The 288,358-nt window shown below is 32.4% G+C and overlaps 4 protein-coding genes and 2 long non-coding RNA genes across 9 annotated transcripts; 3 read left to right on the forward strand and 3 right to left on the reverse strand.

Moving 5' to 3' along the window:
- Window positions 1-34,869: 34,869 nt before the first annotated feature.
- On the forward strand, window positions 34,870-65,611 carry LOC143239894 (uncharacterized). Of its 2 annotated transcripts, none has more exons than XM_076481515.1 (4): window positions 34,870-34,998; window positions 61,204-61,340; window positions 63,602-64,388; window positions 65,141-65,611. In XM_076481515.1, the coding sequence occupies exons 2-4, from the start codon at window positions 61,218-61,220 to the stop codon at window positions 65,176-65,178; spliced, it is 948 nt and encodes a 315-aa protein (XP_076337630.1). In that variant the 5' UTR covers window positions 34,870-34,998; window positions 61,204-61,217; the 3' UTR covers window positions 65,179-65,611. The 2 variants fall into 2 exon arrangements, with proteins under 2 accessions (XP_076337630.1, XP_076337631.1); XM_076481516.1 differs by having other exon boundaries at window positions 63,602-64,372.
- A 5,150-nt stretch (window positions 65,612-70,761) lies between these two features.
- On the reverse strand, window positions 70,762-153,354 carry LOC143236486 (uncharacterized). Its single transcript, XM_076474772.1, has 20 exons — window positions 153,349-153,354; window positions 147,990-148,095; window positions 140,912-140,941; window positions 133,833-133,862; window positions 126,967-126,996; window positions 118,069-118,194; window positions 114,569-114,634; window positions 113,310-113,447; window positions 109,605-109,718; window positions 102,080-102,217; window positions 97,422-97,558; window positions 90,472-90,521; window positions 87,457-87,626; window positions 86,306-86,470; window positions 82,879-83,013; window positions 78,165-78,234; window positions 74,932-74,987; window positions 74,347-74,434; window positions 73,813-73,882; window positions 70,762-71,222 (listed from the first exon to the last, which is right to left on the reverse strand). The coding sequence occupies exons 1-20, from the start codon at window positions 153,352-153,354 to the stop codon at window positions 71,172-71,174; spliced, it is 1,776 nt and encodes a 591-aa protein (XP_076330887.1). The 3' UTR covers window positions 70,762-71,171.
- A 3,955-nt stretch (window positions 153,355-157,309) lies between these two features.
- Window positions 157,310-193,748, forward strand: LOC143238965 (uncharacterized). The gene is made up of 3 exons (XR_013020863.1): window positions 157,310-159,437; window positions 164,215-164,343; window positions 193,526-193,748. It is a non-coding gene; the product is annotated as an uncharacterized LOC143238965 (long non-coding RNA).
- On the reverse strand, window positions 167,030-195,503 carry LOC143238966 (uncharacterized). Its single transcript, XR_013020864.1, has 3 exons — window positions 193,755-195,503; window positions 192,286-192,543; window positions 167,030-167,536 (listed from the first exon to the last, which is right to left on the reverse strand). It is a non-coding gene; the product is annotated as an uncharacterized LOC143238966 (long non-coding RNA).
- Window positions 195,504-202,347: 6,844 nt separating this feature from the next.
- Window positions 202,348-214,627, forward strand: LOC143238967 (uncharacterized). 2 transcript variants are annotated; one of them, XM_076479643.1, is made up of 5 exons: window positions 202,348-202,683; window positions 203,382-203,460; window positions 206,994-207,077; window positions 209,694-209,882; window positions 213,994-214,627. In XM_076479643.1, exons 1-5 carry the CDS (start codon window positions 202,447-202,449, stop codon window positions 214,308-214,310), a joined length of 906 nt encoding a protein of 301 aa, XP_076335758.1. In that variant the 5' UTR covers window positions 202,348-202,446; the 3' UTR covers window positions 214,311-214,627. The 2 variants fall into 2 exon arrangements, with proteins under 2 accessions (XP_076335758.1, XP_076335759.1); XM_076479644.1 differs by lacking the exon at window positions 206,994-207,077.
- Window positions 214,628-221,378: 6,751 nt separating this feature from the next.
- LOC143238968 (uncharacterized) lies at window positions 221,379-284,916 on the reverse strand. Of its 2 annotated transcripts, none has more exons than XM_076479645.1 (17): window positions 284,651-284,916; window positions 276,075-276,241; window positions 274,483-274,663; window positions 272,298-272,464; window positions 271,003-271,183; window positions 267,212-267,353; window positions 259,105-260,768; window positions 252,837-252,924; window positions 249,596-249,771; window positions 248,288-248,347; window positions 240,472-240,576; window positions 232,629-233,067; window positions 231,878-232,004; window positions 229,405-229,510; window positions 226,939-227,053; window positions 224,205-224,359; window positions 221,379-222,156 (listed from the first exon to the last, which is right to left on the reverse strand). In XM_076479645.1, exons 1-17 carry the CDS (start codon window positions 284,726-284,728, stop codon window positions 221,848-221,850), a joined length of 4,260 nt encoding a protein of 1,419 aa, XP_076335760.1. In that variant the 5' UTR covers window positions 284,729-284,916; the 3' UTR covers window positions 221,379-221,847. The 2 variants fall into 2 exon arrangements, with proteins under 2 accessions (XP_076335760.1, XP_076335761.1); XM_076479646.1 differs by having other exon boundaries at window positions 284,657-284,907.
- Between the last annotated feature and the right edge of the window lie 3,442 nt (window positions 284,917-288,358).

The following is a 288,358-nucleotide window of genomic DNA, read 5'->3' on the forward strand; positions in this document are numbered from 1 at the left end:
CCAATTTTCGTTGGTAAAAGAGCAGTCTAAGAGTTGGCGATGAGTGGTGCTGACTAGCAGCTGCCTTCCCTCTAGTCTTACACTACTAAATTAAGGACGACTAGCGCAGATAGCCCTCGTGTAGCTTTGTGCGAAAATTCAAAACCAAATAAACAATTATTTACAATAGATGTCAGTAAGTCCATTCGTAGGCAATTTACTATCAACCGAATATTATGAGAATTTTTTACAACATAAATTAAACTGTTTAATGGCTTAGATTGCTTTGAATTTCTCGCAACGCTACCCGAGGGATATCTGCGCTAGACGTCCCTAATTGAGGGAGTATAAGGCTAGAGAAAATGCAGCTAGCCAACTTTTGGGTTACTCTTTTTGACCGTCACATTATAATCCCCCACACACACGGCTGAAAGGGCGAGCATGTTTGGTACGACGGGGATTCGAACCCGCGACCCTCAGATTACAAGTCGAGTTCCTTAATCACCTGGCTATGCAGGGCCTTAATGGGTTAGTTTGGTTACGAATTAATTTTGTTTAAAAACTTGATAACGTTATGTTGCTTGCTTTGAATGATAGACAATATTATCCTTTTTTTATTTTATGTCCTCCAAACACAAAATTCTGATGATTATGATCTAGCTTAGTAGGATATCATATTGAAATGTTTCTTGTAAAGTTTGTAATAGAGATGTTTAACTGTTTTTACAAATTATGTTTAAATAGGTTATCATTTTTATCCTATTCTGGCAGTGGTGGATTTATGTTGTGTAGGCCTTACAACTCATGTAATGTTACAAATAACAAAATTATCAATGGGTCCACATTAAACCTGTGGGCATTTGGGCTGAGCCCTTTCTAGCCCCTATCTAAATACGCCACTGGTTGTTGGAAATGAAACAACGACATTATTTCTTTCCATCTCACATTCGAACGTAAGTGCATTATAATTGTAAATCATAAAACCACCATTTAACTATAATATAGATTTTTTTTCGATAGTTTCATAATAATTATCTTATCCTCAGCTCTTATTAAACGTTTAAGCTTACAACGATTTACTGGAACAGTGTGGCAGAGATGAAATGTATGCTGTACGCTTAAATGACCTGGAACTATGCTTTCCAATGTGACAGAGATGAAATGTATGTGTAAGCTTAAATGATCTGGCAATATGCTTACCAATGTGGCGGAGATTAAATGTACGTGTACTTTTAAATGATCTCCAGTATTGATCTCCAATGTGGCAGAGCTGAAATGTATGTGTACGTTTAAATGACCTCCAGTAGTGTTTTCCAATGTGGCAGAGATGAAATGTATGCTATACACTTAACTAACCAGGAACAATGCTTTCCAACGTAGCGGAAATAAAATGTATATTATACACGTAATTGACCTGGAACATACATGTTCTTCTGAACAAAGGAGATTAAATATTTTGTAAATTGTCAAGGAGAAGCCTATTTATAAACAATGTAGAAGACTTCAACGCTGTAACATAATGTTTAGTCCAAGAAATATCTTCTATTACGCAGTGAAGTCGTGCTTATTAATATACATCCTTTATAGAATAAGATACTTCTTAATAAAATATTAGTATTCTTCAGTTGTTCACGAAGTGTGTAGGATTCTTTTGCGTTGATACAATTAACACGTCAAAAGAAACCTTAAAAAATAATATCTCAAGCTATGTCAATTGCATAAAACTGTAGAAGATGTAACATGGATAATTACAACAAAAACAAAGTTGGAATATCTTACTTTATCAGTTTCACCACATATTCAGTAAAATGATAAGATCCAGGTTCTTTTACCCACAATGTTTCGAAATCTATTACCATTTAGCATCATCGCCAAATGTAGGCTTTGTAATAACCATCGTCAGAAGGAAGTAGTTGTATATATAGGAAAAGATGAAACAAAATGAGCACAACATAAAATTGCCCTATATAAAACATTTGTAAAGTCGTCTACTCATAACTTTGCAACACAAAGTTGAGTACTGTCTTCGCAGTGATTTGATTATGGACAGATGTATGAGTATATTATAAATATGCACACATACACACAAATTCTAATGTCTTAATTTCTGTATCTGTCATAATAAGTGCCAGAACCGTGTTTTCTATCACAATTTTTCTTCACACTCTTATTCTTCTGCTTCTTAGAGTGAGGGGGGGTGGAGTTTTTCTAGAAGTCCTGGACCTCAGTGATGTGTATTTTGTGTTTCTTGGTTCGAGTTTTCGGTCTTTCGTTCTCTTAGTGAAAATTATGAAACAAACAATTTGAAGTGCCATATATATATATAGTACACACACATGCATAAGGGTTAATTACGTTATGTTAAAACGATTGTGAAAGTGCAAGATCAGCAAATCACGTGACAAACACATCAGATATAAAGTCTCCGTGAGAAAAAATGTATCAAAATTACATTCCGACATTATTTCGTAGGTGATGTGATGAGTCATCGAACCCTGATGAGTTTGGGAAAGGAATATCCCTTTTAATTAATGGTATTGGAAAAACAAATTATTAAGGAACCCTTTAAGTAATCAGGACCGTTCTCACACTCTAGATCAGGGGTGGGTAATTTATTTTTCATAGTGGCCACAACTGTGGCTAATGAAAACAACATTGGCCACACTATTAAAAAAATTGAAAGATGTTAGTTTAATAAAAATAATTGCATTTCAACTAACCTTCAATGTGAAAATTGATGGGGTTTTCATCAACAAGTTTCGTGAAATTTGGCTCAATATCTATGCTCAATGAGCATCTTAGCTCTGCCTCTAAATTTATGTAAGTAAGCCGAGATCTGTACCTAGACTTGAGAAAATCTAGCAAAGAAAGTGTTGACTCACACACCCATGTGGATCCAAACACGAAAAATAATTATAATTTTGAAATTGCTATCTTTAAATTTGGAAGACTCTCATTTATCAGAATAGTGAGCCACATCTATCTGATAAAACATTTACCTCTTATGTGTTCTACACTTTACAGAGTAAGCAACTCGTCTTCAAATCCACACTTGTCCAAAGAAAACAAAGATGTAATCTCCTTACTGAAATTTCGTAAATCAAATTTAAATGGATCATGTAAAAATTCAAATATCAATTTCAAATTTTTAAATTCGGAGAAACGTGATTCACATTTTTTAGATAGATTTTTGATCCAGTTTACATAGAGATCATCTTTAGCATCAGAGAAATCATAGTCCTTATTATTTTCTAGAAAACTATTCAACTTTAAAAATGTGTCAAATAATTCTTTCGTAGCTGTTCCGCAAAGAAGTTTAGCTTTAATTGAAATTCATGAATAGACTGTGATTGCTCGCTTATTATTTACTTCTTCCCTGAAGCTTCGTATTCAAATTATTCAAGTGAGCCATCATGTCTCACAAAAAATGCAAATCACACTGCCATGATTATTTTAGGAATTAAGAAAGTAAATCGATCCAAGACTTTTCCTCTATTTAACTATCTTACATTTGCAAAATAAGTAAGATCATCAAAAGTACAGTCACTGATTTTCTTCAAAGACTCAACAAACTGTCGAGGGATGAGTGAGCTTCCACTTCTGATATAGTTCACAATTTTTACAACAATGTCCATCAAAATTTTTAATTCATCACTTTTAGACATATGAGCACATAAATTTTTCTGTTGCAAAATGCAATGGAAAGATGTCATCGTGGACTTTACATTAATTTCAATTAAAAAAGAAACAAATCCTAATTTAGCCCCAGTCATGGCAGAAGTACCGGCTGTTGTGACAGAAACCAGTTTTTTTAAAATCCAGATTTAATTTTTTTAACACTTCAAGAAATTTTTCAAAGATATTAGTTCGATCTCGTAGTCCACAAAGGCGAAGCATTTCTTCCCTCACGTGAAGATCTGAAGCTACATATCAAACCCAAAATATCAACTGTGCAGTGTCACTAACATTTGTTAAGTCATCTAGTGCTAATGAAAAACACAAACAGTCTTTTAGTTGTTCAATAAACTGATTTTCTATGTCCGTCGCTAACTTTAGCATTCTGGGGACAATTGTTCTTCGACTTAATTGCAAATTATTTACCTTTAGAAGAATATCATCTTTTATTTTTGAACCATAATTCTCTAACAGAATTTAAATGACCACAATATTTCTTTTACTAGTTCGGCATCAGAAAATGATTTATTTTTTAAGCTAGAATCCAAACTATTTTATATTTAGCTAATGTAACTAGTTCTGTCGACGATAAAAATCTTTTTAGGCTTTCTTTTTGTTCATGAAGTTGTGCTTTCAGACGGCTAATTTCACTCATACGATCTTTGCTATCAACTGAAAATTTTACATCAAATTCGTTGTGAAAATTGTTAAAGTGTTGCTTAAGGTTATATACTTCATTATTCCTATAAACTTTGTCACACAAAAATACACTGGCTTATTATTTGCTTCAATCACTACAAATTTCAACTCCAAACTTTCATTAAATTATCGTTTCACGTTTTTCCAGTCACGCGCTATTCTCTTTTCGTCAGTAATGCCAGAATCAATTAAATTGTCTTTATTTTCTAAGTGTTCACCATCATCTGGATTCTTTCATTTTCGAATTATCCACTTATTCATATTATAAGATTAAAAACAAAATATATTTAAACACTTGAAAGTTGCACAATAAAAATATGTTTGCAAGCGCATGCAAAACAACGCACACTTGACAACAAACATCTAAATCAGACTGACGTTACAAAATGGGCGAAGTCTGTAGCAGTGATAAAGCGCGCGACATTGGCGATGACGTGAGGCAGTGAAGTTGCTGATTACCAAATTTGCGATAAAAATAAGTGATGGAAAAAGTTGATTCCTAAACTCGAGCTGGTCACAATTATACTATCCACTGACCATGCTCACCCCTGCTCTAGATAGGTTACAGAAAGTGTTCAGGAAGCAATGGTTTGCTTTTGACACGATAACTTTAGGTCGGAGGATTTCTCAATGGATATTCATATAGCGTGTCCAATCTCTGTAGACGTGTAAGCCAAATACATTTGATCATGCTATGAGTTTAATACTGTCTTCATGGTGATTTTATTTTTATTTTGGGAAAATGTATATAATATTTATGCTACAGGTTTAAAATTTTAACAGATAATAATTTATAAATTGTTAATTCTCAACCATGAGGGAATAAATCCCACATACAAAAATCTAATACAAAATACATTAGTGGTTGTATATGTTAGGCAACACAAGATACGGTTCCTCAGATTTATAAAACTGTCTTCTCCGCGGTTTTCGTGAGTTCTATCAATAAAGATTGGCAAGGAAGGTATAAAAACCTTACGGGAAGTTGTAAAGTTGCTAGTTTATGTATCCTCAGGAACATGAATAGTTTTACTGTTTTATGCAAGAACACAGTTTCACCAATTTCTAATTTTCGCATATTCATGATGTGTCAGTATTGAGATATGAGTTCTTTAGGCAGTAAAGTTTGTTTTCTTAAATTAATATATCGAGTCCTTTATCGGAGTACATGTTTTTGATTTTAACTTAAGTACTAGAAGCTGCAGAACCCTTCTGTAGCTCACTAAATCCTCTATGTCATTGACTCGCAAACTGAGCGCTAAAAAGCTACTTATATAAAACTATTAAAACAGTAGCTTGACGACTGATGGCTTATGATAAAATATTATCTTACAACGTTCCCGTTAATAGAGAATCAGCATATATAGAAAAGGAAACTGGGAAATAAATTGTGATAATAACCAAATGTTTCTAATGAAAAATAGTAAAACTTAGGATTATGTTTGTCTCGTCTAACATTTGATGGATAACATTTTATCCAATGATTTTTATTATCATAATTGAGTAGCTAATTTGTATACTTAATATAAAGTCTACATCCTATAATGTAATAATCGTGCTAAGTTAATAATTGGTGAAACAATAAAATATTTTACAGTAAGAAATAGTGAAGGGTGTAATGTAGAAATGTGTTAAGGTAATGACATAAAAGGGACAATGAAATTAAATAAAGGTCAGTAGATTATTCAAGTAGAACACTGGTTTATAGTGTTTATATTAATATACGCGCACATAATAGTATATATATTTCGATAGCTTGATTTTGTTTCATTAGAATTTTGCGCAAAGATACATGAGTGCTATGTGCACTAACCGACCCTATTTTAGAAGTGAGCATTCAACATCATTTACTTCCATCTCTTGGGCTATTTTTGTACCAACAAATACCGGAATTGACCATTACGTTACAATGCACTCGAGGAGGTTTGGTGACAAAATTCGAACCCTCGACCCACAGATTGCTAATCGAGTCCCATAACCGGGTCCATTTAGATTGATGAACATATGTATAAATAACCTGAAAAATACTAATGTGTTTTATTTTTAACTTATTTCTGTATAAGCTTTTCCTCCCTCTCGTGAGCTTTCTTAATCATCCTCTGTATAAATTTATTTCACTTTTCTGCTGGGTTGAGTTTTGTTATCAGTTGCATAACGTAGATATGTATATATATATTTAAGCTAATTTCGTACGTTTAGTTACTTTTTGTGGTTTTACTAAGTGAGGTTATCAGTTTCTGGACTTTAATGATGGATGAATCTTAGTCTACAAAAATCGGTATAACGTAAAAGAAAACTTAATCTAAAGGCATTTGAGTAGTTAGATAGAGAGAGAAATCTAAAAGTTATTTTCAACGTAACATAGTTTTAATTTACTAATTGAAAGAGAACTTTTTATTAACGAATATTATGTTAATGTTTTAGTTAATAAAAATAGTTTCGAGATAATAAAATTTTCTTTTAATAAATGGCACAATCTGTTAAAGCCTATCGATATGTGAAAATTGTTCGAAATCCTTGATGACGAGAAACCCACTTGAAATAGAAATGTATCTCAGTACGGCTGGTATGGGTATTAACACTTTTACTGATAAGGAGAATATAGGTAACCTGAAGATGACCTAGGAAGGTCGGAACGTTGTACTCTCCTTATCAGTAAATGTGTTAATTCCCATACCAGCCGTTCTGAATACATTGTTCAAAATCGTTTGTCTATAGAACAGCAGTTGATTTCTTCTTTAAATATGAAGTTATCATGGACTCTGCGTTTAGCGTTTATTCTTCACTTCAGTTCTAGATATTTGAAAAAAAAGTTGTAAAATTATCTAGCAATTAGCTGGAAGATAATCCATTTTAAGACTACTAAAAACATATCAAGTGCTAACATAAACCAGAAGCTGTTGGTGAGTCAGGGGAATTCTGCCTGGCAACTATAGTATGCGTTCCTTGTAGCTTAGAGACAATATTATACGTTGCGTATTTCATATTCTGATAGGGAAGACAATTCCCATTATCCTTTACTGTTTTCTGTGGAAGATGTTCCAAGATTTATTATGTATCCAGTGGTACTTTTTATCATACGACATGGCTAGTTCCCTATTGTAATTCAAAACAGAACTTGCCAGCGATCCGCGTACACGATTATTCCATTGTTGTGGTGACGTTTCGAGACTCTGGTGAATACCAATCAGGAGAGTTCTTGAAAGTACTGCAACGTTTTATGCTGTGTATAACCACGTATTGGTGCTGTAGGAGTTTTAAAATTATAAAACGCTATTTACATTTAATCCATTAAATTTTGCTTTCTATCTGAAACATGTAAAATATTCACTTTCTGATTTGTTTAGTATACTTTATTTTCACTTATAAAGCAATGAGACATGTAATTATATATGTATACTTTATGATTATACCAGAACTATGTACAATATATTTATTTTAGAAATATGACACCACCTTTTTAATATACCTTTAGAACCATATGTGTACGTGAGAGGAATGTCAATAAATAGATCATTGTAAAAATTCGCACAAACAAATATGATAAAATATAGAAAAAGTAAACTGTGGTAGCCTGTGGGTGGACTAAAAAATATTAGGGAAAATATTACTAAAAAACTAACTTTCTTATCTTCTGTACAAACAAATAACATATTGACACTGAAATTACCGACATGTTTACACACACTTCATTTTAGGTGAGCCCAAACACTGCATCATACTGAGCAACTAGAATTACGACTGCTGCAGTTTACAGTATCTCAGCGGTCAACCATCCGACACTGTAAATATTTACCAAAAACATTTTTAGGCTAAATAACCATTTTCTATGTAAATCATAGAAGTGATTAGAGCAACTAATTTCTGTTGATGGTATTCTTTCTTAAATCTTTGTACGTGTCTTTTACGTTATTAGAGATCCTGTAACCAACAGACTCGTAGACTTTAAAACAATCTATTTTCATAAATAGTTAAGCAAAGTGTGTTTAAGATATCGAAAGAGTCCATCGGTTAATTCTAAAGTTGATGGTTAACTCGTTGTTTTTTTTTAAGTGCATGTAAGAAGTTTAATAACGGCCCGGCATGGCCAGGTGGGTTAAGGCGTTCGACTCGTAATCTTAGGGTCGCGGGTTCCAATCCCCGTCGCACCAAACACGCTCACCCTTTCAGCCGTGAGGGTGTTATAATGTTACAGTCAATCCCATTATTCGTTGGTAAAAGAGTAGCCCAAGAGTTGGCGATGGGTTGTGATGACTAGCTTCCTTCCCTCTAGCCTTACATTACTAAATTAAGGACAACTAGTGCAGATAGCCCTTGAGTAGCTTTGCGCGAAATTAAAAAAGAAACAAAACAAAAATTTAATAACATTTCATTCCATATTATGCGTATGATTTCAATTCTGAAACTATTTTACGCTGTAATCTAGACTGTTAATCTGTATTAAGATATCACGTAAAGTAACAAAATAAAGCCGAATTATTTAGTTTCCGCGACGTTTTGATCGTATTACAATAAGCATAAAATAAATTTCGCTAAATGCACATAGAACAAACATAAAGATAAAAATAATCGAGCCTTAGATATGAACAAACAAATTATACGACAGGTCAGTAAGCATCTTGTTTGTCTTTAGCTTCCTTATATGAAATATAATGAAGATATTAGTACTGATTCAGACAACTTGTTATAATTATTATTCAACAATTTACCAAGACAGAACTACCACAGCTCTCACTTTGTTATAATTATTATTCAACAATTTACCAAGACAGATTTTGGTTTTCAGTGATGACGAGAAACCCACTTGTTGAGAAATTTATATGCAAAAACGGCTCGTTTGGGCTGAGAAAACACTTTACATAGAAGAGCGAACAACGTTTCGACCTTCTTCGGTCATCGTCAGGTTCACAAAGAAAGAGGTAACTGACCGGAAGCTGACCACATGTTTGAAAGGGGTTGTGTAACTGTGTGTCGAAATGTAGAGGGCGGTATTAGATGTTTGAATATATAATTTTATTTATTATATTAATATAGGTATAAAGGCGTTCCTTTATATTGGTTTATTTTGGGTTTAAGTTGTTGTATAAGTAAGGCTTCTTTAATTTTACGTTTGTTTATGTTTGTTTCTTTATTTAGTATTTGAGTGTTTTCTACGGTTATGTTGTGTTTATTTGACTTGCAGTGTTCGAAAACGTGTGAAGGTGACTTTTATGTTCTTTGAATCTGGTTTCCATTTTTCTACTTGTTTCTCAATATAGAAGTCGTGGCAGTTTTCACATTGTATTTTATAAATAATGTTGGTGTGGTGTTTGTCAGTGTAGTTTTTACATAGTATAGACCTCAGTTTTGTGCCGGGTTTTTGAATAAATTTGGTATTAATAGGAATGTCATATTTTGTTACTAATTTTGCCAAATGTTGGTTATTTGTTTGCTGATGTCGGGAATATATGGTATACAGCAGTATATGGTTTCGTGGTTTTTTGATTCGTGAGCTGTATTTACTTTAGTTGGTTGATTTTGCTTTCTGTCTAGGTGTGTGCGTATAATGTTTTCTACGGTTTGTGGAGGAAACTTATTGATGTTGGTGAAGTATTGTTTTATTTTGTCTAATTCATCGTTAATTTTATCTGGTGAGCATAGTTTTATGGCTGTGTTTATTTGGTTTCTTAGTATGTTGAGTTTTTGTTTTGTTGTATGTGCTGAGTCCCAAGGAATGTATAGTCCAGTATGGGTGATTTTTCGGTGGATTTCTGTTTGAAATTGTGTATCAGTTCTTGTAATTTTGAGGTTAAGAAATGATATTTGATTGTTTTCTTCCTGTTCACATGTGAAGTTGATGTTGGGATGTATAGAGTTAATGTGATTGAAAAAATTAAGTATGTGTTCTGTAGATTTGAATCCCGCAACCGTGTCATCTACATATCTATACCAGTATAGTGGTGGATGTAATGCTGTGTTAATTGCTTGTGTTTCAACTTGTGTCATAAAATATTGGCTAGAACTGGTGATACTGGGTTGCCCATGCTTAGGCCGTTTGTTTGTATATAGTTTTGGTTGTTGAACATGAAGTTTGTCTTTATCGTGGTGAATTCTATGAGAGTTGCTAACTGGTTACTGGGAATTTCTGTAGTTGGGTTAGGGTCTCGGATATAGAGTTCTAAGGCTATCTTGCAGGCTTCAGTGGTTGGAACTTCTGTAAAGAGGGATATAACATCGAAACTGGCCATTAAGGCTTTATGATTAAGTTGATTTAGATTAGACTTGAAATTAAAAGAGTCTTTGATAAATGAGCTGGCTGATGTTACATATTTGGAGAATGCCCATGCTATGTATTTACCAAGGTTGTAATTAAACGATTCATATGTGGACATTATTGGTCGTAATGGACAATCTGGTTTATGAGGTTTGGGGATGCCGTATATTTGTGGTGTGCGTGAATCGGTTTTACGTAGGTAGGAATAAAGTGTTTGTGAAATTGTGTTGGCTTTTTTCATTTGTAGTAGTAATTTGTTCAGTTGCGTCTCGTGTGTCTTTGTTGGATTTGTGTGTATTGGTTTAAATTTGTTCGTGTCTGATAGGATGTTATTCATTTTTGGATGTATTCATTCGTGTTCATTATGACTATAGCGTTACCTTTATCTGCTTTTAGAATTTTTATGTTTTTGTCTTGTTTTAGGTTTTTTTATGCAATTAATGTCTATTTTTGTAAGGTTGTTTTTCAGTTTTCTGTTTTGTGAAATTATGTTGATGGTTTTGTGAGAAAATTCTTTGAAAAAATTGTTTAAGATGTTGTTTTTAGGTGTTTCTGGAAAATATAAATTTGTAATTTTACCTGGGAAGGTTGGCTGTTGGATGTCAATAAAATTATCTAAGTTGTCTTCTTTCTGTTGGTTGTTTTTGGTTGTTTCCTTGTTTTTGTTCTCTGTAGAAAGTATCACAAGTCTCCTGGCTAGGTCTTCTAAGCATGTTTTGATTTCTATGGTTGGAATGTACCTAGGTGCTATAGCGAAGTTGAGTCCTTTGTTAAGTAGATGTATCTCGTCTGTGTTTAATTGACGGTCGAATCTGTTAATTATGAGGTTAGTCAACGGTTTGTCGTTTTGGTGTCTTTTCTGTTGTTTGCATCTTAGTTTTCTAGTTTTTTGTTGTGGCAGATCTTTTGTCTCTGTCGTTTTAGTATTGATTTGGTTTATGTTTCGTTGTATAAGTCCGTAAATCTCTGGTTTAATGCAGCATGCCAGTTGATGGTCTAGATTCATTTTTTTGTTTTTGTAAGTCATGTAGTTCTTTGTATTTTGTGTTCAACATGGCTTTCAGTAGTTTTTTCTGTAAATTTTGGATAATGTTTGTGTATGTATTAAATTTTTTTTTTTTAATATAATAAATAAAATTATATATTCAAACATCTAATACCGCCCTCTACATTTCGACACACAGTTACACAACCCCTTTCAAACATGTGGTCAGCTTCCAGTCAGTTACCTCTTTCTTTGTGAACCTGACGATGACCGAAGAAGGTCGAAACGTTGTTCGCTCTTCTATGTAAAGTGTTTTCTCAGCCCAAACGAGCCGTTTTTGCATATAGATTTTGGTTTTGTTTGGGAATTTCGCACAAAGCTACTCGAGGGCTATCTGTGCTAGCCGTCCCTAATTTAGCAGTGTAAGACTAGAGGGAAGGCAGCTAGTCATCACCACCCACCGCCAACTCTTGGGCTACTCTTTTACCAACGAATAGTGGGATTGACCGTCACGTTATACACCCCCACGGCTGGGAGGGCGAGCATGTTTAGCGCGACGCGGGCGCGAACCCGCGACCCTCGGATTACGAGTCGCACGCCTTACGCGCTAGGCCATGCCGGGCCGAACCAAGACAGAACTACCACAGCTCTTACTTTGTTATAATTATTATTCAACAATTTACCAAGACAGAACTACCACAGCTCTCACTTTGTCATACTAATTGTTCAATAATTTACCAAGACAGAACTACCACAGCTCTCACTTTTTCATAATTATTGTTCAACAATTTATTAGGACAGAACTACCACAACTCTCACCTTGTCATAATTATTGTTCAACAATTTACCAAGACAGAACTACCACAGCTCTCACTTTGTTATAATTATTATTCAACAATTTACCAAGACAGAACTACCAAAGCTCTCACTTTGTCATACTAATTGTTCAATAATTTACCAAGAGAGAACTACCACAGCTCTCACTTTGTTATAATTATTATTCAACAATTTACCAAGACAGAACTACAACAGCTCTCACTTTGTCATAATTATTGTTCAATAATTTACCAAGACAGAACTACCACAGCTTTCACTTTGTTATAATTATTATTCAACAATTTACCAAGACAGAACTACCACAGCTCTCACTTTGTCATAATTATTGTTCAACAATTTATTAGGACAGAACTACCACAACTCTCACCTTGTCATAATTATTGTTCAACAATTTACCAAGACAGAACTACCACAGCTCTCACTTTGTTATAATTATTATTCAACAATTTACCAAGACAGAACTACCACAGCTCTCACTTTGTCATAATTATTGTTCAACAATTTACTAGGACAGAACTACCACAACTCTCACCTTGTCATAATTATTGTTCAACAATTTACCAAGACAGAACTACCACAGCTCTTACTTTGTTATAATTATTGTTCAACAATTTACTAGGACAGAACTACCACAACTCTCACCTTGTCATAATTATTGTTCAACAATTTAACAAGGCAGAACTACCACAGCTCTCACTTTGTCATAATTATTGTTCAACAATTTACTAGGACAGAACTACCACAGCTCTCACTTTGTCATAATTATTGTTCAACAATTTACCAAGACAGAACTACCACAGCTCTCACCTTGTCATAATTATTATTCAACAATTTAACAAGGCAGAACTACCACAGCTCTCACTTTGTCATAATTATTGTTCAACAATTTACCAAGACAGAACTACTACAACTCTCACTTTGTCATAATTATTATTCAACAATTTACCAAGACAGAACTACCACAGCTCTCACTTTGTCATAATTATTGTTCAACAATTTACCAAAACAGAATTACTACAGCTCTCACTTTGTCATAATTATTATTTAACAATTTACCAAGACAGAACTACCACAACTCTCACTTTGTCATAATTATTGTTCAACAATTTACCAAGACAGAACTATCACAGCTCTCACTTTGTCATACTTATTGTTCAATAATTTACCAAGACAGAACTACCACAGCTCTCACTTTGTCATAATTATTGTTCAACAATTTACCAAAACAGAATTACTACAGCTCTCACTTTGTCATAATAATTATTTAACAATTTACCAAGACAGAACTACCACAGCTCTCACTTTGTTATAATTATTGTTCAATAATTTACCAAGACAGAACTACCACAGCTCTTACTTTGTCATAATTATTGTTCAACAATTTACTAGGACAGAACTTCCACAACTCTCACCTTGTCATAATTATTGTTCAACAATTTACCAAAACAGAACTACCACAGCTCTCACTTTGTCATAATTATTGTTCAACAATTTACCAAGACAGAACTACCACAGCTCTCACTTTGTCATAATTATTATTCAACAATTTACCATGACAGAACTACCACAGCTCTCACTTTGTCATAATTATTGATCAACAATTTACCAAAACAGAACTACTACAACTCTCACTTTGTCATAATTATTGTTCAACAATTTACCAAGACAGAACTACTACAACTCTCACTTTGTCATAATTATTATTCAACAATTTACCATGACAGAACTACCACAGCTCTCACTTTGTCATAATTATTGATCAACAATTTACCAAAACAGAACTACTACAACTCTCACTTTGTCATAATTATTATTCAACAATTTACCAAGACAGAACTACCACAGCTCTCACTTTGTTATAATTATTATTCAACAATTTACCAAGACAGAACTACCACAGCTCTCACCTTGTCATAATTATTGTTCAACAATTTACCAAAACAGAATTACTACAGCTCTCACTTTGTCATAATTATTATTTAACAATTTACCAAGGCAGAACTACCACAACTCTCACTTTGTCATAATTATTGTTCAACAATTTACCAAGACAGAACTACTACAACTCTCACTTTGTCATAATTATTATTCAACAATTTACCAAGACAGAACTACCACAGCTCTCACTTTGTTATAATTATTATTCAACAATTTACCAAAACAGAACTACCACAGCTCTCACCTTGTCATAATTATTATTCAACAATTTAACAAGGCAGAACTACCACAGCTCTCACTTTGTCATAATTATTGTTCAACAATTTACCAAGACAGAACTACTACAACTCTCACTTTGTCATAATTATTATTCAACAATTTACCAAGACAGAACTACCACAGCTCTCACTTTGTCATAATTATTGTTCAACAATTTACCAAAACAGAATTACTACAGCTCTCACTTTGTCATAATTATTGTTCAACAATTTACCAAAACAGAATTACTACAGCTCTCACTTTGTTATAATTATTATTTAACAATTTACCAAGACAGAACTACCACAGCTCTCACTTTGTTATAATTATTATTTAACAATTTACCAAGACAGAACTACCACAGCTCTCACTTTGTCATAATTATTGTTCAACAATTTACCAAAACAGAATTACTACAGCTCTCACTTTGTCATAATTATTGTTCAACAATTTACCAAAACAGAATTACTACAGCTCTCACTTTGTCATAATTATTGTTCAACAATTTACCAAAACAGAACTACCACAGCTCTCACTTTGTTATAATTATTATTTAACAATTTACCAAGACAGAACTATCACAGCTCTCACATGCTTGCAAGTTATTCTGGAAAATGTACTTTTGTTTATGTAGAAAACAAGCACGTTAACAGTATATATTGTTTCGATGAAAATATTAAAGTAAAATAAACAAATCAAAACTTTAAAATTGTAAAAAAACATTATCTTTGCAAGGTTTCACCAGCTTGTTCAAAATGAAGTGCGACTAATGATGAATACTTAGAAAGTGTTTCTTTGTTTTGTTTTTATTCAACACTTTAACAGCATTTCATAACTAGTTTAATTAGAGCAAGACACATAATATAAAAAATGTGATTTGAAATAAGATCAGATATAATATAAATTTTATCGAAAGCTTTCAGGTCTCTCTTTGTAGGAAGTTACATATTACACTTTAATGTGACTTTATCATTCATATATATTTTATATTTATACCAAATCTCAAGTCCATCTGTACCCGCGAATGTTAAGTAACTAAAATCCTTTCATGTAATATGATCTTTTTAGGAAGTTAAAATGATTAAATGTAGGAGTGCGACCAGTACCTGACTTTATACCTGTGATTCAAGAAATGTTTCTTTAATGGAACCAAATTTTTAAAATATTAAAAATTGTTAAATACAGGAGTTTGACTGGCATCTATTTTAACACCTATGAGTGAAGAAATGTTTCTTTAATAAAGTCAACTTTTTGAAATGTTTTAATGTTCCACGTGAGAATATCCAAAAAGAAAATTATCACAAAATAGTGTTAAAATAATAAACCTCAAATCACTATTTAGCGTTCAGGAGAATTTTCTCGGTTGTTATAGAAACACATTCTCTCCTGAAAGAATGTGAATTTTCCAAAGAAAATACACGTTCTGTCAATTATGTCCAACTGCTACTTGTTTTACTGCTTATTAACGAATAAAAAAGGTAAAGTAACTCTATATCAGTGGTTCTAAACCTGGGTTTAATCGAACCCCAAGGGTTCGGTGAGTCAGTCTCAGGGGTTCTGCAGAGGTGAAGACGCACACACTGTGTGTGTGTGTCTGTTCCGTTCACCCCACTCGTATGATTCGTGACGTCATGCTCCACTTGGCCATGATTGGTTGTTGCTGATCACGTCACATCACTTGGCCTTAATATCTGTGCTGCAGGGAACTTCGTGCGCTTAGCAGTCGACTTGTAATTGTAGTAATCGGGCGTTATTTGTGATTTTTCCTAATCTTTCAATCTCTTCATATTAACTATGTCGAGCAAAAACAGAAAGTGGTCGGACGAATACGTACAATATGGATTCACGTGTATAACGGAACATGATGGGAGTCAGCGTCCTAAATGCATTATTTGCAATGCCAAGTTGAGCAATTCTAGTCTAGCACCGGCAAAACTAAGAGAACACTCCCTAAAGTTGCATAGAAATGAGAAATACAAGAACACAACGCTTGCTGAATTCAAGGTAAAGAGAGCCAGGTTTGATGAAAAGGTTACTTTGCCTGTTCTCGGCTTTGTACCCATCGACAAAGCGATCCTCACAGCATCGTACAAAGTTGCATTCTTGATCGCAAAGCAGGGCAAACCACACACCATTGGTGAAGCACTCGTAAAACCATCTGCGTTGAAGATGGCGAATATCATGCTGGGAAAAGCTGCTGAAAATAAATTATCCCAAATTCCTCTTTCAAATGACAACATCAGCAACAGAATAGTTGACATGAGCGATGACATTTTGGCTCAAGTAGCTGCAGATCTGATTTCAAGCCCAGCAAAATTCAGCCTTCAACTCGACGAAACCGTAGACGTTTCCAATCTAAGCCAGCTTGTTGTATTCGTGCGCTATGTGAAGAACGACGAGATAAAAGAAGATTTTTTTTTTATTTTGTAAGCCTCTTACAACAACAACTAAGGCAGCCAACGTGAAGAAACTTGTGGATGACTTCTTCAGAGACAACGATTTTTTGTAGGATATGGTTTCTGCAGTTTGTTCAGACGGAGCTCCAGTCGTTTTGGAACGAAACTCTGGTTTTGGTGCGCTGGTGAAAGTCGATACACCACACATCATTGTAACGCACTGTGTTCTGCACAGGCATGCGTTGGCAACAAAAACCTTGCCTTCAAAACTGACAGAAGTATTAAAAATTGTAGTGGAATGTGTGAACCTTGTGCGAAATAGTGCCCTGAAGCACCGCATCTTCAAAGAGCTGTGTAATGAAATGGGCTGTGAATTCGAGGTACTTCTGTACCATTCGGTGGTTATCCTGGGAAAAGGTGCTGAATCGTGTTTTTGCCATACGTGTGGAATTAGCCTCGTTTTTGCGAGAGCACCAACATTGTCATACAGATTGCTTCAAAAAATCTGAGTTCATTCTCATTTTGAGATACATGGCCGATATCTTGAATGCTCTCAATCATCTCAATCAAGAGATGCAGAGCGGTGGAGTCAACATCATCGAAGCGTAAGAAAACCTGAAGGCTTTTCAAAAAAGCTACCGTTATGGAAACGACGAACAGAGAATGATATCTTTGCTAACTTTCCCCTGATGGACGACTGTGTAAGTAAGATGGAAGATGTGTCTGAAATAGACATTTCTGTACCCGGGAAACTGAAGCAAGCAATTACCATGCATTTAGATGAGCTCGCAAAGTCTCTCGACGGATACTTTGCCACCAGAGAGTCAAATCCAGCATGGGTGAGACAGCCGTTCACGTTGCAACAGCAGATGTCAATGATGAATACCTCGACGAAATCATTAAACTTCAGCAGAGCCAGATTCAACAGCAACTTTTCAGAACAACAATGCTCTCAACATTTTGGTGTCACCAAATCGTAACATATTCTCTTATTGCTAAGAAAGCCCTTGAGATACTCATACCGTTTGTTACAACGTATCTTAGCGAGCAATCCTTTTCGAGGATGGTAGACATAAAAACGAAGAAAAGGAACAGACTTTGTTGCGAAAATGATACGAGAGTGGAACTTGCCAAGGTGAAGCTGCGCATTTCTAAACTTGTCTCTGAAAGGCAACAGCAAAAGTCACATTGATTTGCAGTAAATATTCATCGAGTTATGTTTTTGTGTGAAATTCATGTTTTGCTGGTTTTGTTCTTTGAACACAGTGATACTGTGGGCAACTAAAGCATGGTTCATTTTGTGCACTAATAAAATATTTACTTATGTTTTGAATTTGAAAAAAATTATATTTTATTTTTCCATTTACGAAGGGTTCAGTAAATGCAAGTACGGAACTTCCGGGGTTCAGTACCTCCAATAGGGTTAAGAACCATTGCTCTATTCGTTATATCCGCTGTTAAGAAGCAATGATGATGTTTCACTATTTATTAGCTATTAAGAATTTCAAAGAAAATCTCTTACTGTTTGCTGAAATCTAATTACTTTTCACATTCGCTGCTGTACAGAAAAAGAAATAATTGCATTACACTTACGTATATAATTATCGCCCTTGACTTAAGACGGTAAACTAATTAAAGGAGTTTGATGGAAAATGTCTGCAGAGAAAGATAATTTTAAGTTATTTTATTGGGCCTAAAAATTCCTATCGCTTCGTCATTTTAAGCGCTTGCAATAAGCATTTGTGTAGTGAATTTGTTAAGTAGTATTTTATTTGTAGTGATTTAAGGAAACACAAAAATAGGCCTGAATTACAGATTAAATAGAATAAAGGAAAGAAGTATATGACATTTATCTCAGGGACATAGAAATGTCGCTTTCGGAATGTATTATATAATTAAGTAGTGTAAGGAGAGCTATAAAAGAAAGATATATACCACGTAAGACCACATAAATATTAATTGCACGTTCGTTACAGTCAATAAACTGATGACGATCTTGTCACTTATCTCTAAATATCAAGTTACACACGTTAATTTTAAATATTTACGCTCTAACTTTGTATTTATGTTGTGATCAAAATGACACAACTGTTGTAATTAGATAAAAAAAACAAAATACTCCGACAACTTATGGTTTTTAGAAAGATTCATTTTCTCCAACGTTATCGTAAGCACGTGATTCAGCTCTTCAAATCTATTTAACTTTCTTGTGTCAAAGAAAACAATGTACAAATTTTTACCCGTGATGAGGAGAAAACCCACTTGTAGAGAAAATAAACACTGCTGGCCAAAATCTTAAAGCCAGTGAAAATAAAAAAAATATATACATTTTGCGTTGTTAGACTCAACCACTTATTTGAGTAGAGCTTCATAAGAAAAGTGAAAATAAAAATAAAAACCTTTTTAGCATTTAATTTGGAAAATGTAAACACTATGAAATTTGCCTAAATATTAGCTGGTCAAAAGTTTATGATCATACTGAAACGAAGCGTTAATCGGTAAACACGTAACGAAATTTAGCCATTTATGTTCAAACATTAGCGTTGTCAACATCTTCCACTGACATCTCCTGTGTTACATTGAGTAAAAACATGGTAAAGGCTAAAACGTTGACAGTTTGAACATGGCAGGATTGTGGAGCTGCAAAAGCAAGGTCTCTCTTGACGTGCCATCGCTGGTGAAATTGGGCGTAGTAAAACTGCTGTTGTAAATTTCTTAAAAGACCCTGAAGGATACGGAACGAGAATTTCAAGTAGTCGGCCCAAGAAAATTTCTCCGGCGTTGAGTAGGAGAATTCGACGGGTTGTCCGGCAAGACACCAGCCGATCGTCAAACCAGATTAAAGCCCTTACGGACGCAAAATGCAGCTCAAGTACAATAAAACGGCATCTATGAGAGAAAGGCTTTAAAAACAGTAAACGTCTTCAAAGGCCACGCCTCCTTCCACACCACGAAACAGTTCAGTTAAACTTTGCTGAGAAGCACCAAACATGGGACGTAGAAAAGTGGACAAAGATTTTGTTCTCCGATGACAAAAAAATTAACCTGGATGTTCCAGATGGCTTCCAAAGATAAGGATATCCCACCGGAAACATTTTCTACACGATACAGTGGAGAAGGTTCCATTGTGATCTGGGGTGCTTTCTCCTTCCATGGAACAATGGAGTTTCAGGTTATACAGGGGCGTCAAACAACAACTGGCTACATTGGCATTTTGGAGAGAGCATCCTTATTGACTGAAGGCCCACGCTTGTGTGGAAATGACTGGATCTTTCAGCAGGACAACGCTGCAATCCACAATGCCCACAGGGCAAAGGACTTTTTCATGGCGAATAACGTGATTCTTTTGGACCATCTAGGGTGTTCGCCCGAACTGAACCCCTTTGAAGATGTTTGGGGGTGGATGGCAAGGGAAGTCTATAGAAATGGACGGCAATTCTAAACAGTGCATGATCTTCGTGAAGCCATCTTCACCACTTGGAATAACATTCCAGCCAGCCTTCTGCAAATGCTTATATCGACCATGCCAAAGCGAATGTTTGAAATTATTCGCAATGACGGCCGTGCAAGTCACTTCTGAGACCTCTTGTAGGACATTTCATACCCTGTTTAGGTATGGTCTTAAACTTTTGACCAGCTAGTATTTAGGCTAATTTCATAATGTTCACATTTTCCCTGTTAAATGTTAAAAAAAGTTTTTTTTTTTATTTTCCCCTTTCTTATTTTCATCTTTCGAAGCTCTACAAATAAGTGGTTGAGTCTAACAACGCAAAATGTATATTTTTTTCTTTATGTTCATTAGCTTCAAGATTTTGGCCAGCGGTGTATATGTAAAAACGGCTGGTATGGGTTGAGAGAAACTTTTATGTAGAGGAGCGAACAAGTCGAAGTTGAAGTATTTGTTTGTTTTAGAGTAAAGTCTCATTAATCCGGATTTAGAGTTGTGATTTCCGTAAACTTACTGGGGAACCTGACAATGACCGAAAAAGGTCGAAACGTTGTTCGCTCATCTACATAAAAAATTTTCTCAACTCATACCAGCCGTTTTTGCATACATAATGTACAAATTATAAATTATTTCATAGACGATAATTTATTTCATGTATTCCTTGATAAAGAGATTGGAAGACAGTTATAAATAATCATGTTAACATTTGTTTGTTTTTTAATTAGAGGTTAGGTAAAATAAACGTTTACAATATGAGATGAAGAGCTTTAAATCCGGGTGCCAAGCGTGTTAAGGCGTGCGACTCGTAATCTGAGGGTCGCATCCCCGTCGCGTCAAACATGCTCGCCCTTTCAGCCGTGGGGGCGTTATAATGTGACGGTCAATCCCACTATTCGTTGGTAAAAGAGTAGCCCAAGAGTTGGCGGTGGGTGGTGATGACTAGCTGCCTTCCCTCTAGTCTTACACTACTAAATTAGAGAGGGCTAGCACAGATAACCCTTGAGTAGCTTTGTGCGAAATTAAAAAACCAAACAAACAAACAAGAAAGAGTTGATTTTAAAATAATATATTTAAGAAAAAACTTACCCGAGTGATGGTGTTAAGTGTTGCAGCTCGTGCACTACCTCTGTTTTTGCCACTTATAATTAATTTTGTTGATGGCAGGCGTACGTGGAAAATCATTTCCGGGACAAATTAAAGTATGTAAGAAATAAAAGCCAAAAACAGCATATTTAGTACTCAAGAAACTAAGAGTTATCCAGAAAAAGAGTTAATTGTCAGTTGGATAAGCCATGGGCGTAGTTCGGCATTACCTATAAAAGAAAAACACAAGTTGAAGTTAAAGCGTTTGTTTGTTTTGGAGTAAAGTCACATTAACCCGGGTTTAAAGTTGTGATTTCCGTAAACTTACTGGGGAACCACGCAAAACAAAAACAGCTAGATCAGTGAACGTAAGTCCAAGTTAGCCAAACTAAAGCAAGGCCAGGTATGACCAGGTGGTTAAGGCGCTCAACTTGTAATCTGATTGTCGCGAGATCAAATTCCCGCCACACCAAACATGCTCGCCCTCTCAGCCGTGGGGGCATTATAATGTAACGGTCAATCCCACTATTCGTTGGTAAAAGAGTAACCCAAGAGTTGGCGGTGAGTGATGATGAGTAGCTGCCTTCCATCTGGTCTTACACTGTTAAATTAGGGATGGCTAGCTCAGATAACCCTCGTGTAGCTTTGCGCTGAATTCACAAACAAGCTCAAGTATTTTAGTTAAATCTACCATAATGGGTAACTAAAACCACGATGAAAAACTGTTATTACATAACAGTGCTAATAACAAATTTCTATTAGTACATTTCTAATACGAGTTATTATAGTATAGACTTAAGTATAAATATTTTCTAGTAAACGAAAATAAGCTCAAATAAAAATAAAAAACACTGCAAAAATAAAAAGGATCTCCGAGGTGCAGGCTATAATGTTGGATACTTTGGAGAGCAGTCACCTTCCCACAATTATCTGCAGGCAGTGAAAGGTGATATAGATGTGGGTCGTTGTGGGCTTGAGTGTCCACATCTCACTATCTTAATTTCAGTTTCTTTTGACTATTTCATTATTATTATTTATTTTTATGAATTTCCTCATGTGAGAATGGCGAACAAAAGTTAAGTCTAATATAAAGTGTACTCCCATTGCAATGTGGGTCCTACTTTACATCTACGTCCAAAGCCAAAGATACATTTTATATCTCACATTATAACCTATGTTCTGCGGACTCTTTTGATTTGTGCAGAGTTTTTAAAATTTTTGTTCGGGCTTGATTTTGCTTGTTAGAAAATATCATTAGTTAGAGGTTTGGATTTGCTGTTTTTAACGCAGTCCTTCCCTTTGATTTTGTTTTTAACTAGACAGTTGTATATTAATTTTCCATATGTATGTATAAATATATATATATATTCACACTCACACACTTATATTCTTAACTGTCAAAAGTCTTTATTCTGATTCTGTTTTCAAATTTTCAAATTCCACAAATTAAAAATACAAAATCATAATTAATAGATCCAAATATTAGTAAAATGAAAGTCAATAAGAATATAAATTATAAAAACGTGGTACTTACAATAACAGATAAATAACCTTTAAAACCAGCTTAAAAATTCGCAATATATGTATTTTTAATCATAAAAAGTACTTGAAAGCTTCATAGCATTTAGTCAATTTTTCCTATTGCAAACTTATAGAATAGAAATGAAAATTAAGGCTGCAATTGCTGTATGGCTTTTTACATATGTATTGAAGATTTCAGTTGTTTTTCAATTGGGTCGAATGTTGACTAATGTCAGCTGAAGTGTTCACATTTCCTGTTCCATTACCACAAAATGCATCCCGCACTTGTGAGTGTGTTATAAGAAAAACGGTCAAGTTTCTTAATTCAATTGTAGTAGCCTAAGAGTTGGCGTTTAGCGCTTCTGACGTCTTACTTTCTCAACAGTTTTGAAGTTCCTATTAGAGATGGCTACCATAGAAAGACTTTGTCTATATTTGTGCAAATATCCAAAATAACCAACTGGCTAATTTTTTTCAAAAGAAATATTAAGAGAATATTTTAAATGTTACATGAATAAATTATCGAAGAAACATCTCCAACCTTTAACACTTAAAGAACCCAAGTACGTTTTCTTACGTTGTACAAGTCTTATTCATTTTATTTATTTCTAAACATTATATATTGTTCAAAATGATTAAAGAATGACCACAGTTTCCTATATTGATGCTTTGGCAAGACACAAATACTGTCATTAAATAGTAACATTAACATTCCCGAGTTCATATTTAAGCAGATAATTGTCAGGTTGGCAGTTTTATCATATGATATGCATGTTTCATTTCTACAGAAAATAACATACAATATACAACAGCAATTTTAAAGCCTAAGTTCGTTGATGCAGTCCATATGCTACCTTCAGGCATGTTTTGTAGAACCACCACGAGTACCGACAATAGCTCTGTAGCCTAGTTTCTGTTAAAATAGGCTTCGTCGTAAGGCAGACATGCCCAAAGCGCACAACACCCCTGTTCTGACTTTCCATAATCCATTTCATGTACGAGTCCGATCGCAGAAAAGCTCATAGATACTGGTCAGGCAACTTCAAAGCTATTGCTTATCGTACGGCACAGCATAAATACTTGTTTCATTCTCAATCTGTTCGAGGTATGCCATGGTTCAACGGGAGACGTGATAGAAATCTTTGTCTTCATGAACCCATACTCTGTTATCCTCGTTTACAGTCTGAAATACGTACTGTTTTCTGATGCAAGAGAACGAATTTTGTTCTGTTTGGTTTGTTTTGAATTTCGAGCAAAGCTGTACGAGTGCTATCTGCGCTAGCCGTCCCTAATTTAGCAGTGTAAGATTAGAGGGAAGGCAGCTATTCGTCATCACCCACCGCCAACTTCAGGGCTACTCTTTTACCAACGAATAGTTGGATTGACTGTCACATTATAACGCCCCACAGTCAAAAGGGCGAGCATGTTTGGTGTGATGGGGATTGGAACCCCCAATTACAAGTCGAGTGCCTTAACTACCTGGCCATGCCGGGTCTCACGAGTTTTGTTATTGGAAATTGTTTCGATGGATGTTCATATATTACAAGCATTACGTTTTGCTCACCGTACTAATTGTTGCAGATCTTTTTCTAGGTGTTTCTGATTCTCAAAAGGGATCCATACTCATGTATTTGCAAATATCAATAGGATTAAGGAATATCTACTTCTTTGAAACTCTAAATTTCCCATCTAATCACCTCTTTTAATTATATGAATGTATGAATATTTTGCATCAAAAGGATTGTTGCGCACCGTTACCCAAAACGATCAGTTTTCGAATGGAATCGCCACACCTATTAAAAGTGAAAATAAACAATGTCAAACATAGTTCTCTTACATCCCGTTCTACAGCAACTTTACATGGTTGTCACATGGCATGTTGATTAGGTTATTCAAAATAGGTTTTATATAATGTTTCTAAAACTGTTATTTTTATTTATTTCAGAGTAAAGCTATGTCCCGTGCTATGTCCAACACGGGAACGCGAACCACATAATTTAGCTTTTGAATTCAGTAAACTTTCCACTATCCTATTGGGGGGACATATAAAACTGAAAGAGACGTAGTGTGTTGTCAGTTTGAGTGACGGCAGAGTGTGTAAAGAGAACCAGATCTACAGTATTTACATGCCAGGATTCCAGAAAACATTTTACCGTTTTCATAATGTTGACTAGAAAGTCGTCAAAACATAACAAGTCGTTGCACACTAGCTATAGAGGCCCGGCATGGCCAAGCGTGTTAAGGCGTGCGACTCGTAATCTGAGGGTCGCGGGTTTACATCCCCGTCGCGCCAAACATGCTCGCCCTTTCAGCCGTGGGGGCGTTATAATGTGACGGTCAATCTCACTATTCGTTGGTAAAAGAGTAGCCTCAGAGTTGGCGGTGGGTGGTGATGATTAGCTGCCTTCCCTCTAGTCTTACACTGCTAAATTAGGGACGGCTAGCACAGATAGCCCTCGAGTAGCTTTGTGCGAAATTCTAAAACAAACAAAGAAAACACTAGCTACAGATCTAACAACATGTTTTATCGGTCTATGAAATATGGACGATTAGAATTTGAGTAATATGTACTGTGTTATTAGAAGACTGGAGTATTGAAATATAATGGCCGTAGTACACGAACGATATTTTAGTTTGGCATCTACTTCATGCTGGAAATATTGAAATGACTACCAAACTCGATGCTTTAATTTGATTGGTAGTTTTCTAATTGATTTAAAGTCAATCTTTGGAGGGACCAATTGACCTCATTTACTGTATTTAAAAAAATTGGCTCAACCATTCATGACGTCAAAACATCAAAGAGATAAACAAATGTTTTTTTTTTGTATTAATAAATAATTTCGTTATATTTTCAAACCAACGAAATCAGTAAAAGTTAAAACCTCAGGTCTTGATCTGATATATTCACACATCTTTATCAAAGTGTTGCTTTACGTTTGTTTTTATATTAACCTCATGATTAACATAATTATTGTGCATTTATTATACACAGTATTTGCCTTTAGTTTAGTTACTGTTTTATTTTTACTTTTTATTTTTTAACATATATTTATGGCTATTAATAATACGGAAATAATGTAACAACCACAAATTGAATATGTTTGTGGCCAAAGGTTGCAAGCAAAAATTTCACAAAAAATATCCGGTATGATTCACCCATTTCTGGAGTATAATTCTTGTATATTAACGGCATACTACAGCTTAGTCTTTATGGACACGCAAAATGTGTATAATGCAAAGTAATAAAAGTTTATTTATTAAGTAACAATTTGAAACTTTTTATAGTTCATAGAATGTGTGTTTTTTGCAAAAAATTACAAATTTATTTGTTTCTAACGAGTGTTAATATGTAGTTTTAAACACATAAATGCTTGAAGCATTTTCTCCGAAAGTGTCTCATAGAACAATAGCTATGTGATTTATCTATTGAATAAAATATTTAACTCCAATGGCCAGGTGATTAAAGCATTCGACTCATAATCATAAGGTAGCGGATTGTAATCCCCGTCCCATCAAACATGCTTCCCCTTTCAAATGTATGGGAGTTACAATGTGACGGTTAATCTCTCTATTTGTTGGTAACAGAGTACCCCAAGAGTTCATAAGGAGTTGTGTTTACTAATTGCCTTCCCTTTAGCCTTGCACCACTAAATTACGGACGGCTAGCGCAAATAATCCTCGTGTAGCATTGCGCGAAATTCAAAACAAACAAACAATTTAAGTCCAAATTCGTTGCGAAAAGAAAAGAAAAATGTATGTATATCCAAATTAACCCTATAGTCTTTTGTACAGTGTTGAATTATATAACAAATGAAATAGATTCGGGTTTTAAAACGCACCTTGAAGTAGAACAGGCCAAACATGAATAATATAGGTTACACTTTAGTCCCAAGCTATCCTCCATTTTCTTCAGGATTGCATTAAAAATGTGAACCATTCTCATAATAGTCGTGCACGAAGAACACATTCGTGTTCCAATCTGAGCTCATGAGCTTGTTAATTGTATATTGCATGTTTTCATGTATCATTTCTTTTTAATGCTTTCCACGAAAATATCAAAATTTTACCCGAGATAATGAATGGCAAAATTAGTTTGTATTTCGTATTTCCTTCAAGCATATCTATTTTTGCGTATATGAAAGTCGATATCGTTATGTAAAACCTAATAACGTCCACATTTATTTTTTAGTAAAGTATTATATATTTATATTTTCTTAGAGACAAAAGTCATATTTATTCTTCAAAAATATTTAAACATACCATCTTCATTATATTTTGAAAAGTGGTCACAACTGTAATTCCGACATGATTTGATATAAAATTAAAAATGACTAAAGTTACATTCATTGTTTTATGAAGATCAAAACAGTAGCAACTTTTGCTCTAGGGACAAATCTTAGACCAGTTTAAAATCATTCAATGCACGTAACATTTGTTCAATATACGAGAGGGAAACAGAAAGATTTGAATACATTATGTTAAAACATTTTTCGAATATGTAAATCATCAAGTCACGTGACAGTCACAATCGATGTAAAATTGCTGTTGAACGACATCTGCCACAATTACATTTTGACACTGTTTGGTTATTCATTGGTAGTAGGATGCCAAGGAAAATAAATTACTTTGTGGAAGAGTATGTAAATCTTTTTCAACACAAGATATTCATGCATTTAGATCATAACAATGTGTTCAGACTAGAGTTTATAATTTACAAGGCAGGGATATCATGTGTTCTTAACAGCATTGGAAAACAAAGAAATATGAACCAACGTGGACCATTAAGAAGAAGATTTACAACAAGTTATATCCCAGGTGAGAATCCATGGGCACAAATGTCAGAAGGGAAAGCCATTCATAGACATTAGGCCAAGTAATGGAAAAGTGTCTACTCTGAAAAACTGGTAATTAAAGAATGAAACGGATATTCATGCTATTCAGTATAAGACATACCTGTAAATTTGTCGGATGCAATGCCCATGGATTTTTGTACGATCGGACTGTTGGAAAGGGCAGTGGGAAAACATCATTCTCATATATCATAATGCTTATAGAAAGAAAGCAAGACAGAGTGGTATGCTTTGGGTATAACAAAGTTACAACAGAGTATAAAGTAATATGATATAGTATAAGAAATTATAAAATACTTATATATCGCTATACATCCAATTTCATTTCAAGGCACGCAGCCTTATGCCAGTTGTTAAAAGCGACATATACATGCGCGCACAAAAGCACATTATATACCTATTTACAAATTACACAAATAAGTACAACATCAAACATAAATGTTATTAATACGATTTGGATAATTACACTTGACTGTTATTCCAAAACTTGAAATACCACAAGTTATATGCATGCTCAACGTGTCGTGTCGTGAGAACGTGCAGCTATCTCGTGCTACCAGCCAGATTTGCTCATTTAGTGATTTTATAACTAGAATTATTGTATAATTGCGTGACAGTGTTTCATGCTCGTGACAGCTTGTCTATACCATATACAGCTAAAAGGTCAAATGTAACAACAAGTGACCATTTTCTAAACAATATGACCATAAATAGTCCCTAGTCCAGTGTCTGCGGACTCATTCCTGACTTTGGGAAAACAACTGAAACTTTTATGAAAGGCCAACCTTTAAAGAACTGTTTCAAGCTTAAAATTTAAAACTGTACTTTAGTAACACAGGTGGCCATGTCTGTAGATCCAGAGAAGACTATAGTAGTCACTGCAGTATCACTGACAGTTATGATGTAGTAGTTTGAGTCGCTGAAAAGTGACTTACTATTAGTAATCAGGGGTTTGATCCTTTAACTAATTATTAGACAATTAAGCTTGACAAGTGAGGGTCGTGGCTTCGAATCCCCGTCACACCAAACATGCTCGCCATTTCAGCCCTGGGGCATTATAATGTTACGATCAATCCCACTATTCGTTAGTAAAAGAGTAGCCCAAAAGTTTGCGTTAGGTGGTGAAGACTAGTTGCCTTCCCTCTAGTCTTACACTGCTAAATTAGGAACGGCTAGCGCAGATAGCCCTTGAGTAGCTTTGCGCGAGATTCGAAACAAACAAACAAACCAAATTGACAAGTGAGAAATTTTCCACGGTCGATACCAAGCATGCGAAATACAAAACGTTAACTGCCACAAAGCGAGGCATCAGCTGAAGAAAAAAAAAGGGCAGATTTTCTGTTCGACAATAAACTGATGTAGTATTTGGTCGAATTGAATAACCTTTGGAGGCTATCGTCATCTGAGAATAATTTAAACCATAAATCTGAATGATATCATATAGAACCTTCTAGAACAACGTTTACTTAGTGCCTTAATAAGTCACGCTTTCTCAGAGAACTTGGCTTGTACTAATTGTCAACAACTAATTGGAAGGAATCAGAAATTTTTCAGAGGAGAAAAATAACCCTTACTACTCCTCTTTCACAAAAGTCTGATCCAGTAAATTCCTTAATCAGGATACTTTGAATCGTTAGGTATATAAATATCTTTCTTAGGTTGTAATCAAAAGCATAATTTCAATGAAACTGTTTATAATAAAATGAAACTATTTATATACACTTCAATTTCAACAATGCTCTTGAGTTAGTTGAATAAAAACGTAACTAAGTACGTAATTTAGTTGAAACTTTGTTTGCTCGTTTTGAATTTCGTCTAAAACTATACGAGGGCTATCTGCGCTAGCCGTCCCTAATTTAGCAGTGTAAGACTAGAGAGAAGGCAGCTAGTCATCACTACCCACCGCCAATTCTTGGGGTTTATTTTATCAAAGAATAGTGGGATTGACCGTTACATTATAAAGCCTCCACGTCTGAAAGGGAGAGCGTGTTTGGTGTAACGAAGATTCAAACTCGCGACACACATTTTACAGGTGTTACCCGTAGGCTCTCCATTGAGCTATTTCATATTCATTGCTTTTAAAAATGAATTTTTATTTGAGTATTTTTGGCATGTAACACTCTGAAATGTTAAATGTAAAACAATAATGTTCTCAACGTAATATGCGTTACAGAAGTTCGTTCATAACCTTACTATATGCAAATTTTACCACACTAATTACATGTGCTTACATTTTCTAATAACATTACTTGTCCGATGTGATAGCAGTAAATTTAGGAACTTATATTACTAAAACCCAAAATTCGATACTCCTTGGTGGATTGAGCGGAGAGTTATCATTTTGGCCCTCTTGTGGGTCAGAGATAAGTTTACGGACATACAATACGAAAGTCCGAGGTTTGTTCCCCCAGATGCACAAAGTGCAGACAGCTTATTGTGTATCTTCACGCTAAAACGACAGCAACAGTCTTGACAGTGTTCATTCAAAGGTTCTTAACATTTTAAATCCTAAAATTAATGTCGTTAGGTTTCTTCCTTTCGCACCAGTAACAAAGGGACTTCAGAAATCACATGCAAGTCGTCATATGTCCTACAAAACAAAACAAATATTTCTGATTCGTCACAACTAAACAGAAATATTAATTTAACTGACAAATGTAATAAATGGTAGTTAGAAATCACGATCTTTCTCAGCCTGAGGAAATTAAATACATTATTATAGTCACAGATTGTTTTAACTCGGTGAATAGTAAAGGCTAAACTCAATTAAAGTATAAATGGTCAGTCGGCTGTCTCTTACGTCGAATGCTTAACCATACGTGCAGTTACACGCTCCTGCCTCGATCTTATCAACAGATATCAGATACATGTTTCACATTCTTCTATATTTAGTCTACTCCACTTAATTATTTTTACAGAATGAACAACTGAAGCTTTTAGTGCAGTTTTAATTGTTATAGCTTGAATCGAAATTGTGATTAAATATAACCTTACGCAAGGTTATTTTTTATAAAAAAATACGTGTCAGAAATGAATAAACCTCTACTTTTCTCATGTGTATGATTCATAAATGTTTCTGTAAACAAGAAATGATTGACAAGGAAATTAAAGTTCAATATTGTCAATGTTTGTATTCGAACGAATACTCAATAAATTAATATTTTACTGGTGCCATTTTTACCATAACATCTACAGGTGTAAAACTTGCAATGAAAGTTCAAGTTGATGGTTTTTAACTCTTTTTTAGTAAATGTTACAGAAAGCTTTTTGCAGTAGATACGGACTCGATCTTTTACTTAACACGAAATTGCACCCACTAAACCATAAAATGTCATTCTATTCATGTTGACCCTCCTTTAACTCATTAGAAGTGTGATCATTTTGTTCTACTCCCGTTCTTTGTTCCTTCCATAAGGGTCTTCTGTAAGTGTCTTTCTATACAATAGGAAACTTCATTATACAGGAGGTTCTCTTTTTGTCTGAGTAAATCAAATAAAGTTCGTGGAAGGATTCAGGTTTAAGAATCTTTGAAGCTCACCCCTCAAAAAAATTATTTGAGGGCTTGAAAGACAACCTAGGGTGATCAGAAACGTACCAAGAGTAAAGCTGTTTTTAAATAGTACTTCGTTTAAATGTGGCAAACGTCACATTCACACTAAGTTGAATGTTGACTTTTGATATGAAGCAAAAAATTCTTCACCTGGAAAATATTGAAAATGTGAATAGCACTTACAAGTAAAATCCATGTAAATGTTGAAAATAAATACAAACTCGTATACTAAGCTTCACAACGTCTTATAGAATTAAGATTTTATTTCACAGCCTCCAAATTCACCAGCCAGATATAGTTCTATTGACTTCTCGTTTTATTATACTTCATTAAACGCTGTTTGTAAGCAATAAAACATATCGCGCTCACTAAATAATCTCCATCAGTCCATTAAGGATGTTATGATCGTCATAACACAAGATATGATGTTACACATGTTTTGGTGGAGGTATTATATCGTTATAAACTGTCCCTTGCACGACGTGACAAGCATAATAAGGTGAAAAAAAATGTTTCATTGAAAACAGGAGTGGCTTCAACTGCCTAACTTAAGCCGGAAATTAATAAATTAATTTGATCTTCAGTGGAACTTAAAGTTCAACCGCTGTCTTAAGTAGATAAATCGATTGATACTCCTAACAGTAGATAAATAATCTGATAAAAGAAAGTTACCCTAAATGAGGATAAAATAGAAGTACCACTATAAAGTAATATTTAATAAACTAAAGCATTTGTTACTTCTTGGAGTTTTTTATTACCAGTTACACTCGAGCCTACAAGAGGGCTTTCTGCGCTTAATCGTCCCTAATATTCAACTCGTAAACAAGAGATAAAACATTTAGCCTACAGCACTTGTTTCAGGGTTCTGGGATTCTCTTATCTCATTGGATAGTTCGTGTTTGATTATCACTTTTATAGAGGTCCCCACATCTCTAAAGTTCACATCACTTTTTTTTTTTTCAGCAATGGATACGAACACTCTCGGAGTCACAATCCAGGCACACTACCAAGCAACTCGCAGCTGACTCAGTGTTACATCTAACACACTATCAAGTAGCTCATGGCTGACTCAGTATTACATCTACACGTACTATCAAGTAACTCACAGTTGTCTCAGTATTACATATAAACGTGCTATCAAATAGCTCACGGCTAATTCAGTATTACGTCTAAACGTACTACCAAGTTGCTCACGGCTGACTCAGTATTACAACCAAGCACACTCTTAAGTAGCCGAAGGCTGGTTCACAGACACAATCCGAGCACACTCTCAAGTAACCTTGTGTTGGCTCGGTATAACTTCTAAGACAGGGTTATTAAGAAGAACACTAGACAAATGTGTTTGTTTCACTGTTTTATTGTGTTTATATCAGCACTCTTTGCTGTGATAATGAAATTTCTACATTACCACCAACGACCAAAAACAATATTACCTTTGCAAAATACGTCCTATTTATCCCAGAATTCGATCTACAAAATATTACTGTTTTTATACCAGTTTTTTATAATATAACTGCCTCTATCTCATCATGTTTAGCTATCTTTGCTTAATGTCTCTGCCATTAAAGGGCACACAAATAGAGCACACTTCCATTAGACATTTAGAAAACGATATATTTTACCTCAACACCTGAACAATACAGAGATACGTATGTATACTGGGCAAAATAGTAAATGGCATCAACATCATATTACCAACATAATTTTATACCGTTCACTACCTCGGGTCTTTACATACTTATGATACTAATTCCAAATGCTTGTTTCTTACAATGACCGATTTACTAAAAGCATTTACTGAAATCACTCCGTTTTTTATGCAAAATACACAGGGTACCCTAGAAGTTGATAGCATGTTTGCATGGTTGGTATTTTTACATGAATCATTTGTTAGTAAGGAATCCATAACCAACAATTCTGCATCAAAGTGCTTGCAAATTTATGAATGTGTATGTTATGGATTCCCTACTAACAAATGATTGATGTAAAAATGTCAACCATGCAAACATGCTATCGACTTTCAGGGTACCCTGTGTATTTTGCGTAGAAAACTGAGTGATTTCAGTAAATGCTTAACTTATTGTAGTTTTCACTATCTGACAAAGGTCGCCTGCTCGAAACTTTGCAAAAAATAAAGTAAAAAAATAATTATTCTAATTTATATAGACTTACGAGTTTATCCTCCATTATGTTTTACCGAGTTTAGCCACCAGGATTGTGCTTATTTCGTGCACATTTAACTGAATAAAAATTACTTTTGTGTGCTTACACTAAGCATGTACAGAAAGAGTGGGCAACTTCATGTAACCTCACATTCTATGATTGTATAAATTTCAGTTGATAGTTTTCGAACAAGAATAATCTTCACCATCATAGCAGTTATCGAACTGATACATTTTACTAAAAGCCCAACCTATCATCCAAGAAAATCTGACCCTCTGACCAAGATATGTAGTTAAAATGCAGAAATATCAAACAAAGATTGTAAAATTCTTACCAAAGTATTCACACAGTTATTGAGTATCTAAAGACCGATGCGTTTTATTTTGAGCCAAGGTACCTTTCTAGACTATTAATTAAACTGGAATACATTTTTTGTGTTTTATTCGAATACCCACCATAAGAATAGTCTCATAATTCACAGTCACAGTCGGTATTTCGTCAGGAAGCTAGAAAAAGTCATCGATGCCTTTTTATTTTTATTATATGAATTTGCTCATATCAATTACATTATTTCATGATAACGAGGAACCCACTTGAAACAACCTTTCGACAATCTTGGGTCTACATCAAGCTAAGAATGAGTTTATTACGTTGCTTACCAATCAAACTCATGTGAAACATTTTCAATATAATTTTTTCAGTTGTATCACGAATACTTATTTTATTATGTGATAAACGTGGAAGATACTTAAACAACAGCAATAACAGCCACACTGATTAAGTTCGTATCTTTAAATTTCGATCAAACTCATGACTTTGACACCTTCTCACTATTACGCAATCAACCCGTTAATGAACATACATAGCCAGTGAAAATACATCATATGTGCATTTGATTTCCATTTCGAGAGTTTTATTTATCTACATGTTCCTAAACAGAAACTCTCACCTGCCAAGCTCTTAATAATAAAAAGAAACTTTGAAAACGATTATTTTCACAGCAGAGTGTGTCAGACAAAGAAACATATCATTATTTACAAAATTCGACAAAAAATGTGAGAAGTGGTAAAGAAGACAAGCTCACGAAGTGTTCTGTATCGTCACTGCATGTTCTTTTTCTTTCACCACCGCGAACGTTTATTGGTCAGTGAGTGAGACAATCAGCGAGCGCTACGAGGACTTCGATCATGGTGGCGTCACCGTTACATTATGATAATAAATCGTGATATAATTATATAAGTTACAACTTGTTTCAAAGCGAGGGAGTCCTCAACTAATCACATATCTGATCTCTCGGTAAGAGGTCAAGTAACACTTTCCTCTCTAAAAGAGTACAAGTTGCAACTTTATTTTGGGGCTGGTGAGTAAATGTATTAGGAACCCTTTTGAGATTACTGACATTTTCAAATACTTGTTAAACTATTAAAATCATTGTTTTCATTTGTTGTTAAATTAGCATTTCTTTTCTTGACTTTCAATAAGTTTGTTCAGTTGAATTATAACAAAGATGACGTATTTTAATATGCAAGCAGATTAATATTTTAAATGAACTGTTAAAATAGTGTTCTTAGTCACTTAGTATGAATTTCAAACATATTTTTTCAATGTTGTTCAATATGTATTAATTATGAACAAAGATGGTTTTAGCTTATTCTAAGTACAAGTGCTTTGTTTGTTTTGTTTGTTTTTGAATTTCGCGCAAAGCTACTCGAGGGCTATTTGTGCTAGCGTCCCTAATTTAGCAGTGTAAGACTAGAGGGAAGACAGCTAGTTATCACCACCCACCGCCAATTCTTGGGCTACTCTTTTACCAACGAATAGTGGGATTGACCATCACTTATAACGCCCCCACGGCTGAAAGGGCGGGCATGTTTGGCGCGACTGGGATGCGAACCCGCGACCCTCAGATTACGAGTTGCACGCCTTAACACGCTTGGCCATGCCGGGCCCGGAAATAAAAGAAAGTCTAGTTTGGTTATATAATAAACTGTTGTATTTTTATTAATTGTAAATTTTTAATATCTAAAACTAAGAAAATCTAGTTTGGTTATATAATAAATTGTTGTATTTTTATTATTTTTAAGCTTTTACTACCTACAACTAAGAAAGTCTAGTATGGTTATATAATAAACTATTGTATTTTTATTATTTTTAAACTTTTACTACCTACAACTAAGAAAGTCTAGTTTGGTTGTATAATAAACTGTTGTATTTTTATTAATTTTAAATTTTTACTATTTACAACTAAGAAAAACTAGTTTGGTTATATAATAAACTTTTGTATTTTTATTATTTTTAAATTTTTATTATCTACAACTAAAAAAGTCTAGTTTGGTTATAGAGTAAACTGTTGTATTTTTATTAATTGTAAATGTTTACAATTTACAACTAAGAAAGTCTAGTTTGGTTATATAATAAATTGTTGTATTTTCATTATTTTTAAACTTTTACTACCTATAACTAAGAAAGTTTAGTTTGGTTATATAATAAACTGTTGTATTTTTATTAATTTTGAATTTTTACTATTTACAACTAAGAAAAGCTAGTTTGGTTATATAATAAACTTTTGTATTTTTATTATTTTTAAATTTTTATTATTTACAACTAAAAAAGTTTAGTTTGGTTATAGAGTAAACTGTTGTATTTTTATTATTTTTAAACTTTTACTACCTACAACTAATAAAGTCTAGTTTGGTTATATAATAAACTGTTGTATTTTTATTAATTTTAAATTTTTACTATTTACAACTAAGAAAATCTAGTTTGGTTATGTAATAAACTGTTGTATTTTTATTATTTTTAAATTTTTACTATCTAAACCTAAGAAAATCTAGTTTGGTTATATAATAAATTGTTGTATTTTTATTATTTTTAAACTTTTACTATCTACAACTTTTGTAGATAATAAAATATTTCCAATGAGTAATTGAAAATTTGTGCATCATTGCCGTATGAAACAAATTTTCAAATTTATGTGAGGTCAGTTGTTCATTAACAAACAACGATTGTGCTTACAAATATTTGTTAATTGACTATTGTACTAGTATAATATGCTTCCATAAACAAGTCTTTAAGTGAATGTATTAAAAACGTTGCTTATAAAATATCTTATTACTTCCGAACATAATGTCAAATCTCCAGATAACAGTATTAACAACTCGTTCAGTTTTAATAGCACTGGAAGGTCAAATTTTGGAAAACAGTCGTTCACTAATACTACCCGTTTCTACATGAACATAAAGTTCAGTGGTGTTGAGCGTACCTTCACGTGAGATAGTGCTTGACTAACGTGCCTTCTCAGCAAGTCGTGAGGGTAACGTTGGAAAGTTTCTTTTTGTAGTTCTTTCGTTGTTATTGTGTAAACCAAACCATGTTTGTAAAATATATTTAAAAAAGAGAGAGTTATTTTTGTCATGAGTAAAAAATATAATGTGATGTTGTTCTGTTATTAAAAACAACCGGATAATGATTATAAATCACTGATAAATTATAATGTACTAAATATGCTTTGAAAAACAATGCGATATACAGTGAATAAATATGGTAATAAATAATGTGATATACACTAAATACTTACTGTACGAATTTGGTACAGTATAAGTCCCCCGCTGTGTTAGCAGTGAGTCTTCGGATTCACAATGCCAAAATCAGGGGTTCGATTCCCCTCGGTGCACACAGCAGATAGCCTGATGTGGCTTTGTTATAAGAAAACACATACACACACTATCGTATAAATATAATCATTCATTAACTGCCGACAGTACTCCTAATACTTGGATAATCCATGTCCAGTTTGTACTCTGTTTTGCTACAAAAACACCTTTGTCGTTTATTTTTTACTATTTTTATATCTTTATTAAATACATTTTATTTTATTTGCTTAATATATTATTAACAGACTTACTACGAATTGTTTTTTTGTTTATGGCACAACTTACTTTTTTTCTTTTACTTTGAAGCGTAGAGCTGCACATTGAGCTATTTTTTCTATGTCTATCACAGGAATGAATTCCTAAACTGAGAATCGTAAGCCCTGAAGCTTACCGCTGAACCAGTGATGGGGCTTTATGGATTCGTAGCCGTTGAATAAACAACATAAAGTTGTTTGAGCACAAATACAAGTAATTTTAATTAATCAAGACGTATCAGGAGCGCTGTTAGAGAATAAGTTAATTATTTGCATTCGTAGGAAGAAAAACAAACAAACAATTAAAAAGATCTGTTCTCAAAGACCTGTATTAAAAGCTTTCTATGAAGGTTATATGCATAGTGATAAATTATACCAACTGTCTTTGTTTGTGTGTGTTGTCTTATAGCAAGGCCACATCGGACTATCTGCTATGCCCACCGAGGGGAATCGAACTCCTGATTTTAGCATTGTAAGTTTCAAGACTTACCTCTGTCCCACCGGAGGACAACTAGATTTTTAAGAATATAATTTAGCTTTTTATTAACAGCTTGAGTTAGTACGAAATGGTCAACTTTAGGCTACAGCACCAATTATATTAAAATTTATTTCATCGTAAACTGTTGTTCATGCATAGTCATTGTATTAACAGAAAATCACTTTTATTTAGACATAAAGCTAAAATTTGATAATTTCATATTAATAACATTACATTTACAATTATCCGACTTCGTATTTTGTAACGATTCTTGTAAAAATTGTGTATGCTACAGGAATTGTAATGCAATCTTATTTTAATACTAATCTCTTACTAGGCTACTTGTAACTTTCCTAGATTTGAAATATTTCTCAGCTATTTAAATACATTATTTCAATTAACATGAAGAAGTATCGATTTTCTTGACGACTGAAGTCTCGATTTTGATCCATTTTCGTTTTGTTTTAAACAGTTGCCACAAAATTTACCTTTGAAACTATTTTATAGTGAGCATAGAAATCATGCTGATAAGATATACAATATAAAGATAAATTACATAACTCGAATATCAAATTATTTTGCATTACAAACTAAATATTTTGACACATATTTAATATAGTTCATTATTATATGGAAAAGATAAAAAATACTCAGAACTGTGATTTGATAAACAAAAACTTTCAAACCATAACATTTTCGATATACATAGATAAACTTATTCAACAATATCCAAATCAGCTTTCTGCCCATCAGAAAATCTGTAAATCAATTCTAAACTAATAAGTAATTAATTACAGAATGACGTAAAGTTATTTAGCCAGTCATATGGCTTTCTACGTAACGAGCTCAAATTCACGCATTGCACAAAATGTCAACAACGTTAAAATAATTCAACCTAAGTATATGTAAATCGAAGCATAATGGCAGATTGACTACTGGTATTACCAATATTTTGATTTCATATTTACTGAATACTACTGATAACACCGACTTTTAATGAAGTTAAACATGCCATTAGCGGATGCTAATGATACTAACTTTATGTTAATATATTTTTACTGACTTGCATCAGTAGCAGCATCCAATATCTGCTCTGATTTACTTCTATCGAATACAATACCTTTATTTACCCACATTAATGTCACTTCCAGTGACCAAATAAAGCTATTACTAAGTTACACCAATGACACCATCAGTCTTAGTATGACCAAGAGCTGACGCTTTTATTACTTTGTCGAGCATTTAACATGATAGTTAACATGATGACCCCACAGAACAATAAGTGGTCTGTCGATCCATTTAGGTAGTCCATCTTCTCACAGCCAGTGATTAACAGTCAGATGTTTATCTAGTCCTCTCTTAAATTTTAATACTTGTACCTCATACCAAAGACCAACCACTCTATTACAAAAAAAACTTTCTTATCTAAAGATGACACTACCAAAATTTAAATTTGCGTCTCCTAGTCTTATAATTTTCACCATAAGGTATAATAAAGATAATACATCTACATTGTTAATTATATTAACAGTTTTAAGTTCTTAGTCCAAATTCCTTCTAACTCTCAATTTTTTTTCAAAGGAAAAACAACTTCAGGGCTCTTGCGTGATAACTCTTTTCAACTCAATGTTCTTTCACAGATAAGGAGTCCAATACTGAGCACAATATTCTAAACGTGACCTAAGTAGTGATCTATGTAATAAAATAGTGAAATTATAGCTTATTTAGACCTGTATTCAATGCTTTTGTAGACATAATCTAAAATCCTATTTATCCCACAACTAACAACAATATAATATGTTTATGGCTTAATAGCCTGACCAATCAGAGAGCCAAAACCGTTTTATTTAATATTTTGTTACCCCAAACCTACACTTCTGGTCAAAATTATGATAGCCTACATGCACCACCTTGAATTTGTTATTATTAAATTCCATTTGCCATTTATTCGCCAAATTTACCGAATAATCTAAATTGTTTTATCAAGCAATACGGCCAGTAATACCCAAGACTTTAATATCAACAATATATTTAAGTAATTCATTGGCCATTTCTTTATGTATATCATTAATTCAGTTCAGAAAGAGGAAATCTCTAAATATTGAGCCTTGAGTTACCCTACTTCTCACATTACCTAGTTTTAATTCAGAAAAAGAAAATGCTCAAACACTGAGCTCTAAGGTACCCCACTTGTAACATCAATCTAATGTTCATTTATAAAGAACAAAGGTCCAAACACTTATCCTTGAAGTACCACACTTGTGACGTTAATCTAGTATGATTGAACTTAATTTATCCCCCATACTATAGAGATCATTTCTTAACAAGTCTTTTATGTGACACCTTTCCAAATGTTTACAGAAAATCTGAGGTTAACTCAGTTTACAAGTTTACAATACATAATGCTTGTCGCATTTATTTTATATTAGTTTTTAATTATCATTATTTTTGGTCTCCATAAGCAGTAAAACATCAAATCAACTTAAGCGACTACCATTTGAACCCGAGTGGTGCTTTCAAGTTCCCTTAGCAATTGGTGAAAAAATGATCTTAAACATTTTATAACAAACTTTTTCCCTCGTAGTTTGACTCTAACATTTCTCAGTCTGTATGCTTGAAAGTAAAACTACTCATAATCGTAACCTTATTGGCAGTTGAAATCGTAGTCTCACAGTAGAGTTTCTCATTAATGTCACTGACAGTTTTCAAAAATGTTTCATACTACAAGATATTGCTTTTATATCACTTCAAGATAATAAATTTTGTCTCTTTAAAACACTCTAATATAATAAAACGACTTTAAAGATAGACATGTCAAGTTATTAAAAAACGTTTTTCATTAATGCATGTGTACTTGTTAATTTATTGTTTAAAATGTCAGTATTTCCATTTCTAACAACCACTAGAACTTTGTGTAGACTCTACATCACAACTAATATTTACATGGCCTTTTTTTCATATTATTTTAAAGATTTTAAAACTAGATAATGATTACTAATCATGGCCAGAGTCAATTACCAAAAATACCTTAGCCTAATAAGGATAAATTGTTTTCTGAACATAAAAAGTCACAATGTTGTAATGCTATTATATAGCAAATTTAAAAACACTGAAGTTAACCCGAGCCATAAAATGTTCTAATACTAACGAATATGAAAAACTAAGGATGAATGAATAACCTAAAAAGCTTATTAAACATTTCACGAGTTTTCTATAATGCAGTGATATTGTATATTAGTATATATTACTTAGTATTTGAAACTTCCTAAGTAGATGTATATATTTATTGAAATATTTGATTAATTATTTTCAAAATTTGGTGGATATAATTTACAATAATTGGGAAAATGAAACAACCTTATTCGTTTAAAAGATCTATAGTATACACAGTTTTTATCATTAATATACTTCGGGTTCATAATTGTAGAATGAAGATCCTGTGTAATGGGAAGAGTTTTTCCCAAGGTTCCTTTTATTTAGTTAATACTCGGCATTTTAAACAAGCATGTTGCTTGTTGATATACATATTTTTAATATGCACTGCAGTCGCTATTCTATGGCAACACTTAGAGCCGTTTTATAAAGTTTCTTAAAACCTTATATTTTCACACAGTATAAGGAAGCTTTAATTTCAAGAGTGAATTGTTCATAATTGTGCATGTAAATTAAAAGAAAACAGAGCGTGTTTGAATTCAGATTATTAACGGATTGAAGTACCTAAAAGCGAATGGTTTATTAACTACATGCATCACGCCGATCGTTGAGAGGAAATGGCAATCGTATTTTAAAGGCGTGTGTAACTTTTCCGTATTAATTTTCGCGGGAAGGAATTTTCATGCAAAAGTTCATACCAATTAAAATAATAAACTTTAAAATACATTGTAACTACACAGTATCACGCAACAGTAGCACATTAGAGAAACCCCATAAATTAAGTCCGGTTTGTGTCTGTATCGTTTGTTATATATGTAATTTATTATCTAGTTTGTTTTGTGTTTTGCCATTTGCTCAAACCAATGCAATGAGAAACATTCCTGTATTAAAATATAACAAACAGTTGATCTAATCTTGAATATAACACACAGATATTCTTTCTAGGGTGAGTTTTATTATACATAGGATATGAAGACTAGACCTCAGAATACGATTAATATGCTAATCCCCCACATTTAAAGTGTAATAAACATATTAAATAAGACCCAAGCCTAATCTATATGCATTGAGGTCAACAGCGGCTGTCATCAACTGATGCTGCTACCTACAATATCCCCGCTGTTTAAGAGTTAACAGAACGGTGTTAACGGTGTTAATTTGTGGCTCATCCCTGTGTAACGTTCCAACAATAACGTATTCAACTTATCACTAAAAATATACCAAAATTTTCACTTCCAAGTAACAGTCTGAATTTGGTGTTATACTAGGTTAGTACAAGAGTGACTTCGGTCGATTACTTCTAAAACCTTGCTTATTAATGAAGTCGGTCACAAATATATTTTGAAATCGACCAAACCGTCATTGTTAATTTGACCAAAAATACTCAAAAACCTGTTTACATGCATATTGTAATTAAATTAACTTTTCTGTGTGAACTACTGTTCTATGGATAGATCACAAAGACATGAATACGAGAAGCTTTTTGTTTGTTTGTTTTGGAATTTCGCACATAGCTACTCGAGGGCTATCTGTGCTATCCGTCCCTAATTTAGCAGTGTAAGACTAGAGGGAAGGCAGCTAGTCATCACCACCCACCGCCAACTCTTGGGCTACTCTTTTACCAACGAATAGTGGGATTGACCGTCACATTATAACGCCCCCACGGCTGGGAAGGCGAGCATGTTTAGCGCGACGCGGGCACGAACCCGCGACCCTCGGATTACGAGTCGCGCGCCTTACGCGCTTAGCCATGCCGGGACCAATACGAGAGGCTAGAAAGATTTTGTAAAAGTTTGTCCTTTCTTGGAAATTCTAAATACCCGAACTGAACACTTCTTTATGTTGCTGTTGTTTTGAATTAAACACAAAGCTACTCAATGGGCTATCTGTGCTCTGCCCACCACGGGTATCGAGAACCGGTTTTTAGCATCGTAAGTCCGCAAACATTCTGCTGAGCCACTGGGGTGCACTTCTTTATGATTTGAGCATATGAATATTTTGTGTTGGAAGAAAAAAAAAGTTTTTCCATACTATTCCCAAATGTCTTCAATTTTCGATAGCATACTACATATTAAATGTCAAATAATGTCAACTTGTTCCACTGCAATTGCATATCAGTTGTGATAGTCACGTGATTTGCTAGTGTGCATGTTCATTGTCATTTAAATGTAACATATTCAATTCTATATGTTTTACAATAAAAATAAACATATAGCACTATAGTTAGTTCAAAATACATGTGTTTATACAATATGTTTGTTTTCAACGTTGAGATAATTTTCGAGTTTCAGCATGGAAACCGGCATTTTTTTTCAATTTAGTCATATTATAAGCCTAGAGGTACACTATCAACACTGAATATATTTATATTTACGAAATTGCTACCACCAAATTGAGAAAAACTAAAAATGACATATCGAAACTGATAGTGGTTTGACTATATATATTTTCATATCTATTCTAATGACATTTTTGTAATTAACATTTTTAGGTGTGACAACATCTTACTCATTAGTAAGCTTAACGGTTAAGTCAGCGATCCCTAGGTTTTATGTATATTCGTCCTTAATTTTGACCAAAGAGATAGCTGCTAATCAGCAGATCCAGCCTTCACAACGACGGCCCGGCATGGCCAGGTGGTTAAGGCACTCCACTCCTAATCCGAGAGTTGCGGGTTCGAATTCCCGTCACATCAAACATGCTCGTTTTTTCAGCCGTGGAGGCGTTATAAGTTACAGTCAATCTTACTATTCGTTGGTAAAAGAGAAGGGTTAGCCCTCGTGTAGCATTGCTCGAAATTCAAAAACAAAAAACAATCCACAAAGGCACTGTTGGGCTTTTTAAACTGAATAAGGGAAGTGACTCTTACTTTTATAACTCACCCCACCATCGCATCTTGTATCCCGAATTCTAAATAAGCAACTTGACCCACCCTCTAAGTAACGGAATGCCTGCGGACATAAAACGCTAGAAACCGGTTTTTACATACCCCTGCATAGCTTTGTACTTAATTACAAACAAACGCACCCACATACGTTAATTATTAGGACATCATGATCCGAATTTTTCTTGATATAATTGGCTAAAGAGATGACTTTTGTTTGAATTATGATTTTATAAACCGGTGTGTAAATAAAATATTCGCCTCTGAATCACTTGAAAGTCAGGGACTTGGAAATATTGATAAGTAAAAATAGTAATAACCTTCCTTGCTACTCTGTCCATCATGTTTATCTGCACTTTTTTGCCGGAATTATAAATGGAAGAGATTAGAGATAACAAGAGATAACACTTACACTGTTTCATTTTGACGCTATAAACATTTTAAAAAATGCTTCTGATGCGGTAATGCAATTAATGTACCACAGTAGATCGTTAACAATAGAAAAACAGAATTGTTAAATGTACAAAGTTGAGAAAAAAAGTATCGATTAGAAACGTTAAAACAATTATACTTGAAATTTATGCCTGGTGGCAGATATGCGTTCGATTTACACAAGTGAATATTAAGTTTGAGTAAAATTATTATCACAAAAGCTGGATTTTGTCTTCTGTCTTCAGCGTATTTATAGAAAAATTTTAGTATAAAATTACGAACAAAATAAAGCTTAAACTAGATAATAAAAAATATATTTCTGGTAAAAACATCATTTCCTAACGAAAATCACAAAAAACTAATCGTTTCTGGCATCAGATTCGACGACTTCTATTTCAATCAGAATGTGTTTTTTTTTGTAAGAACCTCCAGCTAGTTTCGTACGTAGAAATGTAACAAAAGACACGAACATTGATAGGATTCTGGGATGTATCACAAGTTTATCAAGCAAGAAAATTTTGAAATAATAATAATATCCCGTTTGTTCCCAGCATCAGCCACTGGTTTGAAATCTGTCGTGTTAAATACCAGATCTCATATGGGGGGGGAAGTAAATATACTGCTGATTTGCTGTCATCGAGGCATGTTCATTAACAGCATTTATATCTAGGACTGTCAAGGTCGTTATCAGAAAAGACATGATTGCTACGGTGATCGTGACTTTGTGTCGAGTGATTTCCCTAATTTCAAAAGATTGTGACAGCGGGAGATCTGTATAAGACGACTAAGATAATTCAATGTGAAACGAATATTAGTGTACGTACTAGTAATATCGCTTTTCTATTAATTACAGATGTTCAATAATTACTGTATAATCTAGGCAACACATTGAAGAGCTGAAAAGAGGTGTTTATAAACATATCTATTTTAAGGACTTTTTTACGAGTTTTACAAATTTTATCATTCGAAGTTTTCAACGAGTAAGTTTTGAAACAGTTTATCAACAGAACGCAACAATTAAGTTAAGTTTGTTTATTTGTTTAGAATTAAGCACAAAGCTACACAATGGGCTATCTGTGCTCAGCCCACTATGGGTATTGAAACCCGGATTTTAGCGGTGTGAGTCTGAAGATATCCCGCTATGCCACTGTGTGTGTTTTCTTATAGCAAAGCCACATCGGGGTATCTGCTGTATCCACCGATGGGAATCGAAACCCTGATTTTAATGGTGTAAATCCGAAGACTTACCTCTGTCTCAGCGGAGGATCTGTGTTACTGGGGGACATTAAGTTAAAAAAAAACCGAGAGCTTCCTATTGTCCCATAACACGTGACGTATTTCTTAACGGTGTTCACTACCTCATAATTCAAGAACATTTTCAGTTAATGTTGTAAAATGCTTAAAAGTAAAGCTCAGAGTTGTCAAAAAGTATCTTACAACGATTAGACTTTTGAAACGGATCCGACGAGGGATATAATAATGTCTATCTAGCCTCGCATGCCTGAAATGCGTTGTTAGAAAACAAAAACTTTGTGAGATGCAGCCGATTTTCTTAGATTTTACGATTATACCTGAGCTCGGGTAAACTGATTTGTTAGCAGTACTTCAAAAACAAAAACAAAGTTTGCTTAAAACACTGAATATGTTAATGGGTTAATGGAAGAAGTTGTTTTTACACCAGAGTTATCACTGGCTTTGTGCCGTTCAATGCGAATTATTCAGTTTCACTTAAATATTAATGTTGTTAAGTGCTTGTTAGGAATCAAGTGATGAGTCATTTACAAATCTCTGTACCATTCGCTATTAATAAATAAGATGACGTACACCCGCTTCAAAACAAAAATATCTACAATAAAAATTGATGGCCTTTCCTTTGTTAATTGTTTAAAAAACTTAACTAAATGAAAAAGTTGCTTATTTCAGTTACATTTTATTTGTCTTATCTTCTGCCAAAGAGACTTCCATTTAATACTAGAGTTTCTTTTCAAGTAGTTGGTGATATACTTCTGCAGGTTTATTGTTTGTTTCTTTGTACTTTCAGCACTAAATTACCCAATGGGTTGTCTGTGCTTTTCCCACCACGGGTATCGAAACCCTCTTTATAGAATTGTAAATCCGCAAACATATCACGGTTCACGGGTTCGAATTTCCTTCGCACCAAACATGCTCACCCTTTCAGCCATGGGGGTGTTATAACGTTACGATCAATCCCACTATTCGTTGGTAAAAAAGTAGCTCAAGAGATGGCGGTGGGTGGTGATGACTAGCTTTGTACGAAATTCAAACCAAACCACGGGTTATTAAAATGAATTAAAATAAAATAAAACGAACAATAATTAAACTGTATGTTTAGTATAATTTCAAACACATGCAACATTTAAATTAAATACATTTACCTCTGTGGCAGATTATAGGTAATGAAAATAAAGTATGATGAAATTATATATATATATATTTATCAAATTATACTATATGACAACGTGTCAACAACCGTCCGAATTAAGTAATTGTAAAATAATATTTCACTATAACAAGTACACTGTTCTAATATGGGACAAGGTTTAAATTCCCTGTTTTCTGAACAACCAGTTAAATAATTTTGGCGCACGCTAACGCCAAAGTCTAGTGGACGTTTGTTTTTTGAATTTCGCGCAAAGCTACTTGAGGGCTATCTGCGCTTGTCGTCCCTAATTTGGGAGTGTAAAACTAGAAAGTTAAGGCAGCTAGTCATCACCACCCACAACAAACTCTTGGGCTACTCTTTTACCAACGAATAATGGGATTGACCATCACATTACAACGCTTCCACGGCGGATATGACAAGCGTGTTTGGTGTTACCAGGATTCGAACTCTCGACCCTCGGATTACGAGTCGAACGCCTTAACACGCTTGGCCACTAGTAGACGTTATAAACATCTAATGAAAAGTTTCTCAATGTGTTTCAGAGATACCGTTGAGCTCATGTTTGTTTGACAATATTATTTGTTTTTTTAATTGTTTTCATTATATAATGTACTGAAATTCAAGGATTAAAAGTGAAAGAAGCTCAGCTAATTTGGAAACCCAAAACAAATGTATTTTTCTGTTTAAATGACAAAAGTTTGTTTTAATTAGTTTTCTAATGCTCAACAAATTGCTCATTTGACTAATATATTTGAATAAACCCATAATAATCAGCCTTTCTATATGATTCAGAACTGAAGTCACAAAGTTTTTATTTACTAATTAACGTTACTTTATTTTACTATACTTGTCAATTGTATTAACAACGGAGGATATTAATCAAATCTCATCAACCTTAATTCTGCATAACATGTTATACTTAGTTACTCAAACTTCTGATTTTCTTAAACTACAACAGTTAGTTAAAATTTAAGATATGAGTTAAATTTGACAATTTTAAGGGAGGTAAAAATTCTGGTTCGCGAAAATGTCTCAAAATAATGGTTGATTACATCTCTGAATTTCTCTTTATTTCATGTAATAATAACTTGTAAAAACTGTGAAAATCACGTAGCAAACTTTCTTGATTAACTTAAACTTAGTAACAACCATTACCAGTATCGATAAATAATTGTCTGGCTAAAACACATTTGGAGATGAGTTAAACCATACTTATTAGTTTACCTGTGTTGTTTAGTAACTTTCTTAAGATATAATCAAACTATCAACACGCGAAGTGCAAACTTCTTTTTATTAATCTTAAGTTTCTCCAAATATGGAACACGTTTGTTGATTATAAACAGTATGTTCTTTCTTTTTTTGCGTTCTTACCAGAATTTTTCTGAGTAGTGAAGAATCAGACGATTTTTATACTGACATCAAAATGTAAAGAACTTCAAGTTTGGTAGTTCTGTCATGAGTGTTTTAAGTTCAGTACTTGAACAATGTTTACAACTTCTCGTTGCGGGTGTGCCTGAAACTTCTCATTTTGTTAAAACAGTTGTGGATTGCACTTTGCAAGTTAAAAACCAGTTTCAAGCGTTCATGAGAGCCAGATCGCTTATGGACAACACTATTATGGAAGGGTATCACGCACTTCTTTGGTAGAGACGCTGGTTTACTTTAATCTCAATTTACTCATGATGTTTCTTTATTGCATTTATATGGTCCTCACGCTCGTGTATCACTACAAGCCTCCCTGCACACCTAACTGTTTGGCATCTTAATCACGTGCTTCAGTTATGGTATTAGCTTACTTGAAAAGCTCTTTTTAGTGCATAAATTATTATAGCGTTCTGATAATTCAGTTTTCTGGAAGCAAATAAATTATTTGATGACACATAACACCTCTCATTAGCAATATTATATTTAACTAGATTAGTAATCCCACAATGAAACTTCATTTCTTTGAGTATTTGTTCCTATTAATATTTCCATTCCCTTAGAAACGTATAAGCAGTGATCGAAGTGGGAATTCTGAACTTGAAGTACGCTTAAGCATAGAATGGTGATGGCTTTTTTCATTGTTTGGAATTCCTAATTATGATGCACAAGTAAGAGACGAAAAATGTCAAATTTGAGAAATGGGGGGTACACGTACCCTCACATTATTCACCACTTCAAATACGGCGTAAAAAAACAGCGCCAAGAAGTTCTAGTAAAACAAGGGTATAAGTTATACAGCATCTAAACTACCATATATTTTTACCCTTCGTTTTAATTGCGTTGGCAATTAAATTTGAGTTCGTCTAGCTTCAAGGAATAAACAGATATGTTGTTTTTGAATTAAGCACAAAGCTACACAATAGGCAATCTGTGCTCTGCCCACCACGGGTATCGAAACCTGGTTTTTAGCGTTGGATGTCTGCAGACATACCGCTGAGCCCCTTGGGGGCTTAACAAATATCTTAAGAAATGTATTATGTATATATATTAAATATCTAAACACCTTAGTATTTAATAATGATTATCTTTGACTTATTAATTTCTACAAAATGTCATATCTGTAAACTGTTATTGTCAACCAGTTCACAGAGATATGTTTAAAATATATAAGTAAAAACACACTTACTATTTGAAATGTAAAAGAAACAAAGTCAATTTGTTGTAACTACAAAGAGACACTGTAGTAGGTGTGTCTCTAAGCTCTAAGAATATGTCCGTGTTTCTATTCACCTCTCGACTCATAACGTTAGCAATTTCCAGTTGACCATACACGACTCGAGTAATTTACAAGAGTTATTCTTTATAAGAAGCGTCAGTTGAATGACCACTTTGCAAACTTCTTAGAAAACTGAGAAAACTCTAAATAGCATCAGTTGAATGACCACTTTGCAAAGTTCTTACAAAACTCTACTCTTAATGACGCCATCCCTTATTACTTCAGATAATATTGCACGGTTTTTTGATTGTTTATATCAACTACAAGCTATTCAGTGTCAAACAAATTCTTACGAAACTTTAAGCAACTGGGCCTCCATACAGAGTCTACACACACATACATATATACGAGTTTTGCTCACTTTCTAACTGAATGCACTCTCACGAAGTTAATTACAAGATGCTAGTGGCAAAACTGTATTACTTAGAACAGGTTAATGATTTAATCTAAGTTTGTGCTCTATACTTCTTAAACTTCCTCTAAAAACAGTGAAAATTAACAGCTTCACTGAACGTATACAATAAAGCTACGTGACCGAAACGAAACACGTGTTTAAAAATTTTCTTTTGAGATCTCATATCCCATACTTTAGTTTCTCATTTGATGTTGAAGAAATGTCCTCATTTCCGTGATAAAAAGGCACAGAGCTATAAACTGAAGTTACATAGAACATGCTTTTTTATACAATTACATTTGTATTCAATCTCAACCGAACAATATATTTCTTTCGTCAGTTACATCTTAAAACAAACAATGTTCTGAACTGTAAAGTTTTTGCGTAAAACTTCTCTTTAATATAACTGCAAATATTATTAAAGAAAAATTTTCAAAAAATCAAATTATTACATTTCATGTTTTACGATTTTTTTTCTCACGAAAGTGAGGAGTTATAGCTATTTTCTTTTCTGTTTTGTATTTAATCACAAAGCTACACAAAGGGCTATCCATGTTCTGCCCACTACAGGTATCGAAACCTGGTTTATAGCAGTACAAGTCTGAAGACATACCGTTGTGCCGCTAGGGGGAATTTATTTTTTTAACTAGGTCAACAGAAAATGACTAATAGCGTCTCTACGTGTATAAAGGATGTCGGTGGTTTCATATCAGAATAAATCAAGTGACTGGAACATATTTCATACTGAAATATCTTTTCATGCAATAGTTAGTTTTTTAGATATACATAGAAAACTCAACTTTATAATCAACTTAAGGGACAGTTACGTGTTTCTTTTTAGACGCTGGGATTTGATGAAGCTTATTTCCCAAAATATTCTACTGCGACAAATGAAAGTCAGATAAGCTATTCATGACATTCTAATGCTTCTTCAAGGATTAGAACTGACATTCAATGTTTAAGATTCCGACATTTATTTTCCAGAGGACTTTACACATCACAATCTGAACTCAAAATTTCGCATTCAAAATTTCAATGGGATTTCGCTGAATACCTCTCCATCAAGTATAGAGGAAACAGATGTATAACGTTATGCATGATGGATTTTAATCAAATCAATTCAGGCTTACCGATGGATCTACAAACTTTTTGTTAAGTAACACTTTTTAAATTGTTAATACACAAGACTTAAAAACGAAGATGGAGAATACTATATTACAAATACTAGGAAAGTAATAATAACTAGTATTTAAAATCTGTATGTATGCCTGTTTGAAGGTCGGATGATATTTTCATTATATTATGTAACATTATAATAAACACAAAATTTATGTTGATCAACATAAATAATGCATTTTATACGATCAGAAAGCTTTAATGATGTAAATTGTGAAATGTTTTAATTTCACCTGCAGCTCTTTAATGTGTTAAACAAAATCTGTTTATCGTAACACAAATAGAAGCATTATAATAAATACAAATTAAAGCAAATATTTCGATAAAATAAGAGGCAGGTGATAAGAACAAAATATAGATACATATCAGAAGTTAGTTTCAGAACACAGTACGCAAATCAAAAGTTAGTTTCAGAACAATATATACAAATAAAAATTTAGTTTCAGAAAAATGTATACATATCAAAGCTAATTTCAAAATGATGTACAAATATCAAAAGGTAACTTCACAATGTGTTATAAAATAGCAGAAACTCTGAAAGGCTCAACAACTTTCAAATATTTTCTAAACATTAGTTTCAAATGCATCTGGGCTGAGAGTTGCTTACTGGTTAATATGGTGGGCTGCAACTTTAAAAATCCAAGTTTAGAACTGAGACACACTACATATTTTCAGTTGTGAGGACGTTATATGAGTAGCAGATAATATCAGTATTTAGTAGCAGTAGTTGTACAGGTACTAGGTGCTGTTGATTGGTCAACAGTTCTAAGTTAGAGATAACTATGCCCAAACTCTCGGTGTGTTAGTGGTAAGTTTAGAGACTTAGAAAGGCTAAAATTCAGGATTCCATTTCCCATGGTAGACAAAGTGCAAATAAACCATTGTGTAGCTATGCGCCAACAAGCAAATAAGTTCAAACCTAAGCGCTCTCCGGCCGGGTCATTTAGCTTATGCGTCGCATAGGCGCACCATTCATATTTAAAAAATATTAGTACTGAACATTAAATAAATATTTCGTATTAAAAAAGAAGTTTACTTTAATATAGCAAATAAATTAAATAGTCGAAGAAAACAGCTTTATTTCCTACAATATTAAGACCCGATAACGTATTTATTAACATTTTGAATAGATGAAAACCTTCTACAATATCACAAGTAACTTAATAGTTAATTCTAATCCGTTGATTTGCGGTATGTGTGAATGAGGAAGCACTTTTTAGTACGGTGTTCATTACACTGATTTAAATGGACTACTGTGTTACATTCTAATAGGACATGTTCATGTACACTCGACGTAGAGGAGACCCAAAACTTTTTTTTTCTTAATTTCGCACAAAGCTACTCGAGGGCTATCTGTGCTAGCCGTCCCTAATTTAGCAGTGTAAGGCTAGAGGGAAGGCAGCTAGTCATCAATACCCACCGCCACCTCTTGGGCTACTCTTTTACCAACGAATAGTGGATTGACTGTCACATTATAACGCCCCCACGGCTGGGAGGGCGAGCATGTTTGGCGCGACAGGGATGCGAACCCGCGACCCTCAGATTACGAGTCGCACGTCTTAACACGCTGGCTATGCCGGGCCCCAAAAACTTCAATGTACCTTTTGCACGAGTCTACAATATAATCTTACAGACAGCAGGAGGACATACATTTTCAAGCAACGTTTGATGCTTTTAAGTATAAAGTACAGTCCGTAAACCTAACAACAACAAAAATTTGTAGGTGACAGTTATACTTGCGGATATATCTTAATAAATTATCTTAAATAATATTGATAATCTCAATTGATTTAAATGACCAAAAAATATAAAACAAGGTACTAATAAAGAACATCCACTTCAAATGTGGATAATTTATGTCGTTTATTTAACAAAAATATCCACGAAATATTCTATAAATAACACAGATGAGAAAACCATTTTCACAAACGAATTATTTATGTAAAAGTTTATAAGTATTGATATCTTTATATGCATGATATAATAATATTCTAACAAAGTTTTCTTTGAAACTTATGCCCCCCAGTGACTCAGCTGTATGTCTGCGGACTTACCACGCTAAAAACCGGGTTTCGATACCCCTGATGGGCAAAGCACAGATAGCCCATTGTGGAGCTTTGTGCTTAATTCCAAAAACAACAACTTTGAAACATGCAAATTAACGTACAAATCAATAAATATTTTTATGCTATATTTCACATTGAGAGTGGCAAATACTATCAAATCTTATAAGCGTTGGATGTCTGCAGACATACCGCTGAGCCCCTGTGGGGCTCAACAATTACTTTTGACTCACAAAAGTGTCAAGAAATGTAAAATTGTTAAATACGAGTAATTCTACTAGTCTACAAAGACCCATAATTAAGGGAAAATACTGTACGTACGTATGTCAAATATAAGAAATAAATTCAATAAAATACCTTAGCACACACCATTGTTTGTCAGTTAGCGCAACCCACAAAGGCTCGGCATACCCAGATGGTTAGGGCACTCCTTGGAGGGCCGTGGGTTCGAATCCCCGTCCCAACACACATGCTCGCTCTTTCAGCAGTGGTTACGTTATGGGTGACGGTCAATCTCACTGTTCGTTGGTATAAGAGTACTCCAAGAGTTGACGGTAGGTAATGATGACTAGCTGCCTTTCACTTTAGTCTTATACTGCGAAATTCAAAATCAAACAAACAAGCAAGCCCTTCCCCAGTGGCACAGCAGTATATTTCCGGACTTACAACGTTAGAATCCGGATTTTGATACCTGTGATAAGTAGAGCACAGATAATTTATTGTGTTGCTTTGTGATAAACTTCGATAATATAATATAAGATATTATATTTTTTTAATATAAGATATTAATATTTCTTTAAGAAACACGTGTTTTATGACTACTGTTTGAAACAATTGAAACTTGTATGATAATAAAAATCATATACGGATTTAATACACTAAGATATCTAGTTTTAACGGAAACGTTTGTCTTAGTTCAGCTACTCTATGTATTTCCGAACAGGTAAACAGTGTTCATACGCAATCAAGTAAACTATCCCAGAGCTGATCTCGGTTTGTAATAAGTAACCCCTGTGTAAACAATAAGAATTGTGGCAAGCATGGTTTGCTGTCGATTAATTCACAGGGTAGTAATTTGTCTATTAGCCAAAACAATAATAAAAATTAAAATACGTTTAACACTTACCTAATTCTACAATAATGCTTCACGGACAAATCAATTGTACGTACCAAAAGTATGCTATTCTTTCTTCTTGTTATTATTGGTTACGATTCTAAGCACAAAGCACCTGGACTATCAGTGTCTATTTATTGCAACCTATTACTTTGTCATATCAAACACTTTCACATACTTTACTAGTCTACAAGTTTCTTACTTGATAATGTCGCATCGTAATAAAGAGTGGGTGGGTCATACCCAGCCGGGCCATTATCATGCTTATGACGTTTTACATAATTAGTATAAATGTAATACTTTGTAAAATGCTATCTTAAACTGTAAGTTACAAGAAAAAATATATAAGAATTATTTATAAAAAAATTATTGGGAAATTATTTTTTGGGAAGCTACTGAGATCATGGACTATCCAGAGGTTTGAAAACTCTATTTGCATAATTGCCGATATGAAAAGTTAAATGAAACAGGATAAAGATAAAATAATCCCGTACTTCTTTTCATTCATAAGGCAAGTAACATTAGGTTACCTTAAATTAATTTAATACTAATATTTCATGCGTAAAACAGTTTAAAAGCTTAATTAAAGCACGAAATAAGAAACAGACCACTATCAAATAATTGGCCCGGCATATGTTAAGACGTGCGACTCGTAATCTCAGGGTCGCGGGTTCGCGCCCGCGTCGCGCCAAACATGCTCGCCCTCCCAGCCGTGGGGGTGTTATAATGTTACGATCAATCCCACTATTCGTTGGTAAAAGAGTAGCCCAAGAGTTGGCGGTGGGTGGTGATGACTAGCTGCCTTCCCTCTAGTCTTACACTGCTAAATTAGGGACGGCTAGCACAGATAGCCCTCGAGTAGCTTTGTGCGAAATTCCAAAAAAACAAAACAAACTATCAAATATCAATTTATGCTTAGAAAGTAATGAAAAAACGAATTTAAAGTTATCAAATAAATGTAATTTAAAATGTATTATGGTGACAAAATAAAAAGATTTTTTAGCCTTCTACTCTTGTTGCTTTATATTAGGTAGTAAAACCAAATTTAAAATAATATATTATAGCTAATTTAGAGGATTTTTGTAAGCCTGATTTAAATAAAAACCTTTTGACCCAATCATATCTTTTTATAAGCTTAATATTTCCTTTTGCCAGCTCAGTAAAATTATTTTAAGAGGTTTTGATAGAAAAGTGTGCAGATAGACTCTTGTGATAGCTTAAACCTTTTGCGACATATTATAATAGCAAATAATATTTTTCAAATTAGGTATTTAACATAAGAAAGCTTTTATATATGTTAAACGTTTTTAGCGGCGGCATATCGGCTAATAAAATGGCTGTCTTAGTTTGTTGTTGTTTTTCGACTACAAACTTAAAGCTCATAGCACGGTCATCTCTTTATGAATTCGAGATCTAATTCCACTTTTGGGTTTGGGAGGTTAAACCTTTTCGATGATTTTAGCTTCTTCTTGGGATTAACAAATATAGAGAGATACGTTCAATTTATTTTTCCGTTGGAAAGTATTTTCCGATCAAATACGGGTTCGTGTACAGTCAGATTCGCATAGACATATTTAATACGCTATCAAACTTAAAGGATACCATCTAAAATACAGATACTAAAATTTTAGCAACACGAACAATCTTAATAATGTACTAAATTTAACACAATAAACATAGATATTTTATGTACTAATTTCTTTACCTTCTTTTTTTGGTAGGCGCTACTTTACTTTTAGATCGTTTGTTTGTTTTTTAATTTCGCGCAAAGGTACTCGAGGGTTATCTGCGCTAGCCGTCCCTAATTTAGCAGTGTAAGACTAGAGGGAAGGCAGCTAGTCATCACCACTCACCGCCGACTCTTCGGCTACTCTTTTACCAACGAATAGTGGGATTGACCGACACATTATAACGCCCCCACGGCTGGGAGGGCGAGCATGTTTGGTGCGACCGGGATTCGAACCCGCGACCCTCGTATTACGAGTCGAACGCCTTAACACGCTTGGCCATGCCGGGCCCTTACCTTTAGAAATGAGTATAACAGACAGTTAAGTTCTCTTTGTGTAGTTTGTAAAGTGGCCAACTCGTCGTCGGTCAATCCCACTATTCGTTGGTAAAAGAGTAGTCCAAGAGTTGGTGGTGGGTGGTGATGACTAGCTGCCTTCCCTCTAGTCTTACACTGCTAAATTAGGGACGGCTAGCACCGACAGCCCTCGAGTAGCTTTGTGCGAAATTCCAAAACAAACAAACAAACAGTTGGTTAGCTGCTATGTCGTCACTTGTATAGAATATTTATAATGGGGTTATCGCTTTTGTGCGCGAGAAAGATTGTGTTGGACAGTGGCAGGTTTATCAAATATGTAATTTCTTAACTGATTTACCATTTAATATTATCTTGAAGACTTTTAGATAAGCAGAGGACATTATACTTGTACTCTAATTTTTCATTATATTAAAGTATAAAAGCAGACTCACAGATTCTTGTGATCGTTGAAGCTATTTGCTCTATCCACTGCTTTATGGAATCCACGGGTTCTTATGATCTTTGGAGCTATTCTTTCAACTGATGCTCTATCCACTGCTTTAAGGAATTCTTTTAATACCATTTTTGTAAATCCAATTTTATAAATCATTATAAATTGTTTATTTAATGCCAGTTGTATAACAAAACGTTACTTTGAAAGTAAAAAGTTTTACTCTTAACTGATCTAATACGGGCTTTTCAACTTTTCTAATGTGTGCCATTCGTGATAGAATCTCATTCAATATCAAATGTTTGTTAATTTTTCGTTGCAACAACTAAAACATTAAACTTTTTATAAGAAAAGACTTTAGGCCAAAAGAAAAGTACGTTTTAATAACGTAAAAACTACCGATCTACAATCCTTCAATCCTAGTCAGGTTCCACCAGTTATACCATCATTTGTAATACAAATTCATATGTATTATTTGTTCATTACAAACTTCTTGATTTTAACATGGCTTCCCTTCCTTTTCTGTAATTTCAGTTATCTTAATTTGTAATCTTAGTGATTAACAGGTTGAAACTCGTCTTGTATTTCCAAATGTAGAAGACTCGTGTATTATTTATGAATATTTCCTTACTTTTATCTTTCTGCACGATATTTTTTTATTAATATTCGTCCTCGTTACTATGTCCTATTTTGCTAACTCGTCAAATTCGAAACTAAATTTCGATGTTATTATTTAAATCAAAACAGTGATAATTAATACCCTTTATATTTGAATATGGAAATTGCTGGTAAAAATTATGATTTTGTTTTGACTCATGTTGAAATTAGATACTAGTTTGACTGCTGTTTCTTTATTTTTCTGGCCAAATACGAAACTAATAAATATGTTACTGATGAATCTCAAATCTTATGATGACGAACTGAAAGTAATTTGGTTGTCTGTTCATTATTCATATGTAAGAAGAAAAGTTGGTCGAATTCACATTATACCTTGCCATTCAGTATGAAGACTAGAGAAGATAAATTATCTCAGCAAGTCAACCCTATATTGTGTTTTATTCAAACTCAAAATATCATGTTTTTAAATCCTTTTCATAAAACATAACCACCACCACCTCAGAACGAAATTTAGTATCTTTCTAAAATTGTAAACATCCTCTATCGCCGTATAAGTCCCCTACTGGTACAGCGATAAATCTATGGATTTCCAACGCTAAAATCAGGGGGTTCGATTCCTCTTGGTGGACTCAGCAGATGGCATGATATGGCTTTGTTATAAAAACACACAAAAACACGCATCACCCTATAACTACTAATATTATTAATTTTAATAAGTATTTTTTAATTACTAATAGCATAATTTAAAAGTTAAACTAGCCAAATTAGCTGCCAGTCACTTTCAAATCTTCTTTCACTAAATGGCACGGCATGGCCAGGTGGTTAAGGCACTCGACTTGTAATCTGAGGGTCGCGGGTTCAAATCCCCGTCCACCAAACATGCTCGCCCATTCAGCGTTGGGGACATTATAATATTATGGTCAATCCCACTATTAGTTAGTAAAAGAGTTGTCCAAGAATTGAGGGCTTTCACTAAATATATTTTCAATATAATAAATTTATCAAATCATAATTTTAAAACAATAACTAAAAACATCATCAGATTGTCATGTAGCTGTATTTAAAGAGCTTAAAAATATCCGCTGCCAACAATTTGAAATTGTATTTTAACGACCATTTAACAAATATTTGTTTACTTACTGTAATTCTAATGTATCCTCAAAAGGAAAACACAAAAACTTCGTAAATATAATTCAAATCTTAAAAAGGCATAGATTGTACTTAAAATGTCGCAAAATATAACGATGTCCACGTGCACACACTGATTGACTACTTTGTTAGGACTCCTATCAACATTTGACTAGACCTTAACTAACAGCTTGAAATCGGTGAACCGTGGGCTCACAAGATGCTGGAAGGTGCCTCGTTTGAATGTAACATAACATGTTTGATAAAAACTGTGGCTTTACATAATGAAAAGGATTATCATGGCAAATGCTATACATCTAAAGGTCAATCGCATTGAAACCCGGTAAACACATAGCTGTGTACAGGTCTAATTTTTAACTGATAATCGAGAGAAAAGGCAGCTAATCAAAAACACTCATTGGCAGTTTTTGGGCGATTCTAGTCGAATGGTGAGATTTGATCAATTCTCTTATAACACACCTAGGGGTTTAAAGCAGAGGGTGATTTTTTATTTATTTTTTTGCGGCAGTGAAATGTGATTCGTGGACCGCAGTGCAAAACGTTATTCATTGGGTCATGCCTGGCCTATGGTGTAGGGAAAATTACTTCAAGCTCTCTCGCACTTTTTAAATAACTTTTTTTGGCAGTTATGGCTTCGTATACTTTTATCATTCTTGTCTGTTATGATACAACTACGCTTTGGGTATTTCTTACCCTTCAGCTGTACTTTATCTCTTTCACAATAACTAGGGCAGCTTGCACTGTCGTAGCAACACAAATAGGTTTAAGTACATTCCTTGGCTATTTATATTCAAAGTTAAGTTCTGTGTAATGATGTCACACAAACATGTAGGCTCAAGAAGACTTGATACAAAGAGATAAATACCCTATAACCCAAGCTCTTTCGATTAGTGGACCATTCTCTTTCAAGTGGCAATCTGGGAATCATTTTGTCCCTGAAGAAAAAAAGGTCCATTTTTTGAAAGTGCTTATGTTATAGAGGTTTTATTATCTCATAATTTTCCGGTTCACGAATTAAACGTTTCTTGCTTGTGTTGCTGTCTTACATGCTAATCATGATCTGTGATCACTTTTCTCGAAGTGATGTCGAGAAAACCCACTTGTAGAGAAATATATATGACGATGACCGAAGAAGGTCAAAATGTTGCTCTTCGCTCTTCTACGTAAAAAATTTTCTCAACCCAAACGAGCCGTTTTTACATATATATTAATCACGATCTGGCTTCGTTTCTTACTCTACATGAATCAAACAGTAATGTAACACATCATGTGTTTGTTGTTTATTTGTTTTAATTTCGTGCAAAACAACACGAGGGCTATCTGCACTAGTCGTCCCTAATTTAGCAGTATAAGATTAGAGGTAGGGTAGCTAGTCCTCACCACCTATCGCCAACTGTTGGGCTACTCTTTTACAAACGAATAGTGAGATTGATCAAAACATTATAACGCCTTCATGGCTGAAAGGACGAGCATGTTTGATAGGACGGTGATTCGAACCCTCGACCCTCAGATTGCGAATCAATCGTCCTAACCACCTGACCATGCGGGGCCCATGTCATGTGATCAGCTTATAAGTGCAAATGAACACTTGTAGAGAGTGACTAATAAACTTACAGTCAACGTACAACATTTTACCAAGTAGTTTATTTCTGCGCAATGCTACACAATGGGCTGTCTGTGCTCTTTCCACCTCGAATAATCGAACCTTAGACATTAACGTTTCACAGTATAAAACTACTTAATAACTTGAAACGAGTTACATCATCCATCTTTAAATTTACGCTGAATATGAGCTTTCGAAAATCCCAATACATGAGTGAAAGATTCAAATAAATACATTTTATTTTGTTGGGGGCCTGGCATGGCCAAGCGCGTAAGGCGTGCGACTCGTAATCCGAGGGTCGCGGGTTCGCGCCCGCGTCGCGCTAAACATGCTCGCCCTCCCAGCCGTGGGGGCGTATAATGTGACGGTCAATCCCACTATTCGTTGGTAAAAAGAGTAGCCCAAGAGTTGGCGGTGGGTGGTGATGACTAGCTGCCTTCCCTCTAGTCTTACACTGCTAAATTAGGGACGGCTAGCACAGATAGCCCTCGTGTAGCTTTGTGCGAAATTCCAAAACAAACAAACAAACAATTTTGTTGGGAGTCCTGGGAACTTTATCTTATCACTTTATTTTATATTGGCTAATGTTGTAAAAAATAACAAAGCGCTTTTCCCCAAGCCTACCGAAAACGATATCAGTTATGTGAACTCGCTTAATAAGTGAACATGACCATCATATTCAATAAGTGCCAAAAATACCCTATATTAAATCCAGGTTTATTGATGAGGTTGAAATCTAGATAAATACGGAGGTAAAGTTAAGTATCCTAAGACTTGTCGCAGCTGTGCGTACAGTATCATTTTATTAATATGAATTTTAGTTAATAAAGTATGCTATTTTATTTACGCTTTAAATGGATCAGTTTTCATTAATTTCGATGTTATTCTGTTTCGTGTCTTATGAAATAGCATTACACACTTTCTAAAATCATTACACAGTCGTTATTTTTTACATATTCTGTTTATTGTACTTGAAAATAAATGTTCGTTATTTATTACTCACTTTTCTTTACAGATAACACAACAATTATGACTCTTTTGAAAAATCATGCCTCAGCTTTGGCTATTCTATTATACCTTACGTTTCTAGCAACAAATGAAGCGACACTCACTGATACGGTTTCTGATGGTGTCGAGAATGAACCCCTCGAGGTAGGTGGCTAGATGATACAAGAACAAAAATGTTTCATAGCTATTGTTGTCTTTCTGTGTAAGAATATCAATACTATTATGATGTATTATTAATCGGAAAATGAAATAGATGTGGTAGAAAATTCACCAATTATTCGAGTCATTATCTCATACCTCTGTAACAATCATCGTAAATTAGGCCCGAACCCAAAACACCATGTGAATGTTTTATAATATAAAATAAAGCGCTAATTTACTGGCAGTAGCCAAATGCAGATGTTTGTATAGTTCGAATTATCACATTCTTCCCCTGACACAAACAAGACCCATCCTCGTACTAATATCATCTCATTAATTGTAAGACGACGGACAGTTTGGCACCCGTTTTTTTTTAGTGGTAATATATTAATACTTATTTACTTATTTATTTTTGTGCATTGGATTTGAACTTGAAACTTCTCATGCACTGTTCTAAAGAAGAAAACCAATAGCCAATCCTATTAAGGTATTTTAAACAATAAAGCACCAGTCAACGCTACTAAAGTACTTTTAACAATTCTAATTACTGTTTGTCTTAAAGCAATGTAAAAATAAAATAATATCTGTTTGTTTGCTTTTGGTATTTCGAGCAAAGCCTATCTTGAGTTCTCTACGCTAGACGTTCGTAATTAAGAAACGATAGACTAAAAAGAAGACAGCTAGCTAAAACCGTCCGCCTCCAACTCTTGCGTTACTATTTTACCATAGGATACGGCATGGCCAGGTGGCTAAGGCAATCAACTCCTAATCTGAGGGTCGCGGGTTCGAATCCCATTCACACCAAACATGCTCGCCCTTTCAGCTATGGGGGCGTTATAATGTTATGGTGAATCCCACTATTCGTTAGTAAAAGAGTATCCCAAAATTTGGCGGTGGGTGGTTTGACTAGCTGCCTTTCCTCTAGTCTTACACTGTTAAATTAGGGACTGCTAGCGCAAATAGCCCTCGTGTAGCTTTGCGCGAAATTAAAAACAAACAAACACACAAGCTGTTTTACCAACAAAAAATTATATTAATTCGCGACCTATAGCGTACAAGTCAAGTACTCTACCTACAAGGTCAGGCCAGGACTTTTTAAATATCTGAGCTGATTTCTATACGGACAATTTCTCGAAGCATTCTCTATGCGACCATGAAATTTTCCTGGAAGTTTATTGTCTAACTTATTTGTAATCATCGTATATGGCACCATTGTATTCAAGCAAGTTCGTTGGTTTTACTTAAAGTAACTAAAATGAGCAATTGCTCTCAAACTACGTAAACCCAAAGTTGAAAGTGGGATCGTGACCTGTTTGTCAAGTTACATTAATAATATGAACGTTTCAGAAGAATAATAAATACTGCATTTGATTACACTATTTGCTGCTAGGATGTCTTATATATTTTGCATAGAAAATAAGTGATTTAAAAACATGGATTCATTAGCTTAATGATCATTCATTTCTACTTAGATAATGCAAAAAAAGGGATATGGTAGTATTAAACAAACTTAATTTCGTTTTCTTTTTATACGAAATGCAGACTTAACAACTCGTATTTTGGTTTTAGACTGATTTGGAACGAAACAACCTTATAAATAAAATGTTTATAATTAGTTACCCTCAGTTATGTAAGATTGTTTGTTTTGAATTTCACACAAAGCTACTCTAGGGCTATCTGTGCTAGCCATCCCTAATTGAGCAGTGTAAGACTAGAGGGAAGGCATCTCGTCATTACCACCCACCGCCAACTCTTGGACTACTCTTTTACCAACGAATAGTATATTGACCGTCACATTATAATGCCCCCACGGCTGAAAGGTCGAGCATGTTTGGCGCGATGGGGATGCGAACCTGCAACCCTCGGATTAGGAGTCGCACGCCTTAACACGCTTGGCCATGCCGGACCCAGTTATGTAAGAGTAGGACTTAAAAGATTCGTGAGAGAATACTAAACCTCTATTTTATTGTGTCTTTTAAAAATAAATTATAATATCATATTATTTGTCAGTTTATCACCCAGGTTTATCACGAACATGATGACGAATAATTAATTTCTACTTACTTATGTTAGATACATTATTAAAGAAAATTATATTTCACTTGGTAAACTGTATAATATATTTTACTGTAAATAAATGCTTTTTCTTATTCCAGGAAATTCTTTCAAAATATTTAAACTTTTAATGCATATTAAATGTTTCAAATGTTGACATGTTAAGTCTTTATTCTCACAACTTTCAAAGTATAATAATTTATTTTCAGAATCGAGAAGACCAGAAAGAAACAGATGAATACAAACGATCCATGTTGTTCCTTCCAATGAGAGGTCGCAAAGAAGAGGAAGAGAAGCAAGCAAGTTCATTTTTTGGCCTTCGTGGTAAAAAAGATTACACTAATGAAGATAAAAGAGCTATGTCTTTTTTCGGACTTCGTGGTAAAAAATATTACACTAATGAAGATAAAAGAGCTATGTCTTTTTTCGGACTTCGTGGTAAAAAAGATTACATCAACGAAGATAAAAGAGCTATGCCTTTTTTCGGACTTCGAGGTAAAAAAGATTTCGCTAATGAAGACAAAAGAGCTATGTCATTTTTTGGACTTCGCGGGAAAAAAAATTACAATGGTAAAGGAGCAAGCTTTTTCTTTGGCCTCAGAGGTAAAAAGGAAGGGATAGATGATAAACGAATAAATTCCTTCTTCAGATTGAAAGGAAAGGAAACTAATTCGGAAGATAAAAGAGGCATGTCATTTTTTGGACTTCGAGGTAAAAAGGATGGTGACTTAAGTCAAGCTAACCATTTTATGGATTTCCCTTCAAATGATTATAACGAGTACCATAATGATCAAGCAAACCAGGGAGATGTTGACAATTATATACGTTCCTTGGAAAAAGATTATTTCAGGAACCAGGACTTCAGCAGTGGTTCTCATCTGTATAAGTCACTGGAGAATCAAAAGAAACGAGTAGGTGCATTCTTTGGAATGAGGGGAAAGAGAAATGTAGAAAAAGATAGAAATATTGAAACCAAAGAGGTACGAATAGTTCCAGGTCGGTGTTGGTTGTTGGAAATAATGTGTAGTTAAAATCTAATAAACTGGTTGTTGAAATATATTGTAATGTTAAAATATAATAAACAATTCTTAATGTTTAAAAACTCTGAACATAATACAGCCAAAATATAAATATATAAATACAAAATTAAATATTCATTTCAATTTTAAACAAATGATTAATTTATTGATGACCAGATAAAATTTGATTGTTAGAAATAGACTTTGTTCACTACCTAAGATTATTAAGATTGATTTGTTCTAAGAAATGTTTCAGAAATGTCCATAATTGCTTCTATCAGAAAAACACTATTGAAATTGTTGAATATTAATTACAATTAACAATAAATAGTTTTAACTATAGGTAATATGCAATCCGCATTTACACAAATATCGTAAGTACAAACGCAACACATAAAGTTTCCAGGTTTGTATCCACTTGCTGATTTATAGAATAAAAAAGCGGTAATGTTGTAATTGCTTTAAATATCATATTGTTAAGTATACAATTTTCTATCTTACACCACAAAATAACATTATATACGTTGGACTTCTTTTAGAAAACTTTTTAGTGTTGTTTCAACTCTAATGAAGCGGGATATATAAAATATATTACTTTTTGTTTCTTCGTGATCTTCGATCCTATTAATGTAATGTCCGGTTGCAAATTTTAAGAAATATCCTTTATTTGTTTACATTCGGGCACCTTGAATGATACACGTATAAATAATTATATGCATATTTTTACAGGAATAAAGAGAGAGGAATTTTTTGCTTCCCGAGGATAAAACTGATAGAGGGAGTAACATCAACTGTCAGATTGATCACATACTGCTGCAAAATGTGAGTTACTAATCACATGTACAGGTTTTAAACGGTGTGGATAGACACACTATATAAATTAAGTACTCATGTTCTTAGGAAAAATTGTGTATGTTGTATGCTACCTTTAATGCATATACGTCACATTTCGTTCTTTGCATTGTATTGTAATACTTTTTGCTTTTTCCATTTAATGTTTACAGTGATACAATATGTAATCTTGTTAATAGGATGAGGTTTTTGTTTTAGTTCTTGAGTATATAGGTATAACTGTTCCACAGTTACTCTATCATAAAAGTAAACACAGTGTAAAGTTTCCGACTGTTTTCCTATGTGTTCATCTATTGTGTATTGGCGGAGCTAAGTATTCGCTCTTGGAGAATAAAGCTGTGAATAATGCTTAAGTCTTGTAATTACTACATAAACTAATTCGGTAAATCCGAATTAAAAGCTTTACAAACAACCTGTAACGTTGAATGGTAACACACAGTGTCCTAAAATGAATATTAACAAAAAAAGTTGACTAACTTTTCTTTTATATTTGAGATAGCAATAAAATTTGAAACATCTTCTGAAGGCTTGTATTGTTTATTTTGAGCTTAGCTTAGAATTACCTGAAGGCTATCTGCACTAAACAGATTAATTTAGCAGTATTATTTTGTTTGTTTGTTTTTTGAATTTCACACAAAGCTACAGGAGGGCTATTTGCGCTAGCCGTCCCTCATTTAGCAATGTAAGATTAAAGAAGGCAGATAGTCATCACTAACCAACGTCAACTCTTGGGTTACTCTTTTACCAACGAATACTGGGATTGACCGTGACATTATAACGCCGCCAAGGCTGAAAGGGGGAGCATGTTTAGTGTAACAGGGATTCGAACCCGAAACCCTCGGGAGTCGAGTGCCTTAACCACCTGGCCATGCCGTGCCGAAATTTAGCAGTATGAGACTAGACGAAATGCAGGTAGTCACCATCACCCACTGCTAACTCTCAAGCTTCTCTTTTACCTGCGACTTATAACGTCCTCACGGCTGAAAGGGCGAGCATGTTTCATGTAATGGAGATTTGAATTCGCAACCTTCAGATTGAGAGTCGAGTGCCCTAACCACTTGGCCGTGCCGGGTCCTAAAGGTTTGTAAGTTTTATTTAAGTTAATTATTATTTTTATTATTTAGCTTATTTATCATTATTATTTATGAATGTGTTTTGTTTCACAATTCAAAAGTGAAACTGTTTATAAGCAAAATTAAGATTCCCCCGATTTAACCTTTATTGATGTTTACCTTTGGAAATTTTTTAAAACAAAAGTTTGCCACAACATGCCAAGGGATTCTAAAGAACTAAAATTTTGTATACATATCCATCCCTAAAACTGTGTTGGAATATGTGTTCTCAGGATGTGAACATAGAATTTTGCTGGTTATAACTAATGATGGAAAGCACGTAAAAGTTTATTAGTTAAACACAACCTATAAGCTTGCAGAAGATATTTTATTAGAGATTTTGTTGTTATTTCAAATCGTTTGCTTGTTTATTGAAGTTCACACAAAGCTACATGAGGGTTATTTGCGCTAGCTGTCCCTCATTTCGCAATGTAAGATTAGACGGAAGGCAGATAGTCATCACTACCCACCGTCAACTCTTGAGCTACTCTTTTGCCAACATTATAACACCCCCATGGATGAAAGGGTAAACATGTTTGGTGCGACGAGGATTCGAACTCGCGAATCTCAGATTACGAGTCAAACGCCTTAACCCACCTGACCATGCCGGGCCCTATCTCAACTCGTAAAAATTTTATTCAATTTTCTTGTTGGTATGTGTATTTTGGAACACATTGTATTACCGTGGGTAAAAATAATAATAATTCGTAAAGTTTGCGAGAAATTACTCTGCTTGTATCTTCCAAACGTTTTTAAGAAGTTTATTGTCATGCTACACATAAACTTATCTAGTTGACTGTCCTGAAATAAAGATCTCTCAAGCAAAGAAAATATCTAATACATGAAGATATTATTTTCGAACAATATTCTTGAAACTGATTGCAGAACATTATGAAAAACTAGTGATTTATATTCAAGATTAAGAAAAACATCCTTAGTATCGGAAATTTTCAGTTAGTGTTTCTTCAAAATAAGTTGCCAAATTAGTCCGTAGTTTATTACATTTGAATGAGGTTTAAGACCGAGGTTATAAATATTTTCAAAACACAGTATTTATATTGTGTATTTCTATATTCGTTTGTTGTCTTCTAATTACGTTTATTTACACGGCCCGGCATGGCCAGGTGGGTTAAAGCGTGCGACTCGTAATCCGAGGATTGCTGGTTCAAATTCCCATCGCACCAAAGATGCTCGCCCATTCAGCCGCAGGGGCTTTATAACGTTTCGGTTAATCGCATTATTGGTTGGTGAAAGAGTAGCCCAAGAATTGGCGGTGGATGACGATAATTGACTACCTTTCCTTTAATGTTTGGTTTGTGTTTAGTTTTTTTTCCAGCAGATCAATGAAATAAACAATACTGGGGTGTTAAAAGTAGCATGTCGTCACCAGAAAATCCTGGTCGCACCAAACATGCTCGCCCTTTCAGTCGTGGAGGCGTTATAATGTTACGGCCAATCCCACTATTCTTTGGTAAAAGAGTAGCCTAAGGGTTGGTGGTGGGTGGTGATGACCAGCTGCATTCCATTTAGTTTTACACTGCTAAAGTGGGGACAGCTAGCGCAGATAGCCCTTGAGTAGCTTTGTGCGAAATTCAAACAAACAAGTTTATTTACTTGAAATATTCTTAACTTATAGCAGAGAGCTTTATTTATCCAAAGAACAAACTGTGATAGTTATCCGTATTCCAAAGGAGGTTAAATTTTCTATAAACATGAAAAGTTTGATAAAAATACATGAAACATAACTATAACTTCTTGTATTATGCAGATTATAAACTATTTTAAAATATTTATATTCACAATGACTGTGAAAACATTAATGCTTTGAACAAATTTACAAATATTGTTACAAAAATGTCTTTTGACAAATTACTTACAAATAAATGTATAGTTCCAGTTAAATTTTCCAACATAATTGTATGTGATATAATGTTGAAACTATGCCTACATAAATTACAGTTGCAAATAATCTTTGTTGGATTAGAAACTTAGGATTCAAATATTGATCAAAGAGTAGAAAACGATCAAGTCAGTATCATGTGTCTCCACAAGGACTCTGCATGGCTCTTTAAAACAAATAAAAAAAATTGACTGTTACTTTTCTAAGGTGTCCACTACTGAAAATGCAGAGTGTAGTCATTGAAATCTGGGACATTTTCAATAAACACAGAAAATTATTACATAATCCTCTATAAATTGAATCTACATTTTGATAAAGATCATATTCAGTAGTTTCAGTAGTTTCCATTGCTTCATCAAGTCATTTGTTGCTTATCATTAAAAATGCATTTTTAACAAGTACTGAAATATTAAATTTCTCTGTAGAATGCTAGTTACAACCCTTGTACTGAAAAAAGGAACAAAAACTTCAATTCATAATAGTCATATCATGTGGTAACATCCAAGTACAAATGTTTTGAATATCGTACTGGATTTTGTGATGTGAAACTACACTATGTAACAATTTTTTTTTTTTTTACTTTTTCTTGTTCTTGGGCAAAAAGTGTTATTTCTCAATTGTTTATGCCTAAAGTATATAGAAAAGACCTATCTTTCTCTTCAGACTTGCTTTTGTGGCCTAGATGATGAAATTTTCACATTTACCCATTTTCCAGAACAATTCATGTAGATTCAGTTCTGAGTAGCTGATAGACAATTTTCTTGAACTTACAAGAATTTTCAAGACCCTTTTAAAATTTTCTAGAACTTTCCATAGTAATATATATATATATATATACATGGGTTTACCACTCACCGCTTCAGTTCAGTTCTAACTGCCTAAATGAACACAGAGAACTGTCTGATTTTATCCGAGGTGGCATCAAAAAGCTGCAAGCATTCTCCAGATGCATTGTGCTATGTATGTGGCCAATTTATCAAAACAAGAGTGAAAAAGTACTCTGTGACAGCATATGCTAAAATGTGTGAAGCATACCCACTATTCTTTGGGAAAAGAGTAACCCAAGAGTGGGCAGTGGTTGGTGATGACTAGCTGCCTTCCCTCTAGTTTTACACTGCAAAATTAGGGACCTCTAGCACAGATAGCCCTCGTGTAGAATTTTTTAGGTGTATTCATAAGTCATGCTGTTCTTGGGCACACGTATTCTAGTTACGTTAAATTTGGTTATATTGTTCATGAATAATGATACAGAACAAGACAATTTAATCTCAAATTTTCTGACATTTTGCCAATAAATATTTACTAAAACATTTTGGACACATTTCTTTTTAATGTTTTACAAAATAAGAAAAATTAACAGTCATCATCTTGCTTGTGATGTTACAAATTACTAACATCAATGCTGACAACATAGGTCTGGTGGTTAAGGAACTCATCTCTAAGTTTGAGGGTTGTGAAATCAAGTTCCATCACCAAACATAATCTGACTCGCAAACCATTAGAAATATATAGTTTGTTCTGAATTTCGCACAAAGCTACATGAGGGCTATCTGCGCTAGACGTCCCTAATTTTGCAGTGTAAAACTAGAGGGAAGGCAGCTAGTCATCACCACCCACCGCCAACTCTTTGGTTACTCTTTTCCCAAAGAATAGTGGGTATTAACCGTCAAATTATAATGCCCCCACGGTTGAAAGGGCGAGCATGTTTGGTGTGACGGGGATCCAATCCCGCGACCATCAGATTACGAGTCAAACGTCTTAACCCACCTGGCCATGCCGGGGCACATTTGAAACGATGGCATGCACACAGTAAACAGCATGTTTCATATCTTCCCATGTGCTTTTAATGATTACCTGCTGATTTAAACTGATTAAAGAAATAAACAGGATGGAAGAAATAACAATACATTTATCTTTACAGCTCCAGTAAAGAATGTTGTGATAAAAAATCGTTACTGGTATTATTGTGACATATTGTAACATCACACAAACTTCCATCATACAGAGGATGTTTCAGGTGCCTTAAGTTACACACCAGTACATTTTCTGTTACTTCTTCAGTCCATTGTTTCACAAATAAATATAACTTTTTTATATGAAATGGCTCTCACGTCCATACTTAAGGTAGAAACAAAGGAAGGAAAATAAATTAAGGAATAATGTGACAGATTTCATAAAATATTTCTTCAAGAAGACATTTGAAGAAAATAAACATAAATCAGATGCTAAAAAATATGTTTATCTACTTATTTGTTAAGAGATATGAAAACACTGAATTATAGTTTCAATAACTTCATGTTGGTACAAAGTGAAATCTATACATGATGACAATTCCGTAAACATGTAAATGGAAACAAAAGTGTACTTCGAAGTGCAAAATTGTTGTGAATGGGAAGTACTTACTTTCACATGAGTTGATTTTTTTCAAAAGATTTTCTAATGAGACAAAAAAAATATAATAGTGTTTAAAGAAAACAAGAAAGATACAGAACTTTACAGATCATTTATTTAACAACAGTATGAAGTTTTCATTAACTCTACAAAATAGTTACCAAAATTGAACTTAATCACTACAATTTATTTTTCTTTGCATTTAAAAGTAGAAATGGTTGCAATTCAAACATTGAAAATATTCATCATGACCTGCTCTACTTGACTAGTATAGCTCTTAGTTTGTACAAATTAAAACAGCTTTCATCAAAATTGTGGCATTCAAAAGTTGTTTTTTTTCCAAACAGATTCAATATAAATATTAATGATGAACCAACTATAGCTTAAATGTGAGAAACTGTTGATTCATAGGCACTACATAAGTATCAAAAATTTAATTAATCACAATAATATATATGTCCTTGAATAATTCTTTCATCAAATTCAAAACTTATATTTACAGTATTTAATTTCTCTTCATAACAGGATTATCATAGGCAGCTCCTTCTTGAGACCTCTGTGAAAACAAAATTAAAAAAGCTAGTATTATGCGCAATAAAAGGTGCAAGTAATAAACTAGATGTTATACTAATACAGGTGCAAAATAAAAATAACAACAAACACAAAAAGTAAATAAGAAAAGCCAGTCTAATATGAAATCAAACTGATGAGAAGTCAATCACATATAAGGAAAAAGAAACTTTGTAATATCCAATGTTTTACAGATAATCAGTTCAGCAGTTGAAATTGGTAGAATTTGTCAAATTTCCTGATTGCACTTTATTCGTAACAACAATTTTTGGATTTGTAAGTATGCTTACAAACACGACTCCATATTTTCCCTTTTTCTTTCGACACAAAACAGTAAAATGCTATTCACCATAGAATAAAATATCATCATTTAAAACAGTCTTTGTTCTTCATTTATTTACATTTATTTATTTTATTAAGTTAATGAACTTAATAAAACAAAGTTTAAAAATGATGATCCACCATCACATCCATTTCTTTACAGACTGTACATTAGCAGTTAATACCAGCACCTTATGCACAGAGCTAATACAAACTGTGTTGGAGTAATTATATGGAAGCTCACTGAATGACAAACATTTGTGCCATGTGCTTGTTGAGTTTATTTATTATGATACATTGACAATCCTCAGGATACACCATATATGTGTAAGTCTGGTGTCCTCAGAATCACACTGAATTATGAACAAAAACTTTCAAACACTGTCACTTTATTTGACCCTTAGTTAAAATATTTAATTTGGTTTAGAAAGTGGTTAAGTTCTAAATGTGTAGAATGATAGGAAAACACTTCAAACATATGGTTGAAATGAATGCTGAATTTAGGCAATGAATTTCAACAATCTATCTTACATAACAATCACATGTACTTGCCACAAGGTCAATCTCCATTTTTATTTTCCACTTGTTCAGATAAAAAACTGGAAAAGGGATTGTGCTTTTTTCTTGCATAGAACATTTATTGATAACTTTAACCATTTACAGTTGTTACAATTTTTAAGGTAAAACTGTCAATGATACTACAAAATTGCATCGTCACTTACTGCACATAATTGGAATGGAGCTGATTGTGCACTATAATAATTGGCAATCGGTAATTTCCAACTATAACATGATTGGGAAAACAGTAGTAATATCAATGTATTCTAGAGACAGCCAGTATGTGTATTAAAACTTTAAGTAAAATAAAGTACAGAGTAACGTTGTGACCCTCTTAACCTAAAGATGACCTAAGAAGGTTGAAACATTGTTCTGTACTTTATTTTAATAAAAGTTTTAATACACATACTAGCTGTCTTGAGATATATTTTTACTTCAAGTGGGTTTCCTGTTATCATGGAGAATATCAGCATGAAGAAAAATTACCAAGACAAGAAGAATAAAGTTAATCACCTATAACAAGCTATTTATTTAAAAATGAAATTTTTACTTTTTAACAAATTTTCTTCAATAACAATAGTGGAGAAATGAAAAACCAAAAAGAAACCCAAAAGCTATACAATAATATACTGATATTTTGTATACAAATGCCTTGAATTACTATATAACATCAAGGAGACTGTTGTTTCACTGACAGAGAAGTAGGACAGAATTATTCAAAATATTGTATCTCTACTGATTAGAAGTTTTCTGTATAGCAATAGAGGTTGTATCTATGCCAGAGTCCAATACTCATTGTGGTGTATTTCATTTTGTCAAATGTGACCCATTCAGATAAGTTGAGTCACATTGTCTGATCTCACTTAGATTGGAAACAGTTTTGTTTCATGAGTTGTAACTAGTAACATAACTACTCATTCAGAGAAACAGAAGGAATTTGACAGTCTGATCACACTTAAATTGGAAATAGTTTGGTTGTAACTAATAATATAAGTACTCATTCAAACTGATTCTGAGGAACTGAAGGAGTGGGGCAGGTCTGATCACACTTACAATAGGAGTAGCTACATTTAATTGGTTGTAATTAGTAATGCAATATCCATGAAACTGATACTTTAAATTTAATGAATGAAGTTTTTCTAAAACAAAAACACTCTAAATCTTAAATGTAAAGTTGAATAATGGTTAAAAATATGTAAATATAATTTATAATATTACACAATATAAAATTACAACTATGGTACTGAAACTATATACTTACCAACAAAGAAAAATTAAATCATAGGATCCAAAAATTTAAAATAATGCAATTCATCTTCAAAAGATAAAAAGAGTAAAAACTTAATTTTAAAATAATCTTAAAGTTTTCAGATGCCAGGAGAAGAACTTAAGGTTTTGTTGCTAAAGAAACAAAGAAAATCTACATCCTAGAAGTTTTGTTTTTAACTTTCAAATACATTTATGTACCACAAATAATTCAAAATATTTCAGTAACTCTACGTTATGTTTAGTACACTAGAGATACAGTACTCAGGATAAGCTAACTTCTCTTTAGTTTAAAGGTACGTGATTTTTATATACTTTGTTGATATTCAGCATTTATTTCAAAAGGAAATCTATAGATTAACAGATTGAATTTTTTAACAAGAATAGATCAATTCATGATTTAAGGTATAGACAGTTTGGCAAGCTCTTACATCTCGTTTTCGAGAAGACATTTCTTCTAAACAATGTTCATCATTATGGACCTTCTTTTGATTTTTTAGCCTGTAAGAGAAAAAAATTTGGATTAAGGAACAGATTTAAGAAATACATAATCAAAATCTTATACACACAAGTCTAACCAATTGTAAATGTCACCCTTTCATGTGAACCCATATCTTAAACTATTAATATTGTACACCTTGTCAAGTGAACCCATAACTTAAATTACTAGTGCTGTACACAAGTTATATAAGCTATTGATAGAATCTTATAAAGTGAAGTAGACCAGCAAATAAATTAGTGTCATAGATACAAAACAATATAGCTATGTATTTACATTCTCAGCATAAAGTAGATAAAAAAACTAAAACAATACACTGTAGCTGCAAAAACTGTGTTCAGCATTCCCAAACCAACAACGTGAAAAAAAGTAAATGGTGACACAAATCAACATAGCTTTAGAAATCATAGTCCCATAATAACATAAATAAAAAAAAACAGGATAATAATGTGTATAATACACATACTTGCATATTGAAACTCCAGCAATAATAATAATAAGCAAGAGAATAGATCCAAGAATTGCACCTACAATAATGGTTTTCATTTTGGCATCTGAAATAATAATAAATAAGAATGATCAGAAACAAAATAATATTTAGTTTGTATGGCAGAAGAAACATTATATTGAAATAATTTGAAGGAAAATGAAATACTTGATCAAAGTTATTGATCAAAATAAACTAAGATTTAGTGAAAATCATATAGACAACATCCCCACCACTAATTTCCATCTGTTCTGTAAAGTTTATTCCACTTTCGTATTTTCAGATATTTTTTTTGTTAATTGCATTAGTTATTCTCGTTACAATATAAACAGTTTTATAATGGCCAAATTACTTTAGTTTTAAGAATAGTGATAAGATATATAATACATAAAAACTGTTATTTTCATTTCCAAAAATAAGAAGCAGTAATAGTAAATGCCCAGATGATATGAAATTTATTAGCTCAAGATACAGCATACAATTTTCCTTTTACTTAGTTAACTGAAGTTTAAATTACAGCTCCAAATACAGTGATACAGAAAATAACATTTAAAAAATCCTTACTTTTAAGAATCTCATCTTGTGTGTCACACAAACGCCCACTGTAACCTTCCTTACATCTGGAAAGAAAAAGATATAGTTATTTCTTCATGAAAACTATATGATTAAGTGAAGGAATTTTAGGAAAAAGCAAGTTTTGTAAGCATGATATTTATTGAAAAAAAGTTATTTTGAATTTTTCCCCCTGTGGCATGCAATATATCCATGGACTTTACCACTAGAAACTGGATTTTGATACCAGTGATGGGCAGAGCACAGACAGTCCTTTGTGTAGCTTTGTGTTTAATAAAATAAAACAACAAAAACTTTTGAAGTCACATTTCAAATGTTATTACAGTTTAACATACAACTATTACTTCTATCACTGTATTACATTTAAAAGATTTAAAGATATTCAGTGCAAATTATCAACTGAAAGAAGCTGTATTACAATACATTGTTATTAATCTATTAAATCCAAGATCTATTTAATTCATAAACTTAAAGACAAGAACAAGGTCTGTGGGTGAAGTGACATTTATCACTAACGAAAGCAATTATATAACAAATTAATTTTTATTTATTATATTAAGGCTTTAAGACGGTTTGTGGAAAAGATTTAAGAAATATTTATAGCTTATTTACAATTATATAGGAATTGCAGGGACAATGATGATTTTCTTACAGTATATTTTTTTTCAAACAAAAAGCAGTAAATTGACAAACTCACACACAATTTATTTTATTTGTCAACTCTTTTCCTCTGAATACTAGTTTTCAGCATTGATTATCATTGTATAATTCATACACGTTCATACTGTGTAATGAAATGTAAATATTTATGCTTGAAGTATGGTGATGATCAAGCTGGAAAAACTGGAGTGAAATAGAAACTACATAACCAATAGTTAGAAATCATTGATTAAAAATATACTTAAACAGAAATATTCAACAGTCTTTACTGTGTATAATCCAGCTTCTCAATAAGAGAGATGGAAAATTCAAAAATTTTAATAAAAGTAAAAAATATAGGAACTATAGGGATGTTTGAAAGTCTGTACATTTCACAGTTTAGTAGAATAGCTTTTTTTTTTGCTATCAGTTGTAATTCAGTAAGAGATTCTAATAGACAATGTATTAGATATATTTTGATTTAAAATACATTAAGTTACCAAAATAATTTATACAGTTAGGAAATATATACAAAATTGTTAATTCAAACATGTTTAACCTCTTTCTGATATGGTGTTGGCCAACCTTCAGCAAAAGTGCCAGCTCAGATCTTGTCACCAGTACTTTCTACTAAGTTTTGCTAGATATAAAGCATAATATTGCATCATTCCTTATTTATGGAACATGTCAATTTAGTAGTGGATCATGATCTGTTGCCTATGGCCCAAATGCAGCAATCAAGACATTTCAGAATGGTTTGATTGGATTTAAGTTAAGGGTCTGGGCTGGCCCCTATAGATTTTCAATTTTACTATCTTTGAACTGGTTTCTACCAGGCACAGCTGAGTGACAAGATGTGTTTTCCTGTTGGTAGAAATAATGATCTGTGATATTGCATCAAAGCTAGTAGTGCAGCATTGTCCAGAAATCTGAATATAAGGTAAGCCATTCACCTTCCCTTCTGTACAGTAAAAAAAATCCAGTCCATACAATGAAAAGTAGCTTTAATCATTATGCTTCCTCTACCATTTTTCAACATGTGAATAACACATCAGTGATGATGAGAAAACGCACCTGTAGAGAAAATTATATATTTAAAAACAGCTGGTATGGGTAAAGAAAGCACTAATAGAGGAACAAACAAGGTTGAAATGTTTTCGATTTTCTATTAGTGCTTTCTCTACCCATACCAGCCATTTTTAAATATATAATGTGAATAGCACAGTATCTTGCTGGTTAATGCCAAACCTGGATTTGTCCACCAGGTGTAAGCAATTACATCACTCCACGTGATGGTTTTCTGATATTAAATAAACCAATATAAACTTTCCATGAACTTCGTTATTTTATATACTTTTGTTACAACAAAAGTTCTATATATCTGCTGCATTCTCTTATGAAGTACATGTGGGAAAGGTCTGTCCAGGAGTTAATTTCAAGTTTGGGCTTACTGTTTCAATATTTAATGGTAATATCACATACTCCTAAATCAGGTTGATTTATTCAAACAATCATATGTATATCTAAATAAATTTTGAAATTATGCATATATTTTACAGGAGGTATAAAATACATATATATATATATATATATGTGTGTAGTTAAACATTTTATAGACTTAAATACAATGTATTAGATGCACAATTCTCTTCTAGCTTGTATAAAATCAAATTTTACAAGCAACATATAAGACATCAATAAAATAATAAGAATATGAAACAAAATAAAAACAAATAATCATCTTAGTAAGTATTAACAGAATATTAAATGGTAAAGACATATTTGAGCAACATATTAAGATTATCAATTTGAATTTGTTACTTATAGGTAGGATAATGCAAAAGTGAGAAAGGAAAATTATATTTTTAACATTTGCGTTTGGAAATTAATTAATCTAAGACTTTATCTTTCAAATTTGTTTTGACTGTGAAAACATTTAATTTTTATGAGAGTACCATACTTTATAATGCAGGAAAGGGGAATCTAAATTTAATTTAAAATGTAGCACAAACCCAATATAGAGTCTACATGTATAAGCTAAAAACTTAAAGAAAATAAAAAATTAACAAATTACAGCAGGTTCAAATTCTAATTAATAACGTCTGAACAAAATTCCCAATGTCTGCTCTCTACCAACTTTAATTTTAGATAAAATGCTGAATAACTAATTCTGTACATTTTATAGGTAAGTGTGTAATAGTGTAGCTTATATGAATTGTAGAAAATACTGAAAGACCTTACACTGGATGAAGAAGTAGAATATGATACACAAATGATATATACATACATTCCAATACAAATAACAGAGAAAGCTTGCCACTGTCATAGAATATAGACATTATAAGAGCTTCATACAATGATCTTAACATAAATGAAGTGGTGGAAAATAAACACCACTAATACTGATGTCTTAACAGACATTACAAATTCAAAAAAGTTAATTTCAGAACAAATGCACGTATCATTCTTACATATGATGACTAAATAGGTAATGAAATCTAAGGAAAGCATATTTTCAGAAAAAACACTTAAACCATGCTAGCATCTGACAAATAAACAGATAATAAAAACTAGGGAAAACTTACTTGCAGAAAAAATCATTTTTCAACAGCTCACATTCCCCTCGCCCTTCACATGGATTATCATCACACATTCCTGTGAAATGAAATGTTTAATTAGCACATATAAAGTGCAATATGAAACACTTTATAAAAATGTTTAAATGTATCTTGCTACAGTTAATTCTTGTTTTTGTATTTGAAATAAAACCATTGGTATATCAAACTAATTAAAATATTTTTCAGCCTATCAATGACTCCATACACCATACTTTCATAATTCTTTTAAAAATACTCAAAATATTAAAGTTAATCTTTAACATGAATAAGAAGTTTACAGTGTGAAATTTAATCACTGTTAAGTTATCAAATGGGACCACTATTTTCTTATAAACTGTAAATTGTAATATTTATATATTTTTACAAGAATAAAATTTGGAACATTTTTTGGGTTTCAAACACATTTACCAGACTGTTTTATCTTTGTACAAGGCAACTTCTTTATGACAAAAATACCAAATTAACAATGATAATAAGACATTTTAAAGCATGAAACAACAAGTTATATTTTGAAACAATAATTTCATTGCATATCATATATGGCAGTTTTGTATAAAATTTCTAATTATTTTGAAATTTAAGGTAATTACTTTATTGAAGTATTTTGGCATGACAAAACTGGTATAAATACAGCTGAATATATATATGTATTAATTCATAATCTATTAACTGGGATTATATGCAAAATGCAATAGTAACTATTTTAATCATTAATACTATTTGAAAAGAAAATTAATTTTAAAAATTTGGAGATGGCTTGAATGAATGATGAAGGAATTCAAGCCATCTTCAAATTTTATTTTCTAATAAAGTGAGTTTTCTCATTATCAAATTTACAAGTGTATGATGTTTGATAAATGATGAAATAATCCAAGTATAGAAAACAAAACAAAATATTTTTCAATGTGAGCTATTATTTTATAGTCTGTAATACAGAATATTAAGTTTATTTTTTCCAAATATTTATTCCCTATCACGTAATTAAAATCTTTGCTATGCAATAAAGTAAAGAAAACTAAAAACCAAGTGAAACTTAAAACTATAAGACAGAGTAGCATTGGTTATTTACCTCTAATTTATATTTAGTTAAATGAGGAACACACATACACAAAAGTATTTCTATAACTTTCTCATGTGACATGTTTTACTAGTTTATTCCATAAAGCCTCAAATGATTAATGTTTCAACATAAACATGCAGAAAAATCATCAATATGAATGTATTACAGGAGCAATACATTCTGGACTATGTTCCTTTGAAGATTAAAATTCAAGGAACTTATGTAAGTAGTTAAAATATATTAAAATACTCAAACAATCAACACTGTATAATGCACAATTAAATTTTTATTTAAAAATCCATCAGCAGTAGTGAAAGATACTGAATGTTTTGACCTCTTTTAATTAATCCAATATAATGTTGCTCTTTAATTTGTTCAACATCTTGTGGTATTGCTATCATGTATTTCTTGGTCAAAGGCTGTGAAACTGTTTAAAGTAATTTAAATGCACATTCGTGTTTTTGCATGAAGTCTATTCAAAATGCATAATCTTCCCAAATGTGGATTATCCATGTAACAAGTTGTATAAAGAAGCTTCCCACATTGAAGATCACTTCCAACTGTTTTCTTGCTTCATTTCTGGAGGCAACTGTCAGTTTTCATTACTAATTGAAGTTAAATAATGGTATTTGTACAATAGTGTTGACCAGGATACTTTAAATATTCCTGCCTATGAACTTGTTAACTAGTTCCTTTAAGTAATAAATAATTTATGGGAGACAAGATAAAGAGTGTAATCTCTTTCATTGGTTTATTATTTATTGCTGTTTCATTGGTTTATTATCACTGATTAATTCCTCACACTCTGAGATATACTGTCCATGTTCTCCACATTTATTACAGTTTCCTTATCCTGTCATAGTTTGGGAGCAGTTTTTATTTTCTGAAGTCTTTTGTCAGCAGTTCCTGGCAATATAGCCTTTCAGTTTGTAATTGATACACCCTCTATATTGTGGTTTTATTCTGCTGTTCTGAGTTAATAGTGGTCTTAATAATCCTTTTAACTAATAAAAGCATCAACCAGTGGAAGTTCATGTTTCTGCATTACTTGACCTGGCAATCCCATAAAACTTGTCTGGTGTCTTCAGTTGTTTACCTGCAATTTTAACTGATTCAGCTTTAATTACTATGTAAATAGCTTCCCTTATAGATTTACACCTTTTACTTTTTTTGTATTTAGTCTTTAGTCTAATTTGATTACCCTCATTCAACAAAACACCTATGAACTGATCAAGTGCCAATTAATTGATGCATTCACATGGCTCATTTGTTAAAAGAATTTGGCAATTATTTCCATGTTTTCATTAAGATAAACTAAAATTTCTTCTTTCTTACTTTGTTCCAATAATTTGCTTTATAACACTCTAAATCTCTGGAGAAGGCAGTCACTAATACTTGTTATAATTTCTATTGGAATATTGTCTAATGTTTGTTACTACTTTAAAGCAGAGTTGTAGAATGGGTTATCTGCAGTGTCTTCAGTATGGGGAGCTGGCTCCTGGATTTTAATCTTGTAAGTTCATACACCTATTGCTGAACCACTACGGAATTTGCAAATTATTAAATCTAGTCCTTTTTAATGTGTAACAAGATAAATAACTTGCTGCTCACTGCCATATCTTTTCTTTTTTTAAGATTACTTCAAATTGTGAGTAAAGCATCTCAAATGATATGTTTCTATCCTATTTTTTGGGTTTTTCAATTTGAATATGTTGTTGAACTGGACAGCTGCATTCTGTAACTTGGTGAGATAACTGAGTATAAGACATTACAATAGTAGTAACAAGTATACACAAAATGAGTTCTCCTATTACATATCACATAGTCATGGTATTGAAGGTTGAAATACATGAGAATATAGAGAGTGTGTGTGGCTGGCATGATCTTCGCAATATCAAATTCAGTTTCTAAATAATGTGTTCTGATCTTGAAATCATTCTCTAAATTTTCTGACTTCTCTGACCTTGTTATAATTCTACTTCATTTTTTCAGTTTTGTTATTAAATCCTTATAAATATCACTAATTAATTTTGCTGACTTTGTTGATATAAGCTGTTTATAAACCTTATTTCTTGTTGTCATAATCCATCTTTTTCTTCTCGATCTGATTTTAATTTTCTGTATCTTTTTTTCCCATTTTATGTTTCCGTGATATTTTTTATCTCTTTCTCTTTGATCTTCTTTCTACTGTTTCATAATTTTTATAAAAATTTCAATCTGGATTTATTATTTTTAATATGAGTTTGAATTTCAGTCTTTACTGAAAGGACCTCACTTTTGAGAATAGTGTTGTAATTGCTTCTATTTCTGGCTGGATTCTTCTGGATTATTTGGTAAAAAAAAAGTGCAAAGACTAGTAAACTAAAATGCTTTATTTATTCAGTTTCAATGGTCAGTGTAATCAGTGTTCACAGAATTTTAGGACACACTTTTCAAATAAATCACACTTACATGTTAATTTTACTTCTTTATTGAAATATGAACTCAAAATTAATTAAATAATTAACAGATACAATAACTAATTTAGAATAGCTTAACTCACTTTTTATGTATAGCTAAAATTCTTTCTCAAAATGTAGAGAATGTTCTAGGCAATTCACATATCACACTACACAAAATTTCTTTTTGTATGTCCAAACAACAACAATTTTTTCTCAATGAAAAAGGTAATAAACAATTAGTAGAATTTTTTAATAAGAGGTTGAAAATTTTCTTAATTTTTGCTAAACTAGTTATAAATTCTGTTTTAAATTAATGTAACATTAGCATTAAAGTAAAATATAAAAATATTCATATTTAAAAATTACTATTAAGTTGTAAATGCAAAAATATGCTTCACATATGTCCCCATTAGTTAATATATTTTCAATATAACATAGTTTACCAATTTTTACACCTATTTTAGTGTCACAAACTAATACTACTATGTTATGTAACAGAAGAAAAACAAGTAATGTCAGTTATAAAAAAGCCAACATGTTTGTGTTAAACTATTTAATATAATAATGTGATATGTTGAATCAGAATATTACAGTTAATAGTTTCATCTGTATCCTTCTTTATGGCTTTCCAATAAGAAGAGTGTATAACACTATTTCAACCATGCATTTTGCATGCTGTATGTTTCTGTAAATGAGGCTTTTCACTGAATATCAGAGCTCATCATTTATCTGCATAAACAAGATACAATGCTTCAATCAAAACATTAAGTCAGACATTTATGAGAAGCCAAACATTATTTGTATCATACCTAAGAAGGCAATATTTCAACTAAAGCTTTGAGTATTGCTGGCTAGCAGATGTGATGAGCTCTTGTTACTGAGTTGTTACTCTAAGCATAACACAAAATAGTGTGATTTTATGTTCTTGAAAGTAAGCTAATACAGATAAATGGACAAGAAACATGAAAATTTGCACTTGACTAACACGTTGTTGTAAAACTAACTTGTAATTAGTTTTTTATCTTTTAGAACATAAGAAATGTAGCTCTAGTAACACTCAAATGAAAAACTGTTTACCTCTAAGTAGATGCAGCATACACCAGCTTAATAATAACAGTAATGTAATTCAGTTAAGCTATAATGTAAGGTATATTAAAAATGTTTAAAAGTAAGAACTTACCAATGCATTCCTTATCATTATTCTTAAGAGGTTTGAAGTTTTCTTTACAATCACACTTATACTCTCCAGGAAGGTTTGTACATATGGTGTTGTCTCCACATTTATTCAGGTTTTTGTCTGTACATTCATTAACATCTAGAAAAGGCAAATCATATTTCGTTAAGATAATTTAAGTTAATTATGATCTGCTTGTTATCTACTACAATACATCATATGAATTAACAACAAAGTATGTTGCTATTCCAAACATATATTACATCTTCCATTATTTATAAAAATAGAAGATGAACCTTCAATGCTATTGTCCAGCAAGTACTGATGAATATTCTCAAACCCACACCAAACAAAAACACTTCATCAATTTCATGATGACAAGAAACCCATTTGAAGTAAAACAGTATCTCAAAACAGCTGGTATGGGTATTAGCACTTTTACCAAAATAAAGCAGAAAACAATGGTTTGTCCTTCTTAGGTCATCTTGAAGTTAACAAAGATGACCCAAGAAGGTCAAAATGTTGTTCTCTGCTTTATTTTGATAAAAGTGTTAATACTCATACCAGTTGTCCTGAGATTCATTTTTACTTCATCAATTTAACATTTACTACATTCATATTACCTACTTTTAAGAGAATATTAGTTTTATAATAATTTAATAATGTATGCATGGCTAACTTCTAAGCAGTTAATAAATGCACAAAATATTAGATAAACTACAAATAGCAACAAGGATAACTAATAACACTGTATTCTCACAAAAACATGAATAGCTAAAACTGCTTCTTAAAAAAAACATTAAGCTAATTCAATCACAACAGTTTTCCAAGCAATTTTTCATGCTGAAATTGTTTAAATAGATATAACATATAATAAATATGGATTTACAAACTGAACATTTTCATGCAAAACAAAAGTGGTGTCATCTAGAAACTTAATCTACTAGTAGCTGATATCTGTGATAGTTCTTAGAGGATAGCTTGTATTCATTCTAACGTATTATATAAGTAATGTGGTGTTCATGTTATAAATAAAAGTTATTTACACAATTACAGCTTTATGTAAACATGTACTTTATTTCAACCACACTGTAGCAATGCAAAATGTGTTTAAAAGGACCATTAACAAATGACTCAATGATGTTAGTAAAATAATATAACTCAAGGGACTAAAACAAATCCTAATCATAGTTCATTATCAATATATGTCTTCTTTTTTTCATATGGTTTTAAAGGTCTACATCACACCAACAAACAACTGTTTGTTTCCTAAGTGTACAGATATTTACTAGACTATTTACACTGTATCCAAGCCTGATTTTTAAGAATATAAGCCCTCAAACCAGTTACTGAGAAACAGGAAGGGGGGTAAACGTCCGTTTTCTAAATGTAAAAACTACATAACTTTAATATTATAAACTTTTAAACTTACTACAGTAAAACAGAAGACAGAATTTTGTTCATAATTATAAAGCCACACAGTGAGCTATCTGCATTGTGCCCATAATTAGTAACACTTTAACTCTTCAAGCTCACTAGGAGAAAAAAAAGAGAGAGAGGGTAACATTTTGGTTATAAATTACTAGCTATTTGAAACTTAATTTTTAATCCCTTAATCAGTGAATTATGAAACTTAAGTGCATTGTACAGTAATAATAGCATCAACCAAACAATTCTGTGGAAAATTAAAAGTCTCAATGAATGTTCAAGAAAATGTATAAAAAAACATTCTTCTTAGTTTGAATTTATTTACTGTAAAAGCAAAACGTTTGTAAATAGTTTTATTTCCTGATACTTTTTGTTCAACTAGTTCCATTAATTTGTACTTGATTAATCAATTAGCACAGTGTTCTTTAATTCATGGTATGTACAAGTAAAAAGAACACTGATTAAGCTTGTGAAAGTTTTTTTTATATATAGGAGCCAAGATTCTTTACAGTAGGTATCTGTGAATTCTTGGCAATAAATATCAACAATAAACAGACAGCACACAATCCACTTGTTTTAAAATTATATATATTTAAAACAAGTCAAATGTGTGCATAAAAACTTGTTAAACTATTGGTTATCACAGTTGTATTGGGAGCTATGAATGTCTCCTTTTCATCAAAGTCAAATTACTTTAGAACACTCTTTAACAATACAACTTTTTTATTTATCTCTGTTGTCATAATACCACTGTAAAACTCACTTTAAGTATTGCTAATTATAACTAAACTAACAATCATGCAACCTAACTTCACTTTCATTAACAAATTTTTCTAACTTCCCTTATCTTGCTGTATCTGCATGTACTTATAACATGCAATAGGAAAATATGAAACTATCTAGCCCACTAGTAGTAACAGTATTATATATAACAAGAAACACTTGGAAGTTTTGGACAATCTCAACAATATTAATAATGCCTAGTATAACAATTAAACTGTACATAAAATGTATCACTCATACAGAATTACATAATGAAACTTGTCACAACTATCACTTTTTTAAAAAAAAATCAATTTTTAACTCTTTTATTATAAATATTATCATTAAATATTAAATCATTAAATGAATTAAATTATAGCTCTTATACTAAAGTCTTGTACAGCCAAATAAGCTTTACTGACTTATGAAGCCTTATACTTTAATATTTATATAAATATGTTGTTATTGGATTTACACACTAAGTTCAATTTATAAAGCATAGCTTTTGGTTGGCATCCTTGTGTTCAAATTATATTTTAGAATTGATTTTAAAACTAAAACGAGAGTTCTCTATTATTGCTAATTTGTTTAATAACATATTTATGTGTGTGTATACATTTAAATATATGTACATTAAGGAGTCCCTTAATAAATGGCCCAGCATGGCCAGGTGGTCAAACCAAACATGCTCATTCTTTAAGCCATGGGAGTGTTATAAGGTGAGAGTCAAGCCCACTATTCGTTGGTAAAAGAGTAGCCCCAGAGTTGGCAATAGGTAATGATGACTAACTGCCTTACCCCTGGTATACACTGCTAAATTAGGGACAGCTACTGCAGATAGCCCCCAACTAGTTTTGTGTGAAATTAAAAACAAACAAACCTTTAATAATTTTTACAAAATCGTTGCCAACACAGCTTTAATAAAAGATATTCTGAAAGTAAATATAATATGGCTTGCCTAAAATTATTATTTATATGTTTTTACTAACACATCTCAAAGCATTAAATTAATGATCAAAATCACTTTTACAGTTACTACATCTTAGTAATTAATGGTGACAGTAATATAGATTCATGTTCCTGAACATAACAAATTTATTTTACATTCATAATTTAAAATTCACTGTAAAACAGGTTTTGGTGTTATATCGACCTATGTGATAAATGACAAACTGCACTGTGCCAATAGGTCTTAATGAAAAGTTCAGACTTATCAGTTAATGAGTATTTGTTTAGTACTCACCAACACAGATGTCTTCCTTTCCTACATTACTATAGTCCTTTACATGAACAGATAAATATCCTTTCTGGCACTTGCAATAAAATTTGTCATTTACTAATTCACAAATGTTTGGTGGAGTACAAAATGATCCATAGGAGCAATTATTAAAAATTTCTGAAAATTCAGCTATATAGAGAAAGAAATATCTAATATTATTTCATGTCTAATCCAAGCATTCAACAAAATTATGCTTAAAAACAATAGATCTTGACCAATTATCATAATGAACAATAGTTTATGAAAGAAAATTAATAAAATATGTACATACAAATATGTAATCAGAAACAGATCTATGAACATACACTAACACAGATCATTAAGATCCAGATATATCCCACTACAAAACTTAAAATATGAGCCCTTTGAAACTGTGGCTTTAAACAACACCTTAAAAAGTTGAAATAATACAATTAAATGTGCATCTTTGATTCCTTTCACAAGACTCTAAAAAGAAAGCAATAAATTAATAAAAATGCTTGATATTCATTCACTTTATTTTTAAATAATATTTGGTTATTAATACCACTATACCTCCCCAAAATTTCTGAATAGATTTAAATTTATTGTGATTTATGACATTTCAAAACAATTTTAATCAGAGCTTAGTCTACATACAAATATTTCAAACTTTGAAGCAAATTGCAGATATTGTGTGTTGACAGAAATATCTTACACCACAAGTTATATGCGTAGGTGACCACTGTGCTGTGTTTTTCATACAAATCATGTTGATAAGTAAAATTTTCAAGCAAAATAAACTGTGTGTATTTACAGTAAGCACATAAAAACATAAAAAAACTATTAATTATATCTAATAAATATATTTAATTTCTACTAAAAACCACTGATAGATCAAGTAACATTATTTACTTACAAAATGTAAACACACACATTCAAAAAATAAAATTAGTTTAAAAACAATGTTTAAAAATTACAAAATAAGCATTCTGGCAGCAGCTGCTATTATCCAAACAACTGTTAACATGGTTACTTCACAAGGGAATAGAATTACACAGTATTCTATAGTTGCTTTAATTAAACAGCATTAATAATAAAACACTTCACAAAAACATCATTTTAGATAATGACTGTATGATCTAATAAAAGCATACCATTCTGCAAGCTTTTCTTCTCCACAGCTAGTTTTGGTGGAATGAGACAAAATTCTTCACCATTAACATGAGGTGATAAACAGGTATGATTACTTTTTAAACGATCTGGATGTTGATCAGTTTGGAACATAAGTAAAATATTACAGACAATTTTTTCTCCATTAGAAATACTGTAAGAAAAATTAAAACATATCACTAATGAAAACTGCACCATGAAACATATTTAAATTACTTATACTTTACACCAGAAAATATATCATTGTAACTGAAATTATCAGAATCATGTGAATCTTCATAGTGTACAATAACTTGAAATATATTATTGTAACTGAAATTATCAGAATCATGTGAATCTTCATAATGTACAATAACTTGAAATATATCATTGTAACTGAAATTATCAGAATCATGTGAATCTTCATAATGTACAATAACTTGAAATATATCATTGTAACTGAAATTATCAGAATCATGTGAATCTTCATAATGTACAATAACTTGAAATCAATTCTTAAGATATTTCTCATAAGTTTAACTGGAAGACACATATTAACAAACTTTTCTGAATGAATGGGTTAATTACTAGCTACTAAAAGTTACATTTCATAATCTATATTTCTAATAGTGAGTCTCACAGAATCTGGGTTTCAGAATTGTTTCTTTACCAAAGGTTTTGCATTAACAAGTTTATTCTATACAGTAAGATATAAAAATAAAGGTGTACGTAACTTTAGATTGAGCTGTTTATAAACTGCTCTGGAATTGAGATTTAACTTCAAATACACTGCATGTATGTACATGAATAATATAGAAACTTTACACTTTTAATATTTACTGACAGTAATGCAAACATTTTTATAACAATGCCAATTAAAAATGAACCTTAAGAAGTATTTAATTACACTCAAGGCAGATTGTTACAATTATGCATAAAATATGGTAAAAAATGAAAATGCAATAATTTCAAAAGCCATATCTAGTAACAGACTGAATGAGATTTTTTACATGCAAATATAAATATTTCAGTATATAAACAAATCTTTGGCACATGTTTTGATCTATTTTCTTGATGTTAACATTTAGTGTTTTAACTTTCTATACACAATGTTTTGCTCTGTTACTATATATATGTAATTAACATTTATTAATTAACAATAATTTCAAAAGCCATATCTAGTAACAGACTGAATGAGATTTTTTACATGCAAATATAAATATTTCAGTATATAAACAAATCTTTGGCACATGTTTTGATCTATTTTCTTGATGTTAACATTTAGTGTTTTAACTTTCTATACACAATGTTTTGCTCTGTTACTATATATATGTAATTAACATTTTAATATTTAACTTTTATTTTCCTCCTATAAAACTTATTTTGTAATTAAATTCAGATATTTGTATGTACACATTTTACAGACTTATTTTGAATGATTTGACAAATTAATCATATAAAAAACACATAATATACACACAAGTACATATACAGTAGGGTTAGTTTCTATTTTTTTATTTACTAAAATTAAATTCACATTTTCTAACATTTTTTCAAGCTAACTATATATCAATCTTTCTGTAGTTACCCACATTAACTTAACCAGTAACATTTATTTCAATAACTTTGTAATTAAAGATGTTTTTATGTTTCTTCCATATTACAATTATTTTCACAATAAACTGATGCAAAAAATCTACTTATTAAACATTATTCAGTCCCATTTTACGTTTCTATTTGTATCTAGGTTTGTTTTGTTTTGCAGTCAAAAATATTTGTTCCTAATCTAAACAAATACTGTAAAGTGTGAGTACTTGTTAACACAGTTCATTTTCTTCATTAAAAGATATCCTTAAAACTTAAATTGTAAGATTATTAAGACTTGTGTATTAGGTGTTTGTCTCTGGTTATCATCATGTGTTTAGTTGAATAAAATTCTAAATAAAGTTGAATGGCTAAATGAAGGTAAAAAAATTAGTTTTATTTCGATTTTTTTAGAAGCTTACATGAAAATGTAGTTATATGCAAATGTATGTAGATATATACCAAACAAAGTTGTTCACTATACTTCAAAGTGTTTGTATCAAATTAGACATGATGCTAGTGATTTAATAAATGTATATTCTGAATTAAATTTATTTTGAGTTCCATAAATTAGGTGTTTTATGTAAAATATTTGTTATTTCAATGAAACATTTTTCAATATAAATATATATATTTCTAAATAACCTTATTTTTGTGAACTCATTTTACTAAATCACCAAGCTATAGGTTATTGCATTAGCACTGCATATTTGTTCGTACTGGCATAATCCTGTTTAGCAAGAAAGCAGGAAAGAAATTTAAATTTAATCAGAACATTGAGAAAATCAATCTATTTTAGAATTAGACAGTTAGGAATAATATGTAGTGTTTCACTGATGCATGTTATTTATCTTAATTATTCATAATTTTAAGGGAAAACTGGCATTTTTCAAAGCTAACCTGAATCACTCCTAAGCCACAAAACTAATTGTGATTTATATTAGGTAAGAAGAAAACGATAAAGTTTGTTTATTTTCTCAAAACTTCCTTCAGCATCAACTGTGCTAACTGTCTCTAACTGTAAATCGGTACACTAGAAGGAAGGCAAATAGTCAACACCACACATTGCCAACTCTTGTGCTACCATTTACCAGTTTAATAATCTGCAGCTAAAAGGATCAACATGTTCAGAGAATGGATCCTATCCTACAAACCTCTGATTGTGAGTAAAGTTCCTTAACCATCAGGTTATATCAGGCCAAAAAATAAGTAAAGGAAAGTGTCATAGTTTAAATACCATACATTTGGTAAAATGACTTAAATGAACTGAAAAGAAAAAAGGCTCATTAATGGTCAAGAAGAATGTAAAACAAACCTATGCATAAAACAAAACATTGAAGCTAATGAAACATACAAACTAAAGTATGTTACTAGTTTTTGAAGAAGCATAAAATAGCATATAGTTTCCTTTTTCAGGTTTTATTTTTAATACTTACCAATTCTCAATCAGTGCTCTCTTAAAATCCTTTCCATAAACACCAATTAACTAGAAAAATATATATATATATCATTACAACACATGTAGATGAAGCTGAGGTAAAAATTAAAATTTTAACAAAAAAGAGAATTCAATAAAAGCCATTTTCAAAAGTACAGTCACTCAAATTTTGTTACCTTTTAACTTTCTACAAATTTCTAATAGTGCAAATTGATCAATTTTTTTTCTGTACACATACTTTGATCAAAAGTGAAACATGAAATTTCAAACAAATCATAAACATTACAAAACTGTAATATGTAACTAGGTGGTAAACATCATACATGATTACACAACAAAACAGTTATCAATGCAAAAGAATACTAGATACTTAACACTGATAAAAGTAAGTAATTAGTTATATATTAATCTTTCTGTAGTTACCCACATTAACTTAACCAGTAACATTTATTTCAATAACAGCAACTTTGTAATTAAAGATGTTTTTATGTTTCTTCCATATTACAATTATTTTCACAATAAACTGATGCAAAAAATCTATAAATTTGAATTTATGCAATACATATGAGAGGAAATTTAAAAAGTCTATACTTAGTTTTATTTGCAAATTAGGACAATCACTTGGTAAGTGTGAAGAATTAGTCATAAAAAAATAAAATGCATTTTTACTGAATGATAAAAAAGAACTGTTTTAGTCATATAATTCATTAAGGCACTGGTGACATGAGTATGATTAACCTGGTAAATATGGCATTGAATTTAGACTAAACTTAGAGACAAATACATGTGCTTGAAATAAGATGGAAAATCTGCTGCAGATAATGAAACTATGGAAGAACAAGCATAAAAATAGCATTTAAATATAACCAAAAAAAGAACAAATTAAAATAAGAGCAGGAAGAAATGTACAGAAAATTAAAAGATCAAAAAGAAACAAAGTTAAAAATGAAATAGACATGTTAAAAGAAGATAAAAAATAACAGGCATGAGGGAAGTTAGAAGAAATAAATCTAAGACTTAAGGAAGAATCAGGAATAAAGTGAAGTTGAAGAAAAAACAGTGGCAGTGCCAGGATATTTTCATTGGGGGGGGACTGAAGTAAACTGTGGAGAGGCTTCCCAAAATACCATCAACATGAAGTATAGATGGTAAATTATAATAATGTAAATACCAAGGCACATTTCAGAAAGGTGTGCTGTTTTGAACTGCGTTTTCAATGCAGTTTTCATTGGAAACTCATAATCTGATTAATAATTCATTATTACAAATTAGAAATAATCTGTTTATGAAAATATGCATATATGTAAAAGATGAAGCTCACCTAAATTCCACCCAAGGTAATACATAATAATAAAGAAAATCAAGATTAGCTTAGATTGAGCATTTAATATACCATTAAGAGTAAAGCTACAAATCAAAAGAAATATAACATAAAGACATAGTTCACATAGCAGAAACCAATTATCCCATGTGAAGTTAATACACTCTGAGGAAAAGTAAGGTCACTATCAGGCTAACTATTTTTCATCAAGTTGTGTTTATAGTCAAATTACTTCAAACCAATGCACCTGTTCTGGTGATTGGCAGCAAATGTGTCTATAACAGTATCAATATTGAGTTGTTTTGCCCTCCTGGAGTTTACTGATATGACAACAAGGTTGCTGGTGTGGTTGTTACCACTGCTGTTGTGCAAGTATGTCTTGAGAAGCTTCAGACATGAGAAACTTCTCTCACAGATAAATAAAACTAATGAGTAACTACCTGTAAAACCTTTGATTTATCAAGTAAAATCCCTTATGATCTGTTGTAACTTGAAATCAACATGGTTGTCTAATCTTCGTCAAAGCTCAAGATAGAGTGACATTACACAGGGAGCGGCAATACAGCGCATGAGTTTCAGTGCATTCAGAGTAAGTTGCTATGGGATGCATGACTCATACTTCCATCTTAATGAAGTTGAGTTTTACAGATCTATGTCTCTTTGATGTTAATTGTTAAGCAATAATGACGATTGTGTTTTCCATATTTTATGAATATATGTAGGTAACAATATTAGGGGGGGGCTGAGGGGGCTTGGCTCGTTTCTTGGGGGCTCAAGCCCCCCAAGCACCCCCTTGGTGTCACCATTCAGAAAAAATCAAAGTTATTATAGAAATTGTGTGGAAGAATTATATTCAGAGGATGATAATATGAAAAAGACATTTGTGAAGCACAAAAAACTGTAATAAAACTGAAAAAGTACTAAAGATCATTAAAAAAAGAAAATACAAATGGAATATTAAAAGGCATTTTTAATAATAAAATAATATATATAGACAAAGTATGAAATACTGAATAGGAGAACCCATTCAGGCTAAATCTGTTACTGCTAATGATGTGCAGTATCTAACTACAGGACCTTCTTGGACTACTTCAGCACTATTATTACTTCATCATGGTTTAAAAATTTAGCAAACCAGTAATACAACATTTACCAATCAACAAAACAATAGTATATATCAGAAAAGTACAATTGGAAGTGTATCAGGCTCAATTAAAAAGTGAATGGAGGGAACAGTAAGTAACAAGCTGTCCTTCTTGCTGCTCATTTAAAAATATCAATTTTAACAACATAAAGCAATATTTATCAAGCACAATTGGAGTGAAAAACCAGAAGAAAGTTTCCATATCATAGTTAGGGACTAAAAAATAATGAGAAAAGATCTTAGCCAAACTTGCAAAAAAAAATGTGGAGAGGCTTATCCAGTTATCTTAGCTGAATGTTAAGTGCAACATGATTGGTTAACTTAAACATAAACAATTCATATACAGACTGAAGTAAATTAAGATATGAGAATTAGGTTAAAGTAAAGTAGCTGTACATTTTAAAAGGAAACATTCCATTTGGCAGATGAACTTTAACCAATTTATGTTACAGATAAACAACTAAAAGCAATTTGTAGGAATGTCCATTTTAATAGATTATGCAATGTGGAAACATTAATTTTCTCTCATGGAAGTCTAGAAACAAATCAAACATTTAATTAAACAACTGATCAATTGGAAAAGAAGTAAACTAGAGAACAGCAAGTATCATTTAAAAGGGCATGTTACAAAGAATTGCACACAAAAGCTTACAGGCTTTCAAATACTCTTAAAACAAAGTAATTGTTGTAAGCTTGAAAAGCATTAATATAACAGGCAGGACTGTGAGAAATTACTAGCTAACAGAAAATGATAAGCCAAGATGATATTCTAAGGATGAGTCCCAGATCTCAATCATATTAAAGGATCAATTAGGAGCTCACCAGATATCAGAAAACATGAATTAGCTGGACTTAAGGATTAAAATTCAGCTGAAAGAAAAAGTTCAATTCTTTAATAAATCAATCTAAAACTTCATGGATGCTCTAACAAAAAAAAACAACCTTCAAAGACATCAATCAACATTGTTTCTACATCTATAACTGTGCGATTCTGTTTGGTAATGACATGTTAGAAACTGTCTCTAGAGAATAAAAATGCAAATGGATCAATGCTATTGGTAAGTAGACAAACAATTATAAGAACAAAAGTTATCCTCATTATGGGAAATTTCCCTACATCACATGATATAGAGGAAGTGTGCATAAAAGAAATAGACTTTGTGGAGAAACATGAATGTAAGTTAGACTTGCTTCAAGTAGTTTCAACATATGAGCAGGACATTTTTGTGCACTACCTGACAATTATTCAACCAGAAGCAGACCTTCCAGTGACACATACTTACACAAAGACTTACTAGAAATGAAATAATAACATCTAATAACTGATGCTCAACAGAATAAAAAATCCAGCATGACCCAACAGATCTTTGACTGTAAAAACAACTTCTGCAGATCTACTGAATATGTAAACTGCTCAAAAAATTAAAGGAAGAAGTACATTTTCTTATATAATTTATCTCAGTGTTCCAAATGTGATAATATTTTTATTTTTTTAGGTAATATGCCTCATTTCAGTTCCATCTGTATCCATTTTTTAATGTGTGATGAACAGTAAAACATGGAGAAATAAAATTTTTAAAAATGACCATATCACTAAAACTGATATCCCATATGAAACAATACTTTAAGCAGTTTACATGCATTTATTTAAGCAATGTTTGAAACATTCAATATCTAGTGTGACCTCCACGAGCTGTGACACACTCCTGACACCAATTTGGCACACTTCAAATCAGTCTATCAATGTTATCTTGGGCTTGTAAGTTCCTGTACATTTTGAAAGGGTGCTGATATTCACTAACATGTCTTGATAACATATCCCAACAATGATCAATCGGATTTAAATCTGGATATCTAGTGGGGCACTCAAAAGTCTTTTTTCCTTCCTCATCAAGGAAGTCCATACAAAGTCTGGTGGCATGAGCTCATACGCTAACCTGCATGAGAATGAACCCATCACCAACAGCATTGGCAAAAGACCTCACAATGGGTTTCAGAATTTCATCTCTATATTGTAGTGCATTCAGAGCACACCTGTTGAGTATGAATAAGTCCATGTGGCCACCCAAGCATATGACTGCCCAGACCATTACAGAACCTCCTCCATAAGTGTTGACTTGCACAACGTTACAGATGAAAAATCACTCTCCTCGGCATCTCCACACTCTTGCATGTCCATTATCACGAGACACAGTGAATCTGCTTTCATCTGTCCATAACACGATGGCCCACTGATGAAGTTCCCAGTCCAGGTGCTGATGAGCAAACTTCAGCCTGGCTGCATGGTGTCGTGCTGTCAGAATAATACCTCTTGCAGATCATCTGGCTCTAAGGCGTCCTTTGTGCAGACGACTGTAAACTGTTTGGGTCAAAACACGGCTTCCAGTGGAATGCTGAAGGTCATTTCACAGTGACAGAGTCATAGCTAACCTATCCTGTAGAGTGGTAGTCACAATGTAGCAGTCCTCTCTGGCTGTTGTTCAGCGACGATGACCTTGACCTGGTCTCCTATCATAAGAGTTCATCTTCTGGTAGCATCACCAAAGTCGATTTATGATGCTTGGTGACACACCAACACGCTGTGCTACCCTCCTTTAGGTCTGGCAATCCTCCAGCATCTGGACCACCCTGGTCATCATGTTCTTTGTCAGATGACACTTAACTGCTTGAGAACACAAAATGAAGGTAAACACTGACAAAATGAGCCCAAGAGATCCATGTTGGTGTTTGTTTCAAGAATTAAAAGGAATGCATAGTTTCATGTAACAGCCTTATATAGGGTACCTTAAGTTGTATTCTCCTTGAGTGAGGTGAGTTTCATTTGAGTTGCTTCAAACTTCACTCCTAAGCTTAAAAAAGTACACTTGTACACCAACTGATATGTTTTTGATATATAAATTTTGCTATGACAAAAATATACTGAAATATGTACTTGTTCATTTAATTTTTTTGAGCAGTATATATCCACAAAAACACAACAGCCTAATCATGAAACTAAATTACATGTGGACTAACAGAAGACAGACAAAGTCAAAAAGAATGTTATGAACTGATTTTACTTTGGATGCTTCGTCCAAATCAAAATGACTTTCAAAAATTGGGTGTGAAGAGTAGATACTGAGAAGTAAAAGTTGATGAAGCAACTAAAAAAGAAAAACCTTTACAACAGTAAATGTGGCAATTTGTTGTGCTACTATTTGGACTACATAATCTATCTATTATATTTCAATTACTACAAGAATGTTTTCTATCTGGTGTACTATGGATTGACAAACTCATTTACTTGAAAACCCTTTGATGATTCTTATGAGAAACTAAGAAATGTAATGGATCAGTGAGAAAAAAGAGAGAATACTAAGTCCTAAAAAGGTAAATTGTTCCATCAGTAGGAGAGTTACAATTGATTCAAGTAAAACCGAAACTGTAAAGAACTTGTGCAAGATAAGAGGATTTTTTTAATCATGTCATTACTATGGTTGATCAATGAATATTACTTTTTCATTTGTAAATAATTACTTCAGTGTTAATTATGTGTTTCAGTTTAATATGTTTTTGTTTTATTTGAGTATTAGCATCATTCTATGTACAACAAAGTCAAGGAAGGGTACATTCTGCAAAATATATTTGTTTTAATTATTAGTTACTTAGTCAGTGAACTTACTAGCTAGTCAGTTAGTAAATCATCCAGTACTATATATTTATGAGTTTGTGCCATAGCTGTGAAAGGAATTTAACAAGCACATGATAGTTTAGTTTTATTTGTAAGTTAGGCATATCATCATCTGATAGCTTGTAGAACTTGAAGAAATAAAAACTTTAATTTTCATTAAATGAACTGGACTTTGCATAATTTTTAAAAGAATGATTATTACAATTTTACAGAAAATAACTTAAGGAGCTGTTAAGAAATTTTATATTTGACATGTCATCCTGAATATTTCACATAACTTTTTCAACAATGTGTAGATAAAACACAAGTAAAATTAATGATAAAGGTACAATTGACCTCTAATATGGAGTGATTGTGTTTTTCTTATAGCAAAGCCACATGAGACTATTTGCTGAGCCCACTGAGGGGAATCGAACCCTTGATTCTAGTATTGTAAATCCAGAGACTTACTGCTGTAGTAGCGGGGTGCAATATGGGGTGATTTTCTTGCATAAACAATTTGAGATAATGTCACATTTGCCACTTAAGTTACTTATAGGATCAAAAAATACTCTTTTTCTGAGAGTATATTAAATGTGTATTACATCACTAACTAATTTTATAACAACAAACACACATTGGTAGCATATAAAATAATTTTTGAATAATATCTCCCATAAACACCTGTTGCCAAACTACTAAGAGTTTGTCTAAAGATAACAGTGAACTCAAATATTCAGGTATAGAGTTTATAAATATTGCTTAAGAAAAATCCTATAAGAAAACATTTCATGCTGTTACAGAATAAAAGTTTTCAAAATGAAGTAAACTTACAGCATCTGTTATATCGTTCTGTAAGTATTTGTTTTGGGTGTTACTCAATGAATTAGAATGTTGCTTTAAAGACCTTAATGCTTTAGCACCAACATTATACTTGTTCAACAAGGTCAGGGTTGTGGTATAACTTTTACCTGTGAAAATCAAAATAAAATGAAATTTACAAAATAAAAAAAGAAAATTTAAATAAAACATTTACATGATTACAGAATAATACATGTGAAAAGTTCACGTTAAATGATACTGAAGCAAACCCACATAGAGAAGTAAAAATATAATTAGTTTCTGTATTGTACATTTTGTTTAAAAATGTAAAGCAATTCACTTCAAACATTTACACCACTTTTCATACACATGTGTATGAGCAACTGACAACTAATAATCAAGTTTCTTTAAATTAATTGCTTGGAAAATAAAAAGCATCTACAGTGTACTATTATTACATTTTTTATAAATTTTTACATGATAAATAATCAAATACACGTTTGATAATTTTGTAGGTGAATTGTAAGAAGAAGATATAAAAAACTACAGCAGGTGCACAACACTTTTTATGAGAATGTGTAACAAAAATTATGAAAAGTTCAGGTATTTATGAAACCCAATGCTAAATTAGGATCTGAGATCATATTTGAACACATCTCATCAAGTGCATTCTAAAAACATAATTTTTCATAATTTTCTGTTATCTAATAAAAGATATAACAAATTACCAACATTTTCAAGGAAGAGGCCACTTTTTATTTTGTCCACCCCCTGTATCTATCATATTAATTTATAGTTACAATAAAAAAATACACATTTACCAATACTTCTAATAATTCACATATTAGATATACTTTACCACAAGCTAGAAATTCATATATATCATTCATATTTCAAGCTAAGTCATAAATAATAAATCTACACATAAACTTTAAGTATGTGTGGCTCTCAATCTGGCTGTAGTTATATTAACCCTCTCAATATGAGTAGCCAAAAGTATACACACCAAAACCTTTAACAATTGTGTTGAGAATTTCATTAAATCACTTTATTATCAACATGCCTAAATAAACATGCCATCCAAATATAGTTAACAAACTAAATTCAGTATTACATAAGGTTTATTTTCTTAATTTTAAAAGGAAATACTTAAATAAATTCTCTACTTTCAATTCCATATTACATGACAATTGTCTGCTCTTACTTGCCCATTTTATATATCATTATCATTTCCATATGGTGTCCTAATTTTGACATAAATAAAGTTCACAGTAGTGATATTACTAAGGAAAATTCTCATCATATCACTTCCATCTTTTTTAGTTAATAGAGCTATAAACCACACAGTAAAAACCATTGATTATGTCCTCCTATTACATCTTGTCATTCACAAAATGTCAATAACTATTTTCAATGTTTGAATTTAGATTATTTATGACTTTATTTTTAAAATAAAGCCTGAAGATGGTATAAATAGGTAATGAACAAAATTTTATTATAAACGTACACAATTTTGACAAGATTATGTCATAATCTTGTTGAAACATTGTAATTTATAATAAAGTTTCATTCACTACCCATTCTAGCCACCTCCAAACACAGAAAGAAAAGTTTATGGCTAAGCTAATTCATCTTGAAACAGGGTTTGAATTATTCTGCCTTCATATTTACTGTTAATGTTGCCGAATTCTCATTAGCCAGGTAGGGAGAATATTTCAAGGTATTTATTCCTTGGTTAGAAAGTCATTTAAATTATAATACTTATGAAACATTGTATGATTTGCACATCTTATCATTTTATGGACTTAATTGCATTTATTAAATAATTAAAAACCATTTCATGTACTACTGGCATTGTTACTTAGAAACAAGAAATCATTTCATGTACTACTGGCATTGTTACTTAGAAACAAGAAATCATTTCATGTACTACTGGCATTGTTACTTAGAAACAAGAAATCATTTCATATACTACTGGCATTGTTACTTAGAAAAAAGAAATCATTTCATGTACTACTGGCATTGTTACTTAGAAACAAGAAATCATTTCATGTACTACTGGCATAGTTACTTAGAAATAAGAAATCATTTCATGTACTACTGGCATTGTTACTTAGAAACAAGAAACCATTTCATGTACTACTGGCATTGTTACTTAGAAACAAGAAATCATTTCATATACTACTGGCATTGTTACTTAGAAACAAGAATGTAAAAACTAAATTTCTTATTTTTCATGTATGTTTTTATTTATTGCTATAAGAGTAACTAAAATGCAAAAAAATTAGAAACATGTTGCATTAAGTCAGATAATATAAATGACAAACACTTCTCCAAAATATATGCCCTAAAGCAGTTTGTACTATATAAGCCAATACTGTGGCTTCAACTAAGTGTTCACTGTGTGATTTAAAACTTCTATAATAGGTTTAGAAGTCAGACATGGTTCAGAGAACAATAAAATTAAATACAAACAGAAATAAACAGCTACTAGCCATAAATATGTTTAGGGTAAACAACTGTAATTTTCTGTTACAATCTGCAGTATTCTAGAAAGAAAGTAATTTAGATTTATTTCATATTTTTGTAGTGTTACAAGGTTAGTTAAAGAACCAAATCTGCAAGTGGTATGGTAGAAAAAAATAGGTAAGACATAAAATATTACAGAAAAGACTTACTATTCATTTAAAAGGTTTTTTTTAAAAGCAAATGAAATTTGGAAACTGTAAGATAAAAATGTATTTCTGATGTTAACATGAAAATAATCTTACACTCAGACTAGCCAGAATTTGTTTCACAATCTGATTCCATAAATTCATGGACGAATCTTCAGTAAAAAAACTGTTGTCTTTTTTTGTAAGCAAATGAAAAACTTGTAATGTCTTATAAAAGCTGGTAAAGGTTTGAAGATATACATCCCACATTAAAGTTTACAGTATGTATACCTTTGTGGCTAACTGGTGGTTATGTGGTAGTTGCAAAGCTGATAAAATTGTCAAACTTGTGTAGAAAGAGTTATGTGAAGTACAAAATAGTCTACACATTTATTATGATCTAAGACAATAAAAGAAACTATCATGAATGAAGAAAATATAAGGAAAAATTGATCAATTCATAAAATTTCTGAAACTATGATACACGTTGGAAATGTATTAATTAAATGAAGCACAGATGTATATTATTTACTCCTAAAACAAAATTTTCAGCTTCAGAAAGTTTCAATCAAAGTAAATAACAACTGCATTATATACAAACAGACAACAAGTTTCTTTATATGAAAAAAGGAGTTTTTTAAAGAATACAAACTAAAATATAAAATTGACCTTTATACACGTAAATTATCTGTAAAAAGCTATTTTATTTATTAGATGGGAGTTTTACAATTTTAGATACACTATAAGACCATTGCTTTAGTTTTTCTTTAACGAATCCTGAAATAATGGCAGGACCAATAAAAGAAAGAAAGTGAACTAAACCTTATGTATTATAACTATCCAAATATTAGTAATAAAGAGAAATAAAGTTTAGAATCAATTACATAAAGATACAAGAAAAATTCTTCAGTAAAACTACTAAAATATGATTAAAGAGAAAATTGTTGATTCTAAATATGACCTGTATCTGTAAAAGGCCATTGATAAACTGCAAGTAAAGTATAGTCTCTACATCTCGAAATTTTCTTGATACTGGTAGCTAATCTATATATAAAATTAATGTGATTTACTGTGTTCTTTTAGTATGATTCTAACTACTCATCTGCTGCAGCAAGTTACCAATATTAACTCTAGTATCGAGTACATCTACTGTGACAACATTATTTCAGTAGAGTAGATTTGCTAAATGTGAACTTAAATCCATCTTACTTGTCCTATTCAGTGGGAAAAATTTACTTTAACATAAAAATTTCATCAAAGCTGTAAGAATTGGTAAAAACTTTGTATATTTCCCATGTTAGAGGACCAGCTATATACATATACACACACACAAACTTTCAACTTTATGGAAAATATGTGAAAGAAATAAAAATAAATTAACTTACAGACTAAAAGAAAACTGCAGAAACTGCTTTCACATTACTTTATAAATATGTAAACCACATTAAAATTATTTTTTCAAAAAATGACTGTAGTAAAATATTCCAAGCTGTATCTATAAATACAAAATGGTTTCTTATATTATACAACTGACATACTGTAAGTTTTTTATTATTATGAGAACTGTAACAATTTATTGAAGCAACTACATCAACTGTAAAAAAAGTTATATATACATGCACGCACACACACAAAGAAGCTTTCAAATTTATGGGAAATATGCGTGTAAGAAATATATATGTTTTAATGCAATTACATAAAAATAAACATCAGATGTAAAACCAATCATGATAAGAGAAGTTCTAAATGTACTATAAAATATAAAAACAGCAAGAATGAAACTATAATAGATAGAAAGACAAAAATAAAAGAAAAATATAAGCTAAAACTTCCTTGGTTATATTACTGTAGCAGATAAAAGACAACTTTCTTTTACTATCATGAAAAATGTACAAGAATCTATTCATTTGAGTTAATATAAATAACATTTATGAAAAACACAACAAAAAATAATAATATTAGGTTTAGTTTGAAACATACATAGCAATCACTTTATAATAAAAATGTTTTACTTACCAGATTCACATTTAGCATCATTATCATAATACAAAGGCTTACACTGGCAACTAGGCTTGGCTTCATCATTGTCATAAGTGTTAACACAATCAGCACCATTTGTATAGCATTTATCTTTCTCTTCTTGTGTACAAGGCTCTAAAAAAGTCACTTATATAATACTGTCTGTCAAAGACAAAACATTTATCATGATGTAGCACATGAAAAAGCTATACAATTTACTTGAATATTCAGATTTAAACAAGTTTCTATATGAACTTGTAAATAAACTAACATTAGTTTTTGAAGTAGATAAGAAATATTCATGCCTTTCAATTCAGCTTTTGTAAATCTAAACATTTTAGGTGTGTGTGTGTGTGTTCTTCATACAGCAAAGCCACAAAGAGTTATCTGCTCAGCCCACCGAGGGGAATCAAACCTCTGATTTTAGCGTTGTAAATCCAGAGACAACATTTTAGGAAGCATGTATATATTTACAATACATTTTTACCCATATATTATAAGAAATGCTGGTATAATTATAAAACTGAATAATATATTCACTCTTTTATAAGTTTCCTTCCAAGTCAACTTTACAAAGCATATTTTTCTCTATTTTATACACAGTTCAAAAAAATAAAATCAATATATTACAAATTCTATCATGTATGAGACAATTCAACATGATGTAGCAGAGTAAAAACTAAACAAAATTAATTTGTCTATTTCAATGAAAATTGTATTTGCAAAAAATCCAAAAGGTAAAGACCAAAATCTACTAATAAAGAAAAGTATGTTGAAAGAATGACAACTATTTTAGTTACATCTGTCCAACATTTTTCAACATAATTTAATAATAGACAAATCTGAAACAAATATACGTATGTATAGACACACACACATGTATATAAATAAGGCAAATTTCTGGTCATATGGCAAAACAACAAAGCTTAGAAAATACTGAGAAGGGGTAAAATGAGCATATACCACATATAAACCATACAGTAAACTGAGAAACAAACAAAACAATACAACTCGCAACAAAAGGGGAAAATTAAAGTGTTATAAGTTCAACAATACAATACTACCAACTAGAAGATTCATACTGAAACAAAACAGAAATTTTCCTAAAGATAGTGAAAATAAATAAAAATCAACGCAATTAGCTAAACAGTTGAATATTGGATCTCATACAACTGTATTTTGTCATTGTATGTGTTATTCCAATATAGGAGATTACAATTATCATAAGCAAAGGAGACTGACTACAATGCACTGATTGCAAAAATGTATGGGTTCCAATGCAACTGGTGCTACCTAAACAACAGAAAGCTCAGGTTTCTTAAGCAGCCATGGTTATGTTTTCTGCTAGAAGCTATCACTTGTCATTTTGGTGAATGGATGAAAATTACACAACCAAAGTGCTTACTTTTTGAAACCAATTTATCCAACATGGTAGAAAAAAAACTAAGTATGTGTAAAATACTGACAAGAAAAATATATGCATACACACACATAAAAAAACATATATATATATATATATATACTGAAACATGTTCTCTTTATGTGTTTCTCCATTCATACTCCTATTTTTAAAATATTTCTTTCAATCAGTTTACACAGTAAGTCCAATTTTTATTTGAAATTTTCTTACAAAATCAAACTTTTTTCTTTTTAATATATTCTTTTTCTAAAATTAAACATTCAGCAGACATCAAGGATGATGGATTGATGTTGATATCTGGATGAAAATTTAAGAATTACGAAAACATTTATAATTTTCCTGTAATGCACTCTTTAAAAGAAGCATTTTGATCTCTTTTTTTTCCTATTATTAACCTTTACGCAGATAAATAGCACAACAGACTGAGACACATTTGTCTATTTCATATACACACACACACAAAATTTAGAATATATGAATGGTGATGGTTGTTCTTATGTTCATAAATACAGTTTTGGATGGAAAGTAGTCTGTTGATTAGAAAAATCAGGGTGGTTCTTCACAATTAGACACCTTTCTTCCATGTTGATATTTCATCATTATAATTAATTCATTCTAAAAAGATCAAGAAATTTCTCCACTTCTAATAAAAGAGAATAAAGTAACTTATGAATGGCTTTCAAAGGTATTATACTGCATACATTAAAAACAACTTCCAATGTAGTACCTGCTCTCTTCTGACAAAATTGGTTATTCTTGTTCATTGTTGTTCTCCGTATATGAATGTTTTCTTTACCCATGCCACAAGCCTTCTGTTCCATTTCATTGGAATTGAAAGATTCCAACGTTTCTCTTATGCAACTCATCATGTGCCACTTCTCCACCAATAAGAGTATGACATGCTCACATGACTCGTGCAACTCTCTCTATACTCCTCTACCAAACTCTGACTTCAAAGTCTGGAAAAACATGTAAGCATTGGAGGAAAGTGGTGAGAAATGGTGGTCAATGAGAGAGAAGTAAGCACCTATTGGAAATACATTTTCAGGATAGAAAAATTATCTACTTTTTAAGGGTATGCACTAAAATTTTGAGGGTTTTTCATGGGTCAGCTTCTTTTTTATTACCTCCATGTTGATTCATTTGTCATCCTTGGCTCTTACCTTCCACATATAATTTCTCTGTTGCTGGGGTCTTTGGGGTCATGTTACATCATTATCACAGGTTCATTTGTCACCCATTTGTATGCGGGAATTAAATTTTTCCTCTTCTTTTCTTATGAGATATATCTTTGACCTTATCCTGAACAGTTTAGAATTATGAGTTAAATCCCTGTGTCAAGACTCTACCTTTTCTTCTCAGTTTGTTTGTTCATTGAAGACAAAGTAAACCATATCCCTGTTTTCTGTCTTAATCATTTCAGCCCCGATCATGGATTCATTTCTCATCTTCAAGTAGGCTTCTTCTTCAGATTTATGGACAAGCAATATGAACATAATGAATATTTTCTTTAAATATAATGATAACTCAAATGTCGTTTCCTCATCCTTAGTTTGTGTAGTCAGCTTTATATACTACCCTTGTGGCTTGCTCCAGAACTTTCTGTTTTTATCAGATGGTTCTACCCTTTGTTCAATTGAGATTTATGTTTTATGCTCTTACTGTTCTTTCATATAGTTAGTGGTTTTGTCATCTTAAGAGATGTGGTTTTCTAAGGATGCATTAATCCCCCTTAGATTGGACTTATATGTAAGTTTTTCGTGGGCTCTTTCTGACTAGTAGAATTTTGCATGGAATCTTTTGCATGCTCTTATAATTTAAACTCTGACCATAGTCACTTACAGAGCTTCCCATTGTTCATTCAGTTTTAAATTGTTTACTCCATATGCCTAGACAATATCTCTCATGATTCATCCTGACAAATTCACAATGGTTGCTTATCTCAATCACCAGGGTAGCACCCATTCTTTACCCTATGGTTTCACACACTGGATATTCTTTTCTGGACCCACTTGCAGGATATCCTCATTATGGCATGTATGGTTCCACATGCTTTCCATCCAAGTGGACTCTACCTGACAAAATGGTCCCTAGATCAAATGGTTATTCTATAGCCTTGCCTTCAGTGGGGTAATCCTCACCTCAATGCATTTGCCACATCCTTCAATCATAAACTCTCTTGGTTTTGGCCTCTGGTTACTCATTTGATTGCCCTGACTGTCGATGCTTTCAATAAAGACTGGACTGATAATTTCCTTTTACCCTTCTATCCAAATCCTTCAGGTGATTTTGATCATTCACTCTATGACATGTCAGGTTTCTCTAACTGTTCCTTATTAGTTTGCTCAAATGTGGTTTCCATGCTTTCTCCAGTTCCACCTTACTCCTCTGCTACCTCTTCCTCAGTCTCCCTCCCTGCTTTGGGCAACCTCATTCACTGGGACTTCATCCTGTTCTTCTTGTCCTCTATTTTCACACTTAGTTTTTTTCCTGTCCTTGGTAAGGAGACTAGGATTGTCCCAAAGTACAAATTCACTTATGGCCCATTTCATCCACTTTTTCTCCATGGAAGTTATTAGTGTCAAGGGAATGTTTTCCACTCTTGGTCTCTGGGTCAAAGATTTTTGACTGTTTAGCCTAGTGTTCCTAATATTATCGAATTGCTTACTTCACTTTTTGTTTGTGATCCCTTGGTCTCCTTCATTCCAGGTTCTCAAGTGGCTTTCTCTCACAAGTGCCAGAAAATGTCAAGTTTCTCTCTCCAATAATCTCCCTATTGATCTGTTCCTTCTGAATTAGTCATCCACTGTGGCAGACTGTCCTTCCAAACTGAGATGTTAAATGCAATCCTCCATTGCTTCACTTTACATCTGTTTGAACCACTTTCCCTGTCCTCCTTGTTTCACCTTTCCTTTCAATCTTATTTCCTTTTCCTATTGGCTGGCATTGTTAGCAATTGTTTTTTTTGGCAGAGATGTTTCAAGTACTCATTATCTTCCTAGGAATGCTTTCCTTTTCTGGATCAAACCTCAGCAGCAAGGTAGAGTACCTCCTCCTTTTCATTGATTTCCCTTCTTTCTGGATCAGGTGACATTTATTTTAGATATTTTTTGTTATAGCATTGTCACATAGCTTCCATCCATGGTGCCTGTTTTCTCCTCTTTGCTCCATGATTCATGTTCATGATCTTTATCCTTCCACCCTAACCATCTGGGTTAGGGTACTTTGTTCTAGGTGCTATCTCATCAAATCTAACACCTTATCTTTTCTATGGCATTTCATTTTTGTCGACAAATGAAAGAAATTCTATGATAGTGCATGTGGACTACACCACATGTTTGCATCCCATTATTTACACCATATTACGGCTTCTTCTTTGAATGATTCTCGTCTTCCAGCTGAAAATGTTCTTCAGGATTCCATACAAGTTTGACTGGATAAGCTTATATTTATGCTTTTCTTTTCCTTTTAGGGCCCTTTCATTGTTTACTTATTTTGTGTGTTCCATTCTGTAGTGAATTTGTGCCTGACCAGGTATTCTCCCACTTGAAATCTGCATCATACAGCCATGTTGACTTATGCTTGTAAATGAATAACTATGCAATATTGTCCTTCATAAATATGCACATCCTGAACTGTACCACCTATGGAATGTAAAGGTATAGCAGAAGGGGATAGCTGCCTATCCCTATCATGCCTGTAGGGAATAACTTGGAATGGTCTGCTTTTCAAAGCAGCATTGGTTTTGGACATAGTTGACTTATCAAGTAAGGTTCCTTTGTGCACTAGCCACTCTACACCTGAGGGCACATCCATTGTTTTACCCACTTTTATTTGCAAGATTGAGTTAGATATATATTTACATGGTTAGGATAATCATCCTGCTACAGTTCTCTCCCACTTGGATGTGCTCTTTTTCTTCGACACCCTTATCTTCTACACATCTTGCAGAGGGAGTAAAGAGTATACCTAGTTTTGAGTGGTGCAGTTTCCCTCATCTAATCTTCATATTTGCCTCTTTTATCTCCAGGGGTATCCTGCAGATGGGTTTTTTGTAGGAGGGTGACTTCTATCATTCCTTTGCACTGGCCCTTCCTCCTATTCAATGTGGGATTCTAGCTACTTTTGTGAGAGAAGGCAAGTACCATATTAGCAGTTATAATTTTACTATCCTCAAAATGTATTTCAAATAGATACTTATCTTCCTCACATTTCCCACCCTTCCTCCCCACTTTCCTCCAGTGCTTATATCTTCTGCCAGACTTTAAAGTGAGAGTTCAGTAGAGGAGTATAGAGAGAGTCACATGAAACATGTTAGAATGTCATTCTCCTATTGGTGGAGAAGTGAAACATGATGATTTGCATGAGAGAAATGTTGAAATTTTTCAATTCCAATAGGAGGAAGCAAAAGGCTTGTGATATGTGTAAAGAAAACGTTTGCATACAAAGGGCAACATTCAGCAAGAATAGCTAATTTTGTCAGATGTTACAAATACCTATCTGAAATACAATTACAGTATCAGAAATTATATCCTTGTCATTGGAGAGGAATGAAACATATTTGATGATTTTGTGCTTTGTGTGAAACTATATAGATCAAATTTAATGATTATTTTTTTGTGTTTTTAGAGCAAAGTTTCACAATGGACTGTTTGTGTTCTTTTGCCACAGAAAAACTAATATCAGATGCTAATTTGGTAATCTTATGAATTTACTCTTGGTCTGCCAGGGCACATAAATTTATTGATGAATAAATATACAATTAAGAGAACAGAGAGAGAGAGAAATAATAATATAAAGGAAAAATAAAATAAAACAGAAATAATTCAACAAATAATTACATAAAATATATTGAATTTGAATGTAAAAATAGTCTATATAAAACTCAAGATAAAACAAAAATAGTAATAATAGTGTTTTTCATATATATATGTATAGAAATATATATAGCATCCTGAGCAGTACAAAACAGACACTGAAATGTAACAAACACATATCTTTGAACACAGGCTCCCATAAGTGTTTTTTCAAGTATGCATACCAACAAATGTTCATCAATCATATATATCTTGATTAAAGTGCACACATTATCTTTACTGAACACCCTACATTATTATACATCAATAAAACCTTCATGAGGACTACTTGTCCTGGCTGTCCCTAATTTACAAGCAGTAAATTAAATGAACAGCACTAAGTCACTTCCACTCTCTGCCAACAGATTTGCTACTCTGACAACATAATGGTATTGACAATCACATTAAAATTCCCCCAATTGCTGAAAAGGTGAGCACATCAGGAAATGAGATAGAGACCATTGGCCCACAGATTACAATTTGTGTGTTTTAACCACAAGGTGTTAATTCGTTTAAAATCAAATAGATGAGAATAACAGAAAAAATTAAGTTTTACCCAGATGTAGCTTTATTAATATACAACTGGAGATATTAAAACGTTATGATGCACAAACTGAAATTTTCCTAATACCATCAGGTATGTAATTTCAACTAACCTTTTTTGCTCACCATAGTATATCACTGTTTTGCAGGTAATGACTAATATTACTTATTTTACTTGTAATTATACAGTCTTAAAACTAAACAAATCAAGTAAGTGTTTCTAAAACTAAGGTGTTCATTCCAAACAGTGATTAACTTTATGAAAATGACAAGTCAGAATTAGTAAAACAAAGAACACCTAACAGATATAGTTAGGTTTTGTATATTACTAAAAACAAGATTGCAAGATAAAATATAACATGCACAAATACAATGTTCTGAACACTGTAAAATAGTCACAGTAAAAAACAGTACATAATAACTTCTAAAGCATTTTAATACATTATTAGTGGGCTAATAATTTTACAACTGTCATGTAAAAACAAACAACTCAAATGCTTTGTATCTTCTCATTACAAACTCAGCTGATAAATACTAGAAACAGCATAATGTAACTACACAATGGAAAATCAATTACTGAAAATTATTATATATTTCATTTATACAGACAATGACACAAGTCACATGCAAGGTACAAAACCAAAATCTAAAATGCTTAGTATTTCTTAGCATTGCTTAAATATAAATGGAATATATCACTTACCAATACAACCAATGCCAGTATTGTTTGTGTAGCCTTCTTTACATACTGTGCCTACGTTTTTTTCACCATCGATAAAACAGTATGTAGTTTCAGCAATATTTTCTTCACATTTTGCTGTAAGAATATGATGAAAAAATTACCAAAAACTCCCTTAAAAAAGTAAATTATTTCTTTCAAAATTTTATTTCTACAACTTCTTCATGAACAATCTACTAATACTGTTTAGCTCTCATGCATAATATACTACACTTCTGAATTTCTTCTGTTGACCAGTGGAGAATATGGAACATGGGAAATACTGTTTACATTGAAACAAAGCAAAAATATACCTCAACAACGTCTAATGACACATATATATTGTGAAGGCAAAAGTTATGGTGAAAACCCTTGAACATTGACATAAAAAGAGATACATAACATAATGTTTGTCTGTAATGAAAAGGAAAAAAAAATATCTAAAGAATAAAGCAAACAAGAAAAATATATATTTACAATCATTATACCCATTTTGTATCAAAAATAATTTCCATTTGAAATATTGAAATATGCAAGGCTACTTTATATTTATGGATAAGAATATGATTAACTGCAGCAAGGATTTCTACTTGTAAAGGGAAACTAGATGTAGATTTTTCTTGACAAGTCATTTAAAGCTGATAACTTGCATTTAAGAAATCTATTGTGTAATGCATACATTTTTTAAGGTAAAATTCATTGCAAATTCACAATTTGCTTTATAAATAATTTTTCATTGTGCATTTCTCCTCTGGTCCTACATTATGGTGAAGTTTTTTTTTTTATCTTGCAAACATGTGGATTGTAGGCAAAAACACATGAATACTTATTTTCAGGTTCTGCCTGGATTTTGTATAAGTTTTACTTGTAACCATTACCTTTGTATCTTTGATTGTAAATCTTTTAATTCTGAAATAATGTATAAGGTATTTCAATTTGCAATTTTACAGTGTCATCCACTTTAAAATAAATAATAATCATAAAAATTCCCTAATTTATTTACTTTGAAACAGTTTAAAATTAATCAGAAACAAAACTGTCTGTGTAACCACTCAGTTTAAAGCATATTGTAGATTTATTAGTCATTTGTATTTGCTTTGTTTAGAATTATAAATTTGGTTTATCTTAATGACTTGTCCTGTAATTACTGCTTTTTTCACTTTAGTAGACTGATGCAAACCTAAGTACGAAAACTAATTTATATGAGGGTCTTTTGTATAAATATATATATTTATATATATATACATACACACACATGCGCTTCTTTTAAGTTTGCTTTGTAAATAATCAAAAACATCACCAAAACTTGAAGTTAGCATACACTTTTCTAAAACTCTCACAAACATTATAGGAAAAGGTGTATACCTTTTTTTTCTTCTCTTTTTAAGTATTTCTGTTGAACTTAAAATAAATATTAGTTGAAAGAAAATGAAGACATCATTCTACAAGTTCTAGGGCAGTACCAAATTATTTAGTTCAGTTTGATGTTTTCTATCAGTTAAGATTGCACCTGTATATTTGTGTTGCTAGATGTTAAAGTTGCTGTATATTTATGCTTTGTTTTAATTTAAACAGTATTATTCACTTGATGACCTTTTTCTATACTTTCTATTGGTCAACAGAACTAAGTCAAAAGTTTATAATCTGTGACACTGAGTCTAGCAGTGTAAGTAAGAGGTTATTTCTGAAGAAGTCGCAGAAATGACACATAAATACCAAGTGGAATACATATAACCTTCTTTTTTAATTTATTTTACTTTTTTTTCAATCAAATAAAATGTCTGAATTACTCTGATCAGCTCTTCATACCATGACTTTACACAAAATGAACATGTTTGCTTATAAATTATGATGCAAGATTAACACTTTTGTTACACAGACAGATTTATTTAGAAAGTGCTTAAAGTCTTAAATTAATATAAATATTAATAAATAAGTTCTTTAAATGGTCATTTTTATTAAAAAATACACACTTTTTTAGTATCTGGTAATGAAATGTTTTACAGTGATAATTTTCAGTAATTATAGAATCAGTCAATTTTGAAGTGAAAACTTCTACTTAAGAATTATGAACTTTTTAAATGACATAAAAATATTTTAGTTTAAAGTACAGCAAGAATTTTTTTTTCTTGCATTGGAAAGCTCTGCATCCATGGTAAGCAACTACATATATATGTATGACAATTTTTACTTTTCTCTGTGCTCATTGTTGTGTCTACATATAAAACAAAGTAACTAATAATAGCACTTGTGGCTTTACTTTAGTCACTTAAAAGTTATAAAATACACACAAGATTAACTTCTGTAATAATATAACCCAGAAAGGCCTCCAAGCTATTTTATACTAAGTTTAATATAAAGGTGCTTGTAATACATGAACCAATGATGTTTTGAGTTTACATACATTTAATGTGCCATATTCACATGGATTATTTGAGATCTACTTTGAAAATCTAAATGTCGTTGTATGATTATAACACTAAATTTATTAAGGTATAGTAACTGAAAAATTGTGTTAATACAATCCTATTCCTTCAAGTATCCCCCCAGTACCACAGTGGCATGCCTGGGAACTTACAATGTTAGAATCTAGGTTTAAATATCAATGGTGAGTAGAGCACAAATGGCTCATTGTGTAGCTTTGTGCTTATATACAAACATACAATCCATCACATAAATACAATTATTCATCCTTAGTAATACTTCTCATAGTTAACATGAAAAATAATACACTGCAAGGATATCCCATGATATTGCCACTTTGTTTCCTTAATTTTGATTTAAGGGGACACAGATTCCTTATATACAAAATTAGAAACAACGACTCAAGTTAATATGTATTCCTTTATTAAGTTTAAGAAAGTCTTCAAAAATGTTTAATCTGCAATAAATTCTAATGAAAAAAATGCCAAACATAAATTAAAGTATATTGGGTGAAATAAGTATGGGTATTAAACCAGAAACATCTATACCATGCTTAAAGAAAAGGTTCTAGAACATCTATGTCCAAAGTCAAATAGATTTTTTTAAATTTTAGTAAACCACATAAGACACAGTATGATTTGAAGTGAATTTGACAGTTTGGTTAGTAACAGATAGAAAATGAATATTTTAGACATTTTGTTTTTATTATTATTCAGGGTAATGGGTGCAAAACAAATTTTGTTTTGGAAAGGACTAGAAAGTTTATGGCTGGCTGATAAATAAAGAGAAAGCTATCACAAACACTGTGAATATTTTAAAAAATGCATGTTATCAGCACTGTTGATATTATGAATCTGCAATTATAAACTTCATTTCACACCCTTTTGTCTTTAGTATGTGAGCACAATATGTGAAAATTTTCTAAAAAATACCTTTCAGACACCCCAAATTATTCCAAACTATGTAATGCAGAACTTATGCTAAAGAAATATTTTCCACTAATGCTTCTTGCTTCTGTAACTATGTTTATAATGTCTAAATTCATGTTTGCAATAGAATCTACACAATGGACTCTTACTGCGTTTTTCTTAATCATGTACCATTTTTACAGACTACCAGTTAAGAACACAGAGAAACAGATTATTAATTGTTGTTCTAATGTATTATTAAAATATGCAATAAAGATTTAGAATAATTCTTAAATTAATTATTTTATATTTATGCACAGACTGTAAACAATCATTTTGTAATTACATCAGTACTTACTTTCCTCAAAACAATTTTCTTCAAATTTAATAAATCCTTCATTACAAGTACATTTAGGTATTTCTGGATTTTCATGGTTTTCTTCACATTTGCTGTTGTTGGTATGTTTACACGAATCTTCTTTGCAGTTATTTATTACTAGAGAAAAATATGACAGTAAAATTTGAAGCATTTTACTGTTGACTAATATGTAGGCTTAGTTATCATTAAAGCAATTTCATAAAATTTATTACTTCAAAACTACATTACTGTTGTTGTCTTTCCAAGGGTTTTTGTCATAAAATATGAGTTTACACAAAAGTACAAAATCACACAACTGAACAATTTGTATCAAGACAATTTCATAAAATTTATTACTTGAATTTGTTTCAAGGATAAAAACTAAAATTTATTGAATGGATACTCAAGTCATTTATATAAAACGAACTTTATTAATTTTTAAATATCAAAAATACAGAAATAAGCACATACTATTTGCTACACAAACAAAGAATTTTGAAGTGTATAAACAAAGCATTAATTTCTACCTTCTTATAATTTTACAAAATTATATTGAATTTATCATCTATTTCTGAGTATGTACTGCTTTTACATAACATGATTAAATAATTCAATTTATGTTATTCAACCTGCTATTTACATGACTACACAATATGCAGCATTGTAGCCATGTCTTTCATTGGCTTCTGTACAATAACAAAGAAGCCACAACTTTTATACCAATGGAATACATAGCCACAATGCTACATATTGTGCAATCATGTAAACAGCAGTGTTCTTTAATGGTAACTCATATGCTATATTAATGTTCTGGACTAACTTAGGCTTTTAGTAGAATTACCAGATTTGGCATTAGCTGCAACTATAGAAGCAATGAAATTTAACATTTTGTTAAATGATCTTGGGTAAGACCATTGAAATGAAAAATATTAAATTTTTGCACCTCCATAATTTCCCCAGCATTTCATTCCTGTCTCCCTTACTTTCTTATTAACATCATCTATGCCTGTGTATTGTAATATACACCTTGATAACCAAAACATAAAAAAAATATTTTAATGTTGTTCATGTTTCTACCTATAATACTATAGAATTTGTAAACTGAAATCTAGCTACATGACAGGACAGTTTCAGACTTTCCTTCAATATGGAAAATAACAAATATGCTCATATAAACAAACATTTTTTTAACATTTTTCACTTAAGTAGTTCCCACTACTTGGAAATAAATTAATACACTGTACTAACAAAATACTTACTTATACATTCCCCAGATTTACACTCTTCAGATTCTTTACAAAATATAAAAGTACAGTTGTCAAAATCTGCAATAAAAAAAAGTGGAAAAAAGTTAACCTTAAGTAGGAAATCAAATTACCATCCGATATATATTTTCATAAAGGTCTTCAAACAGTTATACTTTTAATTAAAACTGCTTTCTTGCTTTTAAAGTAGAAAACTAAGAAAAGCTCAAAACACCATCAACATGCCAGATTGCTATTCTGTGATATATATAATAGAAATATATCACATCTTTCATAATAAAAACATTAATCATAATAGAAGATTATAACCACAAATTATTTAATAAATAGCAACATATTCTTGAAAACACTTCTCTAGGAATTATCAATGAATATTACTAAATATGGAAAGTCCCTACTATGTTTACCTCAGCAAATGTTTACTAGAAAAACAAACAAGAATTTTACAAATTTAAAAATAGATTTGATTAATTCCACTATAAAAGAGGATATTTAAAACCAGTTTCTATGAAATACCACCAATGAAAAATTGACTGTCTCTAGCAATCAGGAGACAGATATGCTATAAATAATATAAAATATTCCATGAAAATAAGAGAAGCAGGAAAAACTAGTACTTTTATGAATGGAGAAAAACTTAAGACATATTCTGAAAACACTGAAAATGAATCAACAGAACTGGAAAGGAGGTAGATATAAAGTCTAAAAATGCATATGCAACACAGATTAAAAAAAAAGATTTTAAAATAGTTTAGCCTCTTGTTTGAATCAGAGGTGGTAAATTTGTCACGTACTGGTAAAAGTGAGGAAGCTCTCGAGACCCTTCCACTGGTATATGGAACTGACCAAACAGTAAATGTTGTTTATGGCAGTCTTCAGGGGGAGAATGAACAAAGAGAATAATAAAAACAAGTCAGCAGACTCTTGGACAATGAAAGGCTTGATCAAGAGTAGTACATGCAAAAAGGTATGATTTCAAACTCACACAAACATTTATCCACTCTGAATCTGTGCCAAATGGTTTTACAAGTGCATAAAGAAGTGATGACTGAGTTTACAAAGGTGTGTAAAATAGCTCTATGTATAGCTGGTTACAAGTGTTGAATACAAAAGGAGTTTTGGTGCTTCAAATATAATAAAAAAACAAATACAAATATTCACTGAAAGCAGAAATTCTAAACAGTCTTCTGAATATTCAAATAAGTGATATTCAGTCATTAAATTTTGATCCAGTTAGAGCAGTCAGGCTGTGGGTTACAAAACAGAAGAGAAATGAATAATTGTTTTAACCATATATGTCTAGGATTGAAAAGCCAAAGCAGTACTTCAGCTCCCATAGGAGTTGGTGAACAAGTACAATATATTAGTTTAACAAGTAAATTTGTGAAAGTCTTTGGAGTTAAACAGTTAGAGGTATTGGTAGTAATGCACAGGAAGTGCTGGAATATTTTAAATCTAGTCACAGTTCAAGGTATATTATTTAACAGAGGAAGAGATGTAAAAGATTTGGACATAAGAGGTGCAAATATACTAGTCAGTTATTCATATTCATTCAACTGTGATGTAAAGACTTAAGCTAATCAAATTGACACACCAATTCTGTAAAACAGGACTGCAGGGGAATACTTAAAGAAGGAATGACTTTTTTATAACTTTAGACAGAAGACTATCTTTATGTGGCAAAGCAATGTCAAAGTAATGGTTTGTACATGTACCTTTTCTTATCTCTAAGGTACAAATATTTACTATTATAAAACCTAAGCCTAATAATATTTAAGAAAAATCTGTAATTTAAGGAGAAAAAAATGGATAGTTTTAAACATTCATTGAAATTTTGCTTTTTAGCACTTAGTTGGATTTCAGGAAGTAAATAATTATTGTCCTAAAATCAAACCTAAAGTGCAGTCATGAAACTTCTATTAACAATTGTGTGCATTTGAGGAAGACCATTAGCTTCTTCAGAAATACTGGGTAGCTCCACAGAGTACTATATGATACTTGTGCACAAGCATTATAGTGAACCACAGACATTACATCAGCAAGTCTTAGTATTTTCATGGCACTTCCCTCACCAGTGACTTTTCCTTACACTACTATATTTCTGTATATGTGGTGTAATCATCTAAGATTGTGTAAATGGTGTCAAGAATAGCTCAAAATAATACCTTTGAACCTCTTGGTCACCAGGATAGATAAATAAAGTCCACTGCAGTAGTTATAGATTCAGAGTCAGTAGACTTTCTGTTGGATCTCACAATTTAAATTACTTTGATTTTTAGTTCCTTCTGCCATCTTTTTACGAGAATAACTGTTGATTTCAAAAACTGTGTCGTCAGAAGCATTATAAACTATATATTTGTGTTTTATCTTATTAGCATCATCAGGAGATGTGCCAACTTTATTTCAATGGGTTTTTGTGTTAGAGGATTCACTTTCTTAAACACAGCCTTCGACTTATTAACGAAAGGAATACTACAGATTGGAATGGAGCTTGATTTCAGAACAAGCTGTTGTGCAAGTTTTTCATTTCCATAAAAATATCTCAGGGATCCATTGTTCAGAATGTGATACCTTATTTCATTGTAATATCCTACATGGAAATTTCCTAAATATCGTCAATTTCATAAGTCTAACTGTGGCAGTAATAAAGTGTCAAATGTTGAAAGACTGATCATGAACCACTTATATAGGTGCTAAATGTGTACCAATGTCATCATAGCTCATATCTCAACAACATAAAACTTTACTGGCATAAACTAACTATAAATATAAAATGTGATTAGCCCTCAGTATATACAAGATTTTATTTTAAAAATTAAATATTTTGACTTAATATTCAGTTCTGCAACATTTTAAAGGATGGCACTGAGTGAAACTTATTGAGAAATTTATGATATTCTATAATATAAAATTAATGAAATACACTAAATACAGTGAAAAATAAGAAGTTGACTTTGGGAATAAAATACAACACAAATGAAGTATATGATATAAAATTAAGGAGTTATACATACACCTGTAGGTGTGGAGTGATGAACAAAATCTTCAGTCTCACTGTATAAGCACAAATACTAGTAACTGAGTTTTCAAATCACTGGAAGGAGAATGTACTGTACATGGTGAAGAGTTTTGTGCTTGATACTTGAGTTGGTAACAGCATTTGTTTTAATGCAATAGTTTTTGTTGAGGTTGCTAGTATAAAAAATACTGCTTTCCAAGTTAATACTTATCATTAAAATAGCACGTATTATTTGAATTTTGTTGAAGTTTCTTAATGGTGATGAAAAGTATACTTGATATGATTAACACACAATAACTGCAGACACAATACTTTAAAAAAAAAAATAAATCCTAACCTATCTAATTAGCTTAAAACTACTTCTATAGAAAATATACACAGCAATAAAAGACTTGAGATAATTATATCTTTCAATTTTTCAATGTAATAAAATGTAATTATAAGTTTTAATTTACCATTGTAGAAGTGTACTTACCCACTTCTTCACATGCATTAGAAGAGTAATTAAACCATTGGGTATTATCCTGACAACTACATATAAAAGTGTTTTCCAAAGGTTTACATATACTTTCTCCACAAGGATTTTCAAAACAAGGATTACCTATAAAGCAAAAATTAAGAAATGAGTTACAAGGAATGAAACTTAACTTGAGATTTGCAAATATTACTGAAATTATAGTTTTTATCATCACAGCTTGAAGTTAGAGAGAAACGTATGTGTAAACAACTAATATTTCAAAGTAAGAAGATACTTAAGTAAGCACAGATAACATGTACATAAAAATGTTAAAAATAATCAGATGCTCAAATTACATCTACAAGAAGTTACTCAACATAAAATTATTTCTTGGTTAACCAGTTTATTACACACAAAATTGTTAGTTCTCACAGTTTAAATGAACAAGGTAATGCACAAGTTAGGAAAGTTTGACATGATGTAATTTTCTGAATTCAAAATTGAAGATTATTATTTGACTCCAACTTAATCATTTTATACAATAATTATCACGTAATACTGTAATACCAATAAATGAACAGTAATTTGAATTTTTCCATATCAATATTTTTAAAATAATCATGAATACTTCTGACAGTAGAAAAAATGAAAACCTAAACTATGATGATGATCAAACTGTTATTATATTATTATTATGTATAAAGAAGATTTTTCTAATGAAGTTTCACAGGTAATAATAGTATTTTTCTTACAAAAAAAAAAGATGTGACTAACCTGTGAATATGAAAATAAACTGAGCAAGTATTAATAACAAAGTACCATTAACTATCTTTGAATATCTTTATGAGATGATTACAATTTGATGCTGATATTTTTCATAGTATAAATACAATTGTGTATAAAATCACAGCTGCCCATGAAATAAACATGTTTAAAACAATTGTTCATGTGTAAGTTAATTAGCAGATCTTTAAGTTTTATTATATTGTATTACCATTTTCAAAGAATGGTTAGATAGCATTTGTAATTTCAACTCCTTTACTTCTTCAAAAATAAATTGAAATAATCCCATAAATAGTTATTATGTAGACTCGGTGACAATTCTGTATTGAAGTATCACTTTGTTATACATTTATGTGGATACATCTATAATTCTGAAAATCAAAATGTATTCTAAGAATGACTGGTATGAGTATTAAAACTTAATTTTAATTAAAGCTTTAATACCCATATCAATCATCTTCAGAATACATTTTTACTTCAAGTGGGTTTTTCATCATTGGAAAGTATGTGTTTGCATAAAATGTGCTGAATTTACCATAGAAGAAAAGAAACCTTGCTATGTTACATTGTATTCTTGTGATTTAATCACTATTAAATGGTAAAGAAAGTCATTAAGCTTATATCATTCTTGCATCCTTTATTTTTTATCATTCTGTTGACAACATATCTATTCTGCTCATCAGAAACATGGCTGCAAAGTCATACATTGTGCAACAAGGTCAGTGGTACTTCAGGTTGCAGACTCCCCTCTAGCTAATGAGAATAACCAGAGATGTGAAGAGATGTAGCCACTCTGGCCAAATCTGACAGTAACAATGATGTAAGAAACACTTATTTTAAACAGCCTGATGATGACTTAAACACATGTGGTTGAAACACTTAGCAAAATATTTGTTTTTGCAATAATAAATAATTATGATGTAAAAGGTTGTTTATCACATTTATCAATCAAATTGTGAACAACAGATTTGTACATTTTATTAAAAGCTTTCCATGTAGTAAATTTAGAATTGCAGTCATTATATTATTCTTCCAAAGTAAAGTCAGAAAGAAAACTTCACTTATTTCTTTGTTCCATGATTCTTTTATGTATAAAAGGAAATACAGTTAACATTACATCTTAGTCACATAGTTAAGTTTGTAAGCTCAGTGAGTGTAGTGACTTCCATGCGATATACCAACACAATATAAATCATGGCATAACAAATGACTTACATAACCTTGTTAAAATGGACAACAGTTCAAATCTAACATAAGAAATCAAATATGTGGTTCACAGTTACAAAAAAGTATTGTTACCATAGAGTGTGTTTAAACAAATTTACCTTGCTGGACCAAGCACAGGTTATACATCATTGAGATACATCATTATTTGAAATACTATAAAAAGTAAAATGAATACAAGCTAAGAGCAAAACAAAGGTCACGAATTAGCTAAAAAACTTAAACAACATGAAAAAGCCAATGGTCTGCAAAAAGTTAAAATCACAATCAATCTGAACAGTTTCAACATAATCAATGACATTGACAAACATCAGGGGTAAATCCAAAAAAAACATGTCTAAAATGGTGCACTGCTTGTAACTATCAAACTATCGACTGTTTATAACTTGAATGTTAAAAAGGCCACACATTGATGGATCTGTTCCATTAAAAGAAAATGAAAAGTTTAAATTCAGTGGTCAAGATATAGTTTATATATTATAACTCCCTGCCTTCAAACTTTATGGAAACTGGATGGCCAAACAACATTAAATTTGAATTGAAAAAGTCTGTTACAAATTTACTTATCCCATTAATGAAACCAAAAGATCATATTTATTGGACATAAGCCTTTTGAATAACTCAATTATTGGCACCACCAAGTTATCATGAGCATGATACTCTGTAACCAATCAAAAACTCTCCCATAACAACAAGGGAAATGATCAAATACAAAACTGTTCTTCAGCAACCTTGACTAATTTACCAATACCATGCCAAACCAACCATAAAAGAAAATGTTTAATTTTAAGCAGAATGTAAAAATTCTAACCAATAGAGAAGTAGACATAGTGGATGTGGTGATACCCATCATACAATAATTTATGAGAAATTGAGCAAGAATAAGATAATTCCTCATAGTAATATAGGTACAGTGTAAAAGACTGAAGCAAACTACACACCACATAAATATAAAAATGTCAGAAAAAAATACAGATTGTTTTGTTAGGTTCATACTTAGAGTATGAAATTATGACTAAATAAATGAATGTCACAAAATAATTAACCAACCAATATTATGTTTCTATATCTGATTATTTCAAGTATCTAAACAATGAAAATATTTTGCTGTTATTGGAGGACATTCAAAATGATATATCTCAGTCTCTCTTAGGTTTAATCATAATAGTAATGAGGGTATATTTGATGTTTAGTATTAAGTAAGGAATATACGTTTTAAACAGTTTTACTGAAACTACCAAATTTCTGGCAGATAATCTTGAGCCAGTCAATTTGGTAAGAGACTAATTTCAATCCATTAAAAGAAGATCAATTATGTAAAACAAAATGGTATGCATATTACTGCATCTATGTAAGTAAATTGATGTCATGCAATACTCAACAACTATTTTCCTGTAATCTATGATACAAAATTAGATATAATATTATGCTACCAGTATGTCTTTATAAAAAACAAATATTTGTTTTAATTTACATTATACAGTTGTTACTTATGCCAAAAATTTATCTTCTACATGTGAAATATATCAATTCAGCAGAAAAAACTTGTTCTGTTTTCACAGATCATATAAAAATTAAAATGAGACACAAAAGTAATTAATGTCTTTAGATAAACAGTCTAAGTCCTCTTAATCTAAATAACAGCACTTTTATTTTTATACATTTTCTATTCAAAACATTTTTGATGAAATATGCGAGATAACATAATATTACTTATTTTGTTGAAGAAGTTATTTTTCATCAGTATCTACAAAATTGCTAGAACTGATAGAAATCAATTCTCTCAACTAGCAGTTTACTTTTATTCACATATTTGTTTGTTTTTGAATTTCACGTAAAGCTCCAAAAGGCTACTTGTGCTAGCTGTTCCTAATTTTGCAGTGTAATACTAGAGGGAAGGCAGCTAGTCATTACCACCCACCACCAACTCTTGGGCTACTCTACAAACAGTGGGATTGACTGTAATATTATAAAGCCCCCACTGCTGAAAAGGTGAGCATGTTTAGTGCAACATAGATTTGAACCCATGACCCTCAGATTACAAATCGAACACTTTAACCCATCTGGCCATGCTGGGCCGCTTTATTCACGTATAATTTAATATGGATTGATTGATTGATTTAGTGTTTTATGGCACAAAGCAGCTAGGCTATCTGTGCCAAACATTCGGTAAAAAGGTAAAAAAAACTAAATGTAGTAAAATACAGAAAAAGCATAAAACCAATGTTGACACCTAGTCTACAATGTTAAGAGAGACAGCAGAGTAAGAGAAGTTGTAAAGAACTTTCTCTAGCAAAATGGTAATGATCATAACGATCATAACCTGCCAGGAAGACCAACAGGTAAGTACAAGAACCACCGTCAGTCACCTGAAGTTGGCCTTTCCAGTCCTGGTTCCGGGTTGTGTCATAACAGCCATTATCAAAAGGTAAAATAATAAAAATTTTAAAAGACATATAGCAAAATCGTAATAATGATTAGCCAAACGTTCGATAAAAAGGTAAAAGTAATGTAAATGCAGTAAAATTTGTAAAAGGAAACGAAGGTAAAAACAAAACAGCAATTAAAAACAGAAAATGGCATAAAACCAATGTTGACATCCAGTCTACAAAGTTGTAAAGGACTTCCTGTAGCAGAATGGTAATGATCATAGCCCGCCAGGAAGACTAACAGGTAAGTACAAGAACCACTGTCAGTCATCTGAAGTTGGTCTTTCCAGTCCTGGTTCCAGGTTATGTGTCATTATGGCCAGTACCAAAAGGTAAAGTGTTACCTAAAGTGTAATAAAAGTGTTAAAAGACATGCAGCAAAATTGTAATAACAACTCGCCAGGACGACTAACGGATAGTTCAAATAGTAGGGTCAGTCACCTGAAGTTGGCCTTTCCAGTCCTGGTTAAGAGTAATTTAATGTTACGGCCAGTTTCCAATTTCAAATTGAACTAGAGAGATTGAGACTTTGAAAAGAGAACCACAATTAAAAAGGTATAATGAATAAATATCCAACACTGAAATGAGATTAACAAGAATAATGGCCATTAAAAAACTAAAAACTTTATCAAGGTGGACAGTGTCACCATCACCAACAACACTGTCCAATGTTACAGACAAACTCTGGGAAAACACATGTTTAAAACAGTGCCGTCGTTGAGAGTCGTAATAATGGCAAGAAAATAAAATGTGGCTTACAGTGATTTGAGTGTTACACAAACTACACACTGGTGTAACAGTTCCAGATAAAAGAAAACGATGAGTTAAAAAACTGTGACCAACGCATAGTCTAGTTAGAACAACTTCCTCCTTCCAAACCTTACAGAAGCTAGATGGCCAAAGCCCAATATAGGGTTTTATTTGAAAAAGCTTGTTGTCGCGTTGCTCACTCCAAGTGGACTGCCAGCTGGCATGGAGCCGAGCCTTGAATACAGGACCATAGTCCATGTATGGAATAGGCACAGTGGTGATAGTGCCAGAGCAGATAGATTTAGCTGCTGTGTCTGCTAGCTTGTTCCCGTGAATACCAACATGGCCTGGTATCCAGAAAAACTGGATAGAAGTAGATGTTAATAAGAAATGGGCCAATAGGTTTTGAATATCAGCGAGAACAGGGTGTAAGCCAACGTGAAGTGATTCCAGGGCCAGTAGAGAATTAAGCAAGTCAGTATAAATAGTGCAGCTGAAGTACTGCTCAGCTTCAATATGATCCAGGGCAAGAGATATGGCGTACAGTTCAGCAGTAAACACAGAAGCTGTAGAGGGGATTCTACGCGCAACTACCGAACCGCAGCAAACCATAGCAGAGCCCACTGAAATACCTGATTTCAAACCATCTGTATAAATGGGAACGGAATGATTGTTTGAAAGATTGTTTCATTAAATAAAAGACGGTACTTCCAATCAAGAGTATCTGCCTTTTTTCAGATGACTGAAAGAAAGGTCACATTTGGGGGCTGTAATAAGCCATGGTGGGATGGGCTGACCAGTGGATTCTGCAATGTTATCCAAGGACAGACCCAATTCATCCAATTGTGCCTGGATGCGAAGGCCAAAAGGAGCAATAGCAGATCGTCTGTTCTGAAAACGTATGGCCCACTGAGAAAGGAAAACACATCCCCCAGGTGGGATGCTTTGATAAGGAACGAAGTTGTGAAGAATATAGTAAGGAGTTGCAAATGGCAAAGGTGCAGAGAAGGTTCATGAGATTCTATATATAAGCTTTGAACTGGAGAGGTACGGAAAGCCCCAGTGCAGAGTCAAAGTCCTTGATGATGAATGGGGTCCAGCATCTTTAAGGCCAAGGGTCTGGAAGAGCCATAGACCATTGATCCATAGTCGAGTTTCGATTGAATAAGAGCACGATATATCTTTAACATAGAGCATCGATCCCCTCCCCAACTGGCGGTAGAGAGAATACGGAGAATGTTCAGTGCTTTTGTACATTTAACCAGCAGCTGCTTTAAGTGTGGTATAAAGGCCAGCTTACGGTCAAAGACAAGCCCCAAGAACTTGGTCTCAGAGACCCCTGGCAGCAAAACTTCACCGATACAGAGTTCAGGATCAGGGTGAATACCCCATTGGGGGCAAAAGTGCATGCAAACAGTTTTAGAGAGAAAAAAATTAAAACCGTTCGCTGTAGTCCACTTCAGTACACGATTGAGGGCAGTTTGTAGTTGCCGCTCAATATATCTCATGTTTCACGACTGATACGAAATGTGAAAGTCGTCAACATAGAGCCCATTCGCAACAGTGAAAGGGAGTTGTTCAGTGATGGCATTTATCTTTATACTGAAAACTGTGACATTCAAAACACAGCCCTGAGGGACCCCAAGTTCCTGTACAAAAGAACGGGAAAGTGTTGAACCCAAACGAACTTGGAGTCTCCTGTCCATTAAAAATTTTTTTATAAACGTGGGTAAATGGCCACGTAACCCTTATATATGGAGGTCTCGTAAAATGCCATACCTCCATGTTGTGTCATAAGTCTCTCAATGTCAAAGAATACTGATACAAGATGTTGGCGTTTGAGAAAGGCTTCTCTGATTGATGTTTCAAGACGAATTAGGTGGTCCGTGGTGAAGTGCTGTCGTCAGAACACACACTGGATGGGCGAGAGAAGGTTGTTTGATTCAAGGAACCAAACAAGAGAAGCATTAACCATCCTCTCTAGAGTCTTATAGAGACAGCTCGTCAAGGCAATTGGATGGTAGTTTGAAGGAATCTTGAGATCTTTCCCAGGCTAAGAAAAAGGTAAGATAATAGCCTGGTGCCAGGCATCAGGAAAAACATTCTCCTGCCAGATCCAGTTAAAGTCAATTAGAAGAACAGCAAGAGAAGCAGGAGAGAGATAGCCCAGCATATCATAGTGTACATCATCAGGTCCAACAGATGTACTGCCAGACCAATGAAAAACCATTTTCAGCTCCACCAGCGTAAAGGGACAATTATAGTCAAAGAGACAGTCAGTTTGAAAGGAAAGAGGTGAACGCTCTGCTCGAGTCTTGATGGCCAAGAAGGTGGAGGAACAAGCAGAAGTGCCAGATACCTGGCAAAAGCTATCACCAAGAATATCGGCGATGCTCCAGACATCAGTTACCTCTTGGCCATCAGAGAGTAAGATCGAGAGGGGAACAGAATTGTAGTGCCCACTGACCTTTCAAATCCTGTCCAATACGACCTTGGAACTGGTGGTAGAAGATATGCTAGTTGTGAACTTAATCCAAGATTCCTTCTGGCTTTGACCTCTTACCCACCTAGCATGTGCACGGGCCCGTTAGAAAGTGATGCAGTTTGAAAGTGTGGGATTTCTAAAGAAATTATCCCAGGCCCGTTTTTGAGCCTTCCGTGCCAAGTGGCAAGCAGGATTCCACCAGGATCCTCTCCTCCCCTTCACGAGTCGCCACGCACGGCAAACATGTGGGTAGATGTTTAGATCTCATATGGAAGAATAATTCAAATTATTAAAAAAATAATTAATAATTCAATGAAACAAAACCTACAACTTTTGTTATTTAAATTGTTTCCAAAGGTTTGATGTAAATTTTATTTCAAAATAGTTCTACAACTTAAAAAAATCAAACTCAATACAAATCAATTTTAAATTTTAATTTGGTCGACTCTTTTCTCTGGGCAGCTCCTTAAATTACTATAAACATTGAAAGAACATTTATGGACCAAAAGCTATTTATAGCACTGATGAATATTCATGATCAGTTTACAGCTGCATGCACATGCACATATTCCAAATATTAAGTCAGCAATTCTTATATCCTGGTGATGATTTCAATCCATCAAATGTCTTTTTTGTTGATCTTCAACAAAATTAGCATGGAACACACAATATATATTTAAACAGCTTGCTTATAAATAAACCACTGGCATATAAAAGAACACAACTGCTAACCTCATTTTTACTGTTAACATATTCAAGTCAATTAAGAGAGAAATAATTTTATATTCTTTGGCCACACTGAAATAAAAATGAATTACATTCACCTAGATACTGAATCAACCATATAATCTACGACTGTTGTATTCCATTTTATTAAGTATGTAAAGCCAAATATTGATATAATTCTTTTATTATGGTCTATTTTTGTGACACTGATTTTTGTTATGTGATAATTAAGTATAAAATATCCAATCATACCCACTTTTTCATACCTGGTAAAAATGATCACCTATTTAACTTACATGTTTTAAATTCTATTATGAGTAAATAAATTATTTTGTGGGTCAAATAAAAACTATTAGTAGTAACACTACATTCTGAACAAAATAATAAGACATAAACAGAGTTTTACAAACATAAATTTCCAGAAAAAGATTTTATCTTTCATGATATGTAGATCATTTTATTCATTTGTAATAGCAATTAAAATATATAAATTTTAAGACAACAATAATAATGCCTTACTTTCAGTTGTTACTTCTTCCACAGTTGTAACTGAAAGGATCACAAAATGTCTGTTATATTTAAAAAACTGTTATTTTGTGATAAAGAAATTACTCCCAAACATTTATACTAATGTTTTAAACAAAACATTATTTGATTAAATAGTTATACATTTTCAGATTTCTACTTCAACAATTCACATTTCTATCATATATCTCAATTCAGTCTAGAAAGAAAAAAACAGTTCTAAGAAGCAAAAAAATTACTCTTTAGTACAAGTCTACTAATTCTATTTTAATTATAAATTACAATATATAGATTTCATGATTAACAAATGCATGTACATGTGGGAAATTCCAATTTTCTGTAAAGTCTCTGTATTACTTTTACTGTAAAATATTAATAAAATAATAATATTAATAAGTAGCATCCCAAAACACTGAAGTAATGAAATATTTTTATCCATGACACTGGAAATCTACAAAAAAAATGTACTAACACCTTGTAATCCACAAATGTCTTTATCCAAAACAAATGTTTGATTTACAAATGATGCATAATTCCTACCATGGTTATTCTTAACGAACACTTAAATTCTTTATCCAGTGATAGAATTCTTGATGTAAAATGATCATATACTCCTTTTTTTTTTCAGACGTAATTGTAACAAACTGATAAAAACTGATGAAAAAGTTCTTTGTTTTATGGTGGCTCTCTTAAATATGGATAGTTTTTTTTATGATGCACTTGGTTTGATTGATTGATTGTTTGGAATTAAGCACAATGCTACACCATGGGCTATCTGTGCTCTGCCTACCAAAGGTATCGAAATTTGGTTTATAGCAGTGTGAGTCTAGAGACATACTGCTATGCCACTGGGTAGTATGTATTCGGTGATGTGTGGAACAGGGGCATAGATCCTGGGGGGATGGGGGTATATCGCCCCTTCATTTTAGATGGGAGGTATGGTGCATACAATCATCCCCCCTTACAGTTTGGTCTGTTGAATTGTTTTATTGCATCACATGCCTACAAATTGTGTGTTTGTTCTTGTGATTCTTGGGTTCTTACCAATCGAGTTACATAATTAGGCCTAGATGTAGGCTTTTTCTGTAGCTGAAATGTACATCTTTAACATAGGCGTGCTTCTAGACTTTTCGATCTCAGAGATAGGTCATAAGTATCAGTCAGTAGACCTAAGTATACATGCAAGGTTAGCGCAAGCACTATCACAGAATCTACCTACGTCTTGTACGTAGTGTAAGATTAAGTAAAATTTTCATCACAACAGATTGAACACAGCATGAAATTCGAAAATATTACTCCCAAGCATAAACTCCTGTGATCTAGATCTGGCAGGCCATTTGTAGCTTGTAGCTGCATCAATCTTTTGTGTATATTATGCGGTTTTCCTACACCATTTGTTCTTATGCATGTCTAGCTGGTTTTATTGTCGAACGCCTTACTCTCCTTAGCTGCCGAAGCCGCTGACCATAGTGTACATTTAGTGTACAGTTAACGACAGGTTTGGGCCGCTCGGATCCAGACGCGCCCTACAGTACCCCCCTCTGGTCCTTTTATTCTAAGCCTCGATTTTACAACAGGGCTCATTAGAATTGTGTTTATGGCCCTCATTAATTAAAGAAATTCAGATTATCACCACCCTCTAATAAAGTGCTGGTGCTTTATGGTAAAAGAATAATATATTCTCTTATTATAGATAGTAAAAATATTGTATTTTCTTGTATAATTAGAACAAAAAAGGAGCGATTTCAATGACCTGAAGCCTCTACTCGAATTGTATTGCTAGTTATTGTTTAGGTGTTTTTATTTAATAGACGTGCTTATAGACATTATATCACAACGTGTTTGCCTTTTGATGAGCTTTAACAGGAATATAATATATTTGTGATTTTTTAAGTATTTTTCGAGAAACTTTTAAATTGCTTGTGTTGTAACTAGCACAGATTATTGTCCCAGCTATGTCTCAGGCGGTCAGTCAGCTCGGTAGTCACTGTGAGGTTCGGGTGTTCGAGTTAAAAACATTGTACAGTTCAGTCATACTTCCATTCTGTTCTATCTTCCTTTGTTGTACGTTAGAGTTTTTCAATAAAGACTGTATTTTAGCCTGTTGAGTTATCTGGGAAACAGATTCCAAATATGACAAGCAAGAATCTGAAACTTTAAGATATTAGACAGTTCTGCAAGCCAGTTACTAGTACTACAAGTGACAATGCAGATGCAGATAATCCAACAACCTCAAGCATAGGAATAGAAACTTGCCATACAGAGGAAATACCATGTTCATCAGAGGACGAGTCTGAAAATGCTTGTGCAACTATTGCACATCATGAACCACCAGATAGTTGTGAAATAAGTTTGTGCAGTGATGAAAAATCTGACACTCCACAGATACAGTGTGGAAAGCCATATCATCCAGATGCACAACTAATACCACGACAGAAAGCAAAATCTCAAAATATCAACTTCTAGGGCAAGTGGTTTGATGAGTTCCCATGGCTGCACTTCGACAATCAGACTCTAAAAGTCATATGTTTTCATTGTGCCAAGGAGGAAAATAGAAGCCTTTTTGCAGGGAAATTGGAGAGGCCAGTGAAGTATACCTTCATATCCACCAGGTTTTGCAACTGGAAAAAAGGAAAACAAAAATTCAGTGAACACCAATATTTCTCTCACCACAGATTTGCTATATCTCCAGAAGGTTCACTTGATGTAACTCCAGTGACTGTCCAGCTACATGATGGAAAAAAGAAGCAGCAGGAAGAATGCAAAAGAAGTCTAGCTAAAATATTTAGAAGTTTACATTTCTTACTGAGTCAAGGTTTAGCATTACATGGACATACTGATACGGAGGGGAACTTCCTGCCGTTAATGAAGCTCCTGGAAGAGGAAGATCCTGAGTTGACAGCCTACTTGTCAAAGAAAACCATATTCACATCACCCCAGGCTCAGAATGAAATAATGGAGACGTTCAGCTATCAAATACTGAGGAACATAGTACATGAAGTGCAGCAAAGTAAAATCTTTGCATTAATGGTTAATGGCACTCAAGATGTTACAGGTGCCGAACAGGAAGCAATATGTGTACGATACATAGAATGAGAACCTTGACGTCCATGAGACATTTCTTGGTTTGTACAGTGTTTCCAATACAATTGGTGAAACAATATCCTCAACTAGACTCAATTTACCACTCTTAGGATTAAGAGAACAAACTTATGATGGAGCTGCTAACATGAGTGGTGTGTACAGTGGATGCCAGGCAAAAATAAAAGAGAAGCAACTGTTAGTTTTGTTTTTTCACTGCAGAGCACACAAGACTAATTTAATAATGCAACATGCAGTTGAAGCTTGTGAATGTGTTCGAGATTCTATCCAGTGGGTGCATGAACTTGGTGTCTTGCTTCAGAGGTCAGGCAAATACAAGATAATCTTTGAAAATACTGTATCATCAGACAGCCAAAATGGACCAGTTTAATACATATGCCAACTGTGTCCAACATGCTGGTTGTGCCACTTATCTACAATTACATGTAATAAAAGTACCATGTTTTGATATGTTTCTTGTCTTTAATAGATACTTGTGTCTACCAAGATACAATAACAAAGGGGTCAGACATGACTAGAGATTGTCTAAGAGGTTAGTTAAAGGTAACTTAGCTTCTTATGATGCTGGTTTATGTAAAATTGTGTTGTCAACATAACATGTCTTTGATTTTATTTTGGTTCTTTGTTTGAAAATAGTGTTTTTTAATAAATGTACTATTTTTTTTAAATCTGTAGTGGTTGTAAACATGGAAAGATATTATTATGTTCAGTGAATGTAGTTTCCACTTGTGGTTTCTCTAATGCAGAATTCTGAGCAGTTATTACACATTAACTTGTAAGAGACATTGGTATTGTTTGATTCTACATAACTTGGATTTAGTAAGGATTTTAGTTTAGGATCAAAATTTTGAATGGGGAATCAATAAATTGAAATGTTACTTTACTCTAAACCAGCACACTTGGATGCCAAAGTACATTTACTGAGCTGTTTTGTAATTTTTGGTGGGTGTTCTAAAGTATATGAACCTATCTGTGTGGACTTTGACAAAAATGAAGCAATTTTTAAAAGTTTAGAATATCCAAGGGTTAACGTAAGTAAATTATTCACTGATACTATTCTGATAAGAGAAGAGAAAAAAAATTTGTCTTAGGAATTAGATTCTAAAGCACTTGAATCAGCCTGTGTGGATTTTTGACAAGAAAAGATAAATATTTAGAATTTTAGAAAAACTGTGAGTTTCTATAGTGTAAACAAATTTTTAAAATACATTTAACTTGTTTCCAATACACACATATATATGTTATTTTAAAACTAGTGGATTGTGTGCTGTCCATTTACTTTCCAAATTTATCTCGAACAAGTTACAGGTACCTAACTGTTGAAGAATCCTCACTCAAAAATTTCTTGCAGTTCCAAAACTGTTTAAATACGTAATTTCTCAAAAAGAAAAGAAAATATGCTGAGGCGATTTTTAACATCAGACCTGCTGACCAGAACAAAAAAAAACCAATAAGCATATCCTACCACCTGTGCTCCTACTCTTAATAAGCATTACAATGCTCTGAGCAACAGAAAGTTCTGTTGTATATTACTGTTAAAACATTGGGTTTTCTATTCTTTTCCCACAACAATAGCATTAGGTAATGAATGCCTAATTTGTGTTCCAATGATAACTTCCTACTTTAAAAAGTCTGAATGCTGAGTTAGAAGTGAAAACAACGGTTAAATTTCAAACACTATTAACAACATATACTTCAATAATGTCACACAGGTGCCTTCAATATTAATAAAAAAAATAAATTATGTGTATTTTTCATTGTATTTTTTATACAAAGTGAAATTTCTGAAATTATTTTACATCTCACACAAACCATGATACTATAAACATGAACATTACACTACAAAGCACACCCCAGTAACTTAATGTGAGACTATCCTCACTGAAGTTGGGTGTCCATTTTATACTGCAAACTAGTTTAAGACAACAGTTCTTTACGTAAGTTACATGGCTATGAATAGAAAAACCTTTACAAGATCAATTATGTAAAACAAAGTGGTATGCATATCACTGCATCTGTATAAGTAAACTGATGTCATGCAATAGTCAACAACTGTTTTCCTGTAATCTATGACACAAAATTAGAAATAATATCATGCTACCAGGATGTCTTTAAAAAAAAACAAATATTTGTTTTAATTTACATAATACAGTTGTTATTTGTGACAAGAATTTATCTTTTACATGTGAAATATATCGATTCAGCAGAAAAAACTTGTTCTATTTTCACTAAACACATAAAAATGAAAATGAGACAAATAAATAATTAATACCTTTAGATATACGATCTAAGTGCTCTTAATCTAAATAACAACACTTTTCTTTTTTATACATTTACTATTCAAAACATTTTTGATGAAATATGCAAGATAACATAATATTACTTATTTTGTTGAAGAAGTTATTTTCATTAGTCTCTACAACATTTCTACAACTGATAAAAGCCAATCCTCTCCACTAGCTCTTTACTTTTATTCACATATTTGTTTTTTGAATTGCACGCAAAGCTACACGAATGCTATTTGCACTAGCTGTCCCTAATTTTGCAGTGTAAGACCACAGGGATGGAAACTAGTCATCACCACCCACTGCCAACTCTTGGGCTACTCTTTTATCAACAAATAGTGGGATTGACTGTGACAATATAAGGCCTCCACTGCTAAAAAGGCAAGATTATTTAGTGTGACATACATTCAAACCCATGATCCTCTGATTACAAGTCAAACACATTAACCCACCTGACCATGTCTGGCTGCTTTATCCACATATGATTTCAAATGGAAAAGTAATTCAAATTATTAAGAAATAATCAATATTTCAATGAAACAAATCCTACAATTTCTATGAATTAAATTGATTCCAAAGGTCTGATGTAATTTTTTTTAAGCAGTTCTACAACTTAGAAAAATCATACTCAATACAAATCAATTTTAAATCTTAATTTGGTTGACTATTTTTCTCTGGAGAGCTCCTTAAGTTACTATAAACATTGGAGGAACATTTATAGACCAATAGCTATTTACAGCACTGATGAATATATGAATATTCTTGATCAGTTTACAGCTGCATGCACATGCACAAATTATAAATATTAAGTCGGCATTTCTTAAAAGCTGGTAAAGATTTTGAAAAATCAGATGCCTTTTTGGTTGATCTGCAACAAAATTAGCATAGAACAAACAATATATATTTAAACAGCTTGCTTACAAATAAACCATTGGCATATGAAATAACACAACTGCTAACCTCATTTTACTGTTAACATATTCAAGTCAATTAAGAGAGAAATAATATTATATTATTATTAGGCCATAATGAAATAAAAACGAATTACAAACACCTAGATATTGAATCAACCATAAAATGTACGACAGTTGTATTGTATTTTATGAAGTATGTGTAACCAAATATTGAGTTAATTCCTTTATTATGGTCTATTTTAGTGATACTGATTTTTTGTTATGTGTAAATTAAGTATAAAATATCTAATCATACCCAGTTTCTCATACCTGGCGAAAATGATCACCGATTTAACTTACATTTTTTTCTATTATGAGTATATAAATATATTTTGTGGGTTAAATAAAAACTACTAGTAGTAACACTACATTCTCAACAAAACAATAAGACATGGACAGAGTATAACAAATGTAAATTTCAAGAGAAAGATTTTATCTTCCATTATATTAAGATCATTTTATTATTTTATAATAGCAATTGAAATATATAAATTTTGAGACAATAATAATAATGCCTCACCTTCAGTTGTTTGTTTTTCCACAATTGTATCTGAAAGGATCACAAAATATCTATTATTTTTGAAAAACTGTTGTTTCGTGATAAAAAAAGTACTCCAAACTTTTATACTAATGTTTTAAACAAAACATTATTTGATTAAAGTTATAAATTTTCAGATTTTTATTTCAACAATTCACATTTCTATCATATATCTCAATTCCTTATAGAAAGAGAAACACAAATCTAATAAGCAAAGAAAATTACTCCTTAGTACAAATCAACTAATTCTATTTTAATTATAAATTACAATATATAAATTTCATGATTAACAAATGCATGTACATATGGGAAATTCCAATTTCTCTATAATGTTTCTGTATTACTTATACTGTAAAATATTCATAAAAAATTATTATTAATAATTAGCATCCCAAAATCCTGAAGTAATGAAATATAACTTATTTTTATCCATGACACTGGAAATCTACAAAAAAACGTACTAACAGATTGTAATCCAGGAATGTCTTTATCCAAAACAAATGTTTGATTTACAAATGACGCATAATTCCTACCATGATTATTCTTAACGAAAACCTAAATTCTTTATCCAGTGATATAATTCTTGATGTAAAGTGATGCTATACTATTTTTTTTTCAGATGTTATTGTAACAAAAACAAATATAATAAATTCTGTACAACCATTGTTTGCATCAACTTGTGACAACAAATGATGTGCTAATTGAAATTATGATTAAATAAATGAATGTCACAAAATAATTAACCAATCAATATTATGTTTCTATATTTAATTCTTTCAAGTATCTAAATAATGAAAATATTTTGCTCTTACTGGAGGACATTCAAGATGATATATTTCAGTCTCCCTTAGGTTTAATCAAAATAGCAGTAATGTAGTTATCAATAGTCACTGAGAGTACATTTGATGTTTAGTATTAAGTACGGAATATACGTTTTAAACAGTTTTATTGAAACTACCAAATTTCTGGCAGATAATCTTGAGCCAGTCAATTTGGTAAGAGCCTAATTTCAATCCACTAAAAGCAACAGTCACTATGTGATAAAGTAAGTACAGATGGAAAATTATAAGTATTTGCTAAACAACAAATTGATTGCCTCATTAACTACATTTGAATAATCAATTAGTGCATACATAATAATCACCCCATAGCTGAAAAAACAAGCACGTTTCGTGAAATGGGTAGTTCAACCTGTGACCTGCAACTTGACAGTTGAGTGTTATAATCATCTGGCTATACGAGATGGTTACGACCACTGAGAGGCAGTATTCAATAATGCTTTAAACTGATCAATAAAATTCAAAATAACAAAGTATGGAAATATTTGAAATCTATGTTTTAAAACTTTATAAAAAGTTTGTTTGCTCTGACTTTCACTCAAAACTACACAAAGGCTATCTGTGCTAGCCTTCCCTAATTCAGCAGTATAAGACTAGAGGGAAGGCAACTTGTTATCACCACCCACTGGACTACTCTTTTACTAACGAATTGTGGAACTCACAATAATATTATAATGCCCCCACGGCTGAAAGAGTGAGCAGGTTTGGTGTGATGGAGATTCAAACCACGACCCTCAATTATGACTCGAGTGCTTTAACCACTTGGCCATGCCAGCCAAATTAATTATAAAGATTTGCAGAAATGTTTTTAAGTTTTTCACTGAATATCGAAAGCATAATGAAGATTTGAGATATTGCTAGACATCTCAATTAACTGGTAATATTGTCATTGCTGTTTTATTACTCCACAATAATTGTGCAGAATAAATAACTTGGAACAACGTTCTACATCGAATGAGAAAGGAAAACAATGAACGACAAATAAAAATGGAACAGAGTATGGTGATCTGTATGATTTATCTTTAGATACCATGGAAGTTTCTACAGTCTGAAATAAATAAAAAACTTTGTAGTAATAAGAGCAATCATTGCTAAAACATACTGAGAAACAAGTACATCCTAACCGAGTGGAAATTATAAATGTGTTAAGATTTAGACAGGAAATAAATAAAAATAAAATGCAAGTATATTTTAATCAGTACAATTTTGTAATGGATAATGAAATCGTAATGCAAAGAATAGCACGAGAGGAACTATGTACTAGAGCAAATAAAATGATGAAAACTGATGAAAAAGTTCTTTGTTTTATGGTGGCTCTCTTAAATATGGATAGTTTTTTTTCATGATGAACTTGATTTGATTGATTGATTGCTGGGAACTAAGCACAATGATACACCATGGGCTATCTGTGCTCTGCCCTCCAAAGGTATCGAAATTTGGTTTATAGCAATGTGAGTTTACAGACATACTGCTATGCCACTGGGTAGTATGTATTCGGTGATGTGTAGAAGCTAATAAGGTATAATACTTTACAACCTTTCTCTGCTCTCAGTTAAGACTGAGAAACAAAAATATCTCTGTGAATAATATCTAGAGTTATACCGAAGAGATTATTTCTCTTCCGACAGAGTGTGTTGAGATGACTCGGTTGTTTATAACAGATGCAAATATTATTGTGTAAACAGTCTACTGTAAAAAAGAATGGGTTTGTAGCAATTGGTACAAGTTACGTACGTGATTTCATGGGAAAACGTTTGTTGTGAGAGGGATTCAAACCCTCAACCCTTAGATTATGAGTTGAGCACCAAATCCACCTGGACATGCAATGCCATGTGTAAAAAGACTAACTGTATGGTTGAGACAGGATATATGAGTGAACAAGACTAATTTTTAACCTTTTGCCTTTGGCATGCTATAAACAAGTCTAATGATGTTTTCCATAAGGACAAATAATTTTTATTATATAAAGTGACAAAGTGAGATTATCAAAACATAATGAGCTGTAATTAAACACTTTTAGCACTTACATTAAATTATAAAGATAAGACTACTTCTGTTATAATATAATAGTACATAACACAATTATGTGTGGAAATTAATTTTTGGTAATTGCCTTAAAAATATTTTCACATTCTTTGAAGAGACTACTGCTCACTAGATAAGGGTAAAGGTGTAGATTGGTGCACCTCGAATAATTAGAAATCATCTGACTAGGTGCTATATGAAAGGCTTGTAAAAAAAATTGTTTCTGCAGTAGTAAAAAGAAAGTTAGATAATTGTCCAGAAAAGTGACTGGATGGAAGAAACCAAAAGGTTGTTATACATGAAGCCAAACTGTATTAATGTCACAAATAGAGTACCTCAGGACTTAGTCTTAAGATCTTTTCTCTTTTTTCATTTACATAAATAACATATATGTACAACAGTCAACAGATTATTAAAATTTGGTATTAAGCACCTGAGTGTTACTGACTGTGAGGAGGATGCTACTGCTTTACAAAATAAATTAGGTCATATAGTGATGTTAAGCAAAGAAATATAATAAATAATGCATGCGTGTTATCTTCATTTCAATTCTACTTATAATTTGGTGTAGATTAATTATAATAGCATTATGAAAGAAAAGGATTTTGGTGTATTTGGCTGATCAATCTCTGAAGCTAGTGCTAGGAATTTTCAGTTATATCTACAAAAATCCTGAATACAAGTCTGAAGAGATTATAAATTTCATTGTATAGGTCACTGGCTAGGCCATAAGTGAAGTACTGGGGTCAGTCTTAAGCCTTTATCTAAGGAAAAAAATGGAATTGTGTGAAATGGTTCAAAGAAGGATTAGTTGCATATTATCTGGAAGAGAAAGGTATTCATATCAGGAAACAGCAAGAATACTGAATTTATTCTGGAAAGAAGATTTAGAGAGAATCTGATTGAGGTGTTTAAAGAAGTTTTAAGAATTAACTGTGGACTTGCATCATATTTTTTCACATTTAATACTAAGAACGACAGGGTTGGAGCCCACAAATATAAATTTTTGTGGGGTATGAGTCATCTTCAGCTAATACAGTTTTATTTTTTAAATAAAAGTGTTTGGCCATTAAAATGCATTGCCTTCAGATGTTTGGAGCCAGTAAATTTCAGAGAAAGCGTGATAAATATGAAAATGATACTGGCTGGCTATGAGAGTGTTTTTAATAGTTTTAATTTATTTTAATGAACGAGGCAGCCGAGATGAACCAATAGTTTCCAGGTTTCCTAAATAGAGACAATTATTTAAAGCTGTGGTTACAAACTGTGGTAACTAGTTCAGTCAGAAAGAACAGAAAATGTGAAGTTAGAAAGCATGAGAGTGATATCTTAAAAATTAATGTTTCAGTTTAACAGATATAAGGGAAATAATGTATCTTGTCAAAGGGTGTTCTAAAGTATATGAACCTATCTGTGTGGACTTTGACAAAAATGAAGCAATTTTTAAAAGTTTAGAATATCCAAGGGTTAACGTAAGTAAATTATTCACTGATACTATTCTGATAAGAGAAGAGAAAAAAAATTTGTCTTAGGAATTAGATTCTAAAGCACTTGAATCAGCCTGTGTGGATTTTTGACAAGAAAAGATAAATATTTAGAATTTTAGAAAAACTGTGAGTTTCTATAGTGTAAACAAATTTTTAAAATACATTTAACTTGTTTCCAATACACACATATATATGTTATTTTAAAACTAGTGGATTGTGTGCTGTCCATTTACTTTCCAAATTTATCTCGAACAAGTTACAGGTACCTAACTGTTGAAGAATCCTCACTCAAAAATTTCTTGCAGTTCCAAAACTGTTTAAATACGTAATTTCTCAAAAAGAAAAGAAAATATGCTGAGGCGATTTTAACATCAGACCTGCTGACCAGAACAAAAAAAAACCAATAAGCATATCCTACCACCTGTGCTCCTACTCTTAATAAGCATTACAATGCTCTGAGCAACAGAAAGTTCTGTTGTATATTACTGTTAAAACATTGGGTTTTCTATTCTTTTCCCACAACAATAGCATTAGGTAATGAATGCCTAATTTGTTTTCCAATGATAACTTCCTACTTTAAAAAGTCTGAATGCTGAGTTAGAAGTGAAAACAACGGTTAAATTTCAAACACTATTAACAACATATACTTCAATAATGTCACACAGGTGCCTTCAATATTAATAAAAAAAATAAATTATGTGTATTTTTTCATTTCTTTTTTATACAAAGTGAAATTTCTGAAATTATTTTACATCTCACACAAACCATGATACTATAAACATGAACATTACACTACAAAGCACACCCCAGTAACTTAATGTGAGACTATCCTCACTGAAGTTGGGTGTCCATTTTATACTGCAAACTAGTTTAAGACAACAGTTCTTTACGTAAGTTACATGGCTATGAATAGAAAAACCTTTACAAGATCAATTATGTAAAACAAAGTGGTATGCATATCACTGCATCTGTATAAGTAAACTGATGTCATGCAATAGTCAACAACTGTTTTCCTGTAATCTATGACACAAAATTAGAAATAATATCATGCTACCAGGATGTCTTTAAAAAAAACAAATATTTGTTTTAATTTACATAATACAGTTGTTATTTGTGACAAGAATTTATCTTTTACATGTGAAATATATCGATTCAGCAGAAAAAACTTGTTCTATTTTCACTAAACACATAAAAATGAAAATGAGACAAATAAATAATTAATACCTTTAGATATACGATCTAAGTGCTCTTAATCTAAATAACAACACTTTTCTTTTTTATACATTTACTATTCAAAACATTTTTGATGAAATATGCAAGATAACATAATATTACTTATTTTGTTGAAGAAGTTATTTTTCATTAGTCTCTACAACATTTCTACAACTGATAAAAGCCAATCCTCTCCACTAGCTCTTTACTTTTATTCACATATTTGTTTTTGAATTGCACGCAAAGCTACACGAATGCTATTTGCACTAGCTGTCCCTAATTTTGCAGTGTAAGACCACAGGGATGGAAACTAGTCATCACCACCCACTGCCAACTCTTGGGCTACTCTTTTATCAACAAATAGTGGGATTGACTGTGACAATATAAGGCCTCCACTGCTAAAAAGGCAAGATTATTTAGTGTGACATACATTCAAACCCATGATCCTCTGATTACAAGTCAAACACATTAACCCACCTGACCATGTCTGGCTGCTTTATCCACATATGATTTCAAATGGAAAAGTAATTCAAATTATTAAGAAATAATCAATATTTCAATGAAACAAATCCTACAATTTCTATGAATTAAATTGATTCCAAAGGTCTGATGTAATTTTTTTTTAAGCAGTTCTACAACTTAGAAAAATCATACTCAATACAAATCAATTTTAAATCTTAATTTGGTTGACTATTTTTCTCTGGAGAGCTCCTTAAGTTACTATAAACATTGGAGGAACATTTATAGACCAATAGCTATTTACAGCACTGATGAATATATGAATATTCTTGATCAGTTTACAGCTGCATGCACATGCACAAATTATAAATATTAAGTCGGCATTTCTTAAAAGCTGGTAAAGATTTTGAAAAATCAGATGCCTTTTTGGTTGATCTGCAACAAAATTAGCATAGAACAAACAATATATATTTAAACAGCTTGCTTACAAATAAACCATTGGCATATGAAATAACACAACTGCTAACCTCATTTTACTGTTAACATATTCAAGTCAATTAAGAGAGAAATAATATTATATTATTATTAGGCCATAATGAAATAAAAACGAATTACAAACACCTAGATATTGAATCAACCATAAAATGTACGACAGTTGTATTGTATTTTATGAAGTATGTGTAACCAAATATTGAGTTAATTCCTTTATTATGGTCTATTTTAGTGATACTGATTTTTTGTTATGTGTAAATTAAGTATAAAATATCTAATCATACCCAGTTTCTCATACCTGGCGAAAATGATCACCGATTTAACTTACATTTTTTTCTATTATGAGTATATAAATATATTTTGTGGGTTAAATAAAAACTACTAGTAGTAACACTACATTCTGAACAAAAAATTAAACATGGACACAGTATAACAAAAGTAAATTTCAAGTAAAAGATTTTATCTTCCATTATATTAAGATCATTTTATTATTTTATAATAGCAATTGAAATATATAAATTTTGAGACAATAATAATAATGCCTCACCTTCAGTTGTTTGTTTTTCCACAATTGTATCTGAAAGGATCACAAAATATCTATTATTTTTGAAAAACTGTTGTTTCGTGATAAAAAAAGTACTCCAAACTTTTATACTAATGTTTTAAACAAAACATTATTTGATTAAAGTTATAAATTTTCAGATTTTTATTTCAACAATTCACATTTCTATCATATATCTCAATTCCTTATAGAAAGAGAAACACAAATCTAATAAGCAAAGAAAATTACTCCTTAGTACAAATCAACTAATTCTATTTTAATTATAAATTACAATATATAAATTTCATGATTAACAAATGCATGTACATATGGGAAATTCCAATTTCTCTATAATGTTTCTGTATTACTTATACTGTAAAATATTCATAAAAAATTATTATTAATAATTAGCATCCCAAAATCCTGAAGTAATGAAATATAACTTATTTTTATCCATGACACTGGAAATCTACAAAAAACGTACTAACAGATTGTAATCCAGGAATGTCTTTATCCAAAACAAATGTTTGATTTACAAATGACGATAATTCCTACCATGATTATTCTTAACGAAAACCTAAATTCTTTATCCAGTGATATAATTCTTGATGTAAAGTGATGCTATACTATTTTTTTTTCAGATGTTATTGTAACAAAAACAAATATAATAAATTCTGTACAACCATTGTTTGCATCAACTTGTGACAACAAATGATGTGCTAATTGAAATTATGATTAAATAAATGAATGTCACAAAATAATTAACCAATCAATATTATGTTTCTATATTTAATTCTTTCAAGTATCTAAATAATGAAAATATTTTGCTCTTACTGGAGGACATTCAAGATGATATATTTCAGTCTCCCTTAGGTTTAATCAAAATAGCAGTAATGTAGTTATCAATAGTCACTGAGAGTACATTTGATGTTTAGTATTAAGTACGGAATATACGTTTTAAACAGTTTTATTGAAACTACCAAATTTCTGGCAGATAATCTTGAGCCAGTCAATTTGGTAAGAGCCTAATTTCAATCCACTAAAAGCAACAGTCACTATGTGATAAAGTAAGTACAGATGGAAAATTATAAGTATTTGCTAAACAACAAATTGATTGCCTCATTAACTACATTTGAATAATCAATTAGTGCATACATAATAATCACCCCATAGCTGAAAAAACAAGCACGTTTCGTGAAATGGGTAGTTCAACCTGTGACCTGCAACTTGACAGTTGAGTGTTATAATCATCTGGCTATACGAGATGGTTACGACCACTGAGAGGCAGTATTCAATAATGCTTTAAACTGATCAATAAAATTCAAAATAACAAAGTATGGAAATATTTGAAATCTATGTTTTAAAACTTTATAAAAAAGTTTGTTTGCTCTGACTTTCACTCAAAACTACACAAAGGCTATCTGTGCTAGCCTTCCCTAATTCAGCAGTATAAGACTAGAGGGAAGGCAACTTGTTATCACCACCCACTGGACTACTCTTTTACTAACGAATTGTGGAACTCACAATAATATTATAATGCCCCCACGGCTGAAAGAGTGAGCAGGTTTGGTGTGATGGAGATTCGAAACCACGACCCTCAATTATGACTCGAGTGCTTTAACCACTTGGCCATGCCAGCCAAATTAATTATAAAGATTTGCAGAAATGTTTTTAAGTTTTTCACTGAATATCGAAAGCATAATGAAGATTTGAGATATTGCTAGACATCTCAATTAACTGGTAATATTGTCATTGCTGTTTTATTACTCCACAATAATTGTGCAGAATAAATAACTTGGAACAACGTTCTACATCGAATGAGAAAGGAAAACAATGAACGACAAATAAAAATGGAACAGAGTATGGTGATCTGTATGATTTATCTTTAGATACCATGGAAGTTTCTACAGTCTGAAATAAATAAAAAACTTTGTAGTAATAAGAGCAATCATTGCTAAAACATACTGAGAAACAAGTACATCCTAACCGAGTGGAAATTATAAATGTGTTAAGATTTAGACAGGAAATAAATAAAAATAAAATGCAAGTATATTTTAATCAGTACAATTTTGTAATGGATAATGAAATCGTAATGCAAAGAATAGCACGAGAGGAACTATGTACTAGAGCAAATAAAATGATGAAAACTGATGAAAAAGTTCTTTGTTTTATGGTGGCTCTCTTAAATATGGATAGTTTTTTTTCATGATGAACTTGTTTTGATTGATTGATTGCTGGGAACTAAGAACAATGATACACCATGGGCTATCTGTGCTCTGCCCACCAAAGGTATCGAAATTTGGTTTATAGCAATGTGAGTTTACAGACATACTGCTGTGCCACTGGGTAGTATGTATTCGGTGATGTGTAGAAGCTAATAAGGTATAATACTTTACAACCTTTCTCTGCTCTCAGTTAAGACTGAGAAACAAAAATATCTCTGTGAATAATATCTAGAGTTATACCGAAGAGATTATTTCTCTTCCGACAGAGTGTGTTGAGATGACTTGGTTGTTTATAACAGATGCAAATATTATTGTGTAAACAGTCTACTGTAAAAAAGAATGGGTTTGTAGCAATTGGTACAAGTTACGTACGTGATTTCATGGGAAAACGTTTGTTGTGAGAGGGATTCAAACCCTCAACCCTTAGATTATGAGTTGAGCACCCAAACCACCTGGACATGCAATGCCATGTGTAAAAAGACTAACTGTATGGTTGAGACAGGATATATGAGTGAACAAGACTAATTTTTAACCTTTTGCCTTTGGCATACTATAAACAAGTCTAATGATGTTTTCCATAAGGACAAATAATTTTTATTATATAAAGTGACAAAGTGAGATTATCAAAACATAATGAGCTGTAATTAAACACTTTTAGCACTTACATTAAATTATAAAGATAAGACTACTTCTGTTATAATATAATAGTACATAACACAATTATGTGTGGAAATTAATTTTTGGTAATTGCCTTAAAAATATTTTCACATTCTTTGAAGAGACTACTGCTCACTAGATAAGGGTAAAGGTGTAGATTGGTGCACCTCGAATAATTAGAAATCATCTGACTAGGTGCTATATGAAAGGCTTGTAAAAAAAATTGTTTCTGCAGTTGTAAGGAGAAAGTTAGATAATTGTCCAGAAAAGTGACTGGATGGAAGAAACCAAAAGGTTGTTATACATGAAGCCAAACTGTATTAATGTCACAAATAGAGTACCTCAGGACTTAGTCTTAAGATCTTTTCTCTTTTTCATTTACATAAATAACATATATGTACAACAGTCAACAGATTATTAAAATTTGGTATTAAGCACCTGAGTGTTACTGACTGTGAGGAGGATGCTACTGCTTTACAAAATAAATTAGGTCATATAGTGATGTTAAGCAAAGAAATATAATAAATAATGCATGCGTGTTATCTTCATTTCAATTCTACTTATAATTTGGTGTAGATTAATTATAATAGCATTATGAAAGAAAAGGATTTTGGTGTATTTGGCTGATCAATCTCTGAAGCTAGTGCTAGGAATTTTCAGTTATATCTACAAAAATCCTGAATACAAGTCTGAAGAGATTATAAATTTCATTGTATAGGTCACTGGCTAGGCCATAAGTGAAGTACTGGGGTCAGTCTTAAGCCTTTATCTAAGGAAAAAATGGAATTGTGTGAAATGGTTCAAAGAAGGATTAGTTGCATATTATCTGGAAGAGAAAGGTATTCATATCAGGAAACAGCAAGAATACTGAATTTATTCTGGAAAGAAGATTTAGACAGAATCTGATTGAGGTGTTTAAAGAAGTTTTAAGAATTAACTGTGGACTTGCATCATATTTTTTCACATTTAATACTAAGAACGACAGGGTTGGAGCCCACAAATATAAATTTTTGTGGGGTATGAGTCATCTTCAGCTAATACAGTTTTATTTTTTAAATAAAAGTGTTTGGCCATTAAAATGCATTGCCTTCAGATGTTTGGAGCCAGTAAATTTCAGAGAAAGCGTGATAAATATGAAAATGATACTGGCTGGCTATGAGAGTGTTTTTAATAGTTTTAATTTATTTTAATGAACGAGGCAGCCGAGATGAACCAATAGTTTCCAGGTTTCCTAAATAGAGACAATTATTTAAAGCTGTGGTTACAAACTGTGGTAACTAGTTCAGTCAGAAAGAACAGAAAATGTGAAGTTAGAAAGCATGAGAGTGATATCTTAAAAAGAGTTTTAAAGTTTAACAGATATAAGGGAAATAATGTATCTTGTCAAAGGGTGTTCTAAAGTATATGAACCTATCTGTGTGGACTTTGACAAAAATGAAGCAATTTTTAAAAGTTTAGAATATCCAAGGGTTAACGTAAGTAAATTATTCACTGATACTATTCTGATAAGAGAAGAGAAAAAAAATTTGTCTTAGGAATTAGATTCTAAAGCACTTGAATCAGCCTGTGTGGATTTTTGACAAGAAAAGATAAATATTTAGAATTTTAGAAAAACTGTGAGTTTCTATAGTGTAAACAAATTTTTAAAATACATTTAACTTGTTTCCAATACACACATATATATGTTATTTTAAAACTAGTGGATTGTGTGCTGTCCATTTACTTTCCAAATTTATCTCGAACAAGTTACAGGTACCTAACTGTTGAAGAATCCTCACTCAAAAATTTCTTGCAGTTCCAAAACTGTTTAAATACGTAATTTCTCAAAAAGAAAAGAAAATATGCTGAGGCGATTTTTAACATCAGACCTGCTGACCAGAACAAAAAAAAACCAATAAGCATATCCTACCACCTGTGCTCCTACTCTTAATAAGCATTACAATGCTCTGAGCAACAGAAAGTTCTGTTGTATATTACTGTTAAAACATTGGGTTTTCTATTCTTTTCCCACAACAATAGCATTAGGTAATGAATGCCTAATTTGTTTTCCAATGATAACTTCCTACTTTAAAAAGTCTGAATGCTGAGTTAGAAGTGAAAACAACGGTTAAATTTCAAACACTATTAACAACATATACTTCAATAATGTCACACAGGTGCCTTCAATATTAATAAAAAAAATAAATTATGTGTATTTTTTCATTTCTTTTTTATACAAAGTGAAATTTCTGAAATTATTTTACATCTCACACAAACCATGATACTATAAACATGAACATTACACTACAAAGCACACCCCAGTAACTTAATGTGAGACTATCCTCACTGAAGTTGGGTGTCCATTTTATACTGCAAACTAGTTTAAGACAACAGTTCTTTACGTAAGTTACATGGCTATGAATAGAAAAACCTTTACAAGATCAATTATGTAAAACAAAGTGGTATGCATATCACTGCATCTGTATAAGTAAACTGATGTCATGCAATAGTCAACAACTGTTTTCCTGTAATCTATGACACAAAATTAGAAATAATATCATGCTACCAGGATGTCTTTAAAAAAAACAAATATTTGTTTTAATTTACATAATACAGTTGTTATTTGTGACAAGAATTTATCTTTTACATGTGAAATATATCGATTCAGCAGAAAAAACTTGTTCTATTTTCACAAAACACATAAAAATGAAAATGAGACAAATAAATAATTAATACCTTTAGATATACGATCTAAGTGCTCTTAATCTAAATAACAACACTTTTCTTTTTTATACATTTACTATTCAAAACATTTTTGATGAAATATGCAAGATAACATAATATTACTTATTTTGTTGAAGAAGTTATTTTCATTAGTCTCTACAATATTTCTACAACTGATAAAAGCCAATCCTCTCCACTAGCTCTTTACTTTTATTCACATATTTGTTTTTGAATTGCATGCAAAGCTACACGAATGCTATTTGCACTAGCTGTCCCTAATTTTGCAGTGTAAGACCACAGGGATGGAAACTAGTCATCACCACCCACTGCCAACTCTTGGGCTACTCTTTTATCAACAAATAGTGGGATTGACTGTGACAATATAAGGCCTCCACTGCTAAAAAGGCAAGATTATTTAGTGTGACATACATTCAAACCCATGATCCTCTGATTACAAGTCAAACACATTAACCCACCTGACCATGTCTGGCTGCTTTATCCACATATGATTTCAAATGGAAAAGTAATTCAAATTATTAAGAAATAATCAATATTTCAATGAAACAAATCCTACAATTTCTATGAATTAAATTGATTCCAAAGGTCTGATGTAATTTTTTTTTAAGCAGTTCTACAACTTAGAAAAATCATACTCAATACAAATCAATTTTAAATCTTAATTTGGTTGACTATTTTTCTCTGGAGAGCTCCTTAAGTTACTATAAACATTGGAGGAACATTTATAGACCAATAGCTATTTACAGCACTGATGAATATATGAATATTCTTGATCAGTTTACAGCTGCATGCACATGCACAAATTATAAATATTAAGTCGGCATTTCTTAAAAGCTGGTAAAGATTTTGAAAAATCAGATGCCTTTTTGGTTGATCTGCAACAAAATTAGCATAGAACAAACAATATATATTTAAACAGCTTGCTTACAAATAAACCATTGGCATATGAAATAACACAACTGCTAACCTCATTTTTACTGTTAACATATTCAAGTCAATTAAGAGAGAAATAATATTATATTATTATTAGGCCATAATGAAATAAAAAACGAATTACAAACACCTAGATATTGAATCAACCATAAAATGTACGACAGTTGTATTGTATTTTATGAAGTATGTGTAACCAAATATTGAGTTAATTCCTTTATTATGGTCTATTTTAGTGATACTGATTTTTTGTTATGTGTAAATTAAGTATAAAATATCTAATCATACCCAGTTTCTCATACCTGGCGAAAATGATCACCGATTTAACTTACATTTTTTTCTATTATGAGTATATAAATATATTTTGTGGGTTAAATAAAAACTACTAGTAGTAACACTACATTCTGAACAAAAAATTAAACATGGACACAGTATAACAAAAGTAAATTTCAAGTAAAAGATTTTATCTTCCATTATATTAAGATCATTTTATTATTTTATAATAGCAATTGAAATATATAAATTTTGAGACAATAATAATAATGCCTCACCTTCAGTTGTTTGTTTTTCCACAATTGTATCTGAAAGGATCACAAAATATCTATTATTTTTGAAAAACTGTTGTTTCGTGATAAAAAAGTACTCCAAACTTTTATACTAATGTTTTAAACAAAACATTATTTGATTAAAGTTATAAATTTTCAGATTTTTATTTCAACAATTCACATTTCTATCATATATCTCAATTCCTTATAGAAAGAGAAACACAAATCTAATAAGCAAAGAAAATTACTCCTTAGTACAAATCAACTAATTCTATTTTAATTATAAATTACAATATATAAATTTCATGATTAACAAATGCATGTACATATGGGAAATTCCAATTTCTCTATAACGTCTCTGTATTACTTTTACTGTAAATTATTCATAAAAAATTATTATTAATAAGTAGCATCCCAAAACCCTGAAGTAATGAAATATAACTTATTTTTATCCATGACACTGGAAATCTACAAAAAAACGTACCAACAGCTTGTAATCCAGGAATGTCTTTATCCAAAACAAATGTTTGATTTACAAATGACGCATAATTCCTTCCATGGTTATTCTTAACGAACACTTAAATTCTTTATCCAGTGATATAATTCTTGATGTAAAGTGATGCAATACTCTTTTTTTTCTCAGATATAATTGTAACAAAAACAAATATAATAAATTCTGTACAAGCATTGTTTGCATCAACTTGTGACAACAAATGATGTGCTAATTGAAATTATGATTAAATAAATGAATGTCACAAAATAATTAACCAATCAATATTATGTTTCTATATTTGATTATTTCAAGTATCTAAATAATGAAAATATTTTGCTGTTACTGGAGGACATTCAAGATGTTATATTTCAGTCTCCCTTAGGTTTAATCAAAATAGCAGTTATGTAGTTATCACTAGTCACTGAATGTATATTTGATGTTTAGTATTAAGTAAGCAATATATGGGTTTAAACAGATTTATTGAAACTACCAAATTTCTGGCAAATAGTCTTGAGACAGTCAATTTGGTAAGAGACTAATTTCAATCCACTAAAAGCAACAGTCACTATGTGATAAAGTAAGTACAGTTGGAAAATTATAAGTATTTGCTAAACAACAAATTGATTGCCTCATTAACTACATTTGAATAATCAATTAGTGCATACATAATAATCACCCCATGGCTGAAAAAACAAGCACATTTCATGAGATGGGTAGTTCAACCTGTGACCTGCAACTTGACAGTTGAGTGTTATAATCATCTGGCTATACGAGATGGTTACGACCACTGAGAGGCAGTATTCAATAATGCTTTAAACTGATCAATAAAATTCAAAATAACAAAGTATGGAAATATTTGAAATCTATGTTTTAAAACTTTATAAAAAGTTTGTTTGCTCTGACTTTCACTCAAAACTACACAAAGGCTATCTGTGCTAGCCTTCCCTAATTCAGCAGTATAAGACTAGAGGGAAGGCAACTTGTTATCACCACCCACTGGACTACTCTTTTACCAACGAATTGTGGAACTCACAATAATATTATAATGCCCCCATGGCTGAAAGAGTGAGCATGTTTGGTGTGATGGAGATTCAAACCACGACCCTCAATTATGACTCGAGTGCTTTAACCACCTGGCCATGCCAGCCAAATTAATTATAAAGATTTGCAGAAATGTTTTTAAGTTTTTCACTGAATATCGAAAGCATAATGAAGATTTGAGATATTGCTAGACATCTCAATTAACTGGTAATATTGTCATTGCTGTTTTATTACTCCACAATAATTGTGCAGAATAAATAACTTGGAACAACGTTCTACATCGAATGAGAAAGGAAAACAATGAACGACAAATAAAAATGGAACAGAGTATGGTGATCTGTATGATTTATCTTTAGATACCATGGAAGTTTCTACAGTCTGAAATAAATAAAAACTTTGTAGTAATAAGAGCAATCATTGCTAAAACATACTGAGAAACAAGTACATCCTAACCGAGTGGAAATTATAAATGTGTTAAGATTTAGACAGGAAATAAATAAAAATAAAATGCAAGTATATTTTAATCAGTACAATTTTGTAATGGATAATGAAATCGTAATGCAAAGAATAGCACGAGAGGAACTATGTACTAGAGCAAATAAAATGATGAAAACTGATGAAAAAGTTCTTTGTTTTATGGTGGCTCTCTTAAATATGGATAGTTTTTTTCATGATGAACTTGTTTTGATTGATTGATTGCTGGGAACTAAGAACAATGATACACCATGGGCTATCTGTGCTCTGCCCACCAAAGGTATCGAAATTTGGTTTATAGCAATGTGAGTTTACAGACATACTGCTATGCCACTGGGTAGTATGTATTCGGTGATGTGTAGAAGCTAATAAGGTATAATACTTTACAACCTTTCTCTGCTCTCAGTTAAGACTGAGAAACAAAAATATCTCTGTGAATAATATCTAGAGTTATACCGAAGAGATTATTTCTCTTCCGACAGAGTGTGTTGAGATGACTTGGTTGTTTATAACAGATGCAAATATTATTGTGTAAACAGTCTACTGTAAAAAAGAATGGGTTTGTAGCAATTGGTACAAGTTACGTACGTGATTTCATGGGAAAACGTTTGTTGTGAGAGGGATTCAAACCCTCAACCCTTAGATTATGAGTTGAGCACCAAACCACCTGGACATGCAATGCCATGTGTAAAAAGACTAACTGTATGGTTGAGACAGGATATATGAGTGAACAAGACTAATTTTTAACCTTTTGCCTTTGGCATACTATAAACAAGTCTAATGATGTTTTCCATAAGGACAAATAATTTTTATTATATAAAGTGACAAAGTGAGATTATCAAAACATAATGAGCTGTAATTAAACACTTTTAGCACTTACATTAAATTATAAAGATAAGACTACTTCTGTTATAATATAATAGTACATAACACAATTATGTGTGGAAATTAATTTTTGGTAATTGCCTTAAAAATATTTTCACATTCTTTGAAGAGACTACTGCTCACTAGATAAGGGTAAAGGTGTAGATTGGTGCACCTCGAATAATTAGAAATCATCTGACTAGGTGCTATATGAAAGGCTTGTAAAAAAAATTGTTTCTGCAGTTGTAAGGAGAAAGTTAGATAATTGTCCAGAAAAGTGACTGGATGGAAGAAACCAAAAGGTTGTTATACATGAAGCCAAACTGTATTAATGTCACAAATAGAGTACCTCAGGACTTAGTCTTAAGATCTTTTCTCTTTTTCATTTACATAAATAACATATATGTACAACAGTCAACAGATTATTAAAATTTGGTATTAAGCACCTGAGTGTTACTGACTGTGAGGAGGATGCTACTGCTTTACAAAATAAATTAGGTCATATAGTGATGTTAAGCAAAGAAATATAATAAATAATGCATGCGTGTTATCTTCATTTCAATTCTACTTATAATTTGGTGTAGATTAATTATAATAGCATTATGAAAGAAAAGGATTTTGGTGTATTTGGCTGATCAATCTCTGAAGCTAGTGCTAGGAATTTTCAGTTATATCTACAAAATCCTGAATACAAGTCTGAAGAGATTATAAATTTCATTGTATAGGTCACTGGCTAGGCCATAAGTGAAGTACTGGGGTCAGTCTTAAGCCTTTATCTAAGGAAAAAAATGGAATTGTGTGAAATGGTTCAAAGAAGGATTAGTTGCATATTATCTGGAAGAGAAAGGTATTCATATCAGGAAACAGCAAGAATACTGAATTTATTCTGGAAAGAAGATTTAGAGAGAATCTGATTGAGGTGTTTAAAGAAGTTTTAAGAATTAACTGTGGACTTGCATCATATTTTTTCACATTTAATACTAAGAACGACAGGGTTGGAGCCCACAAATATAAATTTTTGTGGGGTATGAGTCATCTTCAGCTAATACAGTTTTATTTTTTAAATAAAAGTGTTTGGCCATTAAAATGCATTGCCTTCAGATGTTTGGAGCCAGTAAATTTCAGAGAAAGCGTGATAAATATGAAAATGATACTGGCTGGCTATGAGAGTGTTTTTAATAGTTTTAATTTATTTTAATGAACGAGGCAGCCGAGATGAACCAATAGTTTCCAGGTTTCCTAAATAGAGACAATTATTTAAAGCTGTGGTTACAAACTGTGGTAACTAGTTCAGTCAGAAAGAACAGAAAATGTGAAGTTAGAAAGCATGAGAGTGATATCTTAAAAAGAGTTTTAAAGTTTAACAGATATAAGGGAAATAATGTATCTTGTCAAAGGGTGTTCTAAAGTATATGAACCTATCTGTGTGGCTATTTCAGTGACTAGTGATAACTACATAACTGCTATTTTGATTAAACCTAAGGGAGACTGAAATATATCATCTTGAATGTCCTCCAGTAACAGCAAAATATTTTCATTATTTAGATACTTGAAATAATCAAATATAGAAACATAATATTGATTGGTTAATTATTTTGTGACATTCATTTATTTAATCATAATTTCAATTAGCACATCATTTGTTGTCACAAGTTGATGCAAACAATGCTTGTACAGAATTTATTATATTTGTTTTTGTTACAATTATATCTGAGAAAAAAAAGAGTATTGCATCACTTTACATCAAGGATTATATCACTGGATAAAGAATTTAAGTGTTCGTTAAGAATAACCATGGAAGGAATTATGCGTCATTTGTAAATCAAACATTTGTTTTGGATAAAGACATTCCTGGATTACAAGCTGTTGGTACGTTTTTTTGTAGATTTCCAGTGTCATGGATAAAAATAAGTACTGTCGAACTCGACAGGTATTGTTTATATGATGATGATAGACCTAAGCACCTTTCCCCAGTGAACATATACTTTCTAAATAAAAATAAATATGTAAAAAAATTATAATAAAAGGCTACCTATTAACCAGACTCCACATTAATTTAGAGATTAATTACAAAACATTGAAAGCGTTTTTTTTATGTAAACGTTTTCTAATTCATATCTGACTAATGAAAGTGCAAATAATCTATGGAACAATAAAAGAAATGTTTTATTTGCACCAAGTGTATGTATAGATCGTGCAACGCTCTGAAAGAGGCCTGAGTAAGTGCGGGTTATTCTGGCCTTTGTGTACCATATATAAATACACTTGACCGTTGAAAAAAAAAAGTAATAATAGTAAAATAAATAATGAAAAAAGAAAACCAAAATGTGAAGGAAGAAGGAAGAGGTTAAAGAAACCTGTCCCTCCTAGGTAGACAAACATCAAAATACCCAAATATATATATATATATATATAGAGAGAGAGAGAGAGAGAGAGAGAGAGAGATCAACATTAATAATAAAATATTGTAATTTTTTGCAATATTTACAATACCCGCATAATTGCAAAGTTATAATGCTTATAACAGAAGAGAATAATATGTTACTATTAACAGAGGGAAAACCATATGTCAAAAAAGAGAAATATTTTATTTTATCAAAAATATTTAGATTTACATATAGTATCGATTATTATATTTTTTAGATGTAAATAATATGTCTCGACATTAGAAATTGAAATATTTTCAACTTTTAATTCTACTGAATAGAATGTTTTGATTATTTACACATTCTTTTGATTATTTTATTATTATAATTATTTATGTTTATAAATTTCTTCATGTGAGACTGGTGAACAAATGTTGAGACTAATAGACAGTGTATCCCCATCGTAATGTAGGTCCAACTTTTTAGTCACCTCCAAAATTTGTGTTACATTTTATTTCCCACTTTGTAGTCTTTTTTATTTATTCAGCGTCTTTCATGTTTATGTGAGTTTGTTTTTGTTTATTAACTTATCATTATTCAGAGGTTTGGGTTTGTTAGTTTTAACGAAGTCCTTCCTTTTGATTTCGTTTTGTTTTACTTGACTATTGAGTACTAATCTTCTCTCTATATATATAGACACACAAACACATTCCGCAAATATTTACTTTCTTTTGAATTTATTCTGTTTTCATCAGATAAAGATTTATGGAAATGTTTTTCCACTATAACTAACTACTCTTCGGCCTTAAAAACAGCTTTGTAACGACCCTTAACTTTACTACAAATATATACATATATATAATTTATTTAAAACACTACCTTATTTTGGTATACCGTCAATAAAACTGATGCATACCACGTAAAACCTCGTATCACATCAAAATTTTCTTTTAAATGGGCTTTAATGTTTCTTCCATAAGAAAGACAAAAAACTATTTTTGGCACTTTTTTAAGTGCTGAGGGAAACAGTTTCTCCCATTTTTTTCGCCACGGATTTGAATTCCCATCACACCAAATGTGCTCGCCCATTCAGCCGTAGAGAAGTTGTGATGTGACGGTCAATCTCACTATTCGTTGGTGGAAAAGTAGCCCAAAAGTTGGCGATAGGTGGTGATAACTAGCTGCCTTCTATCTAGTCTTACACTGCTAAATTAGGGCCGGCTAACGCAGATAGCTCTTATGCACTTTTGCGCAAAATTCAAACCAAACCAAACCATTTTTTTGCTTCTCAACACTTTATGCTTGGAATGTTCATACCATTAATTTCGGCATATTTATGGCTTTGTTCAATAGAAAATGTAAGTCACTTTTATTTTTTTTAATAAAAGTTCATAAGTCAAGTAATTTATTCGATAAGTGATACATTTTTATCGATAGGTATATTTTTTAAAAGAGACGATTTAATATTCAAATCCTTTAAGTCGAAACATTCAAAATTTTCATGATTATTTAGGGGCGGAAAAAAATATCGTAGGAAGAAACTACTTCAGTTTAGTGCAATTATGTTCTGTAATTGTTCTAAGAAATGATTTACCGTCACATTATAACACCCCCATGGATGAAATAGCAAGCATGTTTGGTGTGATTGGGATTTGAACCTCGATCCTGATATTGCGATTGAAATTCCTAACCATCGGGCGATGCCAGACTTAATCTTGTCATGCTAAAATAATTGAGTCTAAGGCCTAACAACATTTATGCTAGCGCATAATAAAAATTACTCTCTATTCATAACACCAGTTTCTTGGTAACTTTCAAATTGACTGAGTGGTTTGTATAAAGTGGAACATTTTTTTTTAAATTATTAACTGATCATGGCTATAGCAACATTTCAAAATATTAACAAAAACAAAAGTATACAATAGCCTGAACTGGAGATTTGCATTATTTATGTATATATACAAACTTGGTGTCGAAGTGAGTTTTAGCGTTAGACTCTATTGTGGAAGTCTCCCCTTTACACTTAATTTGGAATTTTATGGTATATCTTTCATTATTACATTTATTTTGTACATGTTTATTGCCATGTTTACACAAGTCTTCTTGAACATTACAAAAAGTACCAATATTATAGATTAAATCGGTGATAATATATATATGGAAACACACATATACAATGTTTCCCATTGGTACAGCGGTATGTCTGCTATAAATTGGGTTTCGATACCTGCGGTGGACAGTGCACAAATATCCCAATGTGTAGCTTTGTGCTTAATTCCAAACAAACAAACACATGCACACGCAAATATGTTTGGATCAAGTACAACTTAAATATCATTTGAACTTAACAGATGGCGTTACAATACATTATTGATTTTTTTTTCTTTTACGTTCGGTGAGACATTTTTTAAAAATTAATGAAATAAAAAATTTACATCTATTTTTGAAATAAAAGTGAAATAGGTTTGGGTTTGCTCTTGACCCTCTAATTCTTTGCCTTTCATATGATAATTCATAAATCATGTGGTTATATATTTGGTCATGTACGAATAGTTTTTTTAAAACCTGTTTTTTGCAATGTCAAGTTTATTCGGGTGTATCACGAAGCAAATTTGAACACAAAATCAAAATAAACATAAGTCCAATTGCTAATTAAGGACTACTTACAGTTGAGGACAAACCAAAACCAAAGAATATTGTTTTTGGTTAGTACTAAAAAGCGGATAAACATTTTGTTTTTTACACGTGTATTTTTACAATGATATAATTAAGTTTTAGAAAAAAATAAAATAACTATTTAGAACTAATTATTTGAAGCAAAATAAATAACTATTTAACATCATATGACAGTAATTTAGACAGTCCGTTAATGCAGAGTAGTCCAAGAGTTGACTGGTTGCTTATGCTTCAGTCTCTCACTTCAAATCTATGAATTGTTACTGCAGTTTGGTTATAGCCCTCGACTCACAGTTTTAGGGTCGCGGGTTCGAATCTCGTCACAACAAATATTCTCGCCCTGTCAACCTTTAGGGTGTTATTATGTGACGGTCAATCCCACTATTCATTGATAAAAGAATAGTTCAACAGTTAGTGGTGGGTTTTGATGAGTAGCTGCCTTTCCTCTAGTTTTACACTGCTAAATTAGGGACGACTAGCGCAGACAGCCCAATTTTTCAAATACCAGATTCAGATTGAATTTCAATGACAATTGTCACATCAAATGTAGATAGCCCTCTCACAGTCAACATTTCTGTAATTAATTTTAAGCTTTGTATATGAGGCAAAGTTTGCTAAGCTATCTGATTTAATTTTTTGAACCATTGACCAAAGAAAAGTCAGTTCTTTAATAGCACCCTACCACTCACTCTAGGAGATTGAGTGTCACTTTTATAATGTATTTACAGCTTAAAGTGCAAAATATATTATTGTTTGATATCACATAGCTTCAAATCCAGCTTACCATCCTCACACTATAAATTTCTATCAGAACCAACCAACTTCGTAAACAATTAAATATCGAATAAACGTTTGCAGCTCAAACAGTACTTGTTAAAATGTACAAGGTAGGCTATAAAAATCCTCAATGAGCATTAACAACTCTGTTGTACTTCATGTGACTTTTTTATATGAGAATATAGAAATAAGTAAATGCGGACATTTTGAACATTTTTAATGTTAAGACTGATTTGATAATTACACAAGTATAGATTAATATCTATACGAAAAAAAATTACTGAGATGGCGGGATGGACTTGTGCTTTAATGATCATAGAACAGTAGCGTAGGCAAATAATAATAAGCAATGCAATAACTGCTTTTCGTAATACCCTTTTTAAACAGTCGAAATATTATTTTCATGATTGATGTCTAAAAGCAAAGATGAGTTATCCATATATTATATTATACCACAAACATTTCTTGGGTAAGCATTAATATTAATTTCTGATCAAAGTAACAACATATCTTTAATCATTTCATAAGTTTATTGCTCAATTCATTCAATTGAAATACATTTTGATTATAATTTTTAAACGAATTGAAATCACCTATTCACTGTATTATATTGTCTAATAATATATATATATATTAATCTTATTAAAAACTCACTCCATTTACCTTTTGCACTGATTTCCACGGCAAAAATAAATAAGAAAACCAAAACAGCCGATGGATAAAAAGTGAGTCTTGCCATGTTGGTTAGTTCGAAGTCAACAAGACTCACAGTTTAGTCTGTTCACAGACACCAGTAATTATTTGCAAGTTTTAGTGTAAAGTTTTCTCGGAATAACTGAAGCACTGTCTAATCAGAATACTCAACTAAAGACTTTACGTATGATGAGTGCGTAATACATGTTAAAATCGAGATAATACCTATCATATATCACTACCGAATCTGTGTCATTGGACGTTCGACTCCCAAACTATTGACGTCACTACTAATCTATTTATGGTGAGCAGTTGTTACAGCAAACAAATGCGTAAAAATGCAAAATGATTCGGGTCTGTTTTAATTGAAAGCGAAGAGTTAGACATTAAATACTGAATTACTATTTGTAAAGTTACAGGATGAAGATATTAACTCACGTGCGACTAGTATTGTTGTTAATTACAAAGCTTCACGATGGGCTGTCTATGCTGTGTTTAACTGCGGGGCATTGAAACTCCATTGTTTGCGTTATAAGCCCTCAGGCTTGACACTGAACCACTAGAGAATCATGACTAATGAATCGATGAAATGCAAATTTTTGTTTGTTTGTAATTAAGCACAAATGTACACAGTTGACTATCTGTGTTCTGCTCACCAAGAGTATCGAAACCTAGTTTATAGCAGTGTAAGACTCCAGACATACCGCTGTACCAATGAAGGGCAGGGAGATGTAAAAGAACAGGCTGGCTACGAGATCACTATGATATCTCCACTGGCCAGATAATTCGCAAAATAATCTTACGAACTTTTATATGAACAAATGAGTACTATGGGTTAACTAATTAAATACAGCCAAGGATTTTGATTATGTATACTTTTTGTTCCGTATGGATAAGTTAGTTATAAGCAAAAGAATATGTTAGGTTAGACTTATTAGAAAGTATGTTCAGATATTTAAGGGACAGGCTAGTGCTGACTAAAGCCAAGGATAAATCAAAATTTAAAAGTTCATTGATGTAGATGATAATTGGCATATATCATGCCAATTAATTATTGGTGTTATGTTTTTTAATGGCGTAAGTGTTGAACAGAAATTGTTACCCAGTCAGTGTGAAATGGAAATGAAGGAAGCTGGAAGTAATGCAGCGATTCCTGGATTCACGTATTGTGTACTTATTGATGGTGCTTGAAGAATAACACAGTGATTTACTCCTCGGTTTTATGGTAAGCATGTTCTAACAGCGGAGCATCGAAAGCCTTCCACACTTTTTCTTGCTTGTATAGATAAACGCGTGTTTTATTAATATGTGTAATGGTTTTACTAATATGTACTTATTTTAATATCTATATTTGTTTCAGTTAAATATGTATATTTATAAGTCCATGTAACTTATACTGTTAAATGTGTATTACGAAATTTTCGCGTATTCCATAAGCTTGTAGAAAATTCTCGAGTGTAAGAATCAACAATGTACTACTGTGTGAGTAAAATGTTCTTGCCCACTGAACTTTCGAAAACCTCACCTAAAGTTTATAAATATTATAAACGCCCAAAGAGACAGTGATATATTGTTGGTTTGTTATGGTTAGGCCCCCTAGTGGCACAGTGGTATGTATGCGGACTTATACACTAAAAACCGAGTTTCGATACGCGTGGTGGACAGAGCACAAATAGTCCATTGTGCAGCATTGTGCTAAATTCAAAACAAATAAAAATAAAACAAAAAGCTATGTCTGGCACACTATAAACGTCGGAAGTTATTATTGTGATAAATGCTTATCAATCGAGAAACTGCAGAAACTTGATCGAGAACGTTAGTAGTTTTTGAACATTACAAACCCTTTAAATTCAGTGAATTAATTTCGGACGTTAGTATTTCTACAAGGACATTACATATCTTCGTCGAAGAAAATTCAACTTCTATAAGGCGTGAGTATAGCCAAGAATAGAGAGCTAGCTACCCATTAAGTGAAGTATAACAATATCAACTCAGAATTAATTCGTTTGTCGTAAATCATCGAAAAATATCCAGTTCCAGACCAGATAGAACACTTAATAATATTTAAAGGTTTGTAAAACTTTTGTATATATATCATCATTTCCAATAATTATATGCAATAGCTGTTATTATAAATTGTATTGTTTGTACATTAAAATATATTTGTATTAAAAAACTGTGTATCAATTATGTTGGCAAATATAATAAATTTGATACAAATCGACATTCAATTAAATTTAAAGTTCAAATCGTAGTAGGTAATATAATAAATTGGAAACTCGTCCAGGATAGATTATAATACGTAACATATGTTTTAACAGGACAGTACTGTTAAATCCAGCCCACCAAATGAATGGAAACCTTGACATGCGTTTACTGAGAGAAATAATGTTATTATTAAACCAAACAAAAAGATACACTAGGGCAGCAGCCAAATTTCAATCGTTGATTTGTATTATTAATATGTTAACAAACTTCTTACGCGTTTTGTATTTAGAATTTAGGCTTTACCCTTGTTTTTGGCTAGTTAATTATTCATTTGCGTTGGAAATGTATGTGGAAAAAAAGGACACTTTCATCGCTTGTTTGTTATTTTAGCACTTTTTTTTTTTTGCTTTAGTTATATCTAATGCAGTGTTCTGAAATGGTTATAAACTCCATTGTTTATTTTTGTTGTGCTGCACAAATTTACTTTTATTTTTTACCAACGGTTTAAGGTGCTGATTTAAAACAAATTCGTCCACTTGAAGTTGGTAATGTTTTATTTATTTTGTGGTTTTGTACTTATATAAATATTTATATCTATGTTTGACTTTTTTTGTCAGTTTGTTTGACATAGTTTGTCACTATGTTTGACAGTTTGTTTTTACTTTGAACCTACAAATATTTACTCTGTTTGCTTGAGATGAATGTTCGTTTTTCTATGACACGATTAGAAGTTTTAAAATGTAAATGTCTTGTAGAACAGTTTTATTGTGATTAAGAAGTGCTAATTTTGTTATATGTACTCGGTTTCAATAGAATACGCAATGTTACAATATTCGTGTGTTTTTTTACAGGTTTGTCACTCGTTTTTGGGTTGATCTTTTTATTCAGCATTGTTTGTCTGTTCTATTTAAACTTTTTTTTTATTTTAATGTAATTAATTAATTCATTTTGATTAGTTTACTTTGTACGTCTTATACGTACATTACTTGTTTTAGGCACTTAATATAATCGCTTGTTAAGGGTATTTTTCACTGAATGATAAAAGTATTTTATCACATATTTCAAGTGCTCTTTTATTTTATTAGAGAAATAAAGGATTAATTTTCAAATGTAATTTGATGTTTTAATTAATATATTTTAAAATTGTGTTTTAAACTTTTTTTTTCTTTTTTCTATAATTATTTGCAATTTGTTTAGTTAGATCTTTGTTACCAGTCGTGGTAGTAATTTATGTCGCAAACTTGTAGTCCGTCACGTACCAGTCTTGCCAGAAGAGAGAATATAATTTTTTATCTGAGCTAAATAGATCATTTCTTTAACTTAAATTGCTTTTTGAATTTCAATTCACATAGAAAATCATCGTAAGATAAAAGAAAAGGTTCACACACACACATAACCAATACTCTCACAGGTCTAATTCTATTCTGTTAACACTTTTAGTTCAGAATATGACACGTTATATCTCAGTCAAGTATTAAATTAGCTACAGATGTTACTCTTTACAAAAGTACTCAGCCATGAAGTAGTTCTGTAGTACATGTGTGTGTGTGAACAGCAAGGATTGTTTGTTTTGCGCAAAGCTACATGAAGGCTATCTGCGCTAGCCGAACCTAATTTAGCCGTGTAAAGCTAAAAAGATGGCAGCTAGTCATCACCACCCACCACTGACTTTTGGGCTACTCTTTTACCAAGGAATAATAGGATTGACTGTGACATTATAACGCCTCCCTGGCTGAAAGGGTGAAATGTTTGGTATGGCGAGAATTCGAACATTAATATGATGAGATGAGCGTCCTAACTATCTGAGATAATATGAAGGAAAGGCTGTGTCTTCGATTTACAATGCTAAGATTAGAAGTTCGAATCTCCTCGGTGGACACAGAGATTAGCCAATGTGGATTTGTTTCTTAAATATCAAGCTAAACCTGAATTGTTGTCAGTCAAATTCTGCCTTTACTGTGTATAAACTACTTCAAATGTAATATAAATTATGAAAAAGTATGAACGGCAAACAGTAGAGCTAGATATTTGTTAACCTCTTCAAAACTGTAATTAAGCCATGATAAGAGGAGGAACTTATTACGTAACCAGTTTGGAAGGATTAAATAGTTCAGAAACTATAAAAACAGGGGCTTTTTTTATTTATTTCAAGCCACATTATTGATTTCCATGAGGGCGGACATCTGTGTTCCGTCACATGTATGTCCTACATCGATTATCAACATTTATTTCTTAATGTGTGTCCGAAAGTTTAACTTGATCTCAAAAGCTCTTTCCGTGTTTTTATGGCATCGTTACATGATTCTGTTCGTTTGTACTTTGGACATTTCAGAAAAACTTGCCCCGCATGACTAGGTGGTTTAGGCACTCGACTCCTAATCTCAGGACCGCGGGTTCGAATCCCCGTCACACCAAACATGCTCGCCCTTTCAGCCGCTGGTAAAAAAGTAGCCCAAGAGTTTGTAGCAGGTAGTGATGACGTGCTGCCTTTTCTCTTGTTTTACATTATTAAATAAGGGACTGCTAGCGCAATTAGACCTCGTGTAGCTTTGCGCGAAATTCAAAACAACTAAACCAATGACGACAAATGCAGGATACGGTGAATTATAGGGTTACTGAATTAAAATACAATAATAAATTTGGATTTAAATAAATGAACAAGAAGAGTATTAATTTAAAACGATATCCTGGAGTAAAGAAACCAGAATCGTATTCCTCACGATAAAGTTAAATTAAATTAAAACAATGGTATATGAACCACAAAAAAATACAATAAAAAAGTCTTCTATACCCATCTGACTGATAAAAGATTGTATCAATATTTAAGTTTTATTATTAATTCCCATACAATATTATAATGACGAAATAAGGGAACATCTTCTAGGGGTATTAAATTAATGGGGCATGGAATAGTTTAGCGGTTAGAGCATTCTATTTGCCAGCTGCAAGTAATAAGTTCGAGTCCCATCGCCATCGAATTTGCGTGCTCTTTCAGCCATGAGGACGTTATAATGTTGGACAAAACTCACTATTCGGTGGTAAAGAATAGCTCAAAAGTTAGTGATGGATGGTGTCAGCTAACTTCCCTATCTTTTATCACTTCAAAACTTTGGTTAGCTAGTGCAGGTTACCTAAGAGTATCTTTGAGCATGATTCCACAAACAATATTTAAATTTATATGTTCCCACGATTAAATATCATATGTAAGTTACATCTTATGTGAATCTGTTCACAACTACTCATATTTAACAGTTTACTTATTTGTAATTCCCATCTAATCAGTACTATTCTTTCTTTTCTTTTTCCCAGACTTCAACTTAATGATTCATAACTTAAATATAAAATCAGTTGAAGAGGTTTCAAGGTTTCTGTAAATCAATTAAATGAATTAAAGTTATGAAAATATTTTTATGACTACATTTTGCTCTAGAACTTTTTTTATAAGTGTTCGTGGGCGTAATGTGTCGAATAAAGTAAATACATTTATGATGTGATAATGTTCATTAAGTTGATAAAATTATCACAGTACATAGAAATTAATTCATTTACAAATTTATTCTTTTTCTTTTCAGATAAAAGTTAATTACATTTACAAATTCTCTGTTTTATAAAAAAAAAGGTATTCGAAGCCACTGAGATATGCATGGATACCTGTATCAATACATTTCAAATGTTAATGATTCTGCAAACGAAGTTACGAACAGTAAATATTATGAATACAGTGGTAAGTCAATATTGTTTATTTGCAAAAATACCTCTGAAATAACTTAATACATGCGGATAGGATGGTTTTTTGGTCTAGCATGGCCTAATAGTTAAGGTGCTCGACTTGCATTCTGAGGGTCGAACGTGTTAGCTCTTTCCACTGTGTGAGCGTAATAATGTGACGGTTATTCCCATTGATCGTTGGTAAAAGGTAGACCAAGACACTGTAAAAGTAGAGGCGGCTAGTTCATGTACCCCTCATGTAGTTTAGAGTGAAATTCAAATCAAACAAGGAATGATTGTTAGGTTTTAGAAGTGCTTCTAGGATCCTTTAGGAAACACTTGCTGTTCTTTTCTTCTTTCTTTTTTCTAGACTATTGATGTTATTAAACACGAATAATTTCGGTGTTTTATTATATTCGTGTTATATACTTGATATTCTAATTAATCATTGCATATTTCTATGAACAATTTAAATTAAGTATTTACCAATCCTACCACATTGCTGATTTATATACTTCTTCAGATTACATTTTACAGGGTTTTCATATATTTGAAACTTTCTTCTTTAATTTATATACAGATTGTGACAGGTCTTTGAAATTTCGATGATTCCGTAAAAAATATTGACGTTTCTTATGGATTTAAAATCAAACAAAAGCAAATCTACCCATGTTTCACGGACATTTATTTTGTTGGTTTCAAGAGAACAGCGTGTATTTGTGCCATTTACCACGTAGGTCTACTCTGTGCATGTGTGTGTTATAGTAATGTCACATCGGGTTATCTGCAGGGCCCACCGAGGGGAACCAAACCCTTGATATTAACGCTATAAATCTTAAGACTCACTCCTGTCTCACCAGGTCTGAAGGTAGCCATGCTTTACGCTACATTTGAACTGAAACAAATACCTTTTGTTTGATTTATTTTCCAGTTAAGTCTCAACTTCTGGAGAGTCCTGAAGTAAAGTTAATCGACAATGGTTCAGCCAGTTCTTCGCTGCAATCTGTGATGTAAAGTTTTGTGGGTACAAATCTGTTGAGAATAACTGATGCATCTATTGGTAGGTATCAAATTGGTCATACTTTTAGACTTGTTATGCACACCCCAAGCATACTAAATTTAAGGAAGACTATTATCGACTATGGAAAGGTTTTCAAACAAGACCTAAAATTCAAGCGCTAATGTGTAGTCCATTTTCTTCAGAAGAAAAAGAATAGTGAAGTAATCGAAAGCGTTTGAATTTTAAGTCTCGTTTGAAAACTATTACAACTTTTGTGTACTAGCATTTTAATGAGAATCAGCTATGGAAGAATGGGCATCTGCATTACCGGTTTTATATGTATTAAATAACCTTCAACTTTCAGTGGTGCCACGATAAACAAGCTGCAGTTGTGTCTACGCATGCTCAGTAAGTATTCAAGGATGGACCATACTTGTGGTCAGTAGGAAGATAAATATAGACACAATACTTAATGGGCTTTTAAGTCACAAAGACAACTAGTTAACTACTTTCTTATCTTTCTCTGACGCTGTCAAACAATTTAAGTGATAATTTACTGTTCACTGTTTTGGGTCATCATTATAAAAGTAAGTGTTTTCAACTCGTAACATTATACTACAGACCATTATTAGTTCTCTCTTACTTGACAAATGTTTCTCTATTTCCGTTGGCTCAGCATGGCCAGGTGGTTAAGGTGCTCGACTCGCATTCCAAGGGTCTCAGGTTTGAATCCCCATCATATCAAACATGCTCGCCCTCTTAGCCGTGGGTACGTTATAATATTACGATCAATCCCACTATTCGTTGGTAAAAGACTAGCCCAATAGCTGGCGGTGGGTGGTGATGACTAGCTCTCTAGTCTTACATTGTTAAATTGTTTTTGGAATTTGGAATTTCGCACAAAGCTACTCGAGGGCTATCTGTGCTAGCCGTCCCTAATTTAGCAGTGTAAGACTAGAGGGAAGGCAGCTAGTCATCACCTACCACCGCCAACTCTTGGGCTACTCTTTTACCAACGAATAGTTGGATTGACCGTCACATTATAACGCCCCCACGGCTGGGAGGGCGAGCATGTTTGGCGCGACTCGGGCGCGAACCCGCGACCCTCAGATTACGAAGTGCACGCCTTAACGCGCTAGGCCATGCCAGGCCCATTGTTAAATTAGGAACGGCTAGTGCAAATAGCCCTCGTGTAACTTTGCGCGAAATTCAAACCAAACTATTTCCATTTTCCTGGGCGAATCGAAGCTTATAAGTCCCCAGTGGTACAGAGGTATGCCTGTTGATTTATAACGTGAGAAATCGGGATTCGATACCCGTGGTGAGCAAAGTGCAGATAGCCCAATGTGTAGCTTTATGGTTATTTTCAACTAAACAAGGCTTATAACGCATAAAACCGGGTTTTGATGGCATATCACAGATTGCCTATTGTGTTGGTTCGTGCTTAACAACACACAAACATGATTTATACTAATAGCATTTTTTCTGAATAAAACAATCTCACATACACGACTCATGTGAGTAATCGTATCGTTTGCACAGAAATATATTTGTCATAAGAATACGTGGATTACAAAACTATTCTTTAAAACGTATAGGATGTTAAAAGATCTGGTAATTTTGTCGATATATTACTGCTACATAAACTTATTGAAGCCACATTGTTTAAGATAAATATACGTAATTCAAAAACAATACAAGAATTGTTCAACATTTTTTGTATCTTATCGAAGAATATTTATAATTTCTGTAATTATTTTCATTATAACAGGACCACAATTGTGTGATATCTCAACTGGAAGCCCTGCATATCAAACAACTTAGGTTATAAGTCACATAAAACTTTATCACATATCAGGTAAACAAAGGCTATTTTTACGACGATAGAGGATATTCTCATATTATTATCTCGTAGCATTAGTTTTTGTTAATGTTGCAGAAAATAGCTCAATAAAAGTCTCATATTGTGTTGAGTTAAAAATTATAATTCAACCACATTTTCGAGATGGATTCAGGTTTCTCTTACCCATGTTTGTTTGTAATGCCGCTGAAGATATATTGGCGTTTCTTTCTTTAAAATTTTCTTGACTGCCATATTTCAAATAGAGTAGGGTAATTTGTCATATTATCCCTTGTCCCGTTACGTACATTTACACTCAAAAACAGTTGACTGCGTATCTGAAAACGTTTACTTTATGATGGACACTTTTTCAAAGGTAATATTCAGTAAAATATGGAATTATTGTCTATGTTTGTTTTAGGGCAGAGCCACGTTGTGGCCACAGAGAAGAATCAAATCCCAGGTTCTAGTCTTGCAAGACTGTAAACTCATTGCTGCCTCACCGGGTAAATTTCATAATGTGTGTAAACAAGTGTTCTGCGACATGCCACACATTTTCATAACGTATTATTCTTTAACACAAAAACTAGAGTTATTTTAGTCTTTATTCGATGATGTCTACACAAGTGTAATGAATTAGCTTTTATTATCTGGAACAATGACATCAGAGTTGACATGAACTGATAACATGAACAAATTTCTGAAAGGTCGAAACGTTGTTCGCTCTTCTATGTAAAATATTTTCTCAACCCAAACGAGCCGTTTTTGCATATAAAAATTTCTGAAAGGTATTTCTTCGTTTGTGTGACACACATGAAATCTAAAGCTGCTTAAACATGTGAGTGAGGATACGATTTTTTTATTAATATAAACAGTTTTTCAGAGACATATAGATATGCACATTGAACTAAAACTGTGTTTTTGTCCTGGATAGAATTGAAATTAATAAATAAAAGTACTCAGTTCAAAGATTAAATGAAAACATTTTGAAACAAAATCAACTTAAGCTCACAATTAAACTTAAAATATGAAAACACAACTTGAAACGACAAAACAGCCCATCATTACAACCCAAACAGTTGTGTGCAGAAAGAAAAGTTCAAACATAACCATAAAAATAATATTTGAATAAGAAATAATGTGCTCCCGTTCAGTAAGAGATAGCACCTATTCTTGTCCACACTGACCGTAGAACAGGGGACAACAGGGTTTGTTGATTTGAAGGCTCCAGAGCTGTAAGGGTACCCAGAGTGGCAGATATGCAGACCTTAAGTCTGATGACCAATATTTGACTCAGTTGATTCAGTAGTAACAGATAAGCAATCTTCGTATATCTGCACAAATACTGAGATTTGAAGATCCACATTCCTTCCTTAATAGATGAGATTTTTCTCAGTTTCCTATTCTGTGGGCCTGAAAATAGGAAGTTCTTTTTCATAATTCAGCTCGTTCCATTTGTTTATATAACACTCTACTACTATGTGATAAGGATTAACATTAATATAGCTAAAGGTAAAAAGATATAGTTTAATAGGAAAAGTCAAGAATAAAAACTCCACGCTGACTTAGGTACTGATAGTTTAGTTAGAGATGTATGTTTAAATTTCTCTGACAGTAAGACTACGGCTTGAACTTTCCCATAAACAATTATTAGTCAATTCAGCATTTCCTCACTATCCTACAGAAAAACGTGCTTGCTACAAGCACCCGAGAAAGTTCAGTTCATATAGCATCCTTGGGAGAGTGCTTGTGAAAGAACGTCAGTCGGGGTTCTATCTGTGCCATCCTCTGATTAAGAATCAGTGAAAACAGTAATCAGACAAATTTAAATTACAATAAGGAAATAAGCTAGACCTGAAAATTACGTCTTTACCCTGTTTATTATAAATTAAGCTAGTCACTTTAAAACCAGTGACAGTTGAATCGAACCTAGAAGGTTTTGTGAATTACTTGCTCACAAAACTAACTTGTCTCCTGTCCTATAAATAAATAAGTTATCCATTCCCGATTCAACTTACACATTTAGAATTAAATATGGCCAAAGTGTGTTTAATGTTAATTTCCCCATTCACCACCGTATTATAAAACCTGAACCTCTGACTCACTAATGATAAAATTTATATATATATTTTTTCATCTTCAAACTTGTGTGTTTCAGATGGTTCAGTAACGAAATTCAGTTTTTATTTCAGCTCCCGTATTAATGGAAATGTCACCTCTTCCTGGTTCCCATTTTTGATGTCATCTTAGAGCTGGAGATAAAGATAAAGACAATAAACTGAAGAAACAATTTAAAGTTTAAAGTCATACCAATGATTGATAATTGTTAATGGCCTTTCTCTACTATAATATGTGGATAATTTATAAATTTGCAGAAATCACTATCAACAGGTATCGCAGCAGAAGATTTGGTTTGTTTTGAATTTCGCGCGAAACAATACGATGTCTATGTGCGCCAGCCGTCCCTGATTTAGCAGTGTAAGACTAGAGGGAAGGCAGCTAGTCGTCACCACCCACCGCCAATTCTTGGGTTACTCTTTTACCAATGAATAGTGGGATTGATTATTACATTATAAAGCCACCATGGCTGAAAGGGCAAGCATGTTTGGTGTGACGAGGATTCGAACCCGCAACCCTCGGATTATGAGTCAAGGGTCTTAACCACCTGGTCATGCCAGGCCGCAGCAGAAGAAAACATCACAATCAGCCCTCGTTCTCTATAACCAGGTGGTTGGGGCAACTTTTAGGGTTCCTTTTGAGTGAATTAATTTCAAGTTGATATCGGTACAACTCACATAATGGGAAACTAACTTGCTCTTCGCTGATCACATGTGAGTTTTCACAGCTTAAGTCATATAATGTCTTCGTAAAAGTACTAATATCCGATGTTAATCCGCTAAAGTTAAATGGTTCGTAACATTCGAAATCTTCAAACGTTTCTGGTCAATATCTGAAGTTCCCGATTAATAAACGTTAATCATAGTTATAGCTTTCGAGGTTTACTGTATACCAACTGCAGCAAACCAACAATATATATATTGTTTCTTGGTGCTTTACGTTGGTTACCTTTGTTTAGCGTTAGTCGAGATTCTAGAAATTTCAGCTTGCACAACAATACTGACATTTATATACACATACTGTTTTTATTCTTACACTCGAGAGTTTTCTACCATTTTAGTGAATGAGCAAGAATTTACATATTTAACAGTATAGGCTACATCCATTTCTAAATATATATATTTAACTGAAACAAATATCGAGATTAGAATAGATATATAACATTAAATCCACCACAGTAGTGTCCAGTGAGATCCTATATGCTGTATAGGTGAAGTGAAGAAAAAAGTGTCATTGGTCACTATTCAAATTAAAAATCTGCACGATATCAGATATAATAAATAAACTTGGTATTCTGAAAATTATTTAATCTGGAAGCTTATGTTCAAGAGAGGCCCAGTTTAATCTACACTTTGATCAATGTATGTTATTGAGTTACACAAGTTTAGGTTAACTTTGGTTAGCATGTGTTCTGGGTTACTGATGAGGAGTGGGATTTTCCGTAACTTTTGCTGTTGCGGTGATCAGGTTACTGTGTGTTTAATTTATTTCTAATCTTGGAATATCACAACATTATAACCATTGTATTTGTAGATAGAATATCACAACATTATAACCATCCTATTTGTAGATAGAATATCACAACATTATAACCATCGTATTTGTAGATAGAATATCACAACATTATAACCATCGTATTTGTAGATAGAACATTAAAACATTATAATCACCCTATGTATATAAATCTTCAGAGTTTAACTGCTCTACCACTTCCAAGTCAAAATCGTCTCTCTTAATAAATCATTAATTTAATCATGCATCATGTTAAAACATGTACACATATGTTTCAAAGGAAAAGAATAATAACTTGTTTTAAAACATTACGTTACGTTTCTATTATGCGAGCAGTAAAACATATTTTGATCCAAATTCAAAACACAATATATGTATATATATATCAGGTCATCCTTTAAGCAATGCTCGATTTAGGTTCAGAAAAAGAGAAATGCTTTTAAACACTTTTAATGTTATTTAATCAATAAGGTGTGTTCCATTATTATTAATTATTTCCTGTCAACGATTCACAAGCTTCTGAATGCCGCTTCTATGAAATTCTTGGGGTTTGGAGGAAAAGAATGTAGAGAGGGTAGTTTTGACATCTTCATGTGTTCCAAGCGCTTTTCCATCAAGTTAGTTCTGCAAACCTCGGAATAGTTGATAATCAGATGGTGAAGGTCCGGAGAATAAGGAGGATGTGGAAGTTTTTCCCAGTCCAGCTCTTCAATCTTTGTAGATGTGATTCTTGCTGTATGAAACCGTGCGTTATCCTAGTGTAATACAACACTTTTACGATTGATCAAAGTAGGCCTCTTTTCTTTCAGAAAAGAGTATTAGTGGTATTAGTGCTCTAATTGTTGACAATTACATTGATTGGTAGCAACTCAAAGTGGATCACACCTACAATACCCTACCAAACGCTTAACAAGACTTTCTTAGGGTGGAGATCCATTTTGAGCTGTGCTTTAGCCAGTTTACTTGCACTGGACCATTGTCCACGGCACTTAACATTTTTATAAAATATCCATTTTTCATCTCCACTTACTAACTTGTCCAAAAAAGGCGAGTTATGTTTACGAGATTGCAGAGAAGTGCAAATGTCGACTCTTGCTCTATGGTTGGCTTCTGCCAAATAATGGAAGACCCATTTTACAAGTTTTGACACCTTTCCAAGCAGTTGCAGATGACGATGAACTGTTGAATGGGTTGAGTTAAACTTCTGTACTAGTTTTTCAACTCTTACAGCACAATCTTCATCAAGTGCAACCAGCGGCAAGCCATCATTAAACCCAAGAAGACGATCTGAACGTGACGAGTCGCTTAAGCTGTAGTCACTTGATCTGAACTTCTGAAACCACCTTCGACATCTTTTTTCATTGAGAGAATCCACACCATAAACATCTTGAATGTTTCGTGTAGTTTCTGCTGCACTATTGCTTTTCTTAAACTCATAAATGCCTATTGTGCTCCTCAGACATATCCATTTTTATAAGGGTTTATTTGATTAATGATCAGAAAAACTGGAGTTGGGGTAGTTTCTCTTATTTGTCTAAACATTTTTATACACGTCCTATTACATATTTTAGTCATAAAAGCCTTCTACAAAGACAGAAATGATGATGCACTTTTTGTAATAAATTTTCGGACATTACTTATGGGATAACCTGATATATATATATATGCATACAGATTCCAATTAGCAAGTAACTTCCGTATGTTCTACCGTAGAAAGTAAAAATAGATGAAAGTTAAAATTTCATTAAATATTACAATCTAGGAAACTTTCATCTATTTTAATAAATAAAAACTAAAGATACCTCATAGTTCTACCTTATACAAAAACTATGCAAACAGTTGCTTAAATTGTGATAAAAATTAAGATTTAAATAAAATTCAGACCTCCAGCAATATACAAAAAGTTGATGCTTAGTAATTTAAACATTACGCTTAATGCAGATAGGTGCTTCATTTTCAGTATGTTTTTGCTTTAATATTTAAGTTTTAGAAAATTAGATTAAAAAAATGTGGGATAGATCTTGTCTCTCTTCAGGTTTTGAAGTGTTAAGACCAGATCTTTCCTTCTCTTAGTGATTGCAACGAGACAAAGGGAATGATTTCTTTTCTCTTTTTATACTGTGTTCTTTGCTTAAGGATAATCTCGAACAGCGATAAAATTTCAGTTCCTATTGTTCGCTTCAAAGTTCAAGTACTTACACTTTGTGTTCCGGATAAGTTCTTCACCATGTTTTGTATCACGCGACGCGCAATGCAATGAACATAAAGTGCATTTTAAAACCACCGATTTTGATACATTCTTTTTTGTACTTATTAAAATACTCATTTTTATTTATTAATATTGAAAAGTTGAAAATGACACTTCGAATATTCATCACCTACCTTTTGCTTTATTACCATTTATTTTAGATATCTACTGTTCAATTGTTTAAGAAACAAACAATGCGAAATAACTATCTGATACACTCTGCATTTTCAACTTTAAATGCGTTTTAAAAGCGATAACTAGTCTTGAGCCAGGAGACGAGCACCGCCCCAATGGCAGCGAATAACATTAACCTTTAAACAGCGGGAATGTTGTAGGTAGCAACATCACATGATGATGATAACCGTTTAAGAGTTAAATGGTTGCCTTTCATAAAGTATAATAGATCAAATTATGGACATCTATAGATACATCTAGAGGTCCCTGGTCTAACAGTGTATCTCATGTGCGTATAAGGTGCGGCTCAGTTGAAAGAACTGGTATCAGTAATAAAAAATAAAACACGAATGACGAAGCTATACGCATCGACTGTATCCAAAAGCCATTTATACGGGTTTTATATGCTGTGCTCACTACGAGTATTGAACTCCGAATAAATATGAGGGTTATGAGCCCTGAGACTTATCGCTGGGCTACCGGAGGGCTGACCTATTGCGAGTTTCCAGCTCTGCTGTATTAAACTTGTTTGTCTTTTATAGCACAAAGCTGTAACCACTGGGAAGGACAGCTGTGGGGAATGGAAATAGACATTACTTTAACTTATTTATACTGAGTTTATTTACAAACATAAATTGTGATTTTCAGTACCCCCCCTTTAAATGAATAATAAAATGCGCCCCTCTCTCTTGTTTTCAAATTTTATCGACATGTATAGTGCATACTTTATTAAAGAAAATTAATTAGAAAAATATTCGAAGCAGAAAAGTAATAACCTAGTCGATTTCTACCCTGCGGGTTGAACATTTTTCAATAGTTTTGAAATCAGTCAAAGCTCACAAGTTATTCAGCCACTGGGTATTGTTTTCTGTTCGTGGACAACAGGTTTTAATCTTACCATATATTTCCTTCCTCTCAGTGAATTCAGCAGATAGCCCTTGTGGCTTTGCTATAGGAAAACACGCACACTCATATATTTCCTCTAATTGCCCGCGTGCTGGTGTTTCTTGATTTTAATGTTTAGCTAAATATAATTTGAAGATATTTCCATTATTCTTTAAAAATTAAAAAAATTTATAAAGAACTGAAAGTAGATAGAAAAAAATACAGTAAAACTAATTAATATACCATCATTGCGTTCACAGTGGATAAACATAATTTTGCTATACTATCTTTTCTCTACGCAATTTTAACTGTTATAATTTACAACTTGGAGAAATTTATCGTTATATTTTATACTTCTAATATCGTGAAATAAACTTCTGTATAATTTCTTGGAGCAATTATACAAAAATTGTAGTGAACAAAATAGATCATAATAACCACAGAAAACGTTTATTGCACCTTCAATTTATTTTTCAACAACCTTAGTTAAATATTGATATTCATGCGCCCATAAACCAAATGCAAAAAAACAAAACAACATATTTTAAGTGCTCTAGATTTAATTGTGTGTATTTAGAGCAATTTGAAACACTGTATCTAAATGGACTGAAGATAGTGGCGATCTTGTTAGAGAGTAAGAGACGCGACTAATTTTTCAAAATGTATATGCAATACTCGAATTACTTTCACAGACACAAAATGATCATTAAACATCTTTTCGTTTGGATGACTGAGTCGTATTGTTGACATCAAAGTTAATGAAACACCTGATCGTTCCTGCACTCTGTATAGTGCTGGGTATGGCCAAGTGGTTAGCATGTGTGGACTATGCATGAGAAGATTTATGGCTCAAAGCCCGTTGTGGGGTTCATCGATGTGTTAAAATATGCTAAAAATTCCCACTATTAAACAAAAGAAACGAAATAACTGGCAGTGGGTTACATTAACACTCTTTCTTCCCAATTCTAGTTTCTCAGTTTCAAATTAGAAATGACTGTGTGAAGACAGGCCCAGCGTAGCTTAGGGTGAAATTCTGAAACAAGAAACAAATTCTGTGTATGGAAGTAGAAACTATGCTGAGAACAAAACGTCTTTAACACGTGTATAGATCACTGTAAAAGTCCATACACGTGTTGTTGTTGTTTTTCAATGGTTATCAAGAATTTCTCTTTTATTACATTATTCTTTGGTCTCAGTTTTTTACTTCAAAAACTAATTGTTACATATATTCCACTTAACGGTTCTGTTGCTTTACTGGTAAAACAGGAGACAGCTCAAAAATACATTTGTAACTGTAGTTAATGTATATTATGCACGCTTATTTTCGAGAAATTATACTGCATAAATTCACGTGAATTAGAAAAAAATGGATAAGTGTTCTATTCTTGAAATTACCATAAGTAGTTTCAAGTACCAAACAGACCATAATTTCTTAACTAAGAGGGCCCGGCATGGCCAAGCGTGTTAAGGCGTGTGATTCGTAATCTGAGGGTCGCGCGTTCGCATCCCCTTCGCGCCAAACATGCTCGCCCTTTGAGCCATGGGGGCGTTATAATGTGACGGTCAATCCCACTATTCGTTGGTAAAAGAGTAGCCCAAGAGTTGGCGGTGGGTGGTGATGACTAGCTGCCTTCCCTCTAGTCTTACACTGCTAAATTAGGGACGGCTAGCACAAATAGACCTCGCGTAGCTTTGTGCGAAATTCAAAAACAAAATCAAACTTAACCAAGATGTGCGACTATAATCACGAAAAAATAAATAAAAATGAGTAAGAGCATTAATCATACTGAAAAGTCAAATTTTGCCCACGACACATATTTCTTTATTTAATGACGAATAAAAGAACTCATTATGGGCATTATATTTAGCCGCCCAAGAGAAATAAAGGTTAAGCAAAAGCTGTATCTAATCTACTTGGATATACATTCAATAAGTTGCTTACTGGTATCATGCACATCAGACAATAGGCATACTTGAACTCTGAGAGAATCGACAGAGTGCGATAGTGTTTATGTTCGATAAAACATTATGGATAAGCGTATATTCAAATATATTGTGGAACGTACTATACACATTGCCGACTCGTTTTGGTAATCCACTTTAAGATATCTCTTCCTACCACTTAATAACTATTTTACGTCTTTTAAAGATTAAAATTTTATCTAGTTTTCCAAATGTGTCTCTAATCCAAAGAAAAAATATCGCTTGATCATAGTTACTTTACAAATATATAGTATCTTGAACTTTAAGTTAATATCGTTTAAGTTTTAGATACTACTTCAATGTATATTATTAGTTCCTACTAGAAGTTATCCAAACGAACAGCTTTCCCATTATTATTGAGTGTAACTCTATGCAAATCAATATATATATTTATTTAAACAATTATATGAATTGAATAAAAGTTCATACGTTATTGTTTTTTTGTAATTTACAATATTTTATTTGTTTAAACCAATTAGTATTATAGATATTTAAAATATTAAACATATTTAATACACATAAATAAACCCCTTGAATAGAAATAACTATTTTCTTTGTGGCACAGCGGCATGTCTATGTTCCTACAAAGATAAAATCTGGGTTTCGATATCCCCAGGTGTGTAACTCTGTGCTTAACTACAAACAAATAACAACTTTGGTCAAATGTGATATACTTTATTCATGAAGTGTTACGTGTGATAATCCTTCTTCAGTGTTTAGTCATTCGGAAAGACCCCACCAGTCGCGAAGATATTCAATGATGCCCTAAATGATGAAGGTCATAAGTAATTTACATTTATCTCGCAATTAAGATTAATTGTATTTTTATTGAAGGTTTAAGCAACTCTTTTGATAGAAATCTGTGCATTATCAAACTACCTTACTTCCTATATATGTTAATGGGTAAAATAGCAGTACCAGAGACAGTAGCTAAAAAAAACTATGCAAAATTTATGAAATTGTTTAGTTATTTCTTTTATTGTTATATTAGTTATTTAATAATACACATAAAACACAACTTTTACTTGTCATACACACTCAAGTTTTAATGATAACTTTGTATGTTTCGACACTTTACTGTCATTCCTAGAGTGTGACTTCTAATGATGACAGTTAGATATTATCAAAACATATAGAAATTTAATTAAAATTTGATCGTGCATGAAACGAACGTTGTTGTTACTTGTTCCGTTAATTTTATGCAGAAATCTGCCACACATGAATTTCTATGATTTGTATAGCTTTCAGAAGGACAACAGTTCATTTTTTTCCCCACAATTTAACGGCTTTATTAGTGTAGCCTCTTTTATTCTCTTGATAAAAAATTATGGTTTTATTTTACATTGTTCAATACGGTTAATTCACGTTACTAAGGGTACTTGCTGAAAGGATAGCGGGTCTTAAAAAATACTCTCTATATAATTATGATTTTGATAATTGGAGGTGTGATGCGGAGAAGGCAAATTACTGTTAAAAGTATTCACAATCAATTTATCTTCTAGTGAGCTATTAGATGAATATCAAAACTAAATAACACGAGCTAAATAAAGATTTAATTGGTAATTAATCATTTATGATTAAGTGCTGAATCTGTTAAATGAAACTTTATTTTATGTTTTTTTTTCGATGTTTGACGTTTGTTTTAATTCTGTTTAATACGCAATCATTGTATCAAATATTGTCCGCCTTATTTAATCTACAATTTCTTCACTTCACGCAATGAAATATATTTGTATTTGATTTCTTGAATTTACAAATAAGTATAGGCGTTTTCATAGGTTGTTTTGTTGTTTTTCTTTACCGTTGGATGAACCTTAACATCAAGTAAAATTTTCATCTCTTCATAAATCCATTGACTGATCCAGACCCAACTTGACATGCTAACTCAGTAGTCGACAAGCAAACCAAGCTTGTATTAAACTTTTCTATATATTAAAAAAATAAAAAAATATATAGTAACATCTATATTGCTACCACAGAAGTTATTATAAGTAGTTGAGTTTAACCAAAACTCGCACTATGACAAATTTCTATCAGCTTCAGATTGTAATATATGTATACATGCATACATACATTTTGTATTTTGGCTTATTTTCCATAGTGACCAAAATATACAGTGAAAACATATCCAGCTACAATATGGAGAATCAAGATACTGTTGTTTTTTTAAGTTCCCGCGCTTTTCTGATTCATTGCATTTAACTTCCGTTGTATACTGGAGCTAGAATAATTGGTTAAGCCTGAATTAGCGAAGTATTTCCTAACTATAATATTTTTAGGATATTTCTTACTTCTTGATGGATAACATAGTTGTCAGTAGAAGCAATAATTTTAATTCTTATTCTTAAAAGTAATGCATTAAATATACCAAATTCAAACAATGGAAATTACATACACTGTAATAGAGCTGATTTGAACAAGTGACGAAACTGCTCTGCCATTTCTGCCAAGTTTCTCGCGTCGACCGAGAAGCCTTCTAACTGATCCATTTTCCCTGTCTTATAACAATTTTCTTGGAGAGTTTACGATATTGAAAATCGTCACAGAGATTTTGCTCATTTTTACCTAATTTGTTCGTATTTTCATCGTTTCAAGTCTCCTTAAAGTAACCTGCAAAATGTTTAAGGTAAGACAGATAAATTGCATTACAACAGTTTCAAAAGAAGTCCTATTATAGACTGAGAGTTTTCTTTGTAGACTTTTGCCAAATCCGTTGGGCTTTCACCAAGGGCAGAGTTGAGTAAATCGTCTACTCAAATTCCACATCTCCTTAATCATATTTATTAATAGTAAAGGTCACAGGTTATTCATCGATAAGTTTAAACGCTTATAACCATGAGTGTATTATATATAGTTTTATGTTTATCTTTGCACTTAAAACAAATAAATAGGCAAATAAAATCCAATGAACAGTAAACCACTCCTTTAAAAATATGCAAATAAAAAGACTGTCCGATAGGAACAAAATGGGTTTTCATGGTCTAGTGATCAGGATGACCTATTCGCAGATTCATACTCATCACTAAACATGCCTAAATTATAATGTGGTGGTCAATCCCACAATTTGATTAAGTAGTTCAAGTGGTGACGATGGGTGATATTGACTATATGGCTTATCTCTGGTTAATCGCTTCTAAATTATGACTTGCCACTGCAGATAGCTCTCTGAATTGCAAATGTTGTGTTATGATAATATACTACTTTAAAGTATATATTGTAAAGCATAATGAAATATAAAAAATAAATAAAACCTATCGATACAATTTTATAATGTATATTTACTTTTGGAGGTTTTTCAGAGACAGTAATTAACTCTTTAAACATAACTATACAAACTATAGCTGTGTTAAAACTATTATTCTAGACCAGTTTATAAACAACACTTAACAATACAAAAAACTGCTGTGAGGTAAAAATAAATAAAAGACCAATGTTCTGACCAAATGATGATCTTCATGTTTTAGGTGTGGTTTGAATTTCGCGCAAAGCTATAACAGGACTATCTGTGATAGCTGTCTCCAATTTATCAGTGTAAGACAAGAGGGAAGGCAGCTAGTCATCACCACCCACTGTCAACTCTTGGGCTACTCTTTTGCCAACGAGTAGTGTGATTGGCATTCACATTATACCATACCCACAGCATGTTGGGTGTGACAGGGATTCGAACCCACAACCCTCAGATAACGAGTCGGGGGCCTTAACCACCTAGCCATGCCTGGCTGATCTTCATGGAAAGATACGGATAAAATGCCGAAATTTAAAAGTGTCACTATATGGTTTCAGGAGAACCATCATAAAGCTGAGAAAGTGCAAGAGTCCATAAACTACACATAATAGACTTTATATTCTAGAGGCTACAGAACACCAATTTTAGCGTTATTAGTCCTCGTGCCTATAACTAAATTATGAGATGGAAGGAACATAAGACACTTAGAGCCGATAGAATATAGAATAAAGAAAGAAAAATTACAATAAAGAAATAAAAATATAAATAAAAAATAAATTCAAAACATTTTTTGAAAACATAATAACGGAAGAAACAGAATAAGAAAGAACAATGAAAATAAATGAAAACTGAAAATCACGTTAGTAGTTCGTGGAACTCTTACCGATACGTGTGATCAAAATATAAAGTTGTGTAATCGTCTGTTTGGTATTTATGACAAAGCTATTAAGCCTATCTGTTGCCGTCCCTATTTTGAACTACGAACCAGAAGATAGGTAACCACCATGCTAAGGGATTAACTTTGACTCTTATAACAAACCTCTAACTTAAATTGTGGGAAATATTTTGTTGTACCTCATGAATACAAACCAGAGCCATCAACTCCTAAATCCACAGCTTAATCACAGGCGCCAACCCACCCCCAAAATAAATTCATTTGACTATCGCACTGGATGCGGACTTTGTGTATTTTCTGAGAGTTTTCTCCGCCTATACTCTTAAACATAAGAGCTGTTTATAAAACCGTTGATAGCTAGCTGTTTTGATCTATAGTGTTTGGTTGCAATTTAATGAATTTCATGTCACCAGGTAGTGTTACTGAACATCTGTCTGGTAGATACACTGACCATATTATCTACTCCTTCATAGAAGAAATAAGGTTGTTTTTTTTTCGTTCATAACTGCGTATAAACACTGTTATCAGTAACCTGAATACTTAAGTACACCTACGTATGCCTCCTTTCCAGTTTCATTAGTGAGTTAAAATGGGTAAAGAATATAATTACATACTTTTTAATGATTAACCAATAAATCAAATGGAACTAAATTTTACTACCAAGCAACAGTGTTTACTTTATTGGAAAGATTTCTAATTCTCGCTTTATTTCTGATATTTGGAGAAAAATGGCATGTCTCTTTCTTCTATATTTTTATTCCCATTTACGTATAAAGAACGAAATTGTTTACATTTTTAATACGTAAATGTACAAAACACCTCAAAGCGGTGAAGGCCCGGCATAGCCAGATGGTTAAGGCACTCGACTCGTAATCTGAGAGTAGTAAGTTTGAGTTCCCGTTACTACAAACATGCTCGCCTTTTCGGCTGTCGGGGCTTTATAAAGTTACGATCAATCCCACTATTCTTTAGTGAAAAAGTAGCCCAAGAGTTGGCGGTGGATGCTGATGACTAGCTGCCTTCCCTCTATTCTTACACTGCTAAATTAGGGAAGGCTAGCGCAGATAGCCCTCGTGTAGCTTTCCGTAAAATTTAAAAACAAACAAAGTGGTGAAATGTACTTACATATTTATATATTTGAGTGTTAAAAGTTACTTAAAAATATGAGGCTAATGTTGTACTGGTATCTAAGCAACAGTAAGCTGTCGCCTTAAAAAATAAATAAAAATTATTAGTTTCTTGTATATGTTACTAAGAAAGCAGTCTCTCTGGTTGGTCAGTGATCAGGTTTCTTAACTTACAATAATAAGATCTGAGGTTCGATCTCCGTCGACAGTCAGAATGAAGATAGTCCATTATATGTAACTTTGTGCTAAAAATAAGATAATTACGTAAGCACCTCAGCGACTTTGTTTTAACCCTGTCGTATATTTTGATAAACTTAAAATTTGCAACAGTTGTATTACACACATATATAATTTGTAATGCTTTACAACATTAGTGTCAGGAGCAGCGACCTCTATGCATATTTAAGATCTCTTATATTCTTGTATTATTTTTACTTTGCACTATCTACAATTGCCCTAGGGTATGGCTCAAACTAGTTGTTTGTGCTGGGAAGTATACTTTGTGGTTTGGTTTGTTTTGAATTTCGCGCAAAGCTACACGAGAGCTATCTACGCTAGTCATACCTAATTTAGCAGTGTAAGATTCTATGGAGAGCTCTTGGGCTACTCTTTTACCAACGAATAGTATGATTAACCGTCACATATAACGCCCCCACAGCTGAAAGGGCGAGCACGCTTAGTGTAACGGGGATTCGAACCCGCGACCCTCGGATTAAGAGTACAGTGCCTTAACCACCTGGCCATGCTGGGCCTTCATACGTAGTGAAAACATACGTACGTACACACTAGAAATTATGGCAATAGTAGTGAGAGGATCCATGGGCATACGTAACAATACTTCAAATCCAACTGACCATTGTCAGTGGTAGTGACAGAATAAAAACATATAATAATGAGTCTAACACCATAAGGAGGTTTTAACAAATCAAAGATAAATTACTCAGAATGATAGTGAATATATTGTCTTTGTCTCATCGTTTGTTAATAAACTACTACAAAACACAGATATTTTGTAATTCACTGCTCTGATTCCATTACTATTGAAATCGGTGTCTAGAGTTGTTCATCAACCAACCTCGAGACTTCTACTAAAGCACGTTGCAGGGTATGTATGTTTTGTCGCATCCTCAAACCATCTGAAGTACATTTCCACTTTAGAAAAATCGATAAAAGTGAGGTGATTTACCCAAACCGTAGGTAATACTATGAGAAGCAAAATAAATTGTGGATTTTTTGTTTGGTCTCAGTTTGAGATTAATCTCCCACCACTGCTGTATTAAACTCCACCCATGTTTCTTCTCTAGCCATAATGTGATCAAGGAATAAAACTTCCATATTCATGAGCAAAAGTTTGAGGGATTCAATTTCAAATCTTCTCTTTTTTGATCTGCTGGGATATCATTATAAGTTTTATTCTGCAAACTTAAACATGTGACCAAGCATCAATATATTATCAACATAGATTAGGTACTGCTCCCACTGCAGGCCTTTCAGAGTAAGTTCAATTTGCCTCTCATCTCACACAGCATGACACAGAAGTCATCGTGCTAAAATCATTCTTGTGTCTGCTCTCATTATCTAGTTTGAAATTTCAATACCTGGATGCTAGGTCTGAAATATTTTAAGAATAGACTTATTTCGAAAAAAGTCTTTAAACATTCCTCACTTCACACTTATGAAATTGTATAAATATGAATTACCGCATTAATAAATATATATCTACATAATATTAATACAAACCATGGATGTACCTTCATTCTCAATTACATTCATCAACGGAGACGACTAAGCATTCTTTGAAGGCTTTGAAAAGCAGATCTATCTCAAAGCTTGTGACCTCTCTAGGGTTCCAGAAAGGGCCTTTACAATGGATGTTTAATTGAACTTGCATTATCTGAATTTATTTCATGTTATGTTTTTGTTATAAGACCTAATCGACCATCTGGTCCAAAAGTATCTTAAATATTCCACCAACGAGTCAGTCACTGATGCTGCTGACTTGAATTTCAACTGGTAAGTTCAGGTGTGCTGGTTTCTGAGTGTTCACTTTGTATGCAGTACGACTGGTGCAACCATAACTTTACTAATAGCATCAATTACTTTCTCTTTGCTTACAGAGCTGATGAGCATCCTATCATGAAGCCAAATAACTTGAGTATTTATAGCTTCATACCTTCTAAGGCAGATCACTATCTGAGCTAATGCTTCCTGCTTCATGGACAGGAAAGAGCCTATCTCATGCATCGGCTCAATATTTATGTTATATGGCACAAACACATTAGACACTATTTGCAGTAAACCATAGAATGCCGCTTGTGTTTATGGGGATACTGTAACTTTAGCTCCCATATACATTCATGCACTTCATTGTTTTTAGATCCATCTAAGTAGTACTGGATACTTATACTACAGAACTAATTATTTAGCTCTTTTTATACATCGATTCCAAGAATTCTAATGTTAATGACAAGTATCTTCTTTCTGTAAACAAACCCTCCTAGGTATAGTTGGAACATGACTTCTGGATTGATATATAGTTTATTTCTTTTTTGCCAGAACAGTGTTCGTGTCAATATGTTTGAGGTCAGGGAATCTGATACACTACGAGATCTACTTGCATTCTAGTTATTTATGTATCAACCATGAACTGTATCTTTCATCCTAGCAACCAACAGACCCAAGACATATACAATCTTGAAAGAACTAGGCTGAGTTTCAGTTTTGTATTCAATTGCTCAATGCACTTCCTATGCCAGTGGCCACGTCAGACTTGGGATCCCATAACTTTTCAAAGCTACAGATATAGTATTCATTATTTGCCACGTACTTCCATGAACTTCATGTAGCCCTATCCAAAACAATAGTCTTTTCTACCTGGTTGCTCAACGAGGTAGAGCCATTTCATAGAAAAAGTTACTCAATGCTCTAAAGACAAATTATTTACATTACTCCTTCCTTCTAGGATGATGTCTCTGTGTAGGCACGTACTGTGGTATCCACCATACACCATGGGAAGACTGGCTGACTTCTTCTTATTCACTGAATACCAATTTTCCAACATTGCAATGATGGGATATGATGGTGACTCGTTATTTTTTGGCTCGATTCAATCCTGGTAAAAAACAAGTGCCTGGTTAAGATGTTCTATCCAGAATAAATAACTGTAGTTAGTTCTGTAGGCTTTTCCCTCTCCTGTAACTGAGTCAAAATTACTGCTTCATATCATATCACGACAGATACTGCCTCTTTACAGGTATAAAGGTCTCTTTCATCCAAGTAATACCACAATGTTTTGTTTGGTAGCCCTTCCAAACTTCTCCACAAGGATATTCATCCAAATAGTGCATATCTTGAACATCTATGTATTTACATAGATGTTCAAGATTTATGTGGTTCTTTCTCTTCTGAACTGTAAATTCAGGCTATTGGATTGGTCTCTAGAGTTATAAAATCTGTGAACGTAGTGAGAACACGTGGACCCTCAGAATTCATAGTATGTTGTATAAATAATGCTAAAGACACTTGAGTTGGGTGATTATTGGGAAGCTAGAAAGAATAATGCCACCATGATTACCCCAGTTTTTGTTTCTTTCACAACGAGCTCAACCTTGAAAGGAAGAACTTGACTGACAGATTTGAATGCTTTAGATCTATGTAGCTCTCCCACAGAGATTATAGGTCATAATATCATCAAAGCCACAATAAGGAATGTCCAACATTTAAGTACCTATACCCTCTGATTGACCAACTTACCTGATAGAAAGTCCTTCTAGCCATGGAATATGCTATTATTTAGGTGTGAAGTATTTTAAAACTTAAATGACACAAGTGTAAGAATAAATGGTAATAAACACTGCAGCATCTAACAGAAAATTTTGCAATAAAGATATCATGGTCATGGAATTAGAATTTAACATGCCTATCCACTCTTTGATACATACAAATAAACTCGAACTATCAGATGTGGTCACTAAGTAACTAAATATTCAATCAGGATATCAGTGCCACTAAAAGTTTTTACTGAAGTGAGTCAGTGTTAAAAAGGATAATGAAACTGGACACAAGTATAAAACACAAGCACAGTTTCTCTTGAGCTGTAGCATGGGCACATAATCCAAGAAAACTCAGTTTTCCTTGTTCTAGTTTCGTTGTTTCTTTGTTTTCTGTAGTATATAATATCTATTCTGTGCAAAGATATAATGCATTATCCTGGCAAATGTGTACTGAAACGTTCATGAACTCTAACATTTTTACTAGTCGAATAAGTAATATCTCTTTTGTGTACAACAACCGACAAACACCGAAAGAGGACAAGTGTTACGAGGTGACACCGTAGACTGAACAAAGAAACATATTTAATATGCTTAAGTCAATGACACATTCTTATTTCAATTCTACCAGGAGACCAGTGAGTAGGAAGCATATTTAAAATCATCGTTTTTTATTTCTGTACAGTTCAATCTCGAGAGAGTGAAACTGTCATACTAAAGACCACCTTGCAGGCAGTCGATTGTAGTCCTGTCTGCACAAGTATGCGTACTTCATTTTGCTTTTTATTTTTGTTTAATAACAAAGATTGTGTTTATTTTACTCAAAATCTGTAATGTCATTAATTTACACACACACAAACTCAGTCGACTTTTCAAATACAGAAAACTCTACAAAATGACTGACCAATCCCACTGTTAGTAGTGCATCTACTTTCGAGGGCTGTTCAAAAAATACGCGGACTGACGTCATAAAACAAAATGTACTTTATTTAGAAGTTACAGGTCTGGGACCCCTTCAAAGTACTCTCCTCCCCAACGGTGTTTCCACTTGTTGAAACAGTCCTGGTACGCTTCTTTTGTAATGTCCTCCAGCTCCTTCGTCGCATTTGCCTTAATCTCGGGAATCGTCTCAAATCTTCTTCCTTTCAAGGGTCTTTTGAGTTTGAGGAACAAGAAAAAATCGCAAGGAGCAAGGTCAGGTGAGTAGTGGGGGTGGGGAAGAACAGTGATCGAGTGTTTGGCCAAAAACTCACGAGTTCTGAGGCACACATTTCGCAGCAACGCGGTGCATCTTCAATTTTTTCGGTCAAAATCTCGTAACAAGATCCAACTGATATCCCACACTCTTCAGCAAGCTCCCTGACAGTCAGACGTCGATTTGCCCGCACCAGGGTGTTGATTTTGTCGACGTGTGGGTCGTCAGTTGACGTGAAAGAACGTCCAGGACGCTCATCATCTTCAATGGACTGTCGACCATCCTTAAAACGTTCATGCCTCTTGAAACATGCCGTACGCTTCATAGCAACATCACCGTAAGCCGTGTTAAGCATAGCAAAAGTTTTAGTCGCAGATTTTCCAAGTTTAACACAAAATTTCACAGCAAGTCGTTGCTCCTTCAGGTCATTCATTCTGAAATCCCCAAACGAAAAAATCGCACTTCACTTAAAACCGCGTAGCTAATACACAAATGAAGATATCTGCAATCGGGAAATAGCGTCGTTATCAGCTGATCTGTGCAAACCTAGCGACAACAAGCGGATTCCCCTGGAACCAACTGGAGCCGCGCAATTCAAACAGTCCGCGTATTTTTTGAACAGACCTCGTATCTGATACTTTAGAAGAAATCAGTTCATCTAAAAATACCATATATCATGTATGTATATATTTTTTCTAAAAAATAATTTATATCTTCAACCAAAACGTATGCAAAACACGGGATGAATGGCGAAATCCAGTATATTTAGCGTTATTTATTTACTAAAAAATAATAAATTCGCGAGGAGCGTTTTATTTGGTTGAATAGCAGAGGTGCAAAAGGTTTTGATATAGTACAGGCAAACTGATAGAAGAAGACAAACTAGTGAACTATACTCGATGTGTTATCTTTTCTCGAATAACTATTTTGATTGCAATAAATACATTGTTTCGATCATTTGTTGAAACTGTTTTTAAGTAAAGATAGCAGCAATCATTTTCTAAGAAGGACTACTGTCCATATAGGGACAATTCATCATATTCTATATAAATGTAATCTTTGATACCTTATCAACGTAGTTAAAAGAATGTACTGTGGATTTCCTATTAGCCAGTCTACTCTCTGTCCTTGCTTGTTGTTGTCTTATCTATTTCATCCCGTAGCATGTTTATTTTCTCGTGCGAGAACACAGATGAACAATGGTGCCTATTTGTAATAATTATATAAGTGATAACTGACATTTAAAGAATTAATGTAAATGCTTATACAGATCTTCTCATTTAACAAATGTAACAATAGCTATAAAATATTTTTAAAAATTATTTAACAAATAATTAATTACTTCTTGCACGAACTATGATAAATTTTATTAATGATCGAAATCAGCTTAGTGATTGATATATTGAATTATGAATTACAGCGTTCGAGACTCGCGTTCCGTTACTACAAAATCACTCTGAGCACTTTGGGGACATATGTACGTTATAAGAGTGACGAACAAGTCCCACTCTTTGCTATTAACTAGATTCTTTCTCTTTTAAAATTGAGGACGCCTATAGGATAGAGTATACTGAACTGCAAAACGTATGTAATAGTCACTAAAGTCCTTGCTTAAGCTCTTTTAGAAAGAATTATCATAGTTGTTTTGACTTTTATCTCCAGCCTTCAGTTATTCCTGAGCGTTAGCTGAAATTTTTATTTTCAGCTTGAACGTGATACGCTAGTTAGACAGCTCTGTTAGAGACGGTTTACTGCACGTCTCATATAGAAGTACCAAATTTTGAAATAATAGCCAGAGGGCGTAAGTGAAAATTTATCGTAAACTATGTGATGTACACGAACTTCTAGTTATCAGTCTTTATCATTCAATGAGGCTTTATTGTTAAACGTGATTCCCAAATTTTTTATCTTGTGAACGTAAAATAATCGTGTTTAGACACTATTTGGCTACAATTGTTCCATTTATGCAGTCCCTTTTAACAAAGGCTTCATAAGGCCGTATCAGGTATAAAAATTCATTGTTGTTGTTTTTTTTTTAAATAGCAAGTGTAAGGATAGAGGCTTTGCGACCAAAGAATAATTATTTGGAGATAGATATAGAGATACTGATTGCAAAAATTTATGAGATGAAATGAACACTTTATATCCAATTAGGATGGTTTCATTAATGGTTATTTGTTTCGTTCGGATATTCCTATAAAATTACCCAACTGCTATCTTTAACAACTGTTCCTAATTCTGAACTGACAGAATAGAAGGAAAGCCTGTTTGTTTGTCTTATTGTTGCAATATACAAAGATATACAATGGAATATTTGTTCTCTACCTTCCACAGGTAACAAAGCTCTATTTTTAGCGCTGTAATTCTTCAGCCTTATTTCTGAGCCACTGGAAGGGCAAAGGAGAGACAGTTAATAAGCAGCGTATCGTCAAACTTTGGACTATTCAAATCGAATAGTGAGACAATAACTTCAATAACACACTCATGTCCTTAAAGAACTGAACACATCTTTATGGCATTGTGTCGAGAACCATGAATCTTTGGATTCACAGTCCGGGGGCATATTAACTGTCAGTCCACTATTATCATCATAAAACAGACTGTTCGGAAACGTTTGTTTGTTTGTTTTTTGGAATTTCGCACAAAGCTACTCGAGGGCTATCTGTGCTAGCCGTCCCTAATTTAGCAGTGTAAGACTAGAGGGAAGGCAGCTAGTCATCACCACCCACCCCCAACTCTTGGGCTACTCTTTTACCAACGAATAGTGGGATTGACTGTCACATTATAACGCCCCCATGGCTGGGAGGGCGAGCATGTTTAGCGCGACGGGGATGCGAACCCGCGACCCTCAGATTACGAGTCGCACGCCTTAACACCTGTTTGGAAACAAAACAAAGTTCAGATAAGTCTGTCTAGAATGCTTACAATTGTGAAGACTACGTTAAGAATTATACACGTCTATCAACAACATTTATAAATATGAAGATTATGTTAAGAATTAAATATATCAAAGACAACACATATAAACCATTGTTTTCATAAATCATGTAGGAAATGGACATATTATTTCAATTAATTAGACAAGTAACCAGTAGGTGGCAGGAACGTATGGTGTCTTGTTCACAACTGACGAGTTTTGCTTTAAGAGCGCTGTAAGTGTGAGCGTGATATCTTTATGTCTGAGAAGATAAAATGATATTTTCATTTTTTAGATAACTTTGTATTTTAAAACATGCTCAGTGTTTTAGTTTTAGACATTTGATAAAATTTAATATTCAGGCATTTTACGCAGTATATTTATTTGTTTGTTTTAGAATTTCCTGTAAAGCTACACGAAGGCTATCTGCGCTATCCGTCCCTAGATTAGTAGTGTAAGACTAGAGTGAAGGCAGCTAGTCATCACCACCCACTGTCAACTCTTGTGTTACTCTTTTACCAACGAATAGTGGAATTAACCGTCACATTATAACGCCCCCACGGCTGAAAGGGCATGTTTGGTATGACTGGGATTCAAATCCGCGACCCTCAGATTACGAGTCGAAGCCTTAATCCACCTGGCCGCTTTACGCAGTGTAATCTTGTATATTAGATTTAAATTGGATCAAAAGTCATTATTGTACGTTTCTTTTGTTTCTTCTTATATTAAAAGATTAGAGCCCTCGACTCGTAATCTGAGGGTCACGGGTTCGAATTCCTGTTACACCAAACATGCTCGTCCTTTCAGCCTTGTGAGTGCTCTAATGCGATGTTCAATCCCAATATTCGTTGGTAAAATAGTAGCTCAAGAAATAGTGGTGAGTGGTGATGACAAGCTGCCTTCCCTTCTTTCACTGCTAAACTGGGAACGGCTAGCACAAATATCCCTCGTGTAGCTTTGTGCGAAATTCAAAACAAAAAAACTATATTACAAGACAAAAGTGACAAACGGCGACAATAGCTTGTTTACTGCATTTCGTTTGAAACACACTTTTTACATTTAAACAAAGTGCCATGACTGATTGGTTATATTTTTTTTTCGGTTTTTATGTTCATTTTCACGATTTAAAAGACAAAGCAACATTGTAATTTATCATTTTCTATCGAAAAGGTATCACAGAGGCTATAAATGAATTATATTTATACATGATACAAGTGACATAGTTAAAATCAATGGATTCACAGTCAAAGTGAAACTGATTCATTTAATTTTCATTTTAAAAAATTCAAACAAAATTATACGTAAATCAATTCAGAGTGCCATCAAGCCTGAGCAAAATCAGCAGAAAGAAAAGAAATAAGATATATATTCGACATGCTCAAACACTAAAAATGTAAAATACACCTGCTGTCTAGAGTGCAATCGGCTATAATGAACGTGGAATAAAAGCTATATTTGGTATTAAAATTGTTTAAAATAAACGTATAACAGTCACACATATAGTGAACTTGATTGTGTGTTCCAAATGCCAGTGACACTTGTATTTCCTTCATAATTTACAATTCACCACCATCTGAGGGTACATTGTACAGCCCTAATGTGGTAAGTTTCAAGGTATTTTATTGCAACCTTTGTCCAGATTTGTATGTGGGTTAATATAATAAAAAACACAATAAGATATCTTTGAAACCCTATGTCAGTCCCTTGACCCTCAGCATTCAAGCCTGACCTCTTTGCACACGTTACGACCTTTTACAGAATTACGTTCACTAATTACGTTCAAGACATTAATTAAAACTACTTTTCTTTGTAGTTAAGAACAAAACTACGCAATATGTTATCTCTGCTGTGGTCACAGCGAGTAACGAATTCCGAGTTAGAGTTTTATGAGTCCACAGACTTGCCATTGAGTCATTGAACGGTCTCAAAATTGAAGAAGTTTGCAATGTTTTGGAAAAAATTAAAATTTCGGATACGTAAAAAATTTAAAGAGTTGAAAAATATTGCCTGTATAGTAATATTTGGTTCATTCTTTGTTAAGACAATAATTCATTGTCATTTTTTTCTTTGCTTTATTATTTTGCAAAAAGGTTAAACATTAAAATAAACTTCTTTGTGAAAGAACACTGAACTAAACATAACTACTTATCAAGTACCTTCATTTCTAAGCAGTAGCTTTTAGGCCCGGCAGGGCCAGGTGGTTAAGGCACACGACTCGTAATTCGAGAGTTGCAAGTTCGAATCCCCGTCACACTAAACATGCTCGACCTTTCAGCCATGAGAACGTTATAATGTGACGGTAAATTCCACTATTCGTTGGTAAAAGAGTAGCTCAAGAGTTGGCGGTGGGTGGTGATGACTAACCGCCTTCCCTCTAGTTTTACACTGCTAAATTAAAGACAGCTAGCGCAGATAGTCATCGTGTAGCTTTGCGCGAAATTTCGAAGAAACCACTAGTTTTTAAAATTAGAGCTCGCAAAAGTAAGGTAAAAAATTTCAAATCGATAAAAGTATTCAAGTTGTATACGGAGTTGTAGAAAATAAATATTCCTTTTAGATCTAAACATGGAATTTAAATAATATTGCAGAAATGCGTGTAAGATGTTTTTCTTTAACTTCTGGTTTTGATTTTATTACTATTTACCGAAAGAAAATCGCTGAGATGAACTAAAACTTTCCAGCTAAAGTTTCTCGTAAGCAAATTAATTATTTGTACTGTTGGTACAGTATATATAGATATACACTTAAGCAAAATACCCCTCTCTTACGAAGACATAACAAAAGATTAGTTGGTTTTGAATATGGAACTCTTACTTCTAGATCAAATAAGTAATTTTTTTCGAAATGTCTTAGAGGTTTAGCTTCAGAAAAATAATTTGTTGGCTCGGAAAGCATAGGTCGCAAAGCCTTGTAAAGTGTGTTTTGGAAGGCATATCCATTATCTTCAAGTGTGCTAGCTGTTGGTGCACTGTGTATTATAACTACTATCACCAACCATCCCCAAATGTGTTTATCAAATATATATCACTAGATATTTTATCGTCATTTCTTAAAGTGAAAGTTTGCTTAATAAATCGGAAAGTAAAGATCGTGAAACCATTTCAGACCCATTAATCATGAGCTCAGCAAACCTCTCTACTCTCAGATTACCAAGTCGTAGAATTAAATTAAATTTTACAGTATATCTTACCATACTACCCAATAGTCCGGACAGTAAAAGTAGCAATAACTTTTCAATTGAGTTTTCGAACTCCTAGTTAATATTTCCAGTTGTGCAAACCATTGATGCACAGGGCAATTTATCCTATACACCAACCGTCCTAGCTTTACGATAATCAAGTGCAAATCACACAATATAACACACATATTTAACGGTGAACGCCTCTTGATAGCTTAGAAAGCAAAAATAGCCAATTCTTTTCAATCATCAAATGCTTAATATAATAATCATCCTAGCTTATCTTTGAGTTAAATCGCAGTTGTACTAATTTGGAGGTTAGTGGCAGCAGTTCAATGGACTGTTAAACCTGAATTTCTCGTATAGATCTTATGATTTCTCACTTGACTTATTCTGAACTGCCATATAAGTACTCTTTAGCTCCTTCTTCACCACTCTTAGGACTTCAATGGGATAAGATAGTGCTTTAATCTTCACCCAACCTATTCTTTTGACTCCTGACCAAATCACTTCCCCAGACGTTCTTTGGCCACAAATGGATGCTGCTGAACGGAACACCTCTCAGCTGTTGTAACAAATACATTAATCAAATAACAAGATGAGGTTTGGTTAAACTGGAACCACGAGGTTTCAGGGCTGATTTAACATACCAAAACCGCACCCAATCTCCACTTCGTTAAACCATTTCTTTACTGTATTATCATAGCACCTCTTTTGTCACATGGATGTAATTACTAGTTGTTAATCTTAATCCTTGGGTACATTGACTAAAACAAAAAGTAATCACTCTACATATTTATGTGAACACTGTAAGACATTCATTATAGATGGATGGCTATACAGAATACAAAATTGCAGTGCCAAACATTAATATATTTAGTGAACAACTTGATAATTTCTGTTCAGTTGCATGAAATGCCATTATTACACTCACCTCAGTTTTGGTCCAGAAACGTAGTAAGCATACAGTTGCAAACTCTCTTTGTTAACATGGAGAAGGCTTAAGAAGGTCAACACACTGTTCTGTACTTTATTTTAATTAAAGTTTTAGTACCCATACCAGCAGTCTTGAGAATACATTCATACTTCACGTTGGTTTCTCGTCACCACGAAATACTCTTGACTGTCCTTACCACCCTTTTCACTAAACTGCAGTAATATGGTAAAGTTTTTATCTTCATCCCATCTAAAACTTTGGTTATATTGAAACAACAAATAAAAACAGTTAAAATGTACCAAAATTGATAAAATGGCAGTCACTACCAAAAAGTTAGGTTTGCATATTCAAGAATATGAATAAAATATCAGATACATTAATACAATGCAATGCATTATGGTTGAAACATGACTCATAATTGAAGTGTATATCAAATGGCACAAAAAACTTTAAACTTAATATACGTAAATAAACAAAACTTTAAAACAAAGTATGAAAAATTTCGTGTTTTATGTTACGAATTAGGTTATAAGGAACAGTTGTAAGATAGCAAACACAATAAAAAATGACAAAATATCATTACAACTAGTATAATTTCTTATGCTCTCCATTATAATGACTATTTCATAAAATCAAAGATATACAGTTAAAAACGTCTCCTAAATGAAGCAAATCACTTTAACCGACATTAAAAATAAGATTCAATTTTTATACAATTCAGATGTAGTAAAAGAATCAATTGACTTGAATTTGTTGATGAGCAAGTCTAGAAACATTAGACGAAGGTGCCAAGTTCAAAATTGTTGTCATCGTGACAATTCTTCTGGTTGCTTTGAAGGTTTTACTTCTTTGGAGTAAATGTTACGTTCAGAATTTTTTTGTGTGTCCTGTATTACACTTAGAAAACCGATGTCCTGAGGATCTTAGTTCAATTCAGATAATTTGTTCCCACTACTCTTATATTATGCTTGGTAATACATTTTTATAGCAAACTTTGTGATATTATACATCAGCGACATGCAAGTCCATAGATGCCCCAAAGACTCAAACATGAACTTCATTTTGCTTTTCACCTCTATTGTCACCAATATTAAGAACAGATTCCTTGAAGTTTTGTAGTAGATAATATTCTACACTAAAATACGTTGGAAGATTTTATATTAAATAATAAACACTCATTGTCATAAAATAAAGACAAAAAAAAGAAATTGTCCAATCTCAGATTTTTGTTTTTCAGGAGGCTCTTGACTGCTTGACGCAGGGCTGTTGATACCATATTTTTCTTATATCTAGATATATGGTAAGGCTATGTTAAACATTTACGTAGTTTACAATATTTATTTGTTAAATATTTGTTCTCTGAATATTTCCACGAAATAAGAAATATATATAAAATATACCCCTTAAACAACAATTATATATAAAATACACCCATTCAGTAACAACTATGTATAAAATATACTCACTAAATAACAACTATATATAAAATATATCTGGTATAGATGATCTTATCTTTGTTTACTTCCTGCTATTATACTTTGTATTATTTCTGGATCTATCACAGTGAGAGGTTTGTTAGTAACTGTGCATTTGAATACACGCATATTCTCCATGATTTATTCAACCTGGAGGATAAACATATTAACTTAAATGCCCCCCGCTAGTACAGCGGTAAGTCTACGGATTTACAACGTTAAAATCAGCGGTTCGATTCCCCTCGGTGGGCTCAGCAGATAGCCCGAAGTGGGTTTGCTAGAAAAAAATCACACACACTTTAACTTAAATAAGAAAGGTAGTTTAGCCACACAGCAGAAGTTATTTAAATGTTATATTCTTGATTCTTTCAAGGCCCGTTCATGATATGATTTGATTAGCTGAGTAAGTACAGTCACATGTATTAGATGAAGGCAGCATTGTTTGGACTTTTATAATTCATTTGAATGTACATAAGAACTTGAACACATGGAACACAATGTAAAACATTTTAATTTATTACTCACACGTTTCTTACAAATTTCAGTTTGGAATTAAGCACAAAGCTACACAATGGGCTATCTGCGCTCTGCCTACCACAGGTATCGAAACCCGGTTTCTAGCAATGTTAGAAAGCAGAGATACCGCTGTACCATTGGAGGGCTGTTACAAATGACCGTGACTTATGGTACAATGTTGTACTGAGCTATCAAGCTCTCAGCATTCGCTATCAAAGAGGTATAATTCATTTGAAATTGTAACAATTTAATAGAAATCTTGTATTGCGTAAACAAGTGCCTTTCTCAATAGCGTTTAAAAACGCTGATAATATACACAGAGTAAATTTTGTATATATAAAAAAGAGAGTATATGACGTTTTGTTATGTGGTTTAAAACATTTTGCAACAAAATACATAATAGTGGATGGAATATTTATGTCCACTAAAGTGTCAATATTAAAGACAGCTTTGAATTGCAAAACATGATTAATGTAGGATTATTCTGCAAAAACTGCATTAATAATCAAAACAATATCACAAAATGCAGATAAATTGAAGTTTTTTAAAACTTACCTATATGAAAATAATAACAAAGGTAACGCTGAAAGACTTCCGTAGATCAACCGTTTGGTAAGAGGCTATTCCATTTTGTTTGTTTTTAGATTTGTAAAGTGTTATATTATTAAATACATATTTTACTTATGGTCTGTAACTAACAGGATTATTTTTCTAAGCTATATAGGATACCATTATTTTTCTCAGTTACTTGTTAGAGTAATAGTTTGGTCTATAAAAAGCAAGGCCCAAAAGTGCCTTGAGAACAGGATCAATACAAATTTTATTTTTAAAGTTTACAGTTAAAAATTACAGAAATCTTAGCGAGTTTAATAGCGTTAATAAATTTGAGAAACATGTTTTAAACTAAATGACTTAAAAATTGGAACACTGTATTTTAGAAGAGTTTAGTGTATTATAAACTAAATACACTAAATGAAGTGTGTGGTTTGTGTGGTTTAATTAAAGTTTAGCTGTTGTTTGTAAACATGTTTGTTCAGAATAAACAAGTACCCAAGCTTATAAGTTTACGGACTTACAACGTTTAAATCCATGGTGGACAAAGCACATATAGAATATTTTGGTTTTGCACGAAGACAGAATAGAAACAAACAACAAAAACACAAAACTTATTAAGATAATTCTTTGTCAGTGGTGTTTACATAAGACTAAACTATTTTTGCTGAAGATATCTGGTGGATCTTATCACTAATAAGCAGACGTTGGTTTCAGGAATTGTTTTTGTTTATTGAATTTCGTGTAAAGTTAGTAGAGGACTATTTGAGTTAGTCATTCTTGCTATTGATTAGTTTGTTTTGTTTGTTTCTCAATTTCGCGCAAAGCTACAAAAGGGTTATCTGCGCTAGTCGGCCCTAATTTAGTAGTGAAAGACTAAAGGGAAGGTATCTAGTAATCACCACTGACCGCCTGCTTTTGGTCTGTTCTTTCACCAACAAATAGTGGGAGTCAGTGTCACGTTATAACACGCCCACGGCTGAAAATGCGATATTATATTTGGTGAGAAAAGGATTTGAGCCCAAGACCCACAGATTGCGAGTCGAGCGCTATAACCACTTGGCCATACCGGATCTAGACTAGAGGGGAACCCGCCAGACAGCATCGACCACCAACAACTCATGTACCATTCTAATTGCACTTTGGTGTTCGTTATCTTTTCATAATGTATCCACAGCTCAAAAACCGGAGCGAGATTTTCTTGTCAATATTTAGTCACGTACCACACTGGCACTAGGTCGCGTGATCCCTTTTAATAGTTTCTTGATTAAATGTCACTGCACTATTTTATTATCAAACATGTGAAAATGGTTGTCCAACAGATTTATTGTTATATTTATAATACAGTGGTCGGCTAGAATGTAATTTAAGATTTATAAATTTAAATAAACGATCTTGTAATAAATCCTAGTGATATAAATCACATCAATATAGAAATAACTATACAATGAAAATCACAACAGCTATTACAATACGATGCTTATATAAATAATGATACTCAGATAATTTGATGTTTCATTTATGACTTAGATTTTGAGCAAAACTACAAGAGGGTTATCGGTGTAGCGACCCATAATTTAGCAGTGAAAGAGTAGAGGAAAGGCAGCTAGTCACCCCCCAACTACCATTAATTCTTGGGCTACTATTTTACCAATCAGTAGCGGGATTGACCATAACATTATTACACCCTTAAGGATAAAAGGGCAAACAAGTTTAATAGGATAAGGATTCGAACCCGCGACCTTCATATGATGAGTCAACTGTCTTAATCGCTGGTCATGCTGAGCCCCGTTTCATTCACGAATATTTGTGTTTTTCATTAATGCTGTTTGGACAAATGAAATCACATGGAGATCGTGAGATATCGGGGAAAAAGGTCTAAGAAACGGTGAAAGTGAACATAGACCTTTCAGGTACTGCTTGAGAACAATCTAGCCTTAGGAAGATTATGAATAAAATGAATACCATCATCAGAAATTCTTCTCTGTTGTTAAAATTTTGTTTATCTTTCTAAATTTCAATATTTTTTCGACAGTTGGTTCGCATGCCGAGCTGTGGTTCGAAGATTCAATGTTCACACTACGATGCCATTGAAATAGTGCCGCATCTTCTGCTTTTGGTTTGTTGTAGACGGACATTGAGTCTTAATAGAGACTATTAACTAATAAGAAGAACTATTAACTAATAAAATAATAACATAAAAATAAGGAAGACTTTGAAAGGTCACTGATTCAAACAAATAACTGTGCTATTTTTAAGAGAGATTAATGATAAGAAAAATACAGTTTAACACGGGTTGGAATTTAATAATGTTTTATTTTAGTTCCATGAATTATCTGTTGCGAAAAAGCAAGCTTGGAAAGTGTTATCTATAACCATCTAAGAGAAAAAGTCGGTTCTTAGCTAATGCTCTTAGAGCAGACTCCTAAATAAAAGTAAACTATGAACAGAAAGCGTTGTTGTAATCAGCACTGAACTTAATGTTCAGAAACTTATAGCGTTGCCAAATCCGACGATAAAGCTTCAATGCTTGAATGATAAGTTTTCGTGCTTAAAAGAGACAAAGAACAGTTGCTAAATAAAGGTGTTATAGACTCCTTCCTTTTTAATGTACCACTTCTGAAGTTACTAGCTCAAGGTAATCTAAATGTTGACAGTATGACATATTGTCCCCGTATCATAGTAAGGTGTAGTCCAACTGTACACGTGCCAGTACCACCTCATACTGTAAATATCACTTCACATCTCAGATGCTAAATACAACTTTTACTTTTATTTACATTATAATTGTTCGAAAGTTACTGGATCTTTACGTATATGGTCGTATTTCTTGATTACAAGCTTATCCTTTGCTTCTATTTTTCAAGATATAAACAGATTAATAACTGTTGAGCTCTGAAGCCTAAACCGATGAATAAGTGTTGAGCCCTGAAACTTAAACCGATCAATAATAACTTAAATAATCTATAATGGTACAGAAGGCCATTGCTATCATTTCTATTTCGTGGAGATCTTGAAATAAAAGCGAATAAACAATTCTGTCTGGTTAACTGCAGAACTGAGCGGGTCTTTAAAGTGTGAAGCTTACTTAGGGAATTTATTTTTTATTCTCTAATCTCTGAAACTCATTACATTTGATGTCTTAATTTTTGTTTCTAATTCAATAGCCAGTGAGTGGGCTAATGATTCATAATGGTCATGTTGTAGAAATAAATGTTCTTATAAAACAAAGATAACATTCAACAGTTTTTATATTTGATTGTTTTATATCGTGATCTGGACAGATCAGAGTGAGCTGCCATTTTTATTTGGACAGTTTTCAACGCTTGAATAGTTTTAACTCTCTGTATTTTTTGTCAAAAAATTTGGTTGTTCCAAGCACGAAACACTGTCGCATATATCATGAGATTTATTTACCACATCTTTGTCCGTCCTTAATTGAACAGTGATAGAGTTGGGGAAGATTAGTAATCAACACCATCTACAGTTATATCTTGGAATAGTTTCTTACAAACGAATAGTGAGATAGACTATGACATTATAAGGTCTCATGATTGAAAAAGCAAGCATGTTCGGTGATGAGGATTCAAACCAGTGATTCGCAGACTGCTAATCGAAAGCCATAACCACCAGACCATTTCAGCCCTTGCGGTACAGACACATAATCTGCAAATTAGATATCTGCTCGAAACTAAACGGATGTCAGTTCTTGGAACAGTATTCAAATATTATTCTTTGGTACGTCTTTCATATTTTGGTATGATGTACATTGTCGATGTTCTTGATGTTTCTACGTCTTCAATACATTGGATCAAAACTACATAAATCATGGAAGAAATTAAGATTTAACTACACTTCTTTAAAACCTTAATCTATGTCAATGGTTCTCAAAAATATTTTTTTCGTAGGCGAACAACTTTGGTAAGGTATAAGACCCGCTGATCACCAGCCGGTCCTATCCTACCCACTTTCACTTGCTGCATCGAAAAAAAAAAACATGCTTTTTATGTGACATTAATCTTGGACTAGTCTACGGACCATCAGTGATTAGGTCCATGCTTTGAGAATCACTTCTATATGCTAACGAATTTAGTTGCAAATGTTGCTAAGTGAAAGTGGATTCGATTTGACAAACCTACTTTCAATTTTCCATATTAAAACGGTATTTTAAAATCGACACTTTCTCCAGTTGTCAGAACTGTTTGATAGACACCTTGATTAATCCTTTCCAGTTTTGCTTAAATTCACTATCCCTACTTTGATAGAATTGGAATTTAAATATGTGTTTTTGTTTATAACTTATAATTCTCTACGGACTTCTATTTATATAGTTACGTAAAGTTTTTATTTCGAGACGTTTTCGAACCTTTTAAATATATCAACAGTACAAACACTTAACAAGCAGATACAAAACTTAAGTTACAAATAACAAGTATAAAAACTAGAGGAAGTGGATATGATTAATTCTGAGTAGATCGTTTATAGAAATTGGTACTTCCAACTAACAACAATTTATTTTTTATCACCATGTATATGTATTCACAAAACAGCATCTCACGTTACACTTGTTGTTCACTCCGCTGGGACCCTGTTCATAAATAAACTGAGACAAGCGCCAAACGGATATATGTACGTGTCCACTATCAAAATACGTTTACAGTCAGTACCTTATAGTCTTGTGTATCAACATGTTAATGTTTACTGAATAACCAAAATATGTGCCAGTGTGTGATGTTTAGCTCTTGCTATTTCGAGCTGGCTGAAAGCTTAATAATCGTGGCAACCAGCTATAATAAACTATTTCATTTTTAACTTGAATCAGTAGCCATACAAATATTATTTTGTCTATACGTCTTCCATTTGTATGATAAAATATTTTGTGACAGCTTACTACAGCACAAGGAAAGTAACAGGATGTGTGATTGTATTTCAACTATTATTTTTAAATATTTACACGAATTATTTTCACTCTCTCTCTCTCTCTCTCTATATATATATATAGGCATTAATCAAGTATTCTAGATTTAGTACAGCTATATAATATACTGTACGTGGTTCATGAAAATAACTATTTTCTAACACTTTATTTACTTTGTAAAATAAAATTTCCAACTTAAAATGCATTATAAAAATGTATTACTTACTTTTGATATTGATAAAAATCGTTATAAACTCCAGATATAGTTTTGCTATTTAATTCGTTGCCTTATCACACACACACACATATGTTTACAGCATTCTGGTGAGCTAACAGATTATTTTATCTTTACTGAAGTGTTTGTATATGAAAGGTAAATTAGTTAAAGTTAAATTAGTTTAGTTATTTCTAACTGAAATGTAAACTTTGTTAAAAGTGTTTTTCATTGTTTAAATAACATATTTTCAAATATGTGTTTTTAAAACTAAAACACTGACGTCATAGGGTACACAGCCCCGATATATTTTCTCTAAAAAGTTAGCATATGTTTTGTTTTCGCACGCGTTTGACCTTAAATAAATAAAAACATTGCAACACTTTAAAAATAACCTCGATGTGAGGTTATTATTTGACGATTGGATATCAGGTTGAGATATCCATGGACAAAAATAAAACGAAAATAAAAGTATATAGATCAGTATATGCATTTTTAACACCATGTTATATCTTATTTAGACTCGATAGTCTGTATTGGTAGATTTATTTTGTCAGGTAAGCTTTTGTACTATTCACCGAAGTTTATAGATGTATCAGAACACATACCTACATGAAGAGTAAATGCGATTTATTACAAAAACATGCAATTTTGTTCAGATATCTATTCCCAGCTTTATGCAGGAATGCGTAATGTTATACTAAAAGGATTTGGAGCCTCACCACGTCATTACAACCCGAGCCACCACCTCTGGTCATGCTCTGTCTGACAATCGTCCATCTCTCAAATTTGTCCTGCAGCATACCGTTGCAAAATAGCTATGTCTTATTATTGTCATGTAGAAAGCACACCCCTTCTCTTTGCTGGTTTTCCATAATCCATCTAGTGTATGGAGAATGTTTCAATAGTCCAATTGTAGAAAAAAATTCATACCAGCTACTTAACTGGTATGTCTTCTTATGGAATAGCAGGATAACTGTTCCACTCTGCAGCTGCTTGAGATATGCGATGGCTGACAAAACATATCCTGGAAGCAATGTGTGTACAGATGAGTAACATCCTTTTTACAGATGGAGACTCTCTTGATTACCTATTATTACCCAGTGAGTGTGAACGATTATTGTCAGTGAAATATGTGTTCTTGGATTCTCACTTGTCATTAGACGACACACTGTTTTTACCCCGGATGAAGCATGACTAGATGCAGATCTCCTTATACTTATTTTGACATTTCGTTGTTTTCATATGCCAATAAATACTGGGAAATATCCCAGTTTTCAAAATTCTAAGTCTACGCCCTGAGTATATACATATCTTTCGTGTAAGAAAGACGTTTTACACACTCTTCGAAAAAGTGACCAATTATCAGCGGTATAGCATTACTTACGAAATGTCAAATATTGTCAACATGCATTTTTGTAAAATGTCTTTTCTCGAATTACATTTATATGAGCTATGGTTGTCATGTGGCTCGCTGATTTGCATATTCTAAATAACTTTACTACAAGTATCCAACTCTCTGTATTTGTGGCCCTCTACCTTATTTCTCATTACAGTGAATAATAAAGATTCCAAAGAATTAACACTTTTTGTATTTGTGAATTCATAAATTTCAACTTTTTTGTTTTTCACTTGAAATTATTACACATTTTTGGTTGAATTAGATGAAAACAAAAATTAACACAAAATATGTACAAATATTCTCGCATAGAAAATTAATAAGTTAGTGGTGAGGGCTAAATTTATAGCTTGTTTTTACCTACAATAATTTTTTCTTCTTACTTCAAGAGAATTAGCTAATAAGACATTGAACGAATACTCTATTAACAGGCCATAGTGCAATGTCAATGCTCTATATGAGCTCAAATTACGCCCATGTTGGTTTTCTACACTGAATCGTTATGTTTTGGACAAAATTCAAATAAGATCATAATATGTATACTGCAACTTCTCACACTACTGAAAGATAATTTTATAGGCTACTGAGTATGAAATTAACTAATATAACTGTTTTTACTGGACTCCACTTGAATGGAAATGAAGCTACGAAAAACGTTAAAACATTATTTTGCATAAAATTACAGAGCAAATAGGTTTTAATAGAGCTGTGCGCAAAGAAAGAAACTACACTAAAACAACTTATTTAATAAACCCAAAAATTACTTTACAATTCAAACGAAACTACAAATCCCATTTTTTTCATCCTTTTGGGTAGAAAACAAATGTTGGAATTCCAAGTTGTGAAACATGAACAATTGCGTAAGCATACAGAGAAGTAAATGCATGTATCTGAGTATGGAATGTGTGGGAAGTTCATCCAATCAAAGACGTTTGTTCGGTGGGGAAATCCGTTATTTGCTCCGTTTAACTCTTATTAATAATGTTATCGAGGAACCTATAAAAGATGTTTGTATTTTCTCTGTTTATTACGGGCTCAGTCGCTGATGAGCTAAAGTCAAACAAAGACATATAAAGTAATAAAAATGGTTAAAATCAATCCGGAACCTTTCAGAGTAGTTAACATTGTGGCTATATTAATTTCTTTGGTGGGCCTTGTTGCCGTTATTCTTTTATCTTCATGGACTTTTTATCAAAGCTCTAAAGAGAATAAAAACAATTGGAATTTCTACCCAAATGACCACAAACACTTTGAAAAAACGATAGATGACCTCAGAACACAATTAAAAGACATAGAAGATTGGAGGAAGACGGTTGATAAAGTAAGTCACGTGACTGAATGTGTGATAAATTTCATTGCAAAGCGGATATCGAACTCTTATTAAGTTCAATCAACTATTAAAATTAGGCCGAGTTAATCCCTGTCATTATTTTTCACTTGCTCGTTTGGATTATGTGCTGTATATATTTAAGCGGTTTTATTAACACTGTTGTGATAAGTAAAATAATCATTTATGAATAACTGTTGTATTTTCTACTTAATGTTTAGTTCTATATTAATTAGATATGAGTTAGCTCATTACTACATTTCCAATCTGCAATATAAATGACATTGTTAAAACATTGTTAGTAACACTCCTTAATGAGCAACGTTTCTGTTTTGTCTATGGCATAAAAAAAAGCACTTATGTGTTTGTCTAAGTAATTAATTATCAGAACGTTTTTCTTAAACCTAACATTACGTCACACATATGGTATTTATATGACTTAAATTTCAACAGACTTTTAAGTTATCTGATTCCCCCAAAATTTTCACAACTGGCATTTAGTGGTTTAATCATGTATATACGATCACTGAATTTAAAAGAGGAAATTATTCCAACCTCATTTCAAACGAATAGAATGAATAAGAAATTCTGTATTTGTTTTCATGGTTTGGAGTTAGTTGTTTAACATTTAACATTTTCATTAATACTCAGTACTTAAGTAATCGACTTTTAAAACATTCCTTTTTCTTCAGGCTCGTAATACGTCATTCAACAGTGATGAACATGAACATCTTTCTCGACTGAAACGAAGTGTGAAAGAAATCGTTACACGTGAGTGTTAGAGTTTTGGAATGAAATATAAAACGGTATATACATACATAAATTTATCTCTCTACGGACTACACGTTTAGTTTTCACAAAACCAAACTGTACGATCTCACTAATTAATAATGCCTGAGATTCTCATGTCATAATGTAATTATTTAGTGTTCAGTATTTGAATATAATATATTGTTTTTGTATTGATGTTTTTGTTCGTATAAGACCTGACATGTGATAGAACAATAAAAACCTCTACGATTAAAATGGCGTGTGAACCTACACACGAAGTTACTCTGAGTTCAGAAGAACTTGACAACAACAGATTGAAACAGTAAAACATATATATTGGCGGAACTAATACTTTCTGAAAGCGGTCTAGTCCGATCACGAGTAAACGAGTACATTAGCAAGATATGTATTACGGAAAGCTGCTCCAGACACAATATTAGATTAGGTTTTTGCTTGTTAGGGAGGAAGGCGTGGGGCCAGGCGTTTGCCGTCTATGCCTTATGCTGGACCCGCCAATGATATAGTTGACAATATTATATCGTAAGGTGAAGAGAGTTTGCTCATTACAGTGATATTAAAATCATATCTCGTATATGTTTTCATAAGATGAACACAGAGCTCAGGTTTCAATTGAATAGTTAGATTGCTATTAGATTCTGTTTAAAAGGCTGCTTTGCACCTGCCCGACATGGTTAAGGCACTCGAATTGTAATCTGAGGGTCGCGGGTTTGAATCCTTGTCACACCAGACATATTCGCCATTTCAGCTGTCTAGACGCTATAAAGTGACAGTCAATCCCACTAAACGTTTGTAAAAGAGTAGCCCAAATATTGGCGGTGGGTGGTGATAGTTAACCACCTTCCCTTTAATCTTACACTACTAAATTAGGGATGAGTAGCGCAGATAGCCCTCGTATAACTTTGCGCGAAATTCATAAACAAATTAAACTGTCCCTTTATTCCCCATAATTATCAAAATCTCTTACATTAATAACAGTACGCCATTACTGTCGTACACTCAACCACAATGAACGTTATTTCATTACAGGACCGTGCGCAGAAGTTCAAATTCCACCGCTAATGGAAGCATATTAAACAAATATATCTCTATGCACATAAACAATATCAAACTCATGCAAATACATCATATGCATAAAAATTAGCAGCATTACACTCACCAAAATGACCGACCTTCTTTGTATTGAAGTACCAGTAGATAATAGCCATGCTAATTAACAAAATGATATAAAAACAAAACAAAAAACGACGAATGACAAATATGTTAAGCTACTAAAGAATTAATAACCTGTATATATATATATATATATATAAACTATTGCCTTCTAGAAACGATTTTTTTTATAGTTGACTGAACTATATTTTTAAAGATGTCAATAATTCCCGTCTAAACTTAGAAAGTTAAGTATATAATTATATTCCAGTTTAAACCTAGAAAGTTAAATATATAATTATATTCCAGTTTAAACTTAGAAAGTTAAGTATATAATTATATTCCAGTTTAAACCTAGAAAGTTAAATATATAATTATATTCCAGTTTAAACTTAGAAAGTTAAGTATATAATTATATTCCAGTTTAAACCTAGAAAGTTAAATATATAATTATATTCCAGTTTAAACTTAGAAAGTTAAGTATATAATTATATTCCAGTTTAAACCTAGAAAGTTAAATATATAATTATATTCCAGTTTAAACTTAGAAAGTTAAGTATATAATTATATTCCAGTTTAAACCTAGAAAGTTAAATATATAATTATATTCCAGTTTAAACTTAGAAAGTTAAGTATATAATTATATTCCAATCTAAATTAGAACGTTAAGTATATGGCAGCAATTATTTCCTAGTGATTATTGTAAATATCATGTATTCCAGCGTATATTCCGAATAAAAAAAAAACATACTCTTCTGGAACGCTGATACATAAGGGCCAGGTTTTCTTAAATGTTCAATTTGAAGTCGCCATTGTTCTGAGGCAAGTTTTTCTGGGTACACAACTTGCCCAAACATATAATGATTTTGGAATGATAGAGGTTTCCAAAAATATATAATATGTTGAGTTTGTGTTAATTTGTTTTCTGTTTGTTTTTTTCAGCAAACCAATGATATAAACAATAGTGGAGTGTTAAAAGTAGTACATGTCGCACCAGAAAATCCCGGTCGCACCAAACATGCTCGCCCTTTCATCCGTGGGGTGTTATAATGTTACGGTCAATCCCACTATTCGTTGGTAAAAGAGTAACCCAAGAGTTGGCGGTGGGTTATGATGCCTAGCTGCTTTATCTCTAGTCTTACACTGCTAAATTAGGGACAGCTAGCGCAGACAGCCATCGAGTAGCTTTCCGCGAAATTCAAAACATACTAAACCAAAAAGCCACCACAAAAAAAAAAAAAAAGTCAAAGCAACAAACCAAACATTGGCAACAAAGACTCAAGCTTTTATTGTGATTAGTTAGTAAACATTTATGTTTTGAAAATTTTTGTTAGCTGATTGCGTTATTACTTTTTCACATATAAAAATATCCAAAAATAAGATGTCACCATAATTATGTGTTCTCTTTTATGTTTCATTATTTTCAACACAATAATTACAAATTTTTAATTAAATAAGAAGATTAGTGTATAGAATAAATCCGTGAAATATATAACTTGGTTTGATCATACCCCAAATACAGGGTATCAAAAGATATTTGTTTATATCCATTTGGTGGTTGTAATAAAATTATTATTTTTTAAGCCCGTGACCTCCTTTACTCATATATCTAGTTGAGATGCCCAAATTATGTCATTTTGTTACATCGTTTTACACAAAAGCTAAGACCTCTGTAGCTATTAGGAACCGAAAGGGTAAGAATAAAATAGTGAACATGAAATGACGCGAACTCGTTTACTTTTTAGAGGAAATATATAGAGAGTACATAACCCTTTTCCCATCATACCACCATACTTAGTTTCTATCATGTGCAGATAATTAAAGACGAGTGAATTTCAAATACATTAGTCACAAATCAACTAATTTTTCTGTAAGAAAAGTCTTGAAAGTTGATTACAAAACAAGTGTGTAATCCTTTAATCTTTTTAACTGTATAACTAACATTCATACGGTACGGTACGAGTGGTTGTAGTTTTAGGTTAAATGACTGATAAATTACAAAGTTAACTTTGTGAGAGAAAATTATGGGTCTATTTATAATAATTTGGTTTCAAAATAATTCGGAACAGTTAGCCTGCTATAGCTGGATATACTGTAGAAATGTATTTGATTCGTTTGAAAGTGACATTAGTTTTGCCTACGCGAATTCCGCTACCGCGCCATCTTCTTAATTTAAACTTGAAATTTGGAATAATATTTCGAAAGCCGTCTTTAAATCAATCTGTAAAAAATAGATTTTCATATTCATAGAAGCTTATTTTAATGTCAAATTAATAAACAACAATATAAAAAACTTTCATTTGTTTATTAATTACATAATTTGTTTCTATTTTTAGAGTTATAGTATTTCTCTCTCTCTCTAGATGAATACAAGTCCTCGGGAACAATTTACACCCACTGGGGCAGCAACTCCTGTCCCAACTCAGGAGCACAACTACTCTATAACGGTAAGAACAAACTGTTTATAATACCACCCTTGTAGGTAGCCCGGCATGGTAAGGTGGGTTAAAGCGTTCGACTCGTCATCTGAGGGTCGCGGGTTGGAATCCCCGTCACACCAAATATGCTCGCCCTTTCAGCCATGGGAGCATTATTATTCGTTGGTAAAAAGAGTAGTCCAAAAAATTGGCGGTCTGTGGTGATGACTAGCTGCGTTCCCTCTAGTCTTACACTGCTAAATTAGGGACGGCTAGCGTAGATAGCCATCGTGTAGCTTTGCGCGAAATTAAAAAACAAAACAAACCACCCTTGTATCAATACAGCTCCCATATGTCATTGATATTCTATATTAAAGCTAAAGTCATCAGTAGAATTAATTTAATTTGAGAATGTTCTGCCTCAGTTACTAGGACTGGATGCTATAGTACCCTCTGCGAGTCGTAAGGTACAAGGTTCGAGCTACAGCATGAGTAGTCGTATAGAGAGAAGGGGTGCTGCTAAATGGCTATCTTCCTTCTAGTGAAAATCTCTAGGTTAGGGATCGCTATGCTTGAACCTTGGATGTTTTGGGTTGTTTTTCTTTATAAACAAGCCACTTAAACTTATTTCGTATCTAAAACATCAATATGAATTTATCTAATATAGGCGAGCGTGTTTTTGGTTAACCGCTCTCATGTGTCAAGACCTTGTATTTGTTCACGCTCTACTCGTTAAAACCAGTTATTATATATAAGTTTAGTTATCTTTATTTTAAAGAATATTGTATTATATAAATTATTTTATACCTTTCGTTATTGATGAATATTTACACAACGACTAATCATAACTAAAGCCACAATTTGCAAGACCATTTACATGTGAACCATCCCTAGTTTAAACGAAATCGGTTCATTTCGCACTTTCACACTTTTAATACCTACGTTCATAAAAAATATAGCCTGTGTAACTATAGAATCTGAGAGTATTGTGAATAAATATAACTTTAATCAGTAAGGACAGGACACAGAGATACAATGTTTTGAAAAGCTTGATTTTTATACTTTAAAATGTTGAACTTTCGGTGCACATTTGCTTAAGGTCCCCCGCTGATACAATGGTAAGTCTACGGATTTACAACACTAAAATCAAAAATTCGCTTCCCCTCGCTGGACTCAGCAGATAGCCAACTGTAGCTTTGCTATAATAAAATACACACACACATTTCCTTAAATAAAAATCAAGATGTAATAGTACAAAATATAATTTTATAGCGGTCAGTGGAATACAAATTTGAATACTCGAAGAAGTGTAGTCGTTCTTGTTTAAAAGAGGTTTGTCCTATGTAACAAAATAATAATAATAATACACGAATGCATTATAATACTTTTAAAAAAGTACTAGCTAAGTCGTGTGTCGATAACTGGTAGAACTCAGGTAACATTTCTATAGATTGATTTTACATACATATTTCTATAAGTCTATGAAAACGTGAAAAGCTAATTATGCATTACATGTTCAAAATTAACGTCTTAGAAAAAAAGAAACTAAAACTTAAATTAAATTAAAATGTTATCACTCAAAAAGTTTTAAACATATATCATGATCAGGTGGTTAACTTACTCGACTTGTAATCTGAAGGTCGCGGGTTCAAATCCCCGTCCCACTAAACATGCTCGCTCTCTTAGCCGTGGGAGCGTTATAATGTAACAATCGATCCCACTATTCGTTGATATAAGAGTTAGCGGAAGGTGGTGATGACTAACTGTCTTTACTATGGTCTTACAACTAAATTAGGGAAGGCCAGCGCAGATATTCCTCGTGTAGCTTTGCGCTAAATTCAAAAACAGATGTCATTCCGTAATAACTTGACAATCGAAAGAAGTAGGGAAAAATAAAATTTAATAGTTGAGTGTTTGGAATAAAATGATGTAAAGGAAAGCGCAAAAGTCAAGGATTTTAAAAACAAAAAATCCCCATAAAATACTACACTTGAGTTGTAGTCAACAACGACGCTTAAGTTTATAGTAGTAGAAAATTAAATAGCTTAGAACTAAAAAACTAAAAACGTTTCAATGTAAAATAAGACGACACATTTAGTTTTGACATAATTCCTCACTCTTTCAAGCCTCCCTCTTTTCAGTCCCCAGCTTGAAACTTTGTTTATACAACAAAACAATTACAAATGGAACCTCTAGTTTTACTAATTATAAAGTAATTAAACGTCAATAATAGCTCTTACTTTTTTATGAGAATTTCTGACCAGCGACTTCGAAAGAAGCAACCTTTTTAATACACCAAAACTAATAGGACAGAAGAAAGGTTCAACATTTCTAAGATTATTGTTTGTAACGATAAATATGAAATCTAGGAAGATACACACAAAATACTATATTTCAGAATCAAATTTATAAAAAGGAAGATTTAATATGCAGAACATCGCCTCTGTGTTAAATACGATAATAAAATGTAGTGAACAGACAGGCCTGTTTTCTTCTGGGGGTGAGATAGATGGACCTTTTTTCTTCAGGAGTAAAACAAGTCTGCTTAGCTGTGGTTTCATCGTCTTTTGTTCTTGTTTTTATTTTTCAACATTGCATGGTATGAAATATAAAAATTCAGTATTATAAAAAAATGTTGTTCCAAAGGTGTCGTCGCTGCTGGCTACAACGGTCACACAGGAGGTGGAGCCGACTACCAGTGTTTGCCTCACAAACCACAGTATGGCTATAAAAATCCTGGGGCTCAATATACAACCAAACTTGGAGGTAGTTCTATGTATGGAACAGAGTACCGAGGTGACAGTATATACCCATTTAAAAATGACAATAATGACGGTAAGTATTTATAAGATAACTGAATAAACAAATTGAGACATAGAGATTGGCATTTGAAATAAATAATAAGATATTACTTTTCTTATCAGTATCGATTAACACATACACTAGTGGGCGCAGAATCCGAAAGTGGAAATGTAAAACTGTAACACTAGGGAAGTTACTTATTTACAAGTTGTGTCTTGTAGAATTATAATTAATTACACGTCGCAAATTAATTACTAAAACCGTATTACGTTATTTCGTCAAGTAAAACTTAAATCTAATTCTACATTTAATAAAAAACAGCAAAAAGTATGTTAAAAGGTTTTGTCAGTATCTAAGTTTATTCATTTATGTGCAACTCTTTTCAAATTTCTTGTTTTCGGGTTAAACAAAAGAGGACATCCCTTTAGGTACTATAATATTGAACTGTCCTTACCCTATGGAATCATTACGATTGCTCAATACAGATTAAGAAAACCAAAGATAAACTAAGAAATTTGGCCCAGTATGGCTAGGTAGATTGGGCGCTAGACTCGTCATTTGAGAGTCGCGGGTTCCAATTTCCGTCACATCAAACGCGCTCGCCTTTTCAGCTGTGGGGGCGTCATAAGTGACAGTGAATCCCATTATTCATTAGTAAAAGACTAGCCCAAGAGTTAGCAATGGGTGGTGATGACTAGTTGCTTACCCTCTAGTTAACGCTGCTTAATTAGGGACGGCTAGCGCAGATAACCTTTGTGTAGCTTTGCGCGAAATTCATAAACAAACAAAACAAACTAGGAAATTTACAAAACATATAAATTGAAATTGACAGTCTGACGAAGAAGATCAGGCTTCAGATTGACAGTCACAATATTTCTCAGTTTCCTTACTGATGATACTTTTTACGTGAGTCTATACAATATATTTTTTAAAAGTAATGCAAAAGAACTATTTCCAGGAAATATTTTTATGTAACAACTACATAGTTCCCAAAATATGGAGTTTTGTTATGATTTAAAAGAGTGTAGGTATTATTAATTAATTTAATTTGTGAGTGAATTTTTCATAATTGTTTTGTGTGTTCTTTTTCATAACAAGAGAATTAAAATCAATTATTTTAAAGTAAACGTCTTGTCAAGTTTAGTTTCGTTAAGTTGGTAAGAATGGTGCGCTCTGCTTATAATTCACTGTTGTCAAGGCTATGGAACGTCGCGTGAAATTTATTGATGTCGAGTATATAGAGATTCCTAGAAGGCGAGCAGACAATTAAGTGATAAATGTGTGTGTGTGTTTTCTTTTGCAAAGCCACATCGGACTATCTGCTGAGTCCACCGAGGGAAGTCGAATCCCTGCACGTGATAAATATATAAATAATGTGAAGACAGAGCAGAGAAGAAAGTAAAGTCACGGGAAGTAGAAATTAGGCCAACGACAGTAAATCATAAAATTACCTGTCGTATGAATGAAAGCCCTAACGATTATTATTCTAAAGAAAAAGATTTAATTGAAATAAAAAAATAAAGAAATAAGGAACTACCATTTGGGGGTGAGTAAGACGAAACTTACCTCTTAATGGGACGTTTCATGCTGGTATAGTTCGTTTACTGCTGTCCATTAGTGCCTTTCTATCATATGGGGGACTGGAATGTTAACATCAAGAGGTAAGTTTTTACCTTACTTACCCCCAAATGGTAGTACCTTATTTCTTTAATTTTCATTTTTATTTCAGTTAATTCTTTACTTGGGAGAGCAGTCATCTTCCCACAACTGTCTGCAGGCAGTGAAGGGCGATATAAATGGGGAACGTTGTGGGATTGAGCACCCACATCTCACTCTCCTAATTTCTATTTCTGTTTATAATTCTATAACTATTGTTATTCTTTATTTCTTATGTGAAACTAGCGAATGAAGGTTAGGACTAATAGACGGTGTATTCCCACCGTTATGTGGGTCCTACTTCCGCAATCATCTCCAAAACTTAGGGTACATTTTATAATCTCACATTATAGCTTGTAACCTAGGATCTTTTCAGTTGAAGCGGCCTTTTTTTTATTTGTTTCTGTTTCTGCTTGTTTTGAGTTAAAATAACAAATTATGTTACTATGTATAATATTAATAAGTGTAGGCCAATTTCTTTGACAACCTCTTTATGTCCCTATCACAGATTTTAGCGTTATTTGAGCTATAATTCACACACAATTTCTGTTCAACTCTATATCGTACATGTCAAATATCGAAGTATTTTATTCAGAAGAAAATGTGGTACAGTAATAATCGTGCAAAACAGGATTTTAGGGTCTATAACACGAGCCTCTTTATCGTAAAAAGTGACTTCCACAGTTTGTGGCCAGGGGTACGTTGTAAATATAAAGAATAAATCCCACTATTTTATTAGAGTAGTCGAACGTTGGTAATAGGAGTTATTAGTTAACTTATTTCATTCTAGTTCATTACATTTAAATTATACACAGCGCAAATAACCTCAGTGTATCGTTGAGCGATTAACAGAAAAACAAGACATTTCTCTTAGAAACGGTTAAAAATCTCGCTGAAAATGCATTTATCAGTTCCATGTGGCTAGCATTCATTGACAATGAATTACTTAAATAATAGCTTATTTATTTGTTTAAATGTAAAAATGCAAGCATAATTATCTGCACTTTGTTTCTTTGAATCTCGCTCAAAGCTACACGAGAGCTATCTGCGTTAGCCGTAACTAATTTAGCTGTGCAAGACTAGAGGGAAGGTAGTTAGTCATCACCACAGATCTCCAACTCTTGAGCTACTCTTTCACCAACGAATAGTGGGATTGGCCGTCACATTGTAAAAACTTCGTGGTTGAAAGAGTAGACATGTTTGGTGTGCAGGGGATTCGAAACCGCGACTTTCAGATTAGGAGTCGAGCCGCTAACCACCTGGCCATTTTGGGCCTGCTATTTACACTCTATCCATCATAGAGATCAAAATCCGAATTTTTAAAAGGATAAACTTCAATTACGTTATTTTTGTTACTTAAGAGATTTCTTGGGACCTCTATTTTACACTTTTTAATTGAATAGAAAATCGATACGTTAAAAACTACTAAAATAATAAAAACTGAAAGAAACTCCGTAGAAATTTTAAACTATTATCAGGTAATGTTCAAAATGAAGACTTTTCTTTAAAGTTTTTTTTATGATGAAGCAATAATTAGAACCATAAGAGGAAGGTTTGAAGACCAAACAGAAGGATTATTCAACACACTGCCCAATAAGTCTTCTAGACTCGTCCATGAGATAAACATTTATAGTTTCTGAATTGACGCTTCATTACTGAACGGCCCGGCATGGCCAGTTGGTTAGGGCGTTTGACCCCCCCCCCCAGTCTGAGGGTAGTGAGTTCGAATCCCTATCTTACCAAACATTCTCGATCTTTTCAGTCGTGGGGGCATTATAACATAGGTCAATCTCACTATTCGTAGGTAAAAGATTAGCCTAAGAGTTGGCGGTAGATGGTAACGAGCACCTGTCTTTCTTGCTGTCTTTTACTACTAAGTTAGGGACAGCTAGGGTAGATAGCTTTCGTATAGCTTTGAGCGAAATTGAAAAACCAAACTCTTGCTGAATATTTGTTTACTTTTTGAAAACTGATAGTTTGTAATAACAGGGTAATTTTAATTTTAAATTATTTTTCCTGCTTGCATATTTTCATGTTTTGAATGAACGGAAACGGAAAGTAGACAACAGTAATGCTTCGTTTCATTCGTTGTGCCTTATTGATGCCCAGTGAAGGCTCTTGTATTAGGGTCGGAAGCACTCAAATAAGAGTATTTAACGTAGAGAAAAGTCTGTGTATAATTCTACATAAAATTCTCCAAACGTCAAGTTTTTAACGTGATGTTTGATTTTCGATCGTTAAATATCCAATGCAAATTTTAAGTTAATATTTGATTACACTTTAGTACAATACGAAATTTTAATCAAATAATGAAAGTTTCATAAGTTTGTACATAACGAAATGATTTTCCATTATTGTATTGTAAACGTAAAGCGCTCGTGTGGATGTGTGATAGACATTTCATTTTCTCTGTTAGTCTATTTGTGTTCAAAGTAAAAACGTTAATATCGATGCTTATTTGTTTACTCTGTTATTTTCTTAATTCCAGGGAAATCACTGAATCAGATGGACAGCGTGTGTGCTGTGTGTTACGTACCTGTCCGGTCAATTACCCTAATGATACCGGCCTGGCGGGAATGTCCAACAGGATGGACACTCGAATACAACGGCTACCTTATGGCGTCTCATTACAAGCAACATCGAAGTAATTTTGTGTGTGTGGACGAGATGCCAGAATCGAAGGAGTCTGGTGAAAACACGAGTGGTGGGAGCTACCTCTATCCAGTAGAGGGCATTTGTGGCGCCATTCCATGTCCACATTATAGTGATGGATTAGAGTTAACTTGTGTTGTTTGCACCAAATAAAACTGTGTAGTATTGAAATGTTATTGTATGTTTATCAACTTATAAGCCAAAAACCAAGTACTGACAGCTAAATGATAGCAATAACTGTATTAACTTGAATAAAGACTTGGTAAAATTCTTGAATTTTTCTATGAGAAGAAATCATATTGTAATATTTCTTAGAGAGAACTTTACTTTTTTCTCACTAAGTTATTCATAAAAAAAGTAATGTATATATCAATGCAAGACTCTATGTAATGAAAGAGTTGTGTATCAGTATGATGTGAATGTATATTGTAATTTTTGTCAATCTAGTTTTAATAAAAATCACATATCAAGATTATTTTTAATTAATAATAGCATAAAAGTATTTGGTGAAAATTTCTTGTGGCCTGGGGACATCGTTAGTCTTCAAGACAACGAAACAGTTAAATGTTAAAAGGTTTAAAAATCCTTTTTCACGCTCTTGGTTAATCATCAACAACTTGAAAACGTCGCATTGTATGGTGACATCATAATGATTAACAGCCATTCACTACGTACAAAGAGTGAATTAAATCCTTACTGACAATAATGATTCGCCATCTAATGGTGCCGACCATCAGTTACAGTTAAACCTAAACAGTACTGAGTGCACGTTGTCTTGAGATGTATTCATACTCACAAGCGCCAGTTTATTGGTAAACTGATAAATTTTGGTTAATGTTTTGTTTTGTTTTTTTCATCTTCTGATTTCACACTTCTTAATTACTAAATTAATTTGAAGTCGCAAAATTTGGAAACTTTTTCCTGAGGTAATGAGCATTACACCACAACATCTTAACAAAGACAAGAAAAGTTAACACAAAACTCTAGGAGTCAGTAAACATAAATTAAGATAAAATACAAGATAACTTCAAATAATATATACATATATATATTAAATACATAAACAAAGAATAGAACAAAGTGATATTACGATACAGAATAGAAATCAACTCTTTCAAAATTAAATCACAAAACAAAATACTATAGTACTAAAAATAAAATAATAAAAAGAGTTACCACTAAAACAAAAAGCATGAAATTAAAGACTCAGCACATATCGTTGAACATGCTTGCTTCTTCATGCATTTGGCTATTATGATGTCATTCTTTCGTTAGTAAAGAGCTAAAAAGTTGGTCGGTGATGAAGGTAGCGCTGGATTTCTGCCTTCACTTATTGAAGAATATTACAAACAACGCTCGGATAGCTTTGCACAAAATTAACCAAACGAATAAATATAAATAGCCATAAAAATTAAAAACAAAAACATCATGGTAGAACAAAACATTTTTAATCTTGGAAAGTTTCGGAAATTACGCACATCACAAATATGTAATACACATACACATATATGAAAACGTGTGTGTTGTGTTTTTCTTATAGCAAAGCCACAGCGGGCTATCTGCTCAGCCCACCGAAAGGAACCGAAATATATATGAAAACAGTAGAAGTCTTAATATGGAGAAAAATATATACAAAATATATATAGTTGAGGAAATAAGTCACAAACGTTAATGACATAATAAAATATAATATTCAAAATAAGGAGAGTTAAATGTAGCCACTTAGATTGGGATTTTCATTTGAGTTATAAAGACTTTCTTAGATCAGAAACTAGCAGTTTGAGGATTCTCATGTTAAGATTTTGAAGTTATTAACAGATAAAGGGAAGCTATTGATTTCTCATTGTGTACAAGTTTGCGTTTCAGTATGTCCGGTATATAGCTGTCAAAGTAGTGTACAGACCAATAAAAGTTTTCTTTTCATAAATAGTTGTTGTTAACTGGTTTGACGGTTAATTTGAAAGTTTACAAATGGAAGTTTATTTTTAGCCTCAGTTTCAAAGTGAAATTTTATATGTGGGTGGTAAGAGTTAAAGAAGTTCTAGAAATTAACTGAACGTTCTATGGACATATATTTGTGTTCATTAGCTACCATTCAAATAATAATAAAAGAAATATTAATTTATTTGTTTGTTTGGAATTAAGCACAAAGCTACACAATGGGCTATCTGTGCTTTGCTCACCACGGGTAACGAAACCCGATTTATATCAACGACATCTATAAGTATTCTGAATAATTAAGTCCTTAGTAAATCAACAATTGCACATTTTCTATTTGAATAATGTAGTTCAATAATTAACACTGAGTTTTGGATTAAAATATTGTTACTAATACTTAGATGATTATTTCTCAGATGATTAGAAATAAAAAAACTACTAAAACCTGTGAGGATATTCTCGTAATTTGACGTCCTGTAAAATGTGTTTAAAATTTAGATGAAATAATTGGTAGAAGAGTCTGTAATTTTTTTCCAGAATATTCTTTTAATCTGTGTGTATCAACTCACATTGCTTTGGAATTCCCCATCCACAGTCTACAGTACGGTGTTAATACCATAAGAGATCAAGTTTCATGAAGTTTGTCTTGTTATATTCACATATAAATAAATACGTTGTAAGTAGGCCACGTCTCACATAATTGAAGGATAATGTTATACCTCATTGAGTCTGAGTTTTCCTAATATATAAACATTGCTCTCAGCACACGCCTGTATTAACTTAGCAAAATTAAAACAGGTTTTTAAATGGAGCTCACTACACAGGAAATGTATTTAACACATCCAAAAGTTACACTAAAATTTATATGGGATAAGAAAAAATTGAACCAAAACACAAATTGTAAAAGGTTATATCAGTATACAGTCAAATATCACAAGGATCACTTTGTGGACTATGTTGGAAGTTAATCCCATCAAAAATATATGTTGACTGGGGAAAAAACCGTTTCTGATTCATTCAACTCTTATTAATATTTCTATGATCAAGAAAACTACAAAATACGCTCATATTTCCATTTTTTTACTTTAGATTCAAAAAACCACAGAAATATAAAGCAACAGTAATAACAAAAACTAAGATAATCAAATATTTCGCAGTTAGAATTGTGGCTTTAATATTTTCCTTTTCTGTGGTTGTTTTTCTACATTCATGGACTCTCTTCCAAATTTTAAGGAAAACAAGAATAAGTTGAACTACACTGGGTGAAATACAAAACTGCACCTGTTCACCACTATAACCAGCTCGAGCTGATACGTTGTCAGCACTACTTAATGATATTTCAGTTGTTACTTTTACAACAGTGGATGCAATTACATAATGTTACCTAAAACAAAACTGCGTTATAAGTACGATAGAAGACATAATGTAAATATATTCTTGGTCACCAACAATCTGGTGATCATATGAACTACAGTTAGATTAACGTCCCTAATTTTGAACTACTGACTAGAGAAAAGACAGTCAGTCAGCGGTCTTTTAACATTCAAGCTAAGGTATTGACTATCACTCTTATAATGCATCCGTAGCTTAAAATGCGAGCATTATTTTGTGGTATCACAATGGTTCGAGTACAGTTCGCCAGCTCCAAAATCAAGAGCTCTAACATAAAATAAAAAATCGAGAATAACCCCGTTCACATTATAAATCACAATTTTGATATTCTACGATCATTTATATATACATATATTTAAAGAGATTACCTACATTTGTTAAAGAAACAGATCTTAGTAATAAGTTTTAGACCTCTGACTTCCAATAAAGTAAGTTTGTAACACTACTGAAACCTTTTATTGTGAAATGTGATTAAGCTTTTCATTGCTTGTCTGAAGATACTTTCGCAAAACTGCTAAAGAGCTATTTGCACTAGCCATCCACACATTTTTAACTGATACACTAGTTAGGTAGTTTGTAATAAACATCTACCACCAACTTTTGGACTACCATTGTCTGACTCAATAGCGAGATTTACCCCTTATCCCTCTAATTTTCCTTCGATTCCTAAGAATATAGCAATTTTGGACAGTAGCAGGACGCGAAAATTAGATCTGCTAATCGATAATCAGGAATTCTAATCACTGGACCTCACTCGGCCTAAAGTTGTAATTAGCTATGTTAAATCTTTTTCATGAACTATCTAAAAAATATTGCCAAATCGGAATGTATCATCTCCTGGTGGCCAAATTATAAGATTGAAGAATTATAATGCTACAAAAAATTGGGTTTTGACAACCATGGTGTGCAGCGCACAGCTAGCCCTTTGTGTAGCTTTGTACTTATCTACAAACAGGGCACAACATGCATATTGTACCTAATAGACTTTAAACTTTCTCCACCAACATTATGGAGCCAGTGAAAGCGACCAAAGAACCTTTTTAGTTAAGAGTAACTTAACAAAAATAAAAAAAGGAGTAAAACAGATTTCTTCACATTACCATATTGTCACGTTATGTCAAGTTTCAAAACAGGTCTACATTTGAGGATTATATACAAATATATTTATATAGTTTCCTAGCATTTGTGTTTATAAACCTTATGTATGTAATGCTACTTACTTCCGGTTATAGGGCAGTTACACCATATTGGATGGAGGTGGAGTATGCTGATAATTATAAACCTTTACTGAAGTAAAAGATGGTTAATTATATATACACACACACACAAATTACTTAGCTATACACAGTAAATGGATCACACACATATATATATATACAGATTACTTAGTTAAACAGTAAATGGATAGCACACACACACACACACATATATATATACAGCAAACAAACTGTACAGGTTCATCACTGTTTAAATTTTTATGTCTCAGTTTACCAATTTTACTTTACTTTTACACATCTGAAACCTAACTTGTCATAATTTCAATTCCACATTCATTTTGCTGTATATTTACCACAAATTTGACTTCTTCCTCTACAATGTACTTCAGAAGTGATTAAATAAAGAATGAAAGGAATTTCACATGGAGATCATTAAGTGCTGGTTGTAATATATGTGTTTTATAATTATTGCCCATTTATGCAAACTACGCTAATGCTGTTAGGAAAAGAAGTTCACAAACTAATTAATGACAAATATACAAAATCCTGTAATTCAAACGCTTTTGAAAGGAGGCCCTTTCCTCATCAGAGAAAAAGTGGGAACATTTCTAAGTTGCCTATTATTAAAAAAATGCAAATCTTTCAAAATAGTTGGGGTTATAATGTTTTGTATTTTGATACGTAAAGTAGATAAAATAATTTCACACTTAAAGTTATAAAAAGTAAGCAGTTTTGTTAAAACTTGATGTTGCATATCAAAAGAATATTAAACACAACAAAATTCAAGCTTTTCATTTTCAAATGTGCAATTAATGTTTTGTCAGTTCTTTTCTTTAGGGAAGGTATTGCATCCATAACACATGCCCTATTTTTTAAACAACGTTGAAATTCATCAGCTCACACACACAAAAAAAAAGGAACAAGTTACAGAAGATAATATGACAACTGTATTGGCTGAATCCTTTTCTGGCAATAGTATATGATAGTTAATACTGAACTAATAAGGACCAGCATGGCCAGGTGGGTTAAGGCATTCAAGTTGTGATCTGAGGGTCACAGGTTTGAATCCCCATTGTACCAAACATGCTCACCCTTTCTCCTGCCTCCTTGAATAAATGTCTAAATTATCTATACAACTGTAAACTCAGTATGTTTATTCCAGGCACTCTTTTAGCCATTGAACAATGCTTTATGGAGAAAATATGAGCCATTTATTCCAACCAGGAAAATCTTTTCTGAATATCTGTTCTACATTCTTTATTCAAGTGATTCACACTTGTTAAAAATGGGAGAATTTATTGTATCATTCACTTGTAACTGTACTTGTTGAGAGGCAATTATTGGTATAATCAATCTATTAATTTTCATCCACATGCTTTGTGTGATACATGGCTAACATGGAACCCTCAGAGCTCAAGCATAGCAATCTCTAATGTATAACAGAGGGAAGACTACCATTCAGCAACATTTCATGTCCACATGGGTACTTTTAATCACATGGCATGATTGTCTATTCTGGTTATACACCACTATGGTTGAGTGTACATTTTGATTTAAGAGAAATATTATGGTTCTTATCTTGAACTTTCTGATCTACAACTCCACATGCTAACCATTAGACCAAACCTAACTTGTCATGAGTTCATGAAAGTTATAGAATGATGTGGGTGACTAAAATGCATATATCTAATTAGACTGTTGCAGATTATCACTCTTTTCTGCAAGTTCAAAACGTTTTTCAGGTTATCTGAGAAATTACATGTTATCAGGAGCTGTGACCATACAAACTTCTAATTAAATTCCATTACTTTTGATTCACAGTGTGTTATCACAAGTTAGAATCACTAATGATAGAAGGCCAGTGAGGATAAAAAAATAGTGTATAATGTCTGCTTTGAAAGTTTACACTATAAACTCATAAACTGAATACATTAATAGTGTTTCACCTAAATAAAGCAGTCAAACTACTGCAGAGCAATTAGAAATACAATTTTCAATATTTTATGATAAGACAACTATCTATGAACTGCCAAAGCATAAAATGTTTAATGTACATTGTCATCATAACATATGCAAAGTCTAGATTAAAAGTCAAAGTCATGTATTTCATGTTCATGCCATCACAATTAGGTCATCATAATCATGAGTGATGTGCTAAAACCCCGCAAGTCCAAGAAGTCTTGATAAAACTGAAACAGAAACTATTATAACCCAAGCACTTTTGAAAGGTGGACCTTTCTTCTTTAGATTGCCCCTGAAGAAGAAAGGTCCACCTTTTGAAAGAGCTCGGATTATAAGGGTTTCTATTTCACTATCATCATGAGTGAAAATTTTAATTCTTGAATATACCTGGTAATAACCTGGTACAGATTATATTGTGAATGATTATTGTACTCTGTTTAATTGACTGCTTAGTTTTAAACAGTCTGTTTCACAAGTCAAAGTTAATTAAAAAAAGGTGTAAACTTGTATAAAAAATATTTTATGACTATTATTATTATTAAAATTGTTGGATGTTTACAATAATAGACATTTACTTGTGTGAGTAAAAAGGACTAAATCTTTTCAGAAGAAAGACTGTTTATCTTCCATCTTTTAGAATTTTAAAACAGTCATTCCATAACTGGATTACCAGAATCTGTTTCTCACCAAAATCGATTAAAACAAAGAGGGAATGAGTTTCACTAAACATTTTTATTTTTTTATTTTATACAAAAATATACCAAAATCATTTCCCAAGAAATTCAATTTCAAAAACTGATATGAATAGCAAAAGAACTCTTATGGAATAGAAAATTGATGGTTTGAACACAGTTTTACACCATCATTGTTTTAGTTCTTTTCTCTGTGGTATAATGATTCTTCATCATTAATATGCGACTTCCTTAACTTTCAAATGAAAAAAAAATAGCAAGCCAATTACACAGAACATTTTTTTGTGCTTTAAAATATGCTGAGTACTAACAGATAACTGAGATAATAATTTTGACAGTCTCTGTTTATTTGCTTACAGTTTATAATGGCTTCAAGGTACTTTTCAATACAGTTTTTTTTAGTTTTTTTCTGATTGCTGGATAAACTACACATTACATAAATGATGAAAGGGTAATCAGTTATCATTACAGCAACATCCAACTTTTGGCCTACTTAAAAAAATTATCAATATTACTGGTTTCATTTTCAGAGTCTGAATTTGTTATTTTGTAATCAGTAACTTCATTAGAACATTTTAACAATGACTGAAGTAAGCTCTGTGCTGGTGGACACAATTTTGCTCCTTTATGTGAGTCACTTTCACTAGTTATAGTACATGTCGTAGATTCACAGTTCTGCAGATTTACAACTTCAAATGTTCCAGGAGTTGATTTAAGACTCTCTAGATGCATCTTTAAAAGATCATTGTATTCTGTTTTTGCCTCTTTAAGAAGCTCCAGAATTTTTCTGAATGTGTCCTGAAAACATAGAAATAACAGAGAAAATTTGTATATGATATCATTCTACAAAATAATAATTTCAATAAAGTTTAGTAGTGGAAAAAACAATAAATATGCTTTTGAAAACCTAAAAAATGCATCTTGGAGATCTGTTATACCAGTATATGAAATTAAAAAGAGTCGTAACAGAACCCTTTACTAAATATTTGGAATATTCACTTCAGAGATCTGTTGGAACTTTATGAACAACTATGATATGGAGAATTGTTTTATAACAAATACAGTTTAATTTCTGTTTGATTTTGATCTTAACCATTACAGGCCCAAAGAGTATACATTTTTGATATTTATTTATGTTATTTAGCCAATATCTCCACATAAAGACTGGAATGTATAAGTTAACTGTACACAAATAAAATGCAAATAACACATAAATTGCATGTAAATTTTAATAACGTTTCTAAATGAGCTGCCAAAGGTTTGTTTTCATTTGAGAATTTTATTTAAAATAAAACAAGGATTTTGAACTTATAAACATGAGGATAGTTTGACAACATCCATCACCAATTTTTTTCAGTCCAAAGAGTGGGATTCAACCATCAATTTTATTGCACACTAACCACAACCTGAGAGAATGAAGCCCATTTTTACAACAATGGGTCATGAGTGATTAACTCTCAGATTCCTGGTGAGGGCAGACTAACAGGCCATGCTTAGCCCAAATTTTTTTTATATGTAATTACATAACACAGTAGTATACAGATACTAAATACCTTACCTATTCCATATTGTATATTTCTTACTTACAAAATTCACAATTTTTCTAATTTTGGATTGTGGAAATTTCTAAATCAGGCTCATATCACACGTTACATTGTTGCCTGGGGTGTTACATTTTGTACCTTGATAAGTCAAAGGACTTATCTACTCTTTTATGGGATAGTTATTTTGTACCATGCTTGACCTTTTATTTGAAATATGCTCTGTAGTTACCAGACAGAACAAAGATATCTACATATTTCAGTGTCCTTTTTTCTGACTGGTTAGCTGATTGGAGAGTTTATTCTAACTTTGATGAAAGCATTTTGTCTTTTTTGAGAAAAACAAAACTTGCTGTTGAAGTTTCATCTTTGTTAAACTTTTAACCCCCTCTGCTGCTGATCATGTTTTATCACTTTAGCTTTACATTCAGTTCAATTTACTTCAAGTTTGTCTTTACAGTATGAAAACTAATTAACACAATTGTACGTGAAACATGTGATTAACATGTTTCATAACATCTGTAAAACTTTTTTTTTTTCTTCTATTTTGCATCAGTTCTCATATTAACATTCCATCCATTCAAATCTTTAAACATCTTGTCATGTAAGGGTAGCTTACTTGCATGCTGTTATTCCTCCAAGTCAATAATACCAGACACAGAAAATGTTTTAAGGCCATTTAAAGACATCTTACAGAATGGCAGATAAGGTATTAGTTCAAGAAATGTTTACAAAGTCCACTCTAATCTTATAATATGGTAATGTGAGTGAATGAACATAACTATGTCATTCTGTTAAAAACAATGAATGCAATGAGTTTTTCAAGTCTCAGTTTTCCTGACAGATTTTATTTTTAGAAAATCTGTTAAATGCACAAATATCACAGCAAAATTCTTCTTGAGGAAATAAGCTAATCTCAGTATGAGTTTTCAATGATGACTCTTTTGCTAGGTATATTAATTTTTCAGGTTTAGAAGAATAATACATACTGACACCAACATATGTAAAAGCTTACATAACTTCACTGTTCCATACCTTCTCTATATATGTGTATTTCATTATAGTAAACTTTGCACAGTAAAATAACAGTGATAAAATATAAAAAGGTAGTGTAGCTGTCTTATAAACAACTTTTATAATTTTTATATAAACACTAGATTTTAATACATTTTATAATCACACTAATGCCAATGAACATGCAAGTTTGAAAATAAGAGAATGTTAAAAAAATCTAACAAGCATAACTTCTACACATCTCTCCACTGAAGGATACTAAACATACAGCTAATGTTACACAATACATACCTCAGTTCCATCATAGTTAAATATTCCAATACAGCTAACTGGAACGGCTTTCATGCAAAGATACCCCAGCTGCCTTCGAGTCAACCCAAAGACAAGAGGCACATTATGCACATCAGTAAGATCGAGAATTTTCTGCAGAGCATCATCTAACCCACCTGAAATTTATATTTCACATTCTAATAAAACATATAACAAGTCCTTACAAAATAAAAACGATATCTTAGAAAATACTGCATTGTGACTTGTAATTGTTGGAAACAGGAAGCAATACTTTGATGCATCTTGTCTGGTCACATAGTAACCCAACTTTGAAACAGGAAAACTTATTAATTCCAACTAAAAGTAATTCAAATAAATATTAAAAAAATGAGAGCGAAATGGTTCTTTATCAGTAAGTGGGAAAATGGGAAAGTTATTAATAATGTTTTTTTTTTCCTCATAAGACTTGTATTGATTACTAAATATTTAGAATGTGACTACTATTTGCTAGATGTTATCAGTATCTTCATTATAAACAAAAATGAATACTGGAAATGTCAATAAACTATGTCATGCTTTGCAGTGACAAATATACAACTTGTGTGATGAAAGCAGGACAACCTTGTGATTTAGTTCTAATTCAAACAATTTTTTTTAACATTTTAAAAACTTTCAATAATAATTTCAAGCCATTAAACATACATTTTAAATCAATCAGTTTTCCTTTATATAGGAAGAACCAATTATGGGTTTTAAGTAGACAATCAAATGTTGTAAAGTTAATTTTACAGATGATAAAGTGTACTATACAGATAAAATTCCAGAGAACTACACATACAACCAGGAAATAAAGTGTAAAAACCAATGGTGATTATACCATGTTTTAATACTCAATGCATTAAGCTACTTCTTAATTGTAAAACAAAACTAGTTCCTGCCCAACTGGGAAGGAAGTAATAACTAAGTGTTACAAGTAAGCAAAATAACATGATGTCATACATGAGAATGTTCTTAAACTGTTCCTTGCGAGCATCCTGTTTTGAAATCAATCCACAATAAATCCATATCATGCTATTACTTCAGACAACTCTCCCTATATCAATTCAGTTATGATATTCATAATTCTCTCTGATTTAAAAAAAATGCAAAAGCTGCAATTAGAGATTAGAAACAAATACACAAATTTGGCTTTGTGTGTGTGTGTGTGTGTGTGCTGGTTCAAATCAAGTCAGTAAATGTTTTAAACTTTGGAAATTTCCAGTGTTTTTCCCATCTAAGGTAGATGTAATTGTTCCATTGGTTTGCTGCTTATACACAGATCATCTATGCAAGAAGCAATGACAAAAATGTATTTGTTTAAAATATATTAAAATGTATTTGTTTTTAAGGTAAACCTTAATGGTCCAGCTTCACTGTCTTTGACAGAAACCTGATACAAAGGAAACTGCAGAATCTTGCAATTGTATGTATAAGCCTATCAAGCTGTGCATGGTTTGCTAATGACAAGTAAGTAGGTTCAAGGTAGCAATGGAACTGTTGTGAGCCTAATCCTCAGTACATATACATGTGTGTGTGTGTGTGTGTGTGTGTGTGTGTATGTATATATATGTAGTTTAATGAAAGGGTAAAACTGGACAGCATTCATACAAAATGAAAACAGTATGTTTTTTACTATTTGAAATATATAATTAGATAATGTCAATTAAAGTATTATGTATGTTTAAACATAGTTTGTTATAACCAAGAAAAAAGAAATGTTCATAAAAACTTCTGATAACTATTTTTAGTTGTAAATGAGGTCATTAAACAACTTGGCACTACTTTATGCAGATGAACACCTTACTGCATAATAAATACTTGTTTAAAGTATGAAAATTGATAGTTATGGTAAACTTAATGGGTGGTGGTTGGAAGTTATACTAGTTAGTTTAGATAAGTGGTTGGGACCTTTTATACTAGTAAAATTTCCTTATTGAGCTGCCAGTTAGTACCTTACTACCATAATGGGGCTAGAATAGAATGTTAACTTCAAAAAGTAAGTTTATTTAACTTACTTACCCTCAAATGGTAGTACCTTTTTTCTTCATTTTTCATTTAATTTTTATTTATTTTTCTTCTTTATTTTTAAGAACATTCATCTTCCCATAACTGTCTGCAGTCAGTGAAGGGTGATATAGATGTGGGACGTTGTGCAATTTAGCACCCACATCTCACTCTCCTAATTTCTATTTCTATTATTTTTATTTCTATTGCTATTCCTTTGTTTTTCATTTATCTTATTCTTTATATATATACATGTGAGACTGGAGATAAGAAGTTAAGACGAATAAACAGTGCATCCCCACCATAATGTGTCCTACTTCCATGGTCACTTCCAAAATCTTGGGTACATTTTATATCCTACATTACAGCCTGTACCCTGTATCTTTCAACTGATGCAGTGTTTTTTTATTTTTTATTTTGTTTCAGCTTGTTTTATGTTTATAACAAACAAACATTAGTCAGTTGTTTGGATTTGCTGTTTTAAATGCAGTCCTTCCTTTTGATTTTGTTTTATTTTACTTAGCTCTTCAGTATTAATGTTCTCTTCAAATGGTTAAAAAAATATATATATTACATTTTTTGTAATGTGCTGAGATACAAGTTATATAAAATGTAACATATTTTAGTGTTTATTATCATCAAATTTGTTATTAAGTAAAAAAATAATTTAATAAAAACACAGAAGCATTAACTTCAACAAAAGCAATGTTACCAAAAGTTCGGATTCTTTCCAAGTCTGGTGCAATCACAACACATTTTAGTTTCTTCAGTTTTAAATACTTAGTGACTTCCCTTAATCCAACAATCATTCTTTTCTTCATTTTGGCCTGAACAATATAAACAATGGCTCATCATATCAATACTTTATATTTCATCACTATTTACTGGTGTGAATAAATAAAAGCACTCAATACTCTAACTGTTACATTTACTCACTAACCTGTAATTCTTTTTTTTTTTCCTGTGATACTTAAACATACATAATCATAGTTACAGAGCAAATGAATTTCCTGAAGAGGTAATAATTAAAACAGATAAAATTTTCATTCATTCAGGGATGATTTGTTTGTTATAGAATTCTCATCTCTACAAAATTCATTGACAAACCAGTTAATAGCTGTCACTATTATCTATGAAATTGTAAAACCTAGGTACTTCCTTTAACATTTTACCATATTCTTTGTAAAGTACCTTATACCTCAAACTATAAATATGGAGCAAAATAATTAAAAATTTATCCAATACCAACATGTAGTAGGTAGCATACAATTGTTAAAAATAACAAAAACAAATGTTTTAACACAGCAATTACAGAGTAAGTCAAACATTATATGAATACTACTAAAAATCTCAAAGTATTACATTAATTAATTCTTGAGAACTGAACTGACAAATGGAATACCAAAGGAAAGAGCTGTTTTAATGGGCATACTAGGTGAAGTAGCAAAGACAATATTTTGATGCATTTGCTTGAATTTAAATTTACCAATCTCATTCTAACATTCTTAAACTCATTTTAGAAACATTACAACAGTAAGTTGTTTTAGTTACTAGTAGTGACAGTCATATTCTGATTATCATTCACAGAGTATATCAGCTGCTAACAGGCCTTTCACAACAACTAGTAAGCATGATTGATATATTCCTAATTAACAAAAATAATGAATGGCTAATCATTTTAATCAAGAATAATATACCTAATTAGTTATATTCATTAATGGATTGATCTTATTTCTCATCTGTGTAGGTAGTTTACTTTGATCAGAAATTATTATTAATACATCACAAATTTTACTTTGAACTCTTTATGAAAATAATTCATCCAATGAACTTTTAAACTGTTTAAACAATTTTATGTTCTGTGTTACCACAATATAATAAAAATTATAACATGAACTATGTTTACTAGTATAAAAGTTTCAGCTATAATGAATATTTTAATAAAATGGTTCTTTTATAGAAAAAGCCACATAACCTCCTAAGCTGTGACTGCATGTCATGAGGTTAGTTCATATGAAATAATCTTATTTAATAATATTAGAAAAAGGCTGAAATAAACTTTTGACACAAACTAAAATAATCTTAATCAGACCAGCTAGAAACTGTGAAAGCTACTTGCAATAAGAACAAAATCAAAAAGTAACATATGCTATAATAACATACAGATGAAAGAGATATACACTTAAGAATATGCAAGGAAGTGCACATTAAGCAGAAGTTAATATTAATGCAACAATAATTCCATTCCCTCCCTTTATAAACACAATATATTCAATAAACTTAGAGTTCTGTAAACAATTTTATGTTGTGTATTATCAAAACAGAAACTATATTTAAATTATAAAAGATTCAACTATTTTCATGTGGAGACCAAAGTACCATTCACTGAGGTTGTCCTTGATAACCTTGATAGCAGTGAATGAAAATGGTCTGCAAATGATGTAATTATGAACATACATATACTTGAAGAAATCTAAGGAATTTAATTCTTTATTTTAACTTTCTATAAAAAGATAAAAGTTTAAACTTTTAAAGTTGTTGTTTTTCACTGACAGTCAAATTTGTTTGACTGTCAGTGAAAAACAAGCTTTAAAAAGGTTTACCAAGTGTTAAAAGAATGAGATAAAATGGCTTCAGAATAGCAAGTTTTCAAAAGTCAAGATTATGCTCTATTTTTTGGGTAGTTTTTCATTTTATTACTTATAGTGAATAACACAGATGTACAATTAATTTTCTTTTGTTCTTTTATGCCCTGTGACTTACAAGTAACATTTCCAGATCAGTACAAATGGGTAAACAGATCATCAGAAACTTAATTTATCTGGTCTTCACAACTTGTAATAACTATCAAGAAACAAATAACTATAAGGGATGTTTTTTACTTTGCAATAAAAATTGGAACTGATTATAAAGTGTTTTTTATTGGTTAATAAGAAACAGTTACAGTAATCAAATAACATGAAAATCAAAAAGTGAAAAACATAACTGATTTATATATGTGTAAACAGTTTAGTTTCATGGAAGATATAGTGAAAATTACAAATTGCTCCACAAACTATTAATAGCACTTACAAGAATTATGATTTATACACACTATACCAATTTGCATGATACTAACATACTGATTATAGCTTAATTTCTAAACAGAACTTTTATGCTTTATTGGACAGGAACTTACTTTCACAGGGTCCTTATGATAAAGCCTGTCTTGAAATCTCACCAGATCCTGAATCATTGTCTTAAGAAGTTCATTAATCTCATCTTTAATTACATGATTGCAGTACCTAAAATGCAATCCACAAAGTAATATAAACATGCAAAACCATAGCATGTGAAAAAAGGGTTGACAATTAGAAAAAATGACAATGAAGCAAAATTTATATATTGAAACATGAAAAAAAATTGAATGATATTTACAGCTTAAAGTAAATCTAATTAAAATTTATTTTTGGAATTTTTTTAGAGGCTGACAAAGGTCAACAATCCCCAAATAAAGATTGATGTCATTCAGTATTACAGTATTTAAAAATATTATCCAGTAAGGTTCTTTAGTTTCCCTTGTATACATATCACTTGTCTCTATACCAATCAGGGTAATGTCTTCAACAGAGTAGTTAGGCATGTTAAAGTGTTTCATAACTGGAAGTTCTTTGTTCATTTTGATTAAAGTTTTGGGGTTATTAAATAGTTTCTGCATAGTTGTTCTAGTTTGACCCACATACTGGAAGTTACATTTTTGGCACTGGATTAAATAAACATGTTTTTGTACAGCAGGTTATAGCTTTAGTGATTTTTAAATTGGTCTTGGTTGTCAATACCAGAAAATTTCTCAATATTTTGTATGAACATACAGGTTTGACAATACATGCTAATGCAGGGGTGACTCCCACTTGGTGATGACATAACATTAACTTTAGAGTGAAGTAAGTATGTTTCAAGGTTTTATATTTTATGAAAGAAACAACAGGAACTTCAGTAAAAATGAATTTTTGTTAATCATTAATTTGAAGGAGGTAAAAAATGTTTTATTTCAGAATCTATGACAGTTTTTTTTCAAGTTTTGGATGATAAGTAATAACCAGTGAAATACAAGAGGAATATTTTAAAGGAAATTGTATCACAACAGATTCACTTAGAATATTGTTAGCTTTGTCATTTTTTTGAATCACAGTGTTTTGCTTATAACATCTTTTATTTATAATTTGTTTCAAAGAATAAATGTGATGGTAACATCTTACAGCCAGAATAAATCTTCTTTAATGTAACTACTTGACTGATTGTGACATTGTATTTGGTGTGTGGAAGATAACAGCTTTGAAAATGTATTGTGTTCTATCAGTTGAGTTTTTTTTTGTACAATCAGTACATATAACACCATCTCTTAATGTTACATTCACATCTAAGAAACTTATTTGGGTAGTTGAGTAATTCAGAGTGAATTTATACAAGTGTGAGTGGGGTTTGCAAGACTATAGAAGGATAATATGAAATCTTCAACTCCTACCTAAATGAAAAATAATGACATCACGGTAGTATCTAGAAAAAAATGGTTTGTCTGTACTAATTCCAACAGTCTCATTTCTATAAATCTCACATAAAAATGTTGGGATAGTTAGGTGCCTTCTTGATCCCCATAGCTGTGCCTTTTGTTTAAATATAGAATTCAATATTAAATTTAGAACTGTTAAGTGTAAGAACTAGTTAAATTAAAACTACAATAGTTTGAGTGTTGAGTTTGTCTACTTTCATAGGAGAAAATTCTCGAGCTTTCAGGCCTTTATCATGGGGAACATTTGTGTACGGAGAAGAAACATATATATATACGTAAAGTACAGAGAACAGTGTTTGAGGAAAGTTTTCTCTTGCTGTTAACGTTAGATATCATGTTCAGAAAATATGTTGTGTCTTTAACTTATGATACCAAATGTGGAGAGATATCCTGCTTATAGTGATCAATGTAAGTAGATAACTTTTTGCCATGCATACCACAACTGAAAATAACAGGATGACCAGGATTGTTATGTTTATGCATTTTTGATAACATGAAAAATCAACTTGGAATAAGGGGATTAGATGACAAGAACTGTAAAGTGTCATGACTGAAGTTTGGACTTTTCTGTAAGCTATGTAGTATGTCATCAATAATTAAAAAAATTGCAGGGTGGGATCCAAATTTACATTTTTTATATTAATAACTTTTTATGGACTGATAGCTTAAAACATAAACCAATATAAAAAAGTAGATTTACTTAAGAACAACTGAAAATCAAAAACCATCTTAAAAAGGTATTTTAAAACTTACTAACAAGTTAAAGACACAAACCACTACTCATGAGATGTAATTACACTTATATCTTTGAATTTTTTAACAAACAATCTATTAAGGTCACATAAAAATCTCTCAGAAGATCTACCAGTTAACTATCTTGTGCTTCAATTTTGTTTTTGTATGTTCACATTCATGACTGTGAGGCTAGCATGTAAAAAGAAGAAAAAATATGAGAAACTGTACAATAGAATGTCAAAGTAAATGTATATTGTATTTGGACTGAGCTCATCATAAAAGAAATTGACTTAGAAAAGCTACAATATAAATAGATGCTTTTTTTTAGGACAATACTATTTTGTGTGTAAGAAATTTTAAAACTTACTCTCTAAATCGACGGCTATGTATTTTTTTCTTTGCCATATGATGAAGTTTTTCTTCTAGAGATACAGTTACAGGTAAGTCCATTAGGTTTTCTAGTTGATGCATACTAACATTTTGCATAGAACTGACTGTAAAAATATAAATAAAAAATTACACCTTTCATTTCATATTTAATCTTTATGTAAAAAATGAGCTATTCATAAGTGGTAATTAGTAGCTTTTTCATATTATAAACATAATTTGGATAATCTTTTAAATATATTTGTTAATAATTTATTACAAGATACTGATATATATACAATATTTTAACAATTAATAATGTCAGACATTCCTTGGTAAACAAATTATTTCCAGGGTTAAAAACAACACCTTTTTTCTTCATATAACAGTAAATACTACCACATTATTCACAAAGGCTTTCTCTGTATACAATTAAAAACATTTCTTGATAAAGCAACAAACAAAAGATAGTAACTAAACTCTACATCTTTTTTTGTGAATTATACTTCAGTTATGTTTACTTCAACTTGTGTGCAAGAAATAATTGCTGAAACTATAATTACATTTTTATATATCATAAGCATCACAATTAGATATGGAACCACACATTCTATAATAATAAAAAAATTACTTTTATGTGAATCTGCCTCCTAAGTTTAAATATTTATTTTTCTTCCCTGTACTTATAGGGTTTACATATCCCTCTGGATGTTTTAAAAACATTAGCTCATTTGGACTACATGTTTTCTTACCTTGATGACTGCTGGCTTCTTCTTCATCATGATCCTGGTCTGGGATTTTTAAACTTTTATTTGATGACTCAAATTTATTCCTTAATTTGTTCTCAGAATTCACAGAAACTTCATCTTCAGTTGAATTTTCCTGAGAACTTGTTACATTTAAATCAACTTGCTCTACTCTTCTAGATAGAACAGAATCATCTTTTGCTCTTTCTGATATATCATGATTAATATTCTCTTCAACATTATTTTCTTTATTGTTTTCCATATTTTTAAATATTACATGAAGATCAACATTCAGTGAATTATTTTCTTTGTCTTGGCTAAATCTTTTTGACAATGTCTTTATCTCTTCTAAAATATTTCCTTTTGCAGTATCTGAAAGTGATGAGTGACCATACTCTTGAAGTAACCGCCTTAACTTTCTTTCTTCTCTGTCTCTAATGATAATCTGGAATTCAATTATGTAAACAGCAAATAATGTACACTTCATAATAAACATCAAGTAATATTTTAGATAAGCATTTGAAAACAAAATATTTAACAAAACAAACCACTACAGCAATAAGTTGTCCAACCAGTATACATATTTATATATGTAAAAACGGCTCATTTGGGTTCAGAAAATTTTTCACGTAGAGGAGTGAACAACGTTTCGACTTTTGTGAACCTGACGATGACCGATGAAGGTTGAAATGTTATTCACTCCTCTACATAAAAAAATTTTCTCAACCCAAACGAGGCATTTTTATATATTTATTTCTCTACAAGTGGGTTTTCTCGACATCACTGAGTATACAGATTTCTATTTTAATATACTGAAATATGTATGTGTGAGTGTGTGTTTACATTTAAAATAGCTGGAAACAAAATTCTGGAGATAGATTGATTTTGGATGAAGAAAACAACATTATAACTGTACATTTCCACAGTATTACATTGATTATGACATAGAATTGTCAAAATGTTATACATTTATAATCATGTTCTTAATATCCATTCAAGCCATCTCCAATTTTTTCTTCTGAAAATCGCATTCCTTGTCATCAAATTACACTGGAAATACATCTCATTATTTAAGGTATTTAGAAGGCAGTTTTAGATAGGAAAAGACAAAAAAATACTTTATAGTATTTTGCATTTCTTCTGTTTTCCTTTCAAGACAATAACATGTAGATAATGTATTATTTTCAAAACATTTCATACTTTCAAAAAAAATCACAAATGCACAGTTTTGTCTCTGAAATGTTTGGAAAATAATTTATTTATAGTACTCTCTCATTTCTTTATAACCTAAAATAATGTAGTATACTGTTTAGAAAAACAGAAGATCTTTTGTCGTTAAGTACAAACTACAAAATGGGCTGTGGTTCATCACTGGGAATCAATTCCTGGATATTAATATTTTCTTACACTGAAAATATATTTCCAATAAATCATTATTTCCTGACACATAATAACTTTTCTTGTTTAGTGCCACCCTTCATGTATGCAAATTTATTTTGCTTGCCACAAGTCTTGAACTTCCTCTTACCATACAAATGCAATGCAGTTCTGTAAATAAGCATGCATCAACCATCCACCAACAGGAACATGACACGCTCTTCTGACACAGTTACTCCTTCTAAATAGTTAAAAAAAAAGCACCAGACATGAATAGGATGGATGGAAAGTATGAAACGAAATAAATATCCATGGAAATATAATTACCCCATGGCAAAATAGTACCTTCTGATTAGGTATTTTAGTTTCATTAACAGAATAGCTGGAATCTCACATTGACTTGGTGGATGGACTACTGCAAAAGTTTCTTAAATAAGCACCCTTTAGAAATTGGAAAAAGAAAGCCCATAGCTCATAGTATGTGACTTTTTTTGTGAGAGGAACATGACTGTGGGAGACCACACCACATCTGTACCAGATATAATCCTCACCCATTATGGTAGTATCACATAACTGAACGGAAAATTTAGGGACATGCCTATGACAGCATACATCTTGGTTGATCTAGCTTAAGACTAAAACAAAACTCTGGGGAACCAATGTTCAGGAGATAATAGGATGGAGGGTTCCTAATCAATAATTAGAAATAACAGATAGTCCAGTGCTAAGACAAGCTCCTCTGGGAACTAGCCAGGAGAAGAAAGGTTTACTTAGTCAAAAAGTGTGAGTAATAATACATAGACAGGTGCACCCCATAATGTAAAAAGGCTATGACACATCAGACTATAGTCTATGGGTCAACCCTTGGTCAAAAAGCAAGTGGTATTGAGTATTTATCTTCTGGTCCACAGTAGGAGGAAGGTTTTTATTGTTTTTACCTCAATATAAGGAGATAAAAGGGAAACATGTTTCATTTCCATTGCCTAAACAGGGTATACATGCAAATCTAAAATTAACACCAGAAACCCAGGGAACATGACATCCAAGTAATGGTAGAAAGGGAAATACCAGCGTGGTGGTTCACTCCAATTCAAAGCCAAACAGACTTCTGGTTCTTGGTCCAGCCACTTGTCACACAAGATCTCATAAGTCTCAACTCACAGATGGTAAACTAGCAATTTTCCTGTCAACCAGGTTCACTACTGGCCAATACAGCTCCTTGTCACACCAAACTCCTGAGAAGGTATTTCCAGGGTTCCCCAAAATGAATACTACAGTAGCTTAACTGTAGTAGGATGAGAGCTCCCTACCAATACATGTGTAAGGAATTGTGTTAATTCATCCAGCTCTAATCCAAGATCTAACATTCACATAAGGAAAGGATGATGAGCCCAGCCTGATGGGTGAGTTGTATTTTGGTGGATTTAATCTAGTTTATGATTTAATATAAGGGTCTACACTCAAATCCAACCAGGCTTATGGTTCTTGATCCAACTATTTGTCCATCAGATCTCATAAGTCTCAACTCACAGATGCCTCTACGGTCTACCACCCAGCAGCTAGAAATTGATAGTGGTAAGGACTCCTGTACTACACCTTTAGAGGAGAGAAAGAATATGGTTGATAGTATGGAGGAATGCTACACTGGCAACTGTGCAGTGGGTAACCACAGTAACCTTATTTTGAAAAGCAGAACATTTATGACTTATTCAATCTAAGAAACAGCAAGGATAGGTGGCAATTCCATTTTGGCCAATCAGTATGGGCATAATTATGATGCAATATACTGTGAGGTGAACCTACTAACAGTCTCACAGAACATCTCATCTAAAATGTGTATTACAGGCCTTAATGTGTTGTATACATAGACATTTGGGCTGGTCCAACTCTATTCTCATGATAGGGCAGGGGTATACCAGCCAACAACTCAACAGAACTCCTTATCAAACTTGACTCCAAATCTCAACTTGCATGAAGCTGTATACTGGAAATTCCCCAGTCAGTATTTTCATTACTGCTTTGTGAAAGGCCACACAATATGATTTTATTGGCAGATCCAGATCCTTGTCATACCATCTTTCCTGGGAACCACCCTTCATGAAAATGGTATGCCAGGGGTTCCCAAGCCAATAAATATACCTAAACAGGCACCAATCACCACAGTACAGTAGGATTCAATATGGAGAAGATGAGTGACCCTTAAAGGAGAGAGAGAAGGAAAATGAATAGTAAGCTTACCATATCACAACAATATGACATGTGAAATATAGCAACAGGTGTAATGCAATATTCACATGAGGAAGTAACCAGCACATGATGTATGTATGTATGTAATCTATGAGAGGATGGCTTCCAAAGAATGAATAAACAGGAATGGGGAACATGAGAAAAAGTCATGCTGGTAATATACACCTAAGAGCATGTACAAGGCTCAAAATCGAACCAGATCTGAAAAGAACAAATTGGAAATGGAGAAAGATTGGTGTAAAGGAGAGTTCCTGACATCTTGGGTAGGATGGTGGTAAAGAACAAAGAGAATACATTGATAGAAAAAATATTTGACTTCTGATGAAAACAGTCTAACATAATAAGAAAATAGGCCTTCAGGTATAAATAGTACAGGAAATAAGTGACCAAGGGCTTGGGTAATGGTGTGGAGAACAATTGTAGAACAAGGAAGAGAAAGGATTTGGAAAAAATGCAATGAAAGGGAAATGGTAGGAGATGAAAAATGAGACAGTATTAAATAAAGTTACTTAATACCTGCAATGGTAAATACACATACACAAAAACACTGCCAATTAGCTAGGTCAAATTCATAGATATGAGGAATATTAGGACATGAGAGAAGGTTGTCATGGCATAGAAGCAATGGTAAAATGTATGCCAGTTCCTCTGTTATCCTATGAGAGAATAAAGACATACAGAAAATAAAAAGGATGAAAGCCATTGAGATGGGTAGCAAATGCACCTGAAGGGAGAATACAACATTGGCCACATAACCACTGGAAAACTTATAAATTGAGAACAACTCTTTGAGAAGGATATTTTCAAGATGAGATAATTGATCCAAGAAGAGATTCAATGCATCAGGAACATAATATACGACTAACAGAACAGAAGTTATGAAGTTCATAAAACACATTGAACATGAATGGTTGGTACCTAGTCAAGTGATGTAAAAGACAACAGTCAAACTGTTAGAATAGATTAAGACAAATTAGTCTTGTTCTAAAATAAAAAAACAATTCAGAGCCCAACAGAAGGCAAGAAGCTTGAAGATGTTTATGTGTATTGCTGTCTCAATGAAAGATCAACAATCTAAGATTCCAGAGAATCCATACTCGTTTCCATATCCACAAAAGCAGCAGCTCAAACCACAAAGATGGAAAAGACACCCATGTAGTTGTGTTGTCTCTGTTGATATATCTATGAAAATAACATGAAATCAGGGGAAAAGATGGATGCAAGAGTTCAGGGGATCATGAATAAGATTACACTGATCATAAAGAACCCATTTAAAGGTATGAATGGAGCAGAACTCACAGGCAGAAGGGTTTCTATTGAAACCAATATCACCCTCCAAAAAAAAAGAATGATAAAACACATTAGCTGATATAATATAAGGAGATTGGACTTGAAAAACTATACATTCCACTGATCGCAAACAAAAAGGAGAAATCAAGCCAATCTGAAGAAGTAGTTGAAAAATATTTCCATGTGGAAGAGGTATCATCTTGGGATAAGAAAGGATTTTTCTAATCAGATGAGCCAACCCACATGATTAGTTTCCCAAAGAAGCAACAAATTGTGTTCATAAGGAGTTTGTTGCAATGAAATGTAGAACAGTTAGATGTTCTTTATAAAAATGGGTCTTTAAACCTGAAGTAAATGCCTACTAAAGTGTGAGAAAGTTTTCTATGCAAAAAATAAAAAAAGAGGAATGTCAGTATAAGCATGAAGACAAAACAAATCTATAACCATATATCAGTTCCAGGCCTACTGGCAAAGTACTTAGAACCTGGAATAAAATCCTGGAGAAATTATCGAGAGGTTCTTTAGTATCCTAAAAAAAAAAATTGAACCACCTCAGCCAGATGCTGACCAGAAATAGGATTTCAAGGATATAATAAGTGGGAATAAAGGAAGTTGATGAGCATTGGAATGGACAAACCCTTTGGTCACACCTCAAAATACCCTGGGACCTGAGGTGAAAGATACTCCAGAAGCACACCGAATCAATAAGATTCCACCCTGTCAGAACCCACAATAGTTACCTGGACCTTGGTGGCATGGAATTTAGTAATAGGTTAGAAATCATAAACGTAAAGAAGAAATGTTCTGAGCAATCATAATCCTTGAATGCAAAAATATGATAAGGTCTCCAATATTAACCTTTGTAAAAATGATACCACCCATGTATCACATAAGTAGGTTGCGAGTTAACAACACATTCTGATCTAGAATTCCAATAAGAAAGTACAAAGTAATCATACTGGAGTGAAAAAACATCAAAGCAAAAAAATATAAGAGAACTAGTGTCCACCCAAACTCTGTAGGAGAGCTGCAGATAACCACTTACAGGAAGGAAAGTATCTGAGAAATGTGGTATGGGTCCAATAGAGGATGGGAAAATGCACATGAGAAAAAACTCACAGAATTATCAGGGTCAGACCACATTCATGTAGGCATTACTTTAAATGTTAAGAGTATAAATACAGAAAATCTACATGAAGATATGAAAAAGCATAATTACTGTGTCTAAGAGGAATGAGGAATCATACTTCCCCTTCCCAAACACAATTGTAACAGAAGGAGAAGAAAGAAAAAATAGGTTTTCAAGAAAAAAAGAAGAGTAAAATAAAATACAAGATATAAAAGAGAATATGTCTGTGACACCCTAATTAATGAGGTTAAGGAGAGCCTGAAAGTGTCCATAGGCAGAAAATCAAGATTGCATGGACAAGAAATGAGGTGAAGTAACTTATTCAAATCATCTTTATTTTGCCCAGATATATCAGATAAAAAAATGTCAGATGTGGGTTTGAAAGAAAATAGCTAACCATATGATGGACTCTAACTCCCAAAGAAAAACTGTGACCTTTTCAGCCAAAAAAAGCAGGGCCTGTAGCCTGAGACACAACAGGTCAAAGTGCTGTAATGCTTGTCACAACAAAAGTAAAGACAGTGGCATGAAATCCAGAAGTGAATTTAAACAATAACAAATTGTAGAAATGAAGCAAAAAACAACATTAATATTTAATGAATGTAAAAGCACAAGCAAATATTTTGAACATGTTTTAACACAAGTGTGTCAAATCAAGAAGTGAGGATTAAGCTGATCTAAGTAGTGTGTAGAGTTGTGCTCTTTTGGTGGAGAGTTTAAGCATGTTTATTTGCATGCAGAGACACAGCAGAACCACATTACATGAGAGACAGGTGGGATTTTCAATGCTAGTGGCAGGTGAAAAAAGTTTTGTATAATAGAAAAGTTATTATGTAAGAAGATACATCAAAATTTAGAATTTTAGTATTATACCAATAAACAATTAGAAGATTTGTTGTGAAATCTACCACTATTTCATACAAAACTTGTCTGATATTATACAAATATTAAACAATTGAACAAGTGTCAAACGGATAAATTTTATGGAATAAAAATTCCTGTCTATGTAATCCTAGAATAACTATGGTGTTTAATTATCTTATATACCAGTATACTTTAAATATAATCTGGTAAAACAGACCAGTGTTGATAAAGGTCATTTGTTAAACATTGCTCATTACTTTTTAAATCTTTACAAATATAATAAAATTTTTCATTTTAAGAAAAGTTTCCATACTTGGTCAAGAACTATGCATTTACTACAAATCAATATTAATTTGTAGAGGTCATCCTAGTGCAATATTATAGTTTAAAGAGCATTTGATCAAATTTTATTTGTTGGGCACATGTAACCCATTTAACCATACAGTATTTTGTCCCATTTGTTCAAAAATTTGTTTAATAAAATATTTACTTAAAAGTTACTCTAATAAAATTTTCAACTTTAATATGTAGGCACATTGCTTAAGTTAATAAGTACTGTCCATAGATCTCACCAGGTGATTAAGAAACATGGATTTCTTCCATTCACAAGAAAAAGTAAATAACTTTGCAGCAAAGTGAAGGTGCTAGTACAGTATGTATTTATAATTTAATTTTAAAGTATTTAGGAGACACTTTAGCAGCTACATATGAATACATATGCATTTGGATGGTATCTTCCAAACTTAGGTCACATACATGTCAAAAATATTTAGCTAAATATTACTATAGAAATTAATTTAACTTCCTCTGCTACAACCACATTACATAATAGCATTATACCTTATAATAGAAAAGATCACTCATGCATTCTGTTGAACCTAACTAAAGAGCTATTTACAGAATGTTTTTTAGTCTGATTATCTACATGCAAATCTTACGTACCTTTTTCAGTGCTGACAATCTTTTAGGTTTTGGTTTTTCCCGCTCTTTACCTCTTTTCTTCACAGATCCAATACGTTCTGAAGTATCATTAATCTTTTTCTTATTCTGTAAAGAGTAAATCAGAGTCATTTTTTTTTTATGATTATTTAGCTGTACTGTAGTCTGTTCCATGTAAATATCAGTTATTTATTGGGAAAAAGAAATACAGAATACTAATCAGACACAACATGCAAATTACATTTAAAAGTGAAAAGTATCATTTTATATTGTGCATTTATAAATTACAGTCAAAATGTAGTATTCTCAGACTGGATTATGAAGGGAAGTTAATGGGTGTAATTCACAGAGACTAATGGATTGACAGACTCTCCTGATTTAAGGAAAAATTAAAACAATTATCAAAAAATGGATGTCTCATTGAAAAATGTATTTAAAAATGTTCTATTACAACAAAAGTTTTAATCACTTCATACAGATCAATTATTTTGTTAATTTTGCATTAACCTGTTCTGCAGGTTTCTGTTTCATAAATACCTACTCAACCACTTGTTAAAAATATTCATTGTTATTACATTATATTTATTAAAAATAACAGAAGTTAATGTTTTCTAGCACTGAAAATGTATTTCCAATACATTCTTACCTTCCATGGTTATTTCAACCTTCATTTACACTCCAGACATTGGTACATCTTACAAACAGCACACTAGGCTTTCATACCCCTATATTTTTTGCATCATTGCAACAACATATGTTGAGCATGTGTCCATCTTCTATCCCAATGCAGAATATTCCTCACTTTTGAGAAGTGCCATATAAAAAACCCAAAACACCAGAAAATCAGTAGAGAGAAAGGTGGGAAGTGGGTAAATAGAGGTAAGTACCTATCAGAAATAAATTTTCAGTGTTAGAAAATGTTAACTTCCCAAACAATTCCACCTCTTTTCCTCCATAAATAAAGGGTGTTCGGAAAGTCACTGTGCAGTTTTGTAATCATATGTTATTATATTTCAGATTTTGATTCCAATATGGTTTTAACAACTGATGAACATGTATGGCTCATTGAACACGTATTCCGAGAAGGTGGTAGATACACAGATGTGGTGCGACAGCGATTTGCTGAAAAATTTCCAGATACACCTGCTCCACATCGCAATAAATATGTAAGTGCACAGTGACTTTCTGAACATCCTGTAGAATCACACATTGGAAAGGTGGAGGGATCAGTGAAGGCAAAAACACAAGTAATTAAGAGGAAAGAAAAAGCCACAAAAAATAGCAGGTATGTCACTATCGAATTACAAGGTACACCTGTGAGATATAGCACTATTTCTGGAACAAGTATGCTCTTCACCTAGTAAAAAAGGTAAGACCAAAGGACAAAAATGAAGAGAATAGATAGCAAGGGCTAAAGAATCATATTTGAATAAGCCAAGTGCAGTCTGCATAGGTAAAAAAAACATTCAGGAAAACCACCTTGAGATATGACATACTATTTCAAGTGCAGTCCAAGGACAAAATACAACATTGAAGCACCTTGCATAAGTTTCTAAAATCAACAAGTGTGGTCTGCCTGTGCAAAAACATCAGAGAAAGGGCATTGAATTTAAAACAGGATAGCCAAGTGAGGTCCACCCAGGCAAAAACATCCAGTGAAAGCATCTTGCAGAAAAGACACAGTGGCATACCATGTGTATAACAGGCAGCATAATAACAACAGCCCTCTTCTGATGAAGTGAATATATATATATGGCTGTCATTTTGTTATTGTACAAAACCCACTCATGAGGAAATTCCATGCTCCACCACTCCAGACCCTGGGAACTAGAAGTGTCAAGGATTCCCATGTTCCATTAGAAAAATGAAGAGATGAGATACATTGAGGGGAAGGGGGGTCCAGAGGAATAACCTGCCAGACACAGTGTCTACATTTCCCTATTTTGAAAGTCAAAGTTTAAAAATCTATAAGTATGAGAAAAATCCTTATCTTCTTTATTTATGAAGGCCATGAGTGACAGTCCTCAGGATATATAAATATACAGATACATTACTAGAAAAGCATCCAGTTGTCTTATATAAACACTCCATCTCCAAAGTCAGCTTTAGAAAAAAAGTAGAGTAATAGTTCATATAAAATGGCCAGGCAACACATGCTACCAGGTGGGATTCAGAAATACAAAGGATAAAACAGTTTCAAAAGCAGTTTAAAAAAAAAGGATGAAAAAGTGGAAATCAAAGTAGTAACTTACCCCAGTTACAAGAGCACAGATTTGTGGGAAAATGCCATAAGTGGAAGATGATACCAACCTAGGAAGATACAGTGGTTTTGTGCAAATAATGTGCAACAAACATATTGGGAGTTGTCCACATTCCCATTTGTACAATCTCCTCACAAGGACAGTGGATCCAAGCAGCTAAAGTCAAAGTAACATGGCATATCCGGTGTGAATACACAATAAACAGTCTACAACCTCCCATTGATAAGTCAGAATATGCTAGACATATTAGTTACCAACCCAGCCAGTAAGGATAACAGGAAAAAGACCATAGGAAACAAAGAGATTCCAGTGTATAAAAGGTTGTGTTGTTTTGAATTAAGCACAAAGCTACACAATGGGCTCTCTATGCTCTGCCCACCATGGGTGTTAAAACCCAGTTTCTAGCGTTGTAAGTCTGCAGACATACCGCTGAGCCACTAGTGGGCTGTATAAAAGGGTGAAAACAAAAACCCTAGAAGGATTCAGTTTGAGACGATAATAATAAAGGGAACAAACAGGACAAAGAAGACAATCAGGACTGAAACAGTAGTATAAATAGGAAATAGAAAGGAAGGAAAGAGCAGAAAGACAAAAACAAAACAACTCCAACAAGCAGAAGATGTTTTGGAGAGGAAGGAATGATCAAAGTAAAGGAGAACATAAGAAGCATGGAAAACAATGCAGGAAACATTAAGAGTATAAATATCAGAATGAAGATGACCACTAGCAAGAAGAAGAAAACAGATCTTAAGGGAAAGGTGGTACAAGGAACACACAGAAACACGTCTGAAAAGAGAACATACAAGGGCATACAGAACAACATTAAGATCCCAATTCAGAAGCCTACAATATAGGAGAAGCAAAAAAGTGTGGGACAAAGCAGCACAATAACTAGAAACAATGAACACAGAAAAAAACCTTGATCAAATAACCTGGACATGTGAGAATGTAAAAGACAGGAAGGATGTAATCCCTGGTGAATGGACCACTGGCAAAAAGTAGACCAACAACACTGATACACAGACAATGAGAAAGGATGTATGAATTAGGTAAGAAAAGAAGCTATAAGAGTAAGGAGTCCCTGAGAAGAGACAACAGACCAGACAAAAGCCACACGTGAAGACAGAGTTTGGCAACAACTGGATGAAACATGTCCAAACGAGGTTGCCAGAGTAGAGACTTGGTTGAACTTAAGGGAAGGAGTTACTGCTTCAGTATGAGCCAAAGTAGAACAAACCACAACTGATCAGGCCAATACAGAGCAACTAGTAAGGCACAGCAAGAAGTGTATGAGAGAGAAAGAAAACTGGAGAGGTGTCTGAATGAAGGATAAACATATAAATGAAGGGCCAACTAATCCAGACTGAATGCACCTACCTCCAAAGATGATAGGTGCAGTACAGTATACCAAAAGGAAGGAAGTGTGGCATTTCAATGTGTTAGAAGCATATCAATATGAAGCACACCCAGATGATAACACACTCACTGAAAAACTCCTGGATGAAGATGCCATTCAGTAGGAAAAACATGATTGGGGCAGGATATATGACCTGGATTCAGATTTACAATACACAGATTATGACACTTTAAAATTGTGATGTTGTAGCTGTGAGCCCAGTACAAAAGAGGTTAAATGTGAGAAAACACAGGGTTCTGGATTTGGTACATTATTTTTGAAGATAAAACTGATGAAAGTTGAATTGTTGTAATGAATCATAATCATCTGTTTCAAAAGAGTGAGAGAAAATGTGCGAGAGCCTGAAAACTGCCAACAGTTCTAAGTGGTTGATATGGTAAATTGATTCTATGATGAATCACTGATCCAAAATTTCCCTAGAGGCAAGGGAAGCTCCCAATGCACTAAAAAAGAATCTGGGAAGAGATTTTTCTTGGAACCCTCACTATAGTAAGAGCCCTGCCAAACCACTAAACAAGGATGATCCCTAAGGGAAGGGTAATGGAATGAACAGCATCACAAGAGAAGTTTCATTGACCAAGAAGTTTCTATTAAAGGAAAAAATCATCTTTAGGAAGGCCAACACCTACAAAAGAGAGAAAACCCCTTGGGCAGGAAGAAAAGGTGAAAATAGGAACTCCATCTTGATGAGAAACCCCACCCAAGCAGACTATCAAAGAAAGAAGTGGGCATGATTGGCAGATCAGGTTCAGGAAAAGACAGGCAGGAGACAGTCATCCATGTTATAATTAGACCAAAGATCCAATGAATGAAGCTGATGTGCAAAGTCACAGATAACCTGATAAAATATTTAAGGAGTTGAAGTAAGCCCAAGCAGTAGTGCACATAACTGGAACACATACTCCCTGTAAACGAACCAAAAATAATGGCACGACTCCTGAGTAATAGGGATATGAAAGTAAGTATTTGTTATTTTGAATTTGGTAATTCAAAGACATGGGGAAAAAAAAACAACTCAAGAGAGAGAGAGAGATAGGAAAAATCTATAGTGAATCAGGATTTGTCCAGAAAGGCATACAGCCAGGATAAACCAATACTAAATCTCCCATCTTTTTGTAGACAACAAACAGAAGAGAGTAAAAACTTAGACAAACATGCAGTGAATGTTCTACAGCACCTTGTGAAGAAGATTGAGATAGAACTCTGCAAGATGACTGGACAAAACACAATGCTGAGGAAAAGAAAACTGGAGAATAGAACAGAGGAAGACAGGACCAGAATTAAATGCACAAACCCTTTGACAGAACCTGTAATACCTATTGATCTGTCGAGAAAAATTATCCTCCTCCTGATGAAAAACTACCTCAGAAGTGTGGTCCTGAGGGAAGGAAAAACAAGATGCAGCAGCAGCAAAAGTATTCAACTTCCACTGAATTAACACCTGAATCTCTTTGGCTGACATTGGTTACTTCCCACACTAGTAGTACGAGTTTCATCCATATTGGTAGGAAATTATTCATCTGCCACATCAAAATTCAAACTCTTAAGTTCATGTGGAATTATAAAAAAAAATAATAAAAACAGGAAAACAACTATTAAATGAATAAGTATTTCCAACTAAAACTGAAAACTAACAAAAAATGTAGTCAAGTTCTCTTAAAGTGCAACTGAAATCACATATATGAACACTTTAGTGTTAATCAATAAATTTAGGATTATGCTAATATGGAAAGTGAAATGGGATTACTGGAAAATGGACACATGTTGCTGCAGTGATACAAACATTTAAGGGTATAAAATACTGGTGCACTGTTCATAAGATTTACCAATGCCTAGAAGGCAAATGAAGGATGGGATAGCTACAGGTGAGGAGAGGCAGTGCTGTTTCAGAATTAGTGTTTTTACATATTATTTAATATCACTATCAACTTATCTTTTGCATATCTGTAATGCTCAAATTGTGGCTAATAAGTTTGGTTTGCATTTGATAACTAGCTGTATAAGGGCTATCTGTACTAGCCATCCCTAATTTAGAGGAAAGGCAGCTGGTCATCACCACCAACTGCTAACTCTTGAGCTACTCTTTTACCAACAATTATGGGATTGACTGGCACAAAATAATGCTCCCATGACTTAAAGGACAAGCATACTTGGTGGGACAGGAATTCAAACCAACAACCCACATATTGCAGGTCAAGTTCCCTAAACATCTAGTCATAACAGGCTGTAATAAAAGGTATTAGAACAGATGAACTTCATCCACACCCGAAATAATAGAAATATCACATTATTTTAGCAGTAAACATAGATCAAATATATATAACAGTCATCCAGTTTGAACTTTACAATTTATTTTATATGGCCCAGTGAAAGTTTTAGGAAATATTTTCTACTACACTGTAGGTAAAGAATTTTGAAAATTCTTTATTCCAAAGACCAGAGTTAAACAATGAAATATGAATAACATTTTTGCATGCCTTAATGGCTTTGGGTTAAATTATTTGTATTAATGTGATGAATATTCATGAGTTGCTGTCATAACTTATTATATCTTAACACACGGTACTTCTCTCAGAGAAAAGAAATTTGAAACTATACTTACACCAATTTTTATTAAAATAATATACAGTGAACAACATGTACAGATCTGTATGATAAATCAGTAACTGTTAAATGAGTATCATAAGAAACACTAGAGAATTAATTTTATGCAGATATTTCAAGTTTTAGTGTTTCTGAATAGAAACAAAACTATAAAATCAACAACTTAGTTATCAAATAAGAATGAGATATACATATCTATTTTGTGAAGAAATTACAATAATTATAATTGCTTGTGCTCAGGAAAGTGAAGAAAAGTTTATATAATTTCAAACAAAACATGCAATACATAAAATGTTTTTAGTATTAGGTTTTAAACACTACAAAATGAAGAGAAATAAACAGTCACAATGTACAATTGTTTCTTAATGGAAGTGCATCTCTGTTAAAATCACATCTTAAAAATAAGTAAAAGTAAGCAGTTTTTACTGTCATAGAGTATTATTCATTTTCCAACAACAACAGAAAATTAACTGTACCATATCATTTTTCTTTAAGGTTACTTTGATTTAACAGTATTGGTTATTATACTTATTTTAATGAATTTTAACTTCTGTTATTATTATTTTCATACTGTCAACTTAGTTTGGGGATTTAGAACTAATCTAAATCTACAAAGCAGGCCAAGCCAAGTAAAACTTTTACCATTGACATCAGACTAAACAAATGAAATGTTGTACACAGTGTGGACACACAGTATTTATTACAAAACTTAATGTATCTCCTTTTATTTCAATAACATCTAAATTAACTTTATGTTTATTATTCTACTAGAATGTTTATTCTGCCCTGTTACCTTAGTATGCAGTTTTATGATTAATCTAAGCTGGCTAAGCCTTCTGAAATATTATTGTGTTAAAGTCCAAAAATATTATTAACAGCAAAGGTATCAAACAAATGAAACCATGCATTCCAATTATTATAAATAATATAGTTTGAACAGTATATTTAATTACCTATGCTCATTACTAGGTATTTTTTTTTAAATTCTACAATGGTATTGCACTGATTAGAAGTCATATCAATTTGGTATACTGGTACATTAGAAGACTTGTGTACAGACAGTTATTGCAAATGTATTTATTTATCTTAATAAACTGACCTACATTAATGGTGTTAATATCTGAGCATACAAACTATATTAACAGTCATTTCTTTATGGTATACAGTCTATTCAAATTTGGTTGATTCAACACATTTTAGAACTATAGTATAATTGCCTCACAGTACTAAAATATCTAAAATTCATGGTTATTAGTTGCAATAAATATATTATTATTTTTTATTTATAGTATATGAAAATATGAGTTAGTGCATTATTATAAAGTCAGAGATTACTAGGATTTCATGAAGTCAATTTATGATAAACTTCAGTGAAAACAACACATACTAGTATATCTACAGCTAATGATAATGCTCAAATATATGTCATTATAAAAGACGTGGATTCATATTGTATTCTTTTATTATCTTTATATGCGTCTCTTTTAAAAAATTAATACTGAGCATAAAAGCAAGTTATCTAAAAACATTTTCATACCATCATAATTTTGGTCTTCAGTCTTTCAGTTTTGATTTGTCTTTGCGATTTATGAATTTTCTGCAACAGAAACAAATAAAGTTGGGTCAACAACAATGAAAATTTGTAGTGTACTCTGGAAGGATTTACATATCTTGATAATTAAAGTTAAAAACAAAAAAAGGGCATTTACACTCCAGATATATATAAAAGAACTTTTTATTTTAACCACTGTTTTTCTTTTGCAACTTTTTCAAGGCTAGTAAATAAAACTATTTTATTTGTTGCTAACACTCATTTTTTTATACTCCAGAAGAGAATTATTGTAAGAACATAGATGAACTATAACAATACATATGTATTGGAGATGAAAAAGGTTTTTTTTAATGGTCTTGCACTTATTATTTAACTGAGTCTCTATGGAAGCTGAGCTACTGATCTATATACATATAAGTTTCAAATTCTGATCAAGTTATAACAGTTTGCAAATGAGACCCAAAACTTAAGCACTTTCAAATAGTTTGCTATTCTTCTTTATTCTCCTGAAGAAAAATAACGAACTAATCAAGGGTTCTTTAGTTTAGAGTCTTGTAATTAATTACATATATTAAACAGCTAGATAATCACCATTCTACATTATGATAATTTAAAGTTATTCTAGCAGCAAATTTGAATGAATCCATGATATCACACAGAGACAAAAACTTGTACCACCACAAGACAAACTTAGTAACTTTCTCTGTTTATGTAATGGACATGTGAAACACAGTTTTGTTGCAAAAATGTATGAAGTCATAAGTGCACACACCAGACTTGACTGAATAATAGTTTCAGTAGCAATAATATTCTCATTACTTTTGTTGAAAATACAAAACTAATGGTAATTGTCTAAAAAAATTAACATATTCATTTACAATAATTTTTAATTATTTTCATTTTACAAGGAATTCAACAAAGTTTTTATCAATGCTACAAAAAAGATAGCCCTTCATTTCAAATTGACAGACTGAAATGAAGTCAGCTAGTCACAAGCAACCAGTACCACCTCTTGAGCTACTTTTGTTTAATGAAATAGTGGAATCTGACCATCACTCTTATCCTATGCCAATAGCCCCAAACTGCAAAGCGTATTTCTTGTAGTAAACCACAAACATTCATAGTCAATGCTTGCAAACCTTGAGTCATACCAATCTATTTAATCCCATTTATTCACAATTTACAAAAATATCAGACATTTGTCAGTAAGAAGTGAAAGGTTTAAAGTTATAGTTACAAATAGAACAGATATTTTGAAATTTGATTTATCAGAATAAATAAAAAGCTTCTTACCTCTTTAATAGTTAGAATATCAGTAAATGAAATGTTTATTGGTTCCCGACTTTTTTTCTTATTTGGAGTTACATCAACAACATGTTCTTTTGATATCAATCCTGCTACTTTCTTTGTTTTTTTCTTATTTACTACATCCTTCTTTTCCTTCTTTGCAGCTAAACCAGTTGTATTTTCTAAGAAAATAAAATACATAACCTTAGTGACAGTTTCTTGCTTAAAAACCAGTTAAATATCCAAACAAATGAGTATTATATTACATTGTTCTGATAAGGAGAAAGTAATAAAAGATGAGTATAGAGTACAGATGTATAACATAACAAATTAAATTTAAAAGCATAATTTATTATGTATATGTATTTGTTTGTAAAGTATGTTGTAAATATGCAACATTAAAAAATACCTCTGCAGCAAACACCTCTATTTTGTTACACATTACACAATATTCTCTTTCCACTATTAGAATGTGTATTACTACAAGTTACTTGTTAGTATGTAATTGTTCTTAATTTTCATTAATTAGTACTACTTACAAAGTCCTCACTAACCTTGCAATCAGTGTCTTGTGTGTTATGGAATTACAATTTGAATAGGGACTGACCTATTATATTCCTAATAATATTAAAGTTACAGGAATGGAAATATTAGAATAAACTAAATCATCAGATAAAATTTAAATGAATTTGAGAAACTTCCAAAGTTAATCATTAAATGTATAAATTACTGCACAGCAACCATTCTCACACATCATTGTGATATGCTTGTATGGACATAAATACATTACAAAAGTGTTTATTTATAAATTTTATGGTTAATTTAAAAAGAATTCTAAAAAAAAAAGAGAGAATAAGAAGTGTATTAACACTCCTACGAAAAGTGGGGCCTAATAGGCCCCAGAGCAACTTGAAAGGTTATTAATATTAGGCTAATAATTTTGTATTTAAATGAAATTGCCATTTAAATCCATTAATGAATGGATTAACAAGATTCCCACTGTCCCTATCTACTATCTAGCGAAACCACAGCCAGGGGAACGGGCTTGGAGAAATCAGGACTAGAAACGTCTTTTAGTAGGAGTGTTAAATGTTCCTTAGATTATACAATAAATACTTTTGAAGAAACAACTACAACTTAAATAAAAATAACCCTTGTCCTCAACTCATTTCTATATAAAGACAAATCATTTACAACCTCACATTATCCAGTAATACAAAGATAAATATATATATGCAAAATGTTGTAACTGTAAAATCATTTATACAGATAAATTAAAACCAATTCAAAACTGGCAGTCTTATACCATCATTAACAAAAAATAGTTTTAAGTTATTCATTAACTATTAAACCACTTATGTTTTTTAAATACAAAGACTAAATAAATGAGACTATAAAGATACAAAATTAATACTTTAAATGATCACTTAGCAGAAATTTTAAGACACTTTTCAACTAAAATTTTGTTTAAAAGGTAACTAAGTTAATGATATACAGCAAGTTTATCTTATATCTTTAGTAAAGGTTCATAAATATTTTGTAATATTCAACAGGGATAATTAGTTGTGCAATAATAAAGTCAGAAATCATAATTCTTTATAAAATGTGAATTTCTTTTCAGTTAGAATAAGGAAACAGTTCTTTCATCTGAGGCTCCATAAATGACATCAATAACTTATATCATATATATAAATAACTAAACAACACAAGAAGTTCAATAAAATAAATACATTATCCTGATCTTCTGCTCAAGGTATGTTATATACAAACTGGAACTAATAACTAACTTACTAATAAATATAACTAGATAAAACTACCATTTTTCTAGTAATTTAAATACACTGATTTATTAGTTTGGTACTCTTACTATTACTGATGTTGCTTGTCATTATTCCAATAACATATCACAAGGTCTGCCTAGTTTACAGATTTTAATTAATCATAAATTTACATACCGAGTTAACAATATAAAAACTTCTCATGAAAAAAAAATATGAAATGAAAATAAACTTATCAATTAAACATTTTAACTAACATTTAAAACTAATGTTAAAGAATAGAAAATAATTTTACAAACTACATACAGATAAGTTTGTTTTATGCACTCTCACTGATTCATTGACACTTAAACAGCATGACCCAACTAATGCAAAACTCCAAACAATCCTCTCTAATAATGTCTTGTGGCCAATTAAAACACACTGAATTTCTCATCAGTGTAGCTTTAGACTGTCTTATTCTACATCTGAGATAAATTACAATGCACATGCCATTCTATTGTGTATCTATAGAATTAGAAAACACATCAATATAATAGTACAACACAATAACTGTTGTTTATGAAGATTAAAAAAAATAACTTATAATCAATAATAAATTAAATAAAAAAATATTACAATAAATAGAAAATGTATCAAAAGTAATTTTAACCAAATTAAATGTAATAAAAATAATATATTAAAGATACTATCAGCTAAGTTTAACACCACTAATCCAATTTTATCCATTTCCTTCACATACAGATGAATAATTTACAGAGTGACCAGATGAAAGTAATAAATAAAGGTAAACTTAAGAAATAGCCAAAATGTATAATACAATAATAAAAAGATTCAACTAAGGAATAACAACTATGATAATTAAGACAAGTAAGTTTTACCTGAAACTATTGTATCTAATTTTAGAAAGTAGTGTAATACAATATACAGCACTGTTATACAGCTTGCACTGATTATAGCAAAAGCTAACATTGACAGAAGGTAAAACTAATGGTATTGGTAGCCATACTAAAGTTGTTTATTCCATTAACTATTACTTAAGAAACTAACAAAAATAAACTATAGTTTCGAAAAAGTTGTGATATTGTATTAGACACATAAATAACTATAGATACCAGAAACTAAAAATAACAAGAACAAAGTTACAGTCATATGTACAAATGGGTGATGAAAAATTTAAAAGCAATTTAAATTACCATAGATTACTTAAAGTATATGGAAAGTTTTACCTGCAAATAATTTCAATTCAACAAGACCTTTAACATAAAGATGTAACAGCCTAAAACACAAGTACTCTTTATATTAGATATTAAAAGAAAATGAAACTCTTAAGTTCTAGAGATCTATACTTACTACAAATAACTTGTGCAATTGGTTAAAATTTGAATGTTTTAATGCAAATTTCATCTTCTGTAATTAATTTTTAATGTTCCTACTTAACATAAATTAAAAAATTTTAAACAAATTACCATTCTCTTCAGAAGCATTTTTGACCAATTCTGGCTTGGGTCTTTCATCTGTGCTCCATTTTTTGTGAATTTCATACCACTCACTTTCCTACAAATAAATACAAATTAAATTAAAAACTAATTATAAGTATGATACAGCAAACCTGATAAAAATCATATGAAGTACAAAGAATAGTTTAAACATAGTTTTTTGACCTTCCATAAAGTGCCTTCATGATTCAAAATCAGCAAATGTTTTGAACAAATTTCAATAGCATTTGGTTCACATTCATCATGTCTCAGTGACTAAAGAAAACATCAAAGTATGTCAAATAAAACAGAAAGTTAGTTTGAGATTTAAGTTACCAAAACTACCAGTTAAATAATAAATGTATGAAGAAAAACGTATAAATTGAACTCAAATATTCTATACAAACATAGAAAAATACCTTTTCACACAAAAGTAAAATAACTTTCACAAAACCAAATAATACTACAAATTTTGCTTTATATTAAACCTAAAGAACTAATTTTACAGCTGTACAAATTGATACTACTTTACTGAACTTGTTTTAAACAAGCAACTTCACAAAGGTTTTAGCTTAATGCCTTCCAAAAGAGTTTTCCTCACTTTAAACTTTGATAATAATTCTCCCTAAAACTAGATCCTCACACAGTCTGAATATTGAAACAAAAACAATAAGATTTATAGTCATGAACAAAAAGTATACTAAAATTACATTAAACATCCTCATACAAAGCCTGAGTAGCTTACCTTGATGACTGAGATGTAAAATAACAACAATATATACAATGAAATATCTATATTTTTAAGAGGCCAACAAATTCACTGATGAGACAGATGTTACATCATACAGGAGAGTAAGTATTCTTTAAAGAACCAGAAGTTAAGAAAACAAAGACAAACAACAGCTTAAACATGTGAGAAAATTTATGTTGTCTACTTTTTCTGGGTTACCCAACACAATAAAGTGTGATTCAGCTGTATTGTGGCTAAATATACAGAAGAATGGTAACTTTTTCACATGTTCCACATGAAAACTAGAATTCTGAATGAAAAAATTGTTCATAACTTTTTATCCATATATTTTATACAAAGTAAAAAATATACAGTAGTCCCTCTAAGGTATGACCAGCATATCTGTCATAATAGAAAACTCCCATCTGAAAGGAGATCATTATTTAAAGAATCAATAACCAGATAACGAATGACAAAGTTCAGGGTGTGCCAGTTGCTATTCCCAAGGGTTGAGCATAAAGGTTTATATATATTTTTATCAGTTGATCAATATATCAAATTGGTACTCTGTATAATAATAGTTATAATGGATAACAGTTCAATAAAGATGACTTAAAATTATTTTGTTTGTGTTTTATGCAAAATTATTTATTCATTGGTTACATTCACTTCATAAATATCTGCATATCACATTTTTATTACACTCATATAAAATATTACAAAATGATAAAAATTTACTTCATAAGGGATTGGCCACTTTTGTTTGTTTTGCACATTTAACAGAATCACTTCATAAATATCTGCATATCACATTTTTATTACACTCATAAAATATTACAAAATGACAAAAATTTACTTCATAAGGGATTGGCCACTTTTGTTTGTTTTGCACATTTAACAGAATCACTTTGAATATTCATGTGTCTGGCAGTTATTATATCAAGAAATATTTTGTTTAGTTGCAAACTCACAATTTTAGCATCAGTTTATAAAACGATGTGCAATAAATATAGAAAATTCTACATAAGACAAATGGGAAGAAAATTGGAAACCAGATTTCCCAAATATAATAAAAAACTCCCATACATGTATTTACCACAGTTTCAACACAAAAATCCACAGTATACCTATCCAACAATTGTAATTTTCAACAGAGAACCAAATATTGAAGCAATGCATCTTAACTGAACAAAACAGATGCACCCTAAACCATAATTTCACCTTGAAACTTTGATTATTTGATCCCAGCTCTGAAAAGGGGCCATTCTGCATATTTAAAAGAACCAGTAAAGAAATAAGAATAAATATATAAACTAAATTATTGTTAGACTCTAATCAATACCTAACAAGGTAATCTCTATGAATACAAATACTACATAAAATGCAATATGTTGAATTAAAACAATGTCAAGTTGACTTAAAATCCTCTAACTTCCATTTCTCATTTATTTTGTTGCTTTTTTCTTAAGCTGAGAACAGGAAATTGTGAAAACATTCACAGCTTTCCTGGATGCCTCAAAGCATTTCTTCAGACATATCTACAGCACAGATTAGTTGATTTAATAATCTTCATGCTATATTAGTAAATACAAATTAAGTTACTTAACATCTAGGCCATTAGCTGAAAATATGCAACATTCACTAAAAGAACAAACCTAAATTCTGTTAGAGGGTCGAAGAAAAAAACAATTTCTAACTACTTCTCATTACCTTTCATGACCTGAATTTTTTAAACCAAAATATTAGCATGTACATATATATATATATATATATATACACATATATATGTACTGACTTTGTAAAACGTAATAATGAATAATTAAACAATATGTAAAAAAAAGTCTTACAAACCACTGTTATTAAACTTTACATCAACATTTTAACTCCTCTTGTAAGAAAATATAAAAATGTTTGTATATATCATTATAAATATGTTTGCTTCTAGTTGTTGTTTTTTTTGTAATCCTACATGTATATACTATGACTTAACCAAAAATACTGTGATGTTCTGATGATGAGCAAAATGTTTCCTGAAATGATGAATATGGAAAAAACATAACAAAAACATTAGAGAATATTATGTTAACATTTATAAAGAAATCAAATGTAGTTAAAGGAGACTTAGAGATAAATTGAAAGTTAATATATTCCAAAACTGAAAACATATCTCCTCCACTTAAAAACAGCTTTTCTCAAATCGTACTGCCCTCTATATGTGCAAAATTGTTACCTGCCATTAACTTCTATACTCCTTTGCTTTCCATGAGGTATAGCTGCATTATAGCATGGAAATAAATATTCAACAAACCTCCACCAATAGGAGTAGGACACATCCTCTTTGTGCAGCTAACATGAACATTAATGGGAATGTAAAGACTAGTGAAAAAAAACCTTCTGGGCAGTATACATTGAGAATAGTTGTTTTGTGAGAGATAGTAAGCTATCATATGGGAATTATACTTTTGTGAAAAAAATAAAATAACAAGTTGTTATTAATTTCCAGTTTAAAAAGTTTTTTTGCTTAAGTTTAATGTGTTATACTAATGTTTTTGCTGCAGGTAATGTTTATATATTGCAGGTTTAATGAGTACTATTTTATTTCAGAGTTTAAGTCACGAATAAAACTTTGAAAGGATACTTTCAATAATCTTTTACGTAAAATTTCAGTTAGAATTCTGATTATTTTGAGATACATAAACTATTTTAATTACAAACATAAATCAACTTCAATATTTTGTTTTAATAAATTATGAAACTTAGAACAATTTATTTTCTAAATATTTGAAATTGTTTATTTCCAGGTCTATTTCTCAGTAGGATAAAGATTATCTGCAAAAGAGAAATAATTCACTTAAGACACTAATATGTAACTATGAAGTTATCATGTACAGCTGTACACCAATATGTAACTATGAAGTTATCATGTACAGCTGTACACCAATATGTAACCATGAATTTATCATGTACAGCTGTACACCAATATGTAACTATGAAGTTATTATGTACAGCTGTACACCAATATGTAACTATGAATTTATTATGTACAGCTGTACTCCAATATGTAACTACGAAGTTATTATGTACAGCTATACACCAATATATAACTATGAATTTATCATATACAGATGTACACCAGTATGTAACTATGAATTTATCATATACAGATGTACACCAGTATGTAACTATGAAGTTATTATGTACAGCTGTACACCAATACGTAACTATGAAGTTATCATGTACAGCTGTATACCAATATGTAACTATGAATTTACCATGTACAGCTGTACACCAGTATGTAACTATGAAGTTATTATATACAGCTGTGCACCAATATGTAACTATGAATTTATCATGTACAGCTGTACACCAATATGTAACTATGAAGTTATTATGTACAGCTGTACACCAATATGTAACTACGAATTTATCATGTACAGCTGTACACCAATATGTACACCAATATGTAACTACGAATTTATCATGTACAGCTGTACACCAATATGTAACTATGAATTTATCATGTACAGCTGTACACCAATATGTAACTATGAATTTATCATGTACAGCTGTACACCAATATGTAACTATGAATTTATCATGTACAGCTGTACACCAATATGTAACTATGAATTTATCATGTACAGCTGTACACCAATATGTAACTATGAATTTATCATGTACAGCTGTACACCAATATGTAACTATGAATTTATCATGTACAGCTGTACACCAATATGTAACTATGAATTTATCATGTACAGCTGTACACCAATATGTAACTATGAATATATCATGTGCAGTTGTACACCAATATGTAACTATGAATTTATCATGTACAGCTGTACACCAATATGTAACTATGAATTTATCATGTACAGCTGTACACCAATATGTAACTATGAATTTATCATGTACAGCTGTACACCAATATGTAACTATGAATTTATCATGTACAGCTGTACACCAATATGTAACTATGAAGTTATCATGTACAGCTGTACACTAATATGTAACTATGAATTTATCATGTACAGTTGTACACCAATATGTAATTATGAATTTATCATGTACAGCTGTACACCAATATGTAACTATGAAGTTATCATGTACAGCTGTACACTAATATGTAACTATGAAGTTATCATGTGCAGTTGTACACCAATATGTAATTATGAATTTATCATGCACAGTTGCAAGTGGTTATTACTTATTTTGTTATATTTTTAATTTTCTTATTATAAAACCCCATGAAGCCTGGAAATAAAGTCAGCTAACAGATTTCAGGGCTCATCTGATGTGGCTTATATAATGGGCATAGATAAACAAGTTGGTGTTATCATTATTTGTTACTTGTACAACTTTTCATTTCTTATGATCAAAATTGCCATTTAAAAAAAAAAGTAAAACTAAGCTTTTCAAGCTTTAAACGTAATATAATTTTCCATTATATTTAAATAGATATAAGCAATTATAAAAATATTTGCCACTTAAGATCAAGCTCCAGGTAGAGGCATTATTGCTACAAGACTTTAAGTTTTGTAAGTGCTTCACAAAGGTACAACACAGCCAATTTAGAAAGATATATATTTAAAATACATAATAACGCAATCTTCAGAACTCCATTTTGTATCTGGTAAATCAGTTCAGCAGTACGTAGTGCCATAGGTTAGAATGTAAATAGTTATTTGTGAAAGTTCTGTAGGTCACCATGGTCAGCAATAATGTAAGAAGATATTTTTAAAGAACTAAATGTTTTATGCTAACTGTTGAAAAATACATTCTGTTGGTTCTATACATTTATGTCAGACATAAAACTAATGACAAGTTGAAAAACCCTTGTATTTAAACTGATACCAATGACAGAAAAGTTATAATTTTGAAGTAGTAATACTATACTAAAATTGAAAAATCACTTGGTTTTATAAACACAGAGTAATGTTTTATATATACTTATCAGATGTATAAAAGCATCTCTGTGCAATCAGTCTTTGAAGAATAATTATTGCATGCAAAACAATGCAATAAACAATATATAATATTTATACATAATACTTAGAGACAATACAATGAATAAACACGATACAAAATCAAGTGACTTTAAACTACTGACATGAGAAACTTATATACTGTTTTTAAAATGAAGTTTACACAATGTTACACATTTCATTGACAGTTTTTTGCATAGTTACTTGTAAGTTCTTCTTTACATTATGCATCATTACCTTTAAAGTATTAATTTTTAGTCTTAACTCCTAAGTAAATGTTTTGGAACTGTATTTTTCTTACTGGTAGAGAATGGAGATTAATTATAAATAAATTTCATATTAGATAAATTGTGAAGCTTTCATGTTATAATTAGATATCAAGTACAATATGTACACAAACACAAAAATATGAATAAATAACTTTTCTTTCAATTTTGAATTAGGCATGTAATTTTTATCTTATCAATGTCAGAGACATTAAAACAAAATTGCAGATAGCAACTAGCATTTCTGAAAACTGAATATGTAAAAACTATATCCAAACCTGAGCTCTCTTCAAGATGTCACTGTAGAGACTAGTTTTCATGAAACCTGTCATGGAGAAAGTGGATAAGAGGGGTGAAATGGCATTTTTCTCAGCAGAACTTTTCTCTTTTGATCCAATCACTTTACATGCTTCATCTTTCTCTCTTTCAGAATCACTTTCGCTACCATGACTGGAGTTAACATGTGCCATCATACTGCATTCTTCAGCCTTTTCCGATTCACTCACATAATCTGGATTTAAACAAATTTTTGCTTGTTTATTAACGATTTTGTTAGTGGAGGAAAAGGCACAACTTGCCAGAGCTGGATACTCCTCAGGATTCATAATATCTAATTCTACTGCTGGAGAGACCATGAGAGGTTTTGTGAGATCTTGACCTTGCATCTTTGAATAAAGTTCTGTTGTTACTAGAGACACTTTTCCCGTGGGTAAACATTTTCTTTTTTTAATCTTCTTTTTCTTTTTCTTTGTTTTTTCTGAATTTTCTTGTACTGGACCTCCTGAGAACTGGCATCTACTTGATTCATTAACTTCTTCTGATGAATTTTTATTCTGTACGGTAAGAACAACTTTATTTTGTTTATATTTCTCATGGCTATAATGTTTTGAATTTTTCTTTGTAATTCCTTTTTCCCAATTTTCATGATCCACTGGTAGAATCTCTTTAGTATCAACAGCACCTTTTTGCACATGTCTAGAATTATTTGATTTGTCATCATTCGTGACACCATCTTTTAGTGAGGTATTTTGTTTCTGGTGCCTGTTGTCACCTTTTTGTTCCTTATTTCTATCACCAGACAAATTTCTAAACTTATCTTCTTTCTCCTGAACTATAGGGAAATCATGGGTGTGTTTTCTATGAAACTCACTATTTTGGTCTCGGCTAGCTTTCATAATGCTGTTTTCTTTATTTATAAACTCTTTTGTTTTCGATTTCATCATTATGATATTTTCATCTTGTTCTGCTTCCTTAGCAACTCTGCTAGTACAGCTGGAGGCTTTTTTATAAACAACATGGTTTGATTTTATTTCATAATTTTTATTTTGTCCATTAATAGTATCTTTGCCTTCACTTTTACACCTAATCAATTTTGTTTCCTTTGTTGGCTTCTGGTTTGATTCTTTCCATTCAGTGCTTTTAGTTCTATTTATTCTACATTTTTTGCCTATTGACTCTTTTGTTTTTTCATACTCTTCCTTTTTTTCTGAAACATCTTCCACTGACTTGTTTTTTTTATTACACACTTCTTTTTTCTCTTGAGGTTTAGTCTGAAGAATAGCAGAGTAACTGTTCTTTTCCATTTGTGTATTACTTTGAAGAGCTTCTGAATTGGTTACAGGTATTCCTCCATCTTGAACAACTGAAATTAACCTATTCACAGTTTCTTCTAAAGAAGGAAACTCTATTTCTGTATTTTCATTTTTACTGGAAGTTTTTATGTGGTGATGAAAATTCTGTCTCTTGCCTTTCCATTGTTTACTGTGTTTCATTTGTTCACTAGCTATTAGATCTCCAAGGGTAAAGTCAGATCCAGCTTTCTTTCCCTTTGTTCCCTGTTCTTTATTTTTACTTCTCCTATCTCTTTCTTGGGGACTGGAGAGTAATGATAATGGTGTCATCTTGGTATCACAGTGGTCACAAACTTCTGGAACTTGTTTTCCTGAATAAATGTAAATAAGAATTGTTAACTACCTTTTATATTTTGTTTCTACTTAACCCTTAAACACCAGGAATGTTGTAGGTAGTAGCATCAATTGATGATGGCTGCCATTTAAGAGTGAAGAACCTCAACCAGAAAAACTGAAAGCATATCTACATGTACTTCAATAGAAATATGTGGCTTTACAAAAGCATATATACATATACATATCACCAGTGATTATCCAAACACTGATATATAAAGCCTTAACTTGTAATTTTTAATGACTTCTAAACACAATTAAGTAGTACATACAAATATTAAAATATACTCATATAGGTACATACACCCATATATTTATGAATACACCTAATAAATACAGATAATATACATATATTTAATTTATATATAAAGCCAAGAAACAGTGTGATACAACATTTTAAGTATAACAATAGTACATATATATAAAAATATTTTATGAACATTAAGTGAGGTCTAACTTTAAACTTACAATTAGATCTATATTCAAAGTATTTCAAAGTATTGTGTAACATTAATTTTATTAATCAAAAGGGGCCCGGCATGCTCAGGCAGTTAAGGCACTCAACTCATAATCCGAGGGTCATGAGTGTACAAGGGTATACTCCTTTCATTCTGTAAAGATATGTGTTGTTAATACAGATAGAAAATACAAAATTCAAATCAGTAAATGGACATGCCAAATAATGCACAATAGAGACCATATCTGTTGGGTCAACTGCAGTCCAAAACCAGGCAGTATCTGGTGTATTCTGTTCTTTGATAGAAGGAGAGTCCTAACTATCTTCATCACAAGATCAGGGAAGTAGAAGAGAAAAGCAACTTCCATTCCAACAACCAAGACCACTACACAATCATCACCAGGCCACATAAGAACTTGACATCTGAGCAATGGTAGGAGTAGCAAATGCAAACGAGGTGGGTCAACTCCAGTCTGAAAACAAGCAGCAGCAGAAATCCTTTGAACAGCATATGGTGGAAGCCCTCTTCCCACAAACCACAAATGTGAGGGTTTATCTTGGTTAATCATATGCTGATTCAACACCAAACCACTTGAAACTGACCTCTAAGCAGCAGTAGGATATGGTAAGGCCAAAAAGAGGGTAAACTGCATGTGTACTGGAAAACAAATACACAGTAGAGTACTCACCATCTACACTAACATAACACCACCACCCAAATCTCAACTGAATAGAAGAGGTCACATTCAGGAAGAAGCCTCCGTGGTCAGGAACTAGTAAGTCACAAGGACTCCTGTACTACACTAGAAGGTGCAGGAAAACAATGCAGTGGAGAGTCTGGAGGAACCCAATACCTCAAGACTTGTAAATGGTTGACCATGTACACCCTATTTTGAAAAGTAAGTCAGTCTGGTTTATTCAACCAGAACTGGAGTGATGGGCAACAATACTAGCACTGCTTTACTCATGATAGTCCACGAGTTGATGCAGTCTGGGATGAATCTTATTTATGAAGCAATATACTGCAAGGAATTCTCAAGTGGGCTTGTGGAACAGCCCATTTCATCAGTGAGCATTATAAATTTTTAAAGGTCATGGTGCAGATTCAAAGTTAAATATACCTGAACAAGCATTACTCACCACTGAGCAGGTTGGTTGGTTTGGATTTACTGGCACAAAGCAACTAGGCCATCAGCACCAAACAACCAGTAAAAAATGTAAAATTATTATAAAGTGTAAAAATAAATCTAGTTAAACAAAGTAATATCCAAGTTTGGATAAAAGTTTTAAATAGAATTAAAAAGGCCATTGGCATGTAAAAAGTTAAAAACATAAGCAAGCTGTACAGTGTCACCACCACCAATGACATATTCCAACGTCAGGGGATAAACCCATAACAATGACACATCTCTTGTAGTTGTAATGACAGCATGATGGAAAAATGTAGGTTATTGTGACAAAAGTGTCACAAAGGCTACATACTGGTGGATCAGTCAGAGATAAAAGAAGACAATGAGTTTAAATACTGTGATCAATGTGTAGCTTAATTAGGACAACTTCCTTTTTCAGATCCTTAAAGAATCAAGAAGGCCAAAAAACAACAAGAGGTTTGATCTGGAAAAGCTTGTTACAGTGTTGCTCATTCAAACTTGACTGCAACATGGCACATAGATGAGCCTTCAATTCAGGATCATAGTCCACATACAGTACGACAGCACTAGAGCATGCAGATTTAGCTGCAGTTTCAGAGAGCTCATAACAGAGAGAACTGATATTGCCAGGTATCAAGAAAAACTAGATACAAATAGAAGATAGTGCAAAATGGGCTAGCCATTGTTGAATATCAAAGAGATAAAGGTAAAACTAATGCTAAGTAATTCCAAGATCAATAGAAGGCTAAACATTTCAACATGAATAGCACAATCTGTATATTAAGTAGCTTCTACATGATCCAGGACAAAAGAAATAGCATGCAACTTGACAGTGAACACAGAAATTGTAGTGGATCCTGTGAGGAACCACTGAACCACAACAAACCATTGCAGATCCCACAGAGTCACCAAATTTCAAACTATCTATATAAATAGGAATGGAAGAATGCTTCAAAAGATGATCAGCTAGGAGAAGGCAGTACTTTCAATTGAAAGTATCTGCCTTCCTTAGATAACTTAAAGAAAGGTCACAAATAGGGTTGGTAATAAGCCATGGTGGGATGGGTTGATCAGTGGAGACAAAAATGCCATCTAATGACAGATCCAACTCAGCCAGCCAGCTGTGCCCAGATATGAAGGCCCAAAAGAAGAATGTCTATTACAAAAGAGCATAGCCCACTAAAGAAGGACGACACAATCTCAGGTGGGATGCTGTGGTAATGATTGAAGTTTATGGGCATACTGCATATAGAATTGCAAACAACAGAGATGAAGAGGAGGTTTGCTGAACTCAGTGTACAAACACTCGAATGGAAAAGCTTAGAAAGTCCCCCATGCATAGCAAAGGCCCCAGATGGTGAATGGATTATGGCATCTTCAAGGCCAAGGCCCTGGCAGAATCGTAGTCCGGTTTGAAGCAGGTGAGACCAATACAGATCCTGAGCTACAGAACATCAATCCACTCTCCAAGAAGTGGAAGAGAGGACACGAAGGATGTTCATACCCTCATATACTTTACACATCATTGCTTGATGTGAGGAATGAAAATCAGCTTATAGTCAAAGAAGAGTGCCAAGAACTTTGCCCCAGGGACCATGGGAAGAATAACAATACCAAGACAAAGCTCAGAATCATTGGTGTCAAAAGTGTATGTAAACAGTTTTGGAGAAAGAAAAGGTAAAACAATTTGCTGTGGTACACCTTTAGCAAGTGATTGAGGGCAAACTAAAGCTGCCACTTAATAAGCTTTATTCATGAAAGTACATGAAGCAAAGCTGCACTTGCAATTAGTTGGGTACCACCAACACTGGCAAAAAAAGCAAGATCCTGTGGAAAATGTAAGCTAATGGGAATAAAGGACACTGGAGAAGGAAAGGAAAAAAGAATGTTAGTCTCTCCACTAGAAATCCCAGTACTCAATAGCTGGCTGTAAATGGAGGACAAAGGTCCATAATCCAAATGAAACAGCCCTACTGAACCTTAGCCCATAGGAGAGTCACTGCCAAGACTGACAGTACCAAAATCTACTAGCAGTAGATGGATGAGTGGGAATAGATGACAGAAAGAGGACAGAAAGCAGGAAGACATGAGACAGAGAGGAGCAAAGAAGGAGAGACAGTAAACCAGTGATGATATGCAGAGTATGACACCAGTGAAACAAGCATACTAGTGGAATCAGAAGGAAGCATAAGAGATATATGAGGTAAAGGTAATTGATATGTAAGGACATCACACCCCTACCAACTATGGAAAAAATAAACCAAGTAGTAAGTGAAAATGCTGAAAAGAGAAACATGCCACTGTAGACAAGAAAAGCGAATAAGCATCTGATAAAAACCTCATAGGAGAACAGCTGATTACTACAGAAAGAAGATTAAAGAAGGAAAAAAAAATGAAAAAGGGCAGTGTGAAGGATGACAGTAAAACCTAAGCCAAAGAAAAATGAACAAAAGCAAGAAAATCTGAATACTCCACAAAGATTAGGAGACAAAGAAAAGCAATACAGCACAAAGTTATGCCTAGTTATATATAAGGAAGGAAAACTTGACAACTGAGCCCCAAAGTTGTGGTAAGAATAATTTAATATGTAAACTAGAAAGGCAGTCAGTAGGGTACATACCTCCACCATGTAATCATTAATTATATTCAACCCTCAAAAAATATGAAAAGGTGTGCACATGCCTATCATTACCCACAGACACTGATAATGATGTTTGGCAGGGAAACAAGTAATGATATTCTCTACATGTCCACACAGTTTCATCCAAAATCTAATCACTTTTGACTGAGTTGTGTGTGTGTGTGTAGAGAGAGAACTATAATAGTGTGAAAATTTTGTCCCCACGTTTATAGAAAGGGATTTTGTGACTTTGACTTTTGACTCTCAAAAACTAATCACTTCTAAATGAAGTCATGGTTCAAATCTATACCAACTTCCATCCAAATCCAGCCATTTTTGAGAAATTTTGCTGACAAAGACACAAATAAGAACACCAAAATAGAGGAAAAACACTCCTTAGAAACCTACTTACAAAATCATGGAAAAAGGATATGACAGGATCAAGAAAACATGGATAAAACGTGAAGCAAAGGTAGGTAGGAAAAAAAAGCAAAATCCCTTCCATCACAAACGAGAAATGTGGGCAGGGATATATCAGGGACAAGAGAAGGCTCACTCTACATGAAAGATTCCACCACCTACCACACAATAGCCACAACTGCTCACAAAAGATAAGGACAAACCCAATGTCACCATATTTGGCAGGATAGCAACAACAAAGAGGTGATATTTCACAACAGACAAGGAATGTACTGACACTTGTGAAACAATGTCTTCATTAGTATTTCCATTGAAAAACGCCAATACCTAAAAGTTCACAAGCAATAACAATACCAATCATTACACAGAAGCACCAAGTTAAGAAGTGATGACTCTGCTCTACAATATGGAGGGAAATGTTCAATTTCACTGCATTATGCTGAAATAATAAATTAACACAGATTTCTAGATAAATATCAATTTATAACTCTTGTTTATTTCAGAATTGTATGCAAAGCTACATAATGGTTATTTGTATATAGCCTTTATTAATTTTAAAATTAAGATATTAAGAGGAAGGCAGCTAGCCAAGAATAATTGTCATCAACTTTGGGCTACTCTTGTCTGACTGAATAGTGAGATTTGACTATCATTCTTATAGCACATCCATGGTCCCAAAGTGTGCAGTATATATTTTTATTGTCAATGGATTAATAGATGTTCATAATCATGGTAAGAGTATACTAATTACCAGGCCATACCCCACTATTCTATTTCTTGTATTCTGAATTCCAGCTGTATGTTCTTTCTGTGTTGTATTATTTTACATATAAATCTGATTTCTCCACTGTGAAAAATTTGTAATATAAGATATAATAAAATTAATGTGTCATACAGAACACGTATCTTTGTTCTTTCTCAGTGTATTCTTAACCTCTTAATTATTGTTTTCATTTTGTGTGATTTGTTTAATTATTTTCACACAAAATATTTTAGTCTTCACTGATGATGAAATAAGTATCTTAAAATGATGATACATGTATTTAGAAATATTGTTTCCAACTAATCTTCCTTTTTACTTCACCCCTCATAAATATATTGCCAATGTCCCTTTGTAATGTCCTCTCAAAAGAATAAATAGATTATAAAACAAAATACAAAACAATAATCATTTAATGTTAAAAAAATATACAGTGTAAAATCATTGGTATGTTCATTGTTTTACTTTGGATCAATTATCAGATGTATGTTAATTCAAACCATCACTAATAACTGCAATGAAACTTGGAATTACGCTTCTTTGTTTATTAACAATTTGCAACATTGAGATAATTTTTAAGAGTAAAAAAGCATGTCTAACCTCAGTGACATATTTAACCATATTAGGCCTAATTATTTTTTCTTATTGAAGGAAATAATAAAAAGGACTTAAAATCAATTATTAAAAATATTTTTTATTCAATATTAACAAACCTATTGTTTGTTTAGTTTTTTTATCTCAGTGCTAAATTTGCTGAATATTTTTAATATTGTGATAAATATTAAATATAAAAATGATAAATACACTCACCAAGTGTCAAATATAACATTTTTCTGAAGTACTAAACAAACAAAAATTTGCCATAAAAAACATAGAAATGTTGGAAACTGTTTTACATGTAAAGCCACATCAGCCATATATGATAACAAGTATTTTCAAAGCATAAATTCAAAATACACATATGATTGAAATAAACCAATAACAGATATTGTACAAATATATAGCACACAAACCTTGATTTATGGCATTTCCATTATGTTCCACTATAGATTTCTCTGGTCTTAAAGCTTGAGTTTCAGTTTTATCATCAGAATGTTTAATTGCTTTGGATTTATCAGATATATTACGTTTAACTTCACTACACCCAGAAGCATTCTAAAAATGAAAAGAAAAAAAAGTCAAACCTTGCAACATATTCAGCTATCAAGTCACATTATGAGATTTGTAAGTACAATGTAGAAAGAAATTCTAAATCAAAAATTATATAAAACCATGTTCTACCTGTAAATTACAATTCATTATAATCATAATGACAGGTATAAAATGTGTAGTGTAATCACAGCAATATACATATACCACTTGAAAAGCTGACTGAGTTATTGAGATAGCTATTTATAACATTAAATAAAGATTTTGTAATTACCTAAAAAACTTGAAGTACTAGATAATTCCATTATAAACTGAGAAATAAATTGATTTGTAAATTAAACCAGAGGGAGGAAGAAAATGAACCAATGATAGTAACCATCCATCAACTAGTTATTGATATTCATCTATTGCCTCATGAGTTCAGTTAAAGATTATACACACATTTTAACACTAAACTTAAGTCATGCAACTTAGAAGACACAAACATAAAAACTGAACTGAAAAATTAATTTCAGTAATTTTTACTTTACTTGATCAAAATTCATATTGTATGCACCAAAAACACTTCAAAAATCTAAATTTTAAAAACTAGTATAAAAAAGGTAAGTTATTTTGATTATTCTAAATATTTCATCTCATCAGATAATATTTAAATTGATACTTCTTACAGTCAAGAATGGTAAACTAAATATAAAATTATTAACAACTTCTTGTCAAAAGTAATTAAAAACGAGTCATGATTATAAGCCTATACAACCATCTTTATCTAATTATTAATTACTATCTTTTTATTAAATGTATATTATTAGATATTAATAATTGAATAGTTTTTATCATAAGTTTTGGTAGCTAATATGCTGCCATCTTTAGGGAATTCTTAAGAAGTACTATTTTTGATGTTTATACTAGGTCTTAATTCTTCTTTGACCCACTTTACTGGGATCTCTCTTAATAAAGCTTAAATCAACTAACAATTTGGATGTTTTCAAAGAGATATCTAAGAGTTGCTGATTTATATATAAGCTTGATTGAGTATTTTATCAATTATGTGGATGCAAATGGCTTTTTATTTTCTCAGTCAATTCATGCCCACCTTCCCTCTAAAACATTCAGATAGTCAGTTTATTCACGTTCTAATGAAGGAAGGAAAGACCCTATTCAAGTGAAAGTCACACCAGTCTTCCATCAAGAAGACTCAGAACTGAATCCTAGCCACATCCAATACAGAAATAGTTCATCTCAGGATATTTATAATGACAGAAGCAGATTAAATATTACAAATATAGATTAGAAACTAGATAGTGATTAATATATAAACAGAACGCAGTTGGTAATTTATAATGAGAATTAAAATGATCATATGTTTTTCATGCTTCACTAAACAGATCATGAAAACAGCCAATGAATCAAAGTAAGTGAACAAATAATCTTGGCACTGAAAAAACAGTTATGTCAAAAAAATATATATATGATGTAAATATTATCAAAACTGATAATTCTGTTGCAATACAAGTATAGGCTTTGGCCTTTCTTAAAAATTAAGAAAAAATGTGATTAAATAATTGTAAACTTTTTGTTTACATAGTGTTTGTAATAAATTTAAACAGCAGTATTGGACTTCATAGTTAAACGTTTTTATCTGTTATGTACCATCCATAATTTAACAGCAATTACCAAACTTTAACAATAAACTTAATCACTATCTATTAAAATAAACTAACAAATTAGCCTCAATTAAAGCCTTTAGAAGACATCATGAGGTTGGTGCTTAAGTCTTGTGTCCTGCATTGTAAGCTGTTGAAAATAGTGACACATTCCACCTGAATTGGATGCCAGTACATCTCATGTTAACCCCAAGCAATAAAGAGCCATGCTCAATGATGCAACAAAATATCTTAGAAAGTTTTTAACCTGCAGTCTTTAAAGTATGTGTCCAAATCAATAAACAATAGGCAACGTTGTCCTTATAATTCAAATAAGTGAACAAAACATAAAATTGTTTATTCAATAGCATTAAAAAAGGGATGAACAATTATTCATCTCTCTCTCTGGTTTTTTTTAATGTGTATCCACCTGCCATTTAGGTTTTAATTTAGTTTTTCATCAAACTATTTAAACAAACAGTTTAATGTTAAAAAATAGATAAATTTACTTTTTCATTTCATATATATATATATATGAAACTTCACCAAACTAGCATGGTAAAATCCAAGTAATATGTATACTACATGGCCATACTAAATAATACACTACATGGCCAAAAGTATGTGGACACCCAACTATCACACTCATATGTGCTTGTTGAACATCTCATTCCAAAACCATGGGCATTAATATGGAATTGGTCCCCCCTTTGCTGCTATAACAGCCTCCACTCTTCTGGGAAGGCTTTTTACTAGATTTTAAAAGATGGCTACAGAGATTCGCTCCTATTCAGTCATAAGAGCATTAATGAGGTCAGGCACTAATGTCGGGCAAGAAGGCCTGGCTCGCAGTTGGCATTACAATTCATCCAAAAGATGTCCACTGGGTTTGAGAGGTCAGGGATCTGTGCAGGCCACTCAAATTCTTTCACACTAACCTTGGTAAACCATGTCTTTAGACTTCACTTTGTGCACAGGGGCATTGTCATGGTGAAACAAAAAAGGGCCTTTCCTAAACTTCTGCCACAAAGTTGGAAGTACACAATTCTCAAGAATGTCACTGTATGCTGTAGCATTAAGATTTCCCTTCATTAGAACTAAAGATCCTAGCCCAAACCATGAAAAATATACCCAGACCATTTTACCTCCTCCACAAAACTTCACAGTTGGCACTATGTATTCAGGGAGGTAGTGTTCTCCTGGCATCCACCAAACCCAGATTCATCTGTCAGACTGCCAGATAGTAAAGTGTGATTCAACACTCCAGAGGATGCATTTCCACTGCTCCAGAGTCCAATGACAGTATGCTTTACACAACTCCAGCTGACGCTTCACATTGCACATGGTGATCTTATGCTTGTGTGCGGCTGCTCGGCCACCAAAACTCATTTCACGAAGCTCTCAACAAACAGTTCTTGTGCTGACATTGCTTCTAGAAGCAGTTTGGAAGTTGGTAGTGAGTGTTGCAACTGTGGACAGATGATTTTTACATTCTACATACTTCAGCACTCAGCAATTCTGTTCTATGAGCTTGTGTGGCCTACAGCTTTGTGGCTGAATTGTTTCTGCTCCTAGACGTTTCCACTTCACAATAACAGCACTTACAGTTGACTGATGCAGTTCTAGCAGGGCAGAAATTTGACAAAATGACTTGTTGGAAAGGTGGCATCCTAAGATATTGCCACGTTGAAACTAACTGAGCTCTTCAGTACGACCCACTCTACTGCCAATGTTTGTCTATGGAGACTGCATGGCTGTATGCTTGGTTTTATGCACCTATTAGCAATGGGTGTGGCTGAAATAGCCAAACCAACTAATTAGAAGGGGTGTCCACATACTTTTGACCATGTTGAATTTATCTTATAGGAATATTGACTTATTCAATAACATGCCTATACACTTTTCAATGCTAAATTAACTCTCTATAAAAGTGTACAAATCTAATAGCACAAGAACAACTTGTAGAGTCAGAAGAAGCTTCAAGTATTTATAAAAGAAAGCAGGAATCTCACATAAAGTCTTTCTGATAACAACTTGCCAGCTACAGCTTGTTTTCTGCTGGAGTAGTTGTCTACATGGTGCCCTAGTGAACTACTTACAGTCATAACACGTGGGTTTTGTAAATTTGAAGCAGAACTACGCTGTGGCAGTCCTAATGACACAGAATGACTCTTGTGCTTTCCTCCAGAAAACCTTTGGGAAAGGTATCATTACAGTTTTAAATTAGAGTAAATCTAATAACACACTTAACTCAGTATTGGATGTTGCACAACTATCTGTTACAATAAAAACACATTTGTAAAATGCCATACCTAAGGTAGAATCAGGCAATGTAAGATGTATCAATGGTGTACACTCACATGTTAAGTGAGTAAAATTCTCTTAACCCTTTCTCACCTAACAACCCATTTAAAATAAATATTTTGTACAAACACATAAATTGTTGTTGAAGTTCACATCTTTTATGTAACTATGTTCTGTGCAGAGTTTCTTTAGAACTTTTCAAACAAATAAAAATTTGGAGATTTTTATAACAATGTTTACTAATCACTGAAAACAACTCAAATCGAAAAAAACACAAAACTGAAAGTTTAAAATACCTTTTGTACATGTAATTTTTATCAACTATAACTATTAATAATCTGTTTTTTCATCTTGTAACAATGAAATTTCAGTAAAAATGGTACAGATGAAGTCACATATTAAAAAGTAAGATGGGGTGTGTTATTACATGTACTTCATCCATAATCTTTTAATCAACATTACATTTTCAGTTTGCAAATAAAATTACGGTACAAAGTACTTTCAGTGTGATAAAAGGCTTAAAGCCCAAAAATACATATGAGAGAAAGCTATGTCTAGCATGCATTTAATGGATTTTAGAAAATATATTATGCAAATCCTCTATACATAAAAATCAGTTAACAACACTATCAATTTAACATAAGTACAAATACTGACAGTAAGTGAATTAATCACTTTTAAATGTTCCAAGATAAATAACTTCTTCATCAACTATTTAATATGTAAAACCTCAATAAAAATAAGATATATGATCAATTAAATTATTATTTTAATTGACTGAAAATCATAACTTTCTATTTCACTAAACCTAACTTTCCTATGAGGATTAATTTTGGTAATTCTTTAATTTTATATAAGATGACATTACAAATGAAAATGAGGTATATTTATAAAATAATAAATACAAATATTATTGAGTAAAACTCATTTAATGTTGACTTTGATATGTGTTTTTAATTATCACATGTTCTATTTCAATACAAACAAATTTTTCATATCTCACCTGCCACCCACTGAAGCTGAGCTAGATAACCCAAGTGAATTATTACTGGCTATTTTTACTTTGTTGTGATCTTGCTCTTCATTAACAAAGGATTTTCCCTTAGCACTAGATGTCACTTTAAGACTTCTTGGAATAAATGGAGCAACATCTGCATTTAAGGTATATTTCTGGAAAATTATATCCACAATTATTTTCAAAAAAGTGAGAAACTGTAAACTGCACTTGCAAAAGAAAACATAAAACCAGAAGACTACATTAAGAATAAAAATCTTCAAACAAAAATTCATGAATGACTTTAGAAAGTACAAGAATGCACATATGTACCAGTAAACAGTTATATGTGGAATAATAAAGAAAAAATAACATATGAAATATATTTATGTTTCTTTGCTTCTTTTGTTGGTAATCACAGTATGAAAAACCTGCATAAACAGTCACTTATGACAATTTTCTAGTACTGAATTGTACATGCACATTAAGTTTTGGTTTTGAATACATATTTCTTTACTATTAATAGTTTCTATTTTATTTTTGAAATTCCTGCTGTTTGGCAGACTTCAAATATTGTTTAGTTAGTAATATTCAATAGCTGTAATTTTAATTATTATAAATACTATGTTCAGTCATCTAATATACATAAAAGTCAGCTGTCTTTTGGTGATGTTCCATTCATCTCTGTCATTTGCAACAAAACTATGAGCTGATATTGTCTTAAGCATTTATATAATACTTCAAACATTCACAAGGGCCAACTAAAATTCTATTTCAAATTGTTTCACTTTCTAGTTTATGGATATATGCAGCTTGTTATAGACTTTTCAAAGTCTTTTAATGAGTCTTAAAAAATCTAATTTAAATGTTAGTGACCATAATTCATGTGTTTTGATTTGATTTTTGCAAACTTTCTAAGTTTTATTAATACTATTTTCAACAAAACATCTTTTTTCCTTTCTTTCTCCCAGATGTATTGTCATTAATCTTAACTGATGAAGAAACAAAATTATTTTTTGATGTAAATTCTGTAATAGAATTTTTACCATAAATTTTAGGCCTGTTGGTTTAGGATGTTTCATCTTCTTTTCATGTTTAAATTTTAATTTCTACATTATATGAAATAATTTGAAATATACTAATCTGTGATGACAAGAAAACCAGCTTGTAGAGAAAATCATATATTTAAAAAATGGCTGGTATGGGTAGGGAAAGCACTAGTAGAGGAACAAACAACGTTTCAACCTTCTTCAGTCATTGTCAGGTTTGTGAACCTAGCTGTTCCTAATTTAACACTGTAAGACTAGAGAGAGGGCATCTAGTCATCACCACCCACAACCAACTCTTGGGCTACTCTTTTACAAATGAATAGTGGGACTGACTGTCACAGCTGAAAGCACGAGCATGTTTGGTATGACTGGGATTCGAACCTGCAACTCTCACATTGCGAGCGAAGTGCTCTAACCACCTGGCCACCTGCTACCTTCAAACTTAAGAAGAGAGTTTATAGTATGTAGCCTTAAACTGATTTAGTATATGGTTAAGAAATATGGCCAACATGGAAACTGTATGCAAATTTTAATGCAAGTGTGGTTTTAAGCGCAATATTTTTCTCAAATGCAGTATTATGTTACCAAAACTGGCCAGGATTCTTCCTCTGTATCATCTGGATTTGAAAGCAAAAGATCAAGAGCAAGAAAACAGAATCACGAGAGAACAAGATGAAAAGAGAGAAAATTCTGAAAATTTTACAACTTTTCATAACAAAGGAAATTAGACATTTCACAAATCATAGGTTACATATATTTCAACCAATGATCTACAAGTAATTTGAAATCAAACCAGTAAAGGCATAAGTTACTTTCCAAGGTTACTTTCAACCTTGAGACTAAGGACAAAAGATGCTGTACATGGCCTTTACCTTTGCAAAAAGATGAATACTTGTGTATTGTTTTGAGATACCTGGTCAACAAATTTGTGATCAGGAAATAGAAAAGAATTTTATTCTAATTAAAAAAAAGAGTGGAATTTGAGTCACAACAAAACAGCTGCTGCTATTCTCCTACACTATATGACTACTTTAGAACTAGTTTGATATAAATAACTGCAGAGTGAATTTGAAATAACAAAGTTAAATCTCAACAATCCAATCAATCACTAACATTAATTACAAAATAGAAATAACAAAACTCACATTTTGATTAATTAACAAAGGTTTAACAGCTGGAGAATATTCACTCCTGGAGTAATGCTCTGGACTGTTTCCATATGAAATTGTTACATTATGAATCTCTGCATCTTGTAATTGTGCATTAGGGTTACTCTGTGTTGGTATTAATGAAATAGATTGGTTCTTTTGCTTCTTTGAAGTGTGCCTACAAAAAAACATTTTTTTTTCTTATATAGATTTCTAAAGCAAATTTCTTATAGCTAGAACATCTACAATTTAGATGTTTATACTAAGAAAAACAAATTGAACAATGTCAAAAGAAGTTGTTTTTTTTGTTAGGAAATAAGCATGGCACCAATTGTGTAAAAGTTATTTGTTATGCTTTAAAAAATTTACAAAAAAGTACTATTTATCAACAAAAACACTTTGTAAAGTGACTATTAATAACTCCTACAAGTGTACAAGCTTTAGGAACATAAAATGGAAGATTGAGTGTCAGATTTCAGAACAACTAACATTTTAATTATTTTTTCAATGATCATAGAATGACTAGCTTTGACACAGCACTGTTATCATGTTTTTAAGCTCTTGTTTTTAAATACAAAATAACAACAGCTTACCCAAATTTAATGAGAAATATAATGCAATATAATGCACAATTATTTCAGCATTTAACATCTTGTTTTTGTTACTCTCATGAAATTTTTAATGTAGTATCTGTTTCTTGGGAACCATCACACTACATAATTAGCTTTGAATAGAAAAAGATACAACTGAGAAAATAAAATATGCATCTTATGAAGATGGATGAAAACAACAGAGATTTTCAGTAAAGACATTTAAATATTATATTTATACAGTATGAAAATAAATGTATAATTATACAATAATCAGTTGTACTGTAGATGATTTTTGGAGATAATTCACAATGTTTACATTAAGTCATCATAAAAAATCATGAGGCAAAATATTTGTTGCAAGAAGAGACTTAGAACAATTGATACCAGTGAAAAAAACCCAAAAAACATGCATAATATATCTGTTCAGAAGTTGGAGACATATATAGTAATTTTTGGAAATTAAAAAGGTTACAATTGATAATTATTAATTTCAATAATATTGTCACAGAGCTGTATCAAAACTCCAGTTAGCCCATTTCAAATGTTTTGTTGAAGCAGTATATGCAAGATCAGTGAATCGGCATAAATTTACAAATAATCAAAATCTCTATCACTAGTATCAATGCATATGTGGCATTAAGGTCCTGTTAAGTGTATCTGGTTAACTATAGTAAAATTAGTGTATTTATTATCAATGTGGTATTTTATTAACTTCTGTAGACAAATTATAGTACTTTTATGGACCAAGTTAAGGTGTAGTTATGATAAACTTCCCAACTTGACCAGTGATATCTGCCACGTATATACTTACAAATGCATTGCAGTGAAAGCAAGAAGAAAATGTATGAAGAAATTAATTAATTAAAAAACTGAAAGTAGTTCCACTGTCCAAGATGCCCATACAACACAATGAAGTCCTTTGTATGTAAATACAAAACATGCTATTCTTTTTTGATTTATATATAAATTCATAAACATAATTTTTCAATGTCTCACCTGGTTTTTAATGAACCAGAGGTCAATGAATCCAAGGAACTGTAATTTGCTGACTGCATTAATTGGGTTTCATATTCCATACTATTAAATACTTTGTTGTCAACACCTGATGGCATCTTAAATAATACTGGAACAAAAGGTTCAACATCTGGGCTTAAAGTAGAATTCTGAAAGATAATACTAATTTTTTACATAACCATAACAAGCTAATTGTTAAATGAAGCCACAGAAAATATGTATAATTAATTAGCAATAATTTAACAGCTTAAAACACAATGTCTTGTTTTTCAATTTTTATCTACTTTACATACATCAGATTTCCATTTTATATAATAGTAAAAGCATTCAAGAAGTCTACCATAAATATGCAGTGAATAAACCTTCTATAATGGAACACTAATGTTTAAAAATTTACTTTTTCTATTTCTAATACCATGGGCAAAACATAGATATTCAACTGATTCAAACTTATTACACCTATAAACTTGTCAGTGTTTGCAGAGTAAATAACTATGTCTAATCAAAATCCACTTAAAAGATCAATTTTAAAGTTTATACAAAAAGTTGCATCATAGAAAATGATTCTAATGTACAAACACTGGCCCACTAAAACACCTCCTTCACATTCTCAAGTTAATAACTTATGGTATTTACAACTGATGCTAAATAATACTTACCCCTTTCACACTTATAGCTATTACTCAACCATCAGTGTGTTTTCCTTTGCCTACCTAAACATTGATCTGATTTTTCTTTATTTGCCCCAGTCTTTTATACCCCATTCAACTGCCCTTGGCAATATTTATCCTGTGATATTTTTCTACCTAAGTCAATGCACCACCTATCCCGGTACTTTATATAAGATCCTTGTTCAGATAATGTTATAACTTTTTGAGACTGACTCAATTCCAGTCTATAACAATGGCTCTTAGTTGTAAGGAAGAGTGGAACAGTGTGAGAGAGGTAAGTATTATTGGAAATACATTTCCAATTTAGGAAAATGTTAACTTTCAAACATCTCCACTCCTACTTATAGCTAAAACCCCATATTTATAAGATAGAGGAGCCAGTGAGAACCTTATTCATACAGAAAGCATCTGCATAGACCATGGATGTGTTGATATAAGATTGGCAACCTAGTGGGGGTTCTGCACAACATCCAAAACTGATTTCCTGCATCATAGGTGAAATTGTACATGAGTGAACATCACTATAAGCCAGTCCCTACCACACAGGCAAAGTTCCATTACTGAGGGTTGGAATTAAAGATTGGTGGATATGGCAATTGGGTTGCAATATTATATGAACATACATACATTATGTTGGAGTGGATCTTAATCTGAAACCATAGTATGTTGCTTTTCTAGCCACCAGAATCATACGAATGTAAGCAAAACCAAAGTGGAAAAACCTTCTCCTCCATCTATAGAAGTCTGAAATACAACACCCCAAGCTTGAAATGACAAAATCATATATGCCTTATTCAACCAAAAGAAGCAAAACTCATTCAGTCTGGAATTATGAACATATATTCTCTCTCCCCAACTGTGCGGGCAACATACATTCGACATATTTTAGAATTATGGGGAAAACATGGAACAACTGTGTTCAACCAAGATGGGACTACTCTAATTCAGAATAACAAAAGACAGTGGATCCTCTTCCATGAACAATGCACTGAACCCATGCTGATCAAACAGAAGAGCCATGCACACCCCAACCAGATAGCCAAGCACCAAATTTGGACCTGTACTATAAGTACTTTCCTGCACAAGCTGGTGCTTTTTTTACTGGCATTTGGGGGACTGGGTAGGAGGAGTCCCCAACTTTGCTTTTTCCTGAAAAATGGCAGAATTCACTCTGAAACTGTAAGAAAAACACCTGTGCACCACCCCAGAAACTATAAACTTGGTGTGGAAAGGACTTCTTAGCTCCACAAGTAGAATCTTGGAGACAATGCACATGGGGAAGCCCTAATGCAATAGATGAACTAACCTCAGTTATTTATCTCTAATTACTAGCAGGGATGGGGAAGATACCTTTATGCTTTACCCATGATAGCACATAAGTGGCAGCCCATCAGAGAACAGTAATACCACCTGGTCAACTCTTAGGTGGTCTTTCAAATTTCTCTAAAACCCATTCAGGCTAATCATCAATCACTCCAGTGACTTGAAACTGAAGATTTAGATTGATAATTTGGAGAAATGTCACCACCAAATATAGTATAATGTGTGACAAAAATCTCTATCTGGAAAAACAGACCATACCAAGTTGTTCACTCTAGGCATGGCAAGGATGGGCAGCTATTCCCTTCTGCTTTAACCATGCAGTCCATGGGTAGTATGGTCTGGAATGAACATGTTTACAAAACAATTACTGTGAAGTAGATAACCTTCCAGTGATCTTGTGGAACATCCTTTCTCGACAGTAAGCATATTATGTCATGAATGAGAGCTTGCAACTCAACATGGTTTACAGTGTAGATTTAAAAAATACCACATCAGGTACCACTCACCACTGACCAGGATTCATGTGACAGACAATGAAATAAGGGTCTCTGAAAGAAAAAATAAAACATTAAATAAACTATATTAAGAATGTGGCACTGAAGTCTGAAAAATGACTACAAGCAAAATGATTAAGTTCTGACTAGAAGGGCACCGTAAGACGATGTAGACAGTAGGAGAGGAACTTACAAGGAATGTTCAACAAATTAGGATATAAAATCTCCTACACAGGAGAACAGTAAGATGTAGGATCACATGGAAGGATGACTGAAGCAAGTCCAAGAAGAAGAATGGTATAAAAGAATAAACCATTTGAACCAAAGGGTGAATGAACCCATTAGGTAAAATGAGAGAGTAAAAATCAAAATGTAATGATGATTGCCAAGGGATAAAGAGAGGCAGAATAACACATCCCAGAGGTAGCAATAAAAGGCCTTAGAAGAGCAAAGAGCCTTGACCAGACACTTAAACCTATATGGATGTAGTAAATGGTAAAGAAGGAACAGCCCTTCCTGGTGTTCCAATGACCAATCTATGTTAAAGGTATAAAGTGCCAGAACTAGTTGATAAGGTACAGGCAATCAAAAGAGATGAAAATTGTGCATAGGCCTGTAACAAAGGCATCCACATGTAGACACCCCAACTGAAGACAAACCTTGAAAATGAGGGTATCTAATGTCCACTCTATAGGATATATTCAGACAGGGTGAGAAAGATGACCCATGACCAGATGGAAAGCACCCTGCATAGGAATTGTTAAATGTAAATGTGAAGTGCATGGTCCCAGTTGAAAAGATCCAGTGACCAAATAGATCTCTAGATCAGTAGAACCCATAATGGGTGATATGTGCCACCACTGTAGAATTGGCAGAAGAAATTATCCCCAGACAATGTTGGAAAAGAAAAGGACATAATGACCAAAATATGGACAGAAGTTCAAGAACAGCAGTATGCAAACTACTGAAGTTTGAGACCATTGGTCTGAAGCATTGTACTCAATGAAAGATGTAGATCCCAATTTGGGGAAGGAAATAGTACACCTGTCAACATGTGGGCATTGTTCCAGCCATCAATGCAGATAGTTTTGTAGGGAAGACGGAGAAAGGAAAATTGGTGAAGAAAGAGGATAATCCTGATTAAGGTTCTATCATTTGTAAAATGCCCTCTGAAAAGATCATAAATGGGGATTCCTCACAAGCAGTAAGTGACTAAGCCAAGAGTGTATGGTGAACAAAAATTCCATTAAAATAAGTCAAGTAGAAGAAGGCAATGCTCAAGAGACATTCAAATTAAAAAAGAGTTACAAATGGACAAAACAGTAAGTGGGTCAAAGAAAGACTTTTACATGTTAACCAACCACCCAACTTTAGCTGCTAAGTAAGAGTGGTCAATTCCAATTCAGAAGAAGCCAGAAGGAATAAGTTGGCCAAATAATAATGAAAGTACAGTTCCTGAGCAGGGAGATAATGTGTAAAAGCCCAGACAACTTTACCAAACACTTAAGGTGTCAAAGTCTGAAGGGAAGAACTGAAAGTGATTAACCAATCCCAAAGAAATAAACTGAAAAGAAGGATGAAGAGGTGATATTCTCATATGAGGTAAGCATAGAAGATATCCCCAACCCATGAGAAAACACCTGTCTCAAATAAAAAAGGGCTCTAAGATGAATATTGATAGGAAGATGTTGAAGTAAGTACAGTCAATTACAAGCTACTAAACTTTTGTCATCTTAGGAGCAACAAAAGGGTACAAAGAAAAACCTCAGGTAGGACAGAAAAAATTTTGATTACCAGATGCCAGAGCAATTACTAAACTGCCTCTGACAAAATAAGAAAATAAGTAACTAGAAATGGTGAATTTTTTTGGGTGTGTGGAAGCAAATGACATTTTGACAGAGACAAATTTCTATAATATTTGTGAGAGTGGAAGTTTAGTGAGCCAACAACACCTGAGGTCCAATACTTTCCAGAACTATATAAAAAAAACCTAATGGAGACTATACTGATAACCCTAAGATAAATTGATGGTAAATGGACCCAAGCCAATGTAGCATCATGAACCCAACAACAAAGAAACCACATATGTAAAACTAAGGGAAACAAATAATTTGAGAATTGTCCCCCAAAGAAATAATAAGAAACCTAAGAACCAATGGGAGGAAAAAGAGAAATAAGATGAGTTCCTCAGAGGGTGTAGTGTGCTAATCCCTCCCATGTAACAGCAAGGATAAGTGATCAGCAGAAACCTGAATATTAGGGGAGGGAGGAAAAACTAAATGTAATAAGGAAGAAGTAGGTGAATAATAGTAAAGTGACATACAGAAAATGTTACAAGTGCAAAACAAAATTCTGTGAAGACTAAATTTGGCCTAGGAGACTCCACAAGATGGGAACAATAATGATCAGCAAATTCTGGAGATGAAAAATGATGAACAAATCCCTCTTTAACCAGCAAAGATTCAGGACTGTTAGTGGAAATGTGAAAAAGGCTGAGGATAAATTATGTACCATGTAATGTTTGATCTTGTGAAGTATAAAGCAAATAAATCAATCATTGGGTCACCCACACTGGAGGCATGTAACCCTCAATGTAGTTGTGTGAACTTCAGACTTCATATCACACAAGGGTTACACCAAACACAAGCCCAGAAAAAACATGACTTGAATGAACTGATAAAAACGAATAGCATAATCTAGTGAAATAAATCAAGATGAAAATTAACCATTTTGAGACGAAAACAAAATCAAACATGCAGCAATAAAGAAACAAAAGAGCATGTCCAAACTCAAGTGCTGCCAAACAAGAAAAGGTTCAGGAGAGAAGTGTAGAGGGAACCACATGCATCATGTGATCATGTCATGCTCCTATTGGTTAAGATATGATGCAGGATGGGTTGTATGAAGGAGGGATGTGAAAGTTTTGTGACATGCATAAACAAAATATAAAGTACAGCACTGAACAAGAACAGCTTATCTTGTGAAAGTATGTAAATACCATATCAATATTAAACCCAGATGCTGTCTTTCAGACATCATAACTACTATGCCAGAAGCAAGAGCTTCTGAATAGCTTGTTGTACCATATAAGATTATGGCTGCCTCCACAGACTGAAAAAGTTGGACAAACCAGGAAGAGCCACAAAAGCAGAAAACTGGGTGTAGCAGTCAATCTGGTTGGAATAAATCATATCTCATACCCTAGGTAACATATGAAGCAGAAAAAAGATTTAGAGTTGTAATCCCATCCTGTCTTGAAGGAATGCACCTATTACCAAAAGCTAAAGATGAGTTACTGAAGACCAAATTGCCAGAAGTTGGGTGACTAAATTAGACTAATCTATCAATTAGTTAGTTTGTTTGTTTGTTTTTGAAATTTCATGCAAAGCTACATGAAGGTTATCTGCACTAGCCATTACTAATTTAGTAGTGTGAGACTAGAGGGAAGGCAGCTAGTCATCACCACCCACTGCCAACTCTTGGGCTACTCTTTTACCAACAAACAGTGGGATTGATCATCACATTATAATGCCCCAACAGCTAAAAGAGCAAACATGTTTGGTGTGACAGAAATTTGAACCCATGGCCCTCCGATTATGAGTCAAATCCCTTAACCCACCTGGCCATGCCAGGCCTCATCAATTAGAGTAGCAAAATTAGAACCAATCCAACAGGGAGAATCTATAGGATTAAGACAATTAACCTGCTACCACAGGCATCACCAATGTCACATGACAAACTAGAAAGGTGATCAAATAGAATTCATCCCAAGAAAGGAAGTCCAATATTTTAAAACAAAAGGGAGGCCTGAACCACATGTCACCATGATGAGAAACACAAGACATTGATAGAGATGACAAAGAATGACAGAACACAACCTCCTCTCTACAAAGATACAACAGCTTACAGGAATAAAAACTCTAAAGAACTAGCAAGACACTCTCACTACCCACAGACCAATCAAATACAGATAACCCTAGAACTAAGTTTCAAATCCCAATGAACCACAGGAAACAGAAGCCTTTTTAGCTGGGTGGAAAACAGTGGTGAAGATGTGAATCAAATAGCTCATTTTGACTCATGGACCTGCAGTGCTCCTTGACCCATGGTGAAAGTTTCCACACATCCATAAATTGTTTGTAGCTGAGTCCCCCTCCCAACCTTTGAAGGTACACAATAATTACCAATGCTGCTGGTGATACTACTGAGTAGTAAAAACATTTGATACAGACAGAACCTATTCTGGCTACCAATGTACTGAAGGGTTTATGTCAGAGGTCAAGACTCACAAACAGGGCTAGAACTATGACTCTCTGCAGGAGACAATGTAATTCAAGACTCCAGCAACAACAGGAAGGAATGTAAAAGCCAAAATACATGCTAATAATGGATCCAGCTAATCATTAATGAGGTTGGTGATTCTTAGAGTCTTCTAAGGTGCAGATAGCCTAGTTGCTTTGCACCATAAAATACCAAACCACCCAAGAGTCTTCTAAGAAAGTGAAATGAAATAAAATATTGAATTTTTGAGTTATAAGTCAGTAGACTTACTGTCCTATCAAGAAACATAGAACTATTCAAATGAACTACAAACTCTACCTTAAAACCCCAAAATTCAAGGAGCAAATGTATTAATCAAGATTTGGAAAATACCTACACCTATTCTTCATGTAACTGAGATGTAAATCTTCCAGGATGAATAAAATATCCATGTATGGATAAACAAAACACTAAAATTCACTTCCAAGCTATACAGCTATCAAGTAAAGTGCATGCTCAAGAGCAACAAGGAAAATATCAAAAACATAAGATAATCTAAGAACACTGAGCATGGTCTAGTGGTTACCATGACCGATTGTTCATCAGCAGGTTCATCTTTGGTATTCCTTTACTGTAGAAACAAAAACAATCAACACTTTATGTGTGTCATAAAGATGAAAATTAAATCACACTACTCTGTGAGACAAAAGCCATCAAACAGTTTTTGGTGCATTGTGTCAACTACCTATCTTCCCTCTAGTTAATGAGTTCACAATTAGGGTCAGCTGATGCAAATGAATCTTAATATTAGTTTTGATCAAATATTCAAAACATATAAACATTTCTAATTATATCCACACCCTCTTTCTTTTATCCAAATAACAACAGTAATATCTTCAAATAGTTACCATATTTTATAAAGCAAAATTTCCCTTTATCAAATTAGTAATCACAGACTCTTGAAGAACACCAATAAGTTGGCTTTTTTTCTGTTACTATTATGAACATATTTTTGAAGTTCTTGATTTTATAAGTTACACATAACTTTGATAGGCCTAATGTAACAGTCTTTGGAAATGTAACTTGAGTTTATAATTTTAAAAAAGCACCAAACCATGGTGCAGTGTTGGGTGGTCTTTGCTGAGATGCATATACCTGCTAGTACCACTACTGGTCACCTAAAAGTTTGGTTCTAAATCTATTTCCATGAATTTTTATGTAACCGATCTACAACTTGAAATTTAAATTTACTACATCATATGAATAATTTTGACTCAACTGTTGCTGTAGCAATTTTGCAATCACTGCAGGTAGAAAAATGCCAATTTACCATTAATTATAAACCATTTTAGTAGAGGTTTAATGATGGCACTTAACAAATAGATGAGGAGTGTCCCAACTTTCTGAACATCACTGTCAAAACTAAAAGCATTCTAATTTAAGTAAGCCAAATTTTAAAAACATGTAATTGCATTGTACTGTGAATTTGTAGTTACATCTCTTTGCAAGATCAAATGAATGAAATATATATACATATATAAATGTCCTAATTTAGGATTACTAATACCAGTGTTAACGTTAATGTATTGTAATAATACTACAAGAAACAGACAGTAATACTAATAACATCTGTGCTAGTGAGTAATGCTCGCTATTATAATAGTGAGTACGTAGCTGTACTACTATTAATATCGATACGTAATTACTCCAAGATTTGCAAGGTAAGACGATTATTGACAAGTAGGATCTTAATCTAGGGTACATTAAAACAGGTCTATCATTGTCATGATGATACGTTTTATGTACATACTACTACCAAATTAATTTTCTGTTCCACGATTTCTCCAGCGCGAATCGAGGATTGTTTTTCATTAGCTGAAGTCATCATTCATGAGGTAAAACGTTGATTTGAATCGATTATACCTAATTTACTTAAAGAAAATTGTCTCGTAGATGTTGTAGAACTTTATACACACTGACAACAATAAAAATGAACTTTTACTGCGAAGGTCAAATTTTGAGAAACATGCCTCACATCTATTAATAAGAAGCTGCCATGTTTACATTGCAAGTGGTGACATCTCCCGTGATTACAATAATAAAATATCTTTCCCTTAATTTCATCTTATATTTTCTATAAATATCATTATTGGGATTGTTTTACAGAACATATGAAAACATAACTTAAAAACAAGAACAGTAGTTTCGATTTTTGTTAAACTTATTTAATTCTAAGGAAGAATAAGAAACCATCAGGCTCAACTAAGTTATCCCTTTTACTTTAAACTGTAAATAACATGCATAACTTAAATAAATCCTTAATTTTCTATTCTCTTTTAAATTCTATTAAGGTGTAATTTCTATTATTTGAGTTCGATGCTCGCTTTGTTAGTCAATATGGCATTCTGCAACCCCTTCGAATTGACGTCCTGTGCGAATGCATTTCTCGCACTACCCACGTAACAGCCCTGCTGAAGCCAATAGCTCGTTTCATAGGTGAGTTACCCTGCTATTCAAATAAAACTGTTTTAACTGGAAGTTAACCACCTAACTAAATTAACCGAATCAACTCACAAAACTCTTAAGAACAACGAAGCTGCTTTAGCAATATTCCTAGACTTAAAGAAATGTTTCGACTCTATGTGGAACAATGCCCTTAGATACCGTTTACGCAATATGAAAGTAAATGACATAATCCTCAGATGGACATCTAATTTCCTTAGCAATCATACAGCTTCAGTCTAAGTTTACGAAGCTATCTTAAAACCATTTAACATTAGAGTACGAGTCACTTAAAGCTCCGTTATCTCACCAGCCTTCTGTATTATTTTTGTTAATAACATCTCCTTTTTTAACCTAACATACCCATACTTCTCGTAGTGTGTCGACTAAATTGTTATTTGGAGCTTTTAGCGAAACCTCCTAATAGCAGCTAGTAGAATACAAATATCTCTTAGCCCTAGTTTAACTGTGCAACAATTGTAGGGAAATTCTTAACCCACTTAAATCAACAGGAATTATATTTTGACATAGCTTTAATAAACATTTCTAAAATGTTAAAAAGTAAAACTCGAATTAAACGATATCGAAATAAAATTATGCCTCACAGCCAAATTTCTAGGCATACTCTTCACAGCCGTTTTACATGGGCTGAATATTTCAAGTACATACACAAATCTACCAGCAAAAGTATTGCACATTTGAGGTTAATTGCAGAAATAAACAAAGGTTGCAAGCCACAAATAATAATAAAGATCTACAAATCTCACATACGTCCACTAATAGAGTGCGGGTGCTAAATCACCTTCAAAATATCCAGCAATATTAAGAACAAGTTACAACTTTAACAGAACAAAGTTCTTAAACTAGTCTTAAGACTTCCCAATGTAACTCACACATATCATGCGATACACAAAGAATATGCGACGTCCTTAGCATTAAAATAATAAAGCAGTAAAAAGAAACCCCCTAACTTCCGCTCTTCATGCGATAAAAATCGCATTATACAACACAATGTCTCCAAACAACGAATACTTAGCCACTAAATATATTTTAAAACGCCCTAAAGTTCTTTTAACCCATTAATATTGTTTTATTTTAAGCTCTGGGCACAGGACAGGTAGGTTATTTGGCGCCTGTCCTGTGAAAGTGAATTTTCGCGGGGATTATCCGTCTACTCCACAACAAATCTCCCGAATGGCACTCCTGGAATTTTTATCTCAATCAGTAGGTGACAATGCTTACAGTTCATTCATTTAGATATATTTTGTAGAACACTGTCATCTTTTTTCTTGCCGTTATTACCAGTCTTAATCATCACTCTGCCTCAGAAACCACCGGACATTTGCCAAGTCTCTCTGCTAGGAAACACTAACTTTTAACCCAACGACTTTATCAAAATTCTACTTTTACGCGAGCGGGACGGAGTTTACAATAATATCATTGAACACTACAGTTTAGGAAAGTATAAAGTCTTTCCTTTAAAAACTAAATACCCGTTACGATTTCTTTAACTTATCTTTTTAAAAACACTAAAATCGTATTATTTTGTTCTATTCTCATTAGAATATAGCAAAATATTTATAATAAGAGTTATTTATCGTATTTAATTTTACACATGATCTGCTAAACTTCAAAAACACCTCTTGCCACTCTTCTTATCCCTCGAGAAGTGTTAAGAAACTATTATTTCTTTATTGTTATTTTAAGTTATATTAGTCAAAATGTTCAAAATATCTATTTTTGTTGTTTTTAATGTCTTGTAATTATACTTGGAGTAGAGTTATTGTTCTACTATATTAGTTTAGTATGTATATTTAGGGTTAATCTTAATATCTTAAACTAACCGAACCTAGTGGGATATTATTAAATTTAAGGACAAAAATACCTTGTGTGTGTGTATGTTTGTCTTATAACAAAGCCACATCGGGCTATTTGCTAAGCCCACAGAGGCGAATCGAACCCTTGATGTTAGCGTTGTAAATCTGTAGACTTACCGCTGTACTAGCGGGGGGCAAAAAATACCGTCATGCATTTTAATATTTATATGTAAGTACGCGCGAAAAATATGTATGTAATTAGTTTTATTCATTAACAGGTTAAATTATATTTCTGAGTTAAGTAGGTAACTTCCTCTAATAAAACGGACCGTAGTAGGACAATGTTAAGTTCATTGAATTAAAAGCAACGTTAAAATCTGTGGTTTGATTCCACGCGGTAGAAACAGCAAATAGTCCACTGTGGCTTTACTCTAAATAACAAACAAATACACTGAGTGGCAGTTAATATTGTTGTAGGCTGTATTTAATTTTTTATAAATATTTTTATTGGTCGCTAGAGGGAGTTTTAGCTTGATATGAAGATGAAATATGATGCCTAAAAGTATTCTAAGTGTCTAAATGTGTTGTAATTTGTTGAATTTTCGATAGTATTATATGTATATGTGTGAGAGTTTGTATTGTAAACTCAAGAATGGGTGAGTTAGTTGTTCAATTAGTGCTTCAACCAGTCAGTCAGTCAGTTAGTTAGTTGGTAGTCAGTTTAATGGTGTAAGTTTCAAATTTGTGTGTTAACAAAATGGAACGTTTGCAACTCATTAAGTGACGTCACCCGTTGCGACAACGGCAAATCTTAGGATTTAACACGCTAAAATTAGAGGTTCGATTTCCTTCAGTGGACTCAATGGATAGCCCGAAGTGACTTTGCTATAAGAAAACACACACACACACTTTAAATGACTGGTTTTATTTGTGAGTAAAGCCCATCAATACATATACCCTGTAGGACGTGTACATTTCATTTTTAAATAAACTGTTTTTGTTATTACCAAGTGGACAGTACTTTGCATAACATTTACTGAATAATCATAAAGAACCTGTTGCAACAACTGAATCAAAAGTGGGCAATTTTGGTAACATAAAGCAATACTGTAAGCTATATATATTTTTAATTTGCTTCTTACCTGGAGAGAACTATGGGTCGTTGATGATAACATTATGTTCAGAAAGCTAAGAATGGT

Source organism: Tachypleus tridentatus, chromosome 13 (genome assembly GCF_004210375.1).
Source record: "Tachypleus tridentatus isolate NWPU-2018 chromosome 13, ASM421037v1, whole genome shotgun sequence".
In the NCBI taxonomy this organism is placed as follows: domain Eukaryota; kingdom Metazoa; phylum Arthropoda; class Merostomata; order Xiphosura; family Limulidae; genus Tachypleus; species Tachypleus tridentatus.

Bases quoted from the DNA above. Each gene is read 5' to 3' on its own strand.
- LOC143239894 (XM_076481515.1), top strand. From the start codon at position 61,218: ATGACTCTTTTGAAAAATCATGCCTCAGCTTTGGCTATTCTATTATAC. The intron at 61,341-63,601 runs GTAGGTGGCTAG...ATTTATTTTCAG, and splicing joins TCGAGAATGAACCCCTCGAG to AATCGAGAAGACCAGAAAGA. The intron at 64,389-65,140 runs GTCGGTGTTGGT...ATATTTTTACAG, and splicing joins AGAGGTACGAATAGTTCCAG to GAATAAAGAGAGAGGAATTT.
- LOC143236486 (XM_076474772.1), bottom strand. The intron at 83,014-86,305 runs GTGAGTACTAAA...TGCCTTTTCTAG, and splicing joins AAAGGAAGACATCTGTGTTG to ATGTTAATGAATGTACAGAC. The intron at 74,435-74,931 runs GTAAGGATTTTT...TTATTATTTCAG, and splicing joins ACAAGATGAGATTCTTAAAA to ATGCCAAAATGAAAACCATT.
- LOC143238967 (XM_076479643.1), top strand. From the start codon at position 202,447: ATGGTTAAAATCAATCCGGAACCTTTCAGAGTAGTTAACATTGTGGCT. The intron at 202,684-203,381 runs GTAAGTCACGTG...CTTTTTCTTCAG, and splicing joins GGAGGAAGACGGTTGATAAA to GCTCGTAATACGTCATTCAA. The intron at 209,883-213,993 runs GTAAGTATTTAT...TCTTAATTCCAG, and splicing joins TAAAAATGACAATAATGACG to GGAAATCACTGAATCAGATG.
- LOC143238968 (XM_076479645.1), bottom strand. From the start codon at position 284,728: ATGATGACTTCAGCTAATGAAAAACAATCCTCGATTCGCGCTGGAGAA. The intron at 271,184-272,297 runs GTGAGATATGAA...CCTTTCCCAAAG, and splicing joins TCAGCTTCAGTGGGTGGCAG to GTTTTCTGGAGGAAAGCACA. The intron at 260,769-267,211 runs GTTTGTGTGCTA...ACATTTATTCAG, and splicing joins TGGAAATGCCATAAATCAAG to GAAAACAAGTTCCAGAAGTT.